Source organism: Hemibagrus wyckioides, linkage group LG25 (assembly GCF_019097595.1).
Source record: "Hemibagrus wyckioides isolate EC202008001 linkage group LG25, SWU_Hwy_1.0, whole genome shotgun sequence".
In the NCBI taxonomy this organism is placed as follows: Eukaryota; Metazoa; Chordata; class Actinopteri; order Siluriformes; family Bagridae; genus Hemibagrus; species Hemibagrus wyckioides.
The window spans coordinates 9,080,340-9,368,697 of record NC_080734.1 but is presented as its reverse complement, the minus strand read 5'-3'; the positions used below and the strand labels follow the sequence as shown (position 1 = coordinate 9,368,697).

Sequence of the window (288,358 nt, the reverse complement as noted above, 5' to 3'; positions counted from 1 at the left end):
ACACATTTATGTAATATGGAGTTGTTCCACCCTTTGCAGCTATAACAGCTTGAACTCTTCTGGGAAGGCTTTCCACAAGGTTTAGGAGTGTGTTCATGAGAATTTTTGACCATTCCACTAAAAGCGCATTTGTGAGGTCAGGCACTGATGTTGCCTGTTGTCTAATTCATCCCAAAGGTGTTCTATCAGGTTGAGGTCAGGACTCTGTGCAGTTCCTCCACACCAAACTTGTTCATCCATGTCTTTATGGACCTTGCTTTGTGCACTGGTGTACAGTCATGTTGGAACAGACAGGGATCATCCCCAAACTGTTCCCACAAAGTTGGGAGCATAAAATTGTCCAAAATGTCTTTGTATGCTGAAGCATTAAGAGTTCCTTTCACTGGAGCTAAGGGGCCGAACCCAACCCCTGATAAACAACATCTAAATTCAATGATTTGGAGGGGTGTCCCCAAACTTTTGGCAATATAATGTAGTTTATTTTCCAGAATTATAAACTGTGGTATTTAATCTAATATAAAATATTGAGTGCCTTACCCTGCTTTACTATTTTTTTCCTACCTGTAGGCTTAGTGGTCAGTTGCTCAGGGAAGGGGGTTGTCACATGTTTCGTTGTTAAAACAGGTGCTAACAAAATAACAGGAAGAGTTTTGTCAGTGGAAGCTCAGGAAGATTCTGTCCAACTGTTTACTCCAGAACACCCAAAGAGACTCTGCTGAATCCTTGCTTAAGACCAATGGCTAACAAATGCTCAGCTCTGTGCACAGTATGGATTCTGCCTCACTTGTATTTCACTTTGGATTAAATCAGACCTCTCAAATTGTTCATGTAAAGAAAAAATGCATTTCTGATGATGGCAATTGTTTTGATACAAATGGTCTATGGTAAAGTTGGTTGTTCTAAAGCAATGCCATGTAGTTGTAGTCCCAGCATTCTTCACTGCATGTCTGTATTTCAATATAAAACGTATTTTGTCTTACCCTGTGTAGGAATGTGTGTCGTAGTTGTTACATATCTCCTAGTGGAGGTCTGTGGTTTTGCTAAAGAAAAAAGGGTACAATGAAATAAAGCAAAATACAAAGTAGCTGACGTGAAGGAATGCTGTATTTCTGTGGCTGCGCAGTGAGTGTTTTTACCTTCCCTGATGGCTAAGTTGACCTCAAATTTTTTATCGTTGAACCATCCGGGGACATGGACTCGGCAGCCATATTTTCCTGAGTCACTTTTTCTGGCGTTGTGGATAGTCAGAGTGGCATCTCCTCTCCGCAGATTTCCATATAGCTGATATCTCACACTGCTTCGAATCACCACTCCTTTTTCAGTAGCGTAAATAATTTGATCACCACACCCATTTCTTGGGATGCTTCCTTTCATCCAGCATACATCACATACACCATGATAACCCGAGTCATACTTGCAAGGGAGAGTGACGTCCTGACCCTCAAAGCCGTATATAGTCGTGGCAGTACATCTATAAACTAAAGGAGGGAGAAGTTTTTAATTTATAATTTATAATTTATAACAATTACAACACGAAATAGACATATTGAACTGATAATTACGTTTAAACAATAAATCATCAGGCTAATCTGATGGAAGTTTGTCTCATCCTAAATCTTCTATTCATTTTTCCATGATGTCACTCACTGTGACTTGCCATGGTGTAGGACACTGTGTGATTTACTGTAATCTATAAACATAAACAAAACCTCACCATGTCCCCGAATGCTCTAATATTATGGGTGATAACCGTAATCACTTTGCTGATTCACATTGTTGTTATCGGTTTATCATTCACCCTCTCGGGGTAAGATTAACAAAATCTTTTATCTAAAGATTAACAATGAATATATCTTGGGTGAGATTGCTTATATCATGTGTTGATTTGAGATATGGGGATTCACAATTCTAAATAGGAAATCTCACAGATACTGTAATCTATTTTTACATCTTAACAAGGGCTTACATGTTCAGGTCTGTGAATGAGGAGTTGGGAGATTTTACTAGAACTGCTATCTAAATTCCATACAGACGTATTTGGCTGTTTCATCATTGATCATCATTAATTCTTTTTCAACCAAACTACCAGAGGTCATCAAGGGCAAAACGTTGCAAATGAGGAATTACAGTATATTATACAATTTATGCAGAAAGTAATACTGATTTATGTTTTGGTTCCGTTATTGGGTTCCGATTTTAGGGTTCTATACAATGTTTCAGAAATTCTCTGTTAACAATTACAAATTACTCTTGTTCAGAGTGTATATTTTTATATTCGGTAATATGTAGCCCATATACAGTAATACATGAACCATGAACTTTTCAGTTATTTTACTAATTTAGTGCAGTTTTTAGCATGATTTATGTCCAATTACAGATTTTTTTCCCTGTAGTGAAATACTACAGAGAGAAACCCTTTTTCTCTAAAAGCCAAAGGAAAAGAAAAGATGTGTTCACTTGGGAATTATTACTTTATACATAGATCTTTGAGGTCTTTAAGGGCCCAAATATGGAGCTAGAACATGAGGTTTAATTATTGTGTTCGGCTCAATAATTAAAACAGTCAATTCAATACTTTTTCTGTGTTACATAAAATGTAATGTACAATCAACTTTACAGTTCTGATATTCCAAAATATTGATATTAACAAATATTCTTATTAAAAAACTTCATGCACAAAATGAAAATTGTGTTTTATTTTACAACAAGAAAACATTGCAGATTTAACCACTTGCTTATTTCTTCGATTTGGGTGACACTCTTAGGGTTAGGGTTTGGGGGTTAGAGTTTGGGGGTTAGGGGTTAGGGTTTGGGGGTTAGGGTTTGGGGGTTAGGGTTAGGGGTTAGGGTTAGGGGTTAGGGTTTGGGGTTAGGGTTAGGGTTAGGGGTTAGAGTTTGGGAGTTAGGGTTTGGGGTTAGGGTTAGGGGTTAGGGGTTAGGGTTTGGGGGTTAGGGGTTAGGGTTTGGGGTTAGGGTTAGGTATTCTTTTTAACGCTTTCAGTAAAATCTTCTGAAACATACCACTTTTCAGTGTCATCTTTGATCTGTTCGTCATCCAGTATCAATTGTCTCACTTAAATGTTACGGTACCATCCCTCTTTAACATCAAGCACGTAACAGTACTTCTTGAGAAGCACTGTTTTTCAGCCAATAAATACATATACTATGTATACAAATACAAATACTATACTGGCATGTTTCTGTAAAGCCTAGCTCAATTCATGGTTGCTAACAGTATCCTGATTCTACTGCAGGCTCCTGCTTCATGTAAAAAATCACCAGATTATGAACAGCCTATATCGATGTCCATGTAAAATAGAATTAGATAATATTTAATACTTGAAGCCTTTAATATTGGTGAAACGTGGATGATCATTTAACCATGAAATTTATAAAATGTCATTTTAAAAATAAAATAAAAGCAGAGGCACTCTGCTGCATGTTACAATCATAATCATAATTGTTAGTATATATTAGTTAACTTTTTGCAAGACTTACCTGTGAGGCTCAGAAGCAGCACAAGCGAGGAGATGCAAGAGTGAAGCTGATTCATGGTGAAATGTGGCATTCTGCTGATAAGTGCTACTCTTTAACCGGTTTTTTTTTTTTTGAACAGCCTGTGCACATGACTTCCTCCCTGATCTTACACAGGATCATGTATCTGGTCTTGTGGTCAAATGCCCAGCTATAATTATTGTTCAGGTTACATTTATTTTTAAAACTACTCTATGTACCACTTTGGTAGTGTCTGTATTTAGTGTTACGTTATGCATGCTTAAGCAGGACTTAAATAATAGGGACAAAATAAAACACAACCAGACCATTATAGTCAATGCCTGTTGTAATAACCTATAGTTATATTTAATGCTATTCCTAAAATCAATTACATTATTTCTTATTATAACATTTAACAGTGTCTGGTTTTGTAATATCTTGTACTGTAAGCTAGTTAAGCTAGTTATAATAGCTCAGTAGTAAAGAGTCATAGATAAGAAGGTTGTATGTTCAAATCCCAGCACCATCAAACTGCCTTGATTGGGTCCTTAAGCAAGTTGCATCCTGCCTCCACTTAACTGTAATTTACTGTATAACCTATAGCATATGCGCACCATAGCAATAATTCCACTTATGTGGCACATCCTTTAAACATTATCCTACACCATCATCTGCCATCAAAACCTGGTCTACAGTTAGGGGTTAAGGGTTTCACCCAAGCGCCTAGCAGTGGCATCATGGCTGGGATTTAAACACATACATTGTAAATCATGCCCTGTCCATTTTTCCTCCCCAAACTTCATCAATGTTCTGAAAACCCCAAAATGCATGTTTTTGATATAAGGATTCGGGAAAAGCAGTTCATTGAAAATGCTGATATCTGTTATTCTGTGATTTCCCAATCTTCCAGCTCCAACACCACAAAAACAGAGAAGTTCATTAACTTGTTTTTGATGCTGTTTTAGTCACAATTGAACATATGCATTATAAACACAATCTGCCCTGTATTATGTATTAACTACTGTTAGGACAGATGTCTGAGAGTTACATAATGTACATAAAGTTATTTTTATGTGTGCAAGCCATTTAATGTGTTCATCCCAAAGGTGTTCAATGGGTTTGAGGTCAGGGATCTGTGCAGGACACTTAAGTTTTTCCACTCCACTCTGACCCAACCATGTCTTCATGGAGCTCATGGTGTGCACATTGGCATGCTAGAACATGTTTGGACCCTTTAGATTCAGTTCCAGCGTACAAAGACATTCTATATGATTGTGTACTTCCTATTTTGTGGCAACAGCTTGGGGAAGATCCATATATGTGTTTGATGGTTTGCTATCCACAAACTTATCACCAAATACTGTAGTAGCAGCTACTAGAACATTTCATTAACTTGCATTATAAGATAAAAGGCTCTTGGTCCTCTGAGTCACAATAGTTGAGACCTTGGCACTGTTTGATAAGGAAGGACATTTCGTTATAATCACTAACACTCAGTGAATGTACGCAAAGTATTTAATGTACATAATGTATGTGATACTAATAAAAGGTTTAAATGTACATTTATACATTAAAGTGCACTTGGTTCTCCACTATTAGGCTCTGAGTTTTATGTTTTCATTTTTACTTCTTGTATTGTCACAGGGAATGAAACAGGAACTAGAGGGAATGTGGAAGGTTAAATGGAAGGCCCCCCAAGTTTCAAGAGTGCAAATATGTATTATATACTGACTATAGAAAAAAAGAGGAACAGGGCCCCAAAACTTACTGGAAGTGAAAATAGCTGCAAACCCTTCATTGAAGAAAGGGGCTGAATTTGTTTCAAAACAGTTAGCTTTTTGCTTAGTCGCATAACACATTAATTCCACATACATTATATTTTACATTAATTATCTTATATTTTTAAGATTCTGTATGCAATTATCTACAAAGCTATAGTAGATAACAGTGTAAAGAGGAACAGATCTATTAGTCTTTCAGAAGGTATTTGAAACATTTAATTGCATCAGTAATAAATTAAAAACCCCTGAACTTGATAACATGAGCTCAATACTCCCTCTTCAGTTACTTATTTTATATGATTTTATAGCTTCATTACTTAGGCCTAAAACACACGACAAAAGTCAAAGCTTCAGTATGTATACCACAGTTTGTGATCTTACTCAACAGCCTCAAGAACTAAACCAATCATAGTCAGATATGCTAAGAAGTACTAATAATATATACTAATAATTAAAAGCTGCACGGTATTATAACCGCACGATATCTTGCCATAGAACCTGTGCGCTTAGCAAGCTAGCTAGCTCACCTAGCAAACAATATTAAAAACGTTATGGTTGATATGGTATTTTTTGAGTTTTGTTAATTTTATTCAAATTTCTGAATATATATACACTACTCACAAAAAGTTAAGGATATTCGGCTTTCGGGTGAAATTTCAGGATGCACCTAAAATGCACTATAACCTTTACAGGTGAACTAAATTTGACCTTCTCTACACTTTTGAATGCACATGTCCAACTGTTCAGTGTTTCAGCACTTTTTACATAACTTGCTGTTCTCTAACAAGGTGCTTTATGGGAAAATTTAAACTGGTGTTTGATCCATGAATCGACCAATAAATTTTCTGGTTCAATTAGAATTGGTATTTAAACAGTCCTCTTCATCATGCTGTTCACATTTTGACATCATGAGACCAAGACGACACCTAACTATTGATCAACAGTACCTCACCATTGCAAGGCTTCAAACAGGATGTTCTCAGAGGGAAGCGGCCACTGAGCTTAGAGTGTCAGAGTGTCATCAGCAGGTTGTGACAGAGATACAGAGAGCCTGGAAGAGTCACAGAAGGCATAGAAGTGGACGTCCTTTGGCCACATCCCACGTTGATGACCGCTTCATTGTGAACATTGCCCTGCGGAACCGGATGATGAATGCCACTCAACTCCAGGCACATTTAAGGGAGGTGAGAGACACCCAAGTGTCACGTCAGACCATTCAGAACCGTTTACATCAGCGTGGTCTGCGTGCTAGACGACCTGCAAGGGTACCTGACCACACCACCAGGCACAGGTGTCGGGCCAGGGAGCATTTACGGTGGACGAGGGACCAGTGGGCCTCAGTGCTGTTCTCTGATGAAAGTCAATTCACGCTGAGCAGAAATGATGGCCGCCAATGATGTTGGAGACGTCAAGGAGAGCGCTATGCATCAGCCACTGTTGTGGTGGTGTTACAGTCTGAGCAGGTGTGTCTACTCAATACTGAACTGCCCTACATCTTGTGAATGTTACAGTGACCTGAATAACATCATTAACCCAGTCATTGTGCCCCTGCATGAACAACACAGGCCTAATTTCATCTTCATGGACGACAATGCTCCAGCTCATCGAGGTCGCATCATTAGGGAACAGCTGCTGGAGGCTGGGGTACCTCAAATGGAGTGGCCTGCACTTTCTCCAGACCTGAATCCCATAGAAAACCTATGGGATCAGCTGAGTTGCCGTGTAGAGGCTCGTAACCCTGCACCCCAGAACCTCAATGACCTGAGGGCCGCCCTTCAAGAAGAGTGGAATGCCATGCCTCAGCAGACAATAAGTCGACTCGTGAACAGCATGAGACGTCGTTGTCAAGCTGTAATTGATGGTCAAGGGCACATTACAAATTATTGAGACATTTTTTGTTGTGGTATACCCACCACTGTTGTTGGCTTTTGATATAATATCACTGTAGCGTGAACTTTTTACATTTTCCATAAATTTCACCCAAAAGCCAAATATCCTTAACTTTTTGTGAATAAATATAAAATCTTATTCTTAAATGTATTTAAATTATGTATTTTTAAGTAATTGATTGTTCAGATGTTTTCTAGTATATGCTCTCATGCCAGATATATGACAAATATGTCACTCTTAAAACATCAAGTTAAACGCTTATTCCAAAAGTCTGCACATTTTTGTATCCATATGAGTCCTAGTAACTTCCTACTTAGTAGTAGTCTTCTCATTAGATATTTTATTACTCTTACTTAAGTAATTTTAAACATTATTACTTTTACTGTTACTTAATTAAATACACCGGTCAGCTATAACATAAAGACCACTGAGAGGTGAAGTGAATAAGACTGATTATCTCCTCATCATGGCACCTGTTAGTGGGTGGGATATATTAGGCAGCAAGTGAACATTTTGTCCTCAAAGTTGATGTGTTAGAAGCAGGAAAAATGGACAAGCGTAAGGATTTGAGTGAGTTTGACAAGGGCCAAATTGTGATGGCTAGACGACTGGATCAGAGCATCTCCAAAACTGCAGCTCTTGTGGGGTGTTTCCGGTCTGCAGTGGTCAGTATCTATCAAAAGTGGTCCAAGGAAGGAACAGTGGTAAACCTGTGACAGGGTCATGGGTGGCCAAGACTCATTGATGTACATGGGGAGAGAAGGCTGGTCCGTGTGATCCGATCCAACAGACGAGCTACTGTTGCTCAAACTGCTGAAGAAGTTAATGCTGGTTCTGATAGAAAGATGTCAGAATACACAGTTCATTGCAGTTTGTTGTGTTTTGGTAGCAAAAGGGGGACCAACACAATTTTAAGGCAGTGGGTCATAATGTTATGCCTGGTCAGTGTAAGTAGTTTTACTTGTACTTGAGTTGGCTACCCTATCCACCTCTGGGCAAACCTTATATTATTTTTACATTATTGCTCATCATATGCTACAGGTCCTGACAACTGACAGCTCTCTGCTGGCAGGTCTACCTCTGAGTGCAAGTCAACCTCTGTCCAAATTGCAGCCGCGTGACTTGTTTTCAACTTTCCTAAGTTCTCCCACGCCTCCCCATTGCTGTGCTTCCTCCACTGGCTTCCGGTAGCTGCACACATCAGATTCAAAACACTGATGCTTGCCTACAAAGACAAAAATGGAATTACTTCAAAGTTGTTATAACTTCTTGCACTGCAGCATGCTCCCTCAGATCCAAGTCAAGTCAAGGAAGCTTTATCGTCATTTCAACCACATATAGCTGACACAGTACACAGTGAAATGAAACAACGTTTCTCCAGGACCCTGGTGCTACATAGACAATATACAGAACAGAAACAACAACACAGAGCTAGGGACAGAAAGTTTGATAGCTATATAAAGTGCAACCAAGTGCAAACAGAGCAAAGACAAGACAGTGCAGAAACAGAAAGTACAAAAAAAGCAACACAAGACATAGCATCGAAAAACGTGCAACAAAACAAAATTTAATGTGCAAACTAGAGAAACTGTAAAAGCAGGTATCTATTAACATATATGTTTGTATATACAACATATATATAGCTGCATGACAGTATGAAGTGTACTGCATGACCGGTCCCACCATCTCTCAGGTTACGAAGACTCTTCTCTATTCTGGGGTGTAGGTGGTGGAATAAACTTCCAAACAGCTGAGTCACTGACTGTCTCTTCCTGAAATCGTCCTGAAATACTTGAACTAGCACTTTCTTTCCTGTTTGTTTCTTTTTACAAAAAAAGTGCTTGTGTGCAGATATTTCCTCCCAGGTTTCCTCCAGATTTATGGTATCCTTAGTCTATGACCTATTTTACCAGTATTCATTGATAGAGACTACAAAATAATTATTGTGCATCACTCTGAATAAGGGCATGTGTCAAATGCTGTGGATTTAAATGTAAATGTAGTCCCACTGAATGTTTGGGAAAAAAGATTGAATGTGTGGCTCAGAAAAAAAGGAAATACATTTAGTGGTCATATGTTCTTAATGTTATTACCTGTGTTAATTACAGCAGGAACTTTTTATGTCCCCTTCAGGAAATGTCATGTTCACTGTAGCAGCCTAAGCTGAAATGAGATTTCTGCCCTTAAGCGATCTGTGTGTGTTTGAAGATGGATAAGCCACTGTGGAGGTGCAGTGCAGTGTGGATCTTGATGAAGAGCTCCCTGGGCTTTTCCTCAGTAAAATGTTCCTGTATTTTTTTAGCACCTTCTTTACCCCCAAATGTTACGGTAAGCTCTAATTTTCTAAATTTTCTAATTTTTTAAATGACTACACTTAGCTAATTGAACTGTTTTCTTTGCTAATGCCAGGTTAGAATAGTATTAGTTCCAGGCAGGCAGCAAGTCACATCGTAGCTAACGGTCAATTTTGATGGATTAATTTCTACAGTTAGATATATTACTTCTGATTTATACTTTAGCAAACTAGTCATTCCTATGATGAGCCACTTTATTGTTAATTGAATGATGTTTTCAGGCAAAACGGTGTGCTTATTCCTAAAATAATAAAGGTTACATGAAAACATGGCTTTTACAGTTCATCAGTATCATTTTTAATCATTAAACTTTGTTTTGTTTTCACTTTCACATATTTTTGCCACTTTATCTATGCATTCACTCGAGTGTAATTTCTCCATAACCTTTCTTCATCAGGAAACCAATAAAAAACCCCCCAAATCTCTGTCAAGCTCTGTTTTTGGTGATTATTGTTCAGCGCTCAAATGCCTTTGGTTTTCTTTAATTATTTGACTGTACCTCAGACATCAGTGAAATCTTGAACATTTAATAATAACATACATAAGAACATATAATTTTGTAGTGCATAACATAATAGCTGGCTTTCAGATTTACTTTAATGAAACATTAAACAATGGGAAAATTACCAAAAAATACAACAATTTTAAAAAAACAGAAATATTACATATAAATTAAATTAAAATTGTATGTGTTTCTCTGCTAAATACATGTAAACATTTTGATCGGACCTTGTATATATGAGGCCGTCAGAAGAAGTCCCCTTAACCTATTTTCACTTCCACTCTTTCTGGGAGATAGTGTTGCAAAATTAAAAAATTTTTAAAATTAAAATCCAGTTTATTTATTACTTTTAATAGAAGGCCACTCATTTCAAAGGGAACCAGTTAAAATGGATAAATTCATTCATGCCCATTTAATGTCCAAGTTTCTAATCTCTCTACTATTGAATCTCACTTGTTTGCAGTCACACAACTACACACTAATGCTACGGCTTTAAATAACTCGGACTCTGTTACTTTGTGATTCCAGGCCTTTGTCATCTGATCATCTTTATCAGTCTTTGATCATAACCTACTTCACATTTCCTGATGTAGTCTTGTCTTGTTTCTTCCTGTTTGCCGATCACCTGACAAATTAGTCAGCCTCAGGTTTCGTATTGCCTGGCCTAGCTTTTTGAACTTCTTAACCTTAGTAGCACATCTTTAGAGATGCTTATGCATTGAATAGGTTACATTAGTGTGCTGTCTTTTCTAGTCTGTCCTTTGTGAGGCAGGAACTGGGCACATTACCATAAGTGTGTTAGACCAGATTGTGATGGCTAGACGACTGGATCAGAGCATCTCCAAAACTGCAGCTCTTGTGGGGTGTTCCCGGTCTGCAGTGGTCAGTATCTATCAAAAGTGGTCCAAGGAAGGAACAGTGGTGAACCGATGACAGGGTCAAGAGGTTAACGCTGGTTCTGATAGAAAGGTGTCAGAATACACAGTGCATGATGGGTCAGGGCTGTTTTGGCAGCAAAAAGGGGACCAACACAATAATGTTATGCCTGATCAGTGTATATTAGACTTTAAACACTGGGACTAGGTCAGTCAGTAATCTGAGTTATTTAAATATACATGAAGTCCCTTTGGCAGCTGTTTTACACCTTGCCGATGTTTTGGTGTTGCTCCCTTTTCAGGGTCACCACAAAGGATCATCTGAGCCACATATTTTGACTGGATGCCATTTCTGACGCATTTTATCTGAGCTTGAGTCCGGCGCTAGTTAACTCCTCAGAGGCTGGGTTAGTTCCCTCATCTGGGAATCACGGCAGAGAAAGCACCAGGAACCTTATTTTACATACTTCTTGTAAACCCACTGGGAGCTCAGTGGTGATGTTGGACTACTGATCAGAAGATTGTGAGTTCAAACCCACAATATTAGGCAGGTGTTCATAATGTTATGCCTGTTCAGTGTAAATTAAATGGCTGGAGGTGATACATAAAGGCTTTTTCTCCTACATGTACATGGATGTAAGTGAAAAAGTCTCTGGTTCAAACTAATAAATCTTTTCTTGTCAATTGTATTTTACATCTCATCTATACTAAGGTAGCTTTTTATTCTACAAGCCTTTACAACCAGTCAAGATGCAAAATCTATAATAATGCATTTACACATCAAATGTCATTTCTGATCAAATTACATTTACTATGATTTAATGATATTATCATAATCCTGGTGTGGCGCAGTGGCACAGCAGGGATCAATGAGCTCAGGTTACTGTGCGAGTTGTGCATCCAGTGTTCCTGGGGTTGACTCCAGATGCATCAATGTATTCATGTTTCACTATGTGTTTTATGTTTTATGTTATATATATGCCAAGTCTTAAATAAGCTATCATTCAGGGCTTCCAAATGGTGCAACAAATAGGCATTAGCCCTATCATCTAGAGATCATGAATTTGAATCCTGATGATGCCACAGCCATCTGTGGCTGGGAGTCCAAGCAAACAGGTCATGGTGGCATTCTGTCTCTCCCCTGTCAATCACAGCAACACTAGTCAAACACGAGCTTTCGTGCACTCACAAATGTGGAAGAAATGTGCTTTTTTTTTTAATTGTGTTACTCCACCATGATGCTAAAAGATGTGACTGACTAGCTTCATGTGACTTGGAGAAAGCACCCTCGCTGGTTGATATCTATTGAAGACCTAAGCAGTGGGTGGGAATTGGCTAAGATTAAATTTGGGAGAAAATCAGAGACAAATTCCTAACAGAATAAATAAATAAAAGTAAATAAAACAGCTGATAAATTAGAAAAAACATATAGTTTCATTTGCAATGGTAGAATATGTACAAATACCATGTGTTTTATGCCTATTATAGTTTCCACTCCCATTAGTAGGAGTTCTTCTCTCAGGTTCTCACTGTTTCTCATCTCAAAAATAGTTACAGCCTGTAACTCTGCTGCGCTGTAATTATAATAGATGATCACTGTTTTTTCCCTGATTGTGTAATTATGACTTTACTGCTTCTCCCAGATTAACCACTTTAAGAAATGACCATTTGATGACTCCATCCATGAACAGCGTACAGTTTCTGACCATCCACCCTGCAGAAACACACATTTATCAATTCCACACATTTATCACACTGTTCATATTTTATCAGCATTACTTTTTATTGCATTCCAGAAATGACACAATTCCAAAGCTATCCAGTGAAAGTAGCTTATTATGTTTTCATAAAGTAACTCAGACTCGACACTGTCCCATTTCTCATAACTCCGTCTGCCCTCCATCCACACACTCACAGAACCCAAGACCCTGCATTGTAGCTCACTACAGAGAGATAGCCTTTGTTAAGAAATTGCTTTTATGACATATATACACCGATCAGGCAAAACATTATGAGCAGTGAGAGGTGACGTGAATAAGACTGATTATCTCCTCATCATGGCACCTGTTAGTGGGTGGGATATATTAGGCAGCAAGTGAACATTTTGTCCTCAAAGTTGATGTGTTAGAAGCAGGAAAAATGGACAAGCGTAAGGATTTGAGCGAGTTTGACAAGGGCCAAATTGTGATGGCTAGACGACTGGATCAGAGCATCTCCAAAACTGCAGCTCTTGTGGGGTGTTCCCGGTCTGCAGTGGTCAGTATCTATCAAAAGTGGTCTAAGGAAGGAACAGTGGTGAACCGGGGACAGGGTCACTGTCAGCCAAAGCTCATTGATGCACATGGGGAGCAAAGGCTGGACCGTGTGATCCGATCCAACAGACGAGCTACTGTTGCTACTGTTAGGCAGGTGGTCATAATGTTATGCCTAGTCAGTGTAATTTTTTATTGTTTACTCATTTACTCCAGCACCACTGAGGGCTCCTCCATCATAGGGGCCCTGGGAAGCCTGTTAATTAATACGGTATTGAACACATTCACAATTTTACACATTTACAAACCAGTTGACTGACATACAGTGTATAGCACAAAGTTTTTTTTTTTAAAAACCCACAGTTCAGGTTCATACCACTAAACAAGAGAATCACAAGTATAAAATCACAAGAGCAATCTGGACGGCACCGACTACACAAGTCAAGACAACACAGCACAGAATAAAATGGCTAGCACATAGGCACCTCAAAATATAGTGCTAGTGCTGATTCTTCTTTTTAATAAAAAATAAAAAATTAAAGATTAAAAAATGGAAGCATTTCTCACAGGGAAACAAAATTCCAGGTGAATGGTTTTGTTACAAAAAATATCAAAAAATGATGTTGTTTAAAAGATAAACTATGCAAAAAGATGCATCAAATGTAATAAATAAATTATTTTGATCCTCAAAATCGTGTCCATACACTTGCTTGTTTTGAATGATCTACAATGAGGCTTAAATCACTATAAATAAGTTTGGAAGAAAAATGATTGATGTAGTCCAGTTCTTCTGCTGGTCAAAGGTCTTCTGTTTGTATTAACTGCTGCTGATTGAAAATGAATCCTTTGAAATGAAGAAATTATCCTTCAGTAAATTATACATTTTAATATACTGTTAATAGATAATATTGTTCAAATGACATAAATTTGGTGACCTTAATGTAATAAAACAAAAATCTGTGGGTGTTAGCTAACTACGTTTATGCGTAATTACACAATATTAATTAACATCTATAAAATACTGAATACTGAAGGTGAAAATTGCGTTCTTACTTATATTCTTCACATTTTCAGCCTTGAAACTTTAATTTGCTTTTATGCTGCACAGATGTTACCATTTCAAGTGATTTAATCATTTCTAAATACATTTTTATTAGCAAATTTGATGTTTATATTAATTCATATAATGATCCATTATCCATAGTAACATAGGGATCAGAGGGGTTTTTTCCCCCAGTGGGAATAAACTCCTTTCGTGACAAATTACCATCACTGATTCAGTGTCAAGATGACAGTATTTGTTTCCTATATTAAATAGGGCATAATAATTTCAGGAAGCTAGATGTTTCATTTTCCATCATTCACTTCATTTTGATGACTCCATCCATGAACAGCGTAAAGTTATTTTTATCATTGGAATAAATTCCGTTCATGACTACTTGCCATCACCGATTCAGATTCGAGACTAGTATTTCTTTCCTAGATTAAATAAGGCTTGAACTATCATGGCAAAAAAGATAAGCTGGCCTGCAGGAAGCTAGCTGTGTCATTTTCCATCAGCTTGCTGTAATGCATTGCTCACACGGACAGAAAAGTTCTCAGTACTCATCAAACTTGGCCAAACTAAGTTTTTCCATCATAATAATACTAGACTGACACAAGCAGTTCCATTCACTCTTTGAATTGAAAGGTTTTTCAGTACTTCCTGTATCTGTCATAAGGAAGTCTCCACACAGGAGCCGTTGTGATGCAGTAAGCGATGCTCATGGCTGAGGCAACCATCACTGCGGTGCACAATCAGCACAGGGAAGCGCAATGCATCCTGATAGGTTGGAGGAGATGGCTGGTGGTGCTCTGGGGCAGAGCTTTCGTTCAGGCTGCCATATGCATGACCTAGTGAAAAAAGGCTGAGGGCACTGCGAGAAAAAATGGACGAGCCACTCAAGGCCCGACGGCAGCGCTCACAGTTCTGGGGAGAGAAGGAGTCTCGGCCAGACACGTTCGCATCCATTAGCACAGCCTCAGAGTAACTGGGCACCAGCTGCTGGTTGGAGCGGATGTGCCACTCTAGTTCGGTGCTATCGATTGTGTTCACCCTGGAGATTTGGTGGCAGTAGTGTAAATAATTAAAGCCGAACAGCTTCTCCACATGGTAGTGCAGATAAGCTGTGCGATACTCGGTGAGAATGCGCAAGGGCCAAGAGAACGTCATCACCGCTGCTATCCAAAACACACAGCGCCTCAAAAACCATGGCAGTTGGTCTGAGATAACCATTACATGCTCCCTGAAGTCCACATTCTTTAGGTGCATGCCCTCACGAGCCTCCATGTAGTCATCTAGCCCCTCGTTTTCTGCGAAGAACCGTGCTCTCTGTGTCAGATAGGAATTCTCCGACTCTGCGTTGGCAAAGCTGAAGCACTTGGTGAAGCGCAGCTTGGTGATATGGAAGTCTTCCATGCCGGCAAGCTGCTTGGAGACGTCCTTCACACCGCAGTTTCCATAATCGAACTCAGCCTCGGCTGCGTGTGTGTTGACCCGTTCATGATACACCTGTGTGGCACTGTAGGCATCACTATTGCGGTAGCGGGTCACATGACGTGTGCGTCGCACATAGTGGTAACCGATGGCCCTCCACCAGATGCACGGTGTGGCCTGCTGCATATGCTGCACCCGCTCTACTATACTCTCCAAATCCACTTTATACTGCAGGTTGAAGCGCATGGAACAGTGCCAACACTCCACCAAGTACAGCATATAAAGTGTGAACAGAAATGCCACAGGGATGTAGATGTATCCATCAGAGCAGGCACTGTCATGATACACCGTCGACCTGCTCTTGAGGTTACTTTCGATGCTGAGTCGCGTCACCTTGGCCAGGCAGCACCATGTCATAGCGAGCACACAGCCATACATGAGCAGTGTGAGGAGAAGGCATTTCCAGTGTGACTCCCTCCACAGTGCCTCAACCAGTGACTGCTGCTGGGGCCTTTGCTGCATACGGTAAAACAGAGAGGGGAGAAGAGAATGGGTAGTTATTTAGTCAAATCTTTCAGAGACATGTACGAGGCAGCAAAACTCAACTGACCTATTTGTACTAGCATGTGGATATGTTTTACTGTACACACAGAGCACTCCTGTAAGTCATCAGTGTGATTCACTTCCTTCATCTCGTCATCAGACTGGTGCACTTTTATTCTGCATTATCATTGTGTAGAAGGAACAGTTTGTGTAGAACACCACAGCAAGTCTGAGTGTCTTCTGAACAACAAAAACATGATGTGTCAACGTGTGGGCTTGTCAAAAGGTTGTATAGACCTTGAAAATAAGTACTCATTGTTTTCAAATGGAAAAGGTTTTGTATTTGAAAGAAATCACTGGAGAAGTGCCATCTCCCATCACACCAGGACACATACTAAGCTGACACAGACCGAGGAAAGATTTGTGACACATGCATGCTTATTACACAGCAGTTTATTAATAAACCCCCTGAATATATGACTTCATGACCATTTTGGAAAATGAATATATGTCAGGAGTAATAATGATTGTGTAACCATACTGAAATCGATTGTCTGTGGAGGTTTTCAGTCATCCAGGTCATGTTGAAGGTCTAGTAACAAGTCCTAGGTGACTCATCCAGGGGGCTTCATCATCTCTTCTGAATGATGGGAAATTTATTAAGAACCAATGTGTTTAAATGTCACGGAATTTCCCACAATGAACCCCCATCATTGAGAGGCAAAGTGATTAAAGAATGATTCAAATCCACTTGCCACCCAGTAAGATGTGCTGCTTCAGATATTCAAGCATCCTGATATAACCAAAGTGTTGGTTCATGCAAGCCAGGGCTGTTTGGGTTCTTCACACAGCAGCAAGCTTTAAATAATTGATGCTGCTCTTCCACAACTCTCCTCTCTACCTCGTCACATGAGCCTATAACACCCCCCACCCCCCAGCCCAACACCACCATCACCCCCCACCTCTATTCCCAGCCCAGTGCCTACCCAGCAGGAAAGGAGAGAATCCATGACAAATGGCTCCTACTCTTCACTTGTTCACAATTATGCAGTGTGCAAACGGCGCTTAGCTAAGTGAGATTATCCTTCACTTTCATCTCAACTTACAGGCTTGTGATCGCAGCTTTTGATGAGAGGAGCAGACTGTGCTATAAAGTGAGATGTGTGTGAAATGGGGGAGCAGGTTATATAAGCCTCGACTGAAATTTGTCATGGCTGAACTCTGATTCTTGTCTTCAGTCTCCTTCAGTCCTTACTGACCCTAATAATAAGGGGTTTTTTGTTTTTTTTTTCAAGTGACATATGTATATTTCTCACTTAGAACACACACTGAAATGCCAAATGAGTTTCATTAACCTGCTAAACCACAGGCAATATGACGTCAAGATGTTTTGTTCCTAAACGATCAGGAACATTAAGAACTACTTCATTCATCCAACAGATTGAAAAACTCTCTTATTAAAAAAAAATCAATGAAAACGATCAAACTTGCCCAAAAATGACCACATGTCCAAAGTTCATTCAACTGCCTCCCATACAGAATTGATTTTGAACAAGCTCCCAAATAATGTTAGCTAGTGGTAGCTGTTAGCTTTCATTATTTCCCATAATTACAATCAGATCGAGCGAAAGTGTGTTTAGTCATCAACACATCACCTTTAAAAGTCTTGCCTTTTTACTCAGGCCTTTAACTAGCTTTCTTGCATTTGTTCACACTTTCATGTTCACTGTACAGAATCCGTACAGGACCGTCATCTCCGAGAAGGAAAAAACAGAAGACCCTAAGAACAGCTCTCCTTCGTCTGCCTTCTGAATCTTATAGACTTTGTAGTGGGAAAACAAACACTACCCAGTGTTGGCCTATCTAGGCAGCCTCTAAGAATAGAGAATAAGAATAAGAAAATATTTGACATTGCCCATGATATGAACAATGAGGCGAAGCGTGGTTACTGTTACCACCCTAAAACAGCGAGGTGTTTGTCTTATACCACAGCAAGTTGCAAGAATGACATTTTATTTCATTTATTAAAGAGTGACTGTGTCATTTTTATTTTCATTTACAGTTACATTTAATGTTGTGCAAATGAAAAAGAGTTCCAGTTAACATTAAACAGTTGTTCTTTCTCCTTTTTTCTTTCTTCTAATATGACAAAAAAATCCAGCTCTCATGTAACTGAGGAACCAAAAGGTAAAAAACCTAATTCATCCTAAACACTGGTGATGGAAAACTAAAAGGAACGGCTTTACATCCAAGTGATAACACTCCAATATGGACCAATATGAATAATTATGTACTTATTTATTAAGTTATTCATTTAGACTTCATTATGAGGAGCATTTGCCATACAATGCTGTTTCTTTAGAAGACAACAATGTATTAGAAGGAAAGCATGTATATAAACCTGTGATTTGGCATGCAGATGACTCTTTTGTCAGAAGTAGTGTTAAAGAAAATAAATGAAAGAATCCTCTCAAGATCACACAGTACTGTGGACTAAACCAGGCAATACTGATTTGTGAACCATGCCTAACTGATATGTTTATTTGCCTATAATTGCCATAAGTCCCATAAGTGAGACATTAAAGTCTTTCTAAAAGGCATACATTTGCTTTAGCAGAGAGGAATAAGTATGATATGAGCCAACAAGAGCAAATGTCCATTGTCATGAAATACCCATTAAAGAGAAAGAGAAATAATACCATCCCTAAAAGAATAGATTTTTTTTCTGCTCAGCGCTGGTGAAATTGTCTGGATTAATTTCCCACTGAAATCAGCAATAGCTGCGCTGGCTCTCTCAGTTTCTAACAAATCCGGATTGCATTCTAAAGCTGCTAATCTGTCCAACAAAGCGTCTGTGATATTGGCAGCTTGGGCTCAGATTTTGCGGTGAAGTTCCTCTCTGTTTCTGCAAGCTGTTGTTGCTTCTGTTAAGTGTGCTGAGGAGTGAGCTGAGTGAGACGGCCCATTTTCCAGCAGATTATTTTAGGGCGATATCTGGGGCGTCATTTTATTCAAGTTGAGGGTGAACACGCCAACATTTTGGGGGCTGTGTTATAAATAATTGCAGTTTATTTTTAATCAGATTAATTTTATTATTGGATCATATAGAAATAATGTGCCTGTGTAAATCAGAGAACGGATCCAGGGATAGACTAGGAGTGACGCCAGGAACAACATGTGGGAAATTATCGGGAAAGCGCAAACTTTGTCATGACGAAAGGATGACGTCCTGATGAGTATTTGTCCTGTGACACATTTAAAGGCAGATCAAATTAAAGCAATAGAGACAGCATCTAAAGTCAACAAGGAAGCAGGATTATCGGTAAATGAAAAGAACTGGCAGTTTGTACTGAGGACTCTTGACTCATGTGTTGTCTTTTCTTGCTGTCCTGACCTTCACCTAACAGGTTTCTATATTGATTTTCAGTCCATATCCTGGTGAACTTTCATGAGTATGTGTTTTCATAGAGTCTAGAAAGCACAGTATGTCACTCTGCATACAGAAAACTGCAAAATGGTGCAAAATGTTTTTTTCTGGCCACATGATCAACACTGCAAAGGCTGTAGTGTTTACACAAAAGAGCCTCATTTGGCACTGAAACTGTATCATGAAGAAAGCGTGTCCTTACTGATTTGATCAAGAAACAATTGAGAGAAACAGAAAGACAAGCACTGCAACTGAGAAAGGGATTTTTGAGCTGATTTTTTGAATGCACACACACATGCACCTGCACACACACACACACACACACACAAAACAGCAGTCTGGTGACATGATGACATGCAGCTCCAAGTTGCATTTATTTTTTTATTTATTCACATTATAGGCTTCTGTATATGAAGATGATATACATGTAGATGCAACTATAATTGAAGAATTTCTTAAGAAGCTCAATGTTTTCTGCACTCAAAAAAAAGACAACATGAATGACAACATGCTAAACTAAGACTCACCTCTTCTCTCCTTCTCTCTGTTTGGTCATGGGGAACTGAATTGGTGTTGTTTGCCCCGGACGATGCTGGAGACATGGGGACGATGTCTCTGATGATGAGACTGATACTGATGATGGTACTGATAAGGAGACTGAAGCTTGGGCGCGAGCGCGGAGCTCCACATCACATCACATCACATTACACCTTCACAACAAACAGAAGAAAAAAAACTTCAACAAAAGCAATAAGAAACGGTTAGCCATGCTATGACATACTATTACAGAGAAAACAGAAAATATGGACATTACCTGTTTTTGGTGTTTGGAAGGGGGTGGGGGGGGGGCTAACCCGTGTATAAAGGTGAAAAAGCAGCATTGTATATTTCTGTTACAGTTGCCAGGATTTGTAAAGAATAATCCAAATAAAGCTCAAAGTGATAACGCTGTGATGACCAAGGCTGGATAGATGGATGTGAAGAGATGAGCTGGTCTCGCGCAGGTGACAACAGGACAGGAGAGAGAGAGAGAGAGAGAGAGAGAGAGAGAGAATGAGGCTAGCATTAGCATGACAGCTAGCGGAGCTTGCTAGCATCTCACCCATCGTTTACTGAGAGGTGGTAACCATGGTAACGCTTTCGCCTTTTGATGCTGCCTATTGTAAAATCCTTTGAGACAACTTAAGAATACTTCCTGCATCTGACTGTAGATAGGCATTAATTCATGGAGGGAAAAAAATATGTTTATAAATTAAACCTTAAAAAGCTAATCAGAATCAGGTTAATGGCCAATAATGTTTTTAGACACAAAAGGAATTTGGCATTGGCTGTTGGAGACCCTCAAAAGTACAGATATTAAATAACTAGACTATACATTTAATTTACAAACAGTGTAAAGCAGAAAATAATATACAAGTCAACAATATACAGATTATGAGAGGTTATAAATGTATATAAAGTGCATAATAGTGCAGCAATAGTGTGTGTACCATACTGGTATAAAGTGGTGACTGTTCTTACAGTACAGTATATACTGATCAGGCATAACTTTATGACTACTGACAGGTGAAGTGAATAACACTGATTATCTCCTCATCATGGCACCTGTTAGTGGGTGGGATATATTAGGCAGCAGGTTTGTCCTGAAAGTTGATGTGTTAGAAGCAGGAAAAATGGACAAGCGTAAGGATTTTAGTGAGTTTGACAAGGGCCAAATTGCGATGGTTAGACAACTGGATCAGAGCATCTCCAAAACTGCAGCTCTTGTGGGGTGTTCCCGGAGGAGGCCCCACCTCGTAATTTAAAGGACTTGAAGGAGCTGCTGCTAACATCCTAACATCTTGGTGCCAGCATATCTTCAGGGATCTAGTGGAGTCCGTGCCTCGAAGGGTCAGGGCTGTTTTGGGAACCAACACAATATTAGGCAGTGGGTCATAATGTCTGATCAGTGTATATAGATGTAAAGTAAAGTTTACCAAGTTTGTAAAGAGCATGTTGGTCAGCTGTCTTTGAGGGTGATTGCCTGCGCCTGGCAATTTTGGTGTATTTTGGCACCTAGATAGATGGGAGTAGTTGAAAAAGGTTGTGTCCAGTGTGTGAGGGGTCTGTAGTGAACACCCACCCCCCATTTCCTAGTTCTTGTTGAGTACTGTCATGGAGAGTAGCAGAAGAACACCAATGATTTTATCTGCTGTTTTTGCTGTTTGCTTGAGTCTGTATCTGTCCTGTTTTGTGGTTGTACCAAACCACACAGTGATGTATGTGCACAGGACGGATTCAAAGACTGCAGTGTACCAACAGCTCCTGTGGCAGACCATACTTCCTAAAATGGCACAGAAAGTTCATCCTCTGCTGGGCTTTTTGAGGATGGAGTTTATGTTGAACTCCCAATTCAGCTCTTGAGAAATGGTAGTTCCCAGAAACTTACATATGTAGGTTTTAACATATGACACTGGGCTGTTGGATATTAGATAGATAGATAGATAGATAGATAGATAGATAGATAGATAGATAGATAGATAGATAGATAGATAGATAGATAGATAGATAGATAGATAGATAGATAGATAGATAGATAGCAAATGCTCAAATGGCTTAGAGAATGGATAAGACACCCCATTTAATTCACACTTCATCGGTCCTTTCTAACCGTTATGAAAAGCGAATACTTGACCAAAATATGGTTTGACATTTAACCTAAGTTGTTTTTACCCCATGTCTTCAGCTTAATATATCATTCAATGCATATCAATGCCCTTTAGCTTTTGACTTTACCAAATACACTGTGTGAAGGGATGAATGTAGTAACCCACCGTGTCACACATCTGAACTGATGCTACAGCGCCTCCTACTGGCCAGAACGGAGAATTCGTTCAAAGCAAAACAATTAAAATTTCCACAATAAAGAACCGCAACGATGTTTTTGTAGCCCATTGTTTACTTTTTTTAAGAACAGAAATCACTGAAAAGTACGGGTCAACTCCAGTTTATACCGGAATGACATTCAGGAAATGTCCCATGTTTATTTTGGGGGGGGAATTGCTGCCAGCTGTGACATAATGGTTATTCATTATGCCTAGGTGTAGACTGTTACAGTTTTGTTGCTTGCATTTTGATTAGGCTCCTTGGGTAAATGGCCATAATGATGATGATAATAATAATAATAATAATAATAATAATAATAATAACAGAAGAAGAATAATCTGTGTCTACCATTTTATTTTAAAATGTTTTGTTTAAAAAATGATTTTAAAACCTTGAATAAATAAACAAAAAGAAGAAAAAAGGGGAAAAGAATGATAAATGTCACAGATCACAGAGAACTCCAAGGGTTTGTTTCGGTTGCCATGGTTACCATGACGACGAGAAAAGCCCATTAATGGACTATAGTGCGCACATTGCCCCTCCCAACTGGGAAATCCCAACAGAAACAGCGTGGCATTCAAAGACCCGGATTATTTATTAATAATCCGACTAATATAGCTCATAGGGAAAAAAAAAAAACACCTTTAAATAAACTCTTAAATCGGAGGCCCTTTTCAGTCGCTGTATAGTTGAGCGTTAATATAATATAATATAATATAATATAATATAATATAATATAATATAATATACAGTAGATCATGTAAAATCATTGAATAGTTTTAGATCAATGCAAAAATGTGGAATTGTCTTAGCCTTGGATTTATGTCGACTAATGACTTAATCGTAAATTTCAACAACAAAAATCGCCAATTTTATATGAAAGACAACTGAAGCACAGACACATTTATAATATTGTCACTATAGTAGTTTGTCTTCATTTATCAACCGTGTGTGTGTGTGTGTGTGTGTGTGAAATAGGAGACCTGGGCGATCACGTATCACGTGTCCCACAAGACTTCCGTGTAGTCGCGATAAGCTCCGCCCCATTGGCTGCTTCCGCGTAACTAGTAACATTCAAAACTCGTGAAGTCAGTCATTTTTCGGAGTCTGTTACTCGCTGCTTGTTTTTCTTTTCTCACCCTAGATCGGTTATGAACGCGCTCTGTTGCTCTTTATGTATTTGTACCATCGATTTCAGAGAAAACAAGAACTGGAGGTGGAATGAGAAACAACAACAGCGACGACGACAAACCATTAAAACGAACTGGTCTCTTTTCGCCGCGGCGCATTGACTGCATTCCGCTTTGCCTCTCGACACACGGTGCGACTCCTTGTGCATTAATTAATCAATCAGTGCTGTGATTAAAAAAAAGGATCCCGAAAAGTATCATGGAGAGAAGCGGAGGCGACGGGGAAGAGAAAAGCAAGTTCGATATGCTGGAGGACAACAGAACCGACTCCGGTATCGAATCCTTTAGGTCTTTAACCAGAGACGATCGATGCAGCACCACGAGCTCGGTACCGGATCATCAAAGCGGGAGAGAAGAGCAGGACAAACTCATCACAGATGAGCGCTTGGACTCGTCTTATGGCTCTTCATCACTGACCTCAGAAAGTCTGAGCGATCTTATGGGTAAATGCAGCGTTTCGGGGACTCGACCCGAGCAGGGCCAGTACACAGTGGATTACACCGAGGAGGAGGGAAACCTGCTAGCAACCGTCACTGAAGATGGAGACACGTAGGTGTTCAAGAACATTTACCTCGTGACCTTTGATAGCGCTCTTGTTTCTGTAGGCTAGATTACTAAAAATGCTTTTTACTTTCTGACTATTTTAAGTATCATTTTGGGGGAGAGGGGTGAAATGTACACTCAGATATCTTTAGTTTTCCTGAGCAGTCTAGCTAGCATAAGTAATGTTAACGGAAACTTCTGAGCACCACCACCACATTCCGCTGATCCTCAAAAACGACTGGGTTGGCTGATTGTTATTGCACATGAACGGTTTAAAGACGGAATATGTATTATAGAATGAATAGATTCTTACTTTAGACATTCAGTGAATAGGCTTTAAAGGTAACTTGTTTGTCAGAGAAGGTAAGAGACCACACTTTGAGGGTTTAGTAAAAGAGCTCAAACATGCAGTCAGAGACCTCCAGTGCTTCTTGGTGCACAGTGCACACACACTACACACATTACACTACACACATTACACTACACACAATACACTACACACACATTACACTACACACAATACACTACACACAATACACTACACACACTACACACTTTACACTACACACATTACACTACACACAATACACTACACACAATACACTACACACACTACACACTTTACACTACACACATTACACTACACACAATACACACATTACACTACACACAATACACTACACACACACTACACACATTACACTACACACTATTGACATACCCTGGTTGAAATGATTTGAAGCTTAAGTAGAATGCATGGACAGGATGAGAACCTGTGGTTACACCTGGACTTTGTGAAGATTTAAAAATAATAATAATAATAATAAAAAAAAATTAATAACCTTGGATGACTTGTACAGACATTTGGGAATTGTCTTAACAGATGAGAGTCCAAGGTCACAGTTGTCTTGAAATAATGTAATTTGTTCACTGAAAGGAACAGACATGGTCTGGGATTTTTTTTTAAAAGTCCAAAAGTGATGAATGGGCGTTTACATTTTGAGATTGGAAGTGCTGTTTCAGTTGTCATGATCTCATGTAGGCTAATCATGGCTTGGCAGGGCACAACTGACAGCAGGGTGTGTGAAGTGGCCTATTTGGGGGATTTTTTTTGTGCTGTTTGTTGCCAAAATTACCCATTGCAACTTCTCTCTGGTAGGCAGCGCTTGCAATGCTGAGATAATAACATCCATCTTTCTTAAAACAGGCAAATCGTAACAAAAAAGCCAATTACAAATCGATTTGTTGACTGAACAGAATTGATGCAGCACAGAAACATACAATTTTGTGATCATGCATACAAATAACTGATGCATGCCTATTCTGTTTTTCTATAAGGATAAAGGTTAAAAGGATATAGATATACCCAATTATACCTCCACTATTGTCCATGTGTGTAGTTTTATGGTCTAGTGAAATGTCTGTAATGATTCACACTCATGTGTTGATTACGTTGAAGTTTGCTGAATCTAACAGTGCAAGCAGTCTCTCTCTATCTCTCACCCTCTTTTTCTCTCTCTCTGTCTCACTCACACACACACACACGTCTAGAAACTCTGTCTTGCTTATCTGTGGCGCATCTGCGCAAGAAAGCAGAAGTATACATTGGCAGCGGAATTTCCCTCAGCACTCTGCTGGAAACACATTCAGATACCTCATTGCTGCAAAAAGAGCTTTTGTTTTAAGGGCTTGGATGGCTGGTGTATCAACACATGCACACTTGTCGACTAAAATTTGTTTTTTTGGAAACATTTGTAAGTGCAGTATTAAAATAATGATATAGAAAGTCGCAGTAATACGTTGATTAATTATAGCAAGTTTTTCAACGTGCATATTACTCAGCCTGATTTGGAGCAGCGTCTGTCTGACATTTAGAGTTATTCCACTGGAGTGACTGAAATCAGTATGTCATTATGCACAGCCACTGAAGTAATAGATCAGGCTTCTGTATGTATAAATAATAGAGATATGGGCTGTCACTGCTCTCTGTGCTCTTATAAGCAAGGTGAGAAATGAACGTGTGAGTCAATGTACAGCAAAAAAAATAAAAGCTAACCCTGCTGCCCTGGTCTAGGAGTTCCTTGAAATTTTGTTTCTGGGGAAACTAGATCAGGTGTTAAGAAGAGGAAGAGTTAGTGAGGGTTCATGTTCAACAAGGTCCATCTGCAATCAGAACAGCCTCATTTTATTTCTTTGTTACTCTGCCAAGAGGAAACATTCAGCTTCGCCATTATCAATGCTGTGAGAGATCATGAAATCCCCAAATGCTCTATCCAGGAGGAGCGATTTCTCACTTCTGGAAAGGACTTTCACTTCAGGGCTGCTGGCAAAATACCTCTGAAAAATTCCTGTGGTTCTTCCCTGTATTTATTATCTTTGTGAAAGTGAAATCATTTTTCATTGATACATGATTCATTTGGCCGGTGCGCTACTGTATGAATTATATTTGGGGTTTTTTTTTTTTGTTTTTTTTTTAAGAGCAACTTCCTGTTTGATACTGAAGCTGTGGTGTTAAAAAAAAAACGACAGATATAGGCAAAAAAACGTCACTGTTATGAACTGATTGATATTTGTTAAGAAACTGACAGATGTGGTGATGGCAGCATTATACCTTGGATCACTATCAGAAACACGAGGGGTCAATGTTCACGTTATGTCATATTAAAGATTTAGTAACAGTACTTGCCTAATACTGACAGTATATGTATAAAGTATCATCGCTCTTAGGCATGTCCTATTTTCCAGAAATATCAGCACCCCTAGTAAAAAGGTGGTATAACAAGGTTCAATAGTTGTGGTTCCGTAGCGTAATCTAAAGTTTGGGAATAAGAGAGAAAAAAAAAAGAAAGAAAGAAAGAAAGAAAAAGCAACACTTAGCACATATTAGCAGGAGTTTTTGCAGCCGTCTACAGAAATGTGACTTCTCCTGCATTGCTTCATGTCACCTCATAGGTTTTCATTGGGGTTTAAATCAGTGGTCATGTGGGAAAAGCTTTATAAATATATCCACTCCAGATCTTTATATTTGTGGATAGATTAAAGAAAAAGGCTTTCTTCTGGCACAGAAAAATAGTTAACTGACTTGGAAGTGGGATCTAATGGTAAATTTAGAAAATCTCCAATCATGACTATTAGCCTAAAATTAGAAAGATATGGGCATTTTCACTGAATCAGTCATTGTCTGATTCATAAGGTCAGCAGACTTCTATCTCCTTTCGTTTGTATATACTTGATGAATGGCTGAGGGATTTTTTGGCAAGTGTGTCACTTCACATGTATACCTCAGTGAAACAGGAAGTCTGCTTAAGGATCGACCCTTTAAACAATACTTTAAAACGTAAAAGGGAATTTGAAAAAAATGCTTCACGGTTCCCTCCCACATCCCAAAAATAAGCGAGTAGGTGGATCGACTATGATAAAGTGCCCTGTGTGTGTGTGAGTGTGGTGTATGTGATGCACATGGTGCTCTGTGATGAAGCGGGTGTATTCCCACTTCATTGAGTGTTCTCTGGATGAGCTCCAAATATACTATGAGCAGGATAGTGTGTACTGAAAGACAGAGAGAGAGAGAGAGCTTCAGTTACGTGTTGCTCATAAGAATTTTTAGGGGGACTAAAACTGAAATGTGCCCCCCCAATACACATACATATATATATATATATATATATATATATATATATATATATATATATATATATATATATATATATATATATATATATATCTATATATATATATATATATATATATATAATATATATACACACACGCACACACACTGTTTATATATTAACAGCACATTTTAAGTGAAAATGCATCTCAAGCAGCTTCTGTTAATGCGTCATGTCTTTGTGGTTGTGAACTGTTTCTTGTGCTCTTTAACCTCCTTATCACAGTGCTGGCTTCCTGCTCTGTGTTCTGAATGAGGACAGTTATGTTTCACCTGATCTGGGGGTTCTTAATTCAACTACTTTGTTCAAAACCTCTTCTATTTTTAAAGTCTGGTTTTCCAAGAACCGGATATAGCCCTCACTGAGCCGAGTGGCCTGATCTGACTTTGGTGTGTAGAAAACTTCCAGTGTTGCGCAACTGAACCGCTCGCATGGGTGTGAAGAATTTCTTAGTATTATTTATTTACTCCGTCTTGTTCTGCGTCACCGATTGTGAAACAGTTTCCAATGTTGGTGTGTGGTCTTCTTATTCAAATGGGGGAGAGTCAATGGACAGCTTTATTTCTATACACCATTTAACCCGGTGCTATTTTGTTCCTTTCCTCTCCAGGTATCTCCATTTGGCTATAATCCATGAGTTGGAAACGTTCACCCACCAGCTCATAAATCTGTTCCCCAAAGAGATCCTGGACATCCAGAATAATCTCTATCAGGTAACACTTCCTGCATCCACCTGCACTTTCATGGGATTTGACAATTCTGGTCTCCTGCATTCGCCTTCAGTAACACAGCTAGCAAGTGTGAAACGTTAGGTCCGTGCTTTTCAGGATTTTTAGTGGTTATGGCGTTTTTTTGTTTTTTATGTTGTTGTAAGGGAAACTCCACCCTAAGCAAGAAACATGTCATCAAGCTCAGGGGTTTCACACATTTCCATAATTTATTCAAAAAACGCTACTTCTATCATATTTTCCATTCCAGAGATTTTTTAGCATTTAATTTCCCTCAGCAGTGAAGTTTTCCCCAAGTTGAGTAAAATTCTTGAAAGGGGATATAAGACATGTGCTATGAGTTGCAGTGATTAATAGGTCATTTTTCAACAAATATTAACTTTACCACAATACTGTCACAAGATTTTATTGTAGGTTCTGAAGGTATAACATGAGGAGGAGTTCAATGCTATCTGAGTTATTTCAGTGTACAATGATATGTGTGGGTGGAGTAGCTAATAGGGGTGTATCTGTGTGGGTGGGTGTATATAAATTTATTTATTTTAAGGAAACACAAGATATCATAGCTCTATTTTTGAGAAGTGTTTCAGGATTTTTTTTTCCTCTCACATCTGTCAGTGCTTGTCACACTGATGTCAAGAGATTGTGGCAAAGAGGAATGTGAGCAAAAATATTTAATAATAATACTAATAAAAAAAGCTGTCATGGTTGTGTACATTAGACCTTAGCCAAAATTAGATTCCATGTTCCTTCTGTACGTTTGATAGCTGAGAGGTTTACTCAGAAGAGTCTTTCAGTACCTTTCTACCCCTCTGCCCTGAGAAATTGCAGAAAGTTGCTGGAATAAGATTTAAGGTTCCAGTGAAGGAGGTTTTGTTGTTGTAGTCTGACTCAGAACAAATGACAACCTCTGGAGAAAGGAAATTGTATTGAAAAGTAAGAATAAAAATGAATGGGTGATGTAAAGTTCACTTATGTAGGTTAAAGGCTTTTAGGTAGGCGTTTTAATGATTTGTGTATTTCCTTTTATTCCATCACATGTCAGAATTTTATACCTGCTCCAGACTTATTCTGCTATTTCTTGAAAATACATTGATCACATTGTGTGTAAGAAGAACATCAGATGCGTTTAATTTATCGACAGACGTTTGTTAGTATGCTATATCCGAACATGTGCAAGAACCATGGATGGTCATTGCAGTGTCATGAAAAAGAAGAGCATTAAGTGAGAATCAAACGTGTTGAAGTCAGCACTTAATCATGTGACTAATGGAAATGTAGCATTACATTTACAAAGCTTACCGAAATTCACGTAATCGACTCGGGGCTTTGGTCGGATTAGTCAGTAACACCTCAGCATGACAAGCACACGCTCTTACACTGAGTAAGATGTGAAGCGCTGCTCTCTTTCTGCCGAGGTCTGTTCAGTTTGGTTCACTCTGTGCATCTGCTTTCAAGACATGGGATGAGTTACCATAGTACACGAGTGGTTTGTGAGTGGTTAACAGATCCCCTTTAATTAGGTCACTCATGTCACATGGTGTGAAAATATGTCTATAAGAATATTCATGCTCTCATGCTTTCTCAAGTTTTATAATATACTATGTTAACAAATGGTTAATTATGTTTAAAAAAGGTTTCTTTACATGTTACATGTCCATCATATTATACAAATAAAATTATTGTAGATTATAACTTTGTATGGTGTCAGGTGTAGTTTTATTTTTTATACCATATTCATTTTTCTAAACAATTTAGAAAACATCAACAAAAACCCTGTAGCACTGTATTTTGATTTAGATCAATTCAACTTGCCTGCAAACCATGATGCCCTCAGAAAAGCCTATTAGTAACATCATTTCTTTAAATGTCTGTAATAATGTACTTGTAGAAAGCTTGGTCAAAAATATCGCATTGACCACAGATTTAGTACTTTACCACTGTAAAGCGTTGTTGTTGAACTGATTTTTTTTCTTCTCACTCAGACCCCACTGCACCTGGCCGTCTACCTGAACCAGGTGGCTGTGGTGAAGGCCCTGGTGGTGAACGGTGCATGTCTAGAGCTTCAGGATCAGGATGGAAACACACCGCTCCATGTGGCCTGCGAGCACGGAAGGTTTGAGTGTGCTAATGAGATGATTCGTCAGGCTTCGCCCTCCATGCTCACCCCAGTGTTCGAGACACAGAACTGGAGAGGTAATGCTGCAGCCAACTACCCTTTAATAAATATCTCTGAAAAGCATGAAAAAATCAGCAGCTATATTTTACTGCCTAGAGCATCCCAAGCTCTCTTGTGCAACAGCTTTTCTGTGTAATATACAATGTCCCAACAGAGACAAGACTAACCATAAGGATCCTGTAGCAAGGAAGTTAACCGCAATAATTCTCACGAATAGAGAAGTATGTTTGTTGTGAGTGGTGACACTTCTGGTCTGATTTAATGGGTGGTTGTTGTCGGGAAGAAGGCGCAGCATCACTGCTCTTATTGAGCACTTACTGAACAATTCACCAAACAGGACTATAAGGAGGAACACATTTTGTTGCTTGGCAACAGAGGTTACTGTTAACAAACTATATTTTGTGGCCAAATAATTGCTGAATGTTTCTCCTAATACACCGGATTTTATCATATCAATTTTGTCACACTTTTTGTCACAGTGGTTTTATCGCATTTAGATATGACGCAGAGCGGAATGCCTGAAACCCCCATACCCATGATAAAATCACTGTCACTCTCACCCTCACTAAGTTTATAATTTGAGTCTATTCCTTAACTGATATGTCTGGTTATTGACTTCAACCTGCCATGTGTCTGTATTCGTTGGCCAATTAGTGAGGTCCAGCTACCATACAGGCCACTTTAGTTTCTCAGCAGCTGTTTCTCTGAAGTTTGTCAGTCCACTTCTACGTAAAGACCAATCTTTCTCCCACATGCAGTGCCTTAAACGTCCTCTGCCTTTCAGTTTCAATTTAATTCTGTCACAAAGCAGTTTTATAAATTCATCAAATAGATCAGTTCGTCCCCAATCAGTTTCAGTTTCTTGTTCCAGTTAGCCGATTTCCCCCCCCCACAAAACCCTAACCATAAAACCCCCAGCTTTAAAAAATAAATAAATAAATAAATAAACCCCAGCAGCACATCTGTTCCTGATTGTACCATTATAACACATACTGCCACATCAGCAATAATGCTGTACTGAGAATGATCCAGTGTCTCAATAATATCCATTCATTAGCAATCCTATTAAGGTCTGTTTCGAACTTCACAGAGCAACCGGTGATCTTTTACTTGGTGATTAAACACCTACAAAGTGATCTACGTGATACCCGATAAACTGATGTTTGTGTGTGCATTCATATGTGGCTGATTGGTTCACTTCCCTCTAAGCAGTTAAGCAGCAAAAAGATCGAAAGCGCAAGACTGAGATTCTTGGGTAAAGGTTTTATTTAATGCTGTCTCCTTCTGGTTTGCTTTGAAGTTTTCTGTGTATCAGGGCAACTTTCACTGGAAAAAGGATATTAAGTATAGTGCATTAAGTGCTGGCATTGAGAGAGTGAAATCGTTTTTTTCCGTTTGCTTTTAGAAACGTTCAGAAACACAGCAATAATGGAACAGGGAAGTCTGTGCAAAGGTTTTGGAATGAACATCCGCATTGACGTTGCAGGTTTTAACATCGTTGTTCTTTTGTTTTTAAGTTAAAGGTTAGCGATTTATACCCGTCATAGGTTTTTTATTTATGAGCTTGTTGATTTAATTTGCTACTAAAACAGCTCTGACTGAAGTTCTGGCAAGAATTCAGGTAAAAGGTTTAGATTGTTTCTATAGCAACAGTCTGTAGACGCTCCATGTGATCTCAGCTAAAATATTAAATAGATTTTCTGAAAATGCGTTATGTAACAAAGGCATCGATTTACGGCGAAGGACGGGGTTTATGTAACGATTATGGAAGGAGTGTCTGTGTTTTGTAACGGCTAGTGAGTTTCTGCCACAGGGAAGTTTTCAGGACAAAGGACTTTCTGCTTTCCGGTTTCTGTAACATGACATCTTGTAAACTTCAAGATAGAGGGGGGAAAAAAAGACAACCTGGTGAAGGAACAACTGTTTATAGCTGTTATACTGTACCTGACAACACAGACTAACTTGTCGTGTGGACATTCCATACCAATTACACATAACACTAAGCTGCCAATAGTAGTTTATTGTTCTTTAATGAATGAAATGAATGCGATAGACAAATTACCGTGGTGTAAGAGGAGATCAAGTCTTCAGGACATGCCGTGGGGTAGGTAGTAATGGTCTGGTGCGTTCAAACCACCCTGTCATGTGCGATTGTGAGGTTTTTAATCTGAGATTAGATTGCTAGTCCCATATACCAGCATTACACCTGATTGTGTTGCAGATCAGTAGTGCCTAAAGCCTTGTGATGTAGTATAAAGTTTAGGACACTAGATCTATTGTTCTATTGTTTTTGTAAATAAATGCACCATTAAGGTGGGTTTTTTTTAACCAGGTCTGACCTGCCTCCATGTTGCTACGCTGCACAAACATCACCGAATCATGAAACTGCTGATGAGGAAAGGTGTGGACCTGAACCTCCAGGTGAGGAGTGAGAAGAGCTTTTATGCTGTTCTAAAAATACCCTTTAGTCCTCTGGAAGATTAGTTAAAACGAGCTGCAATACCTGTTTGTGTCTCCTTTCTCAAAGAGGATAGTTTTACATACCATCAGTTTCATTATATACCAGTGCAGTGACAGCTCATAGGAAGCATGAGGATATAGAAATATTCTAGTCCACCCAACTTAGCATACTGTTTTTTCTTTTCTTTAGACCTAACAAATACTAATCTCTTGGCAATAATTCTTATATAAACACATCTCAAGCCGTAACCCTGCTTTCTTATGCTAACCCTGTCTTCCTTCAGGAGGGAACGAGTGGGAAAACAGCACTGCACATGGCTGTGGAGCTGCATGATGTGGATGCAGTGACACTGCTGCTAACCAAAGGCGCCAACGTAGATGCTGCTATGCTAAACGGCTGCACAGCACTCCACCTGGCAGTCGGGCGTCAAGACGCCGCCATCACCAGCCACCTGTGCCAGGCAGGAGCTGATAAAATGATCCGTAACATCGAGGACGAGACCGCGTTGGATCTCGCTGACGGCAACGACGATGTAAGGGTTTATTGATTTGGACACTGACACAACAAGTCACATGTTTAACCTTTCTAGGCACAGATCAAGCACTTTCTCCTTAATATGAACGGTTTATTTGTGTTTAATAATTCCAAAGTGAAGCACCATCCAGTCGAAACATTGAAAGGAGCGATTAAAGGGTCTTGTAGAAGTGGCCAGATCTTGAGATTGCAGCCTGGTAGTTACTAGCATGATGAGACACCATTGTACCCATTTTTAAAAAAAAAAAAAAATTTTTTAAACCAAGAATGATTTTCACTTCCTCGTGTCAGAACCGCTAAGCCACATGACCTGTAACTGCTACACCCGTGAAAGGGCATTTGTACTTTTTCAGTCTAACGTAATGCAACTCAGAATCATTACTGATTCAGATTTTTGTGTCGAAATCTTCCTCCGAATTCTAAGAGTTCACTTTTTCGGAACAGCTCAGTGGCACAACATGAACAACCTTAATTCCTTGAAACGCTCTAGTTTTATAAGAATTAGTCATTTGAATATAATATCCGCTCATTTCTCACCTTCCACTTGAAATCCCTAGTATAATAATGTCGAATAACGTTTGCCGTATGAAGCAAATCTTGATGGTTTTACAGGTTGGTATGAATTGTGGGTTTCTCCCCATCAGTAAAAAGTGAACGCTGGTAATACTTAAACGCTTCACTCTCCTCTATCACAACGCTTGATTTATCAAGCCTGTTGTAGGTAGATTATATCAAAATAGTGACGCATCACTGAGGAGCTGTGGCATATGGTTTACTTGAAGCGCACCTATTTTATCCTCATATGCTGGCCATCATGTAAATGAGATGCTAGATTTATCAGAGAAAAAAACAAAACAAAAAAAAACAACTCGTTCTAACGATGGGGAAAATGAACCAGTGATTCATGAACAGTGTCTGTGTTTGTAGATTTGTATCAGATTTGTTCATGTGCCATTTGCTTGAATGTGGGTCACTGTGAGTGTGTCAGCACTATGTCTGAACCTTTTTCCTTCTTGTCTTTCCCTTTCAGATACTTGCACTACTGCCGTTCGATGACATCCAGATCATGGGCAGAATTGTTGGCTTGAATTTCTGAGCGCGTCCCTGCTGTCCGTGAACTCTGGGGACTTCTTAACATTCAAATTAGCTTTACTTTCTACAAGCTCATCTATTTTGAATGTTGATGTACGTTGGCGTTGTTTAATTTATACACAGGTTTTGGGTAAAAATGTTTATTTTTCAAATTTGTTCCGCATGATAATCAGATATTTTTTTTATATGGTTCTAGATTTTTGAGCATTCTGTCTTCTGGTGGTTTCTTCTTAACCGTTCAATATCGCACATGATGATGATAAACACCTAGCTGGAACATTGAAATACCTCATAATATAAAGGAAGCAGATATAATAAACGTTAGGTTATGAAAGCAAATTTAGCACTTAGTATGAGGAGGAGGCACAGATGAGAAATCAATAACACAATCAGGGTTTAAAGCCTAACTTTTCTGAGTTGGTGAAATGCCTGATTGTGCTTGAAACTGACTTCACGCAGCAAGGTTTTCAAATATATATATATAATATATATATATATTTCCATTTTTCTTCAAACTTTTGTTAAACGCTATCTTTTCTCTTATGTACAGAACTCTGGTATTGACTCAGCAGGTGTGAACTAATGTTAAGGTTATACGTTACTTAGAATTTGTTGTAAATGACAGTATTTTTTACTCAAGTAGAATTTCACTGGCTGCACATCATGCTCATGGTGGAGTTACTGAATTTGTTAAAAAAAAGCCACTTCTGCCGAATATTAGAGCGCCCCTGCTAGCCATAAACCAAGATTATGAGCTTCATGTGGCAAACACGTAATACTTTCACAGTTTTCCATGAATACAGTATATCATGAAATAAACAATTTGTAAAATAACAGGCATAATTGTATATTTGCTGTATTTACATAAATACACTTTCTTTTCTTTTTTTTTTTTTTGTTTTAGCGATATTAGCCACCTAGTGCAAAACTACAAAAAAATAAAAAGTCAGTGTTTTTGTTGTGGGTAAGATGTGTAAACTTGATTTCTCACTGAATTCAACATTTCCTGCGACATCTGGAAATCACTTTTGCAGTGCGTGACTTCAGAGTTGAAATAAATGCAGATGAATGCCAGATGTATATTAAAACATACTCCTGACACAAAAGTCTGATCTCTCAGTTTATCAGCCAAGAGGTTTTTTTTGCTCAAGGTTCTGTGGCAGTCCTGGTTTTTGTTTCCTTTCGTTTTCCTTGCATATAGTTATTGCTGTAAAGTGTGCTTTGTCGACTGAGTTTAGTGTAGATCAGCTGCCAGCGATGGAAATCGAGCTGTTTTTAAAATTGTTGTTAAACAAGAAGACTGCCATGTAGAAAGGATATTCAGTGATAAATGTTAATCTTAAATACAGGGTCCAACAAAACGATCACTCTTTGCAAATATATACCTATTTTAGTAGTTATCGTTCTGTAAATAATATAAACTGTAACATTTTTATTCAAGCTTGAATTAATATGCAGATGATCCGAACATCTAGGAAGCTTGAGCAACTGTGTTTGTGTTACGTAGGTTGTTTTTTTTTTCTCTTTTTCTCTTTGTGCTCCTGTTATTACAGTGCATTGTTTCCTTTTGAACTGTTTTGGAAAACCGGTATTTCTGGGCAATTCACAATAATTAACCAGGAAACAGTTTATGGACATTTATTTTAATGGTTTAACCAAGGATTTCAATAGAAATTTAATCCACACTTGCCAAGATGTACATATCACTGTGTTGTATGTTTGTTGTATCTAAAAAAAAATTTCTGCAAAAGCTAAAAAAGGTTTCCCTTTGAAAGGTTTTTGCTAAAAGATCTCATATTTGCCACATCATGGCATCAGGTTTGGCTTATGCTGTGGAACTAACCTACAGCTTTTTTTTTTTTTTTTTTTTTTTTTTTTAAATTAAATATTTATATTTTTGTACATTTTATTTGTACATCACTTCCTTACTATTCTACTCTGTTAAGACATGACCTCTAGGTTTACGAACCTCTGTGTTTAATGTGCTGTTGTTATCCACAAGGATCCAGTTTTAGTCCTCAACCTTTCAGTCTTTGTAGGCTTCAGCAAGACGGAATAATTGGCAAATGTTATTTGTCCTGACTTCAACTTTAACTTTACTGACTTTTTAAAGAATATTATAATACACTTAACTATCGTTTTACTTTACTTTGGATTTTCTCTTGTTCAATAGTGTCTTTATTTTTGCATTTTTAATATCTGCTTTTGCTATCTCTGCTGTAGTTGCTTTGTCAGAAAAACAATTGTCAACTTAAATATTTTTAAAAAGTGCCACAGAAATAAAAAATATATATATTTTCTTCTTCATGAAAGTGGAAGGTAGTCTGTGTTTATTGTCCTACTTACCACATCTTGCTGGGTGGCAACAGCTAGACGAAAGGGAAGAAGGTCACGTCAGAAACATTTGACAAGAAAATTTCCTGTTTGTATAGCAAGATAAAATATCAGGTGTCACATGAATGAAATGCACAGAGGAGTGCATGATTAGGCTTGGAGGGAATCCCCACTACTTGATTTCTACATTTTGTGGCTGACATCAGTAAGTTTTAAATGGATGATACCTTTCTGCGCTTATTTCTAAAGAAACATATTTGCATTTAATTGTGCAAGTTTATGTTTAGGGGTATTCATTTATAGCTTTTTTTTTTTAAAAAAAATAAAAATAAAGTTAAAGTTAATATAATGAATCAGGACATACTGAGGCCTATGGATAATAATGGCCATGAATAAATGTCAAAGTCAATTTGAGCATGAAACACAATTTTAATGTTTTTAGTGGAACGTTGAGGTATAAACGTTCATATAGCTACAATAAAATGCCACACTTTACACCTAATTTTTGAGTAGTTGATTCTGAATTATGTTCCTAAAATAAATAGTGGGTCGAGTTTATTTGTTCGTTTATCCGGACTGGCAACACGATCTGTTCTGCGCATGTGCGAAAACTCCGGGTTTGTTCTGCGCATGCGCGAACAACAGATCATAACATTATATTATTAGTAGTATTATAACAACAGTATTATATAAATACCTGCCTTTTAAATAAACTGCCTTATATCGTTTCGTCATACTTCAGACAAGAAGTAGACGCATTTCTGCACATGCGCAGTACAAATCGTGTTGCCGGTATGGATCGAGAAGTGACAGTTTAAAAAAACAATTAAAACGGTCTCTTCCATTATAGCATGTCGCGTGTCACTTCCACTTATTTTAATGGCTTTGTCATTTCCGGTTTTGTATTGCATATTATGCATCGAGTTTCTCACCATGAAAATAAGTATTTGGCATGAAAATATTGGGACTGTAACCAGTTTTTTAAAGCATTTGTCAGTCATGGTCTAGGTACATTAATCTAAAAAAAATGCTTTATAAATATTCTGCAAAACCGGAAACGACTGTTACCTAGGAAACGTGCTAACGTAAGCTAGCTAGATCGTTTTCCCGTATTATTTATTCGATTTTGTTAGATGTTTTCTGCGGTCTGGGTACTTTAGTAATAATACTCCCTAATTCTCCCTAATCACATTTAACAGACAGTTATGTCTGTATTTCCATTATTGTATTAAAAAATAAAGTCAACAATAGCAACTACCGAAGAGTTCCTGATCTACATTGCGCATGCGCACGCAGACGTAGTAGTAGTAGTGACACCAACAGCTCATCTGTGTCGGCTCGGTGTGCAGAAAGAGAGCAGTGTCAGTGGGTTATACTGAGAGAACCGACAAGTTCATTAAGAGCAAACTTTCTTTTCGGGGGGGGAGAAGAAAAGAAGAGGCACTCTGAAATATTTGTATTTTATTTTTCATCCATTTTATCTGTGCGACGGCTCTAACCGTGTTTTAACTCTTCATGTTCTGCACAAGTAAAGGTTGTGTGAGAGTTTTTCGGGGGGTGTAACGCTAGTCATCCAGCTAGCTAGCTAGCTAGCTTAGCAGAAGTTTTTGGTGAAAAATGCCGCCTTTACCATGCAGGTAAGAGCTCGGTGTTGTTTGGATTTCTGTTTTGTAGCGCTCAGAATATGATGGTGTAGAATAACAAGAGCGCAATTCACAAGAGACTGTTTATCGTCTCATGCTTACTTTGCTTCGTAGCCTTGTTAGCTGACTGTGTGAGTGGGCAGACTTCCAAATGTGTCCGATAAATTAAAGTAGTGCTTTACTCACCAAGTGCCCTAGATTATACCAGGGAAACTAATTGGGCTGCTGACATTACAATAAAATAAATGCCAGGACACGGACAGCATTGATTTGCTTTGTACATGAGTGGATACTTTATATATATATATATATAATATTAATGTGAGAAGCAAAGAAGAATCCTGCACAGATACATACAGTTATTCATTGTTAATAATGTTAATGAGTTAATGAGTTAATAATGACTATTACCCAATATGGCACCAAAGGTCATGTGTCTCACTAGGTGATGTTAACATTTGTCAGTCCTATGTGTGGATAAAAATGTTTTTGAATTCATTCCAGATGATTGATTGAAGCTGAATGGAAATAACAGCTTTGTTTGTGAGGGTGTGTTTGGTTAGAATTTCCCATAAAGAATTTCACACCACTAACCTTACAGGCAGGGCGTCAAGAACAACTTGTTCTGCCAAAATAGTCGTCTGTTAATGGACGTGTGAGAAAGATTTTGACTTTCACATTATAGCCCCTTGTACATTTCTTCACATATAGATTGAATTAATTAGTTCATATTTGAGACGTCATAAGAACCCCCTAACCTATTGATGATAAATAGTTGCAACGATTGTATTTCAAATATGTTGCGGAACAGGTTGTCATGTCTACGCATTTAATGTCTGGTTTTGTAAAAGTAATCCTGACATTAACGTATGTTACGTTATTACATTATTTTCCTTTGTAAGTGCTGTTCACACATGAACACACCCATTATAAAACCTGAGCCTTTTATGATCCGAAGCTGTTGTGTTGGAACGGAGAAATACGGTGCAAAGAGATACCAGTGACCGCTAATGATCCATATGCCGGAAAATGTCTGTTAAACATTGATCACGCTGTGATGCTTAGATTGAGGAAGGTTTAAACAGTGTTTGCTAAAGGTGGTATGAAATGTAGTGACCATAAATCCTGGAAAGTGTCCGTCTTTTGATGAGCCTCAATAAAGGATGCATAGAGAAACTGTATACTGTACTGTATAGGAGATATAGTTTCGCTCTTTGAAGAGCCTTAAGATACACCATGAGTCCTGACCTCAACCCGATAGAACACCTTTGGGATGAATTAGAGCGGACACTGCGAGCCAGGCCAAAACTGTCTGCCTTTACATGCACATGAATGTAATATGGGGTTGTTCTTCCCTTTTCAGCTATAGCAGCTTCAACTTTTCTGGGGAGCCTTTCCACATGGTTTGGAGTGTGTTTATGGGACTTTTTGACCATTCTTTTAGAAGCGCATTCGTGAGGATGTTGGATGACAAGGCCTGGCTCGCAGTCTCCACTCTAATTCATCCCAAAGGTGTTCTATCAGGTTGAGGTTATGACTCTGTAAAGTTCCTCCACACCAAACTCTCTCATCCATGTCTTTATGGACCTTACATAGTGCACTGGTGTGCAGTCATGTTGGAACAGGAAGGGGTCATCCCCAAACTCTAAATTGTCCAAAATGTCTTTGTATGCTGAAGCATTAAGAGTTCCGTTCACTGAAACTAAGGGGCCAAGCCCAACCCCTGAAAAACAACACCAGAATTCAGTGATTTGGAGGGGTGTCCCAAAACCTTTGGCAATATAGTGTATCAGTATAATAATTATATTTTAGATAAAGGTGGTGCAGCTTTAGAAACTCACTGTGATGAATTTTTGAACATCCTGCTTGCTGAGATCAGTTCAGGTATAAACTAATATATGGTCACAGTGCCACAGCTCAAACCCGATATTCTGAAATGTTACATCACACATTTGTACAGAAAATACGAAGTGGTAAAAATGTTTGTTCACCTTAATTTGAGAATACGGGTGTCACCACATCCTCGCTTTGCTCACTACTGTGACGTATTTTGAATTGTTATTGCCATTAGTGGCATTAAGACGTGATTCACACAGAACCTGAGGTTATGTATTTTCCTGCCTAGTAACTGAATTTTTTTTGGAAAGCTGTCCTAAACCTTTGGCCACAGTTGTATATTTCAGTAAGTTATCTTTGATACAGCCATCTAAATGAACTCTAAAAATGTTGCAGGAATAAAAAATTGCCGTGACCTCCTCAGTTTAAGGATTTGAACCCTATTGAATATATAATGTGTGAACTTAATCGAGCAGTCTGTATATTTCAAACCCTGAGATTATAAAGACGTTTGAAATAGTCTGTATGGAGGTGAGTCCAAGTTAGTTGGAAGAGTGATTGGGTGATTAAATGGGTTAAAAACAGCTTTGTTTACTTGCTTTCATTGTGATTCAAATGCACATCTTGCAATTATTTTAAATGGTTTTTAATGTAGAAGTTTTAATGAACACAGTCACTTTTCTTAGTGAGATTTGAAAGTTTTGCTCCATGCACTTTGATGCATTTCTGTATGTAATCAGTGACATGACATGCATTCGTCACATCTAGTGCTTTTCATTCTAAACTAAAAATGACAGGCTAGGTTAGAGTGGTGTCCTTGCTGAGCTCGTAAGGTGCTGAGTTTCTTCTCTTGCTGTCGTGGCCTTAAGGAGTTTTGCCTCAATCACAAAGACACTCTGTTTGGCTTTAAAGGAGGCCCACACCAAGAATGTGAAATTCACAAACACACACACACTCTCTCTCCCTCTCCGTCTCTCCCTCTCCATCTCTCCCTCTCCGTCTCTCCCTCTCCGTCTCTCCCTCTCTCTCTCCCTCTCTCTCTCCCTCTCTCTCTCCCTCTCGCTCTCTCTCTCTCCGTCTCTGTCTCTCTCTCTCTCTCTCTCTCTCTCTCTCTCTCTCTCTCTCTCACTCTCCCCATCTCTGTCTCTCTCTCTCTCTCCGTCTCTGTCTCTCTCTCTGGCTCTCTCTCTCTCACTCATTTTACAACTTTTCTTCCGTAGTAGTCAAGGCCGCTATTAAAATTTCATACTACCAGACCCCTTACAGTTCTTCATCTTTTATTATTCTGATATTCAGGAATATCACAATAAGATTTGTCTTCCTTAGGAAGGACACCCAATATTCCCTAAAACCCCCTAAGGACTGGGAAAGTCCTTAACTCAGAAGATCAAACTCTACTCTCAAACACAGAGGAGCAGAGGTGGGGTGGCTGTTATTAGTAGTACATCTGGGGCAGTTATTCCAGCAGTTTTTGAAGGAAAATATTCACCACATTGGCAAATGATATAACGATAATGCTTTAGTTATACAGATGTTTTATGGTGTTTTTTTTGTAATATGTCTTTTACATTTTTAAACATGCCTCGTCATGTATTGACAAATAGCTAATTTGGGACAAACAGGATTTGTTTCCGTTTATTAAGCCTTATAATTAAGCAGTGTTTGCTCTTTATGTGTACATACAAAGATAAAAGTCTCATGGAGCAAATATTTTCCCTTGGTAGGTAGATGTCAACATTACAACCACGCTGTATATGAGTGGACTTATACATCTGTATACTTGCTTCCTGTAGTAATTCAGTCAGGCAATCATGTTGCAGCAGTGCAGTGCATAAAATCATGCAGATATACATCTTTATTTTTCCAGCCTTCAGATGTCTAGTTTCAGTGAGCCTGTGACCAGATTCCTGCCCAACAGGAGTGGAACCAGATGTGGTTTTCTGCATTCATAGCACATCCACCTCAAGGACTGATGTGTTGTCTGCTTTTAGAGGAGTTTCTGCTCACCATGGTTGAAAGAGTGATTATACATTGATACAATGCAGTGTGCCCATGCCTACAGAGGGCCTCTGAAAGCATTTCATATTTGACTTCACTTTAAGTAGCTGAGAATCTGGGTTTATTTTAGGAGAGTACGTTGAGCCCTGATGATGGGATCAAGTTTTGGAATAAGATGGAAAGTCTGCTGAAAGAGGCAGTTGTGTAGTTGAATGTTGCCTTTATAGACCTGGAGTGTGAAGTGTCAGCCAGTAGCTAAGAAAGTAAACAGGGGTCTGAACCAGTGTGCGTGTGCGTCTGTTTGCAGTGTGTGTCCTGTCCTGCTACTGTGTCTCTGTACGCCTGTGGCAGCTGGCATTGGGGAAACTCTGCTCCAGGAAGGCTGGCAGGATGTGTGGGTTTTCCGTTTTTTCCTCAACATCCTGGGCTATAGCACCATCCTCATCCCAGGATATCTCCTGATTCGCTACTTCAAGAGGAGTAATTACCTTGAGACAGGTGTGCTCAGTAATGTCCCTTTTCCCTTTCAATAATAAAAGGAAATTGTCTTAATTGTGGCTTGCCTGTAATTGATGGTGTTCATGTACTTCTCTTATCTTGGTCATCATGGTCCCTAAAGGCTTCTCGTTTCTTGTTGTCTTGCAGGCAGAGGGATTTGTTATCCTGCTATAAAAGCATGTGTGTTTGGCAGTGACTCTAAACCGACGCTGTTGGACGATTTGTCTGAGACACCCAGAACCGAGTCCACTTCATCTACACGGCAAGCCGTCAAACTTATTTTCTGTGCAGCAGGACTACAGGTAAGCATAGTAACTGGTAGCTTCTAGTGGGACATTTAAATGCAATCTGTATATGCTGTACTTGTGTTCTATATGCATGTATATTATGCATGTAAGATGTTTTATCAATAAATTTATCAATATATCATAAATCTTAAGGGTTATGTAAGACAGAAAAATGTAGTTAAATAGCTAGAGATGTTTATAGGGTGCACATGCAAAGTCTAGACTTAAATTACAGTTTAAATAAGACTTGAAAGGCACACCATGTACAACTTATCAGATCTTAACAAAGTGCAAACATGCTGCACAGCATTTTATCAGTTGACAAATAGAGGATTAAAATCAAGTTTATTTAGTCTATAGTATATAATATATGTTTTATTGGTATCGCAGGTCTCGTATTTGACGTGGGGAGTGCTGCAAGAGCGAGTGATGACACGTTCTTATGGAGCCAATGAAGATGGGGAAGACGGCGAGCGATTCACAGACTCTCAGTTCTTGGTGTTTATGAACCGCATCCTGGCCCTTACCGTGGCTGGCCTCTGCTGCTTACTCTTTAAACAACCCAGGCACATGGCACCCATGTACAAGTACTCATTTGCCTCCATTTCCAACATCCTGAGCAGCTGGTGTCAGTATGAAGCCCTTAAATACATCAGCTTCCCAACACAGGTGATGCTCAGTAACTATATCCGACCTCTGCCTAGTGACAGGTACCCAAGTTACAATAGTAACAGCCCCCAGTGCCAAGTATTCATTGATAAATTATTGTTGTTTTAAATATTGTGCTTTGATATCCTGTGATTATTGTAGTTTATAGGTGGCGCAATAAACTGCATCCAGTGAGCAACTGAGACAGAAATATATACGCTTTGTGCTAGTGCACTACATTAGATGTAACAGTGCCACACTGACCTTTTAGTTATGAAGCTTTTTGCTTTTGTTTGCTTCAGTAGTTACAATAGATTCAGTAAATTAATTAGTTAAATAATGTAAGTGTTACTAAATGGGCTGATACGAGTGTTTCAGAAACTATTGATCTCAGATTGCACAGCATTCTGCAGACTACACTGAATGGCGCATAAAACATACCATGAGCGACAGTTCTGTAGCTCAAAATGCCATGTTGATGAGCAAGGTCACAGGACAATATCTGGAATGATCAGAGCTGATAGGAAGGCTACAGTAACTCAAATGAACACACTATAACTGGTGAACAGAAAGATATCTCAGAACACATCAGTCTTTGAGATGAATGGGCTTCAGCATCATTATTATTATTAATATTATTATTATTATAATATAATATTCATACACTCTTGGGCAATACTGGGCTGCAGGATAACTACAACTGAACAATTGAAGATGGGTAAAATGTCTCCTAGCCTGGTAAATGTTGATTTTGATTTTTCTTCTGCCTTAGGCAGTTGGTGGGGTTAGAATTTTTTTATTCCTCCTGCATGTTAATGCACAATGACACAAAGCCTAAGTCATCTCAAACTGGTTCCACAAACTTGACAAACGAATATTTCCAGCAGCTTGTGGAAACCATGCCAGCACACTGTGGAGTCCACAAAGTTCTGTGCAAATTACTTCTATTGTTATTAAGTAAATCTAAATAGGTCTGATCAGACCTTCCCTAACCTTTCAAACCTAACCTGGCAAGATAAACCAACTAAACTAAATGGCTCTATCAGACACATTTTTATATGCACCTTAATAATTCTACAGTTTTTTTTTCTACAATTAAATTATAGTAAATGATAAACTGAAGTTTCACTCTAATTATAATATAACATTTTAAATGTTACTTAAATTTTTGAGCTATTTAGGAAAGAAATGCTGGAATATTTTGCAGTGAGTGATGAACTGTTCTGAGCAAAATCATTTGAAATCAGTCATTTAAGCCTCAAAAGTATTTTTATGATTGCTTGCTAAGGGTTAAGGTTTTTTCCTGTCTCATATCAAGCTCAAGCACCTAAAGCTTTGTGCAAATATATGGTGCAAAAGGATTTCCTTCTTCCTTTTTAAAGAGTAAACTTTTAAGACATGCCCCAATTCCTGTCTATAGAAATTGGGACCCTTTCTTATCTTCACCTAGGGACATGGACACACCTTCGACGGTTCACAGATACATTATCGATCCCAAGTTATCTAATTTTCTATGCAAACATTATATCTGTACTTTAGCTTACTAGCTTAGACCATTTTTCATGGCTCCAAAAGACTGTTTATATGAGGTCTGTTAAACAAGCAAGGTGACTCATTAAAAAAATATAAGACAATTACATTGTATTATATGCAAAGTAAGACTTTTTTGTAAACATATTGAGACACATTTGATGCTATATTTTAATTCTGCCATGTATCTTCAAGAAAAGGCATTTTAAAAGTGGTGAAAGTCAGTAGAAGTCTATGGAAGACAATTGCAGGATGTATGTGCCACTGGGTCAGTAGTTTCTGCCCTAATATGTATCTACAGTGAGGGAAAAAATTATTTGATCCCCTGCTGATTTTGTACGTTTGCCCACTGACAAAGAAATGATCAGTCTGTAATTTTAATGGTAGGTTTAACTGAACAGTGAGAGGCAGAATAACAACAAAAAAATCCAGAAAAACACATTTCAAAAAGTTATACATTGATTTGCATTTTATTGAGTGAAATAAGTATTTGACCCCTTTGCAAAACATGACTTAGTACTTGGTGGTAAACCCTTGTTGACAATCACAGACGTCAGACATTTCTTGTAGTTGGCCACCAGGTTTGCACACATCTCACATCTCAAGGAATTTGGGCCCACTCCTCTTTGCAGATCCTCTCCAAGTCATTAAGGTTTTGTGGCTGACCCTTCAGCTCCCTCCACAGATTTTCTATGAGATTAAGGTCTGGAGACTGGCTAGGCCACTACAGGACCTTAATGTGCTTCTTTTTGAACCACTCCTTTGTTGCCTTGGCCATGTGTTTTGGGTCATTGTCAGGCTGGAATATCCATCCACGACCCATTTTCAATGCCCTGGCTGAGGGAAGGAGGTTCTCATCCAAGATTTAACGGTACATGGCCCCATCCATCGTCCCTTTGATGCAGTGCAGTTGTCCTGTCACCTGGGGATGGTGTACTTGGGGTCATAGGCAGCATTCCTCCTCCTCCAAACACAGCGAGTTGAGTTGATGCCAAAGAGCTGAATTTTGGTCTCATTTGACCACAACACTTTCACCCAGTTCTCCTCTGAATCATTCAGATGTTCACTGGCAAACTTCAGATGAGCCTGTACATGTGTTTTCTTTAGCAGGGGGACCTTGCGGGCGCTACTGGATTTCAGTCTTTCACGGCGTAGTGTGTTACCAATTGTTTTCTTGGTGACTATGGTCCCAGCTGCCTTGAAATCATTGGCAAAATCCTCCAGTGTAATTCTGGGCTGATTCCTCGCCGTTCTCATGATCATTGAAACTCCATGAGGTGAGATCTTGCATGGAGCCCCAGACCGAGGAAGATTGACTGTCCTTTTGTGTTTCTTCCATTTGGGAATAATCGCACCAACTGATGTTACCTTCTCACCAAGCTGCTTGGCGATGGTCTTGTAGCTCATTCCAGCCTTGTGTAGGTCAACAATCTTGTCCCTGACATCCATGGACAGCTCTTTGGTCTTGGCCATGATGGAGAGTTTGGAATCTGATTGATTGCTTCCTTCTGTCTTTCATACAGGTAACGAGCTGAGATTACGAGCACTCCCCGAGAGTGCTCCTACTGTAATCTCACACCTGGGAGGCAGAAATCTTTCTGATTGATAGGGGATCAAATACTTATTTCACTCATTAAAATGCAAATCAATGTAGAACCTTTCTGAAATGCGTTTTTCTGGATTTTTTTTGTTGTTATTCTGTCTCTCACTGTTCAAATACACCTACCATTAAAATTACAGACTGATCATTTCTTTGTGAGTGGGCAAACATACAAAATCAGCAGGGGATCAAATAATTTTTTCCCTCACTGTATATAGTTAAAAAGCAGTGTTTTAATGTATATTATCATTCTGTAGATAAAATAAGCTTTTTCTGATGTTTTCAGGTGCTGGCCAAAGCCTCTAAAGTCATCCCTGTGATGCTGATGGGCAAACTGGTGTCACAAAAGAGTTATGAATACTGGGAATATTTTACAGCTGTGCTAATTTCAGTGGGTGTAAGTATGTTCCTATTGTCAAGCTCTAGCAGTACCAAACACGCAACCATCACAACTTTCTCCGGCATCATCATCCTGGCTGGCTACATCATGTTCGACAGCTTCACCTCCAACTGGCAGGATGAGCTTTTCCGCCACAAGATGTCCTCGGTGCAGATGATGTTCGGCGTGAACCTGTTCTCCTGCCTCCTGACGGTGGGCTCGCTGTTGGAGACAGGCGCTCTGTTCGACTCGCTGGCATTCATGAGCCGCCATGGCGAGTTTGCAGCTCACGCCGCTCTGCTCTCGCTCTGCTCCGCTTGTGGCCAGCTCTTTATTTTCTACACTATCGCACAGTTCGGTGCTGCCATCTTCACCATAATTATGACGCTGCGCCAGGCCATCGCTATCCTGCTGTCCTGCCTCCTCTATGGCCATGCCGTCTCGGCGACGGGAATCTTTGGGGTGGCCGTGGTGTTCTTTGCACTCTTTCTGCGCGTCTATGCACGTAGTCGGATGAAAAAGAGCGGCAACAGAGCAGCACAGGCACCATTACAGAAGGTCTAGATGAAGGACAGTGATAACCACGTTATTTGTGGTTTTGCTTCCTCTATTTTCTTGTACGTGTGTGTGTTTCACAAAGCTTTGTTTCTACTCTGTATATAAAAAAGGTACCGAAAGAGGAGGCATTCTTTTTTTTCTTTCTTTTTTTTTTTTTTAAATTTATTTTAATTTTTTTTTTTCTTCTAAAAAAGGGATTTCAGCATTTACTGTCTAAAATATGGAGGGATAGTTACATACTTTGTGTCATGTGTTGGACATGTGTGTGTTGTGGGTTCTGTTTTTGCTGAGCCAATATTTGGTCCGAACTTGTGTGATGAGGTTGGAGTTGTTTCCTTGGGTGCGTGTTTTTTTTTTTCCATTCTTATTTATAGTTTGGATTTTAATTATAACCTTATAGGCCACCAAACTGCCCTGGTCAGTAATCATTTTTAACCTCCTAAGATTTAAGTTTCTTAAAACACAAAAAAAATGAGTATTGTTTAAAAAGTTAAAGCGTGGCTATACCCCATTCCATTTCTCTTAGCTAGTGATGAGTTTGTAATGATGAGCTTTGCTTTAAAAGCTATTTTTAATAGAAAAACCCACCTGAATATGTGACGATGACATCCAGTGTTATGATGGACTTTTACTTCATTTGTGTGCTCAAATTAGAAAATCCCTCAATCGTGTTAGCCGTTACAGTGGACGGATGGAGGGAAGGGATTTAATGAAACCTTGTCACCGGCTCCTGCTTTTAAATCTTGTCTAAATATATTTAAATCCACCTGTGCTTTTTGTGAGGGTCTGTTTTTTGTAGTATTTTCTACCCTTAAATAAGATCGGAGTATGTGCTGAGACTTCTTCAGCAGCAGACCGCGAGTGCCTACTGAATTATAAACAAGATTTTTTTTTTTTCTTTTCTTTTTCTGTACTTAAAACTTTTGCAGATAGTTACAGAAGATCTGTAACTACATCCTTGACCAAAACTTGAAATGATCTTTGGACATGTGCTGATCATTAATTATGCTGTGCTCTACAGCACACACACACACAACTGTTGATATTCCAAATATCATTGTCCCAGTATAACGACCACTGTCCATGGAGACTTGAATTGGCCAAATGTGGAGTTGCAATCTTCTTGCATCTTCCTGTATAAGATGCTGCTGAGCTTCTTTTAACATTAACACACTCTGCTCAGTCAGAACAGGTACAGATAAATAATTTATTGATAAATACGAACATTATGTACGGCGTGTCTAATTTATTTTATATTGATACACTGCTGATCATTTTCCTCATAGATGAAACGGTCCTACTGGATGAGGAGAGGATATTTCTGATAAAGCCTCAGATACAGGTTTGTTCAGAACCAAAAAAAATAGTATACACATTGAGCATGGCTGAATAACAATGCCAAAACGGAGTAGACAGAAATCTATGACCAAAGCTCAGACTATTGTGATGTTATTATGTACTGATGCTGATTATTACTAAGCATTAGATAAAGGCTAGCCTGTGGTTGTTGAAATATGAAACCTAAATGTCAGCACATGGCTAATATTCTCTTGTTAGAAACACTGTATTGTTACTCAAGTGGTCTTTTCATGTTCTTTTCGATCACATCGGTTCAATGAACAGTCAGATTATTCATTAATACAGCCAGTCATTCTACATGACATGGTGGTGTGTATGTTTGCACATAATTTGATTAAATGATCTTCTTGTGAAAAATGTTTTCTCAGATCAAGTTCTACTGTCCTGTTTGTGCAGATTGTGCACCATATACTTGGATTTAATCATGCAGGCGTTCTTTCAAATGGGTTTTCCAGCTAACTGCATTACTAAATCACAGTTCCACAGTTCATTTGCCTTTAAGATGGGATAGTGATTCATTATCTGACAGTTAAATTTAAGGGGCTCAAAGTAGCTAGTAGTTTGTGGGCATTTTACAGTTTACAAGTTCATAGTAGAACCTTTTTGTCTCAACTACACCCACTCAGATCTTTGGACCTGTCCCTTCAAAATGTTACAGAGACCATTGACTGTAACTGTATACTAAACTCCCCCTCCACACACACACACACACACACACACACACACACACACACACACACACTCATTACGAAGCTTATGACAAAAAATATTTAAAGTAAACATGGCTGCCATTTCAAGCCAATTTTTTTTTTAACCTTTTTTGTGTGGTTAGAAATAGCTAATCTATGTGGGGAAACCTACCAGTCTTCCACTGCAGGTTACAATAATGATGCGTATCTGGGTAGACAAAACCCTGTTGACCACAGAATCATAGATGGAGGTTGCGAATGTGTAAAAACGTGATACGTGATTAACTGTAAAATGACTACAATCCCAGCTCACAAAAAAAAAACCCTTGCTATATTAGTACTTAGTACTAAGTGAAGTGCAAATTTGCAGCAACAAAAAATGTCTATTTTTCACATTTTTACTAATGATATTATGTACATGTATTTTCTCAGATTTTGGGGCAGTAAACAATCCCTATAAAATATCAGATCCAATAATGTGTATTTTATTCTTGATTTTGTTTTAAAAAGAAAGAAATCTTGAGTGTAGAACAGGATTATTCAATCCTTAAGTAACACTAATTCATGTAATGAGATTCTAATGAAGGTGTGGTGTTTAGGCTGTGCGTAAAGGGGCCGTTGTTCTGTATGCTGTAAGGATCAGCCACATGAATACAGACGATCAAAAGCTTTCAGCGTATATGAACAAGCAGCAGCCGTGGCACTATTTTCCCACCTTATTTTAAAATACATTTGAATAGCATTTGATTTGAGACCTTCATTAGCTTGTGATGGGAATAATCGCAACAGTAAATAAGGTGTCTTGCTACAGAATTAACAGCAAGTCACATAGCCGGCTAAATACTTGGGAATCTTCAGATGTAGCTATGGTTTGATTGACAGATTTCAAATCAAGGCTGTTTTATCTTGAACCTTACGTAAAGTTGTAATGTATTACTCCTCTTTTGGGGGGATGGAGGGAGGGAGGTGTGGGGTTTAACGATTACTTCAGTTACACAAAGCACTATTTGACTCGAATATTATTATCCTGATTGATACCATGATGTACTTTATTTAAATATATATAACACCTATGTCGATTTGTAAGTCCTCAGACTAGAATGTTCATGTTTCTTTTCCTTTTTTCCTTTGCATGTGATCAAACAGTTCTATTGTGCTGTATTATTTTAGTATACCTTTTACTCACATGATCAGAGTTCCTTCGATAGCTTCATAGGCTGCTATGCAAAGTAGAAGGAAAATGGGATTCATGCATATTTTCACAGAAAAATAACCAGACACTACCACCCAAAAAATGGTGTTTTGTCATTTCTGTGTGTCTGTCAGACTCCTCTCCAGGAAACAGACTGTATTTATGTATTTACTGATTAGGTGAACCCCCCCCCCCTTCCTTTTTGTTTTTCTTTTTTAAATCATTCATGTAGAAGTCATGTGAAATAAGAAAGGAATGCAATCTAACTAATGTATTCTTTTTGTACTTTTTTAAAGGATGTATTAATTATATGTTAGGCAGATTAAATTAATTTCAATACTTTGAAGTAAATTGTCTTTTCTTTTCTTTTTATTTTCTATTGCATTAGTAAAAGCAAACTCATATATATATACATGATGGATGCTAATATGTCTTTATTTATATTCTCTACATAAGCAGATACTTTTATTTAAAGTAGTTTACAATTGAGGTTAAATTCAGTCCAGGTACAGGGATGTCAAAAGTGACCATATTTATTAGACAGCCAGTTATACACTATATTGCCAAAAGTTTTGGGACACCCCTTCAAATCAGTGAATTCAGGTGTTGGGCTCGGCCCCTTAGTTCCAGTGAAAGGAACTCTTAATGCTTTAGCATACCAAGACATTTTGGATAATTTCATGCTCCTAAATTTGTGGGAACCTGTTCCATTATGACTGTACACCAGTGCACAAAGCAAGGTCCATGAAGACATGGATGAGTGAGTTTGGTGTTGAGGAACTGCACAGAGTCCTGACCTCAACCTGATAGAACACCTTTGGGATAAATTAGAGCGGAGACTGCGAGCCAGGCCTTCTCATCCAACATCAGTGTCTGACCTCACAGATACGCTTCTAGGAATGGTCAAAAATTCCCATAAACACAGTCCTAAACCTTGTGGAAAGCCTTCTCAGAAGAGTTGAAGCTGTTATAGCTGCAAAGGGCGGACCAGCTCCATATTTCATTCACAAGACAGACGTCCCAAAACTTTTGGCAACATAGTGTATAACATCTCTTGGTATAAGTCCATTAGTACATGTCTTTATATCTAGTAAGACACAATAATAACAGTAACAGCGATGTGAATAACAGTGAAAAACACTGATTTTTGTTAATCATGGCACCCGAAATGATCAAAAATCATGATGAATCGTAGGGTTTTCCACAAATATAGTGTTAAGTATCAGAAATAAAGCCTTTTGTGGTTCAATCAAAGCTTTCCTGAGAATAATGAAGCACAAAGTTGCACTAAAAAAGGGCTTTTTTTTCTTGCCTGAATTCCCATAAACCATCACACTGTAGGTGTGTAGCACTTCTTCATGACACAGGAGAGTCATTTGCAACTGTCCCTAACAGTAACCTGCGGAAACCTCGCCGTCACCCCGGGATATCGAAAATTAGTTTTCTACCAGTGACTAAGGATTACAGCCTCGACACTACACCACGTTTCTGCACACATGCCGCCCACATGTTCCCACTCCTTTTACCAGCTAAACACACATGCTTCACTCTTTTCAGTAATGCAAATGAGGTACTTTTTCCTTGTCACCAAGAAACTAGCAGCTGAAGCAAGCTGGTCCACAGGGTTTTACAGTAAAACATAGTACAGAGGTTATTGATCAGCACCTACAATCTAAATAGGCTTCATATAGAACTTCATGTGTTTGGAAAATTATTATTATAACTATTTTATTAAAGGTTTAACAAAGAATCTTTCTTCTCTGTGGACTGAAACACAGGTTCCAGGTCCTGGATTTTTCCTGTCCTGCACAGTTTAGTGTTTCATTCCTGGTCTAAAACACCCACATCATCTTATAAATAGTTGAATCAGGCTTGTAAAAGCTGAGAAAGAAAAAAAAATTGAAACGTACAGGATGTGGTGTACTCTACGGCTGGGAACCAGTTGATGAACCGATTGTGCATCACGGCATTATCAGTTTTATGGTGTAAAACAGTCACAAGGGCAGCTTTTCGATTCTATCAGATAAATAACCAATTTCACGGAAAACACTGTCGTTTCTTACACTAGTCACTCTTACGTCAGAATGATTACATCGATTAATGCTTAGAGGAAAAATTACCAATATTGATTTTTAGTTTAAATATCTCTAAGGATATTTCAGGGCTCTCTTTTTTTTTGCCCAGTTAATCAAAATTACCCCAATTTTCAAAGTTTTGCTTCTGATTTTTTATTAATTTTTTTATTATTATAAACCGTTGTTACTGTGAGTGTGTGTTTGTAGTTTCACATGTTTCGAAGTTTTCGTGTCTGACATGTCTGTGTGCCTTTCCATTGGGTTTTCCAATTTCCTTCTTCCTGGCTGCTAGGTGGTGCCCTCTAATGGACTGAGATTCCTATTTGTTGTATATTTCTACTTCCAGCTCTGCTGAACTTGCTTAAACCTATGGCAGGAATCTTCTAGAATATTGTTTAGAGTGGACATTGATAAAAAAAAATTTAAGAAAAAAAGGATCATTCTCAGCCTTAGGTATTATCACAAGAGTGTAGAAAGCCATCCTTTTCCCATTTTCACGATACGTACAGTTGAGTGCAATAGTGCGTGTCTTGTATGGATAATACCACAGAATGATCAATATTTTAAAAAATAATAAATTTTACAAAATAGCCTTTTTAAGGCTACGTGATGATTGAAACTGTTTGTACTTTCCATGCCCTAAATATACTTGACTAAATAACCGGATATTGAGCATAAGTGATTTGACACCACTGTAGGGCACATTCAAAGAAATGAATTAGAGCATGGAAACAAGCAGGGTTTACAAATTTACCCAAGTTAACTGATTTAATTCAATTTAATTGTGTAGTATTTAGGCCATGTTGTAAAATCTTTTCACTAGGAAGAACAAAACTACTTTTTCCTTTCTTCTAGCAGCATTATTTGTTAGTTTTGATGTCCAGTTCCAGTACTACTCTTGGGTGATGTGCTCACCCTAAAACACCTAATAAACCTTTACATTAATTGTTGTGCTCAATCAAGTGCCCTTGAGGTTCACCCCTGGGGCAGGAAACTAAAAACTACAGAGATTTCTGTTTTGGCAAATTGTATATATATATATATATATATATATATATATATATATATATATATATATATATATATAATTAAGAAACCCAGAGGGAGGCAAAATTTTACACTAAACTGTAGCATATGATTTCTGCATAACTGTTTATATTATACAGTCAAGTCAGCAACTTGTACTCCAGCAGTTTTAGGTCTAATATGGAGTACAGTTTGTGTCATAAAGCATTTGTTTTACAGCGGTTAATCTTGATAAGCCTTTAAAAAACGCTCCGGTGAAATTACAGTATGAGCTGTATAAACTAACTGTAAATTGATTGACACAGATTATGAAGGCCTTCACCTCAAAGGGGATCATTTTGACACACTAAATATCAGCGATGCAGTGAATCATGTTTTCAGTGACGCCACGGGGTTTACATTAAAATCCCATCAGCTTGGCCAGAAACAGAGAGACACCCACTCAAGTACAGTTTCAACCACCGACGTGGGCAAAAATCCAGAAAGGGTCAAAAAGAAGGCGTGTTTGATGGGGAAGAGTGGAATGTAGAGAGTTAATCTGTAAATGCTTTTATCTTCTTTTATCATTTTCCTTCCTCTAGCAGCGTCATTTGTTAGTTTTGATGTCCGGTTCCAGTACTACTGGGTTATGTGCTCAACCGAAAACACCAAATGAACCTCTACATTAACTGTTGAGCTCAATCAGGTTCCCTTGAGGTTCACCCCTGGGGCAGGAAACTTGTTTCATGTGAACATTGTTAAAAGGATCGTTCTCAGCCTTCAGTATTATAACAACAATGTAGAAAAAGCCATCCGTTTTTTCCATTTTCACCCGTTTGTCAAGTAGGCTCATTATATGATATGTCCCATTGAGTGCAAACGTGTGTGTCTCCTGTGCACTAAAAACAAAAAAAAAAAAAAGACAGCAAAAAAAAAAGTAATTCTAAGAAAACGTAGGTGTATCCTGTATCAAGACAAAGAATTCTGAGAAAGTTTAAAAAGAAGCAGAAGAAAGAAAGTCATCGTTAAAAATATCATTACAAAAAGGACAAAGTTAGAGGTAAGATATTTTTTTTGGAAGAAGCAGTAGGTTAATATTACAGGTGAAAGGATTCAAAAGCTATTCAGAGCGTATGAAAAAGGCTGGAAGCTGTAAAAGTAAGTGAATAAGGAATGCCATACATTTTAAACTGGTGATATCACCTTTGGACTAATATTATATACATTTTTATATTTATTAATACCCTAAATTACACGTTTGATATTTTAAAATGAGCACACATGAAGCTCTGCTCTATAATGTTATTAAAAATTCGATTTTAGTAAAACTTTTGCACTCACCTATAGTGGAATATGGGGTGATAATTGTAAATGTAGTCTCTTACAATACTTTATTATACTTTATTATCTGAGAGTTAAAATATTAGTTTCAAAATATGCTCAGTCCTTGCATATTTATTTGGAGCTTTAAATGACTTTAAATCTCAGAAATCTCTGTTTCTCTCATCTGTAAGATACACTGATCAGGCATAACATTATTACCACCTGCCTGAAATTGTGCTGGTCCCTATTTCACTGCCAAAACAGTGCTGACCACTGTGTATTCTGACACCTTTCTATCAGAACCAGCATTAACTTCTTCAGCAATCTGAGTAACAGTAGCTCATCTGTTGGATCGGATCACACGGGCCAGCCTTCACTCCCCATGTACGTCAATGAGCTCTGGCCCTCGCCCATTACCCTGTCCCAATTTACCACTGTTCCTTCCTTGGACCACTTCTGATAGATACTGACCACTGCAGACTGGGAACACCCCACAAGAGCTGCAGTTTTGGAGATGCTCTGATCCAGTCGTCTAGCCATCACAATTTGGCCCTTGTCAAACTCGCTCAAATCCTTAAACTTGTTCATTTTTCCTGCTTCTAACACATCAACTTTGAGGACAAAATGTTCACTTGCTGCCTAATATATCCCACCCACTAACAGGTGCCATGATGAGGAGATAATCGGTGTTATCCACGTCACCTCTCACTGCTCATAATGTTATGCCTGATTGGTGTATGTATTAATTAAATATAGTCCAGAACATTTTATTCACATTTCAGTTTAGCGTTCAATCATTTCAATTTAAAGCGCACAGTTATGTTCATCAGTGATAAAAGGGAAAAAAAACCTCAAGAATCATGCCCATTATTCATCTATGGGGACTTTCTTAGGTTGCACAATGTGGTTAGGGCTATCTTTGCGCATCTGAACACGAAAATGTTTCAGTGTGCTGAAGTAAGCAAAGACTCATTTCAAATAAAGAATATCTTCTTTGCCTGATGAAAAACATTGCCCTAATAAACTAAAACTAATTGGCTATATTAAAATCAATTAGCCTGTTTTCTGTTTTCTTCGCTATTGCCATGTTAAAATAGAACAGCATCCATTCCTGTAGTTAACCTAACTGACTAGGCAGCAAATCCGATTCTTGCTAATGATAAATATTGCATTTTAGGATAGATTCTTCCACTTTTCATTGTAGTAAACATTGCAGAGGTTAAGACTGTGAACCAATTGAAAGGTTGTCAGTTTAACTCCCAGGACCATCAAGCTGCAACTGCTGAGCCCTTGAGCAAGGCCCTTAACCCTCAGTTGTATAAATGGGATAAAGTCACTCTGGATAAGGGCATCTGCTGTAAATGTCATCCTGTGCCTTTATAGGAAAATGCCGTCTGCGGATTTGTTGAACTTGTGTTGGTTTATAAAATCATGGTCAGGTATTCTGCAAAGGAATCTGGTGCTAAATGGCTTGTTTCAGTGTATAAGAGAATAAAATCAATTTTGTCCTGCTTTCTAAATTACAAACGGTCTCTAATCAGCTTAAAACCAAGACTTAACATGGGAAGTCTGTTCTTTTCTGGCTAGAACAGTGTGAATAATGAAATCAAAGGACAAGGCTTTTTGTGCGTGTAAGCAAAGGTTGATGGATTGACTAAAGAGATCTGCACAGTCTAAAGGTTCACGAGCTTCACACGACGCGAGAGCATTTCTAAGTATTCGCTTACAAGTTGTTTGTCTGATTAAAATGTTAGAAAAAGGTCAGTTAACAGTTAACAAGCATCTGTCAAACATTAGATTGACGCAAATGAGATCCCCCATACCCTCAAGTATCAAACCAAATTGGAATGAGTCAGTGTTTCACTGAGTGTGCACAATCGTTTTATGTTGTTTTGATATGAAGAGACGTGGTCATAGTGCGTCCCACTGAGAGCTTTTCTGGGCCGTGGGTGCAGAGGGATTCCCAGATTTAGAAAACACCCTCGCTTCCTGCTTTGTTGTAACTCTTAAACTATGTAGGTGTTTTGGAAATGGCAGACCTAGAAATTGAAGACTGCAGTTTCCTTTTTATTAAACAAAAGACCTAAGTTTCCACAGGAAGTGGCAACCCTATGGTGGGCTTTTTTTGTTATTTTATAGACATTTATAGGAATGCTTTTATCTTTATTATGCGTCACGTAAATGAACCTTTTGTGCCGTGATTAATAATTGTTGATCAATATTGAATAGATTTTAAAACACTTTTTATGGTATATTGTAATGGTAGTGATGATAATAATAGGTTCCCTTTTGGAGTTTTCTTTTTCCCCCCTCTTAAGGTTTCTTCCAGGTTTGTGTCAGAGAATTTTTTTCTTTTCACAGTGGCCTGTGCTCATTAGGAAACAAAATTTACATCCTAATTTCTGCTCTTGGTAAAACTCAGCAAAATGGTTTCAGCAATCAGACAAATGGCAAAAGCAGCACCTGTTATTGGACAGTTATTTGTAAATCATCTGCAGACTGGTCCCTGGAGTTTGATCAACTCAAACCGCACAGTTAATGTGATTCACAGCAAGAGATAAGATAGGATCTGAAATTCTCTTTTGTGGCTTTGAGCAACTCATTCCTGCACCTGAGGATGTGACAAGAGCGTGTCAGCAGAGGCCTCCTCCACCACCCCCTCAGCGGTGCCTCTTTTTTTCTCTAAAACATGTGACTTAGAAGAAGCCTAAATATCATGATGCAATATTTCTAAATGCATGATTTTAAGCACAATAGGTTAAATGAATGACTTCAGCAGCTTACATACTGACACGATAATAAATCATCATATAGCTGATAACATGACAGCGGACATTTTGGATTTTTTCTTTTTTCCAGATGTGATTTAAGGTCATTTACTTAAACTGTATAGAGTTTATTGAAAATTTATCTGAAACATGAGTGTAGCCAACTCACCTTTCTGTGACTGGTAAAACAAACAAACAAACAAATATACAGTTCTCACAATGTATTATTTATGTGTTAATCATTAGTATTATTATATTTTCCTTTTTTTGTTTTGTTTGCATTCAGTACTGTGTAATGCAAAAGTACATTTTTAAATGACACACTGCTGTATCTCATGTTACTGGGTTTTGTTTTTCATGAACTTCTTTGTGTCCTGATTGAGAAGCGCCACCCAGTGGAAGCATCATGAAAGTGTTCTTTTTTAACGGAGTTCCCTGAATGACCTGCTCACTTTAATCCAGTGAGTGTACACTGATCAGGCATAACATAATGACCACTGACAGGTGAACTGAGTAACACTGATTATCTCCTCATCATGGCACCTGTTAGTGGGTGGGATATATTAGGCAGCAAGTGAACATTTTGTCCTCAAAGTTGATGTGTTAGAAGCATGAAAAATGGGCAAGCGTAAGGATTTGAGCGAATTTGACAAGGGACAAATTGTGATGGCTAGACGACTGGATCAGAGCATCTCCAAAACTGCAGCTCTTGTGGGGTGTTCCCGGTCTGCAGTGGTCAGTATCTATTAAAAGTATCCTTTAAGTCTTGTAAGTTGCCCATCAAGGCACATGGAGGCCCCACCTCACAACTTAGAGGACTTAAAGGATCTGCTGCTAACATCTTGATACCACCTTCAGAGATCTTGTGGAGTCCATGCCTCGACGGGTCCGGGCTGTTTTGGCAGCAAAAGGGGGATCAAAATAATATTAAGCACGTGGTCAATAGTGAAGCCAAAAATTCTCTGAGGCCTAGTGACTGGCTATGTTAAAAGCTTTAACCGCCACCATTCCCTTGGATCAAAATTTTTTTTTCCACAATCTATTTTAGGTTAAGCTGACCTTGATGTCTGTAAGCTGACCTGAAGTTTTCTATATGATAACTGCACTTTGTAGGAGGTATTCAATTGACAGTTTATGTGATCGTCATGTCCTATTCTGTTGTAAAACTTTCTAACAGACCCTCAGTGGAGTTTTAGTTCACTCATTGTACTGACATTATACACTAATCAGGCATAACATTATGACCTAATATTGTGTTGGTCCCCCTTTTGCTGCCAAAACAGCCCTGACCCATCGAGGCATGGACTCTACTAGATCCATGAAGGTATGCTGTGGTATCTGGAACAGGACTTAAAGGATATTTTTGATAGATAGTGACCACTTCAGACCAGGAATACTGCCTCCCACCCACTGACAGGTGCCATGATGAGATTCACTTCACCTTTCAGTGCTCATAATGTTATTCCTGACCAGTGTAACTAGCAAGCTAACATGAATGAACAAATTATGATGGCATAAAATCAAGGCAGCTAACACTATAGCTACTTTTAATAACAATGTATTATTTTATGATATTAGCCAACACTCAAAGAAACTTGGTATCCAGTTAACCAACTGAAGATGTAGAAGGATTTTTCCTTGCTGAATAAGCTGTGTTGAGTGTAAAGGTTGACTGCTTTTGACCAGCATATTTTCACTGGGGACTTAACTCAAAGCTCAAATCTTTTCCTGACAAAATCAGTATACCTATGGAAAATATATGACTACTGTTTAGCATTTTACATGCTAGATAACACTATGTTCCTCTTTGCTGACTTTAAAGAATCTGCTAACATCTTGTTGCCAGATACTACAGAACATCCTCAGGCATCTAGTGGAGTCCTTGTCTCAGAAGGTTAGGGCTGTTTTGCCAGCTAAATGGGAACCAACATATTAGGCAGGTGGTCATAATGTTATGCCTGAGCAGTGTATAGTATTGATGTATTATAAAATGTGATGTAGCTAAACAAAGCCTTCTTGTGCTATTAACTTTTAATAGCACAAGATATCTACAATAACCTGGACACTCATATTTGAACTTTAGCCAGCTTTTTTGGCTTGGACTGGTTTTTGAAAAGTTAAGAACATAAAATGTATGCCATGACTACACATTTCTCAAGTTCCTGTGGATACACTTTACTTTAGTGCCAGTTCAGGAAAGAAAAGACATCACCCGATCTTTATCTTTGATCAGTTTTCAAACTGTGGTCCCATAAAAAGCAATGCCTAGTTGTAAATTTTTAATTTAAATGCTAGCTATACTAAAGCCAATACCTTAATAGAAGACTGCTACAATCTTTAATGCGTCCTTGACGAGTCATCTGTGTGCATTTTTTTAAAGGAAGAAGAAACAAGAGCCTAAAATCATTGTAGTACATTTAATTTCTGCAAAAAAAAACAAAAAAACAAACCACACACTGAACAGACACCGGCCTGGACTCAGGCACAACACATTTTGCAGTCCACCCCTTAACAAGTAGAGCAGCAGAGCCAACCCTCTTACCCCTCCCTCTATACTGGAATCTTGATGGAATGTTAATACCCAGAATTCCCCTTGGCCCCTCACTTTAGGAAGCTCAGTGCAGCGAGGTACTCCAATTATAGCTGGACGAACCATCCAATTACAATTTGTACAACAAAAAAAAGGTTTGACCAAAAATTGCACCAATACAGGGCAAAACGAATGGCATTGGAAAAAAAAAGTGAGGCTGAAAGGGTAAATAGATGTTATAAGGGTTTAATCAACTTCCTCCATTCGAGAGGCATCATCATCTCCCTCCAGTGGTGGGATTTCCTCTGGAGCAGGAGCAGAGCTTGGTTCATCTGAGGGCACATCGTCATCATCGATACCTACAACGAAAGGAAGAACACTTAGTAACACAATGATACTGATAGAATTAATCAGCAATGACAAGAACCAAGTCATTTAGTGTATAAAATCTTACCAAGTCCCAATTTGATCATCCTGTAGATGCGGTTGGAATGTGTCTGAGGATCGTCCAGAGAAAAGCCTGAGGAGAGCAGCGCTGTCTCGAACAGCAAGATTACCAGATCTTTCACAGCCTTGTCATTCTTATCAGCCTCTGCCTTTTGCCTCAGCATCTCCATGATGGGATGGTCAGGATTGAGCTCTAGGTGCTTCTTTGCCATCATGTAGCCCATGGTGGAGTTGTCTCTCAGTGCCTGGGCCTTCATGATGCGCTCCATGTTGGCAGTCCAGCCATACGTGCTTGTCACAATGCAGCAAGGTGAAGAAACCAGTCTGTTGGACACTGTAACCTGTGGAAATATGGAAGAGATTAGCACATGCAAATCTGTAAGCACAGAAAATGTACACGACCACATCAGAGAAAAACCATGGGCAGTTTTCTACATGCTAGTCATTTTCTGTTGCCTAGTATAAAAAGCTATTTTAGAGCATAGAGATCACCTACAAAATGTACATAATGGACATGAGATACTTCTATGCAGATTTAATTAACTTATTACACAGTCAGAAGGATTTTCTGTTGGTTTTAGTCATTCAGTGACAGTATCCAATAATTATGGTTACTGATGCTAAAAACAACAAAATATGATTAAGGATTATTGTTGGAGGTCTTGGTGGCTCTCCAAGCAACTCAATTCATGTCAAATCCAAGACTGAAAATTCTCTTTGGGTGTGGTCTACACAAACACACCTGAAGGACAAAAATCATACAATTTCACGCTAATGTTTACCTTTTCAACCTTCTTATCCAGAATCTCCTTCATCAGCTTACAGAGGCTCTCAAACTTGGCCTTGTCCTCTTCCATTTTCTTCTTCTCCTCCTCATCCTCAGGCAGCTCCAGCCCCTCCTTGGTGACAGAGACCAGGGTCTTACCCTCAAATTCCTTCAGCTGCTGCACACAGTACTCATCAATGGGCTCCACCATGTAGAGAACCTCGAAGCCACGTTTACGAACACGCTCAACAAAGGCGGAGTTAGCAACCTGGTCCTTGCTCTCACCTGGGGCAGAAAAAGTTTCTCAGAACCTTTCACATATAAAGTGAACTAATTATTTAAAAAGGGGGGGGGGGGGGGGGTTGGCAAGCACAAAACTCACCAGTGATGTAGTAAATGGATTTCTGGTTATCCTTCATGCGGCCGAGGTACTCTGAGAGTGAGGTCATTTCATCTCCTGACTGAGAGCTATGATAGCGCAGCAACTCTGAGAGCTTCTTGCGGTTCTGGGAGTCCTCATGGATGCCCAACTACAAAACACCATGGTATTATTCTTTACGTATCTAAGAATTTTTCCCTTATGGGAGATGTACCCTGTTAGAAATGAAAGTGTTTTGCTACATTAAGAAAAGCCTATATACTCTATACAGCAATAAAAGGATTAAGGCATTACAGCTGAAGGTAACAATACTAGGACAACTACGTCATTAATACTAGACAAAACGTACTAGTTTACAGCAGCCACATAAAGGAGAGAAACCTTAATCCATGGTAAACAAATAGGAGTGCAAAAAAAAAAAAAAAAAAAGCCAGAAAAGGCAGTCATTGCATAGGCAACAGCCCGAAGTACATAGTGGTAAACTTCTATAATTGCACATTAACAGGGGCCAATCTTACCTTGATGTTTTTGGAAAAGGCTTCATAGAACTTCTTATAGTTGTCCTTGTCTTCAGAGAGCTCAGCAAACAGTTCCAGGCATTTCTTGACGATGTTCTTACGGATCACCTTCAGAATTTTGCTCTGCTGCAGCATCTCTCTGGAGATGTTCAGGGGAAGATCCTCAGAGTCGACCACACCACGGACGAAGTCTGAGGTGAATAAATAAAAACATCCAATACAACTGTATTAAGCCACTGTACTGCAAGTCATATTTGAGAGAAATATGAAAGTTCACAGGTATCGGGGCTTGAGGGCTGATCTTACTCAGGTACTCGGGGATGAGCTCCTCACAGCTGTCCATGATGAACACCCTCCTCACATACAGCTTAATGTTGTTCTTCTTCTTCTTGTTCTCAAAGAGGTCAAAGGGGGCACGACGGGGGATGAAGAGCAGAGCTCTGAACTCCAGCTGTCCCTCAACAGAGAAGTGCTGTGGAATAGACACAAAGGAAATGAGTGCGCTGAACATATTACTACAAACAACTGGTATTTGAAAGCAACTATGCTTAAAAACGTACACAGAACCCACGGGTCAAAAATATTTATAAAAAAAAAAGGATTTAACAAGTTACTTAATACAGCTAAGACCATTATGCAACCCATTGCTTCCTGAAACTTCAAGTCCACTTCTTGCTGCCCAGAGACTCAATCTTGCTAAAAGGTTTTGATTAATCATATTGATTTAGATATTGTACCTTAACAGCAAGGTGGTCCTCCCAGTCATTGGTCAGGCTCTTGTAGAATTCTCCATACTCCTCATTGGGAATGTCATCAGGGTTCCTGGTCCAGATGGGCTTGGTCTTGTTCAGCTCCTCCTGGTCAATGTACTTTTCCTTGATTTTCTTCTTTTTCTTCTTGTCCTTATCCTTGGAGGAGTCCTCTTCATCATCAGAGCCTACATCTTCAATTTTGGGCTTGTCCTCTCCCTCCTCTTTCTCCTCCTTCTCTTCTTTCTCTTCCTTCTCTTCTTCTGCCTCATCATCACTGATCTCCTTATCACGCTCCTTCTCAACCTACAGACATTTCATAATGTTCAACATTTGTACTGCTTTATGCAAAGCCATGGCCACAATATTTCTGCTTCTGGAACAAATTCCAGGATCACTGATCAATGCAGCAACATGGTTTGACCCAACTACAATGACCAAAACACTTACAAAGAGTGTGATGGGGTATCCAATGAACTGAGAGTGCTTCTTGACCACCTCCTTCACCCGCTTTTCCTCGATGTACTCTGTCTGATCCTCCTTCAAATGAAGGATGACTTTAGTTCCTCGGCCAATAGGTTCACCTGAAAACGGACCCCTAATGTCAGTAACTTGCTTAAATGTTAAACACCACAAGTCTTAAACAATTCACTGTACTTTTATTAATGGAGTGAACATTATAAAATGCAGGCATCTGACTAATCTTAAATGTGCACTAGAATCAACTTACCATGGTCAACCTTGACTGTGAAGGATCCACCAGCTGAGGACTCCCAGGCATACTGCTCATCATCGTTGTTTTTAGTGATGACCACCACTTTCTCAGCCACCAGGTAGGCAGAGTAGAAGCCCACACCAAACTGCCCAATCATGGAGATATCTGCACCAGCCTGAGGGGGGTGAGGTGAGTAAAAACAAATCAGATAAATAGCTAATTACTGTACAAGTATTGTTTATGCAAATGCATAGAAATTGTATGGTCTTCAGTACCACAGTCATCAGATTCAGCATTCCAGACTATTGTGTCCATGCCATTTAAAAGTCAAGCAATTTGTTAACTCTGAACAGTTTAATAGATAGGTAGATGCACTTTAAATCCAAACCCTGTTCACCAAGGGCAGAATCAGCCCATCTGCCAATGTGGTACTAAATGACCATATTTCCTTCCCTGTTGTTCTTATAGTGCATTACTGTCATTAATGCAATGCGAAATGTGGCTTGTGTTTGTGACACTCTACCTGAAGAGCCTCCATGAAGGCCTTGGTTCCTGACTTTGCAATGGTTCCCAGGTTATTGATGAGGTCAGCCTTGGTCATGCCGATTCCAGTGTCGACAAGAGTCAGTGTGCGTTCATGCTTATTAGGAATGATGTCAATCTTTAGGTCCTTCCCACTGTCCAGTTTAGTTGGATCAGTCAGACTTTCATATCTGATTTTGTCAAGGGCCTACGGTACAAACCGACAAACATGATCAAAATGATAATCTCTTTACAAAAGCTTTTCAAAATTAGTCTGAGAAATCTGCAGTTCATCAATAATGCGCTGCTCATTTCTGTATGCATGCTACTACTCCAGATACTTGAAACTTTATTCCCCCCCCCCACGATACAGATAAAATTTATATCTTGATACAACCCGCATCTTCTTTTACTGAAATAAGGCTTACATCAGAGGCATTGGAAATGAGCTCCCTGAGGAAAATCTCCTTGTTGGAATAAAAAGTGTTGATGATGAGGGACATCAGCTGAGCAATCTCTGCCTGGAAGGCAAAAGTCTCAGCCTCCTCCTCTTGGCGCATTTCTTCAGGCATCTGAGGAAGACAAATGGATGAAGAAAAAAAAATTAGCTGATTTCAAAAATGTTTATTTTCAGATAAATCACTTCATGCTGATGTCCTTTTATCCCCTTAAAACACAAGACGCATAGAAGCATTACTTGCGTTTTACCGGCAAGCTAAAAAAAAAAAAACCCGCGTAAAGATCTAATATATGCCAAGAAGGCAATTATGAAAATAATAAAATGTATACAAAATCATTGAACGTATGAACGTGTCTGGTTAAAACTGTAGATTGGGGGAAAAAAATTATTATTGACTCAAAATGACGTTCCATGCAGTTCCTACATCCATGTCCCGCGGTACACTTCAACATGGCCGAACTTCCGGCTTCACAAAGAAGGAGCCACGTGCTTCATGGAAGCCCACGAGCGAGCAGAGGAAGGTGTTTAACAAAGTGTATTATTGATTATTACTTAGACTAAAAATCATATATCCGATGATTAGTTAAAAAAAAAAACGGCTAAAAATAAATGTGAATTCGTAAATGTAAAATTAAACTGCCTAATAAAGCTTATAACCAATTAAAGGAACTTTATTTTTGTACAAGATTTATTATAATAATAGAGCTTTATGTAACAGTCACGCTTATCGATTAATACACCATTAAAAAGAAGGCATTAAGGTGAGCAAAGAGTACTGCGGTCGTAATTGAATCCCAAACGTCTCGCTATTAGACGCGTAGGGCACTGCGGAGTGCAGAAGCGCCATTCTCTCGCTCCCTCAGTATGGCGCCTACTTAGGGCGCAGCGCACCATGTGGGACGGAGCCGGTTCATAAAAAGCGAAACGTGCTAACGAGACCCATTGTTTCTGTCGACGTTACACTTGACTCATGACTTCGTATCATTTCTACTTTATTACACAACCAATGAAATATACACATTTAAAACGAAATGATACACTTTTCTACAGGAATATCCTTATTTTGCTAGGATTTTACCCTTGCACCTGCCTAATAGCAGCCTTTCTGGGCAAACCGCCGATAATGAGAATTAGCTATCTGAATAAACGATTTATCGCGAATACAAGATCAAGGTTTTTAAATCAGATCAAGCGAAAAGCTAGCCGATTTAGCCACCCACATTACCACCATCTTTGTTGCCGGCTGAATTATAACCTCGACACGCCATCATCATAAAACCTAACTAAAGTCATCAAATCACAAAAAGGCTTCCGCCGACTTCGATTGCTTACTATTGAATAATACGCGAAAAACGTCGTACCTTGACTTTCGTTTCGTTGACTCTCTTGAACAAAATGCTACCAAACACTTTCCGATCTCCTCCGCACACTGATGCAGTGGAGTGAAAGAAGGACTGGGATGATTTTTCTAGAGTGTATACTTTATATATGCAGAGAGTGCTGTATCACTCCGCCGGATAGCTGCAATGGAGCAACATAGGTTCCTAGCCAAATAGCTTATGAATCCTATGTCAAGCTAGTACACTTCTTACTGTACAGTGACATATAGCGTGTTGACGTACGAGCTAGGGCGCTAGTACGTGATTTGGGACTTAACCGAAGGCAACGTTGAGTTGTCATAGTAAACGGAAAGCGCTTCACTGTAACGGTGAAATAAATGCTTGCCAGAGCTTAAAGTTCGCCAGCCATATAACAAAGACACAAAGTATACAATATACACATGTTAACAGAAAGCAAAAAAAATAAATAAATATAGGCAATATATACTGATTTTATTTACATTTTGAAATGATGTATCATTCGTCATGATCACTTACATAACGTGTAGATCACATCGTGCGCAAAATATTTGTAAATAAAAAAGATTTTACAACGATATGACTCGTACCATTGTTATTTTGTATACTGTTGGTGTGCATATATATATTTATATTCTGAATTTGGGGTAATTATTGAGGTGTGCCGCGCGCCAAGGTACCAAGGACGAATCACAAATTTGAAAGATTAAATTTTATCTTTAAGGATTTTTCTTTCAGCACGATTATTATCATCATCTCAATACGCATTTATATAAATATGATCAGATTATAGCGTACCATATAACGGTAGGCAAACAAAAGAAATCACGAACTGCAGTACTTTATTTTGGATCGGAAGGATATCACAGATAAGAAGCGGCTGTGATTTGCTCTTTCTAGCACTTTCCTTGGAAAACCCGCCCTGCAGTGACGTCACACGTCTGTCAAACTCAGAGTACAAGCTCTTCCGGAATAACAGCCGTTAACGACATTCCCGCCGGTTATAAATGAAGTCAGTGAGGGCTGACTCTGGGAATATATATATAAAGAAAATAAACCAATGTACATAGCATAGTAACATTATATATTTATATACATACCACAGGAATATATATATATATATACATCATAGTAACATAATCATATGTTTAATCTCTGTTTTTTCTCTGTTTTGAGATGAGTTTCTTCACAAATATGTTCTAAGAGCTATGGGCTGTATTCCTGCAGCATTAGATTTCCCATGGATAATCACAATCACAATTTTTCCTTGTGTTCTAAAATGCTTTACTTCTAATGTTTTATACTCGTTTTTAAACAAGAACTTTTCGTATTTCAATTTTAATAAATTTCTTCATAACCAGTAATTGTTTTTGGGAAGTGAGAGGAAACTGCAGAACGGTTTGAAGGGGATGGAGAACATGTGGCACTCGATACAGACAGTAACCAGAGCTCAGGATCAACTGGGATCCCTGGAGACATCATGTCTGCTCAATACACCAGGGTCCCGGCTTCTTTTCACATCTAATATGGTGCTTTTTTTTTTAAATATTTGATCCATTTATTACTCACCAGACACTGTTCATCTCACAGACACTGTTCATCTCACAGACACTGTTCATCTCACGGACACTGTTCATCTCACAGACACTGTTCATCTCACGGACACTGTTCATCTCACAGACACTGTTCATCTCACAGACACTGTTCATCTCACAAACACTGTTCATCTCACAGACACTGTTCATCTCACAGACACTGTTCATCTCACAGACACTGTTCATCTCACAGACACTGTTCATCTCACAGACACTGTTCATCTCACAAACACTGTTCATCTCACAGGCACTGTTCATCTCACAGGCACTGTTCATCTCACAGACACTGTTCATCTCACAGGCACTGTTCATCTCACAGACACTGTTCATCTCACAAACACTGTTCATCTCACAGGCACTGTTCATCTCACAGACACTGTTCATCTCACAGGCACTGTTCATCTCACAGACACTGTTCATCTCACAGACACTGTTCATCTCACAGACACTGTTCATCTCACAGACACTGTTCATCTCACAGGCACTGTTCATCTCACGGACACTGTTCATCTCACGGACACTGTTCATCTCACGGACACTGTTCATCTCACGGGCACTGTTCATCTCACGGGCACTGTTCATCTCACGGACACTGTTCATCTCACGGACACTGTTCATCTCACGGACACTGTTCATCTCACGGACACTGTTCATCTCACGGACACTGTTCATCTCACGGACACTGTTCATCTCACGGACACTGTTCATCTCACGGACACTGTTCATCTCACAGACACTGTTCATCTCACAGGCACTCTTCATCTCACAGACACTGTTCATCTCACAGACTGTTCATCTCACAGACACTGTTCATCTCACGGACACTGTTCATCTCACGGACACTGTTCATCTCACGGACACTGTTCATCTCACGGACACTGTTCATCTCACAGACACTGTTCATCTCACAGACACTGTTCATCTCACAGACACTGTTCATCTCACAGGCACTGTTCATCTCACAGACACTGTTCATCTCACAGACACTGTTCATCTCACGGACACTGTTCATCTCACAGGCACTCTTCATCTCACAGACACTGTTCATCTCACAGACACTGTTCATCTCACAGGCACTCTTCATCTCACGGACACTGTTCATCTCACAGACACTGTTCATCTCACGGACACTGTTCATCTCACAGACACTGTTCATCTCACGGACACTGTTCATCTCACGGACACTGTTCATCTCACGGACACTGTTCATCTCACGGACACTGTTCATCTCACGGACACTGTTCATCTCACAGACACTGTTCATCTCACAGACACTGTTCATCTCACAGACACTGTTCATCTCACAGACACTGTTCATCTCACAGGCACTGTTCATCTCACAGACACTGTTCATCTCACAGACACTGTTCATCTCACAGACACTGTTCATCTCGCAGACACTGTTCATCTCGCAGACACTGTTCATCTCACAGGCACTCTTCATCTCACGGACACTGTTCATCTCACAGACACTGTTTATCCGAGAGTTTGAAGTGGAGAGGGCAGTGAGCAGTTTCAAATACTTGGGGGTCCACATTAGCGAAGACCTCACCTGACCCTAAACCTGTTTCTATCCTTCTTTGCGCTCACTGTCAAACACCATCCTTTTGAACATAGTCGGCGTTATGTGTGTATTGCTTTGGTCTGCACTGTCTTGTCATCCTGTGCAATTATGTTGTATGTTTAGTTTTAACTGTACTATAGTTTAGCTCTATGGTTGTCTGCATCACCTGTACTTTGTTTTTGTTCTGTGTAGCACCTCTGGTCCAGGAGGAATGTTGTTTCATTTCACTGTGTACTGCATCAGCTATATATGGTTGAAGTGACAATAAAGCTTCTTTGACTTTGACTTTGACCTGGACACTCAACACCACCCAGCTGGGTAAGAAGGCACAACAGTGGCTGTACCTCCTGTGGAGGCTGAGGAAGTTTGGCATGTCACTTAAAATCCTCAACAACTTCTACAGCTGTGTTGTTGAGAGCGTCGTAACCAACTGCATCACCATGTGGTATGGCTGCACTACTGTGAGGGACCGCAAACATTTGCAGAGAGTGGTGAAGACTGCTGAGAAGATCATCAGGACTCCATTGCCCTCTTTGCAGACCATTTACCACCGCAGAGTCCACAGGAGAGCTGCCTCCATCCTTAAGGACCCCAACCATTCCCAACATTCACACTCCTACCCTCAGGACAGAGGTACAGGAGTGTGAAATGCAGGACTTCCAGATTAAGGGACTCCTTCTTTCCCTCAGCCATTAGACGTTTAAACAGGTAGCCAGAGGACATAGACTAGTCTCATCTATCTATAAATTTCTCCTTCTTATATTGCACATTTATTAATGTTACAGCTGCCATTATCAAGTAGCTGCATCCCAGTTGTACAGATATACCTAGTCTATATTTCTATAGTCTATATTTCTAATTCTGCATTTATATTTCTATGTTTATATTTCTATGACATATAAACATATTTCATATGTTTATATGTCTATATTTCTAATTATGTTGCACATAACAACTATGTGCAACATAATTGCACATAGTTGTTTTTTTTTGTCATGTTTGTGTGTGTATATATATGTGTATGTTTTTATTTTTCACATAGTTTTTGCACTTGTCTTGGCATTCACTGTGGACAGCAATGAAAGAATTTCATTGTACAGGGAAACTTGTTTTCCTCACTGTGCACATGACAATAAACGTTTTGAACTGAATTGAATTGAATTGAATTAATTTACACATGTTATTTTTTCACATTCAACCTTTCTTCATATATTATTTACATGATGTGTGTATTTCCTTGAATTCGCAAGTGCATTTCCATGGGATGGGATGACACCGTGGCATTTTAGGAAGTGTTGCCCCCTCACAGTTCTAAGTGTTCAATCTTGAGCTCGGGGTGAGATTTGACATGTTCTCTCCATGGTTTTGTGTGGGTTTCCTCCGGGTTCACCGGCTTCCTCTCCCTTTAAAAAATATGGCAGGATGCTGAAGTGCTCCTAGGTGTGAATGTGTATGTGCATGGTGTCCTGTAATAGATCCTATCTAGTCATCCTATCAGTGGTAAATTCTCCCACCTTGTGCCCTCTGTGACCAGGATAGGCTCAAATCAACTTTTACAGTTTGATTCCTTTACATTGTTATGTAAAATTAATCTAGGTTGATGAGTTATTGTTTTTTTATGTGAGAAGGGGCGGAACACATGCACCAGAGGAATGAAGGTCCTGTAAGAGAATGTGTGTTAATGTAGAATAAACACAAAATCCAAACTTTTTCATTAATTTTACTCAGAAAGATTTTGGTTTCATATTCATCATTGATATTGTTGGAAGTTTTGTAAATAAACTCTATTAGTATTTCTCTATCAGTATTATTTTAAAGAAGCAATTCTACTTTTCCATTTTTTATTGAATGGATTTTGGATTGGCCAAAATATTATAATTAAATTATAATTTATTTATAAATATAATCCTATGTTTGTCTATTTACTTGCTGCCTAATATACAGATCAGGCATAACATTCTGAGCACTGACAGGTGACAACACTGATTATCTCCTCATCCAAAGCAGCCCTGACCCATCGAGGCATGGACTTCACTAGATCCCTGAAGGTGTTCTGTGGTATCTGGCACCAAGATGTTAGGAGCAGATCCTTTAAGCATCCACGGGCCCCACCTTGCAACTTACAGGACTTAAAGGACACTTTTGATAGATACTGAACGCTGCAGACCGGGAACACCCCACAAGAGCTGCAGTTTTGGAGATGCTCTAATCCAGTCGTCTAGCCATCACAATTTGTCAGACTCACTCAAATCCTTATGCTTGCCCATTTTTTCTGCTTCTAACACATCAACTTTGAGGACAAAATGTTCACTTGCTGCCTAATATATCCCACCCACTAACAGGTGCCATGATGAGGAGATCATCTGTGTTATTCACTTCACCTCTCAGTGGTCATAATGTTATACCTGATCTGTAGGCAGAAAGTGAGCAGACAAACATAAGGATCTGAGTGACTTTAACAAAGGTCAAAATTAAATGTTTTGGCTAGACTACTTGACAATGTTGAGGCTAATCGGTGTATATTTAAAGCTAAACATGAAATTTAATTTTCCACCCTGTTCCCACGATTTAGCAGAAAAAAACGGAAGCAACGTTCAGACACCAAACATGTCCTGTTTGATCAAGGGAAATTTAGGACATTTAATCGTTCAGAATTAAATAATCTACGAACACGAATCTATGTCCTGGCTGACCAACATGTGATATTTAATCTCCGAGTCATATTTCCATAAGGTCTTTTAATTTGTAGATACATTTCCTACAATGCAGTTCTACCGGAAGTGTGGCTGTTAGGTTGGATCGTTGATTCCGCCGATTTGGGTCCGGGTTATCTTAAATTTAATTTTCCGTTAGATAAAAAGGTGACTTATAATCGAGCTGGGTGAGTAAACTCCATCATTTACTCCTCTTCTTCTTTGTATGAAACGCGTGCTTGTGTTCATTGTGCTAACATTAAAGGGGTAATTAACTGAAGTCTTCGCGGAGCACGAGTTGGCGCTTTCATTTTCCCTAGTCCCGAAGTAGCTTAGCCTAGCTGATCTTGCTAACAATGCTAGCGAGCAGTGATTAGCGAGGTAGCTCGTCGTGCTCAGGCAGATGGGTCAGGGGGAAAAGAACAGAAAAGCGCCTTTGTTCATAAAGTCCGATACGGAAACGAGTAGAGACATTAGAGACAGAGCTAAACATTTAGGAGGATATTTTAATACGTTTCCAGCGAAGAGCTAAATCAGCAGCTGCTTGTTATCACTAGCCGACTGCGTTAGCATTCCCATCACCGATATTGTAAGAGCTGACATTTTGTTAGCGTGGAAATGAGAAAGCCTGCTAGCTGCAAACTGTTGATTCTCTAGTCTTTTGGCGTATTATCTTGACCAGTTTCCACTTCTGACGTGATAAAGCGATTATTATTATTGCTACCACCTATTATTAATGATAAAAAAGGCCCGGATTATTCTGAATAGGAAGCCGGGAATCAGCGGAAAGGTAGAGAGACTGTGTAACTCAGCTCAGATAAAGGTATTCCTTTAGTGTGGGGAAGATCAACATGGCTGCCATATAAAGACGTCATTGTGTTGTTTAATGGTTGCTCAGATGCTGTGGCTGTTTCATTTGTACGCTTTTCAGTATTATCTAAGATACCTCACCTCTGTGCACTAGGTGGGTGATCTGCCCAAGATGTCCTTCCCTCCACATCTCAACCGGCCACAGATGGGCATCCCTACCATGCCCCCTGGGATCCCTCCACCACAGTTTGCTGGTTTTCCTCCTTCGATGCCACCAGGTAGAGTGTGATGAGATGCACTATATTGCCAAAGGTTTTGGGACACCCATCCCGTTGAATTCAGGTGTGGTTTTTCAGGGGTTGGGCTCAGCCTCTTAGTTCCAGTGGACCTTGCTTTGTGCACTGGTGCGCAGTCATGCTAGAACAGGAAGGGGTCATCCCCAAACTGTTCCCACAAAGTTGGGAGCATGAAATTGTCCAAAATGTCTTGGTATGCTGATGCATTAAGAGTTCCTTTCACTGGAACTAAAGGGTCAAGCCCAACCCCTGAAAAACAACACTTAAATTCAATGATTTGGAGAAGTGTCCAAAAACCTTTGACAGCATTGTGTATAAATGTCAAGATATAAAAGCCTGAGACCTCAGGCTGATATCTACACCTGCAAGATGCAGGTAACTGTATTGATGTCGACCCGTAGATGAGGACCTTATAGTACAATTTTTAAAGAGAAAAAAGGAATAAAATTGCATTTTTCGTTGTCATTGGGATGTGTATCTTGTGCATGGTAATGTAAATGTGATTTTAAGATACATAATTGCAGATGTAGCTTTGAGGGTACCACCTAAGCAAGTTATTTTCTTTTTTGGAGAGTGTAAAGAGAGAGAGTATTGTCTGACACAGCAGAGATTCTGCATATGAAGAGAAAATTCTACAGTTGCAACCTACACACGCTAAGGCAAAGGCTGACTGCTTGTTCAGGGAAATGTATCCAGTAGCACCAGGATTGGGATGAAACCCAAATCAAATGAGCGCCGAAGAAAAATGGAGCAGTTTAATGATCAGTTGGCGGAAGAGGTCTGACAAGAATTGTCTTGAAAACATGATCAAAGTAGTAAAATAACAACTGATTATTGGGGCAACAATGGGTGAAGATTCAAATGTGTGCATGGAAAGACACATTTTAGGCTTATATTTGCTAAAAATGCATCTGAAGAGTGTCTCAAACAAAACCTTACTTTGTGGCCCACTGTGAAACTTATGCTGTGTTTATTGTTCGGTACATTTTGGTTCTTGTTCTGTGCAAATACACACACACACACACACACACACAAATAGAAGTATTAATCAAGATTGAATATAAGTGTATTACATAACCTAAGTTACTAAATAGCCATGATGTTTCAGGCAAATGCCCTTCATCAGTTGTACAAAGTGCTTCTGAGGCTGTACAAGGTTCATTAACCATATGTGTGTGTACACTCATATATGGTTCTCATACACCAGTTAGGCATAACATTATGAGCACTGACGGGTGACATGAATGAGACTGATTATCTCCTCATCATGGTACCTGTTAGTGGGTGGGATATATCAGGCAGCAAGTGAACATTTTGTCCTCAAAGTTGATGTGTTAGAAGCAGGAAAAATGGGCAAGCGTAAGGATTTGAGCGAGTTTGACAAGGGCCAGATTGTGAAGGCTAGACGACTGGATCAGAGCATCTCCAAAACTGCAGCTCTTGTGGGGTGTTCCCGGTCTGCAGTGGTCAGTATCTATCAAAAGTGGTCCAAGGAAGGAACAGTGGTGAACGGGCGACAGGGTCATGGGTGGCCAAGGCTCATTGATGCACGTGGGGTGTGAAGGCAACAGACAAGCTACTGTTGCTCAAATTGCTGAAGAAGTTAATGCCGGTTCTGATAGAAAGGTGTCAGAATCCACAGTGCATGACGGGTCAGGGCTGTTTGGGCAGCAAAAGGGGGACCAGCACAATATTAGACAAGTTGTCATAATGTTATGCCTGGTTGGTGTGTTTGAATCTCTGATACTGGGATAAGAGATTCACTGATGTTGTTCTTTTCCAGGAGCCCCAATGATTCCAGTCCACATGGGCATCATGACCCCAACTCCAACGGTAAACGTCCTTACCTACTAAAAATGATTACCATTTTATTTTAAATGTGATTGTTAATATTAAATGTACTGATTTACATTAAGCATGTTGGTTGTATTAGTAGTCCAAAATATAGTTTAATGTCGTGTTTCATTTAGAACATATATTTGTCATCAAAATAATCACTACACACTTTGTCGGACTGTCCAGGTTCTTGTGCCCACCTCGATGCCAGTGGTCAGTAAAGTTGCTGCTCCAAGGAAAGAAGCTCCATCTGCAGGCGCAAAGGATGCTGACGATAACAGCGGTCCTACAACAACAGTATTTGTAGGGAACATCTCAGAGAAAGCGTCAGACATGTTGATCAGACAGCTGCTCTCAGTAAGTAGTGGAGTATTATGATGTGAAAATAACTGAGATCATGCAGAGTAAGTAGGATCTGTAGCACTTCACTGACTTATGTTTAGAAATACAGGATACTTTCCGATGTTGGTGCTTAAATGTAAAGCCCTTTTATGCCGTTTTCTGTTTACAGACATCGAAGAAGGCTAGTTTTTCGGCAGAACAAGACCTAATGCTGTAGTAAACATCACTTCATGATTTCTCATCATTTTAAAAGTCTCTTTTTAAGCAAAAGTGTAGTACCTTATTTCACATAAAATGCAGTTTAACAAGTGGAGAGTTAGAAATGATGAAAAACACTTCAAGAGCAACACTTCATTTTCAGTGTTGTGATTTTACCTCTCACTGAACAGTTGGAGTCACTTCTGTTAACTGCTATAACAGTAATGCTGTGGGAACCAACGCTCCTAAGAATATTATGGTTTCTCATTCTAGACTTAACACTTTAGTTCCTAGTTTTGATTTGGTGAGACTTGTCCAGTGATGAGACCTTTTGGTTTTGGCAGCATAGTAAAACAAAGCAAAGTCCTTGTATGGTCAGTGTGTCAAAACATCCACTCGTGTAAAGTGCACTGAAATAAAGCCCATTGCACAGGGTGGTTAGGTTTTATATAGAAGCACTTTATATTTCTTACTCTTATATTAAACAGTGGTGTTTTAGAAGTGAGAGGTCAGTGCTGATTAAGATCATGTCATGTATTCGTTCAGTATGAGAAGTTGTTTATGCAGATCAGCTTCATGGAGGAGAATCATTTCATGGTTCTTTCACTCAACGTCAAAGGAGGATCTTGTTAAAAGTTGCTTGTTATTAATGGCCATGTTTTTCTTCCAGAAATGTGGTTTGGTCCTGAGTTGGAAACGAGTACAGGGAGCTTCAGGAAAACTGCAAGGTAGGAACTAATGCAGTTTTGCATAAATAATTCATGTACCTGACATCCTGTATGCTATTTATTTGCTATACTTTTTACACTGACACTGTTAGTGTTTTTTTTTTTTTTTTGCTTTGCTTATCCTGTATCTGCATGCACGTTGCTATTTCCTCAGCATTTGGTTTCTGTGAGTATAAGGAGCCAGAGTCGACTCTGCGTGCTCTGAGGCTGCTGCATGAGCTGCAGGTTGGAGAGAAGAAGCTGCTGGTGAAGGTGGATGCCAAAACTAAAGCACAACTGGATGAGTGGAAGGCCAAAAAGAGGAGCTCCAATGGGGTGAGTTTATAAGTTTCTCGTTTCTCACACAGTTTTCGTTTTCATTACTCAAAGTTGTTTGAAAATTAGCATGATGTTAAATAGATTTACTTTTATTACCTTGAGGAATTGTTCACTAACAACACTTCACAATTTTTTCTTTTATGCCCCAGCAATTTGCCAACAATAAAAATATATATTTATTAAAGAACTCCGGTTAACAGTCAACTTGCATTAGAGCAGCTATAGGAAATAGAAGAAATAAACACAGTTTCTGATAATATAGAGAAACTGCACGTGTAAAAACGTCTGTACTGGACACTTTGCTTGGGTTGTAAATTTTATAGCTTTTTCTCTTACTCTTACAAAGCACTGACTTTAGAGACTCGTTAAATAAATGCCATTTTATAAAATAAATTTCTCCTCCAAGAAAACTTTATATCTGTCTATGGCCAAGAATCAAAAGAGAAAAATTGGCTATGCTGTCTGGAGAAATTATATACTTTTCTCTAACTGTCAGTCAGAGCAACGCTTCTTGCAGGTGTCTGTGAGTTCATATGTATATAGAAGAGCCGAATTTAATGTCTTCTACAGTCGGGTTGCTGTATTTAGGGCTTCTTTGTTCAGCTGGCTGCTGAAGAACCTGACACCTGTTAGGAAAACTTGCATCTATATCCGGTGGTTTGATGTGATGAGTTGTTAACAATGTGAAGTACCAGATTATATATTTGTTTCTACTTTATTGTGCGTGTATGTTTGCCATTTTATACACAATTTCAATGGTTTGTCCTTTTTCTTTTGGTAGAATGACAAAGCTGAGGAGGGCGGAGAGGAAGAAGAGGAGGTTTTGGATGACGAAACACAGAAACGGGACCAGATAGTGAAGGGAGCAATTGACGGCCTGATCCGGGAATATTCCAGTGAGCTCAACGCTCCCTCTCAGGATGATGAGTCCAGCCGTCGGAAGAAGAAGAAGGAGAAAAAAGAAGAGGTGTGCTAGTGTGCACTACACCTGCACTTAGCCTTTTATTGTTGTTCTATGTAGGGATGTGCAAAACTATTTAAAAAGAAAACTGATGAATCGTTTAAGGTTGGTTACTTGGCTGTGCCACCATGCCACACTTGATCTAGTTACACAGACATTTGGAAATCGCTTCTGTCAGATGCAAGGGGTGGAAGAAAAAGTCTGGAGACGGGATCAGGACAGTTATTCAGACAGGGAAATATGAGAATGTAGTCAGAATTCTGTTTCGGGTTGGTCACTCAGCTTATGTGAGAAAGCCTACCCAATATATAACAAGATTTTAAGTCGTTTATGTGATAACATATCCAGAAAGGGATAAACTATGAATAAGAAAAGGTGTTCAAAGTACATCATGTACCTTTTAATGTCTCCTGTCTCCATTCTATCCACTCACCCGTAACACCCTTGTACAGAATACACTTAAATAATAAGAATCAACATAAAGGGAATGACTCATATTTACAGTACAAAAGGAAGTATAGGAAAAATAATTCCACAAATTTGGATTTCATTATTTGTTAAACCTCAGGTCATGCTAATATTTTAAGCTCATGTGATTTCATGAAAAAAAAAAAGTGGTGGTCATGTGGTCTGTGTATCCTCGTTTAGGAGGACATCAACGCCATAGAAATGGAAGAGGACAAAAGAGATTTGATCTCCAGGGAGATCAACAAATTCCGTGACACCCACAAGGTAACATTCACAACCTTCTTTCACTTCCCAGCTAGTGCAACAAAAATCTGTACACCTGTAATGCAGATAGCTCAACCAGAAGAACATGACTAGAATAGATATTCTGAGCCTTCTGGAGCCTTAAGGTTAAATTGGCATTACTGGAGCAGGCCACAGATTGCTTTCTTAGAGTGCCTGAACTTCATCAACACAGGGGAGTTCAGTTCAATGACCATGAAATCAAGTTTCCTAGACTCATATTATACCTAGCAAAGCACTGAAACCCTAACATTTATTCACTAAGAACTGTTTTAGTCGAAGACTCCATTTAATTTTGGTCTTGGAGACCATCCCGGTCCTGGGTTTTTCCTGGGTTATTGTCTTGCCTTTAAATTGCCAGAAAATAGAGACAAGGTCACCATCTTAAGGGCCTGAACTTTAGAATCTCCTCAAACTTTTAGTGAGACATAAAAATGCATGCACATAATGTAACTTCCCTCCAAGCTAATCTGTTCATTAAACCCCACCATTATGATAGAGATCATATGGTGACTAAAGCAAGATGAATCTCACAGCTTTGGAAAAAGTTGCAAGGATAGGATGTAAGTATGATCTTTCCATTTTTTTCTACATATTCTGGGCGCCCCCTTCTGGAGGACTCGCACAGGAGCAACTGTGCTGTGACTGGGGCAATTCAGTGACAAATTTGACAGTGTACTGTAGGTAAACATTTCAGTAGATTGCAAACAATTCAAGATAGTTGACTTTTCCTTGCAGTCTTCTATATTTTCCTAAATATCAGCACACTCCCCCAAGTGGCCCGTGAACCTGTGTGGGTCCTCCCATTTAAGATGATGTTCATGCTATAAATGATTACAGCTGACTGAATAACCACTGAATTGTGGCACAGTTGTGTCACACAATATGTGACAGTAGGGGGCGCCCTTCCACAGCACGAGGATACTCTGAAGACTTTGCAGGTATGAGTGAGCCCTGTGTGTGACCACTTCATTCTTTCCTTTTTGCTTTTGTGTGCCTTTTGTTAACTTTGTTTCAATCTTCTTGCATTTTCTTCTCATTATCTGTTGTACTTTACTTTTTTTTTAAAATATCATTTTATCATCATCACACAAACTACTAGCTTCCATTTGCGAGACATATTTAATTTCACTGCATTAGATTAATATGGATCCAGATTAAAATTTTAATAACAACTATGAATCAATACTGGTTTAATGGGTGCAGTGTTTGACTTTTTACTATTGATAAGAAAAATCACGGATTTCCACAGAAGATAGATTTATAGGTGGTAGTTGTTTAAAGTATAAATGTTCAGAAATGGAGAACAAGATGTAACCATAGCATACATTTGTATATTGGGAGCCTACTAACTGGGTGATTATCAGTCAGCTATAGGTATTATGTATGCAAATGCTGGTAAGTAGTAGTTATAGTAGCATGGATGTCTTTGCCTCCACCATAACCAAGTTAAAGCAGTTACAGAACATGAACAAATGAACATGTTATTGGTCATTGTCTCTTACTTGGTATACTTTGAACAGAATAGCATATGAATGAATTTTCTAAACAGCCAAAAAAAGACTATAGACCATTTTAGTTAGAATTTAGCTTAAATTCAGTCAGTCTGCCTAATATCTAGATATCTAAAACCTTCTGACCAAGTGTGCTTTTCGTACCGTTGGATAATGTTGTTAGAGCAGTGCTACATGGCTTCATAGCCAAACCTACCTACACTAAATCAATCCTGCTTGTAATTAGAGCCGGGTGAAAATGTGCGTACTCATCAGAACAGAATAGTGCTTACGCAGGAGGCATTTTTATATACATGTTACATTGCGGTTGATTATTATCAAAGTGATAACTTTCATTCATCCATAAGTAGGTTAGGTTATAAATGTAAAGGTAAGCAGCTTGTCTTTCAGTGATGTCAGAAAGAAATCTTCAGATGCAATTTTCTCCCAATTCTGTATTACGGATTTGTGAATGCTAGAAGTTGTGCCTGAGTCACATAGAAAAGAGAAACATAGATTATTTTAGTTGAGGATAACCTGAACTGAAATAAACTGACCATATGAAATGTTTTTGCCATACATACATCTTCACTTCAGTTTATAGCAAATGTTTAGCTTTATATTTGGCAGATTTTTTCATCCAAGGGAGCACAGTCCAGATCAATGAGATATCGGAAGAACAAATAAGAATATGTTTGTGTGTATGTATAAAGTTTGAGGAGAGTAAGTATTCTAGATTGATGTACACCTTGGTTACAGATCAGTACACAAAAAACCATGAGTGAACGATTAGTTAACCCCTAACAACAGCAATAGAGACAATAGTAGCTGCAAGAAATGGAGGCCTTTACCTCAACTTTATAGACTTAACACAAAGGAACAAAGAGCTGAGGGTGTCTCTATAACACTCTTCAGGTATATTCAGAAATTTCTTGAAGGTTGTGAAGGACATTTCATTCCACCATTTAACCCAGCTCAGATGAGCAGTTTCACTTGTCTTTTTCCACCTCTGCTTCTAGCATTGCTCACCATTTCTCTTGCTCTTTCTGTACCTGTTATTCCCCTTCACTCTTGGCATCATGCATCACACTCACGGTTTTCTGGATTTATTTCTTATTTAAATCTGAAGTTGGAACACCTTGACAGTTTAGCTATACTTTGTCCAAAACGTGTCCTGGTTACTCACGAGTCATGGCATTTACATAGATGGCATGTGAATACAAATATAAAACCGTGGGTGTTCTGCTGACTAAAGGCTTTTCATACTCACTGAGTTCAGCCCTTGGAGAACCCAGGCAACCAGCAGATGGGGTAAGCCAGCTCTACAAATTCATTTGTTGCCCTTTCTGTCCAATCACAGAGATCAACAGAGTACCGTTTATACAATGCTGCTGTCACCGCGTTTTCACAAAATGTTTTGGAAGTTGTTTATCATGTGTCGACATGTAACAAGAAACAGAAACGTTTTCTGAATTGATTTTCTCCTGCAAATCCTTTGACCTGCTTTTCCTCCCAGGCCTAACATAAAGGCTTGTAGGGGCAGCGAAGCTCTGAATCCATAGCTCAACACCTGTAAGTCCAAAACAACTAGTTTCACAAGGATTGAAGTCTTTCTCTTGCTGATATTATGAGGTGGAAACCTTTTTACAGCGTCCTTTTTACCTGCTTGTGCTCCTTGTTGTTTGAAATGTGTGAAGCAGGGCTGAAAGTAAAGTGGTTTCCAGGGTTCTAATGTAGATCTTGAGATGTAAATGGGGAAGTTATTCTCTACAGTGAGAAACCTTTAAGAGCAGTTTCTCACCGCCTCTAATATAATTCACTTGCTGACAGTGTGGTGGGTGGACTCTGTCAGTTTTTGTAACCCTTTTAGAGGACCAGAACTGTAAACCACTTAATCTCTGCAGTCTAGACTAGAATTATACTGTGCTGTTCATCTGCTAACTGTATGAATGCTCAGGTCTCTTCTCTGTCCCTCTCTGCAGAAACTGGAGGAGGAGAAAGGAAAGCGGGAGAAGGAGAGGCAGGAACTGGAACGCGAGCGCAGAGAGAGGGACAAGGAGAGAGAGAGGGAGCGTGAGAGGAGGGAGCGGGAAAGGGAGAAGGACCGAGAGCGAGAAAGGGAGAGAGAGCGGGAAAGAGAACGTGAGAGGGACAGGGAGCGTGAGCGTGAAAGAGAGAGAGAGCGGGAGAGAGAGAGGGAATGGGACAGAAGCAGAGACCACAGTGAAGCTCGCAGCAGGTCCAGGTGAGTACAACACTCCTCCTTTCTGTGATGTAGCTACTCTTGCTATTCTCAATTGATTGTTGTGATGTTCCAGAGAGCAAAGCCGTGACCGAGATAGAGAAAAGGATAAGAAACGGGATCGTGAGGAAGACGAGGAGGAAGCTTATGAGCGACGCAAACTGGAGAGGAAGCTTCGGGAGAAGGAGGCTGCTTATCAGGAGGTTGGCAGAGATTGGACTTTTGTTTTTGTACTATAACCAGATTCCAGTCCACAATTAATTTGTACATCATGCTTTATGTGCTGTACAGAGGCTAAAAAACTGGGAACTGAGAGAGAGGAAGAAAGCCAGAGACTACGCTAAGGAATCGGAGCGAGACGATGAGCGCAGACGGGAGACGGTAAGGGAGATCTCTTCTTGCAAAGTCAAAGAGAAAACTTTAAACATGGTTATAACATTCCTCTGAAACTCGTCAGTAATTATGTCGACTGTGGGCATTTACATTTTTTTTCCTCAATTAGGCAAAAGAAGGCAAACGACTAAAGGAGTTCTTGGAGGATTATGACGATGACCGGGATGACCCTAAATACTACAAGTAATTTTACTTTTTTTTTTTTTTTTAACACTATAAAGGTAAATGAAAATCTACAGATGTAGGTCAGGACCAGGATGACAGGCTCTAAAGGTGTTTAGAGTGGGTGGTCAATTCTAAACCCAAAGAAAGGGCAGTGTTTATTAACATAGAAGGTGACCCTAGGGTGGCAGATGCAGTTACTGATATCCAAGACAGTTTCAGCTACATATACAGGTTTTTAAACATTTCTTTGACACTGCTGTATTGATTACTGTCTTCTAACCAAAATTATTCTGAAAATATTGTGACAGAATGAATAGTACACCATTCAGATACTTAGTGCTTAGTGTGGTTCCTTTCCATTGATCGTTGAGGTTACAGATGAGCCACAGTGAGTAACTGTACACCTGATGAACTACAACCTCTGTATCCTCCATAGATTTGCATTTATTTATTTATTTATTAAAACCTATGTGCTGTTCATCCTGTAGGGGCAGTGCACTGCAGAAACGCTTGCGTGATCGAGAGAAGGAGATGGAGCTAGACGAAAGAGACAGGAAACGAGAGAAGGAGGAGCTGGAGGAGATCAGGCAGAGACTGTTGGCTGAGGGACATCCTGATCCAGACGCAGAGCTACGCAGGGTACGTCTGTCATCTTAGACATGTATTTACAGTGAAATCAGTGTGACACAATGTGCAGACTCAAATGTTTTTCTTTGCATGGCTCTTTTTTTTTTTTTTTTTTTGGCATTAAAGCAGTGGTTATCTTACATTTGGAGCATTTTGTCTGTCAGTACTGCACATAGCTTTTAGACATACAGTGCTTTTTAATTTTTGAGGAACAAAGTGTTCTTGTATAGTGCCAAACTGGAGGCTATTAGCGTTTGTTACTTGCTTTTCTTACTTATACTTTGCTTTAGCTTTGCTGTAGTGCAAAGATGTTTTTGATGAGGTTCTATCTCTTAGAAAAACATTGATTTCAGACTCTTTAAAATATTGCATTCCATTTGAAATTGCCTGTGAATTAAATGCAGTTTAAAATAATTTTGTAAAAGTCAGCGACACCTTAATTAGATTGACACTTTCTCTATACTTAAATGTTTTTTTTTTTTTATTTATTTATTTTTTAATAAATTCCAGATGGAGGAGGAGGCAGAGCGTTTGCGACAACCCCCAGTGAAGCCAGAACCTGAGGAAGAACGAGAGAGCAAGCCTTCCCGTGAGGAGCGTGAGAGAGAGAGGGGAAGAGAGCGTGAGAGGGAACGAGAGAGACGCCGGCCGAATGCCCAGATGCCGTCAGATGAGGATGTAGAGGACGGAGAGGAAGTGGAGGACGAGGAAGAATCTAAGCCATGTCTCAAGCCCACAATGAGGCCCATCATGGCTGCCCCGTCCGTGTCCTCGGCCAGCGGTAACGCCTCACCCGACACACCCAGGGAAGAGTCGCCCTGTGGCATCATCATTCCTCATGAAAACTCGCCACCCGAAACCCAGCCACAGGAGGAGCATCGGCCCAAAATAGGCCTCAGCCTCAAACTCGGTAAGTCGTTAGGAGTAGAGAAGAAAAAAAATGTTTTTCTGGGGGACAGACCCTTAAGGGCAGAATTTTTATTTTTTAGATTAATCCCATCGTTATGGACCTGTTTCACCTTACTGTATGTATGCACTGAATTCCTGATATCCCTGTTCTTCCTTTGCTAGGTGCCACAGGCAGCCCTAGCCAACCAAGTGTGGGCAAACGCAAGAAGCTGCCTGTGGAGAGCGTCTTCAACCGCTTTGATGACGACGAAGTGGATGAGGCACCTCGGAAGAGGAAGCTAGTGCCTTTAGATTATGAGGATGAAGACAAAGGCAGTGTAGGAGTTGAGGGTGCTGGAGCAGCAGGGGGTAAAGGGGCCAATACAGAGGAGAAACGAAAACACATTAAAAGTCTAATCGAGAAAATCCCTACTGCTAAACCTGAGCTTTTCAACTATCCACTTGACTGGTCCGTCGTGGACTCGGTAAGCATCAGCTCCTGTGTTTGTGATACTGTTTTTGTCTCAACAGATGTTGGGATTTTGTTTTAAGAGAGTTTGTCTTTGGAATTGCTATGATGGATGGATACAGTAAATAAAGGCAATGCTCAATCATGACAACACAATAAATGTATGAATAAACTCAATGTTTTTAAATTAATTTCTGCACTAGGTCATAAAGATGATTACGATCTAATTATGATGCAAATTGCCAGTGATGTGTCTTTTTAATGATTCCTCATTGGACCCTTTTGGTATAAACCCAGCTGACCATTATGCTTCTTCTCTTAGACTCTAATGGAGAAGCGCATTCGGCCGTGGATCAATAAGAAGATTGTGGAGTACATTGGAGAGGAAGAAGCCACTCTAGTTGACTTTGTTTGCTCAAAGGTAAAGATTAACATCTGTCCATGACTAGGAGCATATGATGGTTTTTTTTTTTTTTTCAGGCTCTGTCTGAGCATGTATACGGCTTTGTTGGTTAAGCTGCAGTTATATAGCTTTTGTTTCTTACATTGCTGCTGATTAATATTAATTTCTAGCGATCTTAGCTTCAAGCTTGTAATTGTGCATTGTCTCATAACTTACAAGAAACACTAATGGTTAAGTTTAGGGTTGGGTAATGTGGAAAAATATTGTGAACACTTTTTGGTACTGTATATTGTACAAGTATACAGCTATATGTTCCTGTAGATAACGTGTGTCTAAAGATTAATGGTGGCCAATATTTTTGTCTAATCAGCCACCTTGTCATTTAAGTAACTATCACTGTCTGCAAAATTCATATTTCTTTTCTTAAATAATTAGTTTATGCTACAGATATAGTGATTATTTGTAGGTATAGATGATGAATTTCATGTTTCTTGCAACAGGTGATGGCTCACAGTACGCCGCAGGGCATCTTAGATGATGTTGCTATGGTGAGTAACTCTGCAGCGCAAACATTACTCCCTTTTTCTAGTTTCACTTGCGTGTTAAGCATTTGTGATTCTTCTTCTCTCCTTTCCAGGTGTTGGATGAAGAAGCAGAGGTGTTCATTGTGAAAATGTGGAGGTTATTGATTTACGAAACAGAGGCCAAGAAGATTGGACTGGGCAAATGAACAAGCACTGGACGAGGATCAAAGCTGCGCCTGACTTTCCTGTTTGATCAGCCCGGCATGTGAAGAGACAAACATTCGGGGCAACTCAGCAAAACGTTCAACCCAGCAAACTGATTACTTCCATATATAAATATATTGTTTTTTTTTCCCCCTCGCCCTCCACTTCATCCACCTGTGACTGTGTTGATTAGTGAGCACTGGATCTGAAACCACATCCCATCTACTCTCATTCACTGCTAGAGATTTGGGTGAGGTGAATATTTCCTCAGGGCTTGTCTGATGGGTTTCAGCATATCTTTCTCATGCCTGCTTGAAGTATAATTGATGTCTTTGAAAGCAGTATCTTATTGTAAGCTACCACCTCTAGGTTACAGTTTAATTTTGTTCACTTTTTTTTGGTAATGGAGTTGAGTTGTACCAAAGAGTTTCTCTCCACAAATGTCTCAGAAGTGATTTGTCCTTCCACCAAGGGAAGGGGGGAAAAAAAAACAAACAGGAAATGGACCCCACATTTTCTTGGAAGTGTCTGGCTTAAATTGATCTGAAGACGTGCAATGATGGAAACAGTGGTCTCTGTTTTTGTATGTAGTAATGGATGTGTTTTCAATAAAAGTAATTTTTTTTTTTAAATAAAAATTAATTTACGATTTTGTGAGGTCATTTTAACATGGAAAAAATGGATACTTGGATGTTGTGCTTTATGGAAGTTGAAGTTTTGGGGGAAAATAAAGTGAAGTGAACACTTCACTTCTAACAGCATGCATTAATGAAAAGAAATCAGGGCACAGTGCTTTCTGCATAGGTGGCAACTCAAAACTCAAACATTTAATCAGTTTGTGTATAAATTTTAATTTTACATTTTTTTTTTCCTTTTACATCTGTTCTTTAACCACTCCACTTGCTAGGATACAAAAACAGTTCATACTTTGAATATCTCTGTATCTTCTCCATGAGGGTCTGCCTGCTGCTGGTTAAACTTCACCTCCTCTAATCCTCTTTTACACACCGAGGACTTGTTCTTCAGCTTTAGCCTCTATCTCCTCCGCATCATCGTCTCCGTCCACTTCGGCATTCTCTCTCTCCAAACGTTCCAGCTGTCTCTGTAGCTCCGTCTCATCTGTATCGGTCACCACTTTGGGCTGAAATCATACATACACAGTGATGGAACACTAGTACAATCACATAAATCCTGCAAAATCTTTCAAGTTATAATCCGGTATATGGACGAGGCAGACCTCCATCTGGACGTTGAAGACGCCTCGCTTCTCCTCAATCTTCTCCTTGATGACAGCCATGGCCTGGTTGAGCATGGAGAGCCCTTCGGTCCGTTCCAGAGTGGTGGTGGTCATCACGTACCGTGGGGGAGCGATTAGGTTTATCTAAGCCCAAAAGAAAGGCACATTTATTTTTTGAACACGCTCAATACATGATAAATTACCTCATTAAGTCAACTATTATATATGCATTCATTTATGGACCAAAAGTAGTTGGACAAAAACTTCTTTTTAATATTTGATCGCAAACTTAAAACAATTCACATTTTCCAGCTCTTTTGAATCACCTGTGCTTCTAACTTTGTATCTGTTTTAATATCATTCAGTAAATTAATTTATCTAAACACTTGCCCATGGGGCGCAGACTTCAGACACCCCTGTCATAGTACAATTCTATAGGATGCTTAAAGAAATGATCCAGACGTTTCAAACATCAGCACTGCTAAACATAGAGAAACGGTCTCCGAATATAAACCACCTCTCCACGTACAGATCACAAAATTTACATCCACTCATTCAAGTCTTGTTACCTTGATTGGCATGGAGTCTGTGGAGCAGCTCAATCCAGCCCTCAGCGCTTCTTTAACAGCGTCAATGCCCTCATACCCATAACACGCAACCTCGATATCTGATCAGAAAGTTAGGACAGGCTTTCTTTCAGAATGGTTACACTCGACAACTCGGCACAAAATTATAGTAACAAAATAAATGCCCACAGCCAATGTGCAAACTTTACAGCAATGAAGTTTTGAGAACAAAAATAATGATGTTACTGTTGTAACATCTGCTCGACACAGCTGTGTGCAAGTACATAGTGTTCTCTTTACCTGCTCTGATTTTGACAGCCTGTGGTGTGAGCCTCCTGTTGATGTTATCAATGAGTACGTTCCTCTCCTCTTCTGTCAGGTCTAACCCATCCAGGATGGAGGGATCACTGAAAAGAAGAGAAGAAAATTAAATATTTTCATCCCGTAAAGCACCACAATAGGTAAAAATCATCACATTACATGGAGTTCCATCAGATATTTAGACTGTAGGTGTCATGATGAACCTGGTGAGAAGAAACACCAGGCTGATATGATGAGAGGAGTCTTTTTTTTTTGCTTTTCGACTCCTTATGAATTTTAAGAAATGCGTAAATAACAGATGCTCAAGCTGTTGGTATCATCACACAAATAACACAACCAGTAGCACTCCTTGTTCTCGGGTTTAAACCAGAATGCTGTTCGAACTCACAGTCATGAGGCAGCAGTCTGAGCAACTCGCACTATCTGAGACCATCCAATAAATCTAAACCTTTGCCTAACATGCGTTGTAATAAAGCTCCAGTACTTACGACACGGCCTGTTTGAACACATCATAAGCGCCGTATCCCGGCTTCTTGTATTTCTCATCGAAGACCCAGGCAGTGCGCTGGTAGAGACTCTCCAGCTGCTCGTCCTTGGTGTACTCCAACACCTCCGCCACATGCCTCAGAATACTGTACACCTAAAGCAGAGTTCAAAAGCTCATTTTATTTGATATTAATAAAAGGAAAAAGTGATCTTAATCAAAGGACTCTATTATAATAATTGATAACATCACTAATACACAGTATGTACTAGAAGGCAAAAAAAACATCTCACAGGCTGGATAAAAATTTTTTTTTATACTATTATATTATTTACTAGATTGCTATGTTCAGTTCATGGCTTTACATGGAAAGAAGAAAGAAGTTGATGTTCTAAGCATTTGCTGCATTTTTTAAGAAAAGAACCACCTTGTCCAATCTGCTCTAACTGACCCATGGTTTAATATTAAAACTGGCACTATGTTGCTGAGTGTCAGGTGGGAAATTGCTCTCCGTCTGTCACTTACAGTCTTGGATTTGGTAAACTTGTCCTCACACTTAATGGCCTCCTCTGGAGAGACTCTTCTCTTTGACAAGTCGATATATCCTGTAGAGAAGCAAAACAGTTTAAAACAGAGTGGCAATAAAACACGGCACTAACTCAGCTCAATATACACAGGTTTTCTGCTTTAATGTAGAGGAAAATCAAATCAGACAGTTTGGATACAAACAAATTTATTTGTAAATCGCTTCCAGGAGCATTTAGACAGGAATTATGGTACTCCTGAAGATCCAGTTCGCAGAAAACCAATTGTATCACAAGAGCTCCTACTTGCATATACAGAGACTGATTCATGTGAAACTTGGTTTATAGCCATTACTCCAATTTTATATACACTATAGTGCCAAAGGTTCTGGGATGTCTGCCTTTACATGCACATGAACTTTAAGTTGTTACGCCCTTTGCAGCTATAACAGCTTCAACTCTTCTGGGAAGGCTTTCCACAAGGTTTAGGAGTGTGTTTATGGGAATTTTTGACCATTCCACTAGAAGTACACTTGTCAGGTCAGGCACTGATGTTGGATGAGAAGGTCTAGCTCAGTCTCTGCTCCAATTCCTCCCAAAGGTGTTCTATCGGGTTGAGGTCAGGACTCTGTGCAGGACAGTCAAGTTCATCCACACCAAACTCACTCCATGTCTTTATGGACCTTGCTTTGTGCACTGGTGTACAGTCATGTTGGAACAGGAAGGGGTCATCTCCAAACTGTTCCCACAAAGTTGGGAGCATGAAATTGTCCAAAATGTCTTGGTATGCTGAAACATTAAGAGTTAATTTCACTGGAACTAAGGGGCCACACCCATAATCCCCCCTCCACCAAACTTTACACACACTGTGCACCCCAGCATGCACTGACCCCATTTTTATTTTATTTTACATGGCCTACCACTTCGTGGCTGAGTTGCTGTTGTTCCCAATTGCTTTCACTTTGTTATAATCCCACTAACAGTTGACTGTGGAATATTTAGTAGTGAGGAAATTTCACGAATGGACTTACTGCACAGATGGCAACCTATCACGGTACAACGCTTAAATTCACTGATCTCCTGAGAGCGACCCATTCTTTCACAAATGTTTGTAGAAGCAGTCTGCATGCCTATGTGCTTGATTTTATACACCTCTGGCCATGGAAGTGACTGGAACACCTGAATTCAATGATTGGAGGGGTGTCCCAAAACTTGGCAATATAGTGTATATCTCTAAATAACATATTGATTTTAATTACACAGACAAATTATCAAGACAATTTTGTCATTTCACTTGAATGACAACATCCAAAAGAAAGACTAGGACAAAAATAATGAAACCCTATACAATGAATTGAACACATTAAAATAAAAAGGTTTTTTTTTTACTTTAAGGAAGGAATAAAGGTGACTGTCTATACTTTATACCAGCTGAGGGAATACGAAGGCTGAACTACATTACTAGAAAGTTTAGCACACATGATGCACAGGAAGTACTCTATCAGTGTTTAGTTGTCATTTTCAGCTCTGAGCTTTGCCTTACATGGATTTTTGTGGCTGTCAATAAATGTATATCTGCTGTGCCGGGAACAGGTTACATGTGGGCATGTAGAAAATGAAGAAAATCAGTGTTATCTAAACCTCTGTAAATCTGGAGGGAATCTTCCTTTTTGCTTACAAAAACGTCTACCACTGACAAAATGATTGATAAATGAGTCTCTGTGTCTCTTAAGGTAATGACTTTTACACAAGTTTACAATTTGCATTTACACAAAAACAGAAATGCTAATGGAACTAGCAGATCTGCTGGTGAACTCCTGTAGCACTGCACTGATGGATGATGGTGCAGGAAAGTCTGCTTCTCATGCTCAGTTATAAGGTTAAACAACCCACCTTTCTCTTTGTCCACTCGGATAACCACGACACACTCGTTGCGTCCGATGCGGATGAGTTTGTTGATGGAGCGGATGCGACGACGCGAGAGCTCGCTCAGCAGGATCATTCCCTCGATGTTGTTGTACTCCAGCAGGCTGACGTAAGCGCCCATCTCAGCGATGGAGCGCACGTTCACCATCACCACATCCTCCACCTCCGGGAAACGGTGCTGGTAAAACCTACAGCTGAGTCCCGGCATCACTGCAACAACACATCCTTCAATTTAGCTTCACAGAGTAATAATTATATTTACTCAATATCGATATGAAACATCTGCACTGCTATGAAGACGCTGGATTGAAGAGCATGTGGGTGACATCCACACTTGAAAGTAAAAGGATCTTAGAAATTCTCACGCACATCAGAACAGAAAAAAGGGAAGATGATTGAGGACCTCTTCCTTGCAGCCTAATATTTTATAATTTTCTAAAACAGCCACCACATTCTATCCATCTACTGTTTAGGGGAAGGGCCATAGGTAAGAATTTAACATTGTAATGGTGGCACTTATTTCCACAGTCACAGATTCAAACACATCATACTCATTTTGTGCTTCTAACGAGTGTCTGCCTTTAATATAAGCTTCTTGAAAACAAAGAGTATCAAAAAAAATGTCAATATGATTCACAGTAAACTCAAATTGTGTGTGAAAGTCTCAGATTGTCAGTTTATGAAATACTCAAACCCCCTCGTACGAGCATCCGTACCGTGATGAAAATCACAGAGATCACACCTCTTGATGTGAACGTTAACTGAACTTGTTGACCTGTATCTGTACTATTTTATGCATTGTGCTGCTGCCACGTGATTGGCTGATCAGATAACTGCATGAATGTGTAAGTGTTTCTAATAATCTCAGAGGTTTCTCTCTCTCTCTCTCTCTCTAAAGGTGCACTGGGTAAGATTAGGCCTAACAGGTGAGTAGGTGGCTTTTGAATGACTTTGTGTGAACTTATTGAGACCTACAATCTACATTGGCCTGGTCTCTAAAATAAGGAACAGGAGGTACATCCAAAAATCATTCCAGAGGGGTTTTCTCAACTTGAATCAGCTCATTAACACAACCTTCTAGTGACAGGAATCGTGGCTCTTTTCAGTGAGTCAAGTCAATCAGTTCAGCTTCCCAGAAAGAGTCGACTCTTTTGGCTTCCAAAAGGCTTCACGTCATTAATGTAATTTATGTCGCTTAAATAGTTTAATGTCTGAAACGTCTGCTTAGCAATATCATAATATACTGTGAGTACTCGTTGTTTAAAAAATATAACAAAGAAAAGTCAGTAAATGTGTCACTATTCTCGCGATTCTATATTATTTTAGGCTTAACAACTCATACAGTTAAGACTCACTGAATGCACTTCTGTCAGTGTATTAGAGGATTACTAATTTAAAAAAAACAGAATACTGTCATATATTTAGTAAAACAAGCAAACAAACAAATATATTACGAATTTTCAAATATGCGAGTCGACTCCCAACCTTCAACTAAAACAACCGGATCAAAGATTCGACTCGCTGGAGAACGATTCCTTGACCGTGAATGAAGTTAAAATAGGTGTTGAGAGTGGAGTTAGCTCGGTGTTTCACAGCCCTGCTTCTTTTAGCGTGTCTGTACTTAACATTTTTAATACTGTACCACACCCTAAAACGCTCTGAAGACATTTTAGCCTCATGTAAGGTGTGTTAATAGGCTAATAAATTGGAACAGGAAACACATTAACCCGTTCATTAGAGTGATCTGATCAGGAGAAACACTCGTCTGTACAAGAATCTACATTAACGCTCTAACACACACAGACATCGTCTACCACACACTTTAACACACCCATGTGATCCAGATAAAAGGTGTGTTAACAAGCTGATGAGGTGAATCAGGTGTGTTAAAGTATGAAACACTTTACAGGCAGTGGATAATGCGAGCCCTGAGCCGCAGCTGCACGGAGCTCCACGCCGCCACATGCAAAAAGAAAGCGGCTAGAGTTAGCCAGCTAACGCAGAACAACCCGCTCCATTTAACAAGGCATATGAAACGCGCTCGTAACAGAACAGCAACAAAATGCAGCATTACCTGAACGGCGATGTTACTGACAAATAAGTATTCTTTAAATAAGGAATCTCGCTGTAATATCTCCCTTATGAGAAGGAGCACCTCCGTACTCATGAGTTAGCAAGGAAGCCGGGAAAGCAGAAACAAGGAATTATCCAAGATGGCCGATCAGCGCAGCGGCACTTCACAATAAAAGTCTTCGTTTTTTTGTTCACGCACTGGTTTCATGTTTTGCGCTTCATTATTTTTAACAAGCGAGCGACAACAACGCAACTCTACCTAAGACGTGTGGGAATTATTAGTACCACGAGTACTCATGTATACACATGAATATTCTATGTGTACTAACTGATGGGTCGTAAGACGTTTTTCAGTGCAAAAGTTAATAAGCGCAATTAGAGTACAAATTACAGCATTACTGCTATTACTACTACTGCTAATAATAATGTTATTAGTACAGTTTGTTTTATAGAATAATATAAATAAAAACGAAACCCCGTCAGTTAAAAATGTAATACACGAATCTCACCATCCACTATCTATACGAAATTAAAATAAATGTGATTTAATTTAATGCATTTATTTTGTACAGTCATTTTAAGCGCATATATTCTCCTATGCACTAGAGGGCGCCTTTTCCATTCGTGTAACGGAATCACATGACTACTCGGTCAGCTGCCTGTGCGACGCACTACGGTTTTTTTTAACGGAATGAATCCCGAATAGCTACTACCTCCCTACATAGGTGCACTACCTAGGGTGTAACACATGGCGCTGTACGTCATTCGTAGCACACTGTCTATCGACACGAAGCGTAATTAGAACAGGGCCGCTGCCTGCGACGGTCACAGAGAATCAGTCAAAACTATCAGTGTTGGTTCAGCAATCTTTATGCCAGTAACAGCACATAAACAGGGCCGTGCAAAGGTTTATATCTGAGGAGTTTTGCTTCAAGGAGTATATATAAAATCCTCAACAAAAGGCAAAGATGTCAGGCAAAGACCGGATCGACATATTTCCTTCGAGAATGTGAGTAGCTAAGCTAGGTGACAGAGAGGTTAGCTCGCTGAATAGAAATGAAATGTCAGTCTAATATCACGATCATTTTCACGACAGTTTGGAAACATTTCAGACTATTTTAACTGCATTCAATTCACTTATACACAAATATGAACCATTGTCCTAGCGAGAACCTGGATTTTATTATTTATTTCATGCTGTACTTACTTTAATAGCCTGTTTATTTTAGAGTTAAAACACAGCTCTGTGAGATTAATTAGGTAATATTGGTAGAATGTTGAGTTTAATGTCTGGTTTATATTCACCGACATTCTGCGGTGGATGAACAGAGCCACAGGACAGGCTTGTTGTGGGTCAGGGATGGAGCTCTTCAGTATAAAATAAATATTACATTAAAACTTAATCCCCAGTATTGTGCATTCGAGCATATTATCTATAGTAAAGAGTTTAGTTGTGGATATATGAGGAGATATGTATGTGAAATCCTTGCTCTTCCAAGATATTCTACTTGAAAGCAGAAGTCTGAGTCAGTCTCGTGACCTGAGCTTCCTGCAGCAGCCTGTGAGGAAAAACTGAAGCAGCTGCTTGTGGGTTGTAGTAGCATTGCAAATCCTGAGACAAGATGGAAAAAGTCTGTTTATTCGCATAAAATTTAGCCAGACCCATGCAACACAGAGTCACAAATAATCTACATAAATAGTCTACAAAATCTTAAGCTTGTAATAAATCGTTTAAAAAGCATGATGTTATTTAATAGACTTTTAATCGTTGATGAGGTGAAGTGTTTGTGAGGAAGTGTCTCCAGCTTCCGAAAACCTTTTCCGTGTCTCAGTATCATGACGAGCGATGCTTTTTATTTCGTCTCATCAGCTTCAAGTGAGAGCGGAAATGATAAAAAGACTGGTGATCATTGAGCTCGGGTGTTGGTTTCCAGGAGTTGGGCTCGGCCACTTAGTTCCAGTGAAAGGAACTCTTAATGCTTCAGCATACCATGACATTTTTGGACATTTTCATGCTCCCAACTTTATGGGAACAGTTTGGGGATGACCCCTTCCTGTTCCAACATGACTGCACACCAGTGCACAAAGCAAGGTCCATAAAGACATGGATGAGTGAGTTTGGTGTGGAGGAACTTTAGAGTCCTGACCTCAACCTGATAGAACACCTTTGGGATGAATTAGAGCAGAGACTGTGAGCCAGACCTTTGTGTCCAACATCAGTGCCTGACCTTGCAAATGTGCTTCTAGAGGAATGATCAAAAATTCCCATGAACACACTCTTAAACCTTGTGGAAAGCCTTCCCAGAAGAGTTGAAGCTGTTATAGCTGCAAACTTCATATTACATTCATGTGCATGTGAAGGCAGACACAGTTTTGGTCTGGCTCGCAGTCTCCGCCCTAATTCATCCCAAAGGTGTTCTATCAGGTTGAGGTCAGGACTCTGTGAAGTTCCTCCACACCAAACTCACTCATCCATGTCTTTATGAAACTTGCTTTGTGCACTGGTGTGCAGTCATGTAGGAACAGGAGCATGAAATTGTCCAAAATGTCTTGGTAGGCTGAAGCATTAAGAGTTCCTTTCACTGGAACTAAGGCGTCAAGCCCAACCCCTGAAGAACAACACCTGAACTCAATGATTTGGAGGGGTGTCCCAAAACATTCGGTAATATAGTGCATATAAGTGGCATAAATGATGACAGAAACTGAGGTTTAAACAGGAGTTTTATCTTTCAGGGCTCAGACCATCATGAAGGCACGTCTGAAAGGAGCTCAGACCGGACGCAACCTGCTGAAGAAGAAAGCCGACGCTCTGTCCATGCGTTTCCGGCAGATTCTAAGGAAAATCATTGAGGTAGGATGACGAGCAGCTTTGTATAATCTGGCTAATGTGTATATATATATTTTTTTTTTACGTTTTACAAAACAAAACAATTGTCAACACAACATTAATAATTAAAAAAAATAATAAGAGTTATATATACATTTTATATCAGATAAAGAGGGAAAAAAAGAAGAAATAAAATGATTAAATAAAATAATAAAATAAATAAATAAATAAAAAGAAATTCCAGTCAACTAACATTTATCCCTATTTATACTGAACTACATAATGGATTTTACATCCTGCTTACATATTTATTTGTGTTAAATACTTGTGTAGTGATTTTGTAACGCTTTAGCTTATTTATTTCCAGTATTGTTCACCAGTTAACCAGGCTTTATGTTAATTCCCAGACTAAGACGCTGATGGGAGAGGTGATGAGGGAAGCAGCTTTCTCCTTAGCCGAAGCCAAATTTGCTGCTGGAGACTTTAGGTATAAGCACAGAATGTGATCATGAACATTAATGCTTTGTGTGTGTGTTTACTGGTTGCTGTGTCTCTTCATCTCACTCTGTGTTTTGTTTCTTTAGCACTACAGTCATCCAGAATGTGAACAAGGCCCAGGTGAAAGTCAGAGCAAAGAAGGACAATGTTGCAGGTCTGCTTTATGTAGTGTAAAATTTGACTAGGAAAACACAGACATGATTGTCTATTTTTTTGGGAGGACCTTCTATTGACATAATGATTAATGTAGCTGATTAATACCACAGTACATCTTTACACCTAAATCTTATCCAAAACATTAACCTCTGTAACCAAAAGGAACATTTTAGTGCCAAAAGGTAATGTGTATATACATTGATCAGGCATAACATTATGAGCAGTGACAGGTGAAGTGAATAACACTGATTATCTCCTCATCATGGCACCTGTTAGTGGGTGGGATATATTAGGCAGCAAGTGAACATTTTGTCCTCAAAGTTGATGTGTTAGAAGCAGGAAAAATGGACAAGCGTAAGGATTTGAGCAAGTTTGACAAGGGCCAAATTGTGATGGCTAGACAACTGGATCAGAGCATCTCCAAAACTGCAGCTCTTGTGGGGTGTTCCCGGTCTGCAGTGGTCAGTATCTATCAAAAGTGGTCCAAGGAAGGAACAGTGGTGAACCGGCGACAGGGTCATGGGCGGCCAAGGCACAATGATGCACGTGGGAAGTATAGATCCGATCCGACAGACGAGCTACTGTTGCTCAAATTGCTGAAGAAGTTAATGCTGGTTCTGATAGAAAGGTGTCAGAATACACAATGCATGACAGGTCTGGGGGAGGGGGCAGAGATATTAAGCAGGTAGTCATAATGTTCTGCCTGATTGTGTACATAGGAAGGCTTTTCTCTCATGTTACAACGTCACATCACACAAAACACTGCCCTCTTGTGATGAATCACAGTAATGCATCCACACTATAAATGACACAGCAGTGACTTCAGGAGCAGATTTGTTAATAATAATCATAATAATAATAATAATGCATCAAAATTGATCGTTTTTAGTAACATTCACTGTTTGACTCCAGGTGTGACTCTTCCTGTATTCGAGCACTACCAGGAAGGAGGAGACAGTAAGTAATGTTTGGGGAAAAAATTGATATAAATATAAATTCTTTGTTTGGAACTTGTAGAAGTAACTGTAGAGAGAATTGCCAGTAGAACTCAGTGCTTTACAGACAGCAGAAACTAACAGAATGATTGTGTGTGTAGGCTATGAGCTGACTGGTTTAGCGAGAGGTGGAGAGCAGTTGTCCAGGCTGAAGAGGAACTACGCTAAAGCTGTGGAGCTGTTGGTGGAGTTAGCCTCCCTGCAGGTAGGGGGCATGCACATATGTACTATATGTTACATTTAATGTCTGGTACGTGGATTTGAAATGACCCCTAGGTGTGTAGGAGTGTGTGAAGATGTGTGTGTATATGCTGCATTCCTGCATTGAGCTCAATCCCAGGATAGATCTGGATCCACTGGCAGAGCAAAAAGTAATTATTAAAAGATGAAGGAAATTGTATTTGATACCTTTTGCTTTTGGATCCCTCAATCTACAGACCTCCTTCGTTACCTTGGATGAAGCCATTAAGATCACTAACCGTCGTGTGAATGCCATCGAGCACGGTAAGTCAGAGACCAGTCTGTACTGCTCTCAGGATGTGATCTGATGATAGCACCGATATTACAACATTCCTAAATAGTAAACACTAGAGGAGTTTGAAGCATAACTTGAACACTCTTTCTTTTCCCTTAGTTATTATCCCAAGGATCGAGCGAACCCTCACGTACATCATCACTGAACTGGATGAGAGAGAAAGAGAAGAGTTCTACAGGTCAGTCTCGCTACACTAGTTATAATAAAAGAGACTGCTAAATTTCTTTTGTATTTGATTCCTATAATGTTTTCGGACCAAATCAGTTTGATCTTCAATCTCAAATTTAAGCAAGATTTACTCAGTGTACATGACCAAAAGTGTTTGGGTGGGCACAAGGGGGGCAAGAGCACACTAAGGGGAGGTACCTAATAATTTAATAGGATATAGTGTCAATTGCAGAATATTTGATTTGCTGCTTTATAACAACTTACAATACTGTAGTGGCTTTATTATTGTTCTATAATTCTGAATACCTCACAACAGTCTTTGATTAAAATAAGCTTGAGTTAGATAAGTCTGCATAGTAAGCCATTTTGCATGGACAACAATAATTGGACTCCAGTGTCATTTCAGTAACTCCACTAAGATAGCCACATAAGTGATCCAAACTTCCCTCTGTCTCCCCTCGACTTCACCAGGTTGAAGAAGATTCAGGAGAAGAAGAAGCAGCTGAGGGAGAAGAATGAGAAGGAGATGGAGCGGCGCCGGGCTGAGCTCGGTCCCATCGCCGAACCGGCCAACATGGTCGATATGGAGAAAGACGAGGACCTGCTGTTTGAATGAGTCTGCTTCACTCTATTTATTCTTCGTGCCTACCAGGCCAAGCACGATATATTTTGTGAAATCTCCTTTGTTTTGTGTATATGTTGGTGCTTATTTTGTTTTTACCTTTTTTGGGGGGAAAAAAGCATGTTCAACGTTATAATAACTATATAGTACATATAAATTATAAATATCTGTACATTGTTGGTTCACGCTGCTAGCATTGACTGTGTTCTCTGTATGGTTTACTATCTTTGAGTCTGTGTGTGTGTGTGTGTGTGTGTGTGTGTGTGTGTGATTTATCACTGATGACTGTATGGGATTATCCGAAATATCATTCCAGTCGCCTCAGAAGGATATCAGTTCATCATGTTAGGCTGTTTTCTATGTAGTACATATACTCTAGTGCAACTTCGAAACCTGATGTGGTTGGAACTATAACGTGTGATACTCACTGGAAACTTCAGACCATTGATAATGACAGAAAACTTTAGTCTAGCTCTTCATACAGTTCATTGCATCACAGAGTCATCTCACTTTTAATCCACTGTTAGACATTTCATTGTGATTGTTGCTGTGCTGAAATAGTTGTATCGTCCCAAGTCTGTGAAAGTCATTTGGAATAAAAATGGTTGACTTTCATCCTCCGCTTGAACTTTTTGTGGTCAGTCGCCAAGTCTCACTCCATCTCTTAATCAGCTGCATCTATTTATACCATGCTTTGCATAAGTATTCCCCTCCAACACCTCTAACTGAACCTTTCTACATTTCTAGCAAAAACCGAATTAATCAATTCCACAGAGACTTTACAGCTCTTACCTTATCGGAGCAGCATGTTAATGCTGTATGTTAGTGGAATAGTCAGGAAATATGTTGTACGACAGGGTTTCTCACCGTTTTTCTACCATGGACCGGTTCGATACCAGACAGTTTTCGATACCAGACCCACTGGGGCAGCTCTCTAGTGTCAAGCAAATGTTTCTGATATAAATGTTATTCTGATCTAACTATATTTAAGATATTTTTCTGATTAAAACCTCTATTAAACTATAATATTGTGCTCCAACTCAAGCCATGCTTGCTGGTATTGTGGTCTATAACTCCTCCCCGAACTGCCCGCGGCCCTGTATCTCGCTCTCTCATTGGCTGTAGGTCATCGCCGAGGTACTTTTAAGTCAGAACTCCTTTCACACGGCACGATTTTGAGTCGCCGACAGGTCCAGATATTTAGCTAAAATACATACATTTTAAGATATATATATATATATATATGTTTCTTTGCTGCCCGATACCAAATGATCCACGGGCCGGTACCGATGGTTGGGGACCCCTGTTGTACAATATCTATTTACTGCAGCTCTAGCTTTTATGTTCTTACCGTGAGCAGTCGTTTTGATACACGACATACCGAGAAATGAAAGAAAAACTTCCTTATTATATAATGTTTAAGATCGGTTGCAGAATTGCATCAACAAATGTTTACGTGAAACCTACATTTAAAAACAAATTTCTTAATCTGTAGACTTGGACCTTTTAAAAATGGAGCTATTTTTGTTTTTTTTTTCAGAAAAAAAAAGTTTCATAAAAATCTCTCATTATTATCTCACTCTTTATTTGTTAGAGCATAACAGATATTGTTCTTCATTGAATAATTGCATCGTATACGCAATCGTTAAGCCTATACTGCAGGAACACTTCCTGAAGGTGTCTGTTGTATTCCTGGAATACTTTGCTTGTGTGGAACTTGCTAACACAAGCCACACTATTTAGTGTGGGAAAACACAAGGTTAGTGGCCTTAAATATATATTTTAGGCAAAAAAAATAGACTTCTTTTTCTTTATTACTGTTTTTTAAAAATGGAGATGGATCTAAGAATCGATTCCCCCACCCCCTCACCCCGAGTGACATTTTGCTTAAATTGTCCAGATGTGCTTACGAAGAATATACAATCACGACAAACCAATGATCTTACAGACTACAACCTGCTAGAGTATTACATAACATAGAGTTCTAAGTGTGGCACATGACACTGTTCATGGGGAAACATCATAATGCTTCATGTTTCATGAAGACGAAAAGGTTTGTAGAAAAAACCTCTGTACAAATCATTTTTTTTATATAATGATCAAGGATTTTATTATCATAGTCTCTCTCATCAGTTTCATATCATTACAGAAAATGTTATTGTACAGAGTTTGTTCAGCAATGTCTCCTCTTTGCTCGGTAAGTTTTCTCCGCAGTGCTGGTCACGTAGATCTGTACAACACGGTTTGTGTTTTTTACTGTACAGGTTTGTGTAGTAGGTTAAAAAGGCTCTCAGCACTTAAATAAGCTGTTTTAATCAGCATGTTTATATATATACTGTATATATATATATATATATATATATATATATATATATATATATATATATATATATATATATTCAAATAAAAGATTATCCAGTGACTCCACCCCCTGGGGGTTAGGGGAGGAGCTTCACCAGGTCAGGTGACTAATAAGGAAGCTTCAGGGATCGGGCAGGTGGTTTCGTGTTCCCCCACACAAAACCCCCACTGCGTACATAAACAAGACTCACAAGAGAAACAACAAGCAAAGCTCTCGGTGAAGCCGTAATGGTGCGTACGGATGAGGAAAAAACCAGAGTGTCGCAGGAAGTGCCACTCTCCATTCACCTCACATGATACTCATGTTTGAGCGATCAGATCCGTTTGTTGTTTAGCCAAAAATGCAATTTACACAAGGCCCCACTTACCCCAATTCAGTTTGGGGTGTGTGTGTGTAAGTCTCCGTTACTTGTTAGCTACATTAGCCCTGTAGCTCCAGGAAATAAATAAAGAAGCAAAATTCAGACACCAAACATATCTTGGCTGATCAGTTACATTTTTGGGGGTAAGGAGGAAGTTGTGTAAAAATGAATTTTTAGCCAAACTATCGCTTTAAGATGAGGAAATGATGTATATATTTTTTTTTTCCTGGCAGGCACCTACTGCTTTCTATTAAAATGCTACAGCTATATCGATAAGGTCTAGCATCGAACACACAAAGCAATCGCAATGAAAAGAACAGAGCTGTCTTAATATAATAATCATGAGAAGAATAATGATCATAATCAATAATAATAAGAGTAATAATTATAATAATATATTACAGAATAAATCTCTTTTTTTTTTTACTTAAAAGTTATTTTTTTAAGGTTTTAAATACTAGGATCTTTTTTAAATCTTTTTTTTTTTTTTTTAAATATGTATCTAGTAGTTTTTCGTGATCAAGATGTCGACTATACTTCAACGTTATCCAAATCAATAAAAACTAGCTGTGCCATTGCATATTACAGAGATAGTCGATGATATGTGGGCATGCACCGTGAACCACCGCTCGCTCGCAGCTCTATGCTCCCTCTATCCCTCTGTCCCTCGCTGATGACATCATAGCCGCCCTATGACCATGACGTCCACCACCTCGCCTTTGTGCAGCTCCACGTATTGCTCTGTTTTGGGAGGTAGCATGAGGAGGCCGTTGGCGCTGCGCATGCTCATGAGCCGGCTGTTCACCTGGTTTCCTGTGTACGAAAACCAAATGAAGATACCACAGTTAAATCAAGACCTTTTGCTGGTAAGAAATGTGTTAAGAAGTATTATTTTGGCTTTTTGTGGAAACAAGTTTAAAACCACCAAAAGTGAAATACACAAAATGGTATAAAAAGTTGTAGACTGTAGATTCACGCAGTCCATCAGTCATGCCAGGTTATAACACAAAGTGAAACACCCCCTAGTCAAGGTTTTTTAAAGATATTAGATTGTAGCTTCCATCTAATACGACCAGTCATCACTGAGGTTAAGATAAATAAAATGGGGTTATTTAATGTCACAACAACAAGGAGTAAAATCAGTGTTCTTTAGCTCACAGAAACAGCAGGACAGATAAACCATGTTTGTTTAAGCTTATTGACAGGACAAGATGAATACAGCTGTATACAAAGATTTAGGTAACCCTGGCCAAATGACATATTTTGTTGATAATCGAAATGAAAAGTAAGTACAACCTGTGCAGAAATGATGAATGCAGCTACTTTATATTGTATTTGATCAATTAAAATACAGACACGAATAAAAGTAAAGTAAAAATAGAAGCAAAAAAAGTAGTCATTGTGGTATGTGTAAAGATTTTTGACACTTAGTCATTATTTAGCAGCAAATTCTTCCTGATGACTCTTCCATCCAGATCAACTCAATATTGTAACTCAATATAGCTCTGTACAACAGAATAATGCATCACTGCTCCTTCATCAGCTGGACCTTCTTGTGAGTCCGTGCTGTCATGTAGGGGTCAGAGAAGTTTTTTTACATTCTCAAATTGTTATTCCCAAATATTCACCTGCCTAATGAGTTAAATTAAGTCTTTAATAACTGGAAGGGTGTCCAAATTTGTGCACATTGGTTTATTTTTTTCACTGTTTTCAAATCTAAAGTAACTGCATTAACATTTGCAGAAAAAAAAATAGTTAAAATAGTTTACTGCACTGGTTGTGTTTACTTCTTTTCATTTCTCTCCCATACATATGGTGCGCCCACCTGTGCTCTGAGCCCATGGCAGCGGCTCCTGATGGTGCCATGTTAAAATACAGCGGTGATACTCAGGACGCGGGTCCAGCTTTACATCACAGGACAACTGCAGACACACAGCAAGAGCATTTCATCCACTTGCTTGTTTATCCTGGAAATGTATATTTCATTATACTTTAAGCACTAACTCTGTTTAAGACTACTACAAATGTTGAACTCTACAACAAAGTACAATTCTTAAATCATTATCGATCATTAAACTTGTAATTAGTTCAGTTAAAGCTCATCAAGAACACATTATGTGAATCACAAAAAGTCACAAATCGAAATATGAAGCTGAAATTGATCTTTTCTTCTGGTCAGGTATCAGTTTACTGCGATGACACACAGCATTTAACACATTTAACAGCATTAAAACAACATGAAAGTCTTAGGATTATTAAATCTATTTCTATACATTTTCTGTTTTACAAATATCAAGCTTTAAACCTTTTTTTTTGTTTTATTTTTAAAAATCTATTGTCAGACAATTTTGCTTCTTTCTGAAAAATATATGCTTAAACTTATACAAAATTATCTAGCAACAGAACAAGACCATTGAAAACTGTCTTATTATAGGAAGTACTAGAACAATTGAAACTATTCAAAATCATTTAACTTGGTAAAATTGTAACAACATAGTGTACGATGGAATCATATCAGCTAAACATGAACATGAAGTCTCATTTGATAGAATTGGATTAGAATTTGCAGAATTAACCATGTAAAAGCATACCCCGTTGAACATAAGGATTTTTCTTTATAATATGACTGAGTCTTACTCTAGCTTTGATGATGGTGGGTCTTGGGTCCAGGATTCCCTGCATCTTCCTCAAGGCAGGTATGACAAAGAGATTACACGTAACCACGGCTGACACGGGATTCCCTGTGAAAAACAAAGTCTGATCTTATTCCCAAGTTCAGAGCTGAAAGAGCTAATCAGGGCCATATTCATAATAAAAGGAAACTTCACCATGAGTAAAAAATAGAGAGGACATTTCCTTCTTAAAAACTTGTTATTAATACTTCTGACACTCGTATATGACAAATGTATATATATACATTTGCATACATTTATATATATATGCTAAAATAAAAGAAATTAATCTGAACAAACTAAAATATTTCTCTTAAGGCTAATAAATACATACCAACAAACTCTCTCACCATCCCTACCTGGTAGAGCAAAAATAAGCTTTCGTGTACCATCCATGTCCAAAGTGGCAAATGTTGTAGGGAGACTACATGAAAGAACAAACACAAATAAAAAAGACTGCTGCTGTTCAGAACTGCTTTTCAAAACATTGGCTACTCCTTCGTCCACTCACCCAGGTTTCATAAAGACACGCCCAAAGTGAATCTGAGCGTGGAGGTCAATATCCAACACCTGCTTCAGGTAGTCCTGTCGAAACAGGCCAATTAAAGGTCCACATTAATGATGATCGAAACACACATTCTCATAAAACCCCAGACAGTCCCATATGGCAGGGGAGGAAAGTCATACATTATTTATCACCAGGTCTCACTGCTGTAGAAAGATTCACCTGCATCTAAAGTGAGCCACGAGATGTCAGCATGGAGCTATATCAAGAGTTAAAGTGTGTACTTTAGACCAGCCCTGTGTTCCAAGACACCCTCATCAACGTCCCCTCATGACATAGAAGTACATGAAGACTACTTCTCTAAAGGAGAACTTTATTTGTATACATGCTTCATATGCAAAGGGTCAAAATCAGTGTCCTTTACTTAGCCATGGATAAAAAATGAATAAACAGATGTAAAAGGTTACAAATAAAACAAACTACACAAAGAAAGAACTGAGAGGATTTTCCAGAACAAAGAAGCTGAAGTGGTTTTGATTAATTTATATAAACAATTTCTTTAAGCTACATTCACAGATACAGCGACTTTATCACTGCAAGTCATCAGTGCCTACTAATGGTTGCCATAGTGATAATGTTTATAAATGGGTGGCACAACTAGCATAACACTAATGACTACAATTTTCTTGTCTTTAAAATAAACATTCTGGAGGAAGAGCACATGTATATTAAACTCAGCAGTGTATATCCGCATAAGAGATGAGAAGAGGAGTGTGCTCTTTGTCACAGATCACATGAGCTCTACTGTCTTCACTCCCACTGATAGTTTCTGCAGCATATATGTGCGTACAGAAAACTTTGTCATGTCACTGGACACACCAACATCTTGTTGCCTATGGTCATTGCTGCACATGTCCCTGGAAATTGACAGCTCTCATTGAAAATGAATGGCCTCTGGTAGCTTTTTTGCTGTATGTTCAAATGTAGCATTATGAATTACAATTTGATAGTCATGATAGTCTACATAACCATATAGCTAACTAGCTGGCTGAATAAGTTCCAGCAGCTGTCAAGAATGTGTGGACTAGCTGGCACTGTGAAATAAACAATCAAATGTAAATATTTGAGAAGAAAAATCAGTGCTAGATTTATCAAATATTAAGCAAGTAATGGCCCCATTTGTACAGGCTTATCAAATAAACTTCCTATGAGCTGATAAAGCAATCAGATAGGGATGGACGTTTAGGCAAGGAGTACTAGTAATGATGTGGGTGAGGACACATTTACAACCAGAGCAGAGACTGTGCCACTCTTGGATCAGAGCTCCCTGCTGAAGTGAACACACTGAACAAGAAGAAACTGAAAGTTTATGAACTTTCCCTGAGGACTTATTCAGTCCCGTACCTTCTCGCCCATGGACACGCCCCCTGAGGTGATGATGACATCGGCACGGCTGATGCCCTCGTTCAGGGCATTCAAGAGGTCATCTGGGCTGTGGGAGGAGACAAGAAACCACACCAACTGTTACCATGGTGCCAGTGGTACCCGAACCAGAAACAGGTTAATTTCTTAAGGTTTCTATGTGGTCAAAAAATAGGTTAGTGACCATGTCCTTTCAGATGATGAGTACAATTTGTACTAGTAAAGACCAATAAGAATTAAACAGCTAATGTAGGTCATACAAAATAAAATGAATCTTACATTAAAGTGTATAAGTAATATACTGTACATGGACAGGGAAATAATAGTGTCTGTTAATACACTTACAATGTTATTTATTGCAACAAAAATTGGGTTGCATTTATGAACTGATGTGATCGTATCTGTGTATCTTGTCACTGGGATGGTACCTTGAAGAATCTTTTGCAACTTCAATATGCATCGTTCACTTCAATATTATATTTTTTAGAGATATGATAAAGAACATTCATAAGTGTACTAGAGTAAATTTTCAGAGGTACACTACATTCACTTTTTTAGGTAATAGACACACATTAAAGTTACAAAAGATCCACTCTTGGGGGTTCTGCCCCAGCAAGGGAGAAAAGAAAAAGTGTCCTAGCTATCTTATTTCCTTTTTTCTCCCGAGAGTGCTTCCTTCGACTGAAGTGTTTCTATAAACAGACAGTGAATGGGACTTTGAGTTCAAATATGTTAATATAAGTAATATGTCCACATACGATGTGTAAATTGGTAAATTAAAGTAGGCAGCTTGCTGAATAATTTGGTATTAGACTATATATGAGTATTAATGATAATGTGTGTATACTACACTGCAACAGGCTGAGCATGTTATGAATCAGTGTTTCCCTGTATCTAATTCAGGTTGCATATCTATGTACACTATATGGATAAACATATGTGGACACCTGAATATGACCTCAGTATGACCTTTGCAACAAAGCTGGAGGCACATGATTGTCTGAAATGCCTTTGTATGCTGTAGCTTCATGATTTCACTTCACTGGATCTCAATACTGTTTCAGCATGACAATTCCCCAGTGCACAAAAAGAGGTCCATGAATATATGATTTGCCAGTGTTGGAGTGAAAGAACTTGATGACCAGTCAGAGAGCCCTGACCTCAACCCCACAGAACACCAGTGGGATGATCTCAAACACCAGCTTCACCTCGCTAATGCTCTCATAGCTGAATGGGCAAATCCCCACAGCCATGCTCCAAAATCTAGTGGAAAGACTTCCCAGAAGAGTTGAGGCTATAACAGCAGCAAAAGGGGGTTGGGTTCATGGTAAGATGAACATGTCAAGATTCTTACTTGTCTCCTACGATGCCCAGGTTAATGGTGGGGTAGCCGTGCTCCTGGATAGTGGCAAGCAGTGTGGAGCGGTTAGAGTCACGGATCTTCCCTGGGTGTAGATCGTCCTCAGGGTTCAGCAGCTAAAAAAAAAAAAAAAAAAAAAGGAAATAGTTAAATAAACACAACCCTTATCAGTTTTAAATAAAAATTGGTCTGGTTAGCATTGTTCTATTGAAATCTGACAACGGTTACAATTAAAAACCATTTAAAGAAAGGCACCTCATACTTTTTAACTGTTTGCAAAACAAGTTATGTTCCTATTAAGTTTTAATCTCTAAAAACTATCACTCCCTCTCCAGCCTCTCTTTTTTTCTGTCTTGTAAAACAAAAAAGAGCTTGTTACGTTATCAAGAAGCCTGAACATGTAAAGTCCTCTGTCTTGAAGACTTTTTCTATGTCAGAATTTGTTTCAAAAGCAGCCACTCCATAAATATTAAATAAATGAAATAACAAGACATCTGTTTATTATTAACATTAGATTATGTGGAATGTCCACCACACTGTCCCTGTGAATGAGTTGTTACTATAGAAATGATAACGTATTAGGATATGCACAGAAATTTGTTGTTTTAATCTCACCCATATACATACTGTGTGTGTTTGTGTGTCTGTGTGTGTGTGTGAGAGAGATTTCCAACCTCGTTTCCTGTGGACATTACGGCCACCACAGGGAACTTGTGCACTTCCACTTCTGTGACTCCCACTGTGGCCAGCAAGCCGATCTCTGATGGGCCCATGTGAGTGCCTTTGGCCAAAACACACTCTCCACGCTTTATGTCATGACCAATGGGCCTGAAACACACACGAGATGAGTTTCATGAAAAGTTCAACAATTATGATGGACCAAACTGAGCTGTTTGTATATAACTGTAAGCCACTGCTGCTGCAACTGATGCTGTTGTTGAATGTAGATATGCACTATTTATTGTTTTTAATTTTTTAGTTCCAATAACCACAGTATTAGCTATATATACGTTTTACATGTCATACAGTAAATGGGATTTAAAATGGGACATAGCATATATCATACATGCAAAATGAAACTTATTTAAATTGCCATTACAGTGCATTCAGATTGAAATGGACTCACACACACACGCACGCACACACACATACACTACCTGATGTCCTGTCCTGGACGTGCTTGCACCAGAATGCGCACTTCAAGTTCCTCTGTACCCTGATTAAATTATATGCCAAAACAAAATAGTTTATTTCAGATATCTTTTTTATTGTACAGCTGGATTCCAAACCAAAACGTTTGCTTGATGGCTGACTTTTAAAATTTAAAGCTCCAGTAAGTGGCATACACACACACACACACACACACACACAAACACACACACACACACACACAAACACACACACACACACAATATTAGCTCTGTTATCCTATACACATGATGTCCATACACATCCTTCTTAAAGTTACTAGTAAATGCCTAAATAATACCTAGAGCATATACTTTGTGAAAATTGCATATATAAATTAGACCACAATAAAGCATATATAAAATATAAGTTGGACTGTTATTGAACTTTTGTCCAACACAATTTGCAGAAAAACTATGATATAAATCTGTAAATGAAGCGTGCCTATAATCATGTAAAAATGCCTATAAGTGGAAAATCTGCCAAGTGATCAGCATCACATAAGAGCTTATTACACTGTAGTAAAGGATTTACAGACGATAATTAGTTAATAAATGTCACACTGTACAACGTGTTCTCTCTGGAAGTGTATGTAAACTTGGCATTGTTGCTCAATGCTTAGAAAAAGCAGTATTTCTTGACACTAGTGTATTTATAGTTCAGTGCAGAAATGGTGTATATATCTCTTATTACAATATAACAGAACTGTTACACAAATGCATGAGCTTTTTAAAAGAATTTACTGGCCTCTAGTGTTATAGCTTTATTTATGCATGCATGAAAACAACTAAAGGACAGTTGTCTGCCTTTGTAAATGTGGCGTGGAATTTTCTTTGAGTGTACCATTAGCTTGAACTCCAGGGTTGAAAATCTGGATGCTATTTTAAGCCCTAATTTACGGCTTAAATATTAAGACAACCCCCCCCCCCAGTATTATGCAGTAGGGCAACATAATTTCAATAAAAGGCTGCAATATAAGGGAATTATTGCCTAAAATACCAACAATAATCTCATTGGCAAGTAATCATGCACTTACTTTCCCCAGGGATTTAGGTAAAAAGCTCAAAACACAACTTTTTTTTTGGAGGAGAAGAAAGGTAGATACGGCATTTGTATGCTTTTATTTGTGTGTTTAGTGTGTGACTATGCAAACTCACATCCTCGGATTCTCTCAGTAGCTCCGTGTCTTCCACCTGCACCACAGCATCGGCTCCACACGGGATAGGAGCTCCGGTCGTCACCCTCATCACCTGACCTGGCATGACTGTGTGCGTGGGCTGTGGGAGAAAATAACGACACAAACAGACACACACACAGACAGGCAGACACACAGAGAGACAGACAGACACACACACAGACAGGCAGACACACAGAGAGACAGACAGACACACACACAGACAGACACACACACACACACACACACAGACAGGCAGACAGACAGACAGACACACGCACAGATAGGCAGACACAGAGAGACAGACAGACACACACACAGACAGGCAGACACACAGAAAGACAGACAGGCAGACACACAGAGACACAGGTTACCACTGCATTCTAAATTATAAATAAAAAAAGAAGGAGATTCAATTTGTCCATGTTTAAGCATGATTTATTCTCAGGAAGAAAAAATGCTTGGTGTCAATTAAGCTAAAAAAATGTGATTAGTTCTTATAAGACCATATAAAACTTGGTGTGTGTGTCTGTGTGTATGCATGTGTATTCACCTGCTCTCCTGCCTGAGACTCGCCGATGATGAAACGGTCACCAGGACCATCGGCCGCTAAAGACGCAAGACCAGAAACAGACGTCGCAAAACTCACTGCACATTGTAACAGTTTAACACCACAAACACAAACACACATTAACTCAGGAACCATTTATCAAACACTATATCACTCATTGCTTGAATGTAGGTATAATGAACTTATTTTTAATATATATACACCTCTGGAAAACAATAAAGACACCACTGCCCAATCTCCAGATTTGAACCCTATTGAAAACCTCTGGAATGTCATCAAGAGGAAGATGGATGGTCACAAACCATCAAGTAAAGCTGAGCTGTTTGCTTTTTTGCAAAAAGAGTGGTATAAAGTTCCCCAACAGCAATGTGAAAACTGGTGGAGAGCATGGAGCCAAAACACATGCAAATTGGGGTTATCCCCCCAAATACTGATTTCTTAATGTTATTTAGCCAAAGCATTAACACTATTTGTTTACAAATTATTTGCATTTTGTTTTATTTGAGTTATTAAAGCTCTGCAAATACTGCATGATCTTGGGTTATTTTGACGTGTTGTCATTTCCTTTAAATACACACTCTAAATAACAATAGTTATATTTTGAATTTAGTCAGAAACGTGTTTGAAGAATGAATTTTGAGTCGCATCAGTGAACACACAACAGTATATCCAAACCTCATTTGGTATTCGTAAATGAACAGAAGACAGAGGAATAATGAAAAGCATGACCTGACAAACAACCCCGTTGTAGTACACACTTTAACCTACGACTGAAATCATGTAACGATGGGAGTCAGTGATTAGTGATTAGACACAGGGCCTTCAGCCTCCCTGTCTGTGTCTGACACTGACATCACCCATCATGGAGCATTACATGACATTACAGCATTAATGTATTTAGAAAATAGATTTAAGACATGGGTAAAAAGATAAAGAGGTTTAGGAGCGGTCTGTCTGGCCCCCTGAGAGAGAAATACAGTGGAATTCTATAATACAAGGGTGAGCCGTTTGACATTCATCCCTTCGAGAGGCTTTTCCTGAGTGCACTCTGCAGCAGACATGACTGATATGTGGAATACGGAGGTGTGACACAGGGAGTGAAGCGTCAATTAACATGGAGTGTCATAATACGAGGCAAACACACACTCATGATGAGTTGAGTGTGACAGAGAGAGAGAGAGAGAGAGAGAGAGATAGACAGAGAGGCAGAAAGAGAGAGAGAGACCGATAGAAGGGGGGTGTTGATGAATCACTGTAATATCCGTATGAAGGTAGCAAGTATTATCTATTATTATGTAAGGAATAGGCCGCGATGGGGGTGTGCTGTTATAGGGAATAACAGGAAAGAAATAAATGACAGGGAGGTGTGATGTGAAGTGGAGGATTAGCACCACAAGGTTGATTATCTTCCAATAACTGCACAGCTCAAAGTGTTTTATTCCTCACAGTGATTTGTCAGCGCTAACAATTTTGTCATTTAATCAAAAGTGACACGACGTACGTCATGCGTTATCTGTTATCCATTTAATGTTTAATGTTGAGGAACGTCTTGTGATGTTGATGAGAAAATGCAACCTGAAGATTTCCTTGAAAAAATGTCAAGGTACAGCTTTATATCTTACGGTTACAAAATTTTGGAGCATACGCTACATTATGCTAAATGATATTTAGAGCAGCCGGTTTACCTAGGTAAAAAAAAAACAGAGTGTAGATTTTGGGGCATTAATAATAATTTAATATGTATAATTTAAACACACATGCACACAGTGTATTATTCAAAGAATATATTAATCACATACCTCGCACAGCATAGCCATCCTTCACAGAGGCGGGAAAAGGAGGCAGGTTGTCTTTGGCATAAACATCCTGAGCCAGAACTCGGCCCATTCCATCTAATGGAGAAACACACACACACACACACACACACACAGAGTTTTAGTTCTTCTGAAACATCAATAATCAAATTTTACTCATCAGTGTCAACAACGTCATACTTGATCAAATACAATATTTATATACACATACACAATACAATCATTTTCCCTCAGGGACTCAGATCTGCCCAGAGACTGATTTAATATATACTTTGCATCATTGTACATGAATGCAGGCATTTATTGACATGTTTTGTATATCCGCAGAAAAACCTCCTGATGTACAGACAGCTTGTCCCCTTTCTAGCCGTGTCTCTCGGCCGTATTGAGAAGAGTGACTAGCATTCGATTAGAACGTGATGGTTTCTGCGGCCATGACTGCCGTGTGACTTCACTTTTCTCAGATTTGGCTTAATGTTAGTGTTAATGTGTCAAACTAAAATCATATTTTTGTGTCAAATTGCTTGCTTAGATGTCTTAAGAACTTCCGTTTTCCATTTCCATAGCAGTTGCAATGTGAAAGAAAAATGGATGAGTGCCTCATTCTGAGTATCCTTGGCAGTATCACAGACAAAAGAAAAACATGAGAGAGTTAGCTACAGTGCTACATAGCTACATTTCCATGGATGACATGATAAATCCTTCTCAAGGATTTATTACATCAACACTATAAATGTAATATTACTAGTTAGATAGAGTGATTTTTCTTTTGTTTCCATGCATAATCAAGTTGGTAGACCATATTTTATCAGCTTATAAGTACTGGAAGGATGGGAACAGTTTCTATATTAAAGCTACTCATGCTTCCTCTTAGAAAACAACACAACACTGCCAGGCTCAACGGTGCAAAGGACAACACTATTCGAAGCTGGTCAAACATCGCTGTGATGTTGCTAGATGACATCCTTACTATGCTAATTTGACTTTATTTAAATTTTTCCTTTTCCCTTTTTTACAAGTAGACTGCTTCATGGCATCTATTTGTATATACACTATATTTCCAAAAGTTTTGGGACACCCCTCCAAATCATTGAATTCAGGTGTTGTTTTTCAGGGGTTGGGTTTGGCCCCTTAGTTCCAGTGAAAGGAACTCTTAATGATTCACCATACCAAGACCTTTTGGGCCACACATCAGTGCCTGACCTCACAAATGCACTTCTAGAGGAATGGTCAAAAATTCCAATAAACACACTCCTAAACCTTGTGGAAAGCCTTCCCAGAAGAGTTGAAGCTGTTATAGCTGCAAAGGGTGGAACAACTCCATATTACATTCATGTGCATGTGAAGGCCGACAGTTTTGGTCTGGCTCACAGTCTCCACTCTAATTCATCCTAAAGGTGAGCTATTGAGTTGAGGTCAGGACTCAAACCAAACTCACTCATCCATGTCTTTATGGACCTTGCTTTGTGCACTGGTGTACAGTCATGTTGGAACAGGAAGGGGTCATCCCCAAACTGTTCCCACAAAGTTGGGAGCATGAAATTGTCCAAAATGTCTTGGTATGCTGAAGCATTAAGAGTTCCTTTCACTAGAAGTAAGGGGCCGAACCCAACCCCTGAAAATCACCTGCATTCAGTGATTTAGAAGGGTGTCCCAAAACTATTGGCAATATCGTGTAGTTCATTTTGGACCATGGTATATGTTCCTGATGTGAGACAAACAAAACAACACAACACAACAGTAAAGGGATGCGAGAATCTCAAACAATTATTGATCAAATTACTCAAATAATAATGAAGCTGAAAAATGATGTACCAGCTGGTAAAATGGTCTTGACTTAGCTCAGCCTGTGTTTTGGCAGCCGGTAGCTGTTAGACTATGCTGAATTTTTCAGCAGGATAGCATTGCTGTTACTATGGTTACCACATGAGAGAGGCAAGCGATTTTTCACCTGCTGTATGAAAAGCTATGCTAATTGGGAAAATGATGACATATGATAGGGGAAGCAGAAAGGCAGATGGAGCGGTGAGCGATTTGTCCCCTGCAGGGTAAAAGAAAAATCCTTGAAACTGGCAACTCTTTGTAGGTACATTATGTTTTTAAACTGAATTTTGGAGCTAACATTTCTTCACCAAACCACATCACAGTATTAGCACAAGAAAGTTGCTATAATCAATCAAGATGCTGTTCTGATCACTGGAATAAGAAAAATGCATTTTCTAATCAGGAAAATATAGAGATCACAGCAGAGAAAAGCGGGATGGGGCAAGAGAGATAAAAAGAGATGGAGGAGAAAAAAATGTACATAATATAGAGAAGGAGGAAGAAAGTAATAAGAGAAGAATAGAGAGAATAAGAGATTGATATTGATATTTAGAGGGAGAAACAGGTACCAAGTTGTGTTTGTGTGTGTGTGTGTGTGTGTGTGTGAGAGCGAGAGAGAGAGAGAGAGAGAGAGAGAGACAGAGAGGCTAAATACAGCTGAGACTGTGTCTCTTTTCTCTGCTGGTGTGTGTAGGTGTTCAGAGAATACGCCCAGCATGCAAGACAATGATCCAGCAGCTCTCTCAAAACATATTTTAAAATGTGTTACATTAATGATTTCTATTAATCTATTTTTCTGATAAAATAAATTATGCTGTTCTGTTAATGAACATGGAATTAATCCTGGAAAAAATATTTACTGAAGGTTAAATTCAGAATATTTAAACATGAACTGGGAAACTTCATCAAGAAATTTCTCCTCTTTCACTTTAAAATATAATTGTATCACTTGTGATGTGCAATATCCATTCTAGTTGAGGAAATCCTGCAATCCAGCACACACAAACACATACTTCAGGGTAAAGAAATTACATGTTATGGTTTTCTATTAGTTTAATTACAACATATTACTGTCATTTAACAGAGGCTTTATTTGGCAAAAGCCACCTACACATGCAGGATCCATAATAAGTATACAGCTGAAAAGTTGTGGGTTAAAAGTGTATCTCTAAAAGCATAACTCTGACTAATAGGATTGGAACTCACCACATTGTGGTCACTTGTGAAGAACTGAGTTTCCAGTGTCCACATGTGTGTGTCAGTAATGTGTGTGTGTGTGTATGCTGACCTCTGTAGTTGATAATCTCAGTGCCCAGAACTGGTGTCATCTCCAGCACAGTGATGAAGGCTTTATCCATGGAGGTGAGTGGGAATGGGGACATACGGTGCCTCCGTGCCACCTTGGTGATGTCCACTGCACTGTGACCTGAACACACGTATGATAATACAATACATGCCTGTATGCACACACGTGTAAACACACACAAGCACAGGTAATCGATTTAATCAGCTAGCACAGATATTTTACAGTGCGACTAAGGAAACAAGACTGAGGAAACAGCTGAGAATGTTTTTTAAGAATTCTTTTACCTCAGACATGTTGAAAAATGTCTAGCGAAAGACTCATTCTGACTAAAAATGCACCATAAATACGGTTAGTTTTCAGTCCAGTTTCTGGAACATGATAAGACCATTGTGACAGATCGTTATTATAAGCTGAACAAGATGAACAATGATTAGTTCTGCTGTATTAAATCGTTTTTCATACATCGTTTCTCATCTTTAATCGTGTAGAAATAATTCATGTAGATGTTCTTAATATTAATATTTTCTTAATATGTCAAATTCACAGCCTAACCAAATATGACCTTGCTCAGGACATCAGGCTTTTCCGAGCTGAAGCACTGGAATGTGTTTAGTTACCAGAAAAATGTAGAAAATTTACTAAAAAAAAATTATGGCTGAGGAAATGTGATCAGCAGGAGGTCATATTCTTCATAGTAAGCTGGACGGTGGTCAGAATTAATGATTATTTTTCCTTTGTGCACACTATAGCATGTTATTTCAGAAATTGAATTGATCAAAAGGGTTAAGATTGGATCATAGGCACGTCACAACACAAGACAATCAGAAAAGGTAATTATTTAAATCCAGCCCTTGAATCAAGACACCTCTGATGGACAGAAATGGTGAATTAACCCCAACTTAGTAGCATGAATCTGGTGTAAGTTACACACTCAATTGGTTATTCACTGACTGACACACACACACACACACTCGATTGACTTACTCGCCCGTAAGATATTTTCTTTGCTGCTGCATCGTGACTGCACCTGGAGAAAGACAGAGAGAAAAAAGAAAGAAAGCAGGAGGTAGATGCTGTTAGCTTGAAAACAGCATGTCTTAGATGACAATACTCAGTGAGATGTTGGCTACACTGTGAAGAAAAATGGAAATGTCATAATGTCATGTCACACCATGGAGCCGAATCGATGTCATCCAGGTTTGTGGCTTGGAAACGAAGATGGAGCCAAAATTTACTGCACAATGAAGCAATGAGCAAAAGGAAACATTTAAATCAGACCGACAAGCAGCTCAGACTCTATCTCACTAGCGGTTCATCCAGCCGCCCACTGACATACTACACTAACACGCGTCATTCACAAACAAGCTGCCTTCTTCCTTCGACATCAGCATTGGCATGCTCTTCCTGGAACCTGCTTCCTGTGAACCTGATTAGAAACGCAATGAAGCTCCGCGACACATTATTGAGCACATTCTGACTCTATAGCATGTTTTCACTTCGGATCTATTTTTCTTTCTAATTTGGTCATAGTCTTTATATGTTGTATATAGAGTGAGCCAGCAGAGCTGATGATTTCTGATTGCCCAGGGAGAGAAAAAAGCTGTCCCTAACAGTGGGAAAAGTTTCTCTCTGGCTTTGGTTTATTAAGTTGATAGAGCAAAAAGTTGCACTCGGAAGGCTCTTGTAATTTAATCACTGGCACCTTACTCATCAAGCTTTCCTAAAAACTTCCCTCAAACTATTTCAGCCTAGTGAGAACAATTTACATTTTGAATAAACTGCATATGTAGGAGTTCTACTTCAAACCTTTAATTATATCTTAGTTGTATTCAGTGATGAACCCTCTGCTACACTTCTCCCTAGTTTTCTTTATCTGGTGCATGCTCTGCTCAGTTTATTCACTATTTTATACATAATTATTTACTTCATTACTTCGTTTTGGTATTAAATAACGGTTGTCTTTTATAGATACAACCATGTCACATTCCAGTCAACAGCGACTGAGAGGATTTTCAGAGAATTCAGTTGACTTGTTGGCTTCAATCTGAAAGGGTATTTTTCCTCCAGACTGTCAACAATAATAGCGATGTCCGTTTACGCCAAGCCCTGATAAACTTGGAGTGTCTATGATATTGTTAACCATATTGTTGTTATGATATTGTTATTGTTACATTATCCATGTCACCTAGCTAGCAAGCAGGGAATGCTATGCACAATGTTAATATTCTTTGTTTTGTATACATAGTTTTGCTATTTATATAATGTAATACATCTTAATACATGAATTTTAATCATTTATATTTTCAGTTATTAATATGTATTAGTTCTGATCTGAAACTATTTATTAATCTGATACTTCCTTACTAGCTAGTTGCTAGTACTTTAACCTGAATATGATTTTCAGCTACTTTACCCACTTCTGGTAACTAACTACTACCTCCTTATTCTAATATTCTAATCTAATATGCACAGGAGGCTTAATTAATCATTATCTGCCCTTTTAATAAAACATGCTCTAATACACAGTGATTTGTAAATCTACCATTCTGGATAAAAACATCATATTTTGTGAATATGAACGAATCATACGAATCATACGCAACCTTGCTGAATAGAAGCCAGGGTCCTTTCTCCTTCCTTGCCTTCCTTACCCTCTATCTGACCTAGAGCGCTATCAAAAGCACTAAATCGTAGACCACCATTTCGATCCCAGAGCAGTGCAGCTACCCTGTCACAGCTGGCTTGTGTTAGATAAGGGGAAGAGTTACAGCATGTGCATGCAGTTCGCCCTGTCACTGTGATCTAAACCCTTTCTGGAGATTAATATGGGGCACCGATTCTGCCAGACAGCCCGAAAACGAAGATGTGGAAAGATGGAGAGAGAGAAAGAAAAAGAGAGAGAGAGAAAGAGAGAGAGAGAGAGAGAGGGAGAGAGAGAGGGAGAGAGAGAGAGAGTGGAGTGAGGCGGCTCGGGGAAAACACTGTGAAGATAGAAGCGAGAGAGCAGACACACTGTATCTACAGCAAGTGAAATAAGAGAAAAAGACAGAATAAATGAGAGAGAGAGCGAGAGAGAGATAGAGAGAGAGAGAGAGAGAGCGAGAGAGAGAGAGGGGAAAGAAGGAAGGAAGGAAGGAAGGAAGGAAGGAGAAAAAGACAGAGACAGGAAGAGACCAGCACTACTGTAGCATAAACACAAAACAGCCAATGAGAAGTGAATGTATTTAGGGTGAAAGAAAAAAGCAGCCAAAGGAAAAAAAAAAAGGTAGAGGCTAATGATTTGCGTTTGTTGATGACTGAAATAAGCAGGATGAAGAGGAGACTGAAATATAGTGAAATATAGTTCTATGTGAGTTGACCTCTTTATAAACATCAGAAAATCTTTAGATTGAAATGCACGCTATTCACTGTCTTACACCCCAAAGTCGATCGAACAAGACATGCTGGAAGAAGGCTGCTTAGTTTGTTTTGCGCTGGAGATCACAAAACTCAAACGCTTACCAGAATTACTGCACTGTAAAAACTAAGTCTGTTCATTTCGAGCAAGAAAATGCAGTGGCTTACTAATCCAGAGTTTAGCAGTAAGACGTCACAGGCATTATTTTTATACCGGCAACTGTTAAACATGTATTAATTCTTACTTACTTACATTTGAGCCTTTTTAACCCGAAATAGATTTTAATGTGTGCTATATTCTGTGTGTACACCGAGTCATCGGCAAAGAGCAGAAAGAAAAAAAATATATCATATCTTACTCTCTGACTTGTCTTTATATGATGAGAGCGCATTTATACATGCACATATGGTAACTGAGAATAAATCGGGTAACAAAACAATGGCTAACAAGTAAAAGGCACACATCATCTGTGTGTGTGTGTGTTTGTGTGTGTGCATGTGTGTGAGGAGGAAGAGAGACAGATGAGAGGGAAAAATGATGGAAAGCAACTGAACAGCATGACCTCCACACGCAGAGAGAAAGACAGAAAAAGGGAATGGGTTTGTTTCCATCCACATGTTTAGGGAATTTTATGCAAAGTTCCAAAAACACAGGAAAGGTTTTACTTGTTTGCTGTTACTGTTTTGCTGAAGATGAGCTACTTCTTCCTAAAACTATGTCCTCTCCTCTTGTGTCCCTGACGCAAGCCATAAACAAACAGTAATGGATCGAGTGGAACACATTAGGTCTTGATAAATGAGAAAGCACTGGTCATTATTAAGGCTCCACTGATGTATCACTGACATCAGTGTTAATCATGCCAATAAAGCACAGTGTATCTGTTCTAAAGGAAAACTGTCTTCCAACAATAGCAATTTTATTTAGACGTTGCTTGTATTTGTTTACGTTTCTGACAGTCATACTGGTAAATCTCTGTTTCTATTAAAACTGTAGGCCTAATTTTTACTACAGATAGTATTAGCAGATGTGGAATCATCAGCTCCTCAAATTCTGTGTTGTGACACCATTTCATATCAAACCCTAAAACATTCATCAGCGATACCAAAGAATCTGTTCCGATCACTTAACCCTGTACACATTACAAAAGCGAGTGATTAAAAAAAAAAAAAAACTAAACGTAACAAATGGATGGAAACCCCACTAATGAAAGAGCGAGAGATGGACAGGAGAGACAGCAAGTGGGCGTTGCATATGGCCTGGTGAGGGTTGGCGATAGTTACTCGAGAGCTGAAGGTCCTATGGCTCCTTCGATCATCTTTAAGCACCTCCAACCTACACTGGAGCTACAGTGGAGACAAAGTCATCAAGCATCAGTCCATCAGTCCCAAGCAACCAGGACAAAGCAAGACACAACGCAAAGGTGAGGCAACTCAAAAGACAGAGCACAGCCAACGAGTGCCAGGGAAAGAGAGACAGAGGGAGAACGACAGAGTGAGAGTGAGAGAAGAAGACAAAAAGAGACAGAGAAAGAAGGAACAAGTTAGGCAGCACTTCACCTTGAGGGGCACAAAAAAAGATCCTCATGAGCTTTTTAATAGCAAATCCGAATACTGTATTTTTTGGACTGTAACAGAAGGCTTCCATACAAGCACTGTGTGTGTGTGTGTGTGTGTGTGTGAGAGAGATTGTTCCAAATAAATAATAGCTATTTATTTATTTTGACCTCAGTCTTAGATCCACTACCTAAACAGGACAATAGTTATTTCATTAAAAACATAGCTCTGTGTTTTCTTTTCTTTTTTCTTTTTTTTTTAATTTTGAATAAGTATTACTGTAATAACACTTCTTATTTAAAATGACAAAAATGGAATTACATTAAACATTATTAGAAAATTTACATCACACAAGGTCTTTCGTAGGCTATCCTAGTGTACACCAGAAACAGACTGCCAATGTCAGAGGTGCTCACAGGACTCACTGGATTATATCTCTGACTGTGGTTCATAAAAACTATATATTTATACTCTATGGTTGCTTTCCTCACCATATGTGGATGGTGTGTCCACAGTACTTCACCTCCGAAGCTGTGCATCTCAGCTTCAGTGAGAACGGAAGTTTCCATTCAGCTACATGCTCGTGGCCACTGCCATCACGTCATTTATCATTTTTGCAAGCTTCATACTTCATCCAGTCCACTACACACAGATGTTCATACACTCATTTACTCCTAGGGGGTAATTTCTCATAGCCAATACACATGGGGGGAGAGAGGAAACTTGGGAATGTTGAGAAAACCAATACAGATGCTGAGAGAACCCAGTAAATATTACTTCATAAATATTTACAAAAAAACCTTTTATTATATGCAAACTTCATGAGTTCTCTAGCCAGTGCCTGCGAATACAGTTCCCAGTGAAGAAATGAAGCCAAGGAAGTGTTTGTGTGTGTGTGTGTGTGTGTGTGAGAGAGAGAGAAAGAGAGAGAGAGAGAGAGAGAGAGAGAGGAGGGAGGAACTGTATGGGAATGTTGCTGTGACCCAGCAGACCATGAAGAGGTTCAGCTGAAGCAGACATTCACTTACATTAATTTATAGTCTTTACTAATTTACACTTCACATAATTTTATATATTAGACAAGATTTTCAGGAAAAAAGCAAGGAAACTGACTGACAGCTGAATGCTAATTATCGCTAACCCTTTAAAGTCACAGTTACTGCTTGTGGTGAAATGTAATTTCATATTAATGTGCCTTCATCATCAAAACGAGCAAAGCAAATCGAACAAGTGCAATAAACATTTGAAACATTCACTCCTTCCACATTTATTTGCATCGATTTGATCTTCGTTGCACAATATATATCGCTACACCATCCTTAACATGTTGGTGTATCAGTGTGTCAGTTTCTGAAAACACTTTTTTTCCACTGAACTGACAATAATATGAGCAAGATTTATAGGTTTATTTTATGAAAATGTATTCTGGTATTAATCTCCAATATAGTCCACTATAGGAAAGGGACTTGAAAGGGTTAACTGTAGTCCTGAGAGGTGTGACATGCTTCATTTCACACATTATTTTGCAGTTAATGAACAGATCTGCAGTTACGTGATAGACTTGCAGGTTATTAACTGATTAGCAGAAAATTAATAGGTGCTCATATCTGATGGCAGTGGTGGTATGTGTGTGTGTGTGTGTGTGTGTCTGGGGGGAGGGACTAATCAGATGATTAATCAGAGTATAAAAGTGACCTATAACATATGGGTATGGACTGGGAATTAAGATGGCAGGGAAAAGAATGAAAGAAGCACAGCAAAGCTCCTGCCATCTCTTACACTTTACACACACACATACACATACACACACAGACACACAGTACTTGCAAAATCCAAATGAAATCATGTGTATAAATATAAGGAAATCATTAATTTGTCTTGTCCTTCAACACCCCTCCATATATATATATATATATATATATATATATATATATATAAAATCTCACATTCATAAATCTTTGTGTGCTCCCAAACTTTAAAAATGCTCCAATTTTATTCATGTACTGCAGGTTTATTATTGATTAAAGATTTAGTGTCACTTATTTACTAATTCATAATGCTATATGGAATACTGCACTGCTCGCTGTGAATGAAACCAAACTATTAAAGCACTTAAAACAATCATAAATATTTAAATTGTCATCACTGAGTGCTTCGTGTAAAGCAATATGACACAAATATTAATAGGACACACCTTTCATGTGAGGACAACGTGTCACAATCAGAGCTTTCCAATAATTCGGCTAATGTACGGCTACATGATTCATGATTATGGGAATTACAGAAATGTTCTTCTTGCACTAAATATAGTTGATCAGACATCTTTGATAGCTAAATTGTGCTTCTTTGGTTTATACTGGAGCTGTGAGGCAAATGTAACTAAAGAGCTGAAGAGCTGAGAGAGAGAGAGAGAGAGAGAGAGAGAGAGGGTGAGAGTTTCATCTCCTCCAAGTCCACATTTTGATCCTGTGGGGTTCTATAATGGTCTCTCACAGGGGACAACTCTCAAGCCTTCACCATATTCCCGAACGTAACCAGCTGTTGTCTACAGCCTGGAGTGTCAGACTCACACTGTCATTTCGATGGCCTGTTTGAAGGTGACTATTGACTTTTGTCATACTTGGCTACATATACACACGTTCCTCAAATCAAATTATTTAATCAGGAAATGAAATTTCTAATCAGTCACAGTCTGTTTAAATCATTAATTTATGACACAGTTTCATCTGCATCATCCTAGCAATGGGCCAATAAAATGATATACTAGGGTTGAACTAAGTTTTAGCAATATAATGACAGTTTTCCAAAAATACTATTATAATAGAATATCGTGATCATATTGCAGAAACATCTGGAGAAAGAAAAACGATGTCCAGATGTCCTCTATGCGTTTTATCACAGAAGAAGACACTTTATTGCAGAGACACTGATACCATGACTAGGGCTTGTGTGATATTTTTAGAAAGCATTTGTGTAACTTTTTGCCATAAGCTATTATGTAAAATATTTTAATGGACTACAATTTCAAAAAGCAAGCCTGGGGTTAGTCTGAATCAGTGTGGCCTTTGCAAAAGGGTGATTTTTGCTTCATAGAGGGTCCTTTTCAGCATCTTTTTTTTTTTAAGTAGAGAAATGGAATGCACTATGGCCTTGTGGATTTCAGAGGCCCAAACAAATTAGGAGCACTATTTGGGAAAAAAGAGGGTGTGTGACGCAAAGAAAGAGAGAGAGAGAGACAGAGAGAGAGAGAGAGAGAGAGAGAGAGAGAGAGACACACAAAAGCACCCACATACATTCACACAGGTTAAAAACTTCTCATCTTCTATTTTTTATATCTTCTACACACATACATAAACACATGTACATACACACTGAACAGATGTATAAAAACCCCAAATATTTTTTTTTCAATAAGTGCCCATAGCCAAGCAAACAAAGGATAAGATTATCAGCTAGTTTGGTGCTTACAGGGAATCGTTCATTCATTAATTCATTCATTCATCCATCCATCTTTGGTAAGTGCTTTATCCTGGTCAGGGTCATGTTGGATCTGGAGCCTATTTCAGAAAGACTGGGTGCCAGGTGGGAGAATTAACCCCAGATGAGATGCCAGTTCATCACCGTGCACCATCCACACATGCCTACACTCATTCACAACACACTCATTCACACCTACTGGCAGGTGTTGGGAGGTGGGAGGAAACCGATGCGAACATGAGGAGAACATGCAAAACTCCTCACAGACAGTAACCTGAGCTCAGGATTGAACCAGGGATGCTGGAGCAATATCTAGTTATACACAGTCAACTAGGAGGCGATGTTAACTGCAGTGCCACCGTCACCGTTTCAGACATCAATATGCTTGAGCACTGCTGGCTGGACTGTGTTTAATTTCTCCGCCTTGAAATGCAGCCGTTACAATGTGTTTAGTGGTGACCTTTCTGTTAGCTGTGTATAACTGTAGCTCTCTGGGTTAGGGTCTGATTAGCGGTGTTAGTTGTTCTGTGGTTGCTCTGTATTCTGAAGTGTGTTTTTAGTCCTAGTATCTCTGTATGTGTTGTTTTGTGTGCTTTTCTATGTTTTGCTTGCTTTAAGCTACACTATACATTCTGTGTCTGGCATTACTGCTCTGTCTTTAGCTGTGCTGCTGTGTTAAACTGTGTTAGTTGCTAAGTTAGTTGGTGTAAATGATCACAGCCTCCTGCTCATCCTTCATAACCTGTCTAATTTCTAGTTATGGTGGTTGTTTCCTGTTCTCATTAACTTTCACGCTTTCATTTGACATCTGTATTAACTACTTTGTTGTTAGCTGTTTTAGTAGAGTGATAAATTCTGTGTATGATTTGCCCCTGTGTATGTGTTTGTGTATGTGTGCTAATAGAGGGAGGAGAGTGGAACTCTTTACCTGGTCCAAGGTAGAGTACCTTGACTTGAGCGTGATGACCTCATCCAGATGGGCCCTGAACTCTCTCCGAGAGGCCTGGAGGAAGCCACAGGATAGTCACTCACCCCACACACTCACATATGTGCGCACACACACGCACATACAAGCACACACACACACACAGTCTAACGCATGCTGATCTACACAAGTACTAAAACACATACCCAGTAGTCTGCAAGACACACAGACACACACACGCACACACACACACACACACACACACACTCATTGAAAACAAGAAACAGAATAATTACAGCTGCACCTTGGAGCCTTCAGACTGAAAAAATGAAAAAGAAAAAGAAACTAAAAGTGATCTTTCTGTGCGGAATAACAGTCTAGACTTTAGAAACGTGAGGAATTCTCAATACTAAGAATTAGAACATAACACATTCCTCTAAGACAATTTCACAAACCTCTTCAGGTTGTGACTCCAACTCTATTCTGAACCTATAGTATTTATGCATCATATATAGTATGTTTGTCTTCCCCTTTCCTTTTATGGTCGCAGCTTCCTGTCCACTCTTGATAATTAGCATATATATTTTAATATTTTTTCGTTATATATTTGTGTTATATTTGAATATTTTAATCTATATGTTTGTTAGGTATATTTTTGCCTAAATATTTTTAGTTTATATAATTTAGTTTAATATTTTAATAAAACCATTTGTGTAAATTGGACAGTTCAGTGTTCTATATTTACAAAAATGTTATGTAGAAGATAAACCTAATTTTTTTTTTTACATAAATGAACCACATGTGCATGGAATCTGTGTATAAATAAAACTTTTGTTTTGGGGAATATTTCTACCAAATAGATAAAATACATATATGTGCATAAAATACATATACATATATGAAAGACAGAAACTCTGAATAAACTCAACCAGTATCCCAAACAATTATTAATATAATCTACATATGGCAAAACATTGCTAATATTCTGATATATTAAAGAATTATAATTGCATGACAGAAACTGTGATAAAATAGTTTTTTTTTGAGTAACTAATGATTTAAATATGATTATAAAAAAGTATCTAATAAAACAGTACTCGGTATAGTGCACTCAAGCCTTTTTGGCTTTAGCGTACACTCCAAAGCACATCAGACAACGAGGCAGTGCGAGTCCTCGCCCACGGCAAGCGTCTGAAAAAAATGAAAATCTGATTATGTTTGACTGACAAGTGAAACTTCTGTAGCCCTCCAGTGGATGGTAACTAGCAGAGTTTCCAACCCACACTGACACTTAAACTGCACAGACAAAAGTGTCTGAAGATGCAGCTCTGTTTAATCAAATCTATTAACTGTATTTTAAATTAATATTGCTTAATACATTCATGTTTTTGCAGCAACTTGAGAACATTTGGTGTGAAAACACAACAGTTCGATTCCATGATTATTAGCCTGTGCAATCAGAGGATATTTGTTTATACTCCTCTCTGCCAGTTACACTTGATGGACTTATTTATGAAAGACGAGCTTATTGAGATTTGTATCCAAGCTGAACATTTTGCGTGTCTGCACATTACATATGGTCTAATTTAACTTAATAACCTTTGATAAAAAATTGTGGTTTCAAGGTAGAGTCAATAAATGAAAAACATTCAGAAATATAGACAGAAAAATAAACAGAAGACAAATATAACTCAAAAAAAGCAAAAAAAAAAAAACTGAAAAGAGCTAAAAGATGGATAAAATCTACAATGTTCAAAAAAGTGGCAGCAAAAAAATTGCAAGACTTATAGAAATTAAATTCAGTAAGGATACAAATAACACAGTTACATTACATTATTTCCTTTTAGCAGATCATGCAACGTGAGACACAAGGAGCAAGGTTGCAGGAAGGATGCAACAGAATGGAATTTATTCAAACAAACAAACAAAAAACAAAAACAACCAGAACAGAGGAAAAAATACCACAAGGGGATAACAGAACTGAGTGAATCAAGAAGACAGATGACTCAAACAACACAGATGGGTTGAACACAATGTGGAAAGGTACAGGAAACCATAGGACAGAAGGCTGATAACTAAAGGTAAGTGTAACTCCAACAAGAAGGAAGGTGACATGACAAGAGCGGGTGTGCATGGCAGGTTACAACAGGACTATGAGGTGTAACAGATGGAAGAACTGATCACAGAGGGGTGTAACAGATGGAAGGCCTGGTGACACAATAGAATGAAAGGACTCATGACAACATAACGAAGGGGTGTAAATGAAGGAAGTGCTGGTGCCACAGAAGGACCCAAGATTGTACCTGTAGGAGGAGCTGGCAAGAAAGCAGGATGGAGGGATGTAACCGAACACAACAGGCAGAGGAATGGAACAGAATCAAGAGTGAAGGTGACACAACAGGACAGATGAGTGAAGCAGAATGAGGAGCTGGTGATGAAGCAGGATGGTAGGGTGGCACAACAGGACAGAGCGGTAGTTCTGGTGACACAAGATAGAAGGAAGTACCTGAAAGAGATGGTGACAGCCAGAATTAGAGGTATAACAGAAGGAATGACTAGTGAAACAACACGACAGATGAGTGTAACAGAAGAAAGAGATGGTGACATGGCAGGAAGTTGAGGTGAAACAAAAATGAGAGCTGGTGACAGAGTGGGGGGCAAAGAAACTACAAGACAGATAAGAAAAACAGCAGGACAGAGGGTTAAAACAGGCATGCGTCGGATCATGCAGGGGTACCTCAGCAATGCTTAGGGTGGAGGAAGAGGAAGGGAGCCTCGCCTGAGTGGAAGGAAGGAGGGAGGGAGGGGAAGGGAGAAAGAAGAGAAGCAATTAATCAGAGCAGCCAGCTAAGCCAAGACTGAGACAGACAGTGTCCCCTGCAGGCCTGAAGGACTAACTGACTGTACACAAGCCAAAGCAAAGTGGAGCAAAACACATTTAAACACATTTAAAGGAGGAACAACATGTACAAAATTCACAGTATGATATCCATACAACAACCATGATATCATGGTTGTCAGTATTTGTCTACAACTTCACATTTAAAAATGAACATACAACACTGCAGCCGTAATTCAATGAATCAGTCCAAGAAAGTCTCGTTAAAAGACTCACACACTCTTCATCAGTTTGTGACATTAGTTTGTTTACAGGATATTTAAGTGTGACATTACACATTCAAAATTTATACACAATATAATCTCATTTTTAGTAGTTATTAAGCACAAAAACATATTTACATACTAATGAGGAGAAATATAAATATATTATACTTTAGAGACTCACTGAAACTTGTTTAAACCATTGTCTAATCTACTTTACCTATATAACTGAAAAATACAGTATAATATAGCATAGGTTCTATTATATTTAGTAATTGTTTGCAATACAGTGTCAGAAACCACAATAGTAAGTCTGTTTTTAGATGCTGAGGTGAATGAGTGATGATTTAAACCTACAGTTTGGTTCGTAGCAAACTAAGAGCACTCAAGAACAATCAAGATTTGATTGATCAATTTGGGGTAAAGTGACATTGTGAATTTCTTAAACTAAACTATCACACTATTAAACTATCAAATACATTAGATCTAGGCTTTAGTGGGCTTATTCCCTGTATTAATAAATGAATACAAAACAATGAAACTTGAAACTCTATTTCTCTCAGTGGAGTGCATTAGATCAGTCCTAACACAAGCGTGTAAAAGCTTAAAAGACAGCCATGTATTCCAATGTTTCAGAATATTCCAAAAAATGACCATTGCAGCATTGTATTTCAGGATTTATTAGCTCTCTGAGACGTTTTATAGCCAGTTGATTTACGGCACAGGAAAGGTAGTAAAGCATGTTCGTTTCCAGGAAGCTGTTTCAGCCTCTCTACTCTTGAATACAGACAGCATAACATGTTCTTTTCTGCCATGCTCCTCAGTAAAGATAAAGTAAAAAACAGCTCTTTTATTATTAACAAAACAATAAATGAAATAAATGTATCACTCAAAATACAGGAGAAATTACTTTTCATAAGAATAATTTAAATATTAAAAATTTCAGACATCTCAAAAAAATTTTATTATACAATAGATGCAAACAAACAGACATTTAAAATAAATGTTATTTAAAAATAAAATTGCAGTTTTTTCCTCCTGATAGAACTGCACATCTGGACAAACACAAATGTTAATTTATACTACGGCATTCTTCCAAAATCTGACCTTTAACCTTAGCTCAGAATGTCCTGCAGGCTCTATTCAAGGTTTGTGCCTTAACATGAAAGTTTACATCAACATATACATGGGGAATGTTAGTTATATTCAGGTTATGCATTTGATTAAGTTGAGTTTCTTTGCTCAGCATTATGCAGATTATGCAAAGCACCTCCAGTGCTGGGGGTAAGAGGGAAACCACCATATATGGTCCTCTACCAAGGCCTGGGAGATTGAGGGCTCTGTGCAGTATTTTACTGTAGGACTGTAGTAGGATTGCACTCAGCTGGAAAAAGATGATCCTGTACCTGGAATCTGCTTAAGCTGCTCTCACAGTGTGTGTGTCACTATCCCTGTGCTCTGTTTACCACTGGGACCATTTTGGATTGCAACTTGCACATCTGTTCCTTCAGCCCCTAGTATTTCTTGAGCTTCTTGTGTTTCTTCCTGATGTTACTGTTGCTTGGAATTGCTGCATCTATCACAACCACCATCTTCTGTTTTTGTCAAGCACCAATTTCTCTGGTTGGTTAGACAGCAGCTGCTTGTCGATCTGGACATTGTAGTCCCACAGGATTTACTGTTGTCAACCACTTTCTGTGATGTATCCCATTAGGACTTGGGGACTTCCAACCCATACTTGGCACATATTTTTTTATACACAATCCCATCCAATTAGTTATGACTCTCCATATATGCTGTCCCAGCTTACATCTCACACCCTGCTACTATATGTTGTACTGTTGTCTTCGCATAGCCTGCACCTTGGGTTCTGTCAGCTGTGATAAACTGCTGCCTCTATGAATTTGGTTCTTATGCTGCAATGATAACAGCCTCTGTGCTGTCCCTCAAGCCAGGCTTTTCTAGGCACTGGGAGGATTTCTTGATGTCAGCTACTTCTAGCTGCTGCTGATACATCCCATGGATGGGGTATGGTCTTCCATGATATTTTCTCTTCCTCATCATTACACTTTTTTTCCCTGCTGCCTGAGGCACTCTCTTAGCGGTTCATCCCAAGGGGCCATCTTCCTGGTGTATTCATGGATACTCCTTGTTTCATTCTGAATAGTGGTTCTGACACTCACTAATGCTCACACTCCTTCCTTTCATTGCTTGACTGGGCTCAGGGTGCTGGGCATAGGATGGAACCATCTGTGTACTGTAAGAGTGGTCATGTCTTGACATCAGTAGCATCTATCTCTTCCTGTGGCCAGCTTACTATTCCATCTGGGAATCTGATGACTAGCAGGATGTACATATTGATGGCTCAGATCTTATTCCTAGCATTGAACTGACTTCTCAGCACCTGTCTTACCCTCTGATGGTATTTGGTAGTAGCTGATCTTGCATCCTCATTGTGGCTCCCATTGATCTGTGGAATACCATGGTACTTGTAACTGCTATCCTGCCCTCTGGTAACTCCATACCATTCAGTTCTGATCACCTTCCCTCTCTTTGCCAAAATGCAGCTACACTTATCCATTCTGAATGACATCCTGATGTCCTCCCTGTAGATCCTGATAAGGTAGATCATTGAGTAGATATCTCGTTCTCTCCTGGCATACAGCTTGATGTCATCTATAGGAGGTGGCTGATAGTCATGAAACTTATGAATCTGTATCCATATCCACTCTGTGTGATGATCGGGCTGAGGGTGTTAAGACCCATGCAGAACAGCAGCGGGGACAGTGAATCACCTTGGTATATGCCAATCTTGATTTAAATTTCTGTGATAGCCCTTGAGCTGGCTTCCAGTATTGTGTTCCACAGCTGCACTGAGTCCTTGAGGAAAGTTATTAGCACCCTGTTAGCCTAGGATCCATGTTCGGGGCATTGCATCATAGGCTTTTTTTGTCGTCAATCCATGTAGCGCTCAGATTGGTCTTCCTAGTATCAGAGTCTTGGATAATTGCTCTATTGACCAGTAGCTGGTGCTTTGACCCCCTAGTGTTTTTTTCCAATCCTCTTTTGAACCTTGTTCATGTACTGACTCATGTGCCTGCTCAACTGAGCTTTGTAAGGGCTTTGGGGGCCATGGCGTCAGCAGTCAGATGAAACCAAGAAGATGTGAAGAAAATGCTACAGAAACAGCTGATCTTTAGATAGGGTAATCAAGATCATTGATGACGGCTGTATGATAAGTATGTTTGAACATGAGACTGAATGCAACCACATTTCCAATTATAACAAAATGGTATGCAGACTGATGCTAGCAGGTTAATGTAACTTCATTTTTCCTATTTCATTCCTTAAGATCTTCCCTAAATTCTGAATGTTTTTAATTTAACACTGAGGGTGGAAAAGGTTCTGGCATGATTTATTTAATTTTCATTTCTTTTTACGTAATAACAATCTGCCATTTTAACAGGGGTGTATCGATTATTTCTATATCGAATATCTGTTGTATAAAAACAAACTAATGCGTTGTCATGTCAGTGAGAAGATACCAATGCAATGCACTTAGGTATAATAGTCTGGTATATTGTTATTGCTGCATGAATAGTTAGGGCTTCCTTCCAAACAAAGAAGGATGGAAATGCTTAAATCTAATAAATCACATAAATTAAACCACTGACCAGTGTGAAAGAGAAGTAAGGAAACCTTAAGTTGTAAACATCCATTAATAAAATTAAGAATGATTTGTACAATAAATGGATGCGGCTTATGGTGACCCATTTAATAAAAACGAATGCACACACAATGGCAGTGATGTATAACATATCTTTAGTTTGGAATTTGTATTTATAACCCTATCAGAATAAATATCTGCACACTGCTTAACGCACAATAAACGGAAGCACACTAGCACATAGCCTCAGTAATGGTACTAGGATGAACTTGAAGCCTGAATATTAGTGACTCAGAGAGTGTAAAACACCTGGACTAAAGACAGCTAATCTGGATCAAAAGACCTACGGCTATGTCTGACCTACATGCAAAAATGACTCACGCACACCAATAACATCGGCCTCTTCAAAGCCGCTCCTCTTATAGATATTACAAACACGTCCAGTTCCTGTACAGGTCACAGTATGGGCTTATACAAGCGGTCTGTACTTGATAATTATGTAATATTGTGCAGAAGACCTGAGCGGACATCCCTGTTGCAAGTTATAACAGGGAATCTAAAGATGGGGCAGCTTTTGAAAAAAATTGCACAAACAAATATATATATATATATATATATTATAATAATATAATATTATAATGTGTTACAAATAAATACTTTATACCTAGTTGTTTTGCTCCATCATGAAGGCATTTTTATTAACTTTTAATCTTTTGCAACAAGATAATAGTTCTGATGTCGAGATCATGACAGAAAAAATGTACGTCATGCCCTGACTTTCGTAAAAATGTCCTTAAATGCCGTCATAAAGCCTCCATAAATCAGAAGTGAACCATAAACGAGTAGGACGTTTGTCGCCCAGATCTGTAAAAATGCTTCAGCGCTTTTACACCACAAACACACTGACTGTGGAATCGGCTCCGCCACTCACACGCAAGCTGTTCAGCTGGAACCGTCTCAAACAGTCGCCACCTTCTTCCGCTGAAACAAAACACTGATCACTCATTTACTGCACCAAATGTTACTCCCTGAGATTTCAAGCAATTCGGGCCACACTTACATTTTGTTTAAGGGTCCCAGAGACTCACTGAAGAGATTTCCACCAGAACTGCTGGGTAAACACCAGCAAATGGTAGCTTAATGATCGAGTTTATTCACAGGTATGATGGTCCAGTTACCGGAACCAGCAAAGTATTTCAATGGGCTAACCATCAGTATGTGAAAAACACTGTAGCGGAGCTGCTGCTTGGATTCTGTACAAGACTCTTAGTAACAGCTTATCAAATCATGGGCATTTATGTAAATGATGTAGCTGAAGGAAGCTCATCTGGCAAGAGACTAGTGAAGGCAAGAGACATTAGGTCAAACAGGGCAGACCTTCGCAAAGGTTTTGTTTTTTCAAAACAGGTTTCTTTTAAAATTTCTGGTATGATTAGTGAAGTAATGAAATTGCTTGTATACAAAAGCAAGACGTCCATTAAAAAAAAATGAATGGACAGGTAAGTATTTAAGTTCAAAAGAGATGTCGAAAGTGGTAATGTGAAATGGCACTAAGAACAAGAACATGAGCCCTCAATATTGATTAGGCTTATTTATAGCCACAAACTAATCATTAATGGTTAAGCATTAAAAGTGAACTGTTCTCACTATTCAATCATGTTAGTTGCTTATCTGGACCATTGAAAGATCTCAGTGATAAATCTCAGTTAAATAACCCTGATGTAGTGCTTCAGCTAGTGGAAATATTCATAAAGTAGTGCTCAAATGAATTCTGGTGTAAAAGAGAGAGGCGAGATTGGTAAATTATCTCAGACAAAATGTTCTCGGATGAAAGGTGTTCTCCCACAAAATGGTGAGTTTTAGTAATCGACATTCTGGCCACCAGTCAATTGACCAATCAGTCTGATGCATTGTAATTTTGTAAAAAACTACTTAGAAACCCCAAAGTCTTTTGAGCTTTAGTTCTGAGAATTTTTTTTATTAAACTGAGTGCACAAATATGTGTAGGTTTAGGACAAGAGAGATAAATTTAATCAGTAAAAATAAGATGAACAGACAGTTGCGATTACGGTGGTAAAGAAAATACTTTACATCAGTTCATGTGCACCCTTTGTTTTCATAACTACCATTGACCTATGTATTGTAACTTGTGTCAGTGTTTTTGTACACATTTTTTAATAAGTGGATTATAAAAAAATATTATAGATCAGGAGAGGTTTTTCTTTTAGTGAAATTGTTAATAATGCACACGATTACACTCTAAAGTAAACAGGACTGTTGCGGTGTTACATGCTGCCGATTTGTACATACACAACTTGGCTGGATTTGCACTTTTTGTGCTCTCTCTCTCTGGAGTTACCTATTAAATATTATTTTAGAGTTTAGGACTCATTACCTAAGAACTTAGTTATAGTGCCTTCAGGACGAACCCGTAAAGCCGATCTATGAAAAATGAGATATTGAGGAAAAAAAGGATGGGAGGAAAATAGAAATGCTATAATCTGCATTTACATAACACTCCATCCACCCTCTGCAGAAACAAAGTGGCAGCATGACATGCTCCCGTGCACAAGCACACGCACACACACAAAATAGCATAGAAACATGCATACCTCTAGATAGAGAAACAGAAGGCTAATATCTTGTAGATTTTAATATGCATGAGAAGAAAATGTACACACACACACAGGAAAAGGAACCCAATGTGAGGGGGGAAATAAGAGACTTACCATCTTTTACACCCGCAGAATGAGCTCAGTCATACACATACACTCACTGTTACGGACAATCTGACAGAATGTGTGAGAGACGAAGAGGGAGCGGAGGGAGGAGAGTGGGAGCACAAGAATAGATGAAGATTGGACAGAGGCAAGGAAAGAGGGAGGGGGAGAGGGATAGAGAAATAGAGAGAGAGAGAGAGAGAGAGAGAGAGAGAGGGAGATGGGGGGAGTCTTTTTCCTTCTCCCTCCCCTCTCTCTGTAATCTTCATATATTTTGGTGGTCCATATATTTCTCTCTCTCTCTCTCTCTCTCTCTCTCTCCATCCAAGGCGAGTGAGTAGTAAGAAATAAAATGCAGTGAGAGAGTATAAGGGGGAAAATGAGAGACGGATTGTGCAATAAAACAATGTGCGTGCACGCACGTGCGCACACGCACATGTACACGCACATGTTCACACACACACACACAGATCTTTTGCTGTGCACTGCCAAAACTTGGCAGAATTTGAATACTGGTGTACGTTTTGGACTGTAGAGGAGGATGAAAAGGGGAATGGACCAATGGATGGATAGATGGAAGAACTGATTAATGTATAAATGAATTAATGGAATGAATAATAAATGGAGGCAAGAATGGATGTTTGGATGAGTGGATAGAGGGAAGGATGGATGGATGGAGGAATGGAAGAGTAGGTATATGGCTGGACTGAATAAATGATGTGTTAGATGAATGGAAGGATGGACAGACAGACAGAACATCATTAATCTGACATATAGCTGGTCATCTGAATTTCAACTCAATTCTGTAATTACCATATTCCAATTTCCATATTTATATTTTCATTACTTTGTCCTTATGAATTTTAAACAACTCTATAAAAGGGTCTACAGAATCCACAATGATCAATAGAACAAGCTGTTATTTTTCTTCAGCTGTCTTTCTCTAAATGCCATTTTACAGGCATCTTATAGAGTACTGAATTGTTTATACAAAAACTAATACGATGTCACAATTGTAAAAGAACACTTTTTCCACTTTCCTTTTCATACTGTCCTTCCTCAACTCCATCCTCCTGTCTCACCCTCTCCTTCACTATTTCTTTTGCTCTCTCAGACAATTTCAGTAAATGTTCACACATCACATTAAGTGTACAGTATGGCTGTGATGTAGATGATGTAATAGTTTTATGTGAGACAGGTACATGAAGATTTTGCCATGGATTTACAGAAAGATGTTGTGTAAGATAGACTACTTTAGCTTCAGAGATCTAAATAGTAAAAAAAGAAGCAAATATCAGACTCCAAACATGTACGAAATACATTAGTAATGAAACGACTAAACAGAGAAACAATGAAGAGTGACACCAGGAAGAGCTTCGCTTTATAACATCACTGTTTCTCCTTCTTCCACTCTCTATATGTGGATTTTTCTGCACTGGAGGTAAGGATTCTTTTTCTATTAATAATAGAGACTGTAAAGGCAAACTACATCCACACACACACACACACACACACACACATAGGTCATAGCAGAATTAGTGATGGATGCAGGATTTGCATATTGGGTCAGATTCAGAGTTGGTGCGTGTGTGTGGTGAGGATGTACACTATATGTCCAAATGTTTGTAGATGTCTGACCATCACACCCATATGTGGGCTTTCCCCAAACTGTTGCCACAAAGCTGGAAGCACACAAACGTATAGGACGACCTGCACAAAACCTTGAGCTCAACCCCAGCTGAACACCTTTGGGATGAACCGGAACATTGATTGCACTCTAGACCTCCTCACCTGACATCACTTCCTGTACACAAATCCTAACAGCTACACTCCAAAATCTAGTGGAAAGCTTTCCTAGAAAAGTGGAGCTTATTATAACAGCACAGAGGAACTAAATGTGGAATTGACCCCAAAGTACAACACCAAATTTTGTGGTATTCCGACTTCAGGCATGGCTATTGGTGTAAGTATTATACAAACAGACATAGGGGTTGAATTTGAGTAAAACAGTTACACAAAACTCTGATCTTGGATTTAATCCCATTTTCTTACGTGATATACAGCACCACTGTCTAAGAGTTGGATATAACCACAATACATCATGCTAAAGTTGCTTTAGGATTGTTATTACACTTGAGGCCAGTGTTAAACACATAAATGACACTAACAATTGACTAATAGCGTAGTATACAGTAAGTCAATAAAAAGGTACACATAGAGGACACTGGCAAAGACATCATCCTAATAAGATGTTGCTACAAATAGGACAAGACTATTTCATGCTTTAGAAACGTTTTAGATATAGGTTTAATGATCAATCTTTGGTGTAATGTAAAAGTTTCGTTATATTTTCAGTGGCTAAGATGTCTTTTTTGCAGCGAACGTAAGGTAAGCTGAAAACAGATGAGTATGATCTTTTAAACTGTGGTCATATTTTAATAAAGAATAAAAAAAAAAGAGTGAGAAAGTAGCCTATTATTTCATAATCTCGATATAGTAGCCTGTGGCTTCATTAATAATTCATAAATCATTCTGATTTAAAATAATGAATCTCATTACAATCATACTAAATGCTGACAATCAACTAAGCTCAGGTTAGTGTGTTATAATTACTGGTATTTATCTACCTAGACTCACAGCAAATGATTTCACACTGAATACAGACTTGAATTTCAGACTATGGCATGCTGAAAAAAGGAAACGGGCACAGGGTTTATATATATAACCTGAATGGAAACTGTCATGATTCTTTCAGCAAATCAAAAATAAAACTTCTAAATATCCCCAAAACTGCTTTTCGCCTGTCTGAGGTGTTTAAGAGTGTGTGTGGGTACAGAGAAGATGGGAGAGAGAAATGGGAACTGATTGTGTGAAAAAAAAATATGCAGAGAGAGCGTGTGCACAATACATGGATAGAAAAATGTTTTAATATTGTGAGAGAATAAAGGAGAAAGCATATTTGTGTCTACAGATGCATTTCCACGACAGGAACCTTTTCTTTATTAAAATCAAATTCTGCATGTTGAATGCAGGAAACTGGATTCTTGATGATCGCTTCCTGAAAACAAATTGTGATGGCTAGAAGACTGGGTCAGAGCATGGTCTTGTGGGGTGTTCCTGATATGCAGTGGTTAGTACCTACCGTCTGTCTGGTCTGATTCCACAGAAGAGCTTCTGTAGCACAAACTGCTGAAACAGTGAATGCTGGCTATGATAAAAAAAAAAAAAAGTGGACACTGCAGAGGACACTGCCTACTGCGTGTGAGGCTGTATACCTGCAGACTGGTCAAGCTCGTTCATGCTGACCCCTGTACACTGTCAAAAACGCTTACAGTGGGCCATAGAGCAAAGGAAGAAGGTGCCCTTGTTTGATGAATCACATTTTCTTTTACATCTTATGGATGTTGTGTGAGTGTGTATTGTTTACATGTGGAAGAGATGGCACCAGGATGTGCTATGGGAAGAAGGCAAGCCGGTAGAGGCAGCATGGTGCTCTGGACAATGTTCTGCTGGGAAACGTTGGTTCCTGGCACCATGTAGATGTTACTTGGACACAAACCACCTACCTAAACATTGTTGCAGACCAAGTATACCCCTTTGTGCCAAAGGTATTCCCTAATGGCAGTTTCCTCATTCAGCAGGATAATGCTCTTTGCCACAAGGCAAAAAATGCTCAGGAATGGTTTGAGGACCATAACAATATTTTCAGGATGTTGACTTGGCCTCCAAATTCCCAAGTGTCTGTGGGAAATCCAACCCATGGCAGCACCACCTCACAGGACTTAAAGGGTCTGCTGCTAACATTTTGATGCCAGATACCACAGCACACTTTCAGAGCTCTTGTGGAATCCATGGCTCGAGGGATCATAGCTGTTTTGGTGTGGGGACTTACGTAATGTTAGGCAGGTGTTTTTAATGTTATGGCTGTTTTGGTGTATATGTAATACCTAATTCTATTTATTTATGAAAATGCATTGCACTTTCTAGAAAAGTCTATGATGCATTATGCATAATGCCTCATAATCACAAACACATCGTCAAAAGCCAATAAGCTTGAACCTATAGCATTTACAATTAACATTTGTCATTGAATCAAGCCGTTACTTATACTGCATTATGTTAACAATTAATAATGCACAATAAAAAACTTATATTTGAAATGCAATCCATTTTCATTAATAATTATAACAACATGTATAATGCCATTTGATACATACATGGCCTTCACCGCTTTTAGCAAGTCAAATTTCTGGTGTTTCCACTTAGACCGGAAAACCCCTAATATTAAAAAAAAGCAATAAATAACAACAGCTCAGGCTTAAGTTGCTGAAATGTCACTGTAATTTTGCCACATGCTGAAATGATGAATGTCATGCAGTTCTGCAAGTCTTTCACTGGCAACCCACGCAGTCCTTTTCCCCCAGACATTAACACACAAGTGTGTAACTGCTCAGTGAGAACACACACACACACACACACAATCTCATATCTCTGAGCTCTGTAATAGACTGCACTGATCATGAACTCCACTTATCTAACTCTGAACGTAAAGCACTCAGAAAAGGAAATATGAACATTTTAGAAATACTAAGGCAGGTCATAAAAAGTGTTTGTATTAATGGACTTATCACACAGCATGAGATAAGGAAAAAAAAAAAACTATACTCTGCCTAATTTTATAAACGACTTCACGATAACATGTTCTTCATGTCAAGTATGATGAAGATTCTCTAAAATAGAGAATCTTATAGAGGAAATTATATTTCACTATCGCCCCTTATGTACTGTAGCTGTACTGTATTTAATGTAATCCTTTACTACATTCACTCTTACTCATTTGACAGAAGCTGTTACATGAAGCAACTTATAATCGAGGAAATAGGATGAAGGTTAATAATGGCTTTGCTCAAAGATGCAACAGTGCTCCCAAGTGGCACAACAGAAAAATGTGTGCTCTGTCGTCTGGAGATTTTATATTTGAATCCAGATGATGCCACAGCTATCTGTTGCCTGGTGGGCCAAGACAGCAAGGCAGGGTCTGGCAGAAATGCCATACTCTCACCGCTCTCGATTACAGTGTCTTTAAGCTCATGTACAGTACTGGCAAAAGTCACATGCAAAGAAAGGCTGTAAAGCAAAGATGCCTTCAAAAATAATGTAATTTAGTGTTTCTACATTAAACAATACTTTAGAGAGCAGTAAACAGTAATGAATGAAACAAAGGCAACATTTGGTGCCATGACCGATTGCTTAAAAAAGTAGTCTCGGGTACAGATTGCTGTTTTAAAAGGGGCATCTTTCTGGGCGTCTTGTGAAACCAGCCACAGTTCTTCTGAAAGCTTCATCACTATGGGATGTTTGTCTGAAAACTTCTCTGTTTGCTGATATAGATGTTTGGAAATCGAAAGTGTTTTTGTAGTAACTATATTAATTACAGATAAAGTTGTTGTCGTTCTTTAGGCTGCTCCCTATCTGGGGTAGCCACAGCAGATCATTTGGTCTGCATGTTTTAATTTGGCACAGGTTCTATGCCTGATGCCCTTCCTGACACAACCCTCCCATTTAATCCGGGCTTGGGACTGGCACTGAGAGTTAACTCTTCAGTGGCTGGGTCAGCTCCCTGCACGGGAATCGAACTCGGGCCACGGCAATGACAGAGAGGGTCCTGCCGCTGGACCACCAGGAGGCACATTAACTAAAGATAATGTAGATGTCAAAAATAAAAATGTACGAGTTTTGAATCTTAGTTTTTCCTTAAAAAAAAGTGCCTAAGACTTTTGCACATTAGTCTATGTGGAAGAGGGCAGACTTTCTCCTGAGTGATCTTATTTTACTGCAAGAGCAGTAGTGTGAACAGATTTGATATGTAGATTTTATGTAGTCTTGGTGAAAGCACTTGTTCCTTGAACCTTCACCTTCCCTTGATGGCAGCTGTCAGATGATGGCCAGTGGGTGTGAACTGGTCAAAACCAAACCTGACAGAAAATGAGGGCAGGGAAAGGACAAAATGTGGCAGCTTGGCAGTGCCAGGATTCACCACCCTCCTATTGATGGCTTTTAAATGAGCAGTACAGCAGTGGCCTCATTTGGAGACATTAATAAAATATATCGGATGATACCAGAACTTTGTCTTCAGCTGTGTTTGGCCTCAATGGCCCTAACTCAGCCACTGGTGGGCATGTCACCATTATGTCTTGCAAAATTGCTGCTGTAAATTCAGTACCAAAGAATTTTTTTTTTTTTACGATGTGCCATTTTTGTCTGCTACAGCAATATGGGGCAGAAAGTCATGCTGTGGAAAACCAGCTTTAGAAAAAAAAGGTTGGAATAGAGATATTTAAAAAAAACACACATAGTGTATATCACAAAATAAGATCATAAGATTAGTTGATTAGTTGTGTTAGTGAAACATGGTGCGTCACTTTATTTGTTTTGTGTGAAATCAGCATTAACGGCTGTGTTAGTGTGTTTTATTGTGCAGTTACACTTTACTAAAAAGTCCAAGCTTGGTCCAACATGAAACATCTCATGCTTTAACACACACATTGCTGTGGGAAGTCATAGCATGGCAATTTTCAGTGTATACAATGCTTGAAGTATATGACCTTTGTTCTCTCACATTAAAAAGGATTTGATGGAGAATTTTGTCCTGTCTCTGAAATGGCACTTCTGCACCCCCTACTGCTGTAGTGTGCAGTTTAGTGTTTCCTCAAACAAACCTTGTGTTTTTTTGACTTCCTTGTTTGCAACAATGCCTAAACTTTGTACATAGCGTATATCTTTTCAAAGCCTTGTAACCCTCTTCAATTAAACTAAAGCAATATCCAAAGAAACTAAAGCAAAATACATGTCCAGTATCTTTACTGGGATGTGTAATGTACATTATTAACTCCATACCTCTGTTTCTAGGTTGTTCACGATTAAATATGCAACAAGTCTTGCATGTTTATAATGCACAATAGTTTCAGGTGCACACATTACACAGGGTCACACAGGTTCAGGTCAACGCACGCATTACACACATTTAATTAAATTCAAACAAAAGCAGTGGCCATAAGTGAATCTCACTTTCCTATATGAATGGAGCAAGCTATTTTTTAAGAAAATACTGAAACAAAATTTGGTGTTACCTGATGCTGGAATTAAATTACTGTTTCTTTTATAATATGGTATATTTTCAAGCAGAAATAATCTCAGCATTATTGCTCGCTTAAAGCTAGGATTTTTGGAGGGGATGCTATATATGATATGATATTTTTTGTTATTTTATATATTGTTTTTCCCCACCCACATGTGCATGATTATACTGTCAGTAATCAGAAGATGGAAAATGATTTAGTCTTTTAAGAAGATGATTATTGTCACACATTACGTCACAGTTTTAAAAGTTGGGGTCAGAGCAGAGGGTCAGCCATGGTACAGCACCCCTGGGGCATAGAGGTTTAAGGGCCTTGCTCGAGGGACCAACAGGCAGCTTGGCAGCTTGAATCTCGGAGCCAACAGCCAAGTGGTTGTTTAAGTAGTTGATAATGATACATAAAATGACCAGGGTAATAATGTACAAATCGATTGCAAATTTGATTTCAGGTTGGATTTAAACGTAATTTCCTTAATTTCTTTTCTCAAATTATCAGGTATGTTGTTCAACTAAATAAAAAAAATAATAAACTGACAGCTCACTGTACTCAGTATCGCTCCATTAGTGGATGGCTTGTCCTGTCATCCCTGACATGTGTAAAACGTCAAAACTGACAGTATCACATCCAATGAAACTCTCAACTGGTCTCATCCTTGTTTGCACACACATATGCACACGAACGCAGAAGCTTCTTATGAAGTAGGGTGCGTGAGCAGGGTGTGTGAGCAGTTGCAAGTGGCTGCAAAGCAGACAGCAAGTGGACAGGATATGGTGGGAACAGAAAGCGGGAAGCGAGTGTGAACAGGAAGCGGGAAGTAAATGTGGTCACGGCTCTTACCTTGGGTGTTGGGCAGGAGGCAGTGGAGAGGCGGGAGGTGGCTTGAGCTCGAGGAGACTCGGACGGCGTGGTGCTGAGAGATGCCGTGTCTCGAGGGAGGACCTGAACACCCCGTGAGATGATGGAGTCTGGAATCTAACACGTGAACACATAGAGTGAGAAAAGTAGTGTAGATCTCCATATTCTACTTTAACTTCATATTCTATATCTGAAACTAAGTGGACAAAAGTGGTGAAGTAGGCTTTTTTAAACACAAAAAATCTGGAACACATTATAAACATTCACTCAAATACATTTATCACTTCTCACAAAAAAACCCAGTTAAAATCATATTGTGAATGCAGTTGGTAAAACACTAAAGCATGTTCATCACTGTGATTATGATGATAATGGTGATGGGGTTATTCTTCTTCATCTTCATCTTCATCTTCCTCTTATTATTATTATTATTATTATTATTATTATTGTCTTCTACAGTCGCCTATAGTCACTTAAAATCGTAGAATCAAGCTTCGATTTCCTCAAAAAAGATCTCACAGCTGCTGTTTTAAGTGTGTCTGTCACAATGCCTGCTTCTGAAGAAGAATTTTCAACACACACTTTAAAATGGAAAAAAATACAACACACCAGTGGACTGAATGCTGATTGGTTGAGCATACCTGTCAATCTGTGGAAGGCGTGACCATAAAATGAGGATGTGGATGGAGATGGTCTGTTCACAGCAACGATGACACACACACACGCACACACACACACACACACACATTGTGAAACACCTAATGAGGATGAATTAATTTATCCTCATTATTCAGTTACATAAAGCAAGGATCAGGGCTGCTAAATGTGTTTGTATTTAAAAAAAGAAATTAAAACCAAAAACCAAAAACAAACAAACAGTAGTTAAAAAGAAACGAGGAATATCACATATGACTTGTCACTTAAATTGAACTGGTTTAATATGATTAATATGAATATGATGCCAGTTAAACAACAGCAATTCTTATGGAAATCAGGAGATCGGTAGCCTAAAACAAGTAGAAATAATGCTCTGGGTGCTATATATTATCCGTATTATTAAGAAAGTTAACACTGTATTTAGTTTGGATTCTGCTGGCGGAAAGTTCCTAGAGAGAAAGGCACAAAAGGCTGATGGCACAAACAAATAAATGGAAGAATGGATAGATGGATGGATGAATGAGATGCTAGATATTTTCTTGGTGTAGAAAGTATTTGAACTGGATTATATTTCTGGAAAACATCATGCTGAGATCATGTGGGGTAGATGGAGGGGCTGGAAAATATGTAAGTATAATAGATAGATAGATAGATAGATAGATAGATAGATAGATAGATAGATAGATAGATAGATAGATAGATAGATAGATAGATAGATAGATAGATAGATAGATAGATAGATACTTTATTGATCCAGATAATATCAATATTGTGATGAGTTAAAGCACAATACACTTGTCAGTGATGCTGCTGATACTGCGATATCTTTTTCAACGATTTTTTCAAAACAATTACAATCTCTAATAGGAAGCAGTTGATTATGATAAAATGTGCGTATTTTATTTCTGCAGGCATTAAATATAAATCATCAAACTCTGTTCAGCTTTTTAGAGGTTTTTGATTGCATGTTTGTCTGTTTTTGCTGGCAGCTTCTTAGCAAACCTAGAAAAGCTAACTTTATTGTTTCACAGCTAACTTTAGAAATGTCTTCAAGCATAGTGATATGATTTTTTTCAATTTTATATTGCCCACCCCAGTCCCAAAAACATTTTTTATTTAAGTCTCCAACAAAGGAAACACTCAAATCACAAAAGACTTTCTACTCTTATGCTTAGTCTTAGTTTCAGAAGTTGGAGAGAGTGCAAGAATACAATATTTGAGTTCTTGGGCATTAAGAGATGATCAAAAATAATAGAACTGCCTCATTGTTTGACTACGCTTGTATACCTTGGCAGCGATAGAGGCGGCAGTGATGTGGGAGGAGGAGCTGTCCTCAGCCGAGGCCACGCCGCTGTCCTTCTTCTCCTCCTCTTCCTCCTCACACTGCACTCCTTTGTCTTCAGTCTGGCGGTGGGCAGGGCTCGAGGAAGGAGGCGGGGACAGTGGGGGCGGAGGTGAGGGCAGATCCTCCAGCTCATTGGCTGCTTCCTTCACCTTGACAACAGCCTCGCGCAGCAAGTCTATGGCGTGAGGAAGAGCAGGAAGGATGAACTGGAAACACTCCTGTGGGGGAAAGAGGAAGAGTATGAGAGGAAGAAAACAACTGATGATCAGTTAAAAAGAGAAGAAGAGAAGAGACGAGTAGAGGAAAGGAGATGAAAGGAAAGGAGACAGGAGAGAAGAGGAAGAGGATAGACGTGTGACTGTTTTGCTAGAAGTTTCTAGCAAATTGGCTCAATTAATTTACAGGCAATTAGCTAAAATATACAGTGTAATTTGTGTCCAATTATTCTTTTTAAAATAATTTTTTAAAGACTATTTTTAAAAAAAATCTACACTGAACTACACTACTAGGAATAATTCAGGACTGATGTCATCTCTTCTGCTAATAACAAATAAGACGAAATCAAAGAAAGCCTTAGGACAATTTGTTCTGATTGGTCAGTTACTTGCCTGAATCATTTTGCTTCCAACCCAACAGCCATGTAACATCTATAATTTATGGATTAATTATGAATTTTGTGCACATTAAGGAAATGAGACTTGACATTTATCAGCTTCTACTTCACTGTTGTGCTGATCAATTTAACTAAATTCCATGCGGCTTGACTTAAAATGTACACCAGAATGTGGAATAAATAATATTTATTTATTTATTTAATATATTCAAGTTGTTATTTAATAAAGAAATTTGCTTAATCATTGATATAGGAAAGTCTTGTAAAGGAGACATTTATTTAACCTTTATGGGAGGGGTCTTGGGTGTCAGGGATTTGTAGCCGTTAAGTTTCCGCTATTTAGGACAAAGGACTTTGTGCTCTCTGGACATGACAAGCTGTGTTTTTCCTTGTCTTATTAATGTCAAGAAAAGGGTAAAAAAAAAAAAGAGGCTGGTGAAGGCATCTTTATAGCTGCTATAGTGCAAATGATAACTAGCTTGTTTATAACTAACTTCTTGTGGAATCGTAACCATAAATGTTAAAAACTATCATGTGTCATTCATTATAGCCTCTTTATAGCTGCTATGTAAGTGTAAAATGACTTGACTAATGGACATTCCACAACGTTAAATGTAACTATAAATAATTAAATAAAAAAGTATATATATACTAGGAATAAATCTCTCTCTTAAGCTAGAAGGTTATATTGTATGGCATCAGGTTTATATGTCCACTTTAATGCTGTACACGTGAGATGCTTCTCATGCATCAATTTGCAGAGAGAGAGAGAGAGAGAGCGAGAGAGAGAGAGAGAGAGCGAGCAAGAGAGAGAGAGAGAGAGCGCGAGAGAGATGCAGCAGAGCAGTAATGGTGGAGAGGGGAGTCAGAGCTGCCACACTCAGCTGGGTTCGGCGTGTAACAGTTCAAGCTTCAGAGAGGATCAGACAGATCAGAGAGGGTAAAAGCTCAGCTCTGTGGGTCAAACACCTCACACAGCGCCCATTTCTTCAACACTGAATGACACTGTATCCCATGCAAACAGCCATGAATCGTATCAGAACAAATGCTTTCAATGTACATTCGATACTTTCCATATCTTGGTGTGCATTGACTCAGAATCAATTGACTCTAACTCCCAGCGCCTTATCTGAGGCTGTGGAACACTCCTGGAGGGCGACAGAGAGCAAGACAATCTGTGTGGTTTGTTTTCCTGCTTGAATTCTCAGCCACATTATAAGCAGAACACTGAATACTGAATACTAACTGGTTGTACAGAAGAGCAGTATACTGAATACTGCTTGGCCTGGGATATTACGATACATAATACTGATTGGTTGTGCAGGACAATGCTGTATTAAATATTGATTGGTTGTACAGGACATTACTATTCTGCATACTAATTGGTTTGGTAGGATCATACAGATCGAGGTGCAGGACAGTGCCATACTGAATACTGATTGGTTGTGGCGAACAATACTGAATACTGATTGGCTGTATAGGAAAAAAAAAAGCAGAGCAGTTGGGACATACCACTTGAGCTACATATCTGACTGCCGGCTCCAACCTACATGAGTAATCACCTGCTCTTGAGGCTTTTGCTGTACTTACCATGCACAATATTTTTCATATTTTCCTCACTCACTCAGTGTGGACCCAGGGCATAATGAATACCCTAATAGTGATTTTATTATATGTATACAACTCTTTAAACAGTCCCTACTGAATGTGTTCCCCTGAAGCAATGACCTTAAGCCTTTTTGGTTCAGTGTTGCTGTATTATGGCTATTAACCCTGATCTCTGACACTAGTTTATAAATAGCTAGAACATGTGAAGACATATTTGTGACTATACGGTGACAATGCAAGGCTGTCTTCACCTTGCAGGACAGTAGTTGACCGTAAACTGCCTAGCTGTGTCGGACAATGCTATATGGAATACTGACTGGTTGTGCAGGAGAGTAATATATTGAATACTGATAAGTTAGAGAGAACAGTGCTGTACTGAATACTGATTGGTTGAGTGAAGTAGCAGAATGTTGAATAATAATTAGTTGTGTAGAACAACTCTTTAGTTTATTCACTTAGTATTTTTTTTTTCTGGTTTGGAAAGCCTAATCCAAACAGAAGACAGTTTACTGCTCTGATAATGATCGCTTCATTCGATGATATTGTTGACTTTAAATTGAAATTACAGTATGCTATCAGACTTACACAGATTCACACACGACATGCCAGAAGGTACCGGATGAGAGGAGCCTGCATTCCTGGACCGTCAGGGTGTAGAATGAAGTCAGTGAAATCAATAACATAGAAAAGCCATTAAGCAGCGGGTCCTGCCAAACCCGATCTCTCACACTCCATTGAGTTTCATACCATGTAGGGTCTAATAAAAGTCAGAGTGTATAGTCCTTACACTTGTAACTTTAATTGCTCCAGGGACTGAAGGTAATATGACAGCAGATGGGTGGAGGTAATGTAACCGATTCATGAAGAAAAAGAGATTATATTAATGATGAAACTTGATCTGTAAGCAGAAACAGATGGGAAAGATGCTAGCAGAGAGAGAGAGAGAAAGAGAGTGAGAGAGAGAGAGAGAGAGAGAGAGAGAGAAAGAGAGTGAGAGAGAGAGAGAGAGAGAGAGAGAGGGAGGGAGGGACAGTCGTAATGATTGAGGAGAAAAGGAACCCCCAATTGCACATTCTTGCTCTCATACACACACTTTCTCATACACACACACACTTATTACCTGTGAGCCTTTCTTGCTCCCAGGCAGGTTGATAATAAGTGTTTTCCCACGGATGCCACACACCGGTCTGCAAAAAGAACATTTCAAAGTTAAACCTTAGGGCTACAAACTTTTATGCTACAAGATTTTAATTATCTAACAAAACACAAACATTTGTACATCTATGTTCTAAAACTCTACAACTAATGAAGTACCACACAGCTGTACACACAAGAAGAGGAGACACTACAAAACTGTACACACCTGTAGTAGAGACACTACACAGCTGTACACACAAGAAGCGGAGACACTACAAAACTGTACACACTGTAGTAGAGACACTACACAGCTGTACACACCTGAACACGAGACACTACACAGCTGTACACACCTGAACACGAGACACTACACAGCTGTACACACCTGAACACGAGACACTACACAGCTGTACACACCTGAACACGAGACACTACACAGCTGTACACACAAGAAGAGGAGACTCTACAGAACTAAACACTCCTGAAGAACAGACACTACACAGCTGTACACACCTGAACACGAGGCACTACACAGCTGTACACATCTGAAGATGAGACACTACACAGCTGTACGCACCTGAACACGAGACACTACACAGCTGTACACACCTGAACACAAGACACTACACAGCTGTACACACCTGAGCATGAGACACTACACAGCTGTACACACCTGAGCATGAGACACTACACAGCTGTATGCACCTGAACACAAGACACTACACAGCTGTACACACCTGAACACGAGACACTACACAGCTGTATGCACCTGAACATGAGACACTACACAGCTGTACACACCTGAACATGAGACACTACACAGCTGTACACACCTGAACATGAGACACTACACAGCTGTACACACCTGAACACGAGACACTACACAGCTGTACACACCTGAACACGAGACACCTCACAGCTGTATGCACCTGAACACGAGACACTACACAGCATGTACACACCTGAACACGAGACACTACACAGCTGTACACACCTGAACACGAGACACTACATGACACTACAGAAAGAGATACAGCTGAACACATTTCAGATAGAGATACTACACAATTCTACTACACGATTCGGAAAGAGGTACTACACATTGGAGGAATAATATACAGCTGTACACACCCACAAAAGGGGTACTACACATCTGTACACACCCAAAGAAGACCTTTACATACCTGGGAAAGAGTCACTAAACAACTGTCCACACTTGAGAATGAGATACTACAAACCTGTAGCAGAGATTCTACACTCCTGTACATACCTGAAGTAAAGATACTATGTATCTGAAGAAGAGATACTACACAACTGAAGATGAGATACTACAGAGCTGTACACAACTGAAGATGAGATACTATACAACTGAAGATGAGATACTACACAACTGAAGAACAGATACTACACAACTGAAGATGAGATACTACAGAGCTGTACACACCTGAAGATGAGATACTACAGAGCTGTACACACCTGAAGATGAGATACTATACAGCTGAAGATGTGATACCACACAGCTGTACACACCTGAGTAGAAAGGAACTACACACCTGGAAAAAATACACCTGTACACCTTTGGGCTAAGAGATACTACACATGCAGCAGAGTTTCTATACCCCTGTACACACCTGAAGTAGAAATAATATGATATCTGAAGAAGAGATACTACACAGCTGTTCACACCTGAAGAAGAGATACTACACAACAGAAGAAGAGATAGTACATAGCTGTACACACCTGAAGTAGAGATACTACATATCTGAAGAAGAGATACTACACAGCTGTACACACCTGAAGTAGAGATACTGCACATCTGAAGTAGAGATACTACACAGCTGTACACACCTGAAGTAGAGATGCTACATATCTGAAGAAGAGATACTACACAGCTGTACACACCTGAAGTAGAGATGCTACATATCTGAAGAAGAGATACTACACAGCTGTACACACCTGAAGCAGAGATGCTACATATCTGAAGAAGAGATACTACACAGCTGTACACACCTGAAGCAGAGATACTACATATCAGAAGAAGAGATACTACACAGCTGTACACACCTGAAGTAGAGATGCTACATATCTGAAGAAGAGATACTACACAACTGAAGAAGAGATACTACACAGCTGTACACACCTGAAGTAGAGATGCTACATATCTGAAGAAGAGATACTACACAGCTGTATACACCTGAAGCAGAGATACTACATATCAGAAGAAGAGATACTACACAGCTATACACACCTGATGTAGAGATACTAAGTATCTGAAGAAGAGATACTACACAGCTGTACACACCTGAAGTAGAGATACTACCTATCTAAAGAAGAGATACTACAGAGCTATACACACCTGAAGTAGAGATGCTACATATCTGAAGAAGAGATACTACACAGCTGTACACACCTGAAGCAGAGATACTACATATCAGAAGAAGAGATACTACACAGCTGTACACACCTGAAGTAGAGATACTAAGTATCTGAAGAAGAGATACTACACAGCTGTACACACCTGAAGTAGAGATGCTACATATCTGAAGAACAGATACTAAGTATCTGAAGAAGAGATACTACACAGCTGTACACACCTGAAGTAGAGATGCTATATATCTGAAGAAGAGATACTACACACCTGAAGAAGATATACTACACAGCTGTACACACCTGAAATAGAGATACTATACACCTAAAGAAGAGATACCACACAGCCAACTGAAGGAGAGATACCACACAGCTGTATACACCTGAGTAAAAAGGAACTACACACTTGGGAAAGAGATACTATACACCTATACGCCTTTGGGCTAAGAGATACTACACACCTCTACTAGATATACTATGTATCTGAGGAAGAGATATTACACAGCTGTACACACCTGAAAAAGAAATACTACACAGCTGTACACAACTAAAGTTAAGATACTACACAGTTGTACACACCTAAAGAAGAGATACTACACAGCTGTGCCCACCTGAAGAACAGATACTAAAAAGTTGTATACACCTGAAGAAGAGATACTACACAGCTGTGCACACCTGAAAAAGAGCTACTACACACCTGTACACACATGAAGAAGAGATACTACACAGCTATAGATACCTGAAGTAGAGATACTACACACCTGATGAAGAGATACTACACAGCTGAAGAAGAGATACTACACAGCTATATACACCTTAGTAAAAAGGAACTACAAACCTGGGAAAGAGATACTATACACCTATACACCTTTGGGCTAAAAGATACAACAGTTGTACACACCTGAAGTAAAGATTCTATGTATCTGAAGTAGAGATACTACACAGCTGTACGCACCTGAAGTTAAGATACTACACAGTTATACAGTACACACCGGAAGAAGAGACACTACACAGCTGTATACACCTAAAGTAGAGATACTACACACCTGAGGATGAGATACTACACAGCTGTACATACCTGAAGTAGAGATACTACACACCTGAGGATGAGATACTACACAACTGTACACACCTGAGTAAAAGGAACTATACGCCTGGGAAAAAGATAGCATACAAATATACACCTTTGGGCTACACACCTGAAGTAGAGATACTACACACCTGAAGTAGAGATACTACACACCTGAAGTAGAGATACTACACACCTGAAGCAGAGATTCTATACCCCTGTACACACCTGAAGCAGAGATTCTATACCCCTGTACACACCTGAAAAATGGATACTACACAACTGAAGAAGAGATACTACACAGCTGTACACACCTGAAGAAGAGATACTACACAGCTGTACACACCTGAAGAAGAGATACTACACACCTGAAGGTGAGACACTACACAGCTATACACACCTGAAGAGATACTGCACGGCTGTACATACCTGAAGAGATACTACACAACTGAAGATGAGACACCACACAGCTATACACACCTGAAGACATACTGCACAGCTATACACACCTGAAGAAGAGATACTACACACCTGTACACACCGGAAGTAGAGATACTACACACCTGAAGATGAGACACCACACATCTAAACACACCTGAAGACATACTGCACACCTATACACACCTGAAGAAGAGATACTACACACTTTTTCACACCTGAAGTAGAGATACTACACAGCTGAAGATGAGACAGTACACAGCTATACACACCTGAAGAAATACTGCACAGCTGAAGATGAGATACCATACAGCTGTACACACCTGAATAAAAAAGGAACTACAATCCTGGAAAAGAGATACTATACACATATATTCCTTTGGACTAAGACGTACTACACACCTGGGAAAGAGATACTATACACATATATTCCTTTGGACTAAGAGGTACTACACACCTGGGAAAGAGATACTATACACATATATTCCTTTGGACTAAGAGGTACTACACACCTGGGAAAGAGATACTATACACATATATTCCTTTGGACTAAGAGGTACTACACACCTGGGAAAGAGATACTATACACATATATTCCTTTGGGCTAAGAGGTACTGCACACCTGGGAAAGAGATACTATACACATATATTCCTTTGGGCTAAGAGGTACTGCACACCTGGGAAAGAGATACTATACACATATATTCCTTTGGGCTAAGAGGTACTGCACGCCAGAAGAGAAGGTGCTGACCACCCGTACATGGGTATAGCTTGTTTTTCACACTCACCTGGAGAGCATGCCCAGTGGAGTCACATTCAGAGACCCCATTAACATCGCCAGAGACATTCCTGGAGCCTCTCGCTCTATCACTTCTTTAGTGGCCTGAAGAGAGTGACAGAGGGAGATGAAGAAAGAAGTATAATTATGTAACAGTTATTATTCATGCTGTTTGTGTTACTAGCTACCCAACTATCTGTCTTGTTAAAAGCAACTCTGTTTGTCTTTAGCCATAAACCCATACATACCTATTTATTGGTAATATTGCACTTTTTATTGGCAAAATGATCGAATAAATTGAATTGAATTAGAGTAAAAACACAGACCATTACCATTACAAAAAGCCAGAGAGAGGCTATGTCGGAGGCCATACTCTATCAGCTATACGGTGCACTATTTTTAGAGCAACCATGTCCGAGAGCATAGGGGAGAAAATGCCGAGCTCTTAGGAAATTCCGTAATCCACCATAAAAGATAAGTGTACTCTAGCAAGTATAGACTACCCATAATGCATTTTACTCTACATTGCGACCCAGCTGTACTACAATAATATCACTTGTTACAATTAAACAATAAAATGGCCTAAATAGATAAACAAGAGTTTAACAAGACAAAAGTTAATTTTCCTTTGCTTGTGCATGTTGTGGCAGCCACGAGGCACCAATTTTCCCTCCATTAACATGATTAAGCACAATATAAATCTGCTTTGTAGAAACTTAAACTAATCAAGTGAATGTATTAGAATTCAAGTTGACTTGATTTCCCTTCCTCTTATCAGAGACAAATGAAAGAAAAGGAATACAGTTTCCTCAGAATCGCTGTATTAAACGGTGAACACTCCACAATGTTAATGTAAGGGTGTGTTTTAAGTATTATTATTTTATATCATTATATATCATATTCCTTTCACAAATTCTAACAAATTGCACATAACTTGCAGAACATAACTTCTTCAACTATCTTCCGATGTGACTGAGTAAGCAGGCTAACTATATTGCAAAAGAGCAATGTCTGTACCGATCTTATCCGATCTATACTCGGGTCACGGGGAGCCTGTGCCTATCTCAGGCGTCATCGGGCATCAAGGCAGGATACACCCTGGACGGAGTGCCAACCCATCGCAGGGCACACACACTCATTCACTCACTACGGGCAATTTAGAGACTCCAATCAGCCTAGAAGCATGTCTTTGGACTGTGGGAGGAAACCCACCAAGCAAGGGGAGAACATGCAAATTCCACACACACAGTGAGCGGGAGCAAGACTCGAACCCAGGACCCTGGAGGTGTGAGGTGAACGTGCTAACCACTAAGCCACTGTGCCACCCAAAAGAGCAATGTCTTTGTTTGTTTGTTTTATTCACATTACAAAAATAACAGAATTGGAATCTACTACAAATCTGTGACACAGTGGAACTGCCAGATAGAATGGGTTCCTTTAAGCAGCATTTCATTAAAATGACTGATTTTCCAATAAGACTTTCTTTTAATAATGATGAAGACTAATAACATGAACAATGATAGGTTAATGTTTTTCAAATTAATTAAATGAATCTTTTTTGGAGAGCCCCATAGAGCTCTGCTGCCCTGTGCACTGCAGGAGGTTGTCTGTTCTATATGAATGTCAGCTGAACATATGAAAGCATATTTCTTTTGGTTGCCAGACAATATGGTTTAATCTTAGCTGGCTCTTCTATTAGTATCATGTTGATGCACTTGGTCTTCTTCTCTTTAGCAGGGTTGACAGGTTCCAGGTACAATGTCTGTGTATTGCAGACAGACGTGCACCATGGTCAACCGTCAACCCTTTACTATGCCTGAATGTTTTTAGGCTAATTTCAAGTCTTTGTGTAACTGAGAGGAAATTTTGCTGAAATCCGGCAAACGTTCCCCAAACTTCAGGAAGATGACCGTCTTAGTTCTGCGGGATACCAGTCCTGATACACACACCTATTCCACAGGATTTTGGCAAAACATACAAGCCTAAAAAACCCCCCAAACAAACCAAGAATACTTCATGCACTGTTTGCATATGTGTTTGTATTCAATTAGGATGCATTTTATGTTGAATCCCAGTAATGTAATTTTAGTAAGTTACATCCCAAACGGTGTTTTTTTAAAATATTTTGTTTCTCTTGACAAAGAAGGTAGATGGGGAGAGATTACATAGGCTAGCTGAGTGAAATTAGATGTAATAAGATGAAATGGATATATGAATGAAGTAAAGATTGAATAAACCACTAGGTTTGGATGTCCTTGATGGCAGGAGGCAGAGCAGTTTCCATATCAGACATTGTTGCTGCAGGTAAACATTCTAACATGAGTGTCCTTGTTAACCATGTGGGATAAGGCCAGGTGGCTGGAAGGAGATGGCATCTGTGGTGGCAAATTTGGCCAGTATATACACTGGTGAGGGTCCAGTGTAGTTGGAATGGAGGTCTGCTTGTGCTCAAAGCACTTCAACTGGGGTGAGTGCAACATGGTGGAAGTCATCAAGGCACATAACTGTAGACTTCTTGATGGTGACCAATGTGAAGAAGGTGGACACAGCAGCCAGTGCCAGAGAGCCAGTGCACTCTCCTTCAGCATATAAGCAGAGCTATTTCCAGGGTTCACCCTCAAAAGGGTTTACCTTACGTCTGCTGAAGTCACTGTCAGCATCTGGTCACTGAAGGGAATTGTGATCTTTACTGCTGCCTCTATGTTGGAGGCGTAGAAGTCATTTAACGTGTCTCAGAGGGAGGCGTAATTGGTGCACACAGGGTGATTCTTCCTGCTATAATCAGTGATGGTTTGAATTTCCTGACACATGTATTGTGAGTCATTGTTGGTGAAATGATGTTGTATCCTCTGTGTAGGAGGCCTAGGCTCTCTTGATGCTGTTGGTTAGATTGGTCATTGCAGCCCTGAGTGCTTTTCTGTCACCTCTGCTAGACACACCTGATCCCATATTAACTTTTGATCAGTCAGCTTCCTAGCAGGAGTTTTTTTAATGCTTTACCCCCCAAGACTTTGTGAGGCCATAACACCATAAACCCCCATGCTGCTTGTGACACTCAAACACAGCTTGCTCTGGGCATGATTCGTTATTATCTGTATTTTTTGAGCATTTTTCCCCGCTTTAACATGCGTCATAAAGGTTTTGTTAGTGAGTTGATCTGAAGTGCAGCGTGTAAGATACATATTCATATATCAGTAGCAAAGTAAGTTTTTCACTCTGCTGAGTATTTCTTTGTCCATGAGTTGAATGACACTTCAAACATAGAATGCATTGGGGAACAAATCAAAGAGGAAGTAATGAGGGAGGCAGTGAGCTCAGAAGGGAAAGCAAAAGAGAGAGATGGAGAGAAAGATGGTGGAAGGTAAGAAAAAAAAAACAAACCCAACAACATCCTCTTCATAATTAATATGGCAGTCCATCACAGGGCACCACAAACACAATCACACACTTCACATGTAAGGGAACTTTATGGCAGCTAATCCACCTAACAGCATGATTTTTGGAAGATAAGAAGAAACTGTAGAACATGGAGGAAACCCATGTGGACAGAAGGTGGATCAAACCTGGCTTCCTGCTGTCTAACAGACCTCTTTAACTAAAATCTGACAGCCTTGGTTGACTAAACCCACAAATATAGCATGTGGTGTGCCTTTCAACATGGCCATGCCATCTGTGCATTGTTTAAAACTCCAGTTTCTGTTAGCATCCACTCAGCTGTGATCAAGATTAAGGAAATATACATGCGTTTAACATTAGATAACATTAGATAAAATATTTCATTAACATTAGGCTGAATTCCACCAAATGACAATGGTGCTCCATTATCATGGTTTAAATAATATACCACCACTACCTCCTGTTCCACTACCTCCACAGAAACCACTGCACTCACAACAGCTACTACTTTCAATCAGTGTAAACATACTGTACTGGATTCTCGATGGTAAGGAACAGGATTTTGATTTTAAAAAGTCAATAAATGTTATGATAATCGCTGAAACCATTTCCTCACTGCTGTTCTCTTACCTCTGGTGTGACATCACGAGGGGCAAAGCCAGTGCCTCCAGTGGTCAGGATGAGGTTGAGCTCTTTCTCATCGCACCAATCCACAAGTGTCTCCTGAGAAAGAAAAAAAAAAAATGCCATCAACCCCACAAATATCACAACACTTCACATAATACTGACTTTGTGCTCTTAGTGTACAACAGTTATACAGCTAGAAAATGAGACAAAACTACAGAACTGTGTTCATTTATAAGTGCATTTGTTTCTGATGCACTGATAATGCTATTTCTAAGTAAAAAGAACACACACACACACTCACTAACTCACTCTCTCACACACCCACATGCCCACACACACATATACACACTCACACTCACACACACACTCACACACACACACGCACACACACGCATACACACACACACACACTCACCTTGATCTCATCGATTTCATCTGGGACTATTTTATAGGCTGAAATAGTTCCTCCCAGCCTGCCAAAAAATAAAGAAATAAATAAAAATTACACCCAAGTGTAATTAAGGTCAGGAACAACAACAAGACAAGCTCTAATAGCTATTTTAACACAGGAACTTCAAATCATAGTTCCAGCAATGTTTACAATCCATCGAGCAGGAGTGAAGCTGTGTCCTAAATTGCAATCTATGACCTAAAACATACAAACACGAATGCATCAATGCCATTTTTTTTCCCAGAGTACAAATACCAGTGCATGTTGTTGGTAATTCTTATTAAACTGATACTGAGACTGAAATTAGCAACCTACTTCAGTAGTTGTCAAGTGGTGTCACAGCCAAGGGATCTGTGTTATACCATTATCCTGAAATCTTACATTTATTCCTGAGATCTTATAAAGAATAGCCTGTTCGAACAGTCACTTACATTCAACAGATTTAATCAAAACCTCAAAAAGGTATGCTAACGGAAATATGCTAGTCATGCTAACAGAAATTCAGGTATAGAAAGCTCTGTGTCTACAGATAATAGACAAAATATTACTGTACCCTTTTTTTGTTCATAATAAACAAAATCTGTCAATAAAATTAAATCTGTAAATCCGTATTTTATAAATCACAAAGTTACACAAATTTGGACTCACTTGTGGTCAGTGATATGGGTTAATTGTCAAGAACAACATACTGGCTCAGTTATTTTCACTTTATCAGAGTGCTGATTGAGTTTAATCTGGTTGCTTATACTGTAGGAAGATGTTGTATTATCACTGAGCACGAATTTGCAGTCTACCGTGTCATCATTAATCGTGAAATATGTCCAGATCACTATCATTTCATGTCTTCTGTTCATTTGTGTGACAAAATCTTTCAAGCATGTGTAAATGAGCCTGCTTTTGGTCAGATCACAGTTCCAGTGCTGGTAGTGATTCATCTCTATTTAGGTTATTATAATATACTCATGTTTAATGAATACAGCATGGGATGTTTCGGACTGAAGAGAAATGATGTTAACGCTGAGTGGTGTGTGTATCTGTGTTTCGTGCATATATACAGTACGAGAGTAAATGCCTGTGTATACATATAGATTTAGGGCATTTGGCAGATGCCCTGACCTAGAGTGACCCTTGTTCATCTAATTTATGCAACTGAGCAGTTGAGGGTTAAGGTCTAATAGTAGCAGCTTGGTAGTGGAGGGATTTGAACTCACAACCTTCTGATCAGTAGTCTTAAACACTGAGCTACCAGTTCCCCAGAGAAAATAAAAGGAAAACTAGTGTCTCAGCTGTGCTGTAGGGGCGAAGAGTCACTGCAAATCAATACAAACTGATCACCTTTATCCTATAATGAACCATTTCGCTCCTGGTGGGAGTGGTGTCTTTCAGGATGACCCTACCAACATCCATAGATGTGTGTGTGTGTGTATGTGTACGCTGATGCGCATGTCTATTGCATGTCAAGGTCCTGTCGCCCTCTAGTGGCCTGATCACAGAGTGTGTTAAACTGATGAAGGCCTCAAGGGCTTCAGGTGTAGACAGGTCTTATGTAAGGGCTCTTTTTTCTCTAGTGTGCACTATTTTAAGACACGGCTGCATCGTGTGCCCTTCTTCAGAGTCAGACTGTGTTGCTCTGCATCATTATTTTGCCATTTTGATCTTGTCAGATTCTGAAGCTCACTGAAATAGGACAGAGATATCTTACACTCGTTTTCCTTAACACCCTTCTTCCTTGATATTCACTTTTTATTCCACCTATATCTCTTATTTTATTTATTTACATTTATCTCATTGTGAGCAGAACATGTTGTATTTGCTGAAGCAAATCCTAATCTGGTTATTGTTATATATTTTGTTATACCTATTTACCCAAAAAGATATTCTGGCAGAAAGTCTAGTGTCTAGTTTCTAGTGTCAGAAAACTAAATTCAAGGTAAATCATTTTGGCAAGAAGAAATTAATGAGTGAATAAATGAAACCAAATCAAACTTTTATCCTACACATTTTATACAATAATTAAATGTAACCATAAACTGATCAACATGTTCTTTAAATAATACAAAAAATTTCAATCGATGAACAATCAATCAACTTTTGGGAAAAATAATCAACATTTGGGTGATAACAGTGAATGGTCTGTGCATCGGACTGCACCTGACCAGCCTATCGTTAATTATTTTCCTATAACTGCACTCCATATCGTGTTTTATTCCTTATTTGGCAAAGTTATATGACTGCAGGAAAATATTTGTCTACCTAGCAGCAGCTTCTTCCCTCTATATCTACAACCCAATTAGCTGAAAAAACAACAACAAAACACTGGGCCAGTCAAACTTATTTCTTTTATAAAGATGATGTTTCATTCATTGGAGTAACAAGGTCAAAAGTGTTTTTCAAGTATAAATGCAATGCTCTAATACCATTTCATTTCCTGTGTGTCTTATTCCAACCTCAGGAGTATCATTGAACGTGGGAAGGGGACTTTTGGGGCAGGATTGTTTATACTGATCATCTCTAAGATGATAGATTAGAGAATTTAAATACATGTAAACTGCTGTAAAATCTAAAGGCAACAGTGTAGAAGATTGCTAAGAAGTAAGCCAGATGTACTAAAGTCACCCTGCTGTGCCAGGAATGATCCACAAGTATCCACAAAAAAATCAGGTCCAGGTCCTGATGGTACTTTTCCACTGACAGGTGTGTAGAATCAGACTGACACCCATTCTTCACACCTGTGCATTTCAGATGCCATTTATTCCAAAATGTTTCGAAAGGACACTGTCTTTTACATTCTTCTTTCTTTCCTTTTTTCATGTTGGCCCAGTTCTGTTTGTCCTTCACATACACCAGATGTGGCCTAGAAGCCCTGGCTGTTGCCCATGAAGAAAAGAGAGGAGATAAAGAGGGAGAGAAGGAGAGGGAGGGAGAGAGGGAGGGAGAGAGGGAGGGAGAAGATGAGAGAGCGTGACAGAGAGGGGAAGAGGGAGAAGGACTGAGATGGTGAAAGCTAGAAAGACAGGGAGGTGAGAAGATGAGGCAGATAGGGACAGAGGTGTGAAAGAGAGGGAGAAATCGAGCGCCCTCTCTTGATTTCTCTCTCTCACTCTCTCTCTCTCTCTCTCGGTCATGTACACAGCTGTGGTGCAGATGTGGAGTCCTCCTGCCTCGGCTCTATACCAACCCATCTGCTGCTGTACCACTTATTAATAATGCAGAGTGTGTGTATGTGTGTGTGTGTGTGTACTGGAGGATTCAGCACGACTCACACACATAGGGGGACACGGCCACACCTCCTTCTGCCCTTCCTCTTTTCCTCTTGCTCAGTCTCCCTCCCTCTTACTGTACCTCATTCTCTCTCTCCAACCTTGTATTCTGTCCTTTTTTTCTGCCTGGCCTTTTATCTCTTGCCCATCTCTCTGTCCATCTTTTCTCGTCCTCTTCTTCTCATTCTTTATCGCTTTCTGGCTCTATTCTCTCTTTCCTTTTCTTTTTTATTGATCTCTCCTTTTCTTTCTTTTTAACTATAACAATTATTCTTTCTTACATCTCTATCGTCTTTACTCTCTATAAATATTGCACTACCTCTTATTTCATTTTTCTATTCTACTTCCTCTTACTCTCCGACTCCCTACCTCTTTCTACCATCATGCTCTCTCTCTCTCTCTCTCTCTCTCTCTCGTAATATATATTTTGATATTTATTATACTTTTTGCTACTTTGTAAATTTGACTAAAGAAGCTTTAACTAAATTCACTTTGAGAGGAAAATGTTGACCCCGCCCCACCTACCTAATCCAAATCCCCCATCACCCTCTCACCTCCACAATCATTGTTTACCCCAGGTGCCCCCCCATCACAGTGGAACAGTTTGAATTGATGCTTAAGCCTGATTAATGTGTTCTTCCAAACAACCTTCTGAAGCCTCTGGAAGGTCAGAAAAAAGGGGGTGGCATAGCAAGTCATTCTATGCAACTGAATCATCTGAATGCACCACCCACCTTTGGCAGCAACTTGCCAGTATTGATGATTAAACCTGGCAGCTTGAGTAGTACTAATCAATTAGTATATTTGAAACAGCAAGGTGTTGAACAAGCGTTAAACACTTGCTAGCTACAAGCACTGCTCCTACTAGCTTAAATACTTTTTTTTTTTTTTTTTTTTTTACATACAAAGCTACTTTTTCCACCAACTTCCCTTTTCTCTTTTCATATAATCAGTTCATTGTTATTTTTGAATCAAACAAACTGCTATGTGCAAACTGCTGCATCTGTCAGGAACTGAATACCATATTTCTAATTAGTGTACAATGCACACTTGTGTGCGCCTCAGGTGTCTGGAGAATAACAGGATTATGCTACAGCTAAAGAGGATGCATTCTCCTTGTAATGAAAACAAGACGTGGCTGTATTTATCAAGGTTTATGATTTACATGGCAATGGATATACATTTGTTCGTAATCTATGCAAACTGAAAAAGAAAATACTGTTGACATGCAATAAATTATCAGGATGCGTAACATCTATCTATCTATCTATCTATCTATCTATCTATCTATCTATCTATCTATCTATCTATCTATCTATCTATCTATCTATCTATCTATCTATCTATCTATCTATCTATCTATCTATCTATCTGTGTTATTGGTATTGATTACTGAGCTGGTTAAGTTACACAAGTGATGAGGATGGATGGTATAAAGTGTTAAGTATTTTCTGTTGAGTGAATGTGATGAATGAAGCAGTAAATGATCAAAATGGCTAATATTAAACAATAAAATAAGTTATGATGACAAGCATTATTATTCATACTGCAGCAAACACTGATCTCACTGAGTGTTATAAGGAATGTTCTATGTAGTAGTGGAACGTGACCTCTCTGTACTTTTTTGTTACACACTTAAGGAAATCAAGCTGATTTTTACTGGTTAACAAACAGGAAAGCAAAATTTGCTATGCCATTGGCTGATCGTGTACATTTTTATTTTCTGTTACTGCAAGTAGCTGCAAAATAAAATGAAAATTCATTTGAGGTGATATTTCAGTTTAGATTAGATTAGATTAGATTCAACTTTATGGTCATTGTGCAGAGTACATGTGCAGAGCCAATGAAATGCAGTCGAGTTAGTTGATGTTGATGAAAAGGTGAAGTAACATTTATTCTTCTATATATTTGAGCTGGAGCTGAACTGGGTTCTAGACTCCCTGACTCAACAGACTGACAGACTGTTTGGATCAGACACAACACCCCAAGCACCATCAACTATCAAGGCTGTGTGCTCAAGCCCATTGGTGTTCACACTGAAGATGCATGACAGCTTTAATTTCATCAATATGTTTCTGGACAATATCACAGTCATGGTATTGGTCAGCAGTGATGATGAGACAGCATACAGAGCAGAGATGGAGCTGCTAGTGGACTGGTATCAGATCAACAGCCTTTGTCTTAATGTTGACAAAACAAAGGAGGCGACTGTAGACTTTAGGAATTACTCCTCACTGCATTTCCATGACTCTCCTGTGAAGACAGTGACAAACTGCAAGTTTCTAGGACTGCACATGTCTGATGACTTTGTCTGCTCTCACAATCCCATGTCCCACTTTCTGCACTGTCTGAGGAGAGCTAGACTCCCCCTCCCCATCCTTGCCACATTCTACAGAGGAGTCTTTGAGACTAGCCTGACTAGCTGCATCACTGTCTGGGAAGTGTAGGGTATCAGACTGCAAGACACTGCAGCGCATAGTGAAGTCAGCACACATCATCATACGGGAGTCTCTGACTCCTATACAGGACACGTACGGCAAGTGCTGCCACCATGAAAAGTGGCTGACACCTCCTACCCCTCCCAAAAACCCTCATCCCTCTGCCAACCAGCAAAAGATACCAAAATATCTAGATCAGGTCGATCCGATTCCAGAACAGCTGCCAGGAGCTTTAATAGCAAACAATGTCTCACCATCTGGTCATTTCTATCCACAGAGGCCTCTCAGGTGTTTGTTCAGTCCTTTGCCATTTCAAGCCTGGACTACTGCAACCCATTCCTGGCAGGACTGCGTTAGTGCACCATCTGACCTCTGCAACTAATCCAGAATGCAGCTAAACGCCTTTTTTCCCCAAAATTGCCAAGTTCTTTCACCCCACCCTATTGCGACGCTCCTTCGACTGGATTCCTGTAGCTCCTTGCATCAGATTTAAAACACTTATGATTTGCCTTTAAAGTCAAAAAACATACCACAGCCCACCTACCTTATAGCACTTATCACATCCTGCTCTGCACCATCTGCTCTGGACCCACCATCTCTCAGGGCACAAGGAAGACATGTAACAAGGCTCTTCTCTGTTCTGGCACCCAGGGGGTGGAATGAACTTCTACTTTCTGCCTGAAAAGCTGAGTCACAGTAGTCTTCATACCAAAGACTAAAGACCAATGTCTTTACCAAGCACTTAAATTAGCATGTTATTTTAATTGAAAAAAAAAAAAAAAAAGGAAAAACAACAACTCAGCAGGGTTTGAGACTGATGGTACCTTCAGACCGTGACCTAGTGAACTAGCACACAATTAGCATGTGTTTTTTGGTTGTAGACTACAAAGCACTTCTGTAAGCTCTGTATAAGGGCATCTGCCAATGCATTAAAATGAAAATGTCCCTCAGAATCCACAGGGCACAAACCGTCACCAAGCAGTAGTCACTTTAATAACTAGCTATTGTGTCTGGTGAACAATTAACACATTAATTTCATAATCACACCATAATCATTATTATACTATAATACAGGAACAGCACAACAGACACTTTACTCACAGGTTCACTTCTGTTAGTTTTCAACATTTAAGTCTCTGGTGCTGCTAATTGATAAAACCTTACCCATCATACACTATTCCAGTCACTATGTAGCTATCTACTCTATGAATTCTATGTTCCACTCTGTTACAAAGGTTGTGTATATATTGTGTGCTTATTGTTTCCTTGAGTCTACTTGCACAGCATTTATGTACGGTCTTGGATTTTGTTGTCCATTTGCACTGTTACTTCTCCAGTGATTATCTTGTACTGCAATGTCATCACTTTCTGCAATATATTGCACCAAGGCCTTGGAGAATGCCATTTCATTTTATACCTCAGTGCTGGTGAAGGGCTGAATCTGATTGGTCAGTATAACAGCACAGGTAATTCCGGCTTCGACATGAAAGGTAGGTTTACATTAACGTGCTCACTCTAATCTATTAATGTTACTATAGTAACAGCTCATACACAGACAATAAAAAATATGTAAGTATTTATACAAATTAAGACCTATAATTGTTGGTGTGGTGGCGTTTTAATGTTAGAAGGCCTTTGTTTAACTTGTTTGGAAGAGTTTTGCTTTGTAACAGTCATGGTGCTTACTTAACTAACTTGTTTCTCTAAGTAGAAGCCGTTAAATTGCATGCTGTTTCAAGCAAATAGGTGTGGTATAAGCAAAATAACACACACACCAGACTGTGATATTCTCTAACAGAATGCACTTTGGGGGGTAGTAGCACACTGCTGGTGCGCTTTGCCGCATCACACCACTCTGGTCTGCAATATTTTCATATAACATGAATGGCTGGAGTGCGTTATTCTTTACTTCTTGAATACTTATGTATGGCTAGAAGACAAATTCAGAACTCAATTTGAATGTGTGTACCTTTGACAGGTATTATGGGAATTTCACATGATACGGCAACCTAGTCTAAAAATATCTCTGTATCTTGGTATTAGAACTGAGGGCATGGAGCCTTTATTATCGCCGCATATACACTACAGCGGAATTCTTTTCTTTGCAATTCCCAGCTGAGGAAGTTGGGGTCAGAGCGCAGGGGCAACTATGATACAGCGCCCCGGAGCAGAGAGGGTTCAGTTGCCCAACAGTTGAGCTTGCTGGTGCTGGGGCTTGAACCACGATCCTCCAATCAACAACCGAGAGCCTTAATCACTTGAGCCACCACCGCCCTATATTAACTGACCATTTAAGAAACACACTAGTATCTAGTACTGAAAATTATAGAATACGATTCATACAAAATCTTTGAAACCAAAAGAAACCCAAAGAACAAATCCCCTGTGTTTTTTGTTCTTTCTGTGAGAAGAGAATTCTGGACAAACAGTATAGCTGTTAACTGATGCTGCTGGGGGGAGATCTGTAGTATTTATGATCACTTCATATGAGACAAGCGAATGCTGTATAAATCACAATACCACGAGTACCACATATACTTCATTTTATTACTGTATTTGACCTTGATTATAAGCACGTGTGCATGTGTACTTATGGCTGTACAAATTGCACTTGTTCAGAATACAAGAGCATAACATCAGTGTAACTGTACATGTGCTGGAGTGTATCTTAAAACCCCTGGAAGCTTTTGCTTTCCTTTTAAATTGATGTTACTGTTCTGCATTTTAAACTTAGTCAATACTTAGTTTTGGTGGAAGACAATAAAAAAGTGTCTTCCTTTTCCCCCACAGGATATAGTGCATCTTCAGCAACATGTCAATTTGGATGGGATATATTCCCTGAGCTTGGGGATATAAAACTGGTCATTTTATAGAAGGTTAAATATGGTATAATCTTTTGAAAAATGATTGCCATGACTTATTTGGACTGGACTAAAATCACACAAATACTCCACTAATAATCACATTCACCACCACCTCCCGATGTAGAGAGTTATACTGTTCACTTTGTCATGTTAAAATAAAAGAGAGAGCGGAAAAAACGAATGCATTTTAATCAGTATATTAAGGTGAAAAAGAATGAGGTGAAACTAAGAGAACCAAAATGTGTCTTTTTACTTTTTGGCTGGCTGAGGTTGAAAAGGTTTTTTTATTTGGTCTGTTTTGACATTCGTGAACACTTCACCCAGACTCAGATGCACACCAAACACCTGATCCAGAGGTCTTAGTTTAGTGAAAGTCCAGTTTTACACTGATTCACAATAATGCATTTCATTTTTAAACCACAGTGTAATTGAATGCTTGAATCTGATTGGTTGGAAGGTGGGCATTATTTTTCATATAACAGATCATTTTGGCTGTAGCATAAAAAACACTATGGCAAAGGTTCATTTAAGACTTAAGAGCAAATGGGGCAGGGGGCATGGGTCAGGTAGCTTCAACAGTCCATTCAGATCAGAGTGAATGCTGCACACCAGCTGTTCCATTCAGCATATGAATCTATGTGTTCATTCCAAAAAGTAAAGTCCACTTCTCCCCCACTGAACACAAGGTGTTTATGTCTAGAGCATGTACAGATCAATAAACAAGCCGTTTTCTCTTTAAATGGTTAAAACCATTTTGTTTTCTCAATCCAGAATAGAGGTCTAAAGGTTTCATGGGTCTAAAAATGGTTCTATAAGAGCATGTAGAAACTACCTTAAATTATTAGCACATTATTATATGTTAATTAACATCTATATTTATTTTCTCTTTACCTTAATATGAAACACACTCGCTTGACCCCAAAACAAATAAATAAAAACAAACCAAAACCAACCAAACAAAAGAACCCGCCAAAACAATTTATAATGAGAACTAATAAGAAGTGTCTGTAAAGGCACACCATGCCAAATTCCTGACCAATTAAAACACACTAGTGCATGCAAACAGTCTGGTGCAGCAACTGAATCAAAAGACAAACATAAAGTTACAAATAAAACCAAATGCCGATTTATACGTTAGCAAACAAAGAATGTGTGGAAACAGTAGAAAATATGAATATATGAATATCTTGATTAAATTTGATGAAATAGTGACATTTGTTTTTGATGGATTTAGTGTACATGCAACAGCTCAAGAACAACAAGAAATGGCTTCCTGAGGCAAGTTCCTTGGCAGTGGACTCAGACATTTGAATCCAACTGTCTGTCCTCTGTTTGTGAGTGTGTGTGTGAGTGTGTTGGGTGTGTGTGACTCTGTTCGTGTGTGTGTGTTCACTCACAGGGAGGGGTCATGCACAAGGTCTTTGAGGTTGATGCCACTGCGATCCTCTGCGAGGTTCCGAAAACAGCTGTCGCTCACTGCAACACAAAAGAGACATAATGTGTTAAATTATTGCTGTTACAGAGAGGGAGGAGAATTCTTTAAACAGTGTACTGTGGTACGTGGTAAATGATGTGCATGTCAGTTTAAACAAAGTCATACGATTGTCAGTATTATTTTGTTCACCATAGTTTTCCATTCCCCTGTAAAGCACAGGAACAGATGTTTTATTTTCTTTCTTTTTAACCTGCTAAAATGTTGTATAGCATGAAAAACTACAGTACATGGTCTGGAAAATACCATCCTTATGCCTAAACAAAGAAACAAAGACACAAATAAATAAATACTTAACCACTGATTCTGGATGACATTGCCATCCATTTTCCACAAATGGCTTAATTTACAGTCCACATAGTCTCACACCTCACACGAACACACACACATGCACACACACACACACACACACACACACAGACTCCAACAACTAATGACAGCTGAGCAGGTGTCGACCACATGAGTCACACTTACGCACACTGTCGAAGTAGAAGAAGCTAAAGAAAGAGACTGAGAGACACGGGGTAGCAAACTGTTAGAGGGAGAGAAGTGTAGAGAGAGAGAGGTTTGAGAGAAAGGGGGGGGGGAGAGAGAGAGAGAGAGAGAGAGAGAGAGAGTATTGCATGCTGAGCAGGTAGAATGAAACAGTTTAGAGAAAAGAAAGAATAAATTTATGAAATATCACATCAGGGTGTGTTTTTTTTCTGAGAGAGAGAGAGAGAGAGAGAGAAGCAGACTATCTCATACAGATACAGTCATAAGAAATGGAACATTCAAAAACCCCATCCCTAAACTTACTGTGCACAAAAAAAGAAGGTTGTGTAAATGGATAAGCATTTGCAAGCATTATAGCCCATACTGTTATCTTCACTTATTAGCAAAGCTCTGCAGGAAGACCCAAATACACCTAAAAACACCAAATACACCAAATACCAGTGAATGATGGTGAACACTCTATGAGGGTGGCCTTTTCTCCTCACTGGCCATGTTGCCATATTTAATTCCCATGTTCTACTAAAGGGCTATATGCAAAAAGCTGAGTCTGTCAGTAATCAATCGTATGTTGCTTCTCCTAACAGAGTTTGTTTTTTCGCCAAAAGAAGAGCCATTAACCGACAGACATTAAGCATACAACCACCACCTAGCACATACTTTTTTATTGTACGAGTTTGAAGAAGCAGCCGTGTGACACTGCCTCACAAATTTCTTGTTCTATATACCTGCCAGTTTACAATAGGAACAGTTACGGTATCTGATATGACACCAAGAAGCGAGTCATTTGTGCATTTCATACAGAAAAGTCTGCTGAGTGCTGAGACTCATTTATTATAAAGCAGTCGGGTCATCATTTACCTGTTTGTCGCATTATACAGAGACTTTTAGTATCATAATTCATCAGTAATATAGCAGCCAACCAGTAATATAGTGCGTGTGATTCAGACGTTCATGTATTGGGCTAGTTTTCGGATCATTTTGCTAAGTAGTTTGGACAGCATGTGCTAAGTTATTAAGGAAACAAAAAATGTTTTCTGGTTTTTTATTCTTGCCTGCTTACAGATCAACCAGAAAGTGGCAAGAAACAGTGACCCTGTCCAAAACTTGTGAGATATTTGCACCTGAGGAATCTTCAATAATACATAAATACGTGACAAGTTCCTTTAAGCTGTATTCATCAAGTATGATGTGATTTATTATAAGCATGCTTTTGAGATTCTCTTTATTGAGCGCTATAGTTAGATCAACAGGTTACACTGTAGTAGTTGTGCTAAACTCCTCTGCACAGCCCTGGGTTACTGTGCCTGACAGTTGCAGGGAAAGGCGTGGCCTCCCATTCCTTAAAGTCACCCCTTTTCAAAGGCTGATTACTACATCAAATGTAGTCATCTTCATTCATTATATTGCCGAGATGAATAATAAATGGTCTTTAAAAATAAACTCCTCTAAGCCCTGGATGAATATGCGCATATACAAGTAAAGAGATATGAATATAATGCTGGGTTAAAGTGTGTATTATAAGATGACAGAAGTAGAGAGTTGCCCTAGTGTCGAAACACTGCATGCTGCATTAAAGGAACTGCAGTACCACTCGCCTCCTCTCTGTGTTAACTCCCTCAGCTAAAAATAACCCACACACTCCTCTTTAAAGAAGGCAGGAACCGCCATTAACCCAATCACCAGGCACCTTGCAGAACTGTGTGTGCGTGTGTGAGTGAGTGCGCATGTGTGTGTTTGTGTGTGTGTGTTTGTGTGTGTGTGTGCATGTGCGTGTGTGTGTGTATGCGAGGGGAATTCCTAACAATGCTCCTCTCAACAGCAGTAGTAATTGTTGAGAGCTTGGGAGTGCTGCAGTAGAAAGAGAGAGAGAGAGAGAGAGAGAGAGAGAGAAAGAGAGAGAGAGAGAGTGAGTGTGGCAGAAACATTCTTCAAAGGAATATTAATGTCGTCCTGTGCAGAGGCACTGCACACAACACAAAATGGTGAACAGGAGAGAAAGAGAAAAAGAGAACTGAACAAACATGCTCTGTACTCATCGAACACTTTCTTTAATCAGCTAGTGTTATAATATCCAAACGATGTCCAAACACTCAACACAATTTCTCAACACTTGCTCCAAACACTGTCTCTAATGTCTAAACACTGTATCATCTCTAAACACTGTCTCTAATGTCTAAACACTGTCTAATCTCCAAACACTGTCTCTAATGTCTAAACACTGTATCATCTCTAAACACTGTCTCTAATGTCTAAACACTGTATCATCTCTAAACACTGTCTCTAATGTCTAAACACTGTCTCTAATGTCTAAACACTGTCTAATCTCCAAACACTGTCTCTAATGTCTAAACACTGTATCATCTCTAAACACTGTCTCTAATGTCTAAACACTGTCTCTAATGTCTAAACACTGTCTAATCTCCAAACACTGTCTCTAATGTCTAAACACTGTATCATCTCTAAACACTGTCTCTAATGTCTAAACACTGTATCATCTCTAAACACTGTCTCTAATGTCTAAACACTGTCTCTAATGTCTAAACACTGTCTAATCTCCAAACACTGTCTCTAATGTCTAAACACTGTCTAATCTCCAAACACTGTCTCTAATGTCTAAACACTGTATCATCTCTAAACATTGTCTCTAATGTCTAAACACTGTCTAATCTCCAAACACTGTCTCTAATGTCTAAACACTGTATCATCTCTAAACATTGTCTCTAATGTCTAAACACTGTATCATCTCTAAACACTGTCTCTAATGTCTAAACACACTGCATCATCTCCAAACACTGTCTTTAATGTCTAAACACACTTTCAAATCTCCAAACACTGTCTCTAATGACTAAACACTGTATCATCTCTAAACACTGTCTCTAATCTCTAAACACTGACTCTAATGTCTAAACACTGTCTAATCTCCAAACACTGTCTCTAATATATAACACACTACATCATCGCCAAACACTGTCTCTAATGTCTAAGCACTGTCTAATCTCCAAACACTGTCTCTAATGACTAAACAATGTATCATCTCTAAACACTGTCTCTAATGTCTAAAACACTGTCTAATTTCCAACACTGCCTCTAATGTCTAAACACTGTCTCTAATGTTTAAACACTGTCTCTAATGTCTAAACACTGTCTCTAATGTCTAAACACTGTCTAATCTCCAAACACTGTCTCTAATGACTAAACACTGTATCATCTCTAAACACTGTCTCTAATGTCTAAAACACTGTCTAATTTCCAACACTGCCTCTAATGTCTAAACACTGTCTCTAATGTTTAAACACTGTCTCTAATGTTTAAACACTGTCTCTAATGACTAAACACTGTATCATCTCTAAACACTGTCTCTAATCTCTAAACACTGTCTCTAATGTCTAAACACTGTCTAATCTCCAAACACTGTCTCTAATATATAACACACTACATCATCGCCAAACACTGTCTCTAATGTCTAAGCACTGTCTAATCTTCAAACACTGTTTCTAATGTCTAAACATACTGTATCATCTCCAAACACTGTTTCTAATGTCTAAATACTGTCTAATTTACAAACAGTATTTGTAATGTCTAAACCCACTGTCTAATCTTCAAACACTGTCTCAAAAGTCTAAACACTGTCTAATCTCCAAACACTGTCTCTAATGTCTAAAACACTGTCTAATTTCCAACACTGCCTCTAATGTCTAAACACTGTCTCTAATGTCTAAACACTGTCTCTAATGTTTAAACACTGTCTCTAATGTTTAAACACTGTCTCTAATGTCTAAACACTGTCTAATCTCCAAACACTGTCTCTAATGTCTAAACACATCTTCTCATTAAAGACAGTGTTTGGACATTAGAGGATTTGTTTGGAGATTGAAGAGAGTGTTTAGACCAGGGGTGTCCAATCTTATCCTCAAAGGGCCGGTGTGGGTTCAGGTTTTTATTCCTATCAAGCAGGAGCCACACCTGATTCCACTGTTTAATTAGTTGATCTTGGCTGCAGCTTCTGCTTGGTGGGAATGAAGACCTGCACTCGCACCGGCCCCTTCTGTATCCCTTGTTTAGACATTACAGATGATTTTTGTCTCTAACGTTTAAACACTCTCTAGAATCTCCAAGCACTGACTACATTCTTTACACATTGACTCCACTTGTCTGGACTGTTGTCATTGAATAACTGATGATATAATAAATGATTTAAAAAGGGTTTCTGCAGCTAGTTTCTGCAGACTAGCTGCCTAGTTTAGGAAGTTTATATTTGTTAAATCTATTGAGCACACTTGGTCTGAATACGAGTAATACGTTCAGGATGCGTCTGGAGCAGGGGCTCAAACACTGTTTTACGTTCATATAGAACAATTCCTTCCCAAATCACACATAAAGCAATCACTTTTGCTCATGCAGGTTTGTAAACTTTTCCTTTGGTACCAACAAGTGGCATGTCATCATATAAGAATCATTTCTGTTATGAGCCGCTCTCATAGAAGAACATTTTCAGCTATGCAGTTTTTATATATCAATAGCCTTAAAATCTCTTTCTGCGACAACAGGAAAGTAGAGACAGTCATGTAAAATTAAACAAAATCACATTACTCAGCATGAGCCTTCAAGTTCGAATAGCTTCCACACCTGATGCAGGCTGATCTGCTGTTAAGTTGGAGCAAACCCTCAGACCACTGTATTCACAATTTGACTTCATTCAAGGCTCAAACAGGCCATAGCCACGAAAAAGAAGCAAGTGTGAAAGTCACCTTCACAATTGGAAATAATATAGAAATGTTATATAAATAACTCTTATTTCTTAATGCTACAGTACGTTTGCAAGCCAACTCACAGCCCACATCAATTTCGAACAGAACTAACTAAAACAGACTACGCAAAATAAAGTGTACTCAAATCCACAAAATTAAGTAGCATTCACAAAATGTATATATAAAGTGCTGAAAGTTTTACACCGCAGCAGTTTTAATTTATTAATGAATGACAAGTCATACTTGTACAGCTATGTTTAATATCTGGAACGTCTGTGAGATTAGTTAGTATGCATTATCACTTGTGATATAGCAGCTTATAAAGTTTATAAGACATTGAGACAAAAACAAATAAATAATCAGCTCATTTATATTACTGAGGAAACAGAAGGCATAAAATCCTCTGCCCTAAAGACTCTCCCGTGATGGAAAAATTACTGACGTTTACAAAGTACTGACACCTGATAAATGTTAAATAAATGTCTCTTCTCCTTTGTAGCCTTTGATTATGTGGAGTGCCCAACAGACAGGTCACTGTGTATGAGTTTCTATGGAAACAATACCATTAGAAAGAGTAGATTAATATAAACCGTGGTAAACCGTATAAACCGTAAGATGACACCACTTCAGAGCCACGCTGGTAAAGAAAATGAATCAACATCTGCTGGTTACTGATGGAAGAATTCAGCAGTGGTGTGAATAAACACCATATACAGTATTCACAATAAAACCCCCAACTCAGTTACAGTTATGAATGTTTTTTTCACAAATGTGATCCTAATGTGAGTTGAAACAGTATTTAGAGAATAGTGTTAATTAGATAGTTGAAGGGTTTATCTGGAGGAGAATAAACGCTGCATGTTGGCATTGCTGCAGCTCACACTGGGCAGCGTAGCACAGACACGCAGGTCTCGTCCAAGACGCATTCAGAGTGAGCACTTCGCTAAGTGCCTTCCTGCTGCTTCTCCATCTGCACAGTAACAAGGACAAGATGGAGGATCCTGACCTTAGACACGACCCAGACTCTCCAGACACGTCCTCACATGCACGCGCATACACACACACACGCACGTACACACAATGCACACACGCACAACGCATTTAATAGCTGGCTGCTTTAAATAAGCTCTCCTCCTCTTACACAGACTAGTTAAGCTCATGAGTGTCAGACTTCAGCTGGAGTGTGTTGCTCCACTTTAATACACCTGACTCAGTTCATACAGGGCGTGTTAATGAGTACATGAGCTGAATTGTGCCATGTGTTGGAGCAGGAAACACTTTAACATCATCTTCATCCCCACCACCACCACCTAAAGAATATCAAAAACAGAGTACAGTCAGTATAGTGTGTGTGTGCGTGTGCATGCGCGCGTGTGTGTGCGTGTGTGAGCCAGACATTCTGACAGAACGTGTGTACTTATTTATAACAGTTCTGCACTGTCCACTGAGATGGCTGTGTGTGTGTGTGTGTTGCAGATAATAGTATGAGTATATCAGCCTCAGAAATGTTAATTGGCTACAGTTCACCAACCAAAAATCTCAAAGCTGCTATATTCAGAATCTGAGACTGGTAAATGGAGTGAGGACAGTTTAGACATTTAGTGTTTAAAAGTGTTCATAAGCAAACAAGCTAGGTGTGTCTAATAAAGTGCCAAGTAAATGTTCACTGCAACTCTTCCGAGGTTAACCACTGAAATCTGGTGAGTCTATGATGCTCTCTTTCCAATAGCACAGTGAAGAGGATGGTTAAGCTATGCAGAGCAGAGATGAGGTATAGTCAGTGATTTTATACCTAAATAATGGCCAGAAAATGTAAATACAAAGTTAAGTCACCTTTATTTGTCACATATACATTACTGCACAGTGAAATTCTTTCTTAGTATATCCCATCCTATGAGGTTGGGGTCAGAGCACAGGGTCAGTCATGAGAGGGGTTGAAGGCAGTGCTGGGGCTTGATCCCCAGTTCCGATCAACGACCCAGAGCTTTAACCACTTGAGCTACCACCACCCCACAAGACTATACCATGCCAAGCTGGCACTATTTGCAAGGCATGGGTGCTTGCTAAGGTGCGGCACTTGCCCATTTCCTGACCAAGCACCAAATCCAGAGTTGATGGACTTGAACTCAAACAGCATAATGTTAGCATATGTTGCCTACAACTGTTGAAAAAATGTGATGAAGTGTAAAAATGATCAACAATTTGCATATGATTTGGGGAAATATTGGACAAACAAAGCAAGTAAATAAAACCTCTATTGTTCCTTTCTTTTGAACAAATTTTACTTCATGCAATAAAGCTCCAAAGCATCAACTAAGCCGAGCAGATGACGTTTAAGGAACTTGTTCAAGGGCCCAAGAGTGACGGCTTAGCAGTACAGTGATTTTAATGTATTGTATTTTTGACAACTATTTCAAAGTCTTAACCAACACTACATTTGGCAGATGCCCTTATCCAGAGCAACTTATCTCATTTTATACAACTGAGGGTTAAGGGCCTTGCTCAGGGGCCCAGCAGAGGCAGCTTGATGGACCTAGAATTCAAACTGATGATCTTCTGATCAGTAGTCCAACGCCTTAACCACTAAGCTACCATATCCCATTCCAACACCTTCAACTTAAAGCCAAAAGTATGTAGACACCTGACCATCACACCATTGTATTATATTTCATGACTGTAGTAACTTGTGTCTAATTGTGTCTGACAAAAAGAGAAACAAGTACTAACTCACATGCTCATAAGCAGTGCAGCAACCTCGTGCTACTCTTCTGGTCAGCATGCGTAAATTTGCACATATTTTTACATGAAATAGTTTGGTAGAGACAATCCTAATAATTTCTTCTTTTGATTTTGAAAGTATTTACTTATTTATTTACAGATTTGCTATATTTGAACAGGCTTTTGTTCAATGTTAATCTCACACATTAAAAAATAAAAACAAAAACCCCCACAAACAACAAACAAACCCCTCGGACTCGCTTTCGCAGAATGAATTGTTAAGAAGCGTGAATTGTTATTGTTTAAGAAGTAAAGCGGTATAAGACTGTGTGATTCCAGCAGATTATTACTCGTCACGCAGCATAGGATGATCGCAATAACATCACAGCTAAATTCTATAAGGGATTGTGTGATAATGTTGGATTACAGGATGACGATTCCCTACTGATAGACCTGCGATTAAAGAAAGCTACTACATCCTTTATACATCACCGGCTGGTGTAATCCAGGCTCATGCAGAAAACAAGCTCACATAGACAGAAACTTTCAACGTGAGCTTGATATAAATGACGATATTTTGTTCTTTGTATCAACATATTTCATTTGTTTCGCATCGCTCTATGCTGTTCTTTTTCTTTTTTTATTTGATGAGCATCTTAGCATCACTCAGACTCTGCCAGAATTCTAGCATCAGCTGGTTTTGGTTGAATTGGCACTAAATAGTCTAATTATGCACTCTAAGACCACAGATCTCAAATCACGACCAAGGAATTCCTTCATGGTTTGCATTTTCTTTCTACAACAGAAAATCATACAGCGTAAATCTAGCAGTGGGTTTGTGAGGCCAAAAAAACGATTGAGACTAGACGTCGTGTCTTCTCCTTCAGCCAATCGGATGTAATATCATGAGGTGTTGAGCTCTTGTCTCTGGAGGGTTTGGAGAATTAAACATATCCAGTAGATGTGAGTTTACAGATTTACCCAACATGCCAGTGGTTTTTTTTTTTTTTTTTTTTTTGGTAAGAGAGAGGTAAAGGAGGATGACACACACACACACACACACACACACACAGAGCTTTTCCTTTAATCTGAGGCTCGGGTAAATTTCCAAATGAATAAAGGCTGCACAGTGCTGAGGGAAAATATAGTAACAGCAATAAAAGCAGATAAGCTGATCTAATATAAACCCGCCGTTTCTTAGCAACCCTGTTAATTCGGAGCGGAGAGGGAATGCAGCATCTATCAGCAAACACACACACACACACTCACACACACAAACCCACACACATCATAGAAGAAGCTCTATTACACACGGACTCGCAGGGAAAAACCCAGGATACTTGCACAGCACACACTTGACCACAAAGACTTCAATACTCTATGTTCGATCAAACACACACACACACACACACACACACAAGCACAAATCCTGGGCTCTCTGTGCAGCTCTAAACTAGAGCCTCTCTCTCTCTTTACAACCCAGGTGAGATTTATTATGAAGATAATGTGTTAATAATACATAAAAAAAAAAAAAAATCAATCTTTCATTTCAGTCTCATTTGATTCTCAAATCTTATAAGAAGGGCCCTTAATGGGGTTCTGTAGTTTGGCTGCACTTCACTTCCTACTGCGGAGGAGCAAAAGCCCAGGGTGCACATGAGCTATTAAGTGTGTAGTACAGAGGACAGTTTTGTATACACCACTGCTATCAAATCTCTTTAAAAATGTTGGATAAATTTGATAATGTATATTATTCAATTGTTAAAATCCCTATATTATATATTTACATCACATAATATAGAACATACCCCGTAATATACCCCAAAATATAGAAAGAACGCCACTTACTGGCTTTATTTATTTACCTAAAGTAACGTCTTTTCACTTTTCATTGTTGATATTTAGCTAGATTTTACATTTCCAACAAATCGATAGCAAATCCAAAATGGCTTGTGATTAACTAATAAAATAAATATATAGAGACATAGCTTATTGCATAGGCTATAAGGTCATAAATTGTTTTTTATTAATCGATTCAGATCCCTTCTATAGTGACAAACATTCTTGTAGGCAAGGTGTGTCAAAAGTTAAGCACGGGATATTTTGGTCTTCAAATATGTTTTATTACAGAAACAGTTGACATTAAAAAAGAAATGTGGTGGCTTTTATTCTGTGGAGGACATTTTGCATGGTTTGAGATCTCTTGTCCTCTTAGAGGGAAGAATCACTGCAAATCAATCCAAAGTTCATCTAATAGATCACTTTCTTTATCGATTCTCTTCCAGGAAGACCCTGCCCACATCCACAGGGCACAAGCGCTCCCTGAATGGTTTGATGAAGATTAAAATAATGTAAATCACATGCTAAATCCTTCACTGTCACTGGATCTCAACCTAATTGAACACCTATGGGAAGATTTTGGAGCAGCAGCTTTCAACAAAACAGCAAGTGGCAGAAAGAATCTGTTTTACTGATGGACAGGGTGGAGGAGGGCTGACAAATTATGCAGAAACATTCCTTCAGTCATTGCACAGTGACAGAGTTACTTATATGGTATGTTTAATTTTAAATAAATTATCCAGTGATTGTAGGAGCAAGGTAGCATCTAATAGATTCCCTTTTTAATCTAGTTGTGATGCATCAGTGCAATTTCATTTAGGATTTTCTAATAATCTATGTCATGATCTTACAGGCAGACACAGTAATCACAGACAAATCCCGAATCACATCAACAACAAACGGGCTGAGATTGAAACCAGAAAACACCAGAGACATGAAGGACAAGAAGTAGGACGATTAAAAAAAACAGCTTAGAATTGCAAATCATACATGCACGACTTTGTAAGATGAAAGGACAAAAGATGGGAATACGGCATGCAAAGGGATATAGGGTGTGTGTGTATGGTGTCTATCTATCTATCTATCTATCTATCTATCTATCTATCTATCTATCTATCTATCTATCTATCTATCTACATATACATATATGCATGCATTACACACCCGTGTTAGAATGGCGGGTTTTATAAAGTTGCAATAGCCTGGTTGCTGCGCATGCTTTTGTAACTGTGGAGGTGACAGAATGAACCAATGTGAAACATCTGGCAAAATGTGTTATGGTCTGATGAGACAATTTCCAAAAGTTATGTAAAAAAGAGCAGTATACCCACAGTGCAGCATGGTGATGGTAGCATCATGTTTTAGAGCATTTTTTCTTCAGCCAGAAGTGTACTTTTTTTTTTTTTTATCAAAGTAGAGAGAATCACAAATAGCTTTAAATAACCTGTCAATGTTAGAGCTAAATCTTCAGGTGTCTGCTAGTAAACTACAGATGAAAAGAAATGCCACCTTTCCAGCTTGACAGTGACCCAAAGCATACATCTAAATCAAAAAAGGAATGACTTAACCAAAAGGAGATCGATGTTTTTTGGTTTTGCTAGCCAAAGCCCAGACCTGGATCCAAATAGTGGAGTGACATGAAGTGGGCTGTGCACAGAAGTTGCCCTTACAACTGAATGGATCTAGAATGTTTTTGCAAGAAAAAGTGGGGAAAATATCGCCAAGTCAAGATGTGCCACAAGTGAGAGACTCTTACCTAAAGATGACTGAGTGGTGTAATATCAAAAGGTGCTTGAACAAAGTATTCGTTCAGGGGTGTGCACACTTATGCACCCGGGTTAGTGTATTTTTTATTTTTATATTTTCCCACTAAAAACGTTTCTTTATTTTTATATACATATAATTTATGATTTCATGTAATGTCACACTGTTCTTGTGCCATTAGCCAAAACGTAATGTTTGGTGTATTTGTTCATTCTCTGCTTGTTACTTTCAGCCCAATTTACTAGAGCTAAATTCAGCCACCATCAGCAAACAGAAAAAAAAATTAGATGGGTTAACATATCTTTTCTCATTATATTCAAGGTTACACAATAATCTTAAAAAGTACATTTAAAAAGTACAAGGAAAAACCACATGGCTTCTCAATCATAGATTGCCCATGTAAATATTCTTAGGTGCTCAAAAATAAGAAGTTAGGGAAGCTAGGAGCCTCCAAGTAAATTACTGGACAAACAGCACTCTTAAATCATCAAACTTAGTTTAAAAAGTCATTGTTTGAGAGAAAGCACAATTTCATACAATACAATTTCATACAAAGTAAATATTAGGGAAAGAGGGTATGATTTAAATTTATTCATGATTTAAATTTTGTGGAAAATGAAAAAAACATACTCTCATGAATACCAAAAATTTGTATCAGAATATACACAAGTCCATCAGGTTCTAATAAGCACATACATGTCATGCAACACCAGATTTCCAGGCCCAGAGGCTAGAGCTTAGAGGATGCATAATGGGGACATTTTCCATTTAGTTTTGAGCATATTAATAGAATTTCTGTATTTTATTGAGAATAAAGTAACATGTACTTCTATGCCGAATGACAAATTTGGACTTTAGACACTTCTATACACCAAGGATAGTCTACAGTCCATGTTGGACATCACAGCTCATGCTTTCCCCTCCTCAGCCAATCAGATCATAGCATATGTGGCCTTTTATCTCCTAGCTGCCTCCATTTTGTCTAGAGATATAAATAATAATCTAGATGTTCTGCTAATTCCACTATGAAATATTTGAACAAAGGTTCAAAGCTCATAAACACTACACCTGGCTATGGATGACTATGGACATGAGTTATATCAGAAAGCTGTAAAATATTTACAGACATGTTCATATAATTAAATTCCCTTATGGTCATCAGATCAGTCTTGTCTTGGCCCTTTCCTTTTTTTTTTCTACAGCGTTCTTCCACTCCACTCATTTACCTGGCCTCCTTAGTGTCTGCTGAAGTTCTGAGCAGCTCCACTCAGCGCCTGCTGTTGTATTGATGTTTTATTAACACCTCCATGAATACTGGAGGAACACTAATGAAGCCACTGCAACTATGTTCCACCCACCACTCTGAGCTGAGGATTAGACAGGAAGAGCTCTCCTTCCAGCCCACTCCTTTTCTTTACCCCTGTCTGTTTTAATTTCTCTTTAACACATCCATCGCTATGACATTTTCCTCACAGAAAGCTCATAGATACAGTCCCCTCTGAACGGATTGGAACAGCCAGTTCTATTGTTTTTGCTATACACTGAAGACATTTGGGTTTGAGATCAAAAGATGAATATGAAATGACAGAGCTTTCATTTCCTGATATTTACATCTGGATGTAATATGGCACCTTTAGCGGCAGACCACCAACTTTATAGGTTGCACATGAAAGTAAATAACATTTGGCTGCATATCCCAGCATTGCAATGTTCATCAAACCAAAAATCCAAACTCTTTCATTCGTGATGCTTTTACAGCAACTTTACATTTACATTTCAGGCATTTGGCAGACGGCCTTATCCAACTTATCTCATTGTATACAATTTAGAGGCCTTGCTCACTGGTCCAGCAGTGTCAGAACTGGGATTTGAACTCACAACATTCTAATCAGTAGGGCAGCACCTGCACCACTAAGCTACCACATTCCTCAACATCTTTCAGTCATTGTTTGTTTTTGGGAGCTGGGGAGTCTCCTCATCATGAGGTGAAATGCTACTCAGTTGAATTAAGGTCTGGTGATTGACTTGGGCAAGTCTTCCACTTTTTTTTTCCACTGATGAAGTCGTTTGTTGTGTTGCCAGTGTGTTTTAGGTCATAATCGTACTGCATGATGAAGTTCCTCCCAATCAGGTTGGAAGCACGTGTCTGTAAATTAACAGACAGAATTTTCCTGTAAGCTTCTGAATTCCTTCTGCTGCTTGCATCATGTGATACATCATTAATAAAGATTAGTGAGCCTGTTCCTGAAGCAGCCATGTGAGCCCAAGCCATGACATGACCTCCACAATGTTTCACAGATAAATGTTTTGGATCAGGAACAGATCCTTTCCTTCTCCACACTTTGGTCTTTCCATCACTTTGGTAGAGGTTGCTATTTGTGGTTTATCTCTTTATTTCTTTGCACATTCTCTTCGGCTTTACTGCTGATGTGTGGTTTACATCTTATGGTATGGCCTCCGTATTTCTGCTCTCTATGTCTTCTTCACATGGTGGTTTGTTATTCCTTCTCTCCTGCCATGTGAAGGTTGTTAGTGATGTCACTGGTTGCTGCTGCTGTTGTTTTTTCTTCACAGCTCTAACAATGGTTCACAAACAGTCATCAACTGTTTTCTTTGTATGCTTAGCGTTTTAATTTTTCTTCACTGGCACTAAGAGGCCTAAACCTGTTCCAGCATGACAGTACCCCTGTGCACATGGGGTTGGAGCGGAAGAACTTGAGCTTCCTGCACAGAGCCTTGACCTCAACCCTACTGAACAGCTTTGGAATGAACTGGAACACTGGCTACACCCCTGGTGCACTATGTCTGTAATGGGATGTTCAAAAAAAGCACATGTGGGTTTGATGGACAGATATCCACAAACTGTTGGCCATATAGTACATGTCAGGTATATATCATTTGGAGGGAAAAAAATAGGCTAATTTTTTTTTTTTGCCAAAAGTGCAGAGGACTTAAATTTAGGACTCACTTCATGTTAATACACCTTAAAAAAGTGTCACCTACAGGAGGCCATTAAAACGGAATGAAATGACACATCCATGTGTAGTGCACTTTTTTTTTTTACTTGGCCAACCCAGTATGGGCCAAATGCATGAAATTTATTAATAGATTTTCTCTTAGATATTTTCAAATACTGAAATCTTTGCGCTAAACATTTTTACGTGAAAGGTGATACTTTTGTTTAGGTGATTAGCTAAAACCCCGCTAAAATGAACCATACTGTCTAGATGATACATATTTTTAAGTGAAGGAAATATTTTTTATTTTTTTTTGTCATTTAATAAATATATCCACTTTAAATTGAAAACATATTTTGTCTTTTGAAGTATGAACAAATATGCATAAATATATAAATATGCATTCATAAGCATGAAAAATAAATTGAAAAGAAAGTGATAGAGAACAAATTAAGAAATGAGTACTTTGCTGCAAAGCTGGTTTTGATAATTATGATACTGAGAGATCTACACTAAGATTTAATTAGGTTTTTTTTTGCAATATTGTGCTCGAGCTTTGGCCCACTCTTTTTGGCAAATCATCCGCAATTCCCCAATCTTATGAAGGTCCATCTGATGGACTTGCAATTTCAAAATCCATAAATATTTAGTAGGATTCAAGTCAGGAGACTGGCTAAGCCATGGCAGATCTTCCTAAACTATTATAGCTGTATGTTTGGGGTTGTTGGTAGTGACTTCTCTACAGTTTCTGTTTCTTGGCTGCTGAAATGAGTGTGTCCTTCTACATCACTCCATTCTTTCGATGGCAAATAACGCTCCAGTACTGATGGCAGAGGACTTGGTAGTAGGCAGTGGTAGTGGTAGCTCTGGGTGCTGATTAGAAGGTCAGAGTTCATCTGATGATTAGAAGGTCAGAGTTCAAGCCCCAGCACTGCCAAGCTGCCACTGTTGTGCCCCTGAGCAAGGCCTTTAACCCTCTCTGCTCCAGGGGTGCTAACCCTCTGCTCTGACCCCAATTTCCAAAGCTGTGATATGTGAAGACTGTGCTGTAATGTATATGTGACAAAAATAAAGGCTTCTTCTTTAGAGAAGACACCCCATGATGCTCATCGTGATGCTCCCACCTCTGTACTTCACTGTGGGTATGGTGTTCTTGTAATCATACACCCAACACTTCTTTCTCCAACCATGTGATGCTGAATTATTGTCGGTTTTCAATTATCTGACTACTGCATGGCAGGTAGGAATATACTGTACATGATTGTGGTTCAGTCCATTGCTTATTGTTCACTGTATAACTAGTGTTCCTGCTGATTTTAGGTCATCCTACTCATCCAACTCCTTTTGAATGACTAGCAGCTTCTCTGTTGCCATCCTTATCCTTATTCCGAGAGCGTGTTGTGAAATCTTGCATGCCATTCATGCCCTGGGTCGATTAGTTCTGGTTCCATGAACTATCCACATGTATAATATTAATTCGGTGCTGACAGGAACATCTGAGGTTTTTGCAATGGCTCTGTAGCTTTTTGCATTCGAGTGTTGTTTAATAATGTTGTCCTGGAGGATCTCTGGAAGCTCCTTCACTTTCATCATGATTGCTATGTTTTTGCTTGACATCTTCCCAACCAAAGGCAATGTATTTTTATAATGATACAAGACAATGCATTTATATCTACAACTTTATTTTGCTTTATACATATATTTTGAATATATTGCCTTTTCTCCATTCTAAATTTCATTGAGTGAACAAATCTTTGTTTATGATTATGAATATATCCCTTTTGTTTATATTTATAAGGACAAACTATAAAGACATTATGTGTATAAATCTGATGTGGTAGCATAGTGTTTACTACTGATTGGAACGTTGAGCTGCCACTTCTGGGCCCCTGAGCCAGGCCCTTAACCCTCAATTGCTCAGTTGTATTAAATGAGATAAAATCTGGATAAGGGTGTCTGCTGTAAATGTAAATGATGTGGATATATGCACTGTAAGTGTATCAAATAAAAATAAAAGGAAATGTGTTTGTACTTATTTCCTCTCATAAAGCAGGAAAAAGTAGTGGGTTACTTACACATTACAGCTACTAAATAACTTCAATAGTGTTTATAAGTAAGACACCATATAAGGCAATAAGGCAACTTAGTGTGAAAAAGATGCTGAACAAAACCAGAAAGGTGAACTTCATGAAGCAAACATGTTCATATCCAGAGGGAGCAAATCGGCAAGGTTCGTTTTCGGCCAAACCGTCTTTATATGCTCGTGAGAAAAATGTGGCCCGACTTTTTAATTTGATAATTAGCTTGTAGCTGACGCTGGCACATTTACGCTGATGTTCTGACCTAGCTAAAACCTTGATTAATGTGGCCTTGTAAAATAAACTAATAAACCACATTAAAAAGAATACAGGCATCTCCATTGCAAGCTTTCTTTCAAATTCACTTTCTCCTCATTGTCCTTTTCTGTTTCACGCCTCATTCCCCTCTTCCTTTTTTCTTCATCATTTCTTCTCCTCATTCTCAGTAGATATATGGAGGTGAGCTCTGGAAGCTTTCTCTGTGTGTATTACCCATCAGGCTCCTCTGTGATTACAGGCACTTAAATAATTCCCTGAATAATTCACCGATGTAACAGGAGCCATGGCGAATGGCAGCTGGCTGATTGGACCGATGAATAATGTGCGTATTACACAAATGCGAGGGGCGACACGCTCCATAAGACACTCTCCGAGCTCCTCTGCTGTCCGTTTACCCTGCATGTCCTGTTCACTGTACAGCATCGTTCTGTCCCATTGAACTGGACTTTCTCTTTAGGTTTTTTATAGCAACACTATGTGACAATAAGGATCAGCTGATTGCAGTGTTTGAGTTTTGGGACCTTAATGTACCCTCAGAAATGACCACAAAAAAAATAAAACAACAACAACAACAACAAAAAACACTGGGTGAATTGGGTGTTCCATTTCCTTCTACCTTGGTTTCTTTTTTTTTTATTTGCTCTAACTAAAACTGTGCCCACTTTTTAAAAACAATCACCATACTGAAGCTAAAATAGCTTTAAAAAAATAAATAAATAAAAAAAAATAAATAAATAAGGGAACACTAGCTAACTTAGCAAACGATCATTTAATTAATGCTTAACAATCATCTCATTAATGCTTAAAACTCTTACATGGACACTTACCCATTAAATGTCCAAGCTCGACACAAAGAGTCAACATTTTAGGATTATTTAGCCTCAGTAAATTACACTCTTATTTCAGTGGCGGCTCTGTGACAAGAACTCTCAGCCAGCAGATTAGCTATGACTGAACTGAGAGAAATACTGTGCAGAATATTTGGTGAAATTTCACTCTGGTTATTGTATACACTGGAAGAAAATGGCTGATTTGAATTTACAACATGTTCCACTCCGGAGACTCCAGTGCTGTGACTTTGCTTGCACAAACAATATTGAGGCTGGGAGAGAACAGAAGCACAGCGAGGCTTATCACAGTGTGTATTTCCTATTGCTGTTGTCATGTAAGGGCACTGCATTCTCAAAATGCTGATATAGTGGATTGGTCTGAGAGATTCGCCCTTCTCCGACTGTAATGGCTTCATGGGTACTCACTATAACAAAGTGAACACACAGCCCTGTGTCAGGTTGAGCACCGTTACATGTTTAGCAAAAATGTAAAAGGATAATTATGTTTGCTTCGCTACAGTGAGTGCTAATGGGTTATTGATTACTTTGCACAATTACAAATCCCTTCAAAAAAGCTGCCATTAATGTATATGAACAGTCGCTACTTCTGTTTTTAAAACCCAAAATGGCCTGTATATAGCGAAACACGCAACACGCGTCCTGCTAGTCCTCTTAGTTGTCCTGTTTGTCAGCCTGCTAAAATAAGATTTAATACGATACTTCCTCAGTTCATTGGCTGATCAGATAAGTTTGGATAACTAGTTTGCTTCTTTTGCTTTTTTTTTTTTCATTAAAGACTACCATGAAACTAGAGCCCACAATAAATGTTAAATGTCATTTTTTTTTTTTTACCCTTTTTTACCAGTACAATGGCGTGCTATTCTGCCGGCAAAAAGGAAATCGACTTATTTGACATTTGCGATCAGTACAAACAAATGAATTATTTTATCGCTGCAAGTCTGATATAAAATTAGTCCGGACACTGTTCGCTTTCAGTGTGAAATATTTTTACCTCCAGTTAGATAATCTTACACGGAATTTTAGTAGCTGAAGGTAACACCTTCAAATTCGAGGCATATCAGAGCAGAAATGGATTTGTTATCGCCATTTACTTTTCTTTAAAAATATTGCCACTAGTAGGTTAGGTAAAAACTATAAAAAACTACAAATTCCTGTAGCTTTATTTTCAAATAAGCCATTAATCACCACTGTGAAGAAATTCCATTTTTTGGGCTCTGGTAAAAAAAAAAAAAAATTATATTGACATTAGACATTAAACAAGCTACACTTGTCTACATGTAATATCGTGTTGTGTCTATTGCTTTCCAGTATTGGACACACTTGGCTGCTTCTTTGCCAGAGGTGAGGGGGCATCACAAATCTGCCGGCTCAGCTCTTCCTCCTGCCTGCTCTGTGTGACCTCAGCATGAACACACCACACACTCTCCCTTTAACACTGCAGGTAGTGAAGAAGATTTCACGCGTAAGCCTAATCCACCATGAAACACACTACTGGGGTTATTGAATTAAAGTGTGTGCTCGGATAACACCTCCCCTTTGAAATGTAATGCAGAAACATGATAGAGCATGTTTATTTCCTCCTCATGGTGATTTTAAAATCACAAAATCAGCATAAAATCAGCACAAACTGTTAAACCACAATTTATAAAGCCAGTAGTGGTGATAATATTGACAATAATATAATACAGCCACCGGAGAGATACTTCTATCCTTGTCACCATTCATGCAACTATCCATCTATACATCATATACACTCTTAGAAAAAAGTTTTTTAAGGGGCTCTTAGTATAATGAAATGTTTTTAGCATTCCAAAAGGGTTATAATTTGAACCACTCTGTTGAATGGCTGCATTGAGGGACAGCCAAAGAACCCATAATGGTCCTAAATTCAACCTTGCATTTAATCCAATCATCCACCAGTTCTAGAGTCATCCTTGCATATAATCCATCCATCTATACGTCTATTCATCCATCCATTCCAGATCTTGCATGGAATGAATGTAAATTTATTTATCACTTTTAACTTACTGCATATAATCCATTTATTCAGCCATCCACCATTGCAACCATTCATCCATCCATTCATCCATCCATCCATGCAGCCATATATCATCCATCCATCCATCCATCCATCCATCAGTTTTAACCAATGACATTGCAAATCATCTATCCATCCATTCAAAATTTGGACTTGCAAATAATCCATACATGCATCAATTTTAAATTTGACATAATATATAATCCATTCATCCATCCATCCATCCATCCATCTGTTCAAAATTTGTACTTGCAAATAATCCATGCATCCATAAATGTGACCTGACATAATCCATCCATCCATCCATCAGTTTTGAACTTGCATATAATCCATTCAACCTATAGCTCTAGGTTTGACCTTGCCTTTAACCCATTCATTCATTCATTCATTCATTCATTCAGTCCTAGTCAGGTTTACAGTGGATCCCAGAAACAGCAACAGCAAGTGATCCTACTGAAGAACCAAAGATAAAATGACATTTACAGATGAATTAATGCATTTACATACGAAATCTGCTTGAAGCTTTACAATTATGTAACTAAACTTTTTCTTCCATGTCTTCACAGGTGTGCTAGCAGACATGAAGCTGGCCATCACTCTGTCCAGCTACGATCATTATTCTGATCACATTGTAACTAATGATAGAAGTATACAGGAATGTAAGGAATAACACAGACTGAGTAGTTCCATGAAAATAATGCATACTGTGTGAGATGGTGTGAGTATAGTGTGGAGTGCGTTATTCTGCTTATACCACAGCGATCTGCCAGTGTTTACAATATTTAATTTATTACCAGGTGGAACACTAGACATTTTAATGATTTATAGTTAGATTTCATTCTGTAGAGACATATTATATCTTGTTCCCACCTATTCTATGTTATAGCAGCAATAATCAGTCATTCTTCAGATCAACTTTTTTATACTCTTCCTCACTCTCCTTCAAAAAACAGACAAAAATCACTGCCTGTCAATTAACCGAGAAAATAGAAAGCATAACCGAGACTGAGAGTGCGCACAACCGAGACTTCCGTAAATGTTAAATAAAAAGAAAAAAAACACATTAACAGTTACAAAAATTATTTATTAATCAACAACCTGTTTTTAAATCTGTTTATTATTAGTCTTATACTATGTGAAGCCTGCACTGTACAAATCTCTGTTTATGAGCTGTTACTATAGAAACAGTAATGTATTAGAGCATGCACATTAATATTAACCTATTGTTCATGTTATAGCCGGAAAATACCTGTGCTGTGATATGGAACTTCTGATACTCACACCCAGTACAAGCACATGCCAAAGTGAAATGATTATAGTATTACACTCCCTGGTAAATAACATCTGGTAATTGTTCTTTGGTCGCTTTCCATCAACGGACAGGATAAAAGCAACTGGACTACAGTGAGTAATTTTATTTCTACAATGTGCATCCATAAGGTATGTGTACGTGATATAATGGCAACACTCTAAATTGAATGTATGTACAGTAGATTAGACTGAAGTGAAATATTAGAGCCAGGAAAAAAGAAATGGAAAAGAAGTGAGCTGAATCTGGAAACTCCCATCTCACAGATCGGCTGCTGTGGAAATGTGTTTATGAGGAAACACACGGCCTGGGGATCCCTGACTCTGCAGTAACATTATTACACTCTACATGAAGCCTTCTTCTACCTTCGTCCCTCCTTCCTTCCTTCTCTCTCTCTCTCTCTCTCTCTAAACTGCTTATTTCCCTGGACACAATCCACAATCATATTCCTATTCCCCTTCTCACTCTCTCTCTCTCTTTTACTCTCTTCCTCTCTCTTTCTCTCTCTCTCTCTGTCTCTCTCTCTTTCTCTCTCTCTCTCTCTAATGAAGCTGGCCGTAAGCAGCAGCCTTCATTACATTCAATCCTCTGGATGGCATCAGCAATTACGACTCAGCTTCACTCCTGTTATGACCACAACACTGCAGCTTCCCAACTCTCTCTCTCTCTCTCTCTCACACACACACACACACACACACATCTCCTTTTACTTCTCAGTTCTATCAGTCCTCTGTAACAGCATTTCCCTTTTCCTGCATTACTTTCTGCGTCTTTTTCCCACCACCATCTCCTCTTGCTCTTTATTTTTTTGTCATTTGCAATCTCATTGTGCTCCTTCTTTCTTTTCCTGCCTCTGATTCTGTTTCTCTTATAATAATAAAAAAAAAAAGTGTGGAGAGGGGAGCAGAGTAGAAATGAGAACAAAAAATAGAGGAAAATATTAAAGGAGAAGCTGGTTAAAGGAAAGACGGGGAAGAGGAATGGACAGTAAAAGAGGAATGGAACTGGGGGACATGCAAAGAAAATCGGAGGGAAAATGAAAAAGGAGGGAGGTGTGGACAAGAACAAGAACAAGAGTGATGTTGAGAAGAGCAGAGAAGAGAAGAGAAGAGAAGAGAAGAGAAGAGAAGAGAAGAGAAGAGAAGAGAAGAGAAGAGAAGAGAAGAGAAGAGAAGAGAAGAGAAGAGAAGAGAAGAGAAGAGAAGAGAAGAGATAAAGGATCCTGCAGCAGTAGTAAAGGCTGCAGGGAGAGGTGGAATCCCGTTGCTATTTATAGCGCACTATGTTCATACTGGAGCGGCGATACACAACCCTGAGTCTATAATACTGTTTAATCTTTTTAAAAATTCAGTCTATTTAGTGAACATGTTAAGGATTAGTCCAGTGTTTGCTGTGTGCTGGAGTTTCCCCTGCACTGCACATCTCTCTAAAGGCTCCTCTAACATACCTGACTCAGCTCATGAAGGGGTTGATAATGACCTGACCAGCTGAATCAGGTGTGTTGGAGCCGAACAGTGTGCGTGTTAGTGCAGGTCTGGGACTGAGAGTTACTGCGTTAGCGTCAGATCACAGCATTTTATTGGCTTATTCGGCAGATCTGCAATCACACTCATTTTCCCCAATGCATCATAGCTTTAAAGAAGCAGGTCTGCTGAAAATAAAAATGTAGATTTAAAAATAAATAAATAAATAAATTAAATGATTTTCTCAGCGGATGAGAAAACAGGTCTGACAACAGGCTCCTGCAGAGTCGTGCGGAAAAACGGCAAACTGAGACAAATGTTAAGATAATGTTCCTTCAGTGTTATAGAACATAGCGTGGGTTCATATGTAAGGAGTAAAAGAGACCTGAAATAAACGACAACAGCGTGATGAGGCTTGAGCAGACTTTTTTCTATTACATATTTTTCTATTACAGCATTCTAAATTCATTCATGAGATGAACACTTCATATTTTTTTTGTTAACATTTACGTTTTATGATGCGGAACATCCATCCCTCATCAATAACATTGTAGCTGCTATAAAGTCATTCCCTCACCAGCCTCTATTAAAAATAGAAATTAATAATAGAAAAAAAAAAGCAGCTTGTCATTTTACTGATAAACTGGAAAGTTATCAGACTTATGTGTCCTGGAGACTCTCCTGTTTTGGACATTTTCAAGCCCTGACGCTTGTGACTCATTCCAGAGATGTTAAAATAATGTCTTGTTAACAAACAAACAACAAAAAAAAGTATTATTTACGTATAAATTTATAATTAGTCTTAGAGTGTGTCATTATATGAACTAATGATAACACACATACATAGAAGTGATTATGGCCTTATGTAGGTTTTGCATATTGATATAGTATCCAATGTCCATGTTAGAGCAATAAATAAGGTTAATAAATGTAGGTATTTTTTTTATTTAATTGTTTTTTTTTTACCTATGTAGTTTTTGTTTACTTTTGTAGGAATTCTGTCCCTGAATTTGCTTTTCTTTCAGTGTATTAATATAAATCTGTGATTTGTCATGCAGCTGACATTATAGTCAGATCTGCAATTATAGAAAATTAATCAACACCCGTCCACCGTGTGAGAATTCAACAGTGCTGTGGCACAAATTCATTTATTCAACTGTTAGTTCCGGTCCATCAGTTTGATTGGTAAAGTGGCATTCCAAGAGTGCCAACATTTCCTCTAAGCACACTGGGACATTTTGCACCTTGTCTGTGCTCACCATGTAAAATTCCACTCCCTAATTCCAAACCTCTACAACAGTAGTGTTTTTCAACAGCCTCAATATCCTCGATACATTCTGACGTAAGTTCGCCAGATGAAAAAATAAAAGCACCTTTAATAGGAAAATACACGCCAATATGAGCTTGCTAGTCAGCTAGCCAGTGTGCAATAAAGTGAGCCTAGCTTCTTCAGAAAAAAACAAAACAAAACTAGTTCTGGCAGCGGAGTAAAAATAAACAGAACATTTGGCCATACTGTCTCCAAAATGTCACTCAATATTAATTTTTGGTTTATAAAATTGGTGTATAAAAGCAATATCGCTCTAGCAATCATGTGGTTATACGGAATATCAGCACAGCTGTGATACGGACGGATTCAGCATATTCAGTATAACTGCACTCTTGCTCATGCAATATTGTTTGAATACACTTTAATACAAAGTCTGAGCTTCAAGCAAGGTCTGGAGCATATGCACAAAGTCTTTTACGTATTCAAGTGGAAAATGCCAAGACATTGCTTGTCTCAGTAATATAATTGGTTCATATCCGATTCCTCAATCCTCTCCCTAATAAAAGAAAATACAAATGAAATCGGATTTCATTATCATCTAAACACTTCTAAATAAAATTTCACCTGTCGAACTTCAGACTCCACCTCCTTAATAAGATCAATGCTCAATGTGTGTGAATTGACTTCATCAGCATGAATAACAGTAACAAGTCTGTTTGGTGATTATTTGAGTTAGCTTGATATTAGCTTGTTTGCCAGTAAGATCTTTTTAAGTACAATGTAGGACAGCATGTGTGTCGATTTTAAGAAGCTCACACACCTCGGTGTGACTGTTTGTACGAAGCATCAACCCCCTGGCGTGGCATTCGTCGCAGAGAGGCAACAAGGACAGGAGGAGCAAGCAAAGGGGGACAGGAAGTGGCACAGAAGGGGCCGTATTTAAAGCAGGCAGTCTATGTACAGCTGTAGGGGGCATTAAGTTTTCATGCTGTGGCTGTATGATCTGATCCGAGTGGCTTTTATGATCACACACATGGCACAAACTCAGGAAGCAGAACAGACCGAGCTGGATTACTCACCACCATCACACACTGAGAGTAGTCTAGCCCACACACACACACTTTTTTATTTTTTTATTTTTACTATCCTTTCGACCTTCTATTGACACAAATAGTAATGCAGCTAATGAAAGTAAGGCATGTTATACCTACACCTAAATCTAACCCTAACCTTAAGCTCAGTAACCAAATTGAAAACCTTTTCACCTCCATAATGTCAAATCTGTTGTATATTCCATATCTTCATGGGGACATTTGGTCCCCACTAAGATATAATTATTGGGTTATTGGGTGAACAGGGCAACCTGAACACACACCATCGTCACGTATTATATGCCTATGAGTTTAAATAATATACATAATATATGATTTTAACATAAATATCTGTCCACTAGTAAAAATAATGATGCTTTGTGATGCACAATTGCTTCAAGTTAAATGTTAATATTTACTGTCTGCCTCGAGAGAGGATACTGGTTTCTGATACTGGTTGTGTGAGGTCATCAGTAGCAGGAGATAGCAGGATAGTTTACACTTGTTGTGTTACATGTCACTAGGTTTTTTGGCTTTGCTGCAGTGTGCTGGAAATGCAGCACAGAAACACTGCTTGGAACTTTCACTGCAGTGCACTTCTGCAGCGCTTCAGGTCCTCAACGGCTTCAGAAACCTTTCTGGTGGAAATCCACCTGTAGCTAATGACTCACACACCTGTAATGTCCAGCTGACCTTTCAGAAGAAATTGCATGAGAGGGGAAGTGTTTTTTCAGCCACTTGAAACACATACGATATAGACAGGTCATTTGTGGAAGCTTGCTTCTTCTATAGTTTGGGAAAAGTCATAAATTTCTTAGCGTGTCATTTGTAAAATTTGGTAAAAGGAAACTTTCAGCAAACGCTTGATCAAAAAAAGTTTTTTGTTTAAGTGTTGATTAAAAGTCTTCGGAGCGTTGTGTGGAAGACATTAAACTGAAAACCGTCACACCAACATATCTGTGCTGGAATTCAGTGAAATGTTTTTTTCAGTAACATTTATGCAAATTCGATTTTTAAATCCAGCCTTTCTTTAATGGGATGCAAAACGTGATTGTCGGAATTCCCCTCCGAGGGTGTTTCTGTCTAGACGACGTAGATCCATGTGCGAGATCGCAATTTCTCACACTCCTACAGGAGTACACACAGATTTCTGTAGCCACCTACATGCAGCCAAATGCTCCCTCAGAAGGGCTGGAAAAACCCAATGACAGAATAACAGAGAACACAACCACACACTGCAGCGTTCAACACATAAAACACCCAGGATACTCTTAGCATACCTTTACTGACTTTGCATCATTCGGGCGTACAGCCTTCAAAAGATGTTTTAGTGGGAGGAACGCATTTATATTTGCAATGAAAGTCCAATTACACAGGATGTGATGTATAACAGCATGCAATGGATCTGGCTTTTGTTTACCTCCATCTGCTGGAAACGTCCTTATAAAAGGATATGTTTCCCCCCCCCGGAATTACTATAATGTCTGTAATGTGACGTTTTCTTAACCAATGCATGTGCTAGATGCTCATGTGGTAAAACTGTCAGTGCGTCTCAATCAGCTCCTTAGTTCAGTAGTCAGGGCACTGATCAGGGAGTCAGCCATTTTAAAGGCTGCCTCAATTGGAAAATCCTTCAATCCTACAAAAAAAATCAGGAAGCGTCGATGCTCACTATGAGCCCTTGCTGCAAATAATATCTTAGGTGAACCCTCTACGAACGCTCGGTTACAGTCTGAGAAATAAGAAAATAATAACAAACGATATTAAGTGCTACACATGTGGGGGTAAGCTCGTAAGCAGGGATAAGTCAAGCACACAGTGCGCATGTACACTCACCTATTTTGACAAGCCCTGAGGGGGAAAAATGCATTGCACACACACTTATACACAATGAGTGGAAAGACACCTAGGGATACCACAACTTAACTAATTCAAGTGCTGTAAACTCTCAGCCAACTTCGTCTACAAATGTAGTAGCTTGTTATTGAAGCTCGTGTCCGCGATTTTTCTTTATTTGACGTGTACAATTATTATAGTGTCTAACACACACACATACACACACACAACCAGGAATAGAACCACGACACTATGGAATCACAATGCTATTATGGTATAATGGAATCAGAATCACTTCATGAAACATCAATCACGTTTCTAGAAATTTTCAAGCAATTAAAAAAGAAATTTTACACAATAAAAAAAAGGTACACAATCACAGGCCAATGTGAATGACAGCAGATATGTGATTATAAAATTATTTAGAATTGCTCTATTCAGTGTCACACACAAATGAGGATTTTCTTTTGAGTCTGGTTCCTCTCAAGTTTTTTTTTTTCTGATTTCATCTCAGGGAGATGTTCCTTGCCAACACCACCTCTGGCTTGCTCATTAGGGATAAATTTATACATTTTTATATGCAGATTTCTGTAAAGCTGCTTTGTGACAATGTCCCAGTGTTAAAAGCGCTATATAAATACACTTGAAGCGAACTGTGGGATGAAATCGATAGCAGAACTCGGTAGTGGAGTCCCAGCACTACAGAAACGGTGCTGAGGAAATGGAAATGGAATGGAAGCAGAACGCAAAGGTAAACGCTAACACAGTGCGAGCACTACATTGTCAGAAATAGCCACGGTAACAACTCCACAGCTCCTTGGAAACAGAATCACAGCTTCTTGGAGTCAGAATCACAGTTCCTTGGAAACGCAATCACAGTGCAATGATAACAGAATCATAGAGCGATGGTAACAAAATCAGAAAGACATAAATGAGTTATCACTCTGAGGATTATTTCTTTTCTTTTTTTTTTTGCAGAGGCACAAAGCAGAAGCAGCGAACCAGATTTAATGTGCTACAGCAGGGATGTGCACATACACGTGTGCTCACACACACACACACACACACAACACGATCTTCTGTGCATAATAAAGCCGCTCGCTTGCTGCAGCAGACGCGCGAGACGGCACGCCTGAACACATTCCCACTGCTGAAGCTGATCTGCTGGCTGTCGCACTGCTTTCTGTCAGCGCTGATAGCTGTTAGCCACGCTGTTCAACGCGTCTGCATTTCAGTCACACACAACCATGGAGGGAATTTGTCAATTTGTCATCTGGAAAGCATGAGTGTGTGGCTTTAACGATGGGTTGCAGGACATCACGAGCACATGATTTCTAGTTGCTTCACATTTCACTGTGAGCCTGAAGGACTCCTCTAGTACAAGTAAGCATGGCAATATAAAACTTTTACATCACGATTATATTACCAGATCATTCATGTTCTACACCATACTGCGCTTTCGAACGGCATTGACGTCATCTTCAACGCACACAATTTAATGTCTGCGATGGTCTTCAAACTTTTTACACGACTATCATCCGCTGAGAATAATTATGGGATTGCCTTCGTCAAGAACATATGCGATATTCAAACTCCTCTAAAATAAGAAACCTGAGGAAACAGCTGTCCTTATGGTGCCTGCAGAATAGAACAGATGAGAAGAGCTCAGAATAGAATAACAGAATAGAAAAGCTCAAACACTAAAAATACTGCTGAACGAAACAGCTTCCTCCTGACTGGGACATATAATAATGTTGAGTTTTAAGACATAATGAACCAGTCTTGATCAAACCAGGTGTTAAATGCAATTCGTTACTATACCACAGTGCTGAATTCTCTGATCTGATTTGCTCAGGTGTTGATTCATTTCCTGTAACAGCACCTGTGCACATAATATAAAATCACAGATTTATAACAATATGATCGATCTAATATGTTATGACTTAATTAAACATGTTATTTAACAAACAAAAGCAAACAAACCATTGACGTGAGTAAGTTGATTTAAGGAGCTCTCTATTTAACATTTATGGAAGGAGTGTCGGTGCTTTGTTGCCAAGAGGTAAAGATGTTTCTTTAAAGTTTTGCACCACAGGAAATGATAAGAAGTGTTGAACTACATTTTTTTGTCTGATGATTGCTTTAGCTGCTATATTTCAAGTTGTAGCAGAAACATTTTCATATAAATATTAATCACAATATGGAAATACTATCACAATATTAATTGTAAATCTATAGACATGTCAGTCTATAAGAAACGTAATAACTGGTAAATTGTTTGTTGTGGGTTGTGCAATTTCATCCCTCCATCCATTTTCTGTACCACTTATCCTACACAGGGTCACAGGGAGCCTGGAGTCTATCCCAGGGGACTCAGGGCACAAGGCAGGGGACACTGTGGATGTGTTGCCAACCCTTCACAGAGCACAATCCCACACTCACACACCCATTCACACAGACATTCACTACAGACAGTTTAGAGATACCTTAGAAATCAGCATACAGCACATGTCTTTCTTTGGACTGGGGGAGGAAACCAGAGGAAACCCCCAGCAAGGCCTGTTGGGTTTTTTGTCTTATCATCCATAACTAAAAATAAGAAGAACTATGTAGGTTGAAGGATGATTATTTATGACATACTCCTGGCCTCACAATTCTCAGCTGAGGAAAAGGGCATGGATTAATCTGACCAACTCCTAAACATCCATCCATCCATCCATCCTATACAGCACTTATCCTAATGCTTCACAGGGAACCTGGAGCCTGTCTCAGGAGATTCAGGGCACAAGGCAGGGTACACTTTGGACAGGATGCCAATTTACTGCAGGGCACAGTCACACACTCACTCACATATTCATTCACACACTACAGATAACTTAGAGATGTCAGCTAGCCTACAACTCATGTTTTTGGACTGGAGAGGAAACCGGAATACCCAGAGGAAACCCTAAGGCATGGAGAGAACATGCAAACTCCACACACACATGGTGGAGATGGGTCTTGAGCCCCAAACCCTAGAGGTGTGAGGAAAATGTGCTAACCACTAAGTAAACCTAATAAAGATCAAATGACATATTAAATGTATTGCCAGGCTAACAAATATTATAAAATGTACATGAAAAAAAGTCTACAGAGACATTTCTACTCTGAAAAGTAACTAGATAAATGGCCCAATGAAACTAATTTCATCAAACAAACGACCATCATCAGTTTCATAATAAATGTTGAACACGACCCTCATATAACGAGTACAGAAATTTCAGTCTGTACAGAATTCCAGTTTCATGCTTCAAACCTTCTTGCAAACATATTTCACTAGTTACGCTGCCAAAGCACCTCATGACAACTCGAGGGTTTTTAACTGAAATAAGCGACTGATGAAACTTTGTAAGGGGCGTGGCCAAATCACAGCTCACAGAAATGATAATGTGTGCAACGTTAAAATATTTCAAGTGCACTATATATATACACTATATTGCCAAAAGTATTCGCTCACCTGCCTCGACTCACATATGAACTTAAGTGACATCCCATTCCTAATCCATAGGGTTCAATATGACGTCGGTCCACCCTTTGCAGCTATAACAGCTTCAACTCTTCTGGGAAGGCTGTCCACAAGGTTTAGGAGTGTGTTTATGGGAATTTTTGACCATTCTTCCAGAAGCGCATTTGTGAGGTCACACACTGATGTTGGACGAGAAGGCCTGGCTCTCAGTCTCCGCTCTAATTCATCCCAAAGGTGTTCTATCGGGTTGAGGTCAGGACTCTGTGCAGGCCAGTCAAGTTCCTCCACACCAGACTCTGTCATCCATGTCTTTATGGACCTTGCTTTGTGCCCTGGTGCACAGTCATGTTGGAAGAGGAAGGGGCCAGCTCCAAACTGTTCCCACAAAGTTGGGAGCATGGAATTGTCCAAAATGTCTTGGTATGCTGAAGCATTCAGAGTTCCTTTCACTGGAACTAAGGGGCCAAGCCCAGCTCCTGAAAAACAACCCCACACCATAATCCCCCTCCACCAAACTTTACACTTGGCACAATGCAGTCAGACAAGTACCGTTCTCCTGGCAACCGCCAAACCCAGACTCGTCCATCAGATTGCCAGATGGAGAAGCGCGATTCGTCACTCCAGAGAACGCGTCTCCACTGCTCTAGAGTCCAGTGGCGGCGTGCTTTACACCACTGCATCCGACGCTTTGCATTGCACTTGGTGATGTATGGCTTGGATGCAGCTGCTCGGCCATGGAAACCCATTCCATGAAGCTCTCTGCGCACTGTTCTTGAGCTAATCTGAAGGCCACATGAAGTTTGGAGGTCTGTAGCGATTGACTCTGCAGAAAGTTGGCGACCTCTTCGCACTATGCGCCTCAGCATCCACTGACCCCGCTCTGTCAGTTTACGTGGCCTACCACTTCGTGGCTGAGTTGCTGTCGTTCCCAAACACTTCCACGTTCTTATAATACAGCTGACAGTTGACTGTGGAATATTTAGGAGCGAGGATATTTCACGACTGGATTTGTTGCACAGGTGGCATCCTATCACAGTTCCACGCTGGAATTCACTGAGCTCCTGAGAGCGACCCATTCTTTCAGAAATGTTTGTAAAAACAGTCTGCATGCCTAGGTGCTTGATTTTATACACCTGTGGCCATGGAAGTGATTGGAACACCTGATTCTGATTATTTGGATGGGTGAGCGAATACTTTTGGCAATATAGTGTATATATATATATATATATATATATATATATATATATATATATATATATATTATTCTATGTATACATTTGTGCTTAATCATTAGTAGGTCACATGACAGCTTTACTACCTTATGTAAAACCTCTGGAAACTGCCCTTTTCTGCTGAATGTCTAGATTTTATTATTCTGCATATTAAACTGTGCTTAATTTTGTTGGGAGATTGCTTCCTGGTGTGTTTTTATAATGCAGAATCTCTCTTAATAATGAAATCGTTGCCATCACGTCAATACAGACAGGCTATACATCACCTGGGGTTATTACTCCTGGGCATTTTATGGAAATGTAAAATATGCCCTAATCTTTCCAGACGTAATCTATGCATGTACAGTCTGTTAAAATGACTGATGTGACGGATTCAGACTAGACTAAAGCTACAGTGATACAACAATAATCACCAATTCTATCCACTACACTTATCCACTGCAAATAATTAATTTAATACAAAGCTATGGCCTTACAGTGAGGAATGTGGCAACTAGCGATGCATTGAAAGATATGTAGATACAGTATATGCATATACGTCACACTTGTCCATGTTTGAACATAAGACAAGCATGAAAACGGTTTTGCATTCAGGATTTGTATAAACAAAGATTCAAAACAGTAATGCAGCTCATGGCAGAGAGAATCGTGGTGTGGTAACACTCGTGCGAGAGACGTAAGAGACAGACGGAAGCTTCCGATGAACCTGTTCATACCCACATCCCTAATTACAGAGTCAACTTCACCAAGCAGCATAGTGACTCATCAGAACACACACACACACACACACACACACACAGCAAAACAGGACATCACAAACGTGGCATAGCTGAAGATATGAGGTTTTATTTTTTTAAACCAACAAAGAGCTCAGGTGATCTTTGCTTCACATACCGAGAGACTGACACACAATGAACTGTCAAACAAAAGTGATAAATTCACTGTATTGTAATCACACAACTCAATAACACCATTTTTGGTATAGCTTGTATAGCTTAGAGCTTTAGTGCTGCAATCTTGTTTTGGATTTAAGAGGATCATTCGCAGTCTTCCTGTTGCTCCTTTTGATTTTTGCCTCTTATCTTTGTTCTCTAAAATGTAGGTCAACATCTTGTAGCTTATTTTGAGCGATGTGCCACAGCTGGAATTAAACTCTTTATATCTACCCTAGTATGACATTAACAACAGTGCAATTTCAGATTCCCTTGTCACGGGGTACATGAGGCTCAGAATGAAAAAATATGTAAGGGCATGCTGTGATAAGGAAAAGAATCAGCATGAGGGTGGTGTGATGTGACCTGGTGTGAAGTGGAGTTCCCACCCTGAAGCCACTGTTCTCGAAAATGTTCTAACAACGCATCCTGAAATGTTTTATTCCTCACAATAATATGTGTCAATGATTTCAATCTTTTGTTTCTTAATGACATTAATGTGTGTTTAAAGTTTATTATGATTATAGTTGCATTTGATGTCATAAAATGGAGCAAAAAAAAGGAGCAAATTGTGATGGCTAGACATCATGTCTAGAAAACTGCAGCTCTTATGGGGTGTTCCCAGTCTGCAGTGGTCAGTATCAGTGGTCATGGGCGGCCAAGACTCACTGATGCATGTGGGGAGTGAAGCCTGGCCCGTGTGGTCCGATCCAACAGACTGTTGCTCAAATTGCTGAAGAAGTTAATGCTGGTTCTGATAGAAAGGTGTCAGAATACACAGTGCATGATGGGTCAGGGCTGTTTTGGCAGCAAAAGTGGGACTAACACAATATTAGGCAGTCGGTCATAATGTTATGCCTGATCGGTGTATCAGCTACAAACAGACATTCCATCACCATCATCTTTATATCTTTTGGACAGAAGAAAAAGGAAAGTCTTTTGCTGCATTGGACAATATAACGTTACAGCTTTATGCATTATAAAATGCTGACACTGGAGACTCCTTCCAGAAATGCTACATAAACACTTTCTAACAGAAATCTTATACTGTATTGCTCCTGGTGTTGAAAAACATTATTTGTTTGTACTTTCGAGGTGTAGCGTATAGCTCAAGCAAAAGTACTGGATTTTGAGACACTAGACACAAAACAGCTTTAATCAGGCTTAAATGTGAAAATGTGTCCCAAAAATAAATTCATTAATGACCCTTACTAATTTTTTTTTTTTCCGGATGGAGCTGGTTAACACTTTCCTAATGATAGCACCAGTTACTATGCAGCGACAGTGACAGCCAGCATCACAATGGTGCTAAACAAAACTGAAATGTATAATTAATACCAAGAACAATCTGTTGTGATATACAGCATTAGTATTTGAAACTAGCCTTATAAAGCTGGATTGGTTTCATAGCGTAATCTGGGGATTCTCTGATTCGATCTAGTAAATCATTTATGCTGGGAATGTGTGTGAAAACGAGTTAACTGACATTACAAAGACAGACTGCAGACAGTCAGATCAGTTACAGTGTGTATATGTCAGATTCGGAGCTTTATTGGCTACTGGCCAATAATCTGAGCTCTAACAGAGGTATAGATGTGATCATTAACAAAATAGGACTTTGTTCTTATAGTTCCTAGGTGCATAAAAGGATTGTACACAGACCCCTGTTGGAAAATTGCAGGATTTCAATTTAGGGGTTTTGTCAGATGGACAAAGATGAAGAACGCTTCTTTTTTCCCAGTGCGCAATAGTCAAATGATCCTAAAAGTACATGTCGCGCTGGGAACACAGACAAGACCGAGCATGTCTCAAGGCGTCTGCTGTTCTAAATCAGTCCTCTTTGATGGCACAGTGCTGATACGTTATTCTATACTGATTACATCTACAACTGCATTGGGACAGACTTGATCTCAACAGATAAATATTCCTACCTACTCCCTAATTCTACAGCAGTAACATTATGAATATCAGGACAGGTATACGTGCAGGGCTTCATCTCACTGCATTTGAGTTGAAGATCATTAATACAAACAGATAACAGAAGGTATATACACCGATCAGGCATAACATAATGACCACTGACAGGTGAAGTGAATAACACTGATTATCTCCTCATCATGGCACCTGTTAGTGGGTGGGATATATTAGGTAGCAAGTCAATATTTTGTCCTCAAAGTTGATGTGTTAGAAGCAGAAAAAATGGACAAGTGTAAGGATTTGAGTGAGTTTGACAAGGACCAAATTCTGATGGCTAGACCACTGGATCAGAGCATCTCCAAAACTACAGCTCTTGTGGGGTGTTCCCGGTCTGCAGTGGTTAGTATCCATCAAAAGTGATCCAAGGAAGGAACAGTGGTGAACCGGCGACAGGGTCATGGGCGGCCAAGGCTCATTGATGCACATGGGGAGCGAAGGCTGGCCCGTGTAATCCGTACTACTGTTGCTGAAATTGCTGAAGAAGTTAATGCTGGTTCTGCTAGAAAGGTGTCAGAATACACAGTGCATGACGTGTCAGGGCTGTTTTGGCAGCAAAAGGGAGACCAACACAGTATTAGGCAGGTGGTTATAATGTTATACGTGATCGGTGTACATACACTGAATTTTTAGTGTGGTCAAATAAATTCTTTAGTTTGCCCACCAGACAAGTGCAAGCTCCAAGATGCTGCTCAGTCTTATCATTTCGTCAAAACGGAGTAGTTAATAAAAACTGCTAGATCAGATAATGTAGTATAGCTATTTAGTTAACTCGTAGAAGTGTAACAGTATAATGGTTTATATATAAAGAGACCAGGCTCTTGATTGGATATCTCCGCGTAATGAAAAATACATGCATAATAAAGTAGACTTTTCATTACGAAATCCTGCCTAAAATTACAGGAAGTGTAATAAAAAAATTCAACGTATTCAAAGCCACACTCACTCCTGTTCAAAAGTAGCTTCCTCAATTTTGTCTTGAGGTTTGAAAAAATTAAAAACTAGACGGAAACAATGTGCTATATTGGTCAAATATGTGTGCACCAGCATTAATGCCACTCCCTCCAGGATACTGCCCTTTTTTGATTGCAGAAATGTACACAAAATCAAGCAAATATATTTTAAGGAGTTTGCAATTTTTCATTAAAAGCAAAAAAAATTCCAAGGTACATTGCAAATTTGGGGGAAAAAAGCTCCAGCAAAATCAAGCATTTTTAGCGGCAACATTTACAAAACAGCAAAAAGGACTATATTACTGCAAAAATGCAGTTTATACATTTTACACACCAAAAGAATTGTCTTTTTCTCAAAAAAACAAAACAAAACAAAACAAAAAAAAACAAACAAAAAAAAGGAGTCTCAGCTGGACTTGGGTGGTCACCCCTTACTTTCTGTAAATGGAGATTGATTGATTGATTGATTGATTGATTGATTGATTGATTGATTGATTGATTTATTTATTTATTTATTTATTTATTTATTTATTTATTTATTAATTAGTATGAGACAGAATCTATTAGTGTATACAATTATCTATTAGTGTATACATTTAACATTAGCTGACTATATTTAGTAGAGATGGCAAATTGACCAAAAAAAGGTCAAATACTGTAAACAAGCAAAACAGGGAAAATAAATAAATAAATAAATAAATAAATAAAGCAAACAGGCAATTTTTTTCCCTTGAAATATTAAACAGACCTACGACAACATGTTAAGCAGAAATTATTACAGACACCAGCAAACTACTAAGACTGCATATTAAAATTTCTCTCTCCTCTACTGTCCTTAAACCTGAGACGATAGAAATGTTCATTTTTTCCTGTCTTTTTTTAGGCTTTAGTTCTGGACGGTTAAATTGTTTATTTTTAAAATCCGGGGAAAAAAAAAAAAAAAGATCGTGGGCAGGGAAAAATCAATATCAAGTCTAGTGCGAAGTGAACATTGTTTCTTTAAATCCAGCATTCTTTATCAGTACCTCACTACCACTACACTACGACACTAAAACTGTATGAAGTAAAGAGTATTGTTTTAGACTTTGGTCCATGGAGACTCAGCAAACTCTCAGAAACGCCTCTCATACTCAAACTAATCTCATACACGCCACTTGGATATACTAAGTGGGTGTGTGTAGTGAGTCACGGTATAGCATGTCATGTCATTATCAAGTGTTAAAAGCAGCTCTTTTGTAAACAGTCATACATGGGGAGTCTGTGTCCACAGAGGGGAGCAAAAATGATCGACTGGGCGCAGTGTCTTGATTCTGAGTGCAAATTAAAACTACTGTTACAATGATCATCCTTTATTTTTATTGAAGCACTGCTTAAATGAACGGATATTCACCGAGAACTGTTACATCCTCTGTTATACTTTTTAAAAATATAAAACAGTAAAGAAGTATGTGATTTCAGATAGCTGTTATTTCTGGAAACTGGGAAGTGCTGAATCAAATGATTCACTTAGGCAGTTCAGAAGAGTCAAATGAGTCGTAACTCATACAATATACACTCGAATTATGAAAACGAGCACTAATTTGAACATTAGACTGTTGGCAGGAACACACACACACACACACTCATGCACACATTTATGTACATCGCTCTACTTCAGCCAAGTTCACTAAAATCACACTGTCCCACAAATTCCCTTTAACACATCACTGAAACCATAGGTGTGTGCAAGCGCTCACAGGAGCTCAGGATTGTGTGTCACAGCCCTGCATGCCTCCAAGCATCTGATCCCCCTAGCCACCACTCCATTAGGGCAGTTATTAAAGCGGCCCTGTGACAAAGTCCACAGATTAAAGGAGAATGAATGAGATTAAACAGTCTCCTCTACAATCTCGTTTACCTGAGCAGGGGCACACTATCAGGATAGAAACGGGGAATAAAGAAACATTACACTACATTCACACACACTTATACACATCTGAAAAATTCAGATATCAAAATGAGACATTTTATGGAAATTAAATGAAAGGGGATGCCCAGGGAAAAGTACATGCTTTCAGAGTGGTCAAAAAAATGAACGAGTTCTAAGCTACTCAAATAGTAAGTTTTCTACAGTGATGTTAAACACTCAGTGCTTATTATTACAACCCTGATCAGCATTCAGACCACCTGCCTAATATTGTTTAAGTCCCATTTGTGATGACAAAACTACTGCAACTCATTGAAGCATGGTCCCCACAAGGTGTGCTGAAGGTGTGCTGAAGGTATCTGGCACCAAGATGTTAGCAGCAGATCCTTTAAATCTTGTAAGGTGTGAGGTGGAGACTCCATGGTTCAGACTTGTTTGTCCAGCATATCCCACAGACGCTTGAGGATTGAGATCTGGGAAATTTGGAGGCCAAGTCAACGTCGTGAACTTTTTGTCAAACCATTTCTGAACAGTTTTTGCAGTGTGACAAGGTGCATCATCCTGCTGAAAGAGAACACTGCAATTAGGGAATGCAGTTGCCATGAAGGGCTGTACTTGGTCTGTCAGGTGATATGCAGCCAACTAACATCCACATGAATGGTAGGACCAAAGGATTTCCAGCAGAACATTGCCCAGAGCATCACGCTGCCTCCACCAGCTAGCCTTCTTCCCATAGTTCCTCCTCCCCAGGTAAGTGACGCACATGCACCTGCACATCCATCCACAAGATACACCTTTCTATCATAGCCAGTATGAACTTTTCAGTGCTACAGAAGCATTTTTGTGGGATCAGACGAGGCGTGCTAACCCTATGCTCCCCAAATACATACAATGAGTCTTGGGTGCCCATGACCCTGATGCAGATTCCATGGCTGTCCATCCCTAGGCTTCTTTTGTAAGGTATTAACTAGGAACACCCTGCCTTTTTGTAGAAGCTCTGACCTAGCTGTCTAGCCATCAAAATTTTATTCTTTATTCTTAGCCAAATCCCACCCACCAGTTAAGCTTATCATTTGAAAGCTACAAATCTGCGATGGAGAAGGCTAACACGTGCTTTCTCCGACACACACGAAGCCTGTGGATTACCGATTAGGCTGCGATACGGGGCACTATCCATCCTCTTCCACATGCATGAGCTCACAGATCTTAATAAGGAGAGATAGTTTGCCACCCCCTCCGTCCAGACAGCACGGCCAGTTTTGTTCTCTTACATCCCTGTTATAGCTGTGGCACTGTCTGGATTTGAACTTATGATCTCTGGTTGGTCGGGTGAACACTTTTCTGTTGCACTGTACAGTAGCCACGAATTTATTAAAGACAAAAAAATTAAATGTATAAATACACCACCGAAAATTATCAGCTTCCAAGCTCCATAGAGAGAGGAAAGGAAAGTCCCTGAGATGACATAAGGTAGGAGCCAGACTCAAAAGGGAACACATCGTCTTCTAGCTGACACCAGATAATGTGATTCTAAATTCAAACAGTACTAACAGTGTTGAAAGGATGTTCAGTAAGAGCATATTATGAAGAGGAGTCCTGGGATGAACACAGGACAGTCTTTATGATTATATCAGGCAGAAACCTACAGCATGCAGGTGAGATCATCCACTGAAATACGGGAGACTTGGGCATAAACTGTTTTTGGAGGGTGTTTCCACAACAGCAAAAGGTTAGTACAGAAAGCTCCAATCAGAAGTAGAGAATCAGGATACATTAATGTACATACATGATATTCTGATTTTGTGTGTGTGTGTGTGTATAAAAACAGGTGACCAGAGATCTCGCCACTGCTCAGGTATGCATGTGGGAAATTTCCCCACTATACGTCTTACAAAATAGTGACCAGATTTACCAAATGACCCACTGACCTGCCTAGTCATGAGGTTCATACCACATTAAGATGCACCACGTCCTCTCTTAGTTTATGATATTTTCACATTACTCCATAACGACACTGGAGTGGTGAAGATACTTTGCTGTGCCCATTATAAAAATATGATTATCTAGAATGTCTATAGAAAACAAATAAGAATGGAATGATAAATATAATAAATGAAGAAATGATAAATGAGCTATATAAAGTAATGATAAATGAGCTAAATGCAGTAAATGAGGCTTTGGCTCTGACAGTGGTCTAAAATTAGCTGCTGTGTGAAGCTGGAGCCGATTCATGTGTGCTTTGATGTACATGTGAGCGCCTACGCAATCCTCATCCAGCCTGTGCTGCTACAGCTGAGAGAGAAAAGGAAAGGAAAGAGAAAGAGATGCATGCTGTCTGCTGGAGAGGCAAGCATGCTCATTGGCCATTCAGTCCACATCCATCCATCCATTCCATCCATTCCGTCTATTGGCTGAAGCACATTTAAGGTTGTGGTCAGTGCAAATGACTGTAAGAGCACTGTGTGTGTGTGTGTGTAATCCGCATACTGTGACCCATGATGCCCTCACAACCCCCACCCCCGGCCCCCCTCCTGTGTGTCTTACGGCAGCTCAGCTAGGTGACAGGAACATGGCTGCAGCCCCATTTTATCATGCCCAGCTTTGGCTGGTTTTTAGGTCAGCGTTCACAAAGTTGACAGTGCTAAAAAGGAAAAGCAGGTGTGTTTGGGAGTGTGTGAGCTGATACAAAAACACTCCAGGAGCCAAGAACACGCGCAGCACTACAGTCACTCCTGATAGCTGACGAGATATGCACAGAGCTCCCGCTTAAACTCTCTTGAAACTGAGCACGAATGGAGAAAACACACAGTGAGCCCTGCCTGTGTACAGCCTGACAGATGTGTGTGTGTGTAGGAGAGACACATACTGGGTGGAGATTTCTAAAAGGTCAGATGATTATGGGTGCAGTGGTTTTGTGTTTGAGGAACAAATATATTCCGTGCATGCCGCTACTCAACTCAATGAGCTTTTTTGGTGATTATAAAGCACACACACACAACGCATTACATTTTTAGATGACAGTAATTGCTTAACCACTTATCATAGATTAGATTCATCATGATGATGTTTTAAAGAAACTGACTTCATGTTTATCTGCACTCAGAATTTTGATAAACAGCAAAGGAGCATCACCAATCAATATATCAATTATTAATCATTGTATAATATATCTTACATTTACAACACAGATATCAGAAATATTTATGATATAGATGTCGGAGAAACAATCCACTAATTTTTTTTTTTAAACTTACATTTTATTGGCCTTTAATATTCTTGTGTGTTTTTCATCTGCATTGTGCCGTGCTACTATTCATGTGAGCTGTGAAGGACACCTTCATATCAGGTTATTATCATTAACAAAAAAATAGTAAAACCTGTTAATGAACTGAACAACAGAATTAAAGTAGATACAGAATATGTATATATATATATATATATATATATATATATATATATATATATATATATATATATATATATATATATATATATATATATAAAATTTTTAAAAAAAAATTTCAATATTCTTTTTTCATTTTGTTTTTTTGTGTAGCTTGAGTTTTATTTCAATGTGAAAAAATGGTGGCTGTCAGTGTGTCAGTGAGTCAGTGTGCTCTGGCAATACTTTAATTATAAACACTAAAAAGAACGAGCGTCAGTTGTAGCTGGTGAATAAACTGGGGAAATTCACGTGCTATGAAAAGTGCCTGTGACTTCATCCAGAGTCACAGATTGAGTAAATCATGTGAGAACGCCTTGATGTAAGCGTGCTGACTGCATGCCCTGCCGTGTGTTAGCAAATTAGAAATGCAAAATAATAACAGAAGAGTATAGTTTAGAATAGAATAGTTTTGGTCAAAGGGGTGTCAAAGTCAAATTCTTCCCAGGTTGCATGTCAGTATTTTTTGGAGCCTGTGTATAAGGTGTTTCTAGGAGATAGAAGCACAAAAGCAACCCCCCCTATGTATGTATGTATGTATGTATGTATGTATGTATGTATGTATGTATGTATCTATCTATCTATCTATCTATCTATCTATCTATCTATCTATCTATATAAATAAATATATGTGTGTGTGTGTGTAGAGAGAGAGAGAGTGAGAGATTGATTGATAGATAGATAGATAGATAGATAGATAGATAGATAGATAGATAGATAGATAGATAGATAGATAGATAGATAGATAGATAGATAGATAGATAGATAGATCTGTCTTGAATGGGGTCCCATATTTATCTTTATTTATATTTATCTCCCACATCTGTCTCTCTCTCTTTCTCTCTCTCTCTCTCTCTCTCTCTCGCTATATATATATATATATGTAGAGAAAGAGAGAGAGAGAGAGAGAGAGAGACATAGATAGATAGATAGACAGATAGATAGATAGATAGATAGATAGATAGATAGATAGATAGATAGATAGATAGATAGATAGATAGATAGATAGATAGATAGATAGATAGATAGATCTGTCTTGAATAGGGTCCCATATTTATCTCCCACATCTGTCTCTCTCTCTCTCTCGCTAAATATATATATATATATATATATATATAGAGAGAGAGAGAGAGAAAGATAGATAGATAGATAGATAGATAGATAGATAGATAGATAGATAGATAGATAGATAGATAGTATATGTATGTACATATGAAGATATATATTACAATATATTGTTATATAATAAAAGCATTGTTTTGAAATATTTATACTTCACTCGAGTATTATTGAAACTGAATACTTATTACAGAACTCTTCATTATATTTTCTTGAACCCCCTAAAAAAAATACTTTTCTCTCCTTACAATTTTATTTAGATTTTCATCTCAATGAAAGAATTTCTCAAAGTTCTCTTCTCTAATCCAGCCAGTGCCCATATACTATACATCATTTGGACGAGATCCCATTTACATTTCGGTTAAAACTTCATCAGTGTAGAAACAATGACCAAGATTTAAAGCAATTCATCATCGGCAGTGAATTTCTATGGTGTTTAAACAGTATCATTAATAGCGAGAGCGAGGGCGGCTGACCTGAGCATATGGAACAGTGTTAGTGAGCATGCTTATTAACAGAGAGCATGAGGTGCTGTGAATTGTGAGCACACAAAGCACTCAACAATGACACGCACATGGTTTGCTTTTGCTAGCACACATGAGCTCACGATTGCAGCTGAATTTTGAGATTTTGGGGGTGGGAATAAGATGTGTGTGGTGTTTCATCCCTCACAAATGATTTCATTTCTTCTGGAAACAGATCTTGATCTCATTCAAAATGGCGGTGAAATATAGTCGAGGGAAAGTTAATTAAAACAAACAAATGTACTAATTTTAGAAATGGAAATGATCGAAAACCACGAAGAAATAAAAAAAAAGCATTTTAAAGGGACCTTGTGCTGTGTCCCTAATAGGAAACTCCATCTCAGGAGGACAATCATTGCCCAAACATGCTGTCTACCCAGGAAGCCTCCTTCCATAAGGAATCCTCTTTTGAAGCATCTGGGGATAACAACCGTGTGTGAAGCATGTCATCATGTGCTGTAAAACAGATTTGTTGGTGCATATACCTACAGTACTTGTGCCACAGTGTCACACTCCATCTTAAGCTGAAACACAGCAGGTATATGACGATCTGAAGTCTGATACTGCTTTTCAAACACAGTATTACTACACATCTTACAAAACACTCGAGGAAGATCCTCCATCTGCTTGATTTTCATTTATGTGACATGCATCACATCATACAAACACACACACACACACACACACTTTCATTTCTGCATCCAGGATGACCACATCCATCTGCCAAAGAGTGAGCGACACTCTCGCTCGTTGAGCCGCTGCATGCATGTCAGGCTCCGAAAACCAATTGGACTGAGAGTTGCCATGCCAACCAAAGCTCCCTTCAGTCGGAGAAAAGTGCGTGTCGCATCACGTGACCCCGCGGCCATTGGGGAAGACAGAAAGGGAGGTGGAGACGCAAAGGCGCAGCCTTTCGTGGGCTCGTGGCTCTGACGGTATGACACAGATCAGTCATGGCACAAATCACTCATATCCTTATAATATCCTCATAATTCTCACACTCAGTCCACTGACCAACGTTTATCAAGAGGTCACACTCAATCTTCTGTAAGTTGTGTATGTTGAGCATGACTGATTTTGTCTGACAGTTAAAAAATCTGCCAGGCAAATCAGTGATTTCAACTTTTTTTCTATATTAAGAGCTCATTCATCAAGACTTATATGCCATACTCTTCATATAATCTAAGCCTAAATATAAACCAGTATAGAAATGTGGTGTAACAAAGAAAAACACAGTTTTTTTTGCGAGGAGACACGGATTTAACGTATCTGGAAGGAGTCTCCAGTGTCTGTACTCTTCCAATCACATGGAAGTCTTCAGGATGGAGGACTCTGAACTTCCTTTCTCAGTAACATCATGGGCTGTGTTTTTGTCTTATTAACTTCATGAGAGAAACAAAGGAAGACTAGTTAAAAAACAAACCAAAAAAACTACCATTTATAGCTGCTACAACGGCACAGCCTTATTTCATGGAAGATGACATTTATGTGTATCAAATGTCAAACTATCAAACTATGTTGCTACCAGGATGAGGATTATGGGGAGGTACTGAGACTCACTGATTCAGATTTATCCTTCTGAAATAATGTAATTCTAAAAGGTTTGGAGTAAACAATAAGAAATTAAATTAGAATTAAATTAGGATGTTTTGTTATTTGTTAACTTAGCAGTCAATAACTTGGAAGCATAAATGCTGTCCAAATTTGCTGCCTACATCAGTGGCCATCTTCCAAAAGGAAGAAATTGGTAATGACAATATATTTTTTCAAATAAAGTGTGCACGATAACAATATTTTATAAAATTGTTTAACCGATTATTAGAACTTTCCGGGAGTCAAAAACATGCTGTACACGAACGTCTAAAGAAACATGGCTCTGCCGGATGTTTATGAAACATATAGGTTTTGTGTAGAATTTACATTATTAACAAGGCTTTTAAGGACATAGTGTGTTTACAAGACTTCAGCATAAAGCAAAAAAATGGGTGTATACTTATTAGGGACCTTAAATATGGACAAATACCGATCATCTAAAAATAGACATCTCTGGTACCTGGTCCCATGCTAATACACAGAAAAATAAATAAATCCAACAGCAAGAAAGAGTGGGTTCATGTGAATATTAATGAGGTTTAATACTATAATGCCATGGACAAGGTAACATTTCTATTGCATATCTCACAGAAAGTGAAAAAATCAGGAAACATCAATATTTTATCTTTTTATTTCGGATAAAAATCGTAAATGCATTGTTCAGGTCAACTGACCCATTTTATGTTTGCACTAAAAGCGTTTTGCATTTGTCGTAAATCATCCGCATTTGCAGAATCATTTTTGAGAGCCGCGTTTCATAACCAGTGACAGCAATAATCTTTTGTTTTCTCGTGCTTTTATTTTTGTATTTGAAAAATCATTTCAAAATAATAAACATTAATTGAAACATTGTTCTATTTCAATTTTTTTTGTATAATTATGCCACCAAGGTCTTCATTATAGTACATTTTGTAATACAAATCATATATCACAAAAACAAATAATGAATGTGATCTAGAAAAGGACTTATGTTTTTTATTTTCTGTTGTGTAAAAATCTTCCCAGGTCAAATTGACACAAACAGTACTACATATATATATATATATATATATATATATATATATATATATATATATATATATATATATATATATATGTATATATATATATATATATATATATATATATGTATATAAAATTTTTTATTTATTTATTTTTATTTTGCTATTTCATTTCTGTTAAATATTTCCAAGCTACAAAGGTTTCATATATTAAAATACCAGCACACACTGGTTAATAATTTAATTTGGATTACTACTGATGATGGAATATTGCACTACAATCAAGGTTTTAGACGCTACAGCTGTCTTCTCATGCTTGGTTTTTGCCATTTTTTTGCAGCTTCTATTTTGAAAACAACTAAATGACAGCCTTGCATGTGGGATGCTCTATAGACCAAAGGTAGGTTGGACCACACACTTGGAAATTTGCTCTGATGATACATTATCCAAAATATTATATCACACCCTGTATACATTTGGCTGGGTTTAGCATGTAGTACTAGTGTAGAGTAGTATGTATAAGATGCCATTTTGACCACTGACCTCAAATTGTCTGTGTGAAAACTCAAGCTGAATCCATTTTGTATTGATTCTTGATTCCCATCACCTGTAATCAAATATTTTTGGAAACAACTCTCTGTGCTAGTTTTAGCTACATGATAACAGGTCCAGACAATTGAGTCAAATGGACCTTCTCACCTTGTAGGCCTGCGACAATTCATATTAATCAGCCAGGTGGTGGCAAGAGATCTTTGGCGGTCTCTGCTGGATTGTTTATCTTTAAGTTTAGGAAAGGTATGACTAAAATTGGAACATGTCTAGATAATTCTAATACGAATTTTATGTCTTTGAATACATATATTTTGAAATACGGAAAATTCAGTAGAATTATTGAGCAGTGAAATTTATTCTGGCTGTATTTGCATGTGTGTGTGCGTGAGGGAGATAGAAAGAGAGAAAGAAAAAAAAGAAAAAGAAAGAAAGAGAGAGAGAGAGAGAGAGAGAGAGAGAGAGACAGAGAGAGAGACAGAGAGAGAGAGAGAGAGACCAAGCGGAGATTTCTAAAAGGTCAGACGACAACGAAAGACCAATTTACTTTGTGATATCTCTCTCCTCCTTCTATTTACCCTGCCGTCTCTATTTACCTCACCCCACACTGTCTACACGTAGAGTGTGTGTGTGTGTGTGTGTGTGTGTATGTTGGTCACAGTCATTCGTCACAATGGCGAAGAGACACCCTGTGATAAATATCGGGCAGTGCCTGGATCAAATGTCAACTCCACGCCACCGCACGACCAATCTGTTACAAGACAAGCATGACGCCTGTGTACGAGTACGGGGCTGATGTCTGTGTGTGTGTAACTAATTACATATACAGATGTATGATGGCCAAGAAGGTGCAATTCAAGGCAAGTGATCAATAAGTCATGGTACCTGGGTTATGGAAGGATCACCAGTTATTAGAAATTTTTTACTTTAAGTATAGTGAAATTTGATGGGTTGAGAAGGCTCCTGTCCATCAACAGTCATACCGACACTGTACATAGGCCTCCAGCACTCCGTAATTACCTGTTTACCAGATCAAGTGAAGGTGTGACCTCTGGGTCTGTCAGTCTCAGTGAAGGACTTGTAGTCTTTGTGCCTGCCACACCTTGCATGTGTGTGAATGATTAGAAAAATGCCTGACACAACTTATGTGCCAACAATCAGTTACATGATCGTAATATTCTGAAAATTCCTACTCAACTTAAAAAACAGATGGTTTTTGACCAGCGCTAGTCAGGTAGAGGATAAAAGAAAAGCTTTTTTTGGAGCTGTTTGAAGTTGTAAGACAGAAGCCTTTCATGACAGCATCCCAAAAATTCATGGCGTTAAACTTTGTCAAGTGTCACTGGAACCACAGTTTCAATAAAGGTTTGTGGTCAGATACAACCAAAATGAAACACAGCCTCAGCAAATTTGGTGGAAAATTGCGACCGCACACAAGGAAAGGTCCAAACCTCCACTGTAAAATAGGGTAGTGGATCGTTTCCACTTTCGCCCTTTGAAGCTTGAGGTCCAGAGTCTCTTGTGACGAATGATGGCATAGAAATTCTCCCAGGATATTTTACCCCAAAACCTGGTTGCTTTTGCAAGATTATAATGTGACTCCTAAGTAATATTACAACAAAATATGCGTCAAGAAGGTTGCAAGAGCAACAACAAAATCAATATGTTCCATTTGCCATCTTCAGGATTCAAACCCCAAAAAATAAAATAAAATAAAATAAAATAAAATAAAATAAAGGAGCTTGGAATGCTGTGCACTGATGAGCCTTAGATACGTTACAGAAAGTGGATCAGTGCTGCTATTCACTTCTGGGTAGGCCAGATATTAATTGTGGATGCGCTGGATAAGTGAGATTTGTTTAGGAATGCTTCTTAGGAACAAAAAAAAGTATTCAGTGAAAATGATCCAGTACAACATGTCTGGGATTCATTTTGGCCCAGGGTGCCAATAATTCTGGAACCGACTGTAGATGCTGGAACTCCATTCCGGTCGTGACGTACCTCGTCCTGGCGTTCTAATTGCTGGAACCCACACGCTGTGTGTTCTAGTGCCAGGATTCCACGCACGCGCTTAAGCGTTCTGCTTTAGAACCGGCAGCCGGAATATTAGCGCGCTGGAATCAGAGGCGAGTCGCTGAGCGCCGCTGCGTGTCACGGCTCCTCTCCCCCGCCCCCTCCGCGCGCGCCTCTATAGGGGGTGGAGGTGACTGTGATGGGAAGAAGAGTGTGTGTGTGTGTGTGTGTGTGTGTGTATGGGGGGGGATTGGTGAGAGCGGGGTTTCCCTCATCTTCTCCATCGCTACACATCATCACCTTCACCAAAAAACGGCTTCTCGGAGGAACAAAATGCCGATAATATCAGGCTTGGCGGAGAGGAGGCAGCCGAAACGCGGTGGCCATTTTAAAGCTCTGCTGTTAGTCTGAGAGATATCGACCAGCAGCAGCAGCATCACACAACCCCGCCGTTCACCAACAACACGACGGATACGGCTTCCCCCCCCCTTTACACACGATAAAAGGCTTTGTCGCTACCTGCATTTCACACATCACATCCAAATAACCTCACACTCGACACCCACTGAAGCTACATCTACCATCTCAGACATTTAGAGGCTTCTGTCGCTTTCTGTCATTCACAAGTCACAAATCATCCCATATCTATTTATCGCCATGCAGAGCTGAAATGAATGCGTGATGCAGGGAAACCCGCACCTGTTTCCTGAGCAGATGCAATCAGCTCGAGCAATTCAGCATTGTCCATTTTTCAGCTCGCACATCTCAGGATTCACGTTTTTTGGACAATCCGAAAATAATAATGATAATAATAATAATAACAACCTAATTCACATACACCGTTTTTTCCCCCCAGTAGATATGAATACATATTGCCATAGCAATACATCAGACTGTGTATATACCAGTCTACACACTACAGCCGCTTATAGTATTATTATTATTCACGTTTTATCCGCCTTAGGTGAATGAAATTGTGTAAGTACAGGGGAAAATAGGGGGCTTTAAATCACCGAGGGGCGCAACGCTGACAGATGTGACACCGCTGGAGAAACCGCTGCAACCAAAAAAAAAAAAAAAGCCGCATCACAGACGCACACATGTCTCATTCAGCGTTTATGAATTAAAAACTGATATCACGAAAAAAAGCATATTTACCTGTGAGGACGCCGACCCGGATCTGGTGGTCGTGGTTCGTTAAGATCATCCCGTCCGACGCCATGGTTACCAGCGCTGAGAACTCCGCGCGCAGACCCCGAGTGTCGAGCGCACCGAACTCGGAAAAGGGGCGGGGCCTGGAGAAGGGAGACGGGAGGGGGAAGCGGGGAAAGGGGGGGGCGGGATCGAATGGAGAGCAGGGGAGAGTAGCCGATCGAAGATTTCGCGACTTCGGCTGTAGTGAAGATTTGTCAGAGAGGTGACCATTAGATGAGAGAGAGAGAGAGAGAGAGAGAGATCGGCTGCATTCCAACGCGCCCTCGTCTGACGTCCTCTTAGGGGACCGTTCTATTAATTTATCAGCTCAGGTGAAGTTTGTTAGAAGAGCCCTTGGAGGCTCAAGGGACTGAGTCAACATGATTGAAGACTAAAAAGAGTGGAACTTACCCAGAAGGCCGTGCGATATGACGCAATTACGTGTAAGCAGAAGCAATAAAATATTTCATACTATATAAAAAAAAGGCCCACTCAACATTTTGTATTAATGGTGAATTCAGGTTTATTGGGACAGTTGAACTTAGCAGCATACCCTGATCAGGCACAACATTATGACCACTTGCCTAATATTGTGTTGGTCCCTGACCCTTGCACTGTGTATTCTGACACCTTTCTATCAGAACCAGCATTAACTTCTTCAGCAATTTGAGCAACAGTAGCTCGTCTGTTGGATCGGATCACACGGGCCAGCCCTCACTCCCCACGTGCATCACTGAGCCTTGACTGCCCATGACCCTGTCACTGGTTCACCACTGTTCCTTCCTTGGACCACTCTTGATAGATACTGACCACTGCAGACCAGGAACACCCCACAAGAGCTGCAGTTTTGGAGATGCTCTGATCCAGTGATCTAGCCATCACAATTTGGCCCTTGTCAAACTCGCTCAAATCCTTACTCTTGTCCATTTTTCCTGCTTCTAACACATCAACTTTGAGGACAAATGTTCAATTGCTGCCTAATATATCCCACCCACTAACAGGTGCCATGATGAGGAGATAATCAGACTTATTCACTTCACCTGTCACTGCTCATAATGTTATGCCTGATCAGTGTATATTTTTTGGCCTGATAAGTTCATATCACTATTTATATGCATACAACAACAACAATACACAACACAATTCAACTCAACGGTTGGTTCATTTTAACCCATTAGGCTAGGTAGAGAATCATATCGAATCCCGAAATAAACCAATGTTAAAAATAACCCAACACTGGAAATATGCTGGTTGAGTTGTTTGTAACTGTATTTGAGTTGGGTTATTTTCTTTCTGTGTATCTGTATAACACATACTGCTGTAAGTTGTGTAGCAATGTTATAAGGAAGAGTGAGACAAAATTCATCCAAAATGATATACGAGACTGATAAACTCCTACAGAAACATTCATGATATTGTGGTTGTGCATGTCACTGCATTAAAGTGGGTACTTATTTCATGTACCTATCTAAGTGAACTACATAAGGTATACGATAATGACTTCTATACCCTACACATGCTGGATTTAATAGTGAGCTACTCTGGGATTCAGCTCTCTAAACTCATAAATGCATTCCAAAGGCTTGGAAATGTTACCTTCTATACTGTTTGAAGTCTGTAAACACAATGGGATTCAGCTCTTATCTCCCTATATGAGTATAAAAGTCTACACTAGATATTAAATCATTGAATCTAACATTATGCAGTGCACTTCACACTACCATATGCAAGGCGAGTAGGGAATCATTTAGGATTCCGCTCTCTGTTTCCTATAAATGCACTAAATAGTGTACACTATATAAATGACTATTTTTACAACTGTATGTATTGCACTGCACTCTGTGGCAAAAATGGGGCTAAGTCTAAGAAATTTTAATGGAGCAATCAATAAAAAGTTAACAAGTAAGTGAATACTGCAGTAACATGCAAGAGAATGCATAATAACATTTGATTTCCATTGTATTGTTTGTTTTCCCAAGTCTTTGGGAGAAACCTAGAGAAAGCCTCTTTCAAATGGAATATCAGTGCTGTGCTACTGGCCACACAGGTGGTCAGTAGTAAACGTTTGTCCAGTCAGTTTAAGGTTAATAAGTGGCTGTTCATTAGTTGAGTATTTCTTCCCACTAATACCTTTGCCTACATTTCTCTATAGTCATATATTGTCATATATAGTAGCCATAAAGTGACATTTTAACGTCAGACACATTTCAAGAGTTAAACTAAACATTAAAAAAATCTAAACAAAAAAGGGAGAGCAGAAATCCCTGTACTCCTGTTGCTGTGTGCTTTTTGTACTTATCATGGCACCTTGAATATTTTCACATTTGAGAGATTAGGAATATAAATGAAGTTAGGTATGTGGTAGGTAATGTTGGATCTTGGTGCAAGGAGCACTACATTTCCACCAGTAACTAAAATTTGAAGCAGATCTTTCTTTTTTCTTTTGTGATTTTTCTCATACCTTTACTTTCATACTGGAAATAAATGTAAGTCTATGAATTTTTACTTTAATTTCATCAGTCATTTGAAACCTTTGAACACCAAAATTTGTTTTAGACATTAATTGCACATTTATTTGAGGAAAGAATTAAGGTATTTTTGCCACCTCTGGAAGTTGTCCAGGCCAGAACATTTTTTTCTCTATTATATTTTGGTACACTGTAGTACAAGACAGTGGTGAGACCGGCCATGCTGTATGGTTTAGAGACAGTGGCACTGAGGAAGAGACAGGAGTCAGAGCTGGAGGTAGCAGAGCTGAAGATGTTGAGGTTTTCTTTGGGAGTGACAAGGTTGGACAGGATTAGGAACGAGTACATCAGAGGGACAGCTCATGTTGGACGTTTGGGGGACAAAGTTAGGGAGAAGCCAGATTAAGATGGTTTGGACATGTTCAGAGGAGGGAGAGTGAGTATACTGGTAGGAGAATGTTGGACATGGAGCTGCCAGGCAGGAGGCAAAGAGGAAGGCCAGAGAGGAGGTATATGGATGTAATAAATGAGGATATGAAGCTAGTGGGTGCAAGTGTTAAGGATGCAGAAGATAGGGATAGGTGGAGAGAGATGATTCGCTGTGGCCACCCCTGAAGGGAAAAGCCGAAAGAAGAAGAAGATTTTGGTACACTGTAGCACTGAACTTTACCACAGCAAATCATAACCCTTGGCTGAACCCATATCACAACATCCCCTCCTGCTTGCTTTACAATAGCTGAGATACAGCCTCCTGAAATCAAAAGACACCTCACTGGCTCATCACTGTACAGCTAAAACCTTCACTCATCTGTCTGTACAACCACACCATTCTTCCATATTCTGCTGAAACTGCTTTTCTATCTTATGGGTTTCTTTGAGTCAAAAGTCAGCAGACATTTTGTAATTCTTCTTCTAGAAAGAGCCCTGTTTCCAGATTTCAAAGACTTTTTTGCAGTCTTTCAAAAACCATGAATTTCAGTTCTCATTTATACTTAAGGTAGCTTTGGGCCTTTTGGGTCATTTCCACCTGGCAGTATCTCCCATCATTTCAAAATCTTGGACCTATTCTCTTGACGGCTGATAAAGCTACTGCCACCTTGACAAAAAAAAAAAAACTGCTCTAATTTCTAACAGCTGCATGATACATGATACTATGCCTTTTTTTGCAGCAACATGAAATGAGAAAGAAATGTCTGGATTCATTCTAAAAGAAATGTATCACATGCACTGCACATTTTAAGTGTCTCCCTTGTCCAACACATCTGATTCAACTATCAGCTCGTTAGCAGAAATCTTGATAAACAGAATTGAGTGTTTCAGATCAGGGAGATATTTTAAAAAGTGCAGTGCTGTGGATATCCAGAAAGAGGATTAATGGTGCTTTCACTTATTTGGCATATAGGATGTATTTTATGAGTATTTTTTCAGAGTTGTAGGAGTATGTTTTCAGCCTTAAACACCCTTCAGCCAGTGGGTTTTCTTTTTTCCGTTAAATAAGTGCAGTGTGATACCAAACCAAACATATGAATTTTGCTCTGATTCAGACTATTGTGCTTCACTATGGATTGAAAAACCCCGAAATAAATAATTCAGACTTTAAATCTGTTTACACCATTTAAAACAATCCACATCATCGTAAGATAAGGAGCAACTGATTATAAACAGACTATCAAGAAGCATTAAAATATTGCCATAATTTCCTGCAATGCAACTATTCCAGAGTACTCACTCAGTTACTGACTGACTCACTGACTGACTCACTCACTCTCTGACTCACTCACTTATCCACTCACACACTCACTCACTCACTCACTGACTCACTCACTCACTCTCTCACTGACTCACTCACTTATCCACTCACACACTCACTCACTCACTCACTGACTCACTCACTTATCCACTCACTCACTCACTCACTCTCTCACTGACTCACTCACTCACTGACTCACTGACTCACTCACTTATCCACTCACACACTCACTCACTCACTGACTCACTCACTTATCCACTCACACACTCACTCACTCACTGACTCACTCACTTATCCACTCACACACTCACTCACTCACTGACTCACTTATCCACTCACACACTCACTCACTCACTCACTGACTGACTCACTCACTCTCTGACTCACTCACTTATCCACTCACACACTCACTCACTGACTCACTCACTCACTCTCTCACTGACTCACTCACTTATCCACTCACACACTCACTCACTCACTCACTGACTCACTCACTTATCCACTCACACACTCACTCACTCACTCACTGACTCACTCACTTATCCACTCACACACTCACTCACTCACTCACTGACTCACTCACTCACTGACTCACTGACTCACTCACTTATCCACTCACACACTCACTCACTCACTGACTCACTCACTTATCCACTCACACACTCACTCACTCACTGACTCACTCACTTATCCACTCACACACTCACTCACTCACTGACTCACTCACTCACTCACTCACTCTCTCACTGACTCACTCACTCACTGACTCACTCACTCTCTCACTGACTCACTCACTCACTCACTCTCTCACTGACTCACTCACTCTCACTGACTCACTCACTCACTCACTCACTGACTCACTCACTCACTCTCTCACTGACTCACTCACTCACTCACTCACTCTCTCACTGACTCACTCACTCACTGACTCACTCACTCACTCTCTCACTGACTCACTCACTTACTCTCTCACTGACTCACTCTCTCACTGACTCACTCACTTATCCACTCACTCACTGATTCACTCACTCTCTCACTGACTCACTCACTCACTCTCTCACTGACTGACTGACTCACTCACTCACTCACTGACTCACTCACTCACTCACTGACTCTTTCACTCACTCATTGAGTCACTCACACAAACACTGAGTCACTCACTGACTCACTGAGTCACTCACTCACTCACTCACTGTGTCTCTCACTCACTCACTCACTCACTCAGTCAGTAACCGCTTTCTTCTGAGGAAAGGTGCAGTTGATCTGGAACATGTCCACGTAACACATGGCACAAGATGGAATCATACCGTACCTATACACATTCACACACGCAGTTACACACAGGAGCATTTCCACATTTTGTATAATTTATTTTTTATTAAGCGTAATAAAAAAGGTTGTAATTGCATAATTTCATGTGTTCACTCCCATTACTGAGACATTTACACCACACGCACCTACACCACACACACCTACACCACACGCACCTACACCACACGCACCTACACCACACGCACCTACACCACACGCACCTACACCACACGCACCTACAGCACACACACCTACAGCACACACACCTGCACCACACGCACCTACACCACACGCACCTACACCACACGCACCTACAGCACACACACCTACACCACACGCACCTACACCACACGCACCTACACCACACGCACCTACAGCACACACACCACACGCACCTACACCACACGCACCTACACCACACGCACCTACAGCACACACACCACACGCACCTACACCACACGCACCTACACCACACGCACCTACAGCACACACACCACACGCACCTACACCACACGCACCTACAGCACACACACCTACAGCACACACACCTGCACCACACGCACCTACACCACACGCACCTACACCACACGCACCTACAGCACACACACCTACACCACACGCACCTACACCACACGCACCTACAGCACACGCACCTACAGCACACACACCACACGCACCTACACCACACGCACCTACACCACACGCACCTACAGCACACACACCACACGCACCTACACCACACGCACCTACACCACACGCACCTACAGCACACACACCACACGCACCTACACCACACGCACCTACAGCACACGCACCTACACCACACGCACCTACACCACACGCACCTACAGCACACGCACCTACACCACACACACCTACACCACACACACCTACACCACACACACCTACACCACACGCACCTACAGCACACGCACCTACACCACACGCACCTACAGCACACGCACCTACAGCACACGCACCTACAGCACACGCACCTACACCACACGCACCTACAGCACACGCACCTACACCACACGCACCTACAGCACACGCACCTACAGCACACGCACCTGCACCACACGCACCTACACCACACGCACCTACACCACACGCACCTACAGCACACGCACCTACACCACACGCACCTACAGCACACGCACCTACACCACACGCACCTACAGCACACACACCTACAGCACACGCACCTGCACCACACGCACCTACACCACACGCACCTACACCACACGCACCTACACCACACGCACCTACACCACACACACCTACACCACACGCACCTACACCACACACACCTACACCACACGCACCTACACCACACGCACCTACACCACACGCACCTACAGCACACGCACCTACACCACACGCACCTACAGCACACGCACCTACAGCACACGCACCTACACCACACGCACCTACAGCACACGCACCTACAGCACACGCACCTACACCACACGCACCTACAGCACACACACCTACAGCACACACACCTGCACCACACGCACCTACACCACACGCACCTACACCACACGCACCTACACCACACGCACCTACACCACACGCACCTACAGCACACACACCTACACCACACGCACCTACACCACACGCACCTACAGCACACACACCACACGCACCTACACCACACGCACCTACACCACACGCACCTACAGCACACACACCACACGCACCTACACCACACGCACCTACACCACACGCACCTACAGCACACACACCACACGCACCTACACCACACGCACCTACACCACACGCACCTACAGCACACGCACCTACACCACACGCACCTACACCACACGTACCTACAGCACACGCACCTACACCACACGCACCTACAGCACACGCACCTACACCACACGCACCTACACCACACGCACCTACAGCACACGCACCTACACCACACGCACCTACACCACACGCACGTACACCACACGCACCTACACCACACGCACCTACAGCACACGCACCTACACCACACGCACCTACACCACACGCACCTACAGCACACGCACCTACACCACACGCACCTACACCACACGCACCTACACCACACGCACCTACACCACACGCACTTACACCACACGCACCTACACCACACGCACCTACAGCACACGCACCTACAGCACACACACCTAAACCACACGCACCTACACCACACGCACCTACAGCACACGCACCTAAACCACACGCACCTACACCACACGCACCTACACCACACGCACGTACACCACACGCACTTACACCACACGCACCTACAGCACACGCACCTACAGCACACGCACTTACACCACACGCACCTACACCACACGTACCTACACCACACGCACCTACAGCACACACACCTACACCACACGCACCTACACCACACGCACCTACACCACACGCACTTACACCACACGCACCTACAGCACACGCATCTACACCACACGCATGTACACCACACGCACCTACACCACACGCACTTACAGCACACGCATCTACACCACACGCACTTACAGCACACGCATCTACAACACACGCACTTACAGCACACGCATCTACACCACACGCACCTACACCACACGCACCTACACCACACGCACTTACACCACACGTACCTACACCACACGCACCTACACCACACGCACCTACACCACACGCACCTACACCACACGCATCTACACCACACGCACTTACAGCACACGCATCTACACCACACGCATCTACACCACACGCACCTACACCACACGCACCTACACCACACGCACTTACAGCACACGCATCTACACCACACGCACTTACAGCACACGCATCTACACCACACGCATTTACACCACACGCACTTACACCACACGCATCTACACCACACGCATCTACACCACACGCACTTACAGCACACGCATCTACACCACACGCATCTACACCACACGCACTTACAGCACACGCATCTACACCACACGCATCTACACCACACGCATCTACACCACACGCACTTACAGCACACGCATCTACACCACACGCACTTACAGCACACGCATCTACACCACACGCATCTACACCTCACGCACTTACAGCACACGCATCTACAGCACACGCACCTACACCACACGCATCTACACCACACGCACTTACAGCACACGCATCTACACCACACGCATCTACACCACACGCATCTACACCACACGCACCTACACCACACGCACTTACAGCACACGCATCTACACCACACGCACTTACAGCACACGCATCTACACCACACGCATTTACACCACACGCACTTACACCACACGCATCTACACCACACGCATCTACACCACACGCACTTACAGCACACGCATTTACACCACACGCACTTACACCACACGCATCTACACCACACGCATCTACACCACACGCACTTACAGCACACGCATCTACACCACACGCATCTACACCACACGCACTTACAGCACACGCATCTACACCACACGCATCTACACCACACGCATCTACACCACACGCACTTACAGCACACGCATCTACACCACACGCACTTACAGCACACGCATCTACACCACACGCATCTACACCACACGCACTTACAGCACACGCACTTACAGCACACGTACCTACACCACACGCACCTACACCACACGCATCTACACCACACGCACTTACACCACACGCATCTACACCACACGCATCTACACCACACGCATCTACACCACACGCACTTACACCACACGTACCTACACCACACGCACCTACACCACACGCACCTACACCACACGCACTTACAGCACACGCATCTACACCACACGCACTTACAGCACACGCATCTACACCACACGCACCTACACCACACGCACTTACAGCACACGCATCTACACCACACGCACCTACACCACACGCACCTACACCACACGCACCTACACCACACGCATCTACACCACACGCACTTACACCACACGCACTTACACCACACGCATCTACACCACACGCACTTACACCACACGCATCTACACCACACGCACTTACACCACACGCATCTACACCACACGCATCTACACCACACGCACTTACACCACACGCATCTACACCACACGCATCTACACCACACGCACCTACACCACACGCATCTACAGCACACGCACTTACAGCACACGCATCTACACCACACGCATCTACACCACACGCACTTACAGCACACGCATCTACACCACACGCATCTACACCACACGCATCTACACCACACGCATCTACACCACACGCACTTACAGCACACGCATCTACACCACACGCATCTACACCACACGCACTTACAGCACACGCATCTACACCACACGCACTTACAGCACACGCACCTACACCACACGCATCTACACCACACGCACTTACAGCACACGCATCTACACCACACGCATCTACACCACACGCACCTACACCACACGCACCTACACCACACGCACCTACAGCACACGCACCTACACCACACGCACCTACAGCACACGCACCTACAGCACACGCACCTACACCACACGCACCTACACCACACGCACCTACAGCACACGCACCTACACCACACGCACCTACACCACACGCACCTACAGCACACGCACCTACACCACACGCACCTACAGCACACGCACCTACACCACACGCACCTACACCACACGCACCTACAGCACACGCACCTACACCACACGCACCTACACCACACGCACCTACAGCACACGCACCTACACCACACGCACCTACACCACACGCACGTACACCACACGCACCTACACCACACGCACCTACAGCACACGCACCTACACCACACGCACCTACACCACACGCACCTACACCACACGCACCTAAACCACACGCACCTACAGCACACGCACCTACACCACACGCATCTACACCACACGCACTTACACCACACGCACTTACACCACACGCACCTACACCACACGCACCTACACCACACGCACCTACACCACACGCACGTACACCACACGCACTTACACCACACGCACCTACACCACACGCACCTACAGCACACGCACCTACAGCACACACACCTAAACCACACGCACCTACACCACACGCACCTACAGCACACGCACCTAAACCACACGCACCTACACCACACGCACCTACACCACACGCACGTACACCACACGCACTTACACCACACGCACCTACAGCACACGCACCTACAGCACACGCACTTACACCACACGCACCTACACCACACGCACCTACACCACACGCACCTACACCACACGCACCTACACCACACGCACCTACAGCACACGCATCTACACCACACGCATGTACACCACACGCACCTACAGCACACGCACCTACACCACACGCATCTACACCACACGCACTTACAGCACACGCACCTACACCACACGCATCTACACCACACGCACCTACACCACACGCACCTACACCACACGCATCTACACCACACGCATCTACACCACACGCACCTACACCACACGCATCTACACCACACGCACGTACAGCACACGCATCTACACCACACGCACTTACAGCACACGCATCTACAACACACGCACTTACAGCACACGCATCTACACCACACGCACCTACACCACACGCACCTACACCACACGCACTTACACCACACGTACCTACACCACACGCACCTACACCACACGCACCTACACCACACGCACCTACACCACACGCATCTACACCACACGCACTTACAGCACACGCATCTACACCACACGCATCTACACCACACGCATCTACACCACACGCACCTACACCACACGCACTTACAGCACACGCATCTACACCACACGCATCTACACCACACGCACCTACACCACACGCACTTACAGCACACGCATCTACACCACACGCATCTACACCACACGCACCTACACCACACGCACTTACAGCACACGCATCTACACCACACGCACTTACAGCACACGCATCTACACCACACGCATTTACACCACACGCACTTACACCACACGCATCTACACCACACGCATCTACACCACACGCACTTACAGCACACGCATCTACACCACACGCATCTACACCACACGCACTTACAGCACACGCATCTACACCACACGCATCTACACCACACGCATCTACACCACACGCACTTACAGCACACGCATCTACACCACACGCACTTACAGCACACGCATCTACACCTCACGCACTTACAGCACACGCATCTACAGCACACGCACCTACACCACACGCATCTACACCACACGCACTTACAGCACACGCATCTACACCACACGCATCTACACCACACGCATCTACACCACACGCACCTACACCACACGCACTTACAGCACACGCATCTACACCACACGCACTTACAGCACACGCATCTACACCACACGCATTTACACCACACGCACTTACACCACACGCATCTACACCACGCGCATCTACACCACACGCACTTACAGCACACGCATTTACACCACACGCACTTACACCACACGCATCTACACCACACGCATCTACACCACACGCACTTACAGCACACGCATCTACACCACACGCATCTACACCACACGCACTTACAGCACACGCATCTACACCACACGCATCTACACCACACGCACTTACAGCACACGCATCTACACCACACGCATCTACACCACACGCACTTACAGCACACGCATCTACACCACACGCATCTACACCACACGCACTTACAGCACACGCATCTACAGCACACGCACCTACACCACACGCATCTACACCACACGCACTTACAGCACACGTACCTACACCACACGCACCTACACCACACGCATCTACACCACACGCACTTACACCACACGCATCTACACCACACGCATCTACACCACACGCATCTACACCACACGCACTTACACCACACGTACCTACACCACACGCACCTACACCACACGCACCTACACCACACGCACTTACAGCACACGCATCTACACCACACGCACTTACAGCACACGCATCTACACCACACGCACCTACACCACACGCACCTACAGCACACGCATCTACACCACACGCACTTACAGCACACGCATCTACACCACACGCACCTACACCACACGCACTTACAGCACACGCATCTACACCACACGCATCTACACCACACGCACCTACACCACACGCACCTACACCACACGCACCTACACCACACGCACCTACACCACACGCATCTACACCACACGCACTTACACCACACGCACTTACACCACACGCATCTACACCACACGCACTTACACCACACGCATCTACACCACACACACTTACACCACACGCATCTACACCACACGCATCTACACCACACGCACTTACACCACACGCACCTACACCACACGCACCTACACCACACGCACCTACACCACACGCATCTACAGCACACGCATCTACACCACACGCATCTACACCACACGCACCTACACCACACGCACTTACAGCACATGCATCTAAACCATGCGCATCTACACCACACGCATCTACACCACACGCACTTACACCACACGCATCTACACCACACGCATCTACACCACACGCACCTACACCACACGCATCTACAGCACACGCACTTACAGCACACGCATCTACACCACACGCATCTACACCACACGCATCTACAGCACACGCACTTACAGCACACGCATCTACACCACACGCATCTACACCACACGCACTTACAGCACACGCATCTACACCACACGCATCTACACCACACGCACTTACAGCACACGCATCTACACCACACGCACTTACAGCACACGCACCTACACCACACGCATCTACACCACACGCACTTACAGCACACGCATCTACACCACACGCATCTACACCACACGCACCTACACCACACGCATCTACACCACACGCACTTACAGCACACGCATCTACACTACACGCATCTACACCACACGCATCTACACCACACGCACTTACAGCACACGCATCTACACCACACGCATCTACACCACATGTACCTACACCACACGCACCTACACCACACGCACCTACACCACACGCACTTACAGCACACGCATCTACACCACACGCACTTACAGCACACGCATCTACACCACACGCACCTACACCACACGCACTTACAGCACACGCATCTACACCACACGCACTTACAGCACACGCAGATACAGCAGACGCATCTACACCACACGCATCTACACCACACGCATCTACACCACACGCACTTACACCACACGCACTTACAGCACACGCATCTACACCACACGCACCTACACCACACGCACCTACACCACACGCACCTACACCACACGCACTTACACCACACGCACTTACACCACACGCATCTACACCACACGCATCTACACCACACGCACTTACACCACACGCATCTACACCACACGTACCTACACCACACGCACCTACACCACACGCACCTACACCACACGCACTTACAGCACACGCATCTACACCACACGCACTTACAGCACACGCATCTACACCACACGCACCTACACCACACGCACTTACAGCACACGCATCTACACCACACGCACTTACAGCACACGCATCTACACCACACGCACCTACACCACACGCACCTACACCACACGCACCTACACCACACGCACTTACAGCACACGCATCTACACCACACGCACCTACACCACACGCACTTACAGCACACGCATCTACACCACATGCATCTACACCACACGCACTTACAGCACACGCATCTACACCACACGCATCTACACCACACGCACCTACAGCACACGCACCTACACCACACGCACCTACACCACACGCACCTACACCACACGCACTTACACCACACGCACTTACACCACACGCACTTACACCACACGCATCTACACCACACGCACTTACACCACACGCATCTACACCACACGCATCTACACCACACGCATCTACACCACACGCATCTACACCACACGCACCTACAGCACACGTACCTACACCACACGCACCTACACCACACGCATCTACAACACACGCATCTACACCACACGCATCTACACCACACGCACTTACACCACACGTACCTACACCACACGCACCTACACCACACGCACCTACACCACACGCACTTACAGCACACGCATCTACACCACACGCACTTACAGCACACGCATCTACACCACACGCACCTACACCACACGCACCTACACCACACGCACTTACAGCACACGCATCTACACCACACGCATCTACACCACACGCACTTACACCACACGCATCTACACCACACGCATCTACACCACACGCACCTACACCACACGCACCTACAGCACACGCACTTACAGCACACGCATCTACACCACACGCATCTACACCACACGCACTTACAGCACACGCATCTACACCACACGCATCTACACCACACGCACTTACAGCACACGCATCTACACCACACGCACTTACAGCACACGCACCTACACCACACGCATCTACACCACACGCACTTACACCACACGTACCTACACCACACGCACCTACACCACACGCACCTACACCACACGCACTTACAGCACACGCATCTACACCACACGCACTTACAGCACACGCATCTACACCACACGCACCTACACCACACGCATCTACACCACACGCACTTACAGCACACGCATCTACACCACACGCACCTACACCACACGCACTTACAGCACACGCATCTACACCACACGCATCTACACCACACGCATCTACACCACACGCATCTACACCACACGCACTTACAGCACACGCATCTACACCACACGCACCTACACCACACGCACTTACAGCACACGCATCTACACCACACGCATCTACACCACACGCATCTACACCACACGCATCTACACCACACGCACTTACACCACACGCATCTACACCACACGCATCTACACCACACGCACCTACACCACACGCATCTACAGCACACGCACTTACAGCACACGCATCTACACCACACGCATCTACACCACACGCACTTACAGCACACGCATCTACACCACACGCATCTACACCACACGCATCTACACCACACGCACTTACAGCACACGCATCTACACCACACGCATCTACACCACACGCACTTACAGCACACGCACCTACACCACACGCATCTACACCACACGCACTTACAGCACACGCATCTACACCACACGCATCTACACCACACGCATCTACACCACACGCACTTACAGCACACGCATCTACACCACACGCATCTACACCACACGCATCTACACCACACGCACTTACAGCACACGCATCTACACCACACGCATCTACACCACACGCACCTACACCACACGCATCTACACCACACGCACTTACAGCACACGCATCTACACTACACGCACTTACACCACACGTACCTACACCACACGCACCTACACCACACGCACCTACACCACACGCACTTACAGCACACGCATCTACACCACACGCACCTACACCACACGCATCTACACCACACGCACCTACACCACACGCACCTACACCACACGCACTTACAGCACACGCATCTACACCACACGCACCTACACCACACGCACTTACAGCACACGCATCTACACCACACGCACTTACAGCACACGCATCTACACCACACGCATCTACACCACACGCACCTACACCACACGCACTTACACCACACGCACTTACACCACACGCACTTACAGCACACGCATCTACACCACACGCACTTACAGCACACGCATCTACACCACACGCATCTACACCACACGCACCTACACCACACGCATCTACACCACACGCACTTACACCACACGCATCTACACCACACGCACCTACAGCACACGCACTTACACCACACGCATCTACACCACATGCATCTACACCACACGCACCTACACCACATGCACCTACACAGGACTTTCTAAAAAGAGGAACAGACCAAAGGTCTATTTAGTTTGTTAGATTTGAGAGCCTTTGAGAATATTGAGAAAGGTGACCTGGAGCTGGACCATGATTGGTACCATTTCCTTTTTTAATGGTCTACCAGTATAAACAGACTCATCAAACCTACCTGAGGAGTTAAATCAGGAGAACATATCTGAAAAGGATGCATCAACAAACTGTTCTGCAAACCACGGTTGGACTCTCCCGAGGTAAGCACTTAAAGCTACTTAAATGTTTAGTTACTATCTATTGTTATTATTATTATTATTATTATTATTATTATTATTATTATGTCCAAAATGCCCTCACAGTCATCACAAAGGCGATCATGGCCTGACCTGCTTAAATGCAACCACATCCCAAGGCAAAAGCCATGTTTCTATTTATAGCATGACTCCACGCTTCTGTAGCATATAATTTCGTCTTGTTTATTCTCATGGAATAAAGACACACAGAACTGGCCTCCTCCTGATGCCGGATGGTACAGGGACTGGGGCTGAATCCCAAAAGGCTCCTTACTGCCCATATAAGTGCAGTACATAGGGTCTGAAATAATGGTTTTTAGCGCAGTGTATGTCCAATACACAGAACCACTTGGGATTCAGGCTGTGAGGATGCTGCAATCCTCACCGTTTTTTCATTCCGGTCACACACAGGCATTCAGGCTGAATCTATGACTTTAGAAAAGGGATTGCCACAAATTGTAGTGTGAGTGTGTGTGAATAGTAAGTGAGAGAGAGAGAGAGAGAGAGAGACTGTCTGCTTGTAGTCAAATACCATTTTAAATGCTGTTATGCAATTGATAGTTTATTACGTACGTTTTTACTGGTGTATATGCTTTAGCAATAATTCCGTTAGTAGTAATAAAATTATTCTGTTTTATACAACTTGATGCATATTTTCTAATTATAATGGGGCTACAATAGCATCATTATACAATAGAATGCACAGCTAAACATGCTGAATTTATCATTTACATTTATTCATTTGGTAGTTGATTTTACCATCATGAAGGCAGAATCATAATTACAGTTTGATAAAACTTCAACCTCATCTCACTCCCATCACACACATCACTCCCATCACATCAATCATATCCATCCATCCATCATTCCCATCACATCAATCATATCCATCCATCCATCATTCCCATCACATCAATCATATCCATCCATCCATCATTCCCATCACATCAATCATATCCATCCATCCATCATTCCCATCACATCAATCATATCCATCCATCCATCATTCCCATCACATCAATCATATCCATCCATCCATCATTCCCATCACATCCATCACTCCCATCACATCAATCATATCCATCACATCCATCCCATTAATCATGTCCATCACACCCATAACTCCCATCACACACATCACTCCCAACACATCAATCATATCCATCACATCCATCATTCCCATCACATCAATCATATCCATCACATCCATCCCATTAATCATGTCCATCACACCCATAACTCCCATCACACACATCACTCCCAACACATCAATCATATCCATCACACACATCACTCCCAACACATCAATCATATCCATCACATCCATCCCATTAATCATGTCCATCACACCCATAACTCCCATCACACACATCACTCCCAACACATCAATCATATCCATCACACACATCACTCCCAACACATCAATCATATCCATCACATCCATCCCATTAATCATGTCCATCACACCCATAACTCCCATCACACACATCACTCCCAACACATCAATCATATCCATCACACACATCACTTCCAACACATCAATCATATCCATCACACACATCACTTCCAACACATCAATCATATCCATCACATCCATCCCATTAATCATGTCCATCACACCCATAACTTCCATCACACACATCACTCCCAACACATCAATCATATCCATCACACACATCACTTCCAACACATCAATCATATCCATCACACACATCACTTCCAACACATCAATCATATCCATCACATCCATCCCATTAATCATGTCCATCACACCCATAACTTCCATCACACACATCACTCCCAACACATCAATCATATCCATCACATCCATCATTCCCATCACATCAATCATATCCATCACACACATCACTCCCAACACATCAATCATATCCATCACATCCATCCCATTAATCATGTCCATCACACCCATAACTCCCATCACACACATTACTCCCAACACATCAATCATATCCATCACATCCATCATTCCCATCACATCAATCATATCCATCACATCCATCACTCCCAACACATCAATCATATCCATCACTCCCATCACATCAATCATATCCATCACATCAATCATATCCATCACTCCCATCACATCAATCATATCCATCACATCCATCCCATTAATCATGTCCATCACACCCATAACTCCCATCACACACATTACTCCCAACACATCAATCATATCCATCACATCCATCATTCCCATCACATCAATCATATCCATCACATCCATCACTCCCAACACATCAATCATATCCATCACTCCCATCACATCAATCATATCCATCACATCAATCATATCCATCACTCCCATCACATCAATCATATCCATCACATCAATCATATCCATCACTCCCATCACATCAATCATATCCATCACATCCATCCCATTAATCATGTCCATCACACCCATAACTCCCATCACACACATCACTCCCAACACATCAATCATATCCATCACATCCATCATTCCCATCACATCAATCATATCCATCACATCCATCACTCCCATCACATCAATCATATCCATCACATCCATCCCATTAATCATGTCCATTACACCCATAACTCCCATCACACACATCACTCCCAACACATCAATCATATCCATCACATCCATCATTCCCATCACATCAGTCATATCCATCACATCAATCATTCCCATCACATCAATCATATCCATCACATCCATCACTCCCATCACATCAATCATATCCATCACATCCATCCCATTAATCATGTCCATCACACCCATAACTCCCATCACACACATCATTCCCAACACATCAATCATATCCATCACATCCATCATTCCCAACACATCAATCATATCCATCACATCCATCATTCCCAACACATCAATCATATCCATCACATCCATCATTCCCATCACATCAATCATATCCATCACATCCATCACTCCCATCACTTCCATCCCATTAATCATATCCATCACACCCATAACTCCCATCACACACATCACTCCCAACACATCAATCATATCCATCACATCCATCATTCCCATCACATCCATCATATCCATCACATCCATCCCATTAATCATGTCCATCACACCCATAACTCCCATCACACACATCACTCCCAACACATCAATCATATCCATCACATCAATCATTCCCATCACATCAATCATATCCATCACATCCATCACTCCCATCACATCAATCATATCCATCACATCCATCATTCCCATCACATCAATCATATCCATCACATCCATCACTCCCATCACTTCCATCCCATTAATCATATCCATCACACCCATAACTCCCATCACACACATCACTCCCAACACATCAATCATATCCATCACATCCATCATTCCCATCACATCCATCATATCCATCACATCCATCCCATTAATCATGTCCATCACACCCATAACTCCCATCACACACATCATTCCCAACACATCAATCATATCCATCACATCCATCATTCCCATCACATCAATCATATCCATCACATCCATCACTCCCATCACATCAATCATATCCATCACTTCCATCCCATTAATCATGTCCATCACACTCATAACTCCCATCACACACATCACTCCCAACACATCAATCATATCCATCACATCCATCACTCCCATCATTCCCATCACATCAATCAAGTCCATCACTCCCATCACATCAATCACTTCTATCATATCCAACACTTCCATCACATCAATCACATCCATCACTTTCTCCCATGACATCCAATCATATCCATCAAACCTATCACATTAACCACAAAGTAAAAAGTTGTGGCAACCCGATCATTTTTACACGATGAATGAGGAGGCTTTTATTGAATAGTCTTATGTAATACTAAACAGATAGCTTAAAGAGCCATAAAATAAGGTACTATATACAAGCTGGCAAGCATAATACCAAGGACTTATAATTGGGCAGCAAAAATAGAGGAAGATAGAACACTTCCAATAGAACCTAGGTCAACTACCTACCAACCAACCAACCAATCAACCAAACCAGTTCCCAACCATGGTCCCTGTCTTTCACATTTTAAGAAGAATTTGGAGAAAAGTGGATACGCTGTTGTCACTTCCACTTTAAACGAGATAATCATTGCAGTACAAAGTTTTGTATAAAATGTGCCAAGAAACAGTAGGGTGAAAATAAATCATACTTGTAAAGTGGTTATAATAGGGAGTCATTTGAATTCTTATTTCAGCACAGATGTTCTTTTACCATGTTCAGCTCAGTTTTTCCACCACACTTTTAAAGTGCATTATTACTGTCACCCATTTTAACCAGTGTGTGTGTAAGGTTAAGCAAGGGAAAGGTGAACAGGATAAGAGTGACCAAGACCTAGGAGAATGAATGATGGATTGTGTGTTTTAAAGTGTGTGAGGTGTTTAGTTTGGTGAGGTGATTGATTGTGTGTATATTGAAAAGTGGGGATGTTGTGTGGCCTAAACAACATTTGTTCTGTGAGAATTTTGCTCCAGGTCAAAACTAATTGATGACCCATGCTATATAAGGTATAGACAAGCAATGCTGCTGTGGTCATACACCGTATTCCAAACGGCTGTCAAAGGTGTCATGATTTTGACAATTTGATTACTTGAAATGAAGACATGGACTCAAAAGGTTTGTAAAGCCGGTAAACAATACATCTTCTTTCACTGTCATGTGCTTATGATGTTTTAATTGTAATACAATATGGTAGTAAACTTACTGTTAAATACATGGTAGTGGACAGCTAAATGACAAATTACTAAGAACCTGCCGTCCTCTAAATCTGTACACACACTCTTTCGATCAGAAACAACAGAGGATAAAGTAAGCGTACTGGAATATTCAAGAAAGAGCACAGGTTCAAACCACTGGAGTGAAACCAAGCATCTCTGCTGAGTTAGCAAAGATGTGCTAAATCCCAGACTCAGCTAAGTATCAAGCTAATTTACACCAATGTTAAACCTGACGCAGGACTTCATGGCAAGTGGCAATATGCAGCACATGTCAGGTTTCCACCATAGCGGCTTTAGAAATATACGGGTGCAATTTCCTGTCTTCAGTAATTGCATGTGAACGCCTTAATATCGGGAATAGATCATGATAACCATCTCAAATCGATGTTAAATTCTGTAAATCTGTCATTTGTAACAAATTTTGTGTTTGCATGTCTCATGGGGAATTTGCAAGCTGTTGCAATTGCTATGCAATTTAGGGTATTTCTATCTAAAATATACAATTGAGGATATCTCTATCTAAAAGTGGGGGGAGAAAGGAAATAAATTATTTACGTCGTATTTGCAGTGCGATTTATTAAGCATGAAAGTCACCACAGGATTGCACATGTAAATGAATGCAGTTGAAGCATAGGTATTAAATTTGCAGAAGCCTATTTCCACAACAGCGAGGTTTTAAAAATATGGGTGTGATTTCCTATTTCCTGTCTCTAATATGTGAATGCCACACAGTCATCTGAAATTCTGTTACCAATTTCTTTAACAAATTTTGTGTGTGGAATTTTCATGTGACCCACCCCCCCCAATCTACATGGGACCTTTTCTGGGGACACCATTCAAATCAGCCAAATAGCATGCATTGTCTATTTTGTGTTTAAATGAATAAATATGCAATATTCATTATTGGAATATAGGATTTGTATCTGAATGGAGTTTATTAGATAAATGATAACTACAGACTTGTTTCAGATTTACATATCTATGGATTTTTAGACATGTAAGTCTAGCACAGGGAAGCAGTGAGGGGTGACAAATTAAAGAGGTAAAAAACCCAGGGGTTGTTTTGTGTTACGCTTTGGGATTTTGCTGGCATGCTTTGGGTCCAGTTGTCCCATTACAGGGAAGAGTCACTGCAAATCAATAGAAAGTTCTTCTGCCTTATTACCATGATGATATCCTATGATGAAATATTTCTATGCTGATGAGAGAGGTCCTTCCTCTTCCAGGATGACCCCGCCTCCACCCACAGGGCATGAGGGTTCAGTGAATGTTTTGATGAGTATGGAAAAACATGTAAATCATATTCTGTGCTCATGTATTGGCCCAATACCTCACAAAGACACTGTTTTTCTTTCTTTCTTTCTTTCTTTCTTTCTTTCTTTCTTTCTTTCTTTCTTTCTTCATTTTTAACCTGTCTGAAGATAAAAAGGATAAGAACATGGTATGAAAACTGTAAACCCATGCTGCTTTCAGCCCATCACATTTGCTACTTACACATTCATTTTGTTGATTAACAATTAATTCTATAACACCGTTACAATTTTCTCCTTTTTATAAAGCAGGTCACCTTGTTAAAAAACTGTAGCAGATTTCAGAGGATACACAACTTTGCAGAATGCACCATTAACTCTGTGGATGTTGCGTAATGTTAATGGTATAATTATTTCAGATTTCTCCCTCTATACTGTATGCTAGAGATGGGAAATTCAATCAATTCCACATGCACACAATTGCCACATGAAAGATTCTGCATCACTGAACAAATGTCATCATCTGGCTTTTACACAGACTGTTTTTTTTTTTATGATTAAAATGTCAATAGTAACATTTGAGGGAAAATAAAATGCATTAAATATAATGTCTTTTACAATAAATAAAATTATAAAGTTATTCAAGAATGAAAAAACAAAACAATGTGTGCTATAGAAATTAAAATGAAATTTTATAATCGCATTCATGGCACTCTGGATCAAAACTGAATTTTTAAGGACACCAGTAACAAAACACAGAGTCTGAAACACAGAGTTATGAAGAATCCAAAAGCCCCTCTGGTATTTTATTGAAGGAATGAAACAGCATAAACAGAGAGGAAGGTTCATCACACTCTAAACCCCTGCTTTATTAAACAAGTCCACTTTATAGCCTTATCTGAGCCCACATCCCTAATCTGTTACCCACCCAGCACAAAGCACAATTCTCTCTCCTGCAGCACTACAACTCTCACAGCTCCATACGGAAATGTTCAAATCCACGCTGTGTAAATCTTAATTCCTGTGTCTTATATGCAGTACTACTCTACAACACCAGAGAGCCTCAACATGAGGATTTAGCTTAAGGCCCTGAGAGATCGAGATATCCTTTCAGATATCTCTTTGTAGAATTTTATACCTAGTATACTGCAATCTTAATTCAGTTATCTGTCTGTCAGTCTGTCCTTGAACTGAAGTGGTCCTAAATGTTTTTTCTTCTTTGAAATGTGATAGGAATCTGAGTTCTCAGATTTTTATATAATGTTATTTTTCACTTATTGCCCGAAATATACAAATCCCAGACTACAAACCAGCTTGTTTCGTATGCTTGTGAATTGGACAGATGGAAGCAAGTGCAAGTTTCTGGTTTTATTCAAACCAATACGACAGCAGAAAAGGGAGAAGCAGTACTCTGAATCTTGATGGACAGGTGATTAAAAACTAGACAAAGCAGGCTATTGTCAGACAAGCAGATCTATCTGAAATTTTTGGGAAGGATCTCCATACACCAGTGTTCATTTCGCAGTGTGTACCACTATAGTCTCCATGTAGCTTTATGGTATGTATTGAATAATGTCATCATCTATGATATCTATTGGTGTCCAAGGCAATAACCGCAAAACATTTACTTAAGACTAGCCTCAGTCACACCGAAATACATGTAGGCATCGGAGAGACGCACACAGACACGCTTTAGTGTGTAAAGTGTCTGTGCAATTTCTGTGTCTTTTTATAAAGTGTCAACCCTTTGGCAGTAAGTCAGACCCACAAGACTTCCCCCCCACACAACTCTGAGTCATAAAACAAGAAATACAATAATCTCACACAATAATCTGGATTCAAGCAATGCAAAGAACCTGTCATCCTACTAAAATGTTCGAATATTTCGGCTTGAATAATTTTATGAATGAGTATGTGACCTGCTCTTTAACTCATCAGCTTTAAGCAGTATAATTAGTTTTCCAGAGACTTCCCTGACACTTCCTGTTCCTTGTGATGTTAGCAATGTGCAATAATATGCACTAATTTATACAGTCTGAATGCGAAAATTAATGTCACTCATGAATGATTTGTCTGCTACAAAGAACTTAATGTATTCTGTATACGTCATTACTTTTTTTGTATTGTTTACTTATTCTGTTTTTGTACCTTTTCAGAAGGTAGGAATTTAATACGTTTTTACACCATTCTGGCTCAAATCAATATTTACCAAATTACCCTCCTTGTTAGCAGAGATCGTCATTTCTGGAATTCCCACCCAAATGCAGGCCTATTCCAAACTGATTCCACAAAGTTGGGAGCATATAGTTATACACAATGTCTCTGTATGGTACAGTATTTCAATTTTCCTTCACTGGAACTAAGGAGCCTACACCAACTAGCCATTCTCACCAAAGACCACTTTGTCCTAAGTAGGAAGAAGTTATTCATGTTTAATGTCCTTTACACATTCCTCAGCTTCATTGAGCTGCATGTCATCAGAATAATGGCAGAATCCATCATCATATTAACAAATAATTGTACCCAGGACAGCCTATGCAGAGATGAGGTCAGAGTGCCTAGAACAGAGCCTTGAGGAACACCAAACTTTTGGTTTCTTAGAGTATTTGCAAAACTGATCAGTATTATAAGACCTGAGCCAGAATGAAACTTTCCCTTAACTCAAAACACTAATCTATCTAGGAGAATATTGTAATCAATTTTTAAAAAATGTTGTGCAAAGAATGAGCAACAAAAGCAAGGAGACACAACCCTGATCAGTGACCTGTAGTCATTTACTACTTTAACCAGCGCTTTCTCAGTACTGGGCTAAGGTCTAAATTCTAACTGAAAGATTTTATGTATATCATTCTAATGCAGGTATGAGAGTTTGTCAAGGGACATGGGTTTTTCTTATAACGTATTATATTAAAATTTCGTCATTGCTACTGCATGCTGTTGGTATATGCCCCATCACCTGATGATACATGACTTTCCTCATCCATTTTACAAAATGTAAACAAAGAAAATGTGTATAAAGTGTGTACAGTAACACTACAACTATTTTTTAATGATGCAGCCAATAGAAACCAGGGCAGGATCTATTTAGTACATTATTTATAATATTAGGTGATTGATTTTTTTTACTTTTAAGCTAGCAGAAAGTACAAATTATAAACAATCTCAAGTCACTTTATAAACAGTTTCAACTGACCTCAAAATCCAAAAACAGCAAGAAGCCTAAAAAAAGGTTTCATATATATATATATATATATATATATATATATATATATATATATATATATATATATATATATATATATATATATCTATCCAAAAAAATGTTCCTAATTTTCTGAGTTTAAGTCTCCTCACAGTACAATTCTCTACTAAGCCAAAATGAAAAACAGGAACAAAAAGGATACCTCACCAGTCACCATCCTGAATGCAAAAAATCTCCTTCCTGGATATGATCCCAGAGGATTTGCAGTGAATCTAGTGATTTACATCTGCATCTGCCATTTAATTTCCCGAGTTTTTTAGCCTTAAGCTACTTGAACACATAATGGATAAAAGAATAGCTACTCAGCAGGTGCTGTCTTCTTCTTTGGCCTGTTTTTCTTAGCTACCTAAAAACCATCAGTGTTCTTTTTCCTCTTCCAAAACTGACTCCTCACACTTTTCTTTGCCACGAAGCCCATGTTAGCTTGACCACACACTAAAGGTCGCAGTCACTACATGGGAAAAGTCCACATGTGAAAAAGTGTGAAACATTGTGAATGTCTATACAACATATGTATACTATTCACATGTTAATTATATTAAAACTGCACAGAAATTTGGATGAACACATTAAAGACTGAAAAAGAGTAGAGCAAAAAAAGCATATAGAAGATATAGAGATTTAATGAAAAGAATAGAAGAATAGAAGAAGATGAAAGAAGGGGAGAGATCAATGACTTCCTGAGAACCACTGCTGATGAGAAAGACAGTGATAGCTCCTACTGACAACTCCTACTGTCTTCTTCCCTCTCTTCACCCATCATTATACAACGGCAAAGAGGTGAAGGACAAAGCTCTGACCTCCAAGACGTCTCTTTTATTATAAGACTTTAGTGAGATCTACCCAGATTTGATCAACATACCCTCATCAGATCAACATAGTCTCACAACATTCCTAAGATTTCTATTTAAGAATCTCATTTTGTCCAAAAATACACAAATCCTGTCATTAGGTTCATTTACAGTGAATTTATATAATGAAACTGGACCAACCTTGTATATCACCATATAACTTATGATGATTAGAATTCTGGACAAAAGAGCGTTCTTAAAAAAAAAAAAGAAAGGCTTAAATTAATATCAGATTTATAGCTGATTTCCAAATGATACATAACTGAAACATGGATCATTAATGGAAGGCTGAATTATGGGTTCATACTTCATAATTCCTGACCATTTATGTGTTTCAGCATAACAGTGAATTTATTGAATATAAAAGGCCACAGAGCACTATATGCAATAAAGTGGAAATTTTATGATATTGATATAACCATTTCAGTGGGATAAATTATTGTGCTGTGTGAAAGTTATTGTGCTACACTCGATGGGGAAAAAAAATCCTTCGGGAAGATATGCATGCTTTCCGAAAACCCAAAGTTAAAGAGGTGAGAATAAAGACGAGAAGAAAACAAAAGACGAGAAGATGGCAAAATAAGATGAGTGGAGAGAAAAAAAAAGAAAACATGAGAGAAAAGAAGATAACTGAAGATAAGGAGAAAAAAAGCTATGACAAAAGTAAAGGAGAGGAGATAAAAATGAGAGAAGAAAAGAAAGGTGAAGACCTGAGAAGAAGAAGAAAAAGAAAAGAAGGAGAGTTGGGTAGGAGAGGTAAAAGGAGATCGAAGAGAAAAAGGGAGATAGGAAAGAGAAAAAGAAAGAAAAAAAAAGGGAAAGAAAATAAAGAATAGAGGAGGGAGAGGGAAAAACAGAGATGCGAGGTAGGGGAGAGCAAGAGGAAGAGAGGTGAATAGGAAATGAGATGTGGACAGAGGATTGGGCTTGTCCGAGGAGCCGAGTCAGCACTTGCAGGGATCAGTGAGAGGGGGCCTGATTAAATAGGACATGGCCCTACAGTGAGATTTCTGTAGAGAGCATCTGCTGATAGGAAAGAGGGGGAAGGAGGAAGCTCATTAATTCACTTCCTCTCTCATGTCCACTCCTAACTCTACATCACACGCAGTCAGAGAGGCAAAGGTTTAGTCTGTAGAGGTAGAAACAATATTCCTCCATACACACGAATAAAAGGAAGCATTGTTTACAAGGACATGCACAGTTACATACAATACATAAGTACTCTATAAAATAAGCAGCATATTTCATTCCTGCACATATAATGCACACAACAATGTGTACGGGCATAAGATCCATATTACGCCTGTCAGTAAACTCAAATCTGGTTCAATCAGGCCACTAATTGTCTGATATCGGTACAACGGGTGCATTCCTAAACAAGCAGAAATTTTCAAACATTTTCTGGGTTGCAACATGAATATTAACATCTTCGGTTTATCAACTGCTTTATTTGTAATAAACACCTTTACAAAAGTCCTCCTTCCTTAATCAGCAAACCAATGATGACAGTGGCAAGGGAAAACTTCATAAGAGCGCATGAGGATAATACCTTGACTTAAAATGGAAATCATCCTCTTCCTCGTGACACTGCATTGTAAGATTATACAGTCATACAGTACCCCTGCCCTACGTCGTTAATTGGTTCCAAGAGACGCGACGTAATTCGATTTTTGCTGTAAGCTGGAAATGCCCCATATAAAGTGCTGTATATGTTCCCTACAATATAATATAATATAATATAATATAATATAATATAATATAATATAATATAATATAATATAATATAATATAATATAATATAATATAATATAATATTCTTATTTTATAAAAAGAATTTTGTTTAGTTTGGTTTTATTAGCCGTTTTTCATTGTTGCTATAGGACAGAGGGACTGACGTAAGGTTGTGTAAAGCGCCGTAAGTTGGATTTAATTTTTCAATTTAATATTTAAGGATGAGCGACGTAAAGTCGGAATCGGTGTAAAACGGGGCACTACTGTAAATCATTACTCTTCTACAAGTGCAACTTCTACAAGTGTGAATTTCCCTTTGGGATGAATAAAGTATCTATCTATCTATCTATCTATCTATCTATCTATCTATCTATAAAACATCAAGAGGTCTAAATACGTAATGTTCAGTATTGTGACTGAGAGATCTGGGATGAGCAAAGGAGAGTCTTTATGATTACAGCAGCAGTTCATAGCTACAAAGCTATGGCATACAGGCGAAGTGATCCAAATTAAGAAAGGGTGAGACCTCGGCATAAACTGAATTGAGGAAGTGAAGGTATCCATGTTGGAGCTTCCACAACAGCAAAAAAGTAAGACCTAAGTGCAGAAACTCCAAGCAGAAGTGGAGAATCTTTATGGCAGCAAAATAAGGAAAGCATAAATCCTATTGCTGAACCTAACAGATTGAAAGAAACTGGAGAAAGTTATCCTATTTCCAGTTTAGGCAGTGAAAATAATAATAATAAAAAAAAAACATCATTCTGGAAAACAGCCCCAAAAATAGGTGCCATCACCTGCTGTGTTCTCTCTTGCTGTGACTCTCCACTGTTCTGTGTGAAAGACAGTTAAACATAGTAAAGTGATATTTTCTATGAACCTTTTGTTGTGCATTTGTGAAATAAGATTTGAAATTCATCATGCAGAAGCCACTGTATTTAGACCAGGTTTCATTTTGAAAGTATCAGATCATGAAAAACAGAAGGTATCAGATCGCAGAAAGACAGACGAAATGAGAGCAAGGGATAAAGAGAATGGTATAAAAAAAAGAAAAGCAGAGGAACAGAGAATATTACGCAGAAAGAGTAATACTACAGTTGCTGAAGTGAGAATCAGAGTAAGAGAGGGAGAAAAGGACAGAGATATTTTAATCAGCAGCTCAAGAAAAATAATTCACAAGTGCTTACAAGCGAAGTGATGTTTACTTGAACCAATTTCATACTACAGAAGGGGTGTATTGTAAGTGTTATGGGTGTTTTTTATTCGTAGTTCTTGTTTTGTGTTGGATTTTAGGGCTAAAGCTCGAATGGTTTCTACCTAAAGATCAAATGTTTCTCTTAAGCTTTCTTGGATCACCCTCGTTGTGTTTTTCAGTCAGGGGTATGGTTTGTTTGTGTGTGCGTGTGTGTGTGCGCATAACTGAGTCAAGTAATGATGGAAGTGCACTTAGTCATTGGCATGCCTCTTCTGGTTGGAACCATTTTAAGGTGTTATTGCCCATTATGTAGTAATGATAACTTTTGGATGATGTGTGTATTTCTTCCAGTGTTGAGATTTATGTGGATCATTTGTACAAGAAATACAAGTAAAGTTTTCTTAAACAAAGGAAGACCATTTCAATTTCATTTGTTCCATTTACCTTGAACTAAAGTAAATTTTACTTTTAAAATAAGAAAGATGCTAATCTTAAATTTGTAGTACATGAGTTTTAAAAGGGAAGGAGATGCTTATTTTCTCCTTTCCCCACTGCTAATAATAGCAACTAGCTTTTAACCCAACCCTAAAAGAGTGACAGTATGTATACAGCAATCAGGCATAACATTATGACCACCTGCCTAAAGTTGTGTTGGTCCACTTTTTGTTGCCAAAACAGCCCTGACCCATCGAGGCACTAGATCCCTGAAGGTGTGCTGTGGTATCTGGTGCTAAGATGTTAGCAGCAGATCCTTTAATTCCTTTAAGGTGGGGCCTCCATGGATCGGACATGTTTGTCCAGCACATCCCAAAGATGCTCAATTGGATTGAGGTCTGGAGTCAACACCTCAAACTTGGGCTCATCAAACCATCCCCCTACCATTTTTGCTTTGTGGCACGGTGCATTATCCTGCTGAAAGAGACCACAGCCATCAGGAAATACTGTTTCCATGAAAGGGTGTACATGGTCTGCAATAATGCTTAGGTATGTGGTACGTCTTGATGTAATATCCACATGGATGGCAGAACCCAAGGATTCCCAGCAAAACATTGCCGAAAGCATGACACTGCCTCTGCCGGCTTGCCTTCTTCCCATAGTGCATAGGTGTCAAACTGGATCCACAAGGGGCCGGTGCGGGTGCAGGTTTTTATTCTAACCGAGCAGAAGCCACACCTGAGTCTACTGAAAGCCAAGATCAGTTGATTAAACAGGTGGAATCAGTTGTGGCTTCTGCTCGGTTGGAATGAAAACCTGCACCCACAACGGCCCTTTGTGGATCCGGTTTGACACCCCTGCCATAGTGCATCCTGGTGCCATGTGTTCCCCTGGTAAGCGCCGCACATGTACCGAGCCATCCACATGATGTAAAAGAAAATGTGATTAATCAGACCAGGTCACCTTCTTCCATTGCACAGTGGTCCAGTTCTGATTCTCACATGCCCATTGTTGGCGCTTTCGGCAGTGCACAGGGGTCAGCATGGGCACCCTGACTGGTTTCCAGCTATATGCAACAAACTGCGATGCACTGTGTATTCTGACACCTTTCTATCAGAACCAACATTAACTTCTTCAGCAATTTGAGCAACAGTAGCTCGTCTGTTGGATTGGATCACACGGGCCAGCCTTCACTCATGCATCAGTGATCCTTGGCTGTCCATGAACCTGTCAGCCATCACAATTTGGCACTTGTCATACTCGCTCAAATCCAACGCTTGCCCATTCTTCCTGCTTCTAACACATCAACTTGCTGCCTAATATATCCCACCCACTAACAGGTGCCATGATAAGGAGATAATCAGAGATATAGGTGTTATACATTTCACCTCTCAGTGATCATAATGTTATGCCTGAACGCTGTATGTGTGTATATTTGAATAGTTTGCACCCTTGACTTCAGCTGCTTGGATGAAATAACTAGTAAATGTTTCAGAATATAATCAAGGTAAAGAAATGTGCCTGAGAATCTAAATGCAGGTTCTTTTTTAATTTAAATGATAATATGAACAAAATAGACTTGATCTTCTACACAGTGTACACAAGCTGTACACAGTACAGTACACAGTACAACCAGTACACAGCCCTCCTCTTAACTAATTAACTGACAATGATGTGGAAAAAAGCTGGGACTTGGAATGGCTGGTAATAATGCTACAAGAACCTCTCACAGAAATTTCAGTGACCAGAAGTTAGTCTTGGTAAATTTGGGAATAATTCTGATGATCTGATAGCAAAAGAGTAGGAAGACCGGTCAGCATGACTCAACTCTGAGGCCACTCCTTGTTCTCACATGCAGTCCACTCGTTACACTGCTCACACCCCCGGTGCTGTATCTGTGTCCCACATGCAGAAGTGTCTGCCCCTGCTGGAGAAAGAGATCATGGAGTTCAAGGAGAGTATACTCCAAGAAAGTAGCACAATCCTGCAGTTATGAGAGGAGCTGCAACAGCTGTTAAAACAGACTAAATTGGGACAACTGGAAAAGAACATGAAGAACCAGAGAATCACCAATCCATAAAGGAATCTGTGGAAACCCAAGAACAATCTGGATCAGAAAGAATCTCTTATAGAGTTTCAATCAACTTAGGTGTGTGGCGTTAGAATGTGAACCAATAACACCACTGTCGAACAAAATGCTAGCTGGCCAGCCAGCCCACCAACTAGTCATCTATCCAGCCCTCCAATCTGTCATCCATTCAGTCCACCGACCAGTCAGCCATGCAGCCCACCAAATATCCTTCCATCCGGATCACCACCCAGTCAATCGTTTAGCCCATTAAACAGCTTTTCATCTAGCCAATAATATAGTAGCCATGTATTCAGCCCACCAGGCAACAATCCAGTCCACCAACCAGCCATACATTCAGCCCACCCTTCTATACAAAAATACAGCACATAAACGATCCAACCATCCAGCCCACCAACCAGCCAGCCATTCAACCCACCAGCCGCCGTCTATTTGGCCCACCAACCAGCTATCCATTCAGCCCACTACCTAGACCTTCATACATCCCACCAGCCTGCTATTCATCAAGCCAACCAACAATCAGCCAGCTAGTCCACCTACTGATCAGTGTAACAGCCAACTGGCCTCATAAACCCCTTCAGCAAATGTCATGCACCAAATGGACCACAGATGGACCTCAAGACCAAAGACAACCAACCAGCTACCACATGTCTTATCAGCCACCTAAACCAAAGGGGTACAAGCCAAATGTAACACACCTTGTGAAATCCCAGCCAAGCAAAACACAACAAATGAGTCCAAAAACTCTTAAAAGAAATTGGAATAACTACTTGGAAAACCCATATAATAATATAGATGTATATTCATAATAACTTTTTATACAATTCTTATCTACAGACTAAGGAAACATGGTGCTGTGTGAGGACTACTTTGCTAAGCCACACTAGGAATGCGATGTCCAAGAAGATAAACACATACTGAATTCATCACGGCTTCCTCCATGTACTTGGCCACAACAACCCAGATCCAATTGTACTTTACTGAAGCAAACCTGTAATTAAAAAAGTGACAAAAAACAAATCACAATCTAACCAAAAACACAAGCACCCAAAACATGGAAATGTACTAAAGATATTACAGTCAGAAGAGCAACAAAAGATTCCATTAGTGGAACAATCTAAACACACACACACACACACAAAAAAAAACAGTCTACATTCACAAAAGATCCAGAAATGTAGAAGGAATTATTTGAATCTCTCAGAAAGTAAGCAAAAATCTAATTCCACTTCATTAGGATGAATTGTTGATGCACTCAAAAGCCTCAAAGGCAGAACCTGACAGCAACAGGACAGAAATGTTAAAACACAGCAGTCCTAAAGGCAGAGTGCCTTATTAAAATTGTTCAACCTGGCTTTCCAAGCTGGCAGATTTCCTAATATCTCAAACAGGAGACTTCTAGTAACAATTTGAGTGAAATCAATTACAGCGGAGATAAATTAGATTCCTGTAAAATGTATTTTTCAGCTAAAGGCATCCCTGGCTGCAAAAATGTTGAGAACTGCTGCTCTAAACAATATGGAAGTGTTTTGCTATATGCAGATGACCTAGTACCGCTGTATGTCACCAAGTAGGAGTTACAGCAGCATCCAAACCTGCTGGAGTAATACTGTCAGAAATAACATTACATCTAGTCAAAACCAAAATACCATAAAACCTCATTATGCTAGAAATCCAAATAGCTACCAGTAACTTGACAATGAAACTATCAAAGTTGATCAATCCATGAGGCCTCATCAATGGTGGAATATACATATTTTGGTATTATAGTGTAATGTATACGTAGTACAGTTCATACTTTAATTGAGTATTATTGCAATTAAAATGACTCTTTCTTAACAATATTAAAACCATACTTTTTATTTTGGCCATTTCTTATCTCATCTAGCCAATGACTGTATGTTATATATCAAACACATGAGCTCAGATTTACAGACATGTTTAACATCCAATCAAGCCATTTTCTTTGCCTTGCTAAAAGCCATGAAGGCTATCTAAATGTGAAAAGCATGTTGAAGTACATTTCACTAAAGAGCAGTGGCTATATTATCTTTGCTAATACCAGGTTTGACTAGCATCAATTCCAGTAACAAATACAATCAGCTAGGCAGCAAGTCAATAAATGGTAAATATTGCACAGATAAAGACATTGAATGATGTTTTCAGGCCTTATAACAAAAATAATATTCAGATTTAGATAAAAAAAAAAAAAGTTACTTTTCAACTGAAAACATGACAGTAACTTAATTTTAGCAGTTGAATACCTTTACATATTAGCTAGGTAACTAGATATACTTTATATGGTAACCAAAAGGAAATTCACAGACTATAGCAGCAATCAATTAAGTGTATTCAGATAATAAAAATAAACACATGCTACTATCTGAGGAACCTTAAGTGTTAGCTGTATTTACTCATTTGTCTGTCTGTTTATATAAGTGTATGACTTCATGGATATGTTCTCTTTGCTGTTTACACACACATTCGATGTTGAGAATCTGCTCTAATGTATTTACTTTGGCAATAATGTGATTTGTAACATGCTTGCCAATAAAGCAGTGTTGAACTGAAATTGAGAGTGATGGAGTGAGAGAAGCAGAGGGAGGAAAGCAAGGATGAGTGAAGAGCTGAGTGTTATGTGTGCTGCAGTGTGATGAGTGTACTGCTGTAAAAGAGGAGAGAGGGAGAGAGTTAGAGAGAGAGAAAGAGAGAGAGAGAGGGAGAGAGAGAAAGGGGACAAGGGGAGGAACAAGGGAATTAATAGTAGGGAGTAAAAGAGAAAGAAATAAACCGGTACTGGACTACTACGACTCTCTCTCTCTCTCTCTCTCTCTCTCTCTCTCTCTCTCACACACACACACACACACACACAATCATTCACATACACGCACACAGTTGACCTAGCACAGTATGCTAAGCTGTTCTGCAGTTCTGAACTATGCATGGTGCATGTTAAAAGCTCCTTGAGCTTAGATTTCCTGCTGCATACCTCTCACTCTATAAGCCATCTCTTACTCATCTGACCTGTCCATCCATTCGTCCATTCATTTTCTGTTTGTTCCTCTTCCTGTGCTTAATTCTCTTCTCTAATCCCTCATGCATTGCAAGACACTAGTACCTTGTAAAATAAACAAATGTGTTTGATGTATAACATACACTGATCAGCCTTAACATTCTGAGCATTGACAGGTGACGTAAATAACACTGATTATCTCCTCATCATGGCACCTGTTAGTGGGTGGGATATATTAGGCAGCAAGTGAACACTTTGTCCTCAAAGTTGATGTGTTAGAAGCAGGAAAAATGGACAAGCATAAGGATTTGAGCGAGTTTGACAAGGGCCAGATTGTGATGGCTAGACCACTGGATCAGACCATCTCCAAAACTGCAGCTCTTGTGGGGTGTTCCCGGTCTGCAGTGGTCAGTTTTTATCAAAAGTGGTCCAAGGAAGGAACAGTGGTGAACCAGTGATAGGGTCATGGGCGGTCAAGGCTTACTGATGCACATGGGGAGTGAAGGCTGGCCCGTGTGATCTGATCCAAAAGATGAGCTACTGATGCTCAAATTGCTGAAGAAGTTAATGCTGGTTCTGATAGAAAGGTGTCATAATATACAGTGCATGACAGGTCAGGGCTGTTTTGCCAGCAAAACGGGGACCAACACAATATTAGGCAGGTGGTCATAATGTTATGTCTGGTCGGTGTATAGTACAATTTGGGTAAAGCATGGCACATATGACAGCTATTAATAAGACTACATCCATATGAACATAGCAAAAGGTCTGAAATGTTGTACTAATGACAATTTTAGGTTTGTGATTATGTAATGAAATTGAAATAACACTGACCTTATGACCCAAATGTTGATTGTGGTTGATTCTAGGATAAAGACATTTATGGCTGAAACCCAGCTAAACTTCTGGTTTGTAGAATGTTCAGTTCTAACCCATAATTGGTTCAGATTTGGGTTTCAGTATCGATTATCACAATGATCATTTCTTACTCTCCAGGAACAGATTACAGGCAACTCATTACTGGTATAATGCTCTTTAAATGGACATATATAACTGAAAATTCTCTTGGTGAGGTGCATGAACACCTACAAAACAGATTAAAAAAAAGGCAGCCACTTCTGCAGTGTCTATGCAAAGTGTCTAAATTACAAACAGAAGGAATTATTGCACTCCTGTTACACAGTGTGAGTGCCTTGCAATAAAAATGGATGCATCTTTGTGCCCAACTCTGAGAATCATTTGTATATTTGTGCCTAAAAATATTAGAAATCTTTTAATATGCTGGCAAGCGAACTAGCTACCCTGAGCAAACAGGATTATTTCTTGTGAACATGACTCCTTTGAGTTATTTCACTAAGAATATTTTTTCAAAAGCATGTGCATGTGCATATATCAATGCAGTGATTTCCATATATGTTGTCAAAAAAAAAAAAATGGCAACATTCCCTTGTAGAAACTTCAAGCCATGCCAACTCAGAGCTTCTCTCACATCTTTGGACTCATTAACATGCTCGCATTTCCATATAGGAACCCTTTAAACACCACGTGTCAGTATACACTGCATGGATTTATTTAACACAGGTATGTAATTACTGTCCAAAAAATGAGTCTGAAGAATGATTGACCAGTTCTAAAAACATTCCCTGACCCAGTTTTCATCCCTTCATTCGGTTCTCTCTCACTGTCAAGGAGATGCCTGAGTCCATTCGTGTGCTTTGAAACAAACTAAAAATGTAGCTCACTAAAGTAACTACAGCAGATCAATAGTTAATGAATGGTAGTGTTCATGATAATGGACCAGAGAGAGAAAGGAAAAAGAAGAAAGATGAAAGGTGAACAAGAGAGGCAACAAGAAGCAGCGAGAGAGAGAGAGAGAGAGAGAGAGAGAGAGAGAGAGAGTGAGTGTCACTTTGACAGTCAGCCAGAATGTCCATGCAGCTTACTGAAAGCTCTTTCTGATTACCATTAAAACAGATGCAGTTTATTGATGTGTTGAGATAATCTTCAATCTACCTCCAAATGAACTCTTCTGAGAGGCGTATTATGAAACATTTTGGGATAAGATGCGTTTGGATTCACAGATAATTGATTCTTCATATTAATTGAGGGATAACAGAAGATCAATACAGCATTACAGTGTACAGTCCGATCTTATACGCCAAGAGCCGGTGTGGGTGCAGGCTTTCATTCTAATCAGGCAATAAAAGCACCTGATTTCACCTGTTAAATCAGTTAATCTAGGCTTTCTATAAACTCAAGTTTGGCTTCTGTTTGGTTGGAATGAAAGCCTGTACCCACACCAGCGCTTTCCAGGTAAGATTGACAACACCATATACAGATTTGACTCATGACCAATTAGAAGTATTAAAAATCATGATAGGGCCCTGACTGACTAAAATCCCAAATGACTTGCATTAATTTGCATGTGCAAGGGGTATGTCTCAGTTGACTGACAAAGAACACTTGTAAGAATTACATCACATGCAAAGTAGGGATTAAAAAACCAAATCTAAATTAGGCTACAATATTTGTTCGTATTAGCATTGGTAATCACTTTATCCTTAGGGTCCTGGTGGATATGGAGTCTGTTCCAGGAACAGTCGGTGTAATGTGGGAATATATCCCGCACAAGACGACAGTCCATTGTATGACTAGAAATGCAGAACACATAAAACACTACTCTTAGCATGCTTAATTTCTGCAGTTGGTCACAAGAAAAAGTTTCAGCTATTCTTTCAAGAATGAAATAATATAGCTTTTGAATGCAGTGCATGATCACAATCTTGTCCAGAATGATTGTACCCACCTAAAATGATGATTAAAAATGAATTTATTTAACCTCTCACTGAAAATATACAAGAAATCTAACTTCTAACTGAAGTAAATTTATTCTGAAACAGGGGCAGGTTCTCTTCCTGACCACAGGAGGTCACGGTTCTCAACTGCTCGTGTACCAATGTGATTTACCCTTAAATTAAATTTTCATATGTTGGGTGTATGTAGAGTTGATGCATTTTTGCAGTGATTTTGTGATGATATTTTGAGAGCAGGCCTAAATAAAGCATCAAAGAGAGACCATGAGGGAGAGAGAAAGTGAGAGAAAATTTACATGAAATGCAAAATGCTACTGGCACCCTAAGAGCAATAGATTTGATGGCACCGTTAATTAAATAACATTTCAGTTAAGTACACTTTTCAAAAAAAATGATGTTGCACCTAGCTATAACATGACTTTACACTCAGGTTACTCTCATCAGTCAAACCTCTAGTTTCACTTCATCGAAAACAGAGACAAGAAAACATCTTACGTTTCAGATGACCCGACAGATGACCTTCTACAGTCTTCTTGTAGCCCATCTGCAAACATGTAAGATTATCATTTAATTACCACTTTACACAAAAAAACCCTTTTGAGAAAATCTATGCAAAAATGATTTTTCATCCTAATTGCCTTCGTTCTTTGTTCCTCTCTTCTGTTCGGTCAATGAAAAAAACCACATATTGCCTTTAGTTGTATTTTTATAAACCAAATTCTATTAAAATAGATATATAAAACACTTTAATCATTCTGAAATAGAAGCTTTTTTCACTGGAGAGAATCCCTACAAATTTGTAATCATGAGTTCATGTTAGTTGCACTGACATTTAGCTGAAGACCTGAAACTGTAATGCACACGATTATCTGTAGATGGCAGCATAACTCTGTGTGTCCGTTTGCAGTAAAACACCAGAATGCCTGAATGGCTAGCCAATCTTATTCTATGAATTATGAACCATTAAGGGTTGTAATGGTGCTGGCTGTTCCACATTTCCACAAATCATCACAATGTGGTTAAAGTTTTCTTTTAAGGTTTTCCCATAAATAGTAGTTTCCCCTTATTCACTGGGCTTTGGTTTCTTTAGAGCCAGAGAAGCCACATATTACAATTTGTGCTGCAAACATCCTACAAGACTGAAATATTATTATTTGTGTTTTTATGGGCAAAAGGATCTTTTCTTTAAGCCCCTGACAATTTACTGTTTCTCTGTTAAAAAGTAGGTTATAAAATTCCGAAATCAGGAATGCAGACAGACCCTTCTCTGAAATGGGAGTGTGCTGTGTGCACCTTTTTATCTTTAGTTTTTAATTTGAAGTGAAAATGAATGTGGCAGGAAGATAGTTTACTCCATGGTGGTGGTGTTTTTTGTTTTTTTTTTGTTCGGTTGCAGAGCTCTGACAGGCCCAAGCTTGTATGAAACATTATTCTGGCCCCGGTGTTCCTGCTGCCTGGAGGGATTGACCATCATAGAGACTGTGAGTGGCAAAACCCTGACGATATTCTGATTCAGGAGGTATAACTGACATTTCTGGATGTTTTGCTTTATAGAAGCAAATATGAGACAAAAATTAAATTTTAAAACATCACTGAATTCATAGCTTTGAAATACATTACTTCAAAAACCAATGCCATTACTTCAATGTATGGAGACTCACATTTTAAAATTCACGTTAAAAAATAAACAAAAAACAAGCATCTATAAATATATATATTTTTTAATTTAAACCTGTAATGCAATAAAATGATATCCGTCTCCTCTTTCCTATTTCTGGGTAGCCTGGATGCTTAACATATATTTTTGTCGGGTAGGCACTATATTATTATTATTATTATTATTATTATTATTATTATTATTATTATTATTATTACCTAGACACACTGATGATATTTACATTAGATAATGGTAAACAATAGATTATATTTAAAGAATATGAATTCAGAGAGAGTCCAACTGTGTTATGAAAGACAAGGCTGTGTTATAGCATGTGATATTGAGAGAGTGGGGGGTGGAAATCATTCAACAGCGTCCCATTTTTCCAATTAATTCAATTAAAGCCTGCCTGTGTCTGTCCTTTGAAAAAAATGGATAACAGATCCACTGTACATGCGATTGAATGGTCCCTTCTCTTTGGCTATCTATAGACTACTGTGTAATGATTTTTTTAGGCAGCTGAGAGTCGACAACATAGAATTGTCCAGTGTAAAGTCTAGCAGCAGTTGTGTTTGATATATCAGGTGTGTTTCCCACCATTGTTAATCAGAGTTTCTAGCTTTCAGCAAAACTGCCAGCATAAAACAGCTCAGAAACCACACCAAATTTAGCCCTGTGTTAGAAAAGGGAGACCTATTTGACTTCTTTTCCACAGTCTTTGCGTGGGAGACAAGGTCACTGTGTTACTCACACATAGTCTGATGTAATAAAATTATGCACTTTATAATCTCCCTTTCTTCTCCCAATTTTTCCAATATATCTTACAATAAAAATGGTTCTATACACCATACACTAACTTTGCTATAAAACAAGATGCAGCAGCAGAGCGTTTTTTTAAAAACACTGTCCATTTTCCTCCTCTTCCGGCAGGGATGGGCCTATTAGCGCTTGTTGTAGATCCAATCTATTTATTATACCTACAAAGGAATTGTGTCAGTCAGGATTTAAGACCCATCACAGTATAGAGAAAGCGCTGGTTAAAGTGGTAAATGACCTTCTACTGGCCTCTGATTTGGATTTGGTCTCCTTGCTTGTGCTTCTTGAATTTTATTGTGATTATAGTATTCTGCTTAAATAGAAAATGTTGCTGGAGGTAAATGACTGGCCCTTTCCAGGCTCAGCTCCTACTTGACTAATCGTTAACGGTTGTTAGATGTAAATGGTGACTTCTTTACGAATACTCAGTTAAAGTTTAGTGACATGTAAGGTCCTTTTTTAGACCCAGTTCTTTTTTACTTTATATATGCTACCTCTGGGTAAAATTATTTGTTAACATTGTTGTTGGAGCCATGCCTCCTGGTGGTCCAGCAGTAGGATCCCGTGCTCTTGTTGCTGCGCCCCGTGTTCAATTCCCGGGCAGGGAGCTAACCCAGCCACTGAATAATTAACTCTTAGTGCTGGTCCTAAGCCCAGATAAAATGAGAGGGTTGCGTCAGGAAGGTCATCCAGCGTAACACCTGTGCCAAAAAATGAAACATGCGGACTACATGACTGCGAACAGGGAGCAGCCAAAAGAACAACAATGTTGTTGGAGCCATAATACGTACTCTGTAAATTAAAGGATATTGAAGTGTTGTTAAATTATTGTTTATTGTATTGTTTTGTCAAATTCTGGTTAGCTGTTCAGCAAGCAAGTGCTTGAACGATACATATTTTTGGCCATCGTTCTGTATTGTGTTGTTATATGAAGTTATAAAGTTTGTTTCCAAATAAACAGGAGTCAAAAAGGAATATAATGACTTGGATGAGTTGTCACGTAAAACTGGTTGCTTTGAAGAGATAGTACACTTTCAAACTTAAAGATGGAGTGCCATTATAATTGTAATAGCTTCCACTGTCATGCTTAATAAACCTGAGAAATGTGTAAAGGACATTAGACATTTAATACATATGAACTTAATTCTGACAAGACAGAATTTCTTGTACTTGGACCACATTCAGGAAGAAGTAAGCTTCCTGTAACTCCAGGATGACCTTTCTGTTTCATTTTTTCTGCAGCAGTAAAAGACCTTGATGTGAATATTGACTCCCGTCTTTCATTTGAAGCGCATGCAGATAATATTACCAGGATAGCCTTCTTTCATCTCGGAAATAATGCTAAGATTATAAATATGTCACTACATGATGCAGAAAACTAGTTCATGCTTTTGTTAGCTTTAGGATTATCATAATGCCTTACTGTCTGGATGTTCCAGTAGGTGCATAAATAAGCTCCACATACACCAGAATGCAGCAGTGAGAATCCTTACTAGGAGAAGATATGACCCCATCGGTGCAATGATCCACACTGGCCCCCAATCAAATATTGAACTGGTTGTAAGATAAAGAGAAGTCTCCTTGCATAGGGGAAATGAACACTTTAAGCAAAATGTAACTAAATTTACCAAACATCATCTACATGACTGACATTTCTTTCTAAAAACACATGGATTTGTCTTTCTCAACTTTGTCAAGTATTGTGTGCTTGCCATCTTTCCTGCTCCATCACAACCTCAAAACAACTTCCCGATCCAGCCAAGAGAAAGATTCCAATTAATTTCTATTTTGTCAAATATATTCTTTAAGTCTGTTTGTTGCTGTTCTTCGACTCCTTCTTCAAGGTCACTACAGCGCATTATCCAATCCGCATATTTTCATTTGGCACAGGTTTTACACTGGATACCCTTCCTGATGCAACCCTCCCATTTTGTCCAGGCTCAGAGTGTCACCCCCTAGTAGCTGGGTCAGTTCCCTGTCCAGGATTTTGATCTCCTGCCACAGTGCCTTTATGAAAGGACCTTTATGGTCCTTTACGACCCGCAATGGCTAGAAACCATGAAGATGCCATTGCTACAAAGAGTATTGCTATGATGGAGTAGAATTACAAATGCTACAATAGCTTTAGGACTGCAAAAATAATGAACCTTGATTGTGTCCATCAGTGACTTCATGTAAAAAAAATAATAAATTCCCAACTTACACAACTGCGTGCTTTGACTAAATAACACATTTATAATCTCACTATCACCCAGATGAGGATGGTTTCCTTTTAAGTTTGGTTCCTTTCAAGGTTTCTGTTGTCTTAGGGAGTTTTTCTTTGCCACTGTCTCCTCTGACTTACTCGTTAAGTATAAATTCATGAATTTAAAAATTTATATCCCGAATTTATATATTTCTTTAATGCTTGTCCATGTTAACAATGTCCATTGTTAAAAGCATTATACATATAAAATGGAATTGAATTGAATAATACATGAAGTAATAAATGGGGAAATAAATGGAATGCTTGCTTGTTGTTCTATCCCACAACTGTGAATCTAGAAAGGTGAGATCTAGAAAGTCAAACAAATCATCACAGGTCACTCAAAATACATGATCAGTATTTCAGCAGAATTTAAATATATGTTGAAAGAAAGCATGGTTATACTTTGCCCCATTTGTCCCAATACATTTAACAATAAACTAATGCATGAAAATAGCTCTTTTGTCTTTTGTTGCTTCACCCAAACACTAAAGCTCTACAGAGATACCTAGATTAGTTGCAGCATTATTATTTCCAAATATGTACATACAGGATTTAACTTAATGAGGGATACATGAGGGATGCTATCTTCTTGGATAAAACATTTTTTCCCCAATTCACTGAAGGAGTAAGGAAACATGATGTGAAAGATATTTTTGGAAGTGATTCATTTTTGCCTCTCAACTACTACATCTATGGTAAACTTTGGCCTGTTCAATCACAAGCCTTGGCCTTGTTATCTAATACAAAACAAATAGGTGAAATTTTGATTATCACTTTTGATAACTAACTAACTAACTAAATAGATAGATAGATAGATAGATAGATAGATAGATAGATAGATAGATAGATAGATAGATAGATAGATAGATAGATAGATAGATAGATAGATAGATAGATAGATAGATAGATAGATACTTTATTCATCCCAATGGTAAATTTAACATTGAACATCTGCTATTAAGTTGCAGCCAGTTAGCTTCACAGGTTTCTTATTGCTTGGTATACATCTGATAAAAAAAGCTGTCTTGTCCACTGTATTTAATTTAGAAGTAAAATGCTGTTTTTCTCTGTGCCTGTTTGTTAGCAATTTTAGAACTTCTGCAAACAGACTACTTGGCTACACAGTGTACTCATAGACTATAAATGAGTATCTTATACTTGACCACAAAATGATTTTTTGCCCTCGTGATTTCCCCAGATACTTGCTTCCTTTGCAACTCAGCTTCCTGAACATGTCCTCTAATATAACTGACCTGTCTTTAAGTGTTACTTATCAAGAGGAATAAATGACACAGGACACCCCTTCTCGTGACACAAAGCCCTGTGAGCTGGAACATACCGATGAATCTTGACACAAATCCTAACACCATCAGTATGTGTGAAGAGATGTATCTATGTGAAAGAAGTTCCATGTAAAAATCCACTTCTAACATGAACATACCAATTACTGGTTCAGTTACAGCATTTATCTAATTGTCTTCACTGATTTATTTTGCTATTGATTGATATAATGGTACGTTTAGTTCATATTATCATGGCTGAGTGAATTATTTTGATTCATCTATTGAAGTCTATGTATTTGCATAAACTACCAAAGCTTTATCTATCAGTCAATACCTTTATCTATCTACTTCTCTATTTTTCTATTACATTCTTCAATGTACTTTTCTGTCTGGTTTTATGTTTATCTGTCTAACCACCTTTTAATTGATCATCTATCCAATTTCACACATCATTCATATATCTATATTTCTCTTTGGCTGTTTAACCATCTGTCTGTCTGTCTGTCCTGCTGCCTATCCATTTCTCTGTCGATCTAATTTATCTGTTTTCTATCTATACCCATCTATCACCTGTATGTCTGTTCATTTTCATATGTCTGACTATGTCTATCACTCTGTCTCTGCCTATCTATTTGTCTGATGATCCACTCATCCCTTTTATCTGCTTATCCATTCATTTCTATGCCACCCCATTTCACAATGTCTGTTTGTCTATCCATCTGTCCAACTGCCTAACAATCCATTCATCTAACCAGGTGTCCACCTGACATCTATCGGTCTCACTGACAATCCGTCTGTCTACCCATCATCACCAATAAGCCATCATGAGAGACAGATGACACGACAGATCTGATAATAATAAATGAATTAGAATGCCGTGATACACATTTGTCATTTTGCTCCACAGGAATATGAACTATCTCAAACTCATTTAGCATCACGGAGGCCGACACTTTCGCCTCCGTTTTGACCTAATCAAATCACACTGTTGCAGTCAGACAAGATATTGAATTTTGAAAAATCAGTTTTATGTGAGTGATTTAGCATGCTTATGAGGACATTTGCAGCAAGCATGAATGATGGTCTCATCATGTAATGCATCATAAACTACACGCAGTGGCTAGATTCATTCCCATAGTGATGAGCTTTTTACCCAGCTGTCTATTCATCAAACAGTCAAAGACACTGAATATGACTAGCAAACTAAATTTGCCTTAGGAAAATGAAGGTGAACTCAACAGAGCATGACAGAACAATTAATTAGTTTATCATGGATGAAAAACCAGTGCAGTCTGATTACAAATTTCACCATACACAGAGAAGCGTGGAGTGCTTTATGACAACAAAACAGATTTTAAAGGCCTTTTACTCAACTATAATTTTGTATAAAGTATATAGGCTACATAATTCAGCTCACTGACCGAGCTAGAAGAGTTTTATTGCTAAAGCGACGACAACATTGAGACGTGTGAATCATGACAGCGTGTAAAAACTAGCAAACACAGTTCGAGCTTAGTATCTCATGTTGTTAAGTCTTAAATGAAGCCAGTTGAGTATTTCTTTCATTATAGTAAAATGGGTAACAAGAAGATTATTTCCTCACAGCACCAGTTTTTATTTTGTGGCTGTTTTGTTGTGTGCTTCAAGACCTTTCTTTTATATGACTACTTTTTAAAATTTTATCTGATTGAATTTACTCTTTACTCTGAAAGAGAGAGAGAGAGAGAGAGAGAGATAGAGAGAGAGAGGCTCCAGTGGGGCTTTATTAAAGTTTTATATTGACCTCTTTTTATGATATAATGTGCATTTATGGTTTAGTAGTTCATTGTAATGCTGTATAAATGAATGATACACCTTCCATGTAGAGCACATTAAAGTGCAAGTGCAGTTTAGATAAATCACTTTGTTTTAACTTTAATGACATCATTGCTGTGGGTTTAATATGCACAAAAACAAAAATGTGTCTCATGGAGAATAATTCTTTAATGACTAGGTGAAAAGTAATCATTTTGGCTCTTTCCTGAAATTTGACAATTATTTATTTATTTTTTTGCTTAAATGAGAGCTGTTATTTACATGCTTACTATTATCTTCCACGCTTGCTGCTATTTTCTACTTTTTCTAATCAATCTTCTAACATGTCAATATTTGTGAAAAGACATGAATAAGACTTGTTGATATTTTTCAACATAGCGAATGAAAGCTTGACTGTAGAACACAGCGGTGAATTTACCAAGCAGTTTTCATCTGATATCAGTTGACATTCTGCTGAGATGCAGTGACCTTTAACAAACTTTCCACATCCTTTTCCACAGGCTGGTTTCCTTTGCTAGTTTTTGCTACATATTTCTACTTTATGAGCTATTCATGCCCAACTGTCTGTATGTAAGCATCTGTGTGTGTGTGTGTGTATGGAGGAGTGCTGAGAGCTTCAGGTTCAAAATTTGTGTTTTCTCAGTGCAGAAGCAGCCCAGTATTGGTGATTAGCCTTTTGTTTTAGTGAAGTACATGTTAGACACCACGATTTAAGACCTAGACATGACAGATTCTCTAGCTGGTCAGATATAAAGTGATACAGGCTGTAGGAACTTTCATGGGGAGCAACGGAGGACACAGAACCACTGAAAACCCAGACCAAGAGCGAGATCCAAAAGCAGAGGCAGTTTTGCTAATTCACTTCACAAAGTGTTGCCTATGTAAAGTGTGGCATGGAGAGAGAGAGAGAGACAGAGAGAGATAGAGAGTGATTAAGTTGAGGTTCAAGAGTGTTTACATCATAGAGAAAGAACGGAAAGGAGGAACAGAAAGAAAGATTTTTACATGGAAAGAAGAAAGTGAATCATGAAAATGATTCAGAAACTGTGTGTGTGTGTGTGTGTGTGTGAGAGAGAGAGAGAGAGAGAGAGAGAGAGAGAGAAGAAAAGAAAAGAAAAGAAAAGAAAAGAAAAGAAAAGAAAAGAAAAGAAAAGAAAAGAAGATTAGAAAGTACAGAAGTCAAAAAAGGCAAATAAACTAACTCAAAGCACCAAGGAAAAAGAAGAGAACAAAATATTCTATTCAAAGGATACCAACTTCAGACAAAGCTAAGTTGCGAGAGAGAGAGAGAGAGAGAGAGAGAGAGAGAAGGTTATTTTTTAGTTACTGAAGAATTGCATACATCTATAACTGCTTGTTTGTGTCAAAGTCCTTCAAAACATTGCCTATATTATATTTTGAGCTTATGAAAATCAGGAGGTAATTGGTTTTTGCTATTTTTAATTTACTTATGTTTTTAATTTCAGCTTCCATAGTGCCTTGCGTCTCCTCCAAATAGCAAGCATGATAAACAGAAAAAGCCATCCAAAGCAAAGAGGAGAAAAAAATATGTTTCAGTGAGGCCAAGTTAGAAGTGTTAATTAAAAACAATTTTGGAAGTGTGCTCTATTTTTGTAAATCTTTCAAAAGAGCCACATCCTGGTAGAAAATTAAACCCCTCTCCTGAACTATTAATAACATGGTGAATAGTTAAGATTTAACTGAAGTCAAGTGAATTAATACTTTATTTAAAAATACAAATATAGCTTAGCTATAAAGCTGGACTGAAGAGGTTTTAGGAGACCTCTGCAGGAAGGCTTTAATGAATGTTCCTAAACACAGCTAAAAATTGGGGTCAAAGTTTGCACTAGAACTCAGCAGAGCATGATCTCTGCTCTTATAAATACAAGATTATTTCACATGAACAAATACTGAAAGAAATTACTGAACACTGGAAACAGAGACTATCAAAATGAATCAAATCATCTGGTGAATTAAATTTTTTTTAATTCACTGCGCAATGGCAGGATCCGCTGTTTGTAGCAGATCATTCGATCTGCATGATTTGGCACAGGTTTTATGCTGGATGCCCTACCTGTCGCAACCCTCCCATTTTTACCCTGGCTTGGGTCCGGCACAGAGAGTTAACTCTTCAGTGGCTGGGGGGGCCACGGCAATGAGAGCACGGGATCCTGTCACTGGACAACCAGGAGGCCATCTGGTGCATTTTAATGATTAAATGAAATTATAAAATAACCTAAAAAAAACAATTAAACAAGAAAAAAACTAACCAACCAAACAAAAAAGTTCTATGATCATTAAGAATCTTCAAAAAGCCCATCTGCAGATAATTCTACATCCAGGGCTGTCCTTCGTGGTGCATCTCGCACACAAATGTGTCTCTACTCAAATGAAGAACTAATGAGCTGGCTGAGATAAACATCTGCACATTCTGATTCACATTTAAAAATGACATGTTGACATTACACTCCATTAGTTACATCCCTGTTTGAGCAATGGTGATTTTTAACAATATTTGAAAATACACTCAATGGGTAATTTATTAGAAACACTATACTACTGGGCCTCCCTTTGCTCTCAGAACAGTCTCAATTCATTGTGGAATGGATTTCATAAGCTGTCTGTTCTACCACGTCCTAAAGGAGTTCTACTGGATTCAGATCCAGTGACTGGTCATGTTCATGAAAGCAGTTTGATTGTGACATGGTGCATTGTCATGCCAGAAGTAGCCATTAGAAGTTGGGGTAAATTGTGACTAGGAACAGGCTCAATGTGTGACAAGAAAACATTCCCCACACCATTGCACCACCTCCACCAGCCTGGACTGTTGAGGCAGGTTGGGTCCATGGATTCATCCTGTTTCCACCAAACTTTTAAATCTGTGTGCCTCAGCAGAAATTGAGATTCATCAGACCAGGCTATGTTTTTCCAGTCTTCAGCTATCTGTTTTGGTGTGTCTGTGAACTCACTTGACATTTTCTCTTTATTGCAAACTCTAGAGACTGTCTGAAAATCCCTGGGGATCAGCAGTTATAGAAATACGCAACAATCATGCCACAGTCAAAATTTTGCAGATTGCATTTTTCCTTTTCTGATGGCTGATGTGAACATTATCCAAAGCTTCTTGTCCTGAACCTGCATGATTTAATCTATTATACTGCTGCTACATGACTGGCTGATTAGATATGAGCATTACATGAATAAGCCGGTGTACACGTCTTCCTAATAGAGTGTTCAGTGAGTATATTTTTAGTTATATTACTCATTAAACAACACATACAATAATAATTATTGATAATATTGATATTCAGCAAATTTGTACATTTAAAACTCTACACTCAGCCTAACCAGACGTGGGTTTGATTGTACCAATGTGCCAAAGACATTAAAGATACTTCAGGAAGTGCATTTTTGTAGCTAGGCCTGGATGCTATAAATAGATTTTTCAAATCTACTGCTTATATATCCAAATTATCAGCTTCAGTGAGTGGCTCTGAAATTAAGTTTGTTTTACTATTCAGATTTGACATGAAAATGTCAGAAGCAAGGACCAAGGTATTTTATTAGTATTTATTTCTTGAAAGATATTGAAAGATATGGAAGTGTCAGCAAAACATGCGTAAAAATGAACCAGCTTTCACTATATGCAGTAACTTGACTGGCAGTGCTGCATGAATCTGCCATCTGGGATAGAAATAAATCAGCTTCAGTCAAGCTACTGCATACCATTCTGTAAATTTTTATTCTGCAAAATCTTTGAGAGTACTGCTGATCTTCGTTGCACAAAAGTCTTGCTCCAGGGCAACTGTTTGTTAACAGCAAAGCAGATGGTGTGTATATCAAACGTTAAGCCTTCTTTCCAAAAAAGTCCATTTATACCAGCAGTCTTGGCTACAAAAAGAACGGCTTCATACTTAAGAAGAATAGGATCTTTTCTCACATGGTCTTTACCAACATGCACTATAAGTCAGACAGTAGAGGTAAATGATTGTGTGAACTTTCCAGACACAGGAATGCTCAATATACAAATATTAATTTTTTATTACAACATAAAATATAATGACATAATGGATTCAGAAAAAACTAAAATGACATGATGATAACAACATTTCTTAACCTGGTCATTTAAAACAAATCCCCTTTCAAACAGAGGTATAGAAAGAGTAAAAAGAATGATTGACTTAACATGTGGAAGCACGCTTAGCACAACCAGCAAAGCAGATCATTATTGCTACTGTTTTTTTTTTAAAGCAATGAGTTGAAAACAATATGGCAGTGTGTGCGTACATGTTCCTAATGGCACGTTGCTCATGGCAAAAATAGTCTCGGCTCATTACTTAGCGTCTTGTATGTGTGTGATTGCTGCTGTGCTGATTTCCAAGTGCAGCTGGTTTAGAAAGCTACATTAATGTTGTTGCACTTCTGATATCACTTCTGTTATTCCCAGTAAGGGTCAAAGTTTCAGTTCAAAAGCTTCTACCATGTATTTGGAAGAAAGCTTATTGTGGAAAACAACAGATCTAAAAGTATTAAGAATGCTGAGAGAAGTTGCATCTCAATCTTCATAAAATAATTAATGGCAATATCCCATAATTGCCATAATTTATTCTGCTATCATATATGATTACGTACATAGACTTTTAAGTCACTTCTTATGTGAGAGATTTGGACAATTTGGACTATTTTTTTTTTACAGAATATAAAAGATGGAAAGCATGTGGCTGCAAGGCAGGCAGCAGAAACACACAGTGTATGTCCAGTGATTGCAGAAGCGGTTCTTCACCCTCCTGCAGAAGCTGGGAGAGAAATGTTGACGTGTGCTTCCATTTCTTCCTCAAAAGCTTGACTGCTTGGACACCAAGTTCCACGTGGAAATATCTGGGTCCCCCCTTGTCACTGCTCACTGATCTCCACATCAAGGAAGACATGCCCTTCTCCAATTTTTTTAAAAGTAAAAGAGCACTTGTTTTCCTCACCTTAGCCCCCTGTGTGTCTGTGTTTAGCCCACCACAGCTACAGAAGCCAGCCCTTCCTGAACAAGCAGGCATAATTTGAAACCAAATAACTTTGTCTCAGTTGTTACCACTATTGCTCCTCCAGTGCCTTCTATTGCAGCATATTGAAATACCAATCTATGAAGGGAGGCATCACAAACTGCAAAGAAATTATGGAGGACTAAGGTGACTAATCAAACACGTCGGCTGATAGCAGATTCCCGCTTGATTAATGATGGAGTCTGTAATGTCAGATGGTTCTTTCTCTCCATGTTGACCTTCAGCAACCTCCATAAAATATAACAGCCTCCACTATAATGAGAAGCATTTCCACTAGACTTTAGTTCTAATTCATCCCAAAGTCCTGTTCTGTCCTGTAAATACATCATATTTTTTATTATTGTAGTTTACATTCTATAAATGTCAAATTTCAATTTTTAAATAATCAAAATAAATGATTTATATGATTCATTATGATTCACAAATCTAACATATTATTTTTTAACTTGAACCTATCCCTTTTCTAATTAATAATCCATACAATGTCAAATAAGCATTATTTTGTGATTGAAGTAATACAATTGTCAATACAACTGTTAAAAGTGGTTTAAAAACACAGCAAGTAGAACTCGAAGTTGGTGTTGATATAGATGCCATCTCCCCCATCAAGTCTAGTGAGTCTTGGTATTAAACTGTATGCCTGATAAACCCTTAAAATAAACCTCAAACAGGGATGAAGCTATTGCAGAAAAAATATTTCAGACATTTGACTTTGACCCTGTTTGGAACAATTCCAAAATATAATAAGTTCATCTGCTGCTTACTTTAACAATTCCACATAAATTCTACAAACATTTAACCACTCCTTCTCGAAATATTACACTATAGAGAATACAGTAAATGTTTTACAGTGTAATTTATTCTAGCATAGATATGGAATTTTCAAAATGACTGACTTTAGTTATATGCAAACATCTGTCACAAATATGCACACACACCTTACAGCCAGATGTACGTAGTGCTATGTTGAGAGAGCTTTTACAATGTGTTTTTGATGAAGAGATTAATAAGAGACTCTGCTGACCATTATCACTGTATTATATAGCTTGCACAAAGGCTCTCACACACATACTTGGATGTATGATTGTAATTCAGCAGCAATAACTGAACAAGTTAACAGGCTATTCAGACAAATTTCAACACCTTTCAATATCTTTAATATCATTTTTTTTGTCCTGCTCTCTCTCTCTCTCTCGTTGCTTTTCTTCATATTATTGAATCCCCTCTTCGAACTCCCTCTATTGTAGAGTTTTCTTCATTGTAATCCTCCTCTTGCTCCGTCTTCACTTCTTAGAAAGGGACACAAAGCAAAGTGAGAACACTGACAGTAGGTTATATACCTTTAGTTTGCTACCTGCTGTGTCGTAGCATAGAGCAAAATAGAAAGAAAGCAGGAAGAGTGAGAGCAAAAGAAAGAAAAACTGTGATACATTTGCAATGGCATAAGAAAAGCTTTCACCAATTTCAGATTCAGGCACACTGGGGTTTAGGAATGAATTAAACATAGGGTACAGACTGGCAAGATAGGAAAAAAATGGACTGAGGACAAAATTATTCTTTTCCTATAAATAGGAAAAAGAAAAGAAAAAAAAACAACTAAAAAGTAGTGGTGATAGTGGTGTGTGTGTTGGGGGGGGATCATTTTAATTAGACTTTCTATATTAAAATCATTGTTATTCATATGAAACGCACAGTCTGCACTTTCCAAACTCAAGCTAAAACCTACAGAAAATAATCTCTTTAACTGTTATGAATAAATTCAACAATTACAGGCCTGGAAGGCATTAGACTTTCTAACACAGATATGGAACAAATTCGAACTGTTATCTACACTGACAAATTCGTAAAATTCTTGAATAAAACTTACACATCTTTTCATCAGTAACACTTGTCTAGGTTGCAAATCTAAGAGTTGGTACTCATGAAATGAAAACTTGTGTTAGTGGCAGTGAACTGGCGATGTAATGCTTGATAAATGTCACTTAATATCAATAAGATAGAATTAAAAAATAAAATAAAATGCATGCCAATGAATGGCTGTTTATCAACAATGATAATCGAATTATCATAAAATATTCATTCAATCATAACAGCTTTCATAACAGCTAAATTCCATGAAACAGCACACAACTCAGCGTATACTTTGATAATGTGTTAGCACTGACCATTTTCAAGTATCAAGGATGTGGTGACTTGTCACTTAACCATATTTGAAATTTTTGCTGTATTTTTTTCCAATGTTTGTGGCTCTGTGAGTCAAGCATTTCACTGCCAGCCAGCAATTTAAAGACCAAAAGGCCAGGGTATCACTTTATTTTGATACCATCCAGCTGGCTCTTAGTAACCTGACAGCAACAGCATGAGCCCGCAGGGTTATTTAATCACAGCCCTGCAGATAGTCAGTATAACTGCACTCTTGCTTGTGTGATATTACTTAAATAGATAGATAGATAGATAAAGTAATGTATTAATCCCCAAGGGGAAATTTGGTGTCAAAACAGCTACAACACAACAGCAAGAGAGAAGACAAACCCTTAACTCTTGCACAATAATCTTCCAATATAGCTCTAAGAAATAAAAAAAAAAAAAACTAGACGTGTGTCATGAACAGCTGTGGAAGTGTGTGTGTATGTAAAATGTATAGTGGTTATAATTAAAGTCATAAATAAAGTGTCAGTGTATGTGTGTAAGAAAGTGTAGCCTCTCTCTCTCTCTCTCTCTCTCTAGCTATAAATATATCATTAAGACTGTAGATGACCCTTAGCAGTTTTGCTTTAGAGATATCTGTTGGACAAATGCAATCTTACTTTTGTTTTCCTTTGGAGGGTGTGGTGTATGGAAGTCCTAAGAGGCCATGCATTTCTATTTTTTTTCTTTTTTGTTTTCTTATGGTCACTACTTAATATTCTTGTAATCTTGACATAACAAAAGTTGTTTTCTCGTTATTGTGATCTCAACATCAGATCACAAGTTTTGTATTACGGGAAAATGAAAGTAAGAAAGAAAAAAAATGTAATGCATGGCCTCTTGTACTTGGACTTTTGTAGCAGTGATAATTGTTGTTGATCTTTTGGCTGCTCTATACATGTGAGAGGGGTCGCCACAGCAGACCAACTGGTCCACACAAGAACTTGGCACAGGTTTTACGAAAATCTTGAATCTTGCCAGAATGTTTCTGGTGTATATCATGGTATATGTGACTCTTTCTGAAGTGTCGGACACTAATGTGGAAATTGTGAAATGCTGACGGACATGGAGCTGAATACACAGAAAAAAATACACAGAAAAAAATAAGTGGAGATAACAAGAAATCAACTCGTAATGTCGGGATCACGAACAAAATTAAACCGTGACCATGAGAAAACAAGCAAGAAAAATAATAATAGTAATGATTCATGGCCTCTTAGACATCCATAAGAATGTGTTTTAGAGGTTCAGATAAGTGATTAATTCCAACTGAAATAGCTCTATATCAGTCAGTGTTTAACAACTTCAACATAAGTGTCAGACACTTAAGAAGGAGAAACATACACCATGATATACACCAGAAACATTAGCGAGTATTGGCACCCAACGTGGGGCTCAACAGGCCAGGCTACAGAGACCGGCCACAACAAAAGGTAAGCAGACACCTGTTTATTCAAAGTCTTTCTAATTGTGTCTGTGGCCTGGAGAGTGAGGAGCAGCTTCAGGAAGGGCATGGGTAGCTGGCCTCGAGCCAAGAAACTGATAGAGTGGTGAAGAGAAAGGAATTGGATAAGAATAAGCAATAATTGAGCTCCTACCTATAGGTTGGGGGAGCACATGTGCGAGTGTGTAATTGTGTGAAAGGAAGTCTTGTAGATACCACTATTTATATCTGTAAAGAGCATGACCAGATATGCTGAGATATTCTGTACAGGCAGAGTATATCTTAGGTCTGTACGGGCGTTAAGGATCCGGTAATGAAAATTCCTGTGGATACTGCTGGTGAATGGGCTGGGTAACCCTGTGAGACAGGACTGCATGGGCAGGTGAAGAAAAGAAGTGCACAGTTTCTCTAGATACCGCTATTCGGGTATAGAACAGGTCTGCATAGTAGGGATGTGAAGGGGGCCCCTGAGCTGACAGGTTAGTCAGTGTAAGGAGCGGAAAAGGCCCCAGAAGCTTTTCCTGTGATACAATTACATCATGAGAAAACTGTTTTTTGTTATGTCAGGATCACAAGAAAATTAAGTCATGACAACAAGAATCTTTTATGTCGAGATTACGAGAAAACAAGAAATAAATTTTTTTTTTTTATAATGCATGGCCTCTTCTCACTTGTGTTAACTGTAAGATACAAACTTTAATGGATGCATGATAAAGCTTGAATTTCCAAATTTCTACTACATTTGTAGCAGTACAGCATGTAGCATGAACAGGCTATGTTACATCCGCAAACATAATATAAACATTTCCTACTAAAAACGCACTGTTCCTGGTAACAATTTTGATACTGATGAAATAATACATACACTAATCCTTAGTTCATCAGGATATAATAAAGTGTCTACAATAAATACCAGCTAACAGCCATTAATAATGGTAATAATTTACTGATAGCATCCTGTTTATGCATTCTGTAAACATTAATTACTATATTAATTATTATTCTGTTAATTAGTGTCATGACATGCAGTATTAATAAAGATCGTTTACATTGTTTTGGGGTGCTGGTAAACAAATATTCAGAAGGTTCTCAAACACATTATATCCTATAATTTCTATTAACTTATTGGCAACTGCTTACTGACTTTTCATAAAGGAAATGATTTTTTTTTATTAATACTGTGTAAGTGATATTAATGAACAAAAACAGTTAACAGAATTTAAATATTTAATTACCATTGACATTGTTTATAGCTAGTTATAAATGAAGTGTTTATATAATGTGTAATAATGTGTCTTCCAGGGTTGATTGCAGGTGCGGACCCACTTCATTTTAATCATAGCACAACCAAAACAAAAAAAAAATAGAGGAAAAGAAAACTAGTGTATGTAAAGCAAGACGAGGCGAGGCAAGGCAATCTCAACAGAAGCACACACACTACTCGAGGAGACATGATGAAGAACATATTTAGAGGAACTCATCAGGATGAAACACAAACACAGAAAGTAAACCAGACAACAAAGGAAGAAAATCCAAAAAGTGAGGTTGCCTTTTAGTGGTCTGTCCACAGAGAATGTGACCTAATACATTAACAATACAGTATTTACATAATAAGTGAATGAAATGGGTATGAAAATATTACTATTAAAATAACATTTTTGACTTTATAGTAAAATCTTACCACATTCCACAATGAAAGCCTCAGTGTAAATTCAATATAACAAGATCAGACGTGTTATCTTTATAAAGACTTGTTCTTAGGATACAGCAGCAGGTTCCATGCATAGGTGATGGAAAGTCTGTATTTATCTGTAAACAGATATCTGTATGACAAAATTAGTATACTTGTTTTAAAGAATTATTATGAATAGCCATGGTGTCATGGGGGATTTAAATAAAAATGGCATGACATGACACACAAAACAATGCATAAATAAACAATACATAACTACTTGGAAACTTGACTGAGAAACACAAGAACTCAACATAAAAATCACCATAGAAACAAGGATCCGAATGCAGTGAAGCAATAACTCGATGAGGACAGACACGAAAGGGCAGGTATAAATAAGGCAACGCATTAGGGGTGATTAACATCAGGTGACATGATACATGACCTAAACACATGACACTCAACAGGGAATTGCAATTCACCCTGCCAGCATCTCTTCTGGAGGTCTGGCTGTGATCTGGAGCTCACGACTTTGTGAGAATATCCTACTTAATGTGTGGCCTGGAGTTAATTATGTTTACCAGGCAAAAAAGTCTATTCACAATGAGAGATGGTTTTTTGTCATGGGATAAAAGCAATCTGTTTGCAATGTCAGTGACTGCAGTATATCTTTTTGCATCATTTCATGTAAAGTCTAATTTTATGTCACCTCAGCACCTCTGCCGGATATATACAATTTATACTGTGTTGATTGCCTCTGAAACAAATTGACTACAAATCATCTGGAATATTAATGCTATATTGTAAAGGGTATTTATCTACATGGTAGCATTTATTAATCGATCTATTTAATGTTTGCATCAGCCTATTGACAATAAGCTACCATGTTGTGAGGTTACTAATAGTCAGAAAGATACTGAGAGGAGGAAATGAAGCTTTGGAAATGTTTAAGGAAATATGTCTTACTGGTTGAGGAAACATTTTAAGATTGTAGGAACATTTACATGAATCAGTGTAAATCTGCCTGACACCAACGCAGACCAATAAGCCAATAAGCATAAAAAAACAGGTTTATGGGAAACCCCCCACCCAGTAATCACATTCAAACAAGTGGTATGCACTCCACTAAGTGCCCTTGCTAACCCATCCATCACAAGCCACCCTCCATTGAGCTCCCTGTTATATCAATCACCCATGAGGGAGCGCCAGGAGACCCAAACAGATGATTCGGTTTGATTTATGGCTCATGAATCTTCATTATTATCAGCACGCGTCCCCTTGAGGATGTTGCAGGGAAAACAGACGGGCTCATTTAGGCCGTAGCGACGGGCAGGCTGAGACAGCCGAGCCAAGATTCGCAGATGTGGGATTGATGTGGAATCGATTGCTTCCCTTCGGCTCTGTGCGACATCAAAACAGTGTAATCACAGCAGCACTGAGCTCGCTGCGGCCATCACACACAATGGATGAGACCTGCTTAGTGGTGCAGAAATAACTACTAGTGCATGCTGTGGGGGTTTGTGCACATATCTACATTTACATTTATGGTATTTGGCAGATCACTCTAGAGTACGCTACAGATTGTCTACGCAACATAAGACACCAACAAGCTAGACAAGTCAGTGCTGATACATAAGGAAACATCAAGGGACTCAGTTCATCCCACTACATGGGCATCGGTAGAGATGCTTATTAAGTCTTGATGCTTGTTATCCTTGTGTCTTCAAGGGTGACAGGTTGAGTCATGCTTGCTGGTGGTTTGGGTGGAGTGTCATTTTTTGGCTTTGTTCAGAATTATCAGGGGTCAGCTGCAACAACATAGCATTTATTTTCATCCATTGTTGGTGGCATGAATTGAAATTGAATTTAAACTGAATACTTTAGGTACAGGCTAGCCAGTACTGTATAGATATGCATGGACCAGCTAGCAGTTGTGCTCACTAACACAGACTGCTAAACATCTACAAACAACATTGCAAGCAACATAATTGTCCAAAGGTTTCACATGGTTACATCTAAGGACAGCATTAATTGTGGCCAGGAGTTGTATAAATCTGTCTAGTTATCTTTCAAGACCTCCAATAAAACTAAGTTTTAAAATCTAATGCGCAGGTACAGAAAACCAGTGGATGGAGTGCATCCATGGAGTGACACCAGAGTTAAACTTTGCATATCAAATAACGTTTCCTTGATTTTCCCTTCCTCAGGGCTCCGTCCCTTTTAGCAGAAATTGCAAAACTGTTTTTCCTTCCTCTCCACCTTCATGCTTGCACATTCCCTCCAATTTTTATACTACTACTACTACTAATAATAATAATACTCATTTAAATGCCATGATTATTCCTCTATACATAAAATACAGTCATCATTTATAGTGTGTATATAAACAATAAGTTACAAACAAAATGCACTTTTGATGATGATGTGGATTTATATGAGGATTAGGGTTGGGATGGAGTTTAAATTTATACATTTTCTTACTACTTCAGTCCAATTACACCATTCTCACTTGTTAAATCCATATGAATTTCTCAAGAGATCAGGTTTAATCTGCCTGTTTGCAGGTTTTTATTTTGGTTTCTGTCTTTTTTGACCTTCAGAAACCCATAAACAAGCCTTGTGATGAGCTGCCACCCATGATGAGATACTAGACATGTAGTGTCTAGTGCATACAGTGTGTGTGTGTGTGTGTGTGTGTGAACAGCTCCGTAATTGTAAGACTTTTGGGACAGCATTAGAAATTGCACTGTCAACTCTGATTCCTGTACACACCACTAAGTATGTATGACACCAAGGCCAAGGTCGATGCCAGCCTAGTCAGTGGTGCAGATACGAGACTCAACACTTTGACTGTGTAACATATTTATGAAAAGGCGGTTCATCAAACTGAGACGCTCACCGCTCCCCCACACACAAACACACACACAGGATGTAGGAACGGAACAAAGAACTGTACCACTGGTCTGGTTTTGAACACACCAATATCAGAAATCCATTGAATTTAAATGTGTGAGTTTATGGATAGATTTTGTTGAGTTGAAGTTGCCGGAAAGAGTACAAACACAAACCTACACCCTAATCCTAACTTTTGAAATGTTCTTTAAAATCCTGACTTGTTAATTATTACGTATTAGCAAGCCTTGGGCCTTTAGATCTTAAATACTTGGAATTTGTTTCTAAGACACAGACACAGTGAGATAATTTGGCCTCCAGAATCACCAAATAAAGAGAGTTTGTGAAGACTTGGACAGGATAATGAAGGACAAAGAGCAAACTAATACTGAACTCAAAGTAACTTTTCTCTCTCCAGCTAAAGAAAAGACTGACATTGAAGTCAGTGGAAATATTAGTACTTTGAAATAACATGTATGAATTTATGGCATTTGGCAGACACCCTTATGCAGAGGGGCTTACATTTTATTGCATATTTATACAGCCCAGCATTTGACAATTAAGGGCCTTGCTCAGGGGCCCAGCAGTGGCCACTTGATGGACCTAGGATTCAAACTCAAAACCTTCCAATCAGTAGTCCAATGCCTTAAACACTTCACTACCATGTTCCATTTGAAAATAGCAGTCATCAATAATCAGTGCTAATCAAATCAAAACTTTGGGAAACCAGTTCAATTTAAACTATATTACAGTTGCTAACTGGGATGATGCTTTTTTTTAAGCAAATTTTATCCCAAGTAACAGGATACACCCCTGTGCATCGGGTTAAGGGTTTTGCTAAAGGACGCAACTATGCCCACTTAGCATGCTGGGATTTTTTTGCTTCAACTCTTTGTTTCAGAGAGCCTTTGATCCCACATAAAATGACAAAGATATTGGAGGGCAACTCCACATCTCACAGGAAAGACTCTGGGCTGCAGAACACACTCATGGGTTTAGAACACTAGTTGGATGGAATGAGCCATCAGATATTATCAATGAGCTAGCATGCAGGGACTGTTAGATTTCCCTGGACACACTCATTTACAGACAGACTCTATCTGTCTGGATAATTTGCTCCAAACCCAAAGAAGAGATGTCTAAGCCAACAGCAATTCTGTACCTATGTAAATAGAACAAGTTCGACTTGTTTTCTTGTTTTCTCAATGGAGGAATATGTAAAGTACAGGAAGGAGAAATTGTGCTTCTATTGTGGCAGCTCAGTGCATCTCATAGCCCAGTACTCAATATATCTAATCTCCTGTGAGTAACCCTCCTTTGCTTAAAGATGGAGAGTTATGTTCAACTCATTTCATACCAGACATTTTCATTGAGTCGTGAAAAATTGAGACAACTCCTCCATTGTTTCAGGCCTGTTGGACACAGGAGTTGCAGGAACTTCATCGACTACAACCTTGTCAAACAGCTCCAAGTAAAGATTCAGCCCATCCCAAATCCTCTACATATACATTGCTATCGACCTGCCCACTGGCAATACTCCACCACATAACCACGTTTCCTCTTTCAATGGCTGAGCACAAAACTACACATTAACTATATTGTTGAGGCCCCTCAAATTCTGATATATTTAACTGCCTGTTTAGTTTAAAAAAGAGAGGCAGACTCAGCAGTCCTAGACCAACTCAAAGAAGCTTGAATTTTCACAAATCTTAATCTCAGAGGCACATACATTCTGATCTATATTTAAGAATGTGAAAGTTGGATAACTGCTATTAGTATTGTGTGAGTATTGCATCATGCCTAATGGGCTCTAACACTCCCTCACTCGTTTAAACATTATTCCATGACATCTTGTGCAGCATGCTGGGAAAGTTCATCATGGCATATTTATAGATGATATTATAATTTATTCCTCTTTCATTCAAAATCATGTAAGTCAAGTGGGTGCTGGCCAAACTACTACAGCACCAACTTTATTTGAAAGGACGGATTTGTAAATTTCATTTGCCTCAGATCTCATTCCTAGAATGTATGTTCAGGAAAAAAAGGAGAGTAGTTCTGGATATAATATGGTGAATGCACTAAATCTGTAATATCATTGAGGAACTCCATAGGTTTTTAGGATCTGTAAACTTTTACAAGAGGTTCATTTGGGGCCACACCCCTCAGGTTCCTACAAAATAAGTGGTTATGAAAGCTCACATAGAACAACTCTGCTAACCAAGTATCTGAAGGCGACCTTCATAAGGACCTTAGAACACTCAAACCTTCTTCATTTTCACTCTTGGCCAATGCATTAGCATCTTGTGTAGGATCAATATTGTCTGAGAAGCTGAGGAGAACAAATTCCATTCTGTGGTCTTCACCTTCAGACAAGAGGTCATGAGCAGAGCAATATTATGTCTTTGGAAACAGAGAACACTTAGCTGTGCTAGAGGAATTACATTACTGGTTAGTGGGGGTTGCACACCTCTTTATTATTTAAACAGATAACAAGACCATTGAGTATTTGAAAACAGCTAAATGACTGAACCCACAACCCCAATGAGCTTCATTCTTCTTCAATTTTCAATTCCAATTACCAGTTTAATCCCTTATTATTCTGGCTCAAAGAACAATAAAGCTAACTCACTATACTGAATGTACCCTTTAACCCTTAAGAAGGAGGTTACACAACTGACCTTCTGGATTCATGCATATCAGAAACATTTTTAGTGTATAGTCACCATGTCTTATGCATCCTTTGGCTCCTGGATACCCCGAGGTTCATAAGACATTAACTATTATGAGCATTTGTTAAACTGAATACCTATTCATTTATAAGCTTTCATGCTCTATCTTCATCAAAGTCCATTTATTAATCATCTCCTGCAATTATAGCAGAAAAAAATATTCTTGTGGACTGTTTCTCAGAAGTCCTTTCAAATAATTTCCATACTCTTCCGTGTTTAGATATTTTTCAATTCCGTTACATATTTTTCAATCCCTGTGGACATAATTTCAGATAACAGAGTCCAGTTCACATCAAACATGTGGAGAACATGGAATAATTAAGTGTTGCGCATCAACAAGCATATAGCCAAATGGAAGTCAATCAAAATTTGAGCAAGATTCTGAGAACTTTCTGGGCTGATAATGAGGTGTATTGGACCTAGAATTTACCCTGGGTCTAATATTCACAGAACTCTCACTCAGTTAACCCAATTTCCATGTGATATCAGCCTCCCTTCCTTCTCTGAAATGCTAACCCTAATGATAATGTAGCTATAAAAGAGTGGTTCCAAAAGAGGTAACAGGTCTACAAGAAGAGTGATCAGCACCATGGACAGCTACCATAACTAAGCAAGAACTTTGCAGAAGAGAAGAGCGATCCAAGTATGAGTTAGGAGACTGAGTGTAGTTTTCAGTGAAAGATTTCAGAGAAGACAAGGTTGCAGTAATGTGCCACATCAATGCCACAGTGCATTTAAAACAGTTCTGGTTTGTTATGGCCCAAACCTGACTAAAAGATTTGTTTCCTATAATTTGTTCAGTTTCTATTTATATGTGTGTGTGTGTGTGTGTGTGTGCACAGATGCCTTTATGCAGCTGGTGTTGCTTTAGAATGATAATGAAGTAGCAGGTCGGTTGAGTTTCTTATTAATCTATTCATTAACAGCATAGAGCATCATTAGTGTCAAAACTCTCTGAAAGAAACACATACCCCAGCTGCACCCAGGACAGAACATGCACTCCAGTTAAACAAAGCACATGCACAGTAGGTTATAAAATATAAACTATAGGCTTTTGGTTTGAAAGGTTGAGTTGAGATCAGATTGGAGGGCGAGAGAGAAATGCAGAACTGTTGAAGGAAGGGCAGAGAGATAGAAGACAGATGGATGATGAAGAATATTTAAGTGAGCAGAGGGGATGGGTGAAGTAGGGTGCAATGAGAGGATGTTAAGGTGTTACGTTTATAATATGGATTGTGAATCATGTTGTGTGTGTATGAGGAAGAACTCAGTTATGACCAAGATTTTATGGTGCTAAAATATTTAAAGCCCTGGGGAGCCTGAATCCATACTTGCTTTCAAATTAGGCTAATATTGATCTCTGGGTCAATATCAATATTAAAATTGATCTCAGAGACAGTTTTGTAACTCAGCAGGTTTGTATATCGAGCTCAACACTTTCTACCTGTGTGTAGAGTTGTGTACAATTCTTTTTCTATATACCAAAAAAAGGGATGATGGAACTAAACTAATGCACATACATTTGCACAGTTTCTCCAGTTTCAGCCCTTTACTGAATTCCCCCACACCTGCATCAACGCTAGCATCGATCATACATATCGCCTGCTACATTTTTCTTTTTTGCTAGAGTTAACAATTTACGCAGCTATACATATATTTTACCTGTGGAAAAATAAATACACAGGTCTTTTTTTACTACACTGCCAATGTAACAAGGACATGGATTTATTAGACTCATATAGACATAATAAATGCAGGAGTAGTTCAAATGCAAACAATCAATCAATACAAGTCCTACTTTGTTGCTTTGGTTAAACCACTTACAGTGTGGTGTATTAATATTAAGGTTTATTCACTTGTTATTTAAAGGAACATTTATTTCTGTGCTGAAGGCAGCTGGCTGATGTAGCAGGCAGGGAATCTCAGACAGAGAGCTCTCAGACAAATTTATTCATATTAAAATGACACAGATTCTCAGATTGATCTAATCAGTTGTTCAGCTCATGCTTAAGCAGCATATTTTTTTTATTTTATTTATTTATTTTAAATATTTAAAACCTTGCAAAATATTCTAATCCATAAGCTTGGTATTATACAAGCATGTTTGTGTATATTGTAATAATAAGCAATGTAATTAAAATGTAATAAATACTGCAGTTACCTAGTTTCCTGGAACTCCAGTATTTAGTGCATTGCCATACGATTGTCAAAATATAAAGAACATACATTTGTGTATTTAATTGTAATTAATATTAAAAAAACACACACATTTAGTACATTGAACCTTAATCAGTTATAATGTTGTATTTATCTTATTTATTACACTGTTGACATTCATTTGCACCACATTAATAAACATTACATGAGGTTTAAATGTCTTTCACTAGCTCTAAAATAATACGCAACAAACTGATCATACTGTACTGTTTTGTATACTGCACATTACACTGTACAGTTAAACCCTTTTGTGCAGGCTGTATTTTAAATGTTTTCAAAATATGGTGAATAATATGAAACGAAATTTGCCATGGTGGAATACTTTATATATTTCTTGATAAACCTTCATTCATTCATTCATTTTTAATAACAACTTTATCATGGTCAAGGTTGTGTTGGATATGGAGCCAATCCCAATAACCCTGCTGAGAATAAGAACAGATGTGAAACCAGTCCACTGCAGGCCACCACTCACACATATTCACACATTTTTCTGGTCAGTAGAGAACAAGAAAGCCTAAAGAAAACCCACATGAGGAGAACATTCTCTAGGAGAAGCAAATTTCTGGCTTGAACCCAGAATTCTGTGAGGCAGCTATGCCAAAATGTTGTGCCACTAGGGTGGCCCAAAAGGGCAAGAATCAATCAATCAATCAATCAATCAAATAAATATTGACTTCCTTAAAAACAAATTCCTTCAAAGTTTTCTTGCTTTCTTTCTTTCTTTCTTTCTTTCTTTCTTTCTTTCTTTCTTTCTTTCTTTCTTTCTTTCTTTCTTTAAGTTGCCTCTTTAGACTTAACTTGAAAAAGACTCTTTGACTCATTTTTTAGGTACTCTGCCCTTCAGGGCCACTGTATGCCACCCTTGATGAACCATTTCATTATTAAAACCTACTGCATGGTATAATTTTGCCCCGAAGTGGAGGAAAGGGGCTTCTGTGAATTTATTACCTGTCTTTCAGTCATACTAATTTCATTCTGACAAAATGACTTTCAAGTTTATAAGACACAATGTGTGTGCTAAATTAATCTATTTGTATAAACAGCAGCCTGTGCCTTTCACTTTTAGGTAGATACAATCCAATTTGCATATTCATTAAGAAAAACATGCAAATCAGGCAAAATGTGCCATTTTGCGCATTTGAATGAAATAATCTTCTAGTAGCCACATAAATGCTGTGTTGTGGGAAATGAGTTTGGGAGTTTGAGAGTGTCACACAGGTGCTTTTTTAGCCCTGGCCTTACCAGCAAAATAAACATACCTGTGTGATTATGGACTTTTGAGCGCTAGAGTGTTCAAAAACCATGGGTCCTGCTCTTTACTTACTAATACTGCCTAAAGAAATAAATATGGGTCATAATTTCCTGAAATCTAACACAAAGATGCCTCTCCCATCCATTAACACTCATGACAGACCCATATAGCCTATTTCTGGGGGAAAAAAACAACTGATTATTTATTTATTAGAATTTATTTATTTGTTTTTGGAGACTGTAAATTATTCAAGACACGCTTGATGCATCCATTTGAGATAGTGCTATTTTCTGTGGCTAGAGCGCACACACACACACACACACACACACACACACTCATACACACGCATGCACACGTCAGGTTAGATAAGGTTCCTTCCTGCTCTGTCTTCTTGGAGCTTTGCAGAGCACTCAACAGAATAATAATCATCAACCACACACACACACACACACACACACACACACACACACACAAATAATGCTTTTCCACCAGAAGATATGTTATGACATGGTTAATTAACCATTATCCTGCATTTGTTGTTTGCCAATGGCAGGCAAGCTGTTCTACTGCTAAATACCCAAACTCAATTTGGTTATCCCTTTTGACCAGGTACCATGAGCCTGGGAGCTTAAATTTTGCGGAGCATTAATTGGTCAAAGGCAATCACTTTTTCTGCTTCTAACACATCAACTTTGAGGACAAAATGTTCACTTGCTGCCTCTAATATATCCCACCCACTAACAGGTGCCATGATGAGGAGATATTCATGTCACCAGCCAGTGCTCATAAGGTCCTGATCAGTGTATTCACCTACTGTAATGATTTCTTTTTGCTGATATCAAGCTTGAGTTATTTTATGTGATGTATCTGTTATTTTAAGGTAAAATCTTAAATGACTCCCTATTTAGTGTGCTCAATAGTACACTCAATAAAGGAGTCACATGGGTGCTTCAAATCCAATAAGATATTTTCCCTCATATTCTGAATTTCTATTTAATAGCACATACTCTGTATAGCCTCCAAAGTATCTTTCTGTTATTTATTGTTACTGATATGAGAAAAGGACTTGTGTACTTGGCCAAAATGTGGATTATTAGCAAGATTGGTTAGCAATGCCCTTACAATTTGATAGCTCTACAATGCTTTTCCAAAAGAAAAGAGAAAAAGAGTGGAAATGTATCTGCCATGACAATGAACTCTTAACCAAAACACTTGAGTGATGTATATAAAAATCAAATAAACTTATAAACTTAAGCAACTAGGTTATTGTTATTCTTTTCCAAGGTTCATCATGGTTTCAATTTTTTACATCAGGTGTGTGTTGATTTAATCTGTTGTTTTTTTCCCATTTATGTTTAATCTGTTTTTTCTTGGTTGGAGTTTATAGGGAGTGTGGGAAGAAATTGTATTTCTTGTTTCTTTGTTATCGTTAGTTCACTTTTTGTATATTAATTGGGAATTTTTTAGCTTCTGAATCAGCTTCTGAATTGGGAGTTGTTGTTGAGCTACTAGTTTGATACTGCTGTCCAACATTGCATCTCAAACCCATTAATCTCTTGCCAGCAAACATGTTTTCACATTTGCAGATTTGTAACAAATTACATGACTCAATTTATATGGAAAGTTACCAAGGCTAGGTTTCAGGACAATGTTAATACCCATTCCTTTTGTTTTAATACCTTCACTGTGAAATATGTGAAATAAAATGAAATGCTGCCAAGTTGCGCTTTCTCATGAAATTCATCACCCATATGTCTCTCTTAGCCGGTGGCTCTGGTGTTGTGTGGCCAGGTGGGACATTTCAGTTTTGCAAATTCACTTTTGCAAACTGCTTCATCCTGCTTCCCTGAAGTGCTTCACAGGAAGTACCTTCCTGTGTGTTTTGTAAGCCTAGTCGTAAGGACGTATAAACCAGGCATCATTCAGAGCTCATACAGACTGATTTCTCTTTATTCCTGCCTCAGGGTACTTGCTGGCTCCAGATCACAAATCAAACCTGCTCATGTGGGAATTCACAGCCTAGTGTGTCAGCACATCACACACAATGTTCAATATTTTGCTGTTCATGAGAAAAACAGATTGTGTTGTGCTCTAGCATGCTAGACGAGAGATACTGTCCTCCTACAGATATTCGCCTTTCCTTGCATCGCAGGGAAACACCAATAAAAGATAAATCGAGAAGGATGCCAAGGCAGTTGAAATCTGATCATAGCTTAGTCTAAAGAGAGAAGCACTACATACTGTTTGTCAGGATAATAAATGTTGCGTTTCCTGTTGATGTTGGATTGTGTTACAGCTTGGCTGCTGATAGTGGAAATTTTGATCCATGATCACTTAATGCCTTATTAGTTGTAAACAAACTTATCTGGTGTGACAGGAATTACTTGAAAAGTTTAGTCTGAAAAGATAACTGTTCTCAACATACTGGAAAGTACAGGGCCTCCTTTGGTGGGACTGACAAGCACAGAGGCCAAGTCTTTCACTGAGACAGACAGGCAAAGATGCTACAGGCCACATCCTTCAGTGATATGAATGTTTAGCCTCTCTCTTTGTAAAAATATAAATACATTGTCTGAGAACTGTTGATTATATAGTAACCCTTAGATTCAGTAGTGCTGGGTAGTGTGATTGACTCCTCGGTCTCCAGTTCTGTGGAAATTTTGGATAGGAAATTATAAGTATGTAATGCTTTCTTTAGTACTTTATGCCTGGACACGATCAGCCATAAGATTAAAACCACCTACCTAGTATTGTGTAGGATCCCCTTGAGCCACCAAAACAGCTCTAACTAGTCGAGGCATGGACTCCACAAGACCTCTGAAGGTGAAGGTTGATATCTGGCACCAAGTCGTTGAAAGTAGATTCTTTATTTCCTATACAATGGGAGGTAGGTCCTCCATGGATCGGACTTGTTTGTCCAGCACATCCCACAGATGCTTGATTGGATTGAGATCTGGGGAATTTTCAGGCCAAGTCAACAGCTTTAACTCATGTTCCTCAAACCATTCCTGAATAGTTTATATAGGGTGGCAGGGTCCTGCTGAAAAAGGCCACCGCCTTTAGGGAATACTGTTGCCATGATGGGGCATACTTGGTCTGCAACAATGTTTATGTAGGTAATATGTGTCAAAGTAACATCTGCTTGAATGCCAGGACCCAGGATGTCCCAGCAGAACATCACACTGTCTCCCATTTGGAAATGCTCTGACCTAGTCGTCTAGCCATAATAATCCTGTCAAACTCACCTAGATCCTTATGTTTAGGCATATTTTTCTGATTCCAACACATTTACTTTGAGAACTGTCTGTTCACTTGCTGCCTAATTTATTCCACTCCTTGACAGGTGCCGTTGTAACAAGATAATCAGTGTTATTCACTTCACCTGTCATTGATTTTAATGTTATGGATGATTGACATCCCCCCCATACTATGCGTCCCTGACCTATTGCACCCCCCCCCACCCACCCTTAACGGTTAATATCCTACTGATAAACTAAACCCATCTTTCTGTGTGAATAATAACTTAAAATACATATAGAAAATTTAAATCTATTTATGTATTGCAGATTTAAAATGTAGCATTACATTTGCATATTAAGCAAATTGGAGGGAACTGCAGCATGGGATGATCCAGGGTAGAAAATCCCTATGGAGGGCTTGATCAACTGGTGTGCTCAAGCATCCGGAAAAATACTCTCCGTTTCCTACCCAATTATCATTTTCATCAGGGCAAGAGAGAATGAGGCTGTGCTTAAGTTTTTGAGATATTAATTAGCAAATAATTACACATACATGATTGATGCTTTCTGCACAAACCACCTACATTCAAGATATAGCACTAGCTGAAACTGAATCCCAAAGCACTTGATTCAGAGTGGAAGTTAATATACTTGCTTATATCAGCAGGTAATCATATGGGACTATTCTGATATTTCTAGCCTGTGTACAAGGCAGGGCTCAAACAGGGCTGGGTGATACATAATCAAACAGCAGGAACAAAGAACAAATTGAGGACTAGGAAATGCATTACAGTTTAATAACTCAGAGAAAGCGGGAAGCATTCACCCACACACATAGAGCCCTAGAGGCTTGACATGACCAAACTCTTCTATAAAGAACTTGACTAGATCTTCCATATGAAGAGCTTCTGGGAAATTTCAAGCACCCCTTTACCCAATCTATCCCATCCAACCACAACAGCATTGTACAGATATCTGCCTGTCACATTAATCTGCAGATAAGCTATTTCCACTTGGTTAAAAGCCTGTTAGCACAGATCCATCCATCAGCTCCCTTTTAGTGAGATCATCAGGTATCTGCCTAGCCAAAACTAAGTGAATCCTCAAATACCATAAATCCCACCTGCACATTTTGTTTGCTTTACCTGTCTCTGACACTACATGTACCAGCATGCTCCAATCAGCCTAGTAGCATGTCTTTGGACTGTGGGAGGAAACCGGAGCACCCGGAGGAAACCCACCAAGCACAAGGAGAACATGCGAACTCCACACACACAGTGAGCAGGAGCCAGACTCGAACCCAGGACGCTGAAGGTGTGAGACGAATGTGCTATAACATATATATAACATACAGTATGTTCCCTCTCAGTCTGGGAGGGCCAGTGACACTGCTTCTATGAATGGGGACAGAACTGGTGTGCAAGATTTGGGGTGACCACTCCATCATTTGTAGCAGAAGGTGGGGGATTAGAGGTAAATAGCTTCTATCTATAGTTAATTTTCCCAGCTCACCATATGACCTCTAATAGTCCTTGCCCAAGGTGTAGAGCTTTGCTCCTAGGTCCAGAATGTGCTGAATTTGATTACTGCTATCTAAAGGTCTTCTCTCTTACTGTTTCCAAAATGCCCTGGGTCATCCCCCTATAGAATAATTGTTATAGCACAACCCTATAAACGTGTTCAGGGGCTGATTTTCCCAAGGGTCTGATTAAATCATTCACCCATAGATCCATCTGGCCATATATAATGTTCAATCATCAAAAAGAAAACATACATCACAATGACTCCTGGTTGGAACAGAAGACCATTGACCTTGATTGCAGATGTTTTATGTAGCACCAGTAGCAGTAGCATTGTTTGATTTCACTGTGTACTGCATAAGATGTATATGGTTGAAATGACAATAAAATCTATTTGACCTGAGATAAAGCAATCTCATCTCAACTCCTTGAAGGGAATTCTACAGGAAATGAGAGAGGCAGGATGTTATGTCTCAAATTCCTTATCCCCTAAAGCCACAAATGCACCCAGCCAGGCAGTGTTGTCTCTGGGATTTCTGTATTTCTGGGAATCAAGGTGATAAGGAGTGATGGCTTAATCCAGTTGGCCTGATCAGTGGGATTCACTGATCCCCTTCAGGAGCAAGTGATGCACCACCATGTCCTCTGCATTGGGCTCCTCTTTAAGATCTCCATCACATGCTCTGTGCTCAAAGAGTACTAGACGAAGGCTTCTGTGAAATGCTTCTAACATGTGAAAGGCTTTCTGACATGAGCTGAGGAGTAATCTTTGTGAAGGTGACATGGGGTGCAGCTGAAATACCAGAGGGTTGCAGCAAGCTCCAGAGCAAAGACACGTACAATAAGAAATATACACTTGACTACTGGCTGAGACCCACATCATGTCATTAGTCATCACTCCTACACCACTGCTCCCACACACCTTCAACTTGTCTGAAAGCAGCAGTTACACAGAACACATTTAATTCAGCATATCACTGAAAGGATATCGCTTTGTACCACAATCCAAAAATCTCCAAACTGGTCAAAATTTGTTTCTGTAAACTTTACTGCATCCTGAAAGTTTCTGTCCTGATTTTTCTGTATTGGTCTATTTCATGTTTGTTTGTTTGTTTATTTTTAAACAATTTCATTCACAGTGATTTAGAAGTAAGGTCAGTTGATGGTTAAGGATCTTGCCCACTTATGTCCTGACAGTGCTGGGATTCAAACTATCTAGCCAGATCGGAATCTTAAAAAAAAAAAAAGCCAAAAAATTCCAGGAGAAATACACGACCAGGCATAACATTTTGACCACCTACCTAATATTGTGTTGTCTCCCTTTTGCTGGCAAAATTGCCCTGACCTGTCATGCACTGTGTATTCTGACACCTTTCTATCAGAAACAGCATAAACATTTTCAGCAATTTTAAGCCTTGTCCGCCCATGACCCTGTCACCGGTTCATCACTGTTACTTCCTTGGACCATTTTTGATAAATACTGACCACTGCAGACCGGGAACACCCCACAAGAGCTGCAGTTTTGGAGATGCTCTGATCCAGTCGTCTAACCATCACAATTTTGCCCTTGTCGCTCAAATCCTTACGCTTGTCCATTTTTCCTGCTTCTAACACATCAACTTTGAGGACAAAATGTTCACTTGCTGCCTAATATATCCCACCCACTAACAGGTGCCGTGATGAGGAGATAATCAGAGTTATTCACTTCACCTCTCACTGCTCATAATGTTATGCCTGATTGGTGTATAGTTCAGTTTAGGGATATAAGGGGCAGTTATAGTAAGTATAGCAAATATGGAAAATATAATTTTGGGTCAAAAGTGACCAAAGGATCAGCAAAACAATAGTGGGCAAATAACTAATACACAGTAGGATTACAGTTTAGCTGGCTAGGGGTCTAAGGGGATGGTTTCTAAAGGGGTTTTCCAACCTGGCTTATAACTAGAATTCGTTTCAGATCCTGGTGCATTTTGGAAAAACCCAAGCAAACTCTGGAGCAGTTTACTTGTGGTGAACAAGCAATCACACCCAAGGGACCAACGAACCATTTTAAAATGACATACTGTCTAATGACCCTACTCCAAAACAGGTGAAAATTAGCAATATTGTCTGAACAAAGATGGGAACAGCAGTCTGGGGGTCAACCTCCAGTGAGGAACTGCTGTTACAGCAGACTAAGGTGCCGGCCTGG

The 288,358-nt window shown here is 39.4% G+C and overlaps 9 protein-coding genes across 21 annotated transcripts in view; 4 read left to right on the top strand and 5 right to left on the bottom strand.

Annotated features, from left to right (window-relative positions):
• LOC131345616 (T-cell immunoglobulin and mucin domain-containing protein 4-like) overlaps positions 1-3,626 on the bottom strand; it is an 8,022-nt gene extending 4,396 nt beyond the window's left edge. For both annotated transcript variants that reach the window (XM_058378573.1, XM_058378571.1), the window contains exons 1-4: positions 3,499-3,626; positions 1,137-1,478; positions 981-1,040; positions 562-627 (exon numbers count right to left, since the gene is read on the bottom strand). In XM_058378573.1, coding sequence (XP_058234556.1) covers positions 562-627; positions 981-1,040; positions 1,137-1,478; positions 3,499-3,568 — 538 coding nt within the window. In that variant the 5' untranslated portion in view covers positions 3,569-3,626. The remainder of the gene's footprint in view (positions 1-561; positions 628-980; positions 1,041-1,136; positions 1,479-3,498) is intronic.
• An 8,831-nt stretch (positions 3,627-12,457) lies between these two features.
• On the bottom strand, positions 12,458-20,662 carry tmem151ba (transmembrane protein 151Ba). Its single transcript, XM_058378695.1, has 3 exons — positions 20,410-20,662; positions 20,123-20,305; positions 12,458-16,141 (listed from the first exon to the last, which is right to left on the bottom strand). Exons 2-3 carry the CDS (start codon positions 20,195-20,197, stop codon positions 14,864-14,866), a joined length of 1,353 nt encoding a protein of 450 aa, XP_058234678.1. The 5' UTR covers positions 20,198-20,305; positions 20,410-20,662; the 3' UTR covers positions 12,458-14,863.
• Positions 20,663-23,499: 2,837 nt separating this feature from the next.
• nfkbie (nuclear factor of kappa light polypeptide gene enhancer in B-cells inhibitor, epsilon) lies at positions 23,500-35,170 on the top strand. The gene is made up of 6 exons (XM_058379391.1): positions 23,500-24,199; positions 28,475-28,577; positions 30,578-30,788; positions 33,104-33,192; positions 33,516-33,764; positions 34,797-35,170. The coding sequence occupies exons 1-6, from the start codon at positions 23,850-23,852 to the stop codon at positions 34,860-34,862; spliced, it is 1,068 nt and encodes a 355-aa protein (XP_058235374.1). The 5' UTR covers positions 23,500-23,849; the 3' UTR covers positions 34,863-35,170.
• Positions 35,171-38,486: 3,316 nt separating this feature from the next.
• On the top strand, positions 38,487-50,894 carry slc35b2 (solute carrier family 35 member B2). Of its 2 annotated transcripts, XM_058379318.1 has the most exons (5): positions 38,488-38,829; positions 42,977-43,167; positions 43,315-43,469; positions 43,845-44,123; positions 47,519-50,894. In XM_058379318.1, exons 1-5 carry the CDS (start codon positions 38,810-38,812, stop codon positions 48,173-48,175), a joined length of 1,302 nt encoding a protein of 433 aa, XP_058235301.1. In that variant the 5' UTR covers positions 38,488-38,809; the 3' UTR covers positions 48,176-50,894. The 2 variants fall into 2 exon arrangements, with proteins under 2 accessions (XP_058235304.1, XP_058235301.1); XM_058379321.1 differs by lacking the exon at positions 42,977-43,167 and having other exon boundaries at positions 38,487-38,829.
• Positions 50,895-60,983: 10,089 nt separating this feature from the next.
• On the bottom strand, positions 60,984-67,186 carry hsp90ab1 (heat shock protein 90, alpha (cytosolic), class B member 1). The gene is made up of 12 exons (XM_058378876.1): positions 67,028-67,186; positions 65,635-65,778; positions 65,208-65,414; positions 64,700-64,859; positions 64,420-64,553; positions 63,958-64,275; positions 63,527-63,692; positions 63,221-63,411; positions 62,706-62,853; positions 62,340-62,608; positions 61,565-61,898; positions 60,984-61,469 (listed from the first exon to the last, which is right to left on the bottom strand). Exons 2-12 carry the CDS (start codon positions 65,776-65,778, stop codon positions 61,357-61,359), a joined length of 2,184 nt encoding a protein of 727 aa, XP_058234859.1. The 5' UTR covers positions 67,028-67,186; the 3' UTR covers positions 60,984-61,356.
• Positions 67,187-72,914: 5,728 nt separating this feature from the next.
• On the top strand, positions 72,915-87,172 carry rbm25b (RNA binding motif protein 25b). 2 transcript variants are annotated; one of them, XM_058379062.1, is made up of 18 exons: positions 72,915-73,064; positions 73,841-73,964; positions 75,766-75,815; positions 76,005-76,175; positions 77,029-77,086; positions 77,241-77,401; positions 78,186-78,371; positions 79,014-79,097; positions 82,591-82,853; positions 82,927-83,053; positions 83,142-83,231; positions 83,353-83,426; positions 83,897-84,047; positions 84,546-84,945; positions 85,107-85,408; positions 85,715-85,813; positions 86,296-86,343; positions 86,433-87,172. In XM_058379062.1, exons 2-18 carry the CDS (start codon positions 73,859-73,861, stop codon positions 86,523-86,525), a joined length of 2,463 nt encoding a protein of 820 aa, XP_058235045.1. In that variant the 5' UTR covers positions 72,915-73,064; positions 73,841-73,858; the 3' UTR covers positions 86,526-87,172. The 2 variants fall into 2 exon arrangements, with proteins under 2 accessions (XP_058235045.1, XP_058235044.1); XM_058379061.1 differs by lacking the exon at positions 72,915-73,064 and adding an exon at positions 73,260-73,699.
• A 189-nt stretch (positions 87,173-87,361) lies between these two features.
• eif2s1b (eukaryotic translation initiation factor 2, subunit 1 alpha b) lies at positions 87,362-93,815 on the bottom strand. The gene is made up of 8 exons (XM_058379073.1): positions 93,656-93,815; positions 91,549-91,791; positions 89,657-89,736; positions 89,136-89,287; positions 88,627-88,733; positions 88,330-88,427; positions 87,761-87,904; positions 87,362-87,664 (listed from the first exon to the last, which is right to left on the bottom strand). The coding sequence occupies exons 2-8, from the start codon at positions 91,787-91,789 to the stop codon at positions 87,524-87,526; spliced, it is 963 nt and encodes a 320-aa protein (XP_058235056.1). The 5' UTR covers positions 91,790-91,791; positions 93,656-93,815; the 3' UTR covers positions 87,362-87,523.
• A 634-nt stretch (positions 93,816-94,449) lies between these two features.
• On the top strand, positions 94,450-100,070 carry atp6v1d (ATPase H+ transporting V1 subunit D). The gene is made up of 9 exons (XM_058379074.1): positions 94,450-94,663; positions 96,388-96,505; positions 96,889-96,968; positions 97,066-97,133; positions 98,048-98,092; positions 98,232-98,335; positions 98,568-98,634; positions 98,765-98,843; positions 99,305-100,070. The coding sequence occupies exons 1-9, from the start codon at positions 94,623-94,625 to the stop codon at positions 99,447-99,449; spliced, it is 747 nt and encodes a 248-aa protein (XP_058235057.1). The 5' UTR covers positions 94,450-94,622; the 3' UTR covers positions 99,450-100,070.
• Positions 100,071-101,801: 1,731 nt separating this feature from the next.
• On the bottom strand, positions 101,802-216,134 carry gphnb (gephyrin b). 10 transcript variants are annotated; one of them, XM_058379063.1, is made up of 25 exons: positions 216,027-216,134; positions 167,295-167,373; positions 157,300-157,357; positions 156,888-156,980; positions 152,872-152,966; positions 148,193-148,259; positions 144,794-145,069; positions 142,832-142,966; positions 128,104-128,145; positions 125,370-125,444; positions 120,692-120,754; positions 116,999-117,041; positions 115,997-116,134; positions 112,870-112,962; positions 111,053-111,108; positions 110,483-110,602; positions 109,295-109,353; positions 108,812-108,965; positions 108,132-108,253; positions 106,760-106,847; positions 105,362-105,435; positions 105,201-105,274; positions 104,816-104,919; positions 104,004-104,100; positions 101,802-102,991 (listed from the first exon to the last, which is right to left on the bottom strand). In XM_058379063.1, exons 1-25 carry the CDS (start codon positions 216,088-216,090, stop codon positions 102,858-102,860), a joined length of 2,403 nt encoding a protein of 800 aa, XP_058235046.1. In that variant the 5' UTR covers positions 216,091-216,134; the 3' UTR covers positions 101,802-102,857. The 10 variants fall into 10 exon arrangements, with proteins under 10 accessions (XP_058235046.1, XP_058235047.1, XP_058235048.1 ...); XM_058379064.1 differs by having other exon boundaries at positions 105,210-105,274; XM_058379065.1 differs by lacking the exon at positions 216,027-216,134 and adding an exon at positions 195,947-196,007.
• Positions 216,135-288,358: the final 72,224 nt, after the last annotated feature.

Excerpts from the sequence above, each read along its gene's own strand:
- tmem151ba (XM_058378695.1), bottom strand. The coding sequence starts at position 20,197 with ATGTCTCCAGCATCGTCCGGGGCAAACAACACCAATTCAGTTCCCCAT. Across the intron at positions 16,142-20,122 it reads CAGAGAGAAGGAGAGAAGAG|CAAAGGCCCCAGCAGCAGTC; the intron begins GTGAGTCTTAGT and ends TACCGTATGCAG.
- gphnb (XM_058379063.1), bottom strand. The coding sequence starts at position 216,090 with ATGGCGTCGGACGGGATGATCTTAACGAACCACGACCACCAGATCCGG. Across the intron at positions 111,109-112,869 it reads GGATGGCTATGCTGTGCGAG|CGGCCGATGGTCCTGGTGAC; the intron begins GTATGTGATTAA and ends TTGCGTCTTTAG. Across the intron at positions 106,848-108,131 it reads CTGGGCATCGTAGGAGACAA|CCCAGATGACCTCTTGAATG; the intron begins GTAAGAATCTTG and ends CTCCTCCCACAG.
- atp6v1d (XM_058379074.1), top strand. The coding sequence starts at position 94,623 with ATGTCAGGCAAAGACCGGATCGACATATTTCCTTCGAGAAT. Across the intron at positions 97,134-98,047 it reads AAAGAAGGACAATGTTGCAG|GTGTGACTCTTCCTGTATTC; the intron begins GTCTGCTTTATG and ends GTTTGACTCCAG. Across the intron at positions 98,635-98,764 it reads TGTGAATGCCATCGAGCACG|TTATTATCCCAAGGATCGAG; the intron begins GTAAGTCAGAGA and ends CTTTTCCCTTAG.
- rbm25b (XM_058379061.1), top strand. The coding sequence starts at position 73,613 with ATGATAAAAAAGGCCCGGATTATTCTGAATAGGAAGCCGGGAATCAGC. Across the intron at positions 77,402-78,185 it reads AAAAGAGGAGCTCCAATGGG|AATGACAAAGCTGAGGAGGG; the intron begins GTGAGTTTATAA and ends TTCTTTTGGTAG. Across the intron at positions 82,854-82,926 it reads GAAGCTCGCAGCAGGTCCAG|AGAGCAAAGCCGTGACCGAG; the intron begins GTGAGTACAACA and ends GTGATGTTCCAG.
- slc35b2 (XM_058379318.1), top strand. The coding sequence starts at position 38,810 with ATGCCGCCTTTACCATGCAG. Across the intron at positions 43,168-43,314 it reads GAGTAATTACCTTGAGACAG|GCAGAGGGATTTGTTATCCT; the intron begins GTGTGCTCAGTA and ends GTTGTCTTGCAG. Across the intron at positions 44,124-47,518 it reads ACATCAGCTTCCCAACACAG|GTGCTGGCCAAAGCCTCTAA; the intron begins GTGATGCTCAGT and ends TGATGTTTTCAG.
- eif2s1b (XM_058379073.1), bottom strand. The coding sequence starts at position 91,789 with ATGCCGGGACTCAGCTGTAGGTTTTACCAGCACCGTTTCCCGGAGGTG. Across the intron at positions 89,288-89,656 it reads AGTTTACCAAATCCAAGACT|GTGTACAGTATTCTGAGGCA; the intron begins GTAAGTGACAGA and ends ACTCTGCTTTAG. Across the intron at positions 88,734-89,135 it reads GTGTTCAAACAGGCCGTGTC|TGATCCCTCCATCCTGGATG; the intron begins GTAAGTACTGGA and ends TCTTCTTTTCAG.
- hsp90ab1 (XM_058378876.1), bottom strand. The coding sequence starts at position 65,778 with ATGCCTGAAGAAATGCGCCAAGAGGAGGAGGCTGAGACTTTTGCCTTC. Across the intron at positions 64,554-64,699 it reads CACAGTCAAGGTTGACCATG|GTGAACCTATTGGCCGAGGA; the intron begins GTAAGTTGATTC and ends GTCCGTTTTCAG. Across the intron at positions 61,470-61,564 it reads GATGATCAAATTGGGACTTG|GTATCGATGATGACGATGTG; the intron begins GTAAGATTTTAT and ends CTTTCGTTGTAG.
- nfkbie (XM_058379391.1), top strand. The coding sequence starts at position 23,850 with ATGGAGAGAAGCGGAGGCGACGGGGAAGAGAAAAGCAAGTTCGATATG. Across the intron at positions 33,193-33,515 it reads GTGTGGACCTGAACCTCCAG|GAGGGAACGAGTGGGAAAAC; the intron begins GTGAGGAGTGAG and ends GTCTTCCTTCAG. Across the intron at positions 33,765-34,796 it reads TCGCTGACGGCAACGACGAT|ATACTTGCACTACTGCCGTT; the intron begins GTAAGGGTTTAT and ends TTTCCCTTTCAG.